Below are 273,948 nucleotides of genomic sequence, written 5' to 3'. Positions count from 1 at the left end.
AGCTACCTATTGAGTGCCTTTTATACAAACCATCTACTTTCTGTTGATAATTCTACATGCCTTTTTATCTTTAAAAATGATTTATTATCTCCTTAAAAATATATTTAACTGCAGTATTGTTATTATTTACCTTTCCTGTTTGTTCCATGAGATCCTTACCTTAATATTACCTTGTTGCCTTAATATTCTTCTTGTATGTGATACTGGTCAGGGGGGAAAAGATGGGTGTGGCTCTGAGCAGCATTCTTGGGGCCAAATAGATTCTCTGAAAACACCAAGGGTTTTACAAAGGTGATGGGTTGCTGCCTCAGAGTTTCAATCAGGGGGGCCAGAGCATCACCAATAAGTTCCCAAGGCTTGTCCCGACTCCCTCTTGATAAAAGGCACCTATTTCTTATGTGGTTTTTTAAATTTGGTTTTGTTTGCTTTGTAGTTATAGATGGACAGTTTATTTTTATTTGTTTATTTTTATGCGGTGTTAAGGATCAAACCCAGTGCCTCACACATGGTAGGCAAAGGCTCTGCCACTGAGCTACAGCCCCAGCCCTTATCATGCTTTTTGTTTGTTTATTGTTTATGGTGCTGAGAGATGAAACCTAGGGCCTCAGGCATGCTAGGCAAGTGCTCTACCACTGAGCACGTGCGCAAGTAGATAATATGCAAGATGTTGATAGAAAGAGGGTTTACCTTAAACATTCCTGAAATTTTACTCTGTTGAGCTGTACAAGAACAGTCTCATAACTCACTCCCACGGTATTTTCAAGTCAGTAAAGTCTCATAAAAATCCAGTCTGACTTTACCATATGCCCTGGTGACCTGTATCTCACTATTTCACTCCTATGAAGGGAGCTGGTTATATCAAAAATGAATGATTGCACATATAGAAAACACCAGAAAAAAATACACCAAAATGTTAAGTGAGCTTTACACTTTTTGAATTTTTTTTTTTTGTACCTGGGATTTAACCCAGGGGTGCTTAACCACTGAGCCACATCCCTAGCCCTTTCTTTTTAAAATATTTTATTTAGAGACAGGTTCGCACTAAGTTGCTTAGGGCCTCACTAAGTTGCTGAGGCTGGCTTTGAACTCACAATCCTCCTGCCTCAGCCTCCCACGCTACTAGGATTACAGGCATGCACCACCATGCCCAGCACACTTTTGAATTTTTTAACTTCCAGTGCATAGAACTAGATTAATTGTAATTCTTAGTTCACAAAATATTTTCATCATTTATTTATGTTTACTTAATTGTTTTGTTAAACACGTGACTGTTTCTAATAATGTAACAGGAACCCATGAAAGCACCACTCAAAATGAAAACTAGATCTTTCATAGAAACTTACAAAAACATATGGTTATCCATTGGGATATCTCCCTACCTCTTTCCATCCAAGGCATCCATCATCCTGAATTCCTTGTTTATCATTTTCTTGATTTTCTTTTCATATACTTTTTATTGACTTGATAAATTTTATTTATACATATATATCATAAAGTTAGTTTGGCTTAACTTTATAAAAAGATGTACTATATAAAAGCTATTGAAACTTGCTTTTTCAGTTGATATTATATTGGTAGGATTCATTGATTTGTTTGACTACTGTGTTATTATATCATAATTTGTTAATTCATGAGCATTGGAGTTGTTTCTTTTAGCTATTGTCAGTAGTTCTCTTATAAAGATCTTGAACATGTTTCCTGCTATATAAATGTATGTATGAATGTCTCTTACACTTTTGTACCTTGGGGTGACAGAAGAACAAACTATTCTTTTTTTTAATATTTATTTTTTAGCTTTAGGTGGACACAATATCTTTATTTTACATTTAGGTGGTGCTGAGGATCGAACCCAGTGCTTCGTGCAGGCTAGGTGAGCATTCTACCACTGAGCCACAACCCCAGCCCCAGAACAAACTATTCTTTTAAAGCGTTTGCTCCAAATTGCACTCCAATGGCAATGTATAAGAGGTCTGAAGAGCCTATAGCTTCTTTGACCCTTAGTAATCACTTTTCCTTTTGCCAACCCAATGCTTATAAAATGTTCTCTCCATTTCAAGAATAGCAATGATAAGCCAGGCGGGGTGACACTTGCCTGTAATCCCAATGGCTAGGGAGGCTGAGGATCATGAGTTCAGAGCCAGCCTCAGCAAAAGCGAGTTGCTAAGCAACTCAGTGAGACCTTGTCTCTAAATAAAATACAAAATAGGGCTGGGTGAAGGGAAATTGAGGAACGAGAAATGGGTAAGCAAGAAATGGAAGAGGAAGACCAGGCAGAGATAACACTGAGAGTTTGTCAGAGCTGACAAATAAAGGCCATCTCTTGGTAGGAGAGAGAGGCAAAACAGGCTTGAGTTCTGGGACTTTTATGGGCGAGGCTCAGGAATCAGAGCTGGGCAGGTCCTAATTCGGTGGTTGGGGTGGCGGGGCGTTAATGGTTGGGTTGGTATGAGGGAGTTGTGAGGACTAGCAATGATAGGACTAGCAATGTCTTCAAGTATTTGTGGGACATAGGTATTTCTATGATCAGACTGCTCGTGTATTTTATTTTATTGAATTGTTTATGCTTATCTTAATGATTTGAAATAGATCTTTTTAAATTTTTTTTAGTTGTAGATGGACATAATACCTTTATTTTATTTATTTCTATGTGGTGCTGAGGATCCAAGCTAGTGCTATGCAAGTGCTCTGCCACTGAGCTACAACCCCAGCCCAAGAAAGAGATCTTTATATACTTGAAATCATGCTTATCAGTTACATTTATGTTAACATCTTCTCCCAGCTAGTAACTAATGTCTTCACCTTCTTTAAAATATCTTTGATCAGCTCACCAAATCAGGCAAACACAAAAGACTATTGCAGTCCAAATTTACCACTTTTTTTTCTTCAGTAGTTGACACCTGGAATCTTTTTCAAAAAAAAAATCCTTTTTGTACATTATTTTGACTAAAGTCCATAATTTACACTAGGGTTCATTCTTGGTATTATATATTCTGTGGGTTTTAACAGATATATAGTGACATGTATCCACCATTACAGTATCACTCAGAATAGTCCAAGTGCCCCAGAAGTTGTCTATACTCTGCCCATTCACCTACCTCCCCAACTCCTGGAACAACTGAAATCTTTACCGTCTTCAGAGTTTTGCCATTTGCAGGGTATCAGGCAGCTGGAATCACAGAATGCAGTTGGATAGTAGTAGGAAAGACAAACTTATTAAACAACTGATTTCTCCTAACTCTATTCCCAACACTCAACACAGAACACTTTTCTGATCACATGTCAGAGGGGTTTAGCACACCAAGCAATTCTTCAGCTCTAGAATTCTGTTCAGTTTTTCTGCCTGAAGTTAGAGTCAAACTGTACTGGTTAAGGGTTTAGCTCCCCCAAGACTGTCCCCCACTTAGTTCTCTAATTGGAAGTGGTAGGTAATGTCACCTATACCTCCAACCTATCCCTTAGAAATCAGGATTCTCGGGCTGGGGATGTGGCTCAAGCGGTAGCACGCTCGCCTGGCATGCGTGCGGCCCAGGTTCGATCCTCAGCACCACATACAAACAAAGATGTTGTGTCCACTGAAAACTAAAAAAATAAAATAAATATTTTTAAAAAAAGAAATCAGTATTCTCAACACTGATTCCTTAGATTTGACAAATTCTCTGGGAGGCTCACCTAACTCAGGTAAATACATAGTTTATATATCAATAAAGGATATGATAAAGGATACAGATGAACAACCATATGATGAGGTACAAGGTCTGGAAGGGTCGCGAGCACAGAAGCTTCTGTTCTTTTGGAATTTGGGTACACCATACTCTTGACAAGTAGATGTATTCACCAAACTAGGGGCACTCTATTGTGGGTAATACTGGGTATTGAAATCAGGGATGCTTTACCACTGAGCTATATACCAAGCCTTTTTTATTTTTTTGTTTCAAGACAGGGTCTCGCTAAGTTACTGAGGCTGGCCTCAAACTTGCGATCCTCTTGCCTCAGCCTCCAGGTCACTGAAATAAGGCATGCACCACAGCAACCAGCTCCCAGGGACACTGAATTCCATAATTAAAGGATTTTTATGAGGATTTTATCACTTAGGAATGATTGATGATTAGGGCTGAAGCTATAATCATGGCTCTTCTAGGCTCTTCATTCATTTTCCTGCCCTTGACCTGACATCAGCCACTTTTCCAAGGATACTTGGATCCTTTTATTGGAGACTTAACCAAGAGCTAGGCATTACGTAGGTACATCTAAGCCTTCTCAGTAGATTGATCTAAGAATAGATACTTGCCCATTTACCATGGGCTTATGTACTGATAAATCCATTGTACATTGAAAACATTGTAAGTTGAAAGAGCCTTTAATACACTTAACCTACAGCACATCCTAGCGCAGTGCACAGAGTTCTGTATAGCATCAAGGGCTTTCCTTACAGATCATAGCATCACAAGATGGATTGGATTAACATAGTGCTGGTCCCAGAAACCTACAAGTCCAGAAGTCAAAATATGATTTCTACTGAATGTGCATTACTTTCATACCATAGTGAAGTCAAAAATGCTTAATTTAAGTACAACCATTGTAAGCCAGGAACCATTTTTACATGTTATGTACACTAATCCCTGGGTATACAATTTCTATTCCCATCTTTCTGTATATATGTACATGAGATGTACATATACATATATGTAAATATATAATATAAATATTTTAAAATTTATTTATAGATTATATATGTATATACATATATATGTTTTTTTTCCAGGGCTAGGGATCAAACCTAAGGCCTCATGCATACTAGGTAATGTCTCACTTAATGGCCCCACTGGCCTTGAACTTTCAATCCTCTGACTCAGCTACAGAATAGCTGGGATTGTAGGCATGCACCAACATGCTCAGCCAATTTTTAAAACATGATTTATACTGATGCCTCTTGCCCTAATCTGACATCATAGTATTCATTTTGGAATTCACCCTTAGTTTATTTATAATTTTTTTCTATGATAATAAGAAACCTGGCTTACATTCTGGCTAAAATTTTTATTCAGAATTTTTAATTTAAAATTTTGTTTTGAAAAATACAATGATTTTATACCCTGTATTTATTTCAAGGCTTATAAATTTTCAATTACTCTAAAGGTTAATGTAAAAGTTTCATATGTTTTTTAATCTTTGAGAGAAAGGGATATTTTAACTTAGTCTGTTATTCATGGATTACATTGTAAAAGTACTCTTGTAGCTCTCTGAGAGCTAATTTTTCTTGGCCAGGTTTTAGGGAAAGAGCAACTTAATCATCTGATTATACAGTTGGTACTAACATAAAAATAACTCAGGCCAACTTTTCTCAATTTACATTTTAAATAGGAACTAAGTAATCACCAAAATATAACTGGTATAGTGAACATGGGGAGTGAATATTTTTCAAAGGAGATATCTCATCCTTTCAGGCTTTCATAGATTGGAGTTCAAGGGAACCCCTAACTTGGCACTTTATTCCTGGAATGCATTTGGAATTAGTGTAAGAATTTAACAGAGAAATTCTTTTTTGTTTTAATTTTAAAAAATGACAGCGGAATGCATTACAATTCTTATTACACATATATACCACGATTTTTCATATCTCTGTTGTATATAAGGTATGTTGACACCTAATTTGTGTCTTCATACATGTACTTTGGATAATAATGTCTATCACATTCCACCATCCTTGCTAATCCCCTGCCCCTTCCCTTTCCCTCCTATCCCTCTGCCCCATCTAGAATCGATTATTTCTCTCATGTCCCCCTCCCTACCCCACTATGAGTCAGCCTCCTTATATCAAAGAAAACATTTAGGCATTTTTTTTTCTTGGGATTGGCTGACTTCACTTAGCATTATCTTCTCCAATGCCATCCATTTACCTGCAAATGCCATGATTTTATTCTCTTTTATTGCTGAGTAAAATTCCAATGTGTATATATGCCACATTTTTTTATCCATTCATCCACTGAAGGGCATCTAGGTTGGCTCTACAGTTTAGCTATTGTGAATTGTGCTACTATAAACATTGATGTGGCTGTGTCCCTGTAGGATGCTGTTTTTAAATCCTTGGGTATAGACCGAGGAGAGGGATAGCTGGGTCAAATGGTGGTTCCATTCCCAGATTTCCAAGGAATCTCCATACTGCTTTCCTTATTGGCTGCACCAATTTGCAGTCCCACCAACAATGTATGAGTGTACTTTTCCCCCACATCCTCACCAACACTTACTGTTGTTTGTCTTCATAATAGCTGCCATTCTGACTAGAGTGAGATGATATCTTAGAGTAGTTTTGATTTGCATTTCTCTAATTGCTAGAGATGATGAGCATTTTTTCATATATTTGTTAATTGATTGTATATCCTCTTCTGAGGAATGTCTGTTTAGGTCCTTGGCCCATTTGTTGATTGGGTTATTTGTTTTTTTTTTTTTTTTGGTGCTTAGCTTTTTGAGCTCTTTATATACCCTAGAGATTAGTGCTCTATCTGATGTGTGAGGTGTAAAAATTTGCTCCTAGGACGTAGGCTCTCTTAACAGGGAGATTCTTAAGAATAGCTGTGTGAGCAGGGCACAGTGTTCACACCTATAATCCCAGTGACTTGAGGCTGAGGCAGGAGGATCACTGAGTTCAAAGCCAGCCTCAGCAATTTAGCGAGGCCCTAAGCAACTTAGCAAGACTCTATCTCAAAATAAAAAATAAAAAGGGCTGGGATGCAGCTCAGTAGTAAAGGGGCCCTGGGTTCAATCCCTAATACAAACAAACAAACAAATAAATAACTGTTGGTAACAGAGATGTAATAGGAGTCCCAAATGTGATCACTGCAAGTCATTTTTAAATTTTCTAGTAGCCACGTTATAAAAAATAAACAGAAACAGGTGGAATTGGTTTAAACAATATATTTTATTTTTAAACTAATATGTTCTCAATGTTAAAAAGTCAACAAGTGCAGAGTGCAGTGTCACACGCCTGTAATCCCAGCAGCTTGAGAGGTTGAGACAGGAGGATTGCAAGTTCAGAGCCAGCCTCATCAACTTAGTGAGGCCCTAAGCAACTTACCAAGACACTGTCTCTAAATAAAATGTTTTTTAAAAGGGCTGGGGATGTGGCTCAATGGTTAAGTGCCCCTGGGTTCAATCCCACATACCAACAAACAAACAAACAACAACAATAACAAAAAAAAAAAAAAATTCAAGAAGTGATTACTACAGAAATTATTGAGACATTTTCTTCATACTTACGTGTGTTTTTTACATCTCGTTTTGGAATAGCCACATTTTTTATATATTTCTTTGATATTTATTTTTTACTTGTAGTTGGACACTATACTTTTATTTATTTATTTTTACGTGGTGCTGAGGATTGAACCAAGGCCCTTGCATGTGCTAGGTGAGCACTCTACTGCTGAGCCACAATCCCAGCCCTAGAATAACCACATTTTAATCGTTTAATAGTCACATGTGACAAGTTGTTCTATATTGTAGTAGTTCTCAAACAAAGGAGTTCCTCTAAAAGTATTTCAAAGTTGTATCTATAAGAGAATTTGACAGCTAATCTGAATGATTTCTCCTTTTCCCAGAAAGAATCAGAAACAAAATTAAATTAGCTGCATATTTTAAGAGTCCCAGGAGAAATAAACATGGTTCAAGAGAAAGATAAAAGTCAGAAACTCAGAATGAAACATATGAATCAAACACTGAACAATGTCCAGTGCTCAACTAAGTTTTAGTTTATAAGAAGATCACATTATACCACCAAATATAGAAATTTCCTAATTATGCTTAGTATAGTAGGTACATTGTTACATTATTCTATAGAATACTATAGTTCTACACTTTTTAAAAAACTATATTTCACTCTTCGGGAATTGTATTTATTGTAATCTTAAGTTATACTAAAATAACCAATATAAAATACCTGTGTGGGGCCGGGGTTGTGGATCAGTGGTAGAGTGTTTGCTAGCATGCATGAGACACTGAATTTGATCCCCAGCACCACATAAAAATAAACAAATAAAAGAAAGGTATTGGGGCTGGGGATGTGGCTCAAGCGGTAACGCGCTCGCCTGGCATGCGCGGGGCACTGGGTTTAATCCTCAGCACCACATAAAATAAAATAAAGATGTTGTGTCCACCGAAAACTGAAAAATAAATATTAAAAAAAAATAAAATAAAGGTATTGTGTTCATCTACAACTAAAATAAATAAAAAATAAATAAGCAAGCACCTGTGAAATTGCTCAGAGTAGGTCTGAATCCTACTTTAGTTATAAGAAAGGGAATAAAAATCATGCTTTTGTGTACTAGCTATACATCTAAAGCAATGAGACCATCTAAGCAAACAAGCATGCTCTTCCCAAAGAACAGCTCTTTCTAAGAACCTGGAAAACCATTTAATACAAGTATGTACCATTTAATATCAGTCAGTTCAAACACTATTTTCCAGGTTTATAAGCTTGTTTATTTTTGTTGTTGTTGTTGTTCTTTTTAGACATTTATGACAATAGAGTATATTTTGACATATTATACATACATGGAATATAACTTATTCTAATTAGGATCTCATTCTTGTGGTTGCATATGATGTTGAGTTTCATGGTGGTGTATTCATATATGGACATAGGAAAGTAAGTTTCTTTAGTTTTATAAGCAGTTTTTTTTTTAATATTTTTTTAGATGTTGATGGATCTTTTATTTTTATTCATTCTTATTATTTATATGTGGTGCTGAGAATCGAACCCAGGGCCTCACACATGCTAGGCAAGTGCTCTACCACTGAGCCACAACCCCAGCCCCTATAAGCAGTTTAAAAAAAAATCCCTTTGGGATGGGAATGTAGCTTAGTGATATGTAGAGTGCTTACCTCGTATAACGTGCAAAGTCCTGGATTCAAGCCCCCACACCCACCCTCCAAAAAAAGTTTCCTTTCATTGAAATACAAAGTTTGATTGGATTTCATTTAACAATTTATTCTGCTAGACTAACATTGCCATAGCTATTCAGTGAATAACATTTATATTATGATCCAACAAAGCAACCAGAAACATCATCACTGCATAATAAAGATATTCTGAAATCAGGAATACCGGGTTTCATAAAGTAAAGTTGATGAAACTAAGGACTTGGTGAAGTTGATGAAAGTAAGCACTAAATTTAAAACAAAATTGCTTCCTCAGGGAGTGTGACCTTCTGGTAATCCCTTGGATAAGAAAAAAAACAAACAAGAAGCAGCCAGTTCTCAAAACAGGCTTTATAAGGAAAAAATAACCTATAATGTGGGTTTTTAGTTCATCCCTTGGAAAAGAACTATAGCCACAATGATTTAACTCAATAACATTAGACTTAAGTCTCCTGGGTAGTGGTAGTGATAATGGTGTGTTGAAACTAGTCTATTACACTTCTGAAATGGAACACAAAAATATCTAAAAATTTATTTTTTGTGTCTTATGTACCAGGCACTATGCTGGGTCAACCTTTTACCTGTACTAATTAGTTAATTAAGGTTATGAGTTTATTAGTCTTACTTGAAAATTAGGAATGATTCAGTGGCATTCAGTAGGAACTATACAAGCAAGGAATTATTTTTCTCATATAACAAAAATTCTAAGATTGGTTGTGGAAAGTTCATTAATTAAAAACACAAGTTCCAGGCTGGGGATATAGCTCAGTTGGTAGAATGTTTGCCTTGCATGCACAAGACCCTGGATTCAATCCCCAGCACCACACACGCAAAAACAAAACAAAACAAAACAAAAAAACCCCCACAAATTTCATTTGTAAATCCACCATTCTTAGCACATTTGTTGACAGGGGACTTAACCACTGAGCCACATCTCTGACACTTTTTATTTTTTATTTAGAGATAGGGTCCCACAAAGTTACTTAGAGCTTCGCTAAATTGCTGAGGCTAGCTTTGAACTTGGCCATCCTCCTGCCTCAGCCTCCTGAACTGCAGGTATTACGGGTGTGTGCCACTGCACCCAGCTATCTTTGTTTTCTTAAAAAAATTTTAAGGCTTCCCAAGTGTTCCACAGCTGATTTCTTTCTTCTTCTTCTTCTTTTTAATTTTTTTTTAAATATATGTTTTTAGTTGTTGATGGACCTTTATTTTATTTAATGGTTTATATGTGGTGCTGAGAATCAAACCCAGTGCATCACACATGCTAAGCAAGCACTCTACCACTGAGCCACAACCCCAGCCCACTTATTTCCTTATTCTTTTTATTCATTAGACATCAATCACCTGGCCACTTCTAGCTGTAAGAGACATTAGTAAAGTATCTGACTTTCTAATATCTAGAGTGGGAGGACCAAGAGAGAAGGAAGTAGGAATAGCTGAGGGTTAGCCAGTTTACAGTATTCCTTCACCATTTAGTAGATTTGGAGACTGAGGCACAGCAAGATGAAGCTACTTACCCATATTCATACAGACAGCAAGTAGTCTACAAACTCTTTAAGCCTGGCAATATGACTTCAAACTCTAGCACTGCCTTCTAGACAGAGTGAAGGCAGTTGTAGAAATCAGGAGATTTTTGTTCATAATAATGTTTTGTTTATAAAATTCACTATCTTGGGTTAGTAGAATGTCATTTTCCAAAACAACCTGTGTATATCTTTTGGTCTCTATATATACATGTATGTATGTGTGTAGGTGTATATATATATATATATATATATATATATATATATATATATATAGAGAGAGAGAGAGAGAGAGAGAGAGAGAGAGAGAGAGAGAGAGAGAGATTTGGATGTGTGTGTGTTTGTAGTTCTAGAGATCAAACCCAGAGCTTCATCCATGCTAGGCAAGTACTCTACTAGTGTTATGGTCTGGATGTTTGGTGTCCCCCAAAAGCTCATGTGTGAGACAATGCAAGAAGGTTCAGAGGAGAAATGATTGGGTTGTGAGAGTTTTAACCTAATCAGTGAATTAATCCCTGAGAGGGATTAACTGAGTGGTAACTGAAGTGGTAGAGTGTGGCTGGAGGAGGTGGGAATTGGGAGCGTTGCTTTGAGATATATATTTGTATCTGGCAATGTGGAATTCCCTGTCTCTCTGCATCCCAATCATGATAAGAGCTGCTTCCCTCCACCACAATTTTCAACCAGGTTGTTCAGCCTCACCTCAAGCCCTGAAGGAGCCCCGGCCTTCTAGGGACTAAAACCTCTGAAATTGTGAGCCCTCAAATAAACTTTTCCTCCTTTACAATTGTTCTGTTCAGGTCCTTTAGTCACAGCAGTGAAAAAGCTGACTAAAACAACCAGTGAGTTACATCCCCAGCTCCCCAAAATATTTTTATTAATGTGATTATATCCAAAGGATATCAATGAAATTAAGTTTACAATTAGTCAGGAAAATGTAGATTAAATGAGGAATTTATGTTTTAGGGGCTGGGTTTGTTGCTCAGTGGTCGAGTTCTTGCCTACCATGTTTGAGGCACTGGGTTAGATTCTGAGCACCACATATAAATAAATAAAATAAAGATCCAGCAACAACTGAAAAAAAAAAGAAAATTTTTTTGGGGGTGGGGTACAAGGAATTGAACTCAGGGGCTCTCGACCACTGAGCCACATCCCCAGGCCTATTTTGTATTTTATTTAGAGACAGGGTCTCACTGAGTGGCTTCAGTGCCTCACTGTTGCTGAGGCTGGCTTTGAACTCACCATCTGTGGTGAGCCGCTTCTGCCGTTTCTGCAGATTATGGTCGCCATTACAAGATGACGCTGGCTCCGCTGTGGTCTGTGACAAACAACTCCTTATCTGGGAGAGTTGGCACATGATTTTTCACCACCCTGTGAGAAAGCTCCACGTGGCAGCTTCGCATTGGGGCTTGGGATGCTTTATTAAGGCTGGGAGGGGCATCCGGGAGAGAGAAGAAGAAATATCAAGGGCCTGAATAAACTGCTGAAAGAAGATTCCCGAGTTGCGTCTTCCTTGCGGGCAAGGGGTCGCGACAACCATCCTCCTGCCTCAGCCTCCCAAGCTACTAGGATTATAGGCATGTGCCACCTCGCCTGACTAAAGAATTTATTTTTAATGTGGGATGCTATAACATAAACCACATGTGATAAATTGTAAGGCATACTGGGAAAGAAAAATCAAGGAGAGTTGTTAAATTACTTTCCTAAAGGAAATATAGGATTTAAATTTTTTTTTCTTTTCTTTCTGTCTTTCTTTTTATACAACGCATGCTAGGCAAGTGCTCTACCACCAAGCTGCACCCCTAGCCCTTACGAGAATGTTTTTACATATAGTACCTGTGATTTCTAATCTTATGTGTCAGCTTGACTGGAACACAGGGCACCCAGATATTTAGGTAAACATTATTCTAGATGTGGCTGTGAAGGTGTTTCTGGATGAGATTAACATTTGAATTTGTGGACTAACTAAAGCAGATGGCCGTCCCCAAATGGGTGGGAGTTCATGAATCCCTTGAGTCTTGGATAGAATAAACTGGAGGGAAGGGAGAACTTGTTTTCTGCCTGGCTGCCTAAGGTGGGCCTCAGTCTCATGTATTTGGATTCTAACCTACACCAGAAGGTCTCCTGGTTACCAGGCTTCAGACTCCAACGAGAGCTATGCCAATAGCATTCCTGGGTCCAGTGTGTGGATGATAGATGGTGGGAGGTTTCAGCTTCCCTAGTCGTGTGAGCTCATTCCTTATAATAAATTTTCTTCTTATCTATCTCTCTATGTAGATATTCTATCTATGTCCATAGATTTGTCTTATATCACATTATATATCGTATCACACATTACATATGTAATACATATATCATCCTGTTGGTTTTATTTCCCTAGAGAATTCTGACTAATATAGCACTACATATTGAAACAAGATAAAATATGTTAATTAAGTCCTTTATAATGAGAAGTATTAAGAATCTTAATGATCCACTAAATATTAATGCTTTCTAGTGGTATTTGATATCAATTTTTTATCCAAGGTCAGTAGATTTAGTAAACACAACCCAAATATAGAGAATAGTTACAGATCCTAAAAGTGCAGCTTTCACACATGCACTATTTTTTAAAAACGTTTTAGATGGATACAATACCTTTATTTCTTTATTTTGTTTATTTAGGATTCTGTCTGTTTTTTATGCAGTGCTGGGGGATTGAATCCAGTGCCTTACGCGTGCTAGGCAAGTGCTCGATCGCTGAGCCACAATCCCAGCCCCTATGTACTATTAATTGGCTTTGGGTGCCATAACCAATTACTAGATGGTAGAAAACAGAAATTCATTTTTTCACATTTCCAGAGGCCAGAGGTTCAAGCTCAAGGGTCCCAACAAACTGGCTTCTGGTGAAGGCTCTCTTTCTGGCTTGCAAATGGCTGCCTTCTTACTATATTCTCCCAAGGGCTTTCCCTTTATACATGTGCAGGGGGCACAAGCTCTCGCCCCTCTTCCTCTTCTTATGAGGATAAATCCTCCTGAATTAGAGTCCTACTCTTAGAATCCCATTTAGTGTATGAGAACTGGCCCCAAGGTGCTTCGAGAGAGAGAGAGAGAGAGAGAGAGAGAACAATTTATTGGAAACCCACAGATCCCACAGATAGAAGCATGGTTCTTGGTGGCAGCAAGACCGAGTATATCCCTGCAATTTGGGTCAGAAGGAGGGGTTTCTATGTTGGTTAGGACAAAAATGACTTTATCCTAGCCAGAATGTATCTGGTTGGTGTGAAGCTAGAATTGTAGAGTCAGCCAGATTCCTGGCTCCAGGATCTGGTTGCAAAGCTCCACGTGCCTCTCTAATGTTTTTGCCTGCTTATAGTTTGCTGGGAAGCTATCTGTGGGAAACCACGAGGGTTATTCTGGGGCAATCATGGCAGTTACAACTCAAGATGGCTACAGGCGTGTCAAGCCGAATCCATACATTCCACCTCTGGTAACTGGATCTTTCAAGTCCATATACCTCCCTCTTGCATGATGTGCTCTGAGCCTGTGTGGGATTTCAGCATTGTGTAAGTGATATATTGCAAAGCCATTTGTCCAGCTTGTAAGCAGACTCCACAGCCACAGTGAAGGCACATGCAGAAAAGAGAATGAAAACAGTTAGGCAAATGATAACCACAAACAATTTTCTCCAACCAGGAGCCCCAGATGTGTGACATCAGGAATGTATACAACATTTTGTCTTGATAACATCACAGGTTCCATGAAAAATAACACAAAAAGTAGAAGACCACTGTGTGGGCTCTCTCTCACCCAGCGAGGAGGTCCACAGAACAGGGTAGAGGAGAGGGTGGCTGCAGAGTCACTAATCAAGACCTCTGGAGACCAAGCAGGAAGCAGGTCTGATTTTATAGTGCAGTTACCATGTATATATATTCAGGCAGTAGCTAGGCAGATTATAGGCAGCCACAAATGCAATTTCTGGCCAACTGTCCCTGCAGCGACCAATCGAGGAGTGGGCCATGGAGCAAGCACAGGGACTGAAACACGTGGCCTCACGCCCAGGGCTGTGCCTATGGGGTAAGCAGTTTGCTACTTACACACCTAGCACTGGGGAGTGGTTTGCCACTCAGACGCCCTTAATGTATGTCATATATGCTGTACTCTATGCACTTGTTCCCACAGACCACAGTTAAGGGCAGAAAAATAGATGTTTAATAGGGACTTGTAAAGGTCAATGTGCCCTATCCAGCAAGACAATGCTTGTAACATCATCTCTACTAGACAAAACATTGGCAGCAACTGGAGACTGATACCATGGAGCATACTACACATATTAGTTAACAAGATGGGGTCCATGAATGATTCCTAAAACAAATGGTGAAATAGCATGCCAGACCATGAGGCCAACCATAGCCCCCCAGAGCATAAGCCATGACCATAGGTCAAGTCTAACAGGAACAACTGGAACCAAGGTGAACCAAGGTAGGAGGATCAGAGACTCTTCCCACCATGGCAAGAAATAGTCGGCCCATCCAGCTGGAACAAACTGAATGATCCCCTTGAGCCCCAAGTGAATTGTCTGCTCTTCTGTATTTAATGCTTGCAGCATGGAAAACAGCAGAATTCTGTTCACATGTCAGTCCTGGCAGCAGTACAGCATCTGGATGCACAGCTTGGATGGGGATGGTCTTTGAGGCAGATGCTAGAGCTCCAGGGTACTCGTAAGGAGGATGCCTGCCAGCCATATGAGTATTTAAAATGTTAACATTTTCCCAAGGAGTCCATCAGGCTAAGTTGGGCTTGCCTAATAGGGCCCAGATCTGCTGCTTTAAGAAGTGATTCTTTCTTTCCATTAGCCCTGATGCCTGAGGATTAGTTACATAGCAGATGAAAGTGCCGTGGTACCTCATGTGCTTGTGTGAATCCTGGGCAGTAAGTCCTGTGAAATGGGTGCCCCAGTCACTGTCAATCAGGCACGAGTACCTATACATTACACTTAGCTTCTTAAGACCTTTGGTAGTGGCAGAGCGTTTTCACAGAAGCTGTGTCTACACAGGAAAAAGTACATTTATGTCCTTTGCTATTTGGTGAAGGGCCAATACACTCCATCTGTCAATATGGGTTGGATGCCTCAGTGTATCTATCCCCAAAGTTGGGTTAAACAATGAGGCTGGAGGCAGGAGCATACTTGATATTGGGTTGCAGCCATCACTAAGTCACTATATTTAAGGGGCAATTCTGTTGCCTTAGCTATGTTTCATCCCATATTACCGCTTTTAAAAGTACTTTCTATGTAAGCAAACCAGATCGTGCACAGGGCCAAATCTGCTGCCTTTGTCAGGGCCCATGCCTTAAAGCATCCACCTCCGTAAGTCTTAATGTGAGCAGGTACATGACATACGCTAATCATGTCCCTGGTTCATGTAGCCGTTTCCACAGTTGTTGCCACACTGTGGCTCCCCAGAGAGGCTATCCATGTATTGATCATTGTTCACTTGCCATTGCACTTTCCACAACGTAAGACCCTGTTCCACTGCCCAATTGTCAGTACAAACTATTGTAAGGGACCGGTGAAACGTCGGAGGAAGAGACCACCAAGAGACTGTCTCATGCAACAGCAAAAGGGTTTATTTGGGGACCAGCATGCTGGGGCTCAGAGCTCACTAGAGCAAAGAGAGATAGAGTCGTGGGAACAGCTTAAGCAGAGCTTATATACTTTTCTTGGAGAGGGCAGGAAGGGAAATTCATTGACAGGTCAGGGCGAGTGGGCGGTTTGCCTGCAACTGAGTGAGGGAGTGCATTCTGCAGTTTGGCAGTTGGGGACAGCACATTCTGGGAACAAGATTAGCAAACAGTTCTCAGGATTTCAACAGTGTTTTGTTAAGCATACAGAAAAACGGAGTGACAAGTACCTATTTTATTAACCTTTCACTATCACCAGTCATGTCCAAGAGTTGCTACCAGTCACACTGCCCATAACTTAGCTCACTGACTGCTGCCAGCGGCAGATTGTATTGCAGTCACAGTCCACTCCCTTGGGCTCCCCCTGCTGGTCCCTGTAGACTAAGCATTTTCAGGTACAGGCCCGCCCCCTCTTGTGTTAGTGAGATTGTAAGCACAGAGGCCACCTGTGGTGGTAAGGTGGTTTCATAGGTAATGGGGCTCAATACTGTCTGCAGCTCAGGAACAGAAGGGGGTCTGTGCTACAGAGGATTGAGGCTGAGGGAGCAGGCTATCCTGAGTAGGGAAGTTTGCACTGTGACTAGTAAAGTCTTGGTCAGTGGCTCCACCTGCAGTAGGGCATTGTATGTGCTAGAAACTGCCATTCCAAAAGGGGGAGTATTTAGGTCAGCTTCCACAACTGTGACACATACCTAGAGGTAACCTTTGTCTTGTTGTTCTTGTCAGAGAGCATAGCTCATGCTATGTGCTGTTCAGGTGACATTTAACTGTAATTAGCACTCCTGGCAAACAGGTGCCCAGAGCACCTTCGTTTCTCAAATGCTTCCTGTTGGGGAACACCCCTGTTCCATATGGTTTCCTTCTTCTTCTTCAATTTTTATCGAACCCAGTATCTTACACATGCTGGACCACCACTCTGCCACTTACAGCCCCAGCCCCTGGTTCCCTTCTTATTCAGCAGATACAGCAGGTTTAGGCTTTGAGGTAGAGGAGGAGAGGAGGACTGCTAGAGCCCAGGCGCCCCATGGAAGCCTGTACAGTCTGTATAGGAGATAGAGTGCTGTGGTTCTAATCAACTAGTTGCTCGGCTACCTTGTCACAGGGCGGGGGGTGGGGTGGGGGAGTCGAGAATCAACACACAGACTCTGGGAGCTGGTGAGAGAACTGGCTGGAGACCCACCTCAGGTTGTCACCCAGTAGCTCAGTTTATTTTTGGAATGCATACAACTGTTATAGGGTTCCAGTGGGGCGTGCCCGTCAATCATACATGAGCAAGACAATACCCAGAAGCCAATCATCTTCTGCCTAATGTAGCCACACTATGAGGATGTTCTAAATATTGCTATCATCAGGAAGGGTCTTTGTCCCTAGGGGAGGGGATTTCTAAGAAGTTTCCATTCCTGAAGCTCCTGGCTATCAGTTTTCTGGCCTGGCAGCTTGGCAACGCTAACCACAAGTGCTAAGGATGTGGTTTCACTAACGGCTCGCTAGAGCAGAGCATCCCTTCCTGTTCCTATCAGGAGCAGGCCTTCCTATCAGGCCTGAACACGTGTAGATTCTTCAAGCCCTCAGAGCTGCTCATAGCTGCTAGCTGTAAATTGAAAGTTATTCCGACAATGGAGGAGGTTTGCCTTTTATCTTTCACTGTACTGGGAACCAAGTGGATCTTACCCAGCCAGTACAACCCTGGGAACTTCACCAATGGATCTTGTTGGGGTTGACAGCACATCCCCTTGTGTGTGGATGAGAGTATAATTATTATACCAGGGAAATTAGCACCAACTATGTAATGGGCGACAATTTCCCAATTCCTAGATGCAACAATGCTTATTTTATTCTGATGGGTCTCAACTCCATATCCATCAATAACTCCCCAGGGCCCCAGAAAATGTGCTGGGTTGCTTTGGATCAGTATACTTCAGCACCTTCATCTACCAGAACGATGGTCTTCTCTTTGGTCTTGGAAAACAAGTAAAGAGTGAGCTCCATGTGAGGCCGCTGGTGGCCCGCATGGCCCTCAATCTAGGGTGGCCTTGGCACCACCCCTGCTCACCAGAGTGTAGGGAATCCTCCTCCATCTCGGGAATTCCTGACCTTTTTCCACAGGTGGGGCAGAGGGAGAGGCGGATCTATTGGACTTAAGTTCCTTCCATAGGGCAAATCAGATTGTACTACTTTTTTTTTTTAATCTTTTCTCTGTAGTGCTGACACAAAGCAAATCATGTTGTATCTGCTTTCTTATTATCTTAATTTGTCCCCTGTTTTCTTTCCCTCCTATTTTTATTTGTCCCATTTTCCTATCAGGCTTTGTGAAAAGGGGAATCAAATCCTGTTCCGGCCACCCTCAGTCTTTCCCACAGTAGCCTCAACCACCTCATAAACATGCTGCTTGGGACAACCCAGGTAAGGAGGAAGACAAAAGAGCCATACCATTTTGGAGGGGTGTTTTGCAATAATTTATTTTTCATTCTGACAATAAAAATGGCTTTATCAGGTCCTTTTTTATTTTATGATTTTTTAAAAAAATATTTTTTAGTTATAGTTGAACACAATACCTTTATTTAATTAATTTATTTATTTGTTTTTCTGTGGTATGAGGATCAAATGCACATGCTAGGGTGCTCTACCGCTGAGCCATAACCCCAGCCCCTTTATTTTATGATTTTAAAAATTTGCTTTAATTAGTTATGCATGATAGTACAATACACTATAATAATTGTACATAAATGAAGTATAATTTCTCATTCTTTTTGGGTTGTACATGATGGAGATTCCTACCAGTTGTGTAGTCATATATGTACATAGGGTGATAATGTCTGATTCATTCTACTGTCCTTCCTACATCTATACCCCATCCCCTCCATTCACCTCCCTCTACCTATTCCAAAGTAACTCTGTTCTTCCCTTGCTACCCCACCCTTATTGTAAGTTAGCATCCACATACGGGAGAAAACATTCGGACTTTGGTTTTTGGGGGATTGACTTATTTCACTTAGCATAATATTCTCCAGCTCAATCCAAATGCCATAATTTCATTCTTTATTTAAGGATGAGTAATATTCCATTGTGTATATATACCACATTTTCTTTATCCATTCATCTGTTGAAGGGCACCTAGGTTGGTTCTATAACTTATCTATTGTGAATTGAGCTGCTGTAAACATTGATGTCACTGTGTCACTGTAATATGCTGATTTTAAGTCCTTTGGGTTATAAACTAAGGAGTGGGATAGCTGAGTCAAATAGTGGTTCCAGTCCAGCTTTTCTGAGGAATCGTCATATTGCTTTCCATAATGGTTGCACCAATTTGCAGTCCCACCAGCAATGTATGAGTGCGCCTTTTCCCCCACATCCTTGCCAATATTTATTGTTGCTTGTATTCCTTTTTTTAAAAAATATGTTTTTAGTTGTCAATGTTTTTAGTTGTTTATGTTATTTATTGATATGTGGTGCTGAGAATTGAACCAAGTGCCTCAAACATGCTAGGCAAGTGCTCTGCCACTGAGCCACAACCCCATCCCTGTTGCTTGTATTTTTGATGACTATCATTCTGACTGTAGTGAGATGAAATCTTAGAGTAGTTTTGATTTGCATTTCTCTGATTGCTAGAGGTGTTGAACATTTTTTAATGTATTTGTTGATCAATTGTATTTCTTCTTCTGTGAAGTGTCTGTTCAGTTCCTTAGCCCACTTGTTGATTGGGTTATTTTTTTGGTGTTAAGCTTTTTGACTTCTTTATATATCCTAGAGATTAATGCTTTATCTGAGGGGTATGTGTTAAGATTTTCTCCAATTCTGTAGGTTCTCTCTTCACATTACTGATTATTTCCATTGCTGAGAAGCAGCTTTTTAGTTTGAATCCATCCCATTTATTGATTCTTGATTTTACTTCTTGTGCTTTAGGAGTCTTGTTAAGGAAGTCAGTTCCTAGGGACAACATGGTGAAGATTTAGGGCTACTTTTTCTTCTATTAGGCACAGAGTCTCTGTTCTAGTGCCTAAGTCTTTGATCCACTTTGAGTTGAATTTCATGCAGGGTGAGAGATAGAGGTTTAATTTCAGTCTGTTACATATGGATTTCCAGTTTTCCCAGCACCATTTGATGAATGGGCTATCTTTTCTTCAGTGAATGTTTTGGCACTTTTGCCTAGTGTGAGATAACTATATTTATGTGGGTTTGTCTCTGTATCTTCCATTCTGTACCATTGGTCTACATGTCTGTTTTGGTGCCAATACCATGCTGTTTTTATTACTATAGCTTTGTAGTATAGTTTAAGGTCTGGTATTGTGATGCCTCCTGTTTCACTCTTCTTTCTAATGATTGCTTTGGCTATTCTGGGTCTCTTATTTTTCCAAATGAATTTCATGATTGCTTTTTCTAGTTCTATGAAGAATGTCATTGGGATTTCAATATGGATTGCATTAAATCTGTGTAATGCTTTTGGTGTATGGCCATTTTGACTATATTAATTCTGCCTATCCAGGAGCATGGGAAGTCTTTCCATTTTCTAAGGTTTCTTTCAATTTCTTTCTTTAGTGTTCTGGTAGTTTTCATTGTAGAGGTCTTTCACCTCTTTGTTAGATTGATTCCCAAGTGTTTTTTTTTTTTTGTTTTTGTTTTTTTTTTTTTTAGGCTATTTTGAATGGGGTAGTTTTCCTAATTTCTCTTTTGGTGGATTCATCACTTATGTACAGAAATGCATTTGTCTTATGGGTGTCGATTTTATATTCTGCTACTTGGTTGAATTCATTTATTAGTTCTAGAAGTTTTCTGGTGGAATTTTGATCTTCTAAATATAGAATCATGTCATCAGCAGATAGTGATAGTTTGAGTTCTTCTTTTCCTGTTTATATCCTTTTAATTTCTTTCTTTTGTCTAATGGCTCTGGCTAGAGTTTCAAGGACTATGTTGAATACAAGTGGTAAAAGAGGACATTCTTGTCTTGTTCCAATTTTTAAATGGAATGCTTTCAATTTTTCTCCACTTAGAATTATGTTGGCCTTGTGTTTAACATATATAGCTTTGACAATGTTGAGGTATGTTCCTACCATCCTTTATTTTTCTAGTGTTTTGAACATGAATGGATGCTGTATTTTGTAAAATGCTTTTTCTGCATCTATTGAGATAATCATGTGATTCTTGTCTTTAAGTCTATTGATGTGATGAATAATGTTTATTGATTTCTGTATGTTAAACCAAACTTGCATTCCTGGGATGAACTTGATCATTGTGCACTATCTTTTAAATGTTTTTGTATGTGATTTGCTAGCATTTTATTAGGAATTTTTGCATCTATGTTCATGAGGAATATTGGTCTGAGGTTTTCTTTTTTTGAAGTGTCTTTGTCTGGTTTTGGTATCAGGGTGATACTAGCTTCATAGAATGAGTTTTGAAGTGTTCCCTCCTTTTTTACTTCATGGGTTAGTTTGAGGAGGATTGGTGATAGTTCTTTGAAGGTCTAGTAGAACTTGGTTGAGAATCCATCTGGTCCTGGGCTTTTCTTTGTTGGTAGGCTTTTGATGATGTCTTCAATATCATTGCTTGAAATTGATCTGTTTAAATTTTCTGTGTTCTCCTGATTCAATTTGGGTAGGTCATATGTCTCTAGAACTTTATCTATGTCTGATTTTCTATTTTGTTAGAGTATAAATATTCAAAATAGTTTCTGATTATCATCTGTATTTCAGTAGTGTCTATCATGATATTTCCTTTTTCATCACAAATTTTAGTAATTTGAGTTTTTTCTTTCTCTTTGTTAGCTTGGCTAAGGATTTATCAACTTTATTTTTTCAAAGAATCAACTTATTGTGTTTTTGAAAAATTTAATTTTAATTTCATTGATCTCATCTCTGATTTTAGTTATTTCCTGTCTTCTACTGCTTTTGTTGTTGCATTTGGTGTTCTTTTTCTAGGACTTTGATATGTAATGTCAGGTTATTTGGTGACTTTCTATTCTTTTAATGAATGAGCTCAATGCAATGAAGCTTAGGTATAAATTTAACAAATGAAATGCAAGATTTTAACACTGATAACTATAAAACATTGTCAAAGTAAAAACCTACATAAACAGACATTCTATGTCCATGGATTGGAAGATCAAGTATTGTTAAGATGGCAATATTATCCAAATAGATCTACGTATTCGACACAATCCCTACCATAATCCACCTTTCATTTTTATAGACCCTGACTTGCAGATCCTAAGATTCATATGGAAATGCAAAGGACTCTGAACAGTCAAAGCAAACTTGAAAAGGAAGAACCAAGTTAGAGAACTTGCATTCCCAATTTCAAATCTTACTGCACAGTGGCTGTAATCAAGATAGTGTTGTACTGGGATACAGACAGAGACATCAATGCAATAGAACTGGAGTCCAGTGCAAAATCTTACATTAGATGCTTTTCAACAAAAGTACCAAGACAATTCTGTAGGGAAAGAACAGTGTTCTCAATAAATGGTGCTGGGGGCTGGGGAATGTGGCTCAAGCTGTAATGTACTCACCTGGCATGTTCAGGGTACTGGGTTTGATCCTCAGCACCACATAAAAATAAAATAAAAGATATTGTGTCTACCAAAAACTGAAAAATAAATATTAAAAAATTAAAAAAAAATAAATGGTGCTGGGGCAAATGGATGTCAACATGCAAATAATGAAGTTGGACCCTCCTATACCATAGATCAGAGCTAGATAGAGACCTACATGTCAAGAGTGAAAACTAAAGTTATCAGAGGAGAACATATAAATATATCTTTGTGAACTTGGATTAGACAGTGATGCCTTGAATATGATACCAAGCGCATAGGAAGAAAAAAAGACAAAATGGATTTTGTTGAAGATAAAAATTTTTGTGTTGTAAATTATATCAAGAATCAAAAGAGCTGGGTGTGGTGGCACACACCTGTAATCCTGTGGCTTGGGAAACTGAGGCAGGAAGATTGAAAGTTCAAACCCAGCCTCAGCAGCTTTGTGAAGCCTTAAGCAATTTAGCAAGACAGTTTCTCAAAAATAATAAATAAAAAATGTTGGGATATGGCTCAGTGGTTAAGTGCCCTTGGGTTCAATCCCCAGTACAAAAAAAAAAAAAAATATGCTGAACATCTTACGTCATTACAGAAATGCAAATCAAATTCACAATGAACTTTACATCTTTTATATTCACTTTACATCTACTAAGGTGGCTACAGTAAAAGGGCATAATTTTTGGTGAGGATGTAGAGAAAATGAAGATGTAGAGAAAATGAAGCCTGGTACCTTATTGATCTGATTGCAAAGTGGAATAGTGAGTTTAGAAAAACCAGTTTGGCTTTTGCTCATATAGTTAAACATAGAGTTGCCAAAAGACCCAGAAATTCCACTGTAGGTTTTTACCCAAGAGAAGTAAAAACATAAAAACTTGTGTGCACATTTTTATAGCAGAAATTTTCATAATAGCCCAAAGTTTAAAACATCCAAATATTCATAAATTAATCAAGAGGTATGGTATGTCATGCAATGGATTTTTTTTTTTTAAAGAGAGAGAGAGAGAGAGAGAGAGAGAGAGAATTCGTAATATTTATTTTTTAGTTTTCGGTGGACACAACAACATCTTTGTTTGTATGTGGTGCTGAGGATCGAACCCGGGCCGCACGCATGCCAGGCGAGCGTACTACCGCTTGAGCTACATCCCCAGCCCCACGCAATGGAATTTTATCTAAAAAGGAAAGGACATGAAGTACTGATACATGCTCCACAGGGATGAACCTTGAAAACTTTATGCCAAGTGAGAGAAGTCAGTCAGAAAAGACCACATATTACATGATTCCATTTATATGGGAAGTCCAGAATTGATAAATCTATAGACAGAAATTAGATCAGTAGTTGCCAAGGGGTGGAGTGTGGTGATTGCCAATGGGTAGAGAGTTTCTTTGTGGGATAATGAAAATTTCTGAACTTAGTTTGTGCATTTCACAACTCTTGAATATACTGAAACCAAAGAATTCATATTTTAAACCAATGAATGTTATGGGATATAAATTATATCTCAGTAGGTTTGAAAACAAAATACACATACAACAAAGGAGGTATGATGGGCTGGGGTTGTGGCTCAGTGGTAGAGTGCTTGCCTAACATGAGTGAAGCCCTGGGTTCAATCCTGAGCACCTCATTAAAAAAAATAGATAAAATAAAGATATTGTGTCCATCTACACTAAAAAAAATTTAAAAATAAATAAAGAAATAAACAAAATAAAGACATTGTGTTCATCTACAACTACTACTACTACTACTACTACTAATAATAATAATAATAATAAATTTTTTAAAAGAGGCATGCTTAAGGTGGAGGTTGGAAAAGAACCCAGAAAATGAAAATGTTTGTGCCAGATTTAAAAAATCCAACTCACTGTCACCCTGATTTCATATAGTGTCCACTTTTGTCCTTTGCATAACTTGTAACATGTAATTTCAAATATAAATATTTCAGCATTTAAAAATTTTTTTTTTAGTTGTTACTTTATTGATTTATATGCTGTGCTTCCTACATGCTTGGCAAGCATTCTATCACTGATCCACAACCACAGCCCTCCGCACATTTTTAAAAAGTAAGAATTATTTTCAAACATAGACATGTTATTATTTTTATTTATTATTATTAATTGCAGGAAGCCACCTTTACCTCGGCTCTACTAGGAAGATCCCTGGTAGTAGCTCCGGAGATGGCTGTGACCCGTTGGGAACTGGACGGCCCACCTATAACATTTTTTGGTGAAGAACATTCTTTGGAAGGCCTTTGATGTTCCCTCATATAAATAAACCAAGCCCAGGGTCCATTTTGCTTTTTAGTGTAGAAGTTTGATCCGTCTGATTGGCTAGCCCGTCCTGCCAGGCTTTCTGAAAATATGTTCTGGGTCCTGCGGTTTTTTTATCATTCTATTTTTCTTAGCTTTTTTTTCTTTTTGCAGCCAGCCCATTCCACCGAGGAGAGCCCCATTTCCATTGCCTGCAAGGGCTGCGGCTGAGAATTGTTATTATTGCTACTGAGAATTGAACTCAAGAGTGTTCTACCACTGAACTATTCTCTGCCCCTTTTATTTTTAAATTTTGGGGCAGGGACTTGCTATTTGCTGTGGCTGGCCTCAAACTTACAATCCTCTGCCTTGACATTTGCTCATAAATCCCCACTGAGTTGCTGGGATTACACATGTGTGCCATTGAGCCTGGCTAAACATGAACACGATATTATTAAAACTGAAAATTTAAAAATGTCCTTAATATCAAATATTTAATCAATATTCATATTTTCAATTGCCCTTTTCCCGAGAAGAATTCCCTTTTGGTGTGTTACTCCTTCCTCTGTTTCCTGTGTTTGCTGCTCTCCAGACCTGCAGTCCAGCTCTTATTCTGATATTCTTCTTCCCCATTTCCATTCTTCTGGGTTGAATTTTTCTTTTTTTTGGTGTGTGTGTGGGTACTAGGGATTGAACTCAGGGGTACTTGACCACTGAGCCACATCCCCAGCCCTATTTTTTTGTATTTTATTTAGAGACAGGGTCTCACTGAGTTGCTTTGTGCCTTGCTTTTTGCAGAGGCTGGCTTTGAACTGGTGATCCTCCTGCCTCAGCCTCCCAAGTCGCTGGGATTATAGGCATGCGCCACTGTGTCCGGCTTTTTCTTTCCTTGTTTCTTTGTTTTTGAGCAAATTCTCTTTGATAGGTTCCAAGAAAGTGTTATGGTGAGTAATTTTTTTTTTTTAGTTCTTAAGGATCTGAAAATTCTTTTCCTCTCCCATTTAATTGGAAGTTTATTGTTTATAGGATTTAAGGTTGCAAATAACTTTCCCTCAGAATTTTGAGGAATTTCTCCACTATCTTTTTTAAATTTTTTTTTTATTTTTTAGCTTTAGATGGACACAATATCTTTTTTTTTATGTGATTCTGAGGATCAAACCCAGTGCCTCACGCATGCCAGGCGAGCGTGCTACCACTTGAGCCACATCCCCAGCCCCTCTCCACTATCTTTTGATGGACAGTGTTGCTGTCAGGAGCGGTGAATGAATTATAGTCCTTTAACTGTTCAGTGACAGAGGTGATGCCCTCCAGGGAACTTGCAGCACCAAGGTGTTGATTTGAGACTGCCCCGTTGCTGCGGTGACTCCCTGTTCAAAAGGTTCTGTGGGCTGGGGGTTGTGGCTCAGTGGTACAGCGCTTGCCTCGAATGCGTGAAGCACTGGGTTCAATTCTCAGCACTGCATATGAGTAAATAAAGGTCCATCAACAACTAAAAAGAAGTTAAAAAGAAAGGAGGTTTTGTGCCAGTCACGGAATTATCAGTTCATAACCTTGGGTTCAAACACCAGCTGCTGGAGGGTGTAGAGAATTATGGGTGCAAGCTCATAGTTCTAATTGGGCTGTTTATACCCTAACTTCAGTTCTGCTTCTTTATAATAGATATGTATTGGAAATGATGTTTCAGTTTTCTTATTTCTTTAGAAATTCCTTCTTGTTTACATTGATTTTCAGGGACTCCTATTAAATTCTGAGCTTCCTGGATTAGGATGTCTTTCTGTTTTAATAGTTTAATTTGTCTACCTTTTTCTCATCATGTGTTTTTGCTATTGCAATTTAGTTTTCAGTATTTCATTCTGTGTTTTGATTGCTCATATTCATTAACACATTGATCTTATTTCATGTATGAAACATTCTCTTAGCTCTCTAAGAATATAACCTTTTTATATTTTCTTTTGTATCTTGAGATCTTCTGTTTTTTGAAGGCTTGCCTCAAATATTTGATTAGCCGAACTTCCTACTTAAGAATCCTACTCAACCGTTCCCACCTCCGGAACCTCTCACACCCAGGCTCACACAAGGTTGGTGGCGCCCTGGTCGCACTGCACACCTGCCCACCTGAGAGCCGTTTTTGTGTTGAGTGGTCACTGTGCCAAGTTATCACCACTGGGGGGCGGGAGAGTTGGATAGCTGGTACCTGGCCAGATGGAGATCAGATCTGAGAGCTGCCCCAATCAATAAATGGGATGTAATCAAACTAAAAAGTTTCTTCTCAGCAAAAGAAACAATCTGTGAGGTGAACAGAGAGCCTACATCTTGGGAGCTAATTTTTACCCTGCACACATCAGATAGAGCACTAATCTCTAGGGTATATAAAGAACTCAAGAGCTCAAAAAGCTAAGTACCAAAAAAACAAATAACCCAATCAACAAATGGGCCAAGGATGTGAACAGACACTTCTCAGAAGAGGATATACAATTAATCAACAAATATATGAAAAAATATTCATCATCTCTAGCCATTAGAAAAATGCAAATCAAAGCTACTCTAAGATTTCATTTCACCCAGTCAGAATGGCAGCTATTATGAAGACAAACAACAGTAAGTGTTGGCGAGAATGTGGGGAAAAAGGTACACTCATACACTGCTGGTGGGACTGCAAATTGGTGTAGCCAATAAGAAAAGCAGTATGGAGATTCCTTGGAAATCTGGGAATGAACCACCATTTGACCCAGCTATCCCTCTCCTTGGACTATACCCAAAGGATTTAAAAACAGCAAACTACAGGGACACAGCCACATCAATTTTTATAGCAGCACAATTCACAATAGCTAAACTGTGGAAGCAACCTAGATGCCCTTCAGTGGATGAATGGATAAAAAAAATGTGGCATATATACACAATGGAATTTTACTCAGCAATAAAAGAGAATAAAATCATGGCATTTGCAGGTAAATGGATGGCGCTGGAGAAGATAATGCTAAGTGAAGTCAGCCAATCTCAAGAAAACAAATGCCAAATGTTTTCTCTGATATAAGGAGGCTGACTCATAGTGGGGTAGGGAGGGGGAGCATGGGAGGAATAGATGAACTCTAGACAGGGCAGAGGGGTGGGAGGAGAAGGGACAGGGCAGGGGATTAGCAAGGATGGTGGAATGTGATGGACATCATGATCCAAAGTACATGTGTGAAGACACCAAATAGTGTCAACATACTTTATATACAACCAGAGATCTGAAAAATTGTGCTGTATATGTGTAATGAGAATTGTAATGCATTCTGCTGTCATTTTTTTAAAAAAATCAATTAAAAAAAGACTCTTACTTAAGAGAGCTGTCAATTTTGGGTTGGAGGGAGGGTTTCTTGAAAAGCACTTTAACTATTGGATAATGGCAACAAACATCTCTTCACTAGGGAATTTCCAAATGTCAGTGTCTCTTGGTGTTTTCGTTTCTTTCTTTTTTGTACCAGGGATTGAACTCAGGGGCACTCGACCACTGAGCCACAACCCCAGTCCTATTTTGTATTTTATTTAAAGACAGGGTCTCACTGAGTTGCTTAGCACCTCACTTTTGCTGAGGCTGGCTTCGAACTTGCAGTCCTCCTGCCTCAGCCTCCCAAGCCGCTTGGGTTACAGGCATGCGTCATCATGCCTGGCTTTTTGGTGTTTTCTTTAGAAGTTTCTTTTTTTTTTTCTTATTTTTTAAAAATTAAAAAAAAATTAGTTGTAAATGGACACAATACCTTTATTTTGTTTATTTATTTTTTATGTGGTGCTCAGGATGGAACGCAATGCCTCACACATGTGAGGCAAGTGCTCTACCGCTGAGCCACAACCCCAGCCCCTAGAACTAAGTTTCTTAAGAAAACAATCCTGTGCTCAGAGTAATAGGGCCAGCTAAGAAGTTTCTGAGAAGAGCAGGAGTAAGGATGATGTAGGGTAAATGCAGCTTGGGATGAGTGAGAGAGGGAGACATTTAGGATGCAGTATTTCTCTTAGACCCCCCTTTTTTAACAAAAAATATTTTTAAGTTGTAGTTGTACACAATACCTTTGCTTTATTTATTTATTTTTATGTGATGCTGAGGATCAAACCCAAGGCCTCACACATCCTAGGCGAGTGCTCTACTGCGGAGCCACAACCCCAGCCCGCTTAGACCCCCTTTTTAAAATAGTTTTATGTTCCTTTCTGATTTATCTGATATTCTTAACACTGGAACTGAAATTATACTACAGAGCTATAGTATGGACGGGGGTTGTGCCTCAGTGGTAGAGCACTTGCCTCACACGTGTGAGACACTGGGTTTGATTCTCAGCACTGTGTATAAATAAATGAATAAAATAAAGGTCCATCAACAATTAAAAATTATTAAAACAAACAGCATGGCACTGGTACCAAAACTATCTGAGACTAACTGAAGTCACCAAGACTAACTGAATAAAAGATACAGACACGAATTCACAAAGATTGTCATCTGATCTTTGACAGAGGTGCCAAAAACATACATTAAAGAAAAGATAGCCTTTTAAACAAATGGTGCTGGGAAAACTGAAATTTAATCCCTACTTCTCATCTTGCACAAAACTCAACTCAAAGTGGATCAAAGACCTAAGAATTAGACTAAAAACTCTGTGACTTCTAGAAGAAAATGTAGGTTCACCACATCAACATATTGTACAGGCAATGATTTCCTTAAGACTCCTGAAGAGAAAGAAATAAAACCAAGAATCAATAAGTGCAAATAAATTAAAAAGCTTCTACACAGCAAAGGAACAAGAATATGAAGAGAGCCCACAGAATGGGAGATCTTTGCCACCTTCTTCTCAGACAGGGTACTAATATCCAGAATACATAAAGATCTAAAACAAAACAGAACAAAAAACAAACAAAAAAAAAATCCAATTAAAAAATAGAAGAAACATAAATGGCCAATATACATATGAAAAAATGTTCAACATCTCTAGCAATTGGGAGAACAAAACTCAAAACTATATTTGAGTCAGGCATGGTGGCATATGCCTGCAATCCCAGCGACTTGGGAGCCTAAGGCAGGAGAATTGCAGGCTGGAGACCAGCCTCAGCAAGTTAGCAAGGCCCTGAGCAACTTAGTGAGACCATGTCTCAAAATAAAAAGGGCTGAGGATGTAACTCAGTGGTTAAATGCCTCTGGGTTCAATCCTGGCACCCATCCCTGCAAAAGGACATTTGTTCATCAAAAAACTCAAAAAAGTGAAAAGATAGGTTAGAAATAGAAAAAAAAAATATTTGCAGTTCTCATGAACCAGGTTTAAAAGACAAACAACCAATATAGAAATAGTCCATGGAATACATGAAACTGAAATTTCTTGGAATAGGAAATAAAATGGTTAATAAGAAAAGGTGCTCATTAGGAATTAGAAGGATATAATTTAAAAGTATAAGAAAATTATAAATTAAAACCACAATAAGATTCCATCCAGCAGAATAGACTGGCAAGGATTAAAAATCTGAAATCAGTTGATGAGAATGTAGAGCAACTCTCAATCAAAAAACACATGGAAGGGCTGGGGTTGTGGCTCAGTGGCAGAGCGCTTGCCTAGCATGCACCAGGCACTGGGTTCGATCCTCAGCACCACATAAATGTAAAATAAAGATATTGTGCCCACCTTAAACTAAAAAATAAATATTAAAAAAAACCACATCAACTCATTTGGCATTAACTAGTGGAATTCAACACATGTATACCCTATCATAGAGCATTTCCATTGTCCATATATGCCAAACTCCTGTACCTAAGTTCTGTGAAAAATGCTGAATAAGGTTCATGGCAACATCATTTATAAAGAATACAAAAGTAGAAACAACTGAAATAGTTATTGATAGATGGAATAAATTGTGAAATATTAATAAAATGGAATACTAGATGGCCATGAAAACAAACAAGTATGGCTCTATGCATCAATATTAATTATCTTATGTAATGTTGAATTAGAAAGTAAGTCAGAAGAAAATGTGGAGAATAATTCAAATTTTATAAAGCTATAAAACAAGGAAACATAATTCATATAAAACATAGAAATGACTTGTATGAAGTTCAGGAAATTATTTACATATAGTAACCTTGAGGGGCTTTTGATCTTGGGAGGTGCACACAGGGAATTTTGAAGGGGTTGGTATTTTAATTTTTTTGGCACTGGGGATTTAACCCAGGGGCACTTTACCACTGAGCTACATTCTCAGCCCTTTTTATTTTTATTTATTTATTTACTTAAATTTTTTTTTTTTTTTAGGTGTTGATGGACCTTTATTTTATTCATTTATTTGTATGTGGTGCTGAGAACCGAACCCAGTGCCTCTCACATGCTAGGCAATTGCTCTACCACTGAGCCACATGACCAGCTTGAGATGGGGTCTTGCTAAATTGCATAAGGCCTAAGTTGTTGAGGCTAGCTTGGAACTTGCAGTCCTCCTGTTTCAATCTCCTGAGTTGCTGGGATAATAGGTGTGCACCACTGTGCCTGGCAGTATTTTATAACTTTTAAAGGTGAGTGGTGGATCTGAGCTCATTATGTATGCATGCTATATATTCACTCTTTGTATTTATGACTCCTCACAATGATCACCACAAGGTGATTTTGGTGACAATCTTATCTTTTGTACTAGAGAGTAACCTGTAGATTAATTCAATAGGTGCTCTAGCTTCATTTCTAGCAGGTGGTCCAGGTGGAGCATGTACAGGTGGGGGAGTTACATTCGAGCTGGTCTTATCACTTCCCATTCTACCATCTCTGCTTCCTATACTGCAGGGTGGCACTGACACTTCCCTTCCAGGCAGGGCCTCTTCTGAGAATGAGAGTTAGTGTTACTAATATTATATAAGAACAATTGGTGCAAAGCCACACTGTTCTAGGCAAAACAGGATGCCAACCATTTAAAAAGTTTCCTTTAATAAATGCATTTTGTTAGTATAAGCGTATTTTGGCTTAAAGTTTGGGAGCCTAAAAATGTTTACAAAGACATTTCGAAGAGAGCTGTAGACCAAGTCCAGCATTAGTCACAACACTGGACTTAGTCTGGAAATTTGGATTCCAGTCCCAGGTCTGGGCAGGTATAGTCTTGAAAAGTAAGTCGTCTAAGGGAATGATGTAAGCATTATATTAACTTACTGATTAACTCAATCCCTCACTCCTGAACTACGCGGCATTGATGCCATGTCTACTCCTTTCCAGGGCCACCTTTTCCCCTTTGTTGTGGCATCTCCTGCTTTTCTCTTTCACTTTGCTCTGTCCCTGCCCATTTCCCAGTTCAAATTCCCAAAGGGCCTGAACAAAGGCCTTCATTCAAGTCACTCCTTCAGCTGCAGACCAGATAGGCACCTGCCTCTGGTAGAATCAATGTCTATCTTATTCCAAGAAAGGCCAAGACCAACTGTTGCTTCCAAGGCCAAGTGTCAGATAGAGTGGGCATCATGGTCAACCTGGTGCATGCCAAAGTGTTGGTCTACATTCTTTGTCTTGGACTGGGTAGGGATAGGTGGTCTCAATAAGGCCATGCTGGAACTCCTGGGCTCAAGGGAGCCTCCCAAGCAGCTGGGACTACAGGTGTGCACCACTGCAGTGGCTTGGTCTATGTTCTCTTAAGCACCCAGTAGGTCCCAACTGTGTAAGACAGTCATGAAGGAGTTTGCATTTCAAACTCATAAGGCAATTTAAAACCTCAAAGAGTCAGTGTCTAACAGAAGAAGAGTAGGCATAAAAATATAATATAGTTAAATATTTAATAGATATTAAAATAATCATTACATTTCCTCATTGCTGAAGCCAAAGAATATGCCTTTTGTAATCAAAGTAATTTTTATCATGCAAAAAGATGTTTCTGTTATAATCATAAGCACAGACTATATTTCAAGACAAGTTTAGATAGATTTCAAAAGGCCTAGGCTCAAAGAGAAAGTGAAATTTATTTAAGTAATACAGTTTACATTGTATGCTGCTGGCATACTCATATTCACAGTTTTATAAAGTAAAAAAAACTAAACTTTTAAAGTCAACTCTTAAATAGATGAATTTTCTTTAATACATTCACTAGTTAGGTCTGTTCTTCTAAGATGGGAGAAAAGACAGAAATAAGAAATATTTTTTAAAGAACAAACTCAACATGTCAGCAGCAAATTTCAGTTAATCTAAGTTGGAAACCAATGTTCCCAGTAATTGAAGTACAAAGTCAGTTCTTTAGCTGAGCCTGAACATTAAGAATATAAATTGCAAGACTTAAGAACTTGAGAGAGCATACTGTGTAGTGATTTATTAACAAATAAATATTAAAAATAGAATTCTCAAATTTTGATTTAAGAACACAATTTTGATCTAGTCAATAAAATATATTCAGAGGCATCAAAGGTAAGTAACACCAACATCGAGGGTTATTCACCAGAACTGTGAAGACACAGCACTGATCTACAAGTCGTCTTTCTAAAATCCCATGGGATGGAATGCTGAGGGCACAACACTCAAACACTAGAAGCACCAGTTTCAGGTTTAGATTCGATTCTAAGTAATGCAGTTGTTATTCTGAGAAATTCTTATTTGGGGAGATGGACAGAATTCTCAAAACAGACTCATGACTTGCAAGTAGTGGTATCATAACAAGAACCTAGAGACATATCACCAAATCAACTTCTGTTAAAGTGGTGGTCCCATGTATTCATAGTCAGTGTTACATCAGCCAGTAAACCAGCACTTTCGACAACATAACAAGTGTTGAGATAATATACTTTGGAGAAAAAAAAAAAAAAAGAACAGTTAGTCTTTAAGCAAACAACTACATTGCAATTTAACTTAACCTCATAATTAACTGAAGAGTATTTACTTCACAATCCTTTAACAAACAAAAATCAACAATAAAGCATTTTCCTTCATATTCTAATCGCCAAATTTTCTCAGCAACTTATTAATAACAACTTATCTGCAAGTCTGATCTTGCAAAAAACAGTCTTGAAACATTATTTTAAGAGCTTATATTCCAGTTGGTATGGTACCAAAATTTAGTTTAACTTCAAAATTCACAGAGAGGGGAGTGACTTCATCCTTTGTTTTCATTCCGGTGTCATGCAAGGCAGATCACAGAAACTGCACTGTCTGTGGTGTTGAGCTACAAGGCTGTGGACTGGTGTCAATACTTCAAGTTCTACTTTTACTCCAAGCTGAGACTCTTTATATACATCTGTTATATTTATGTACAGATATAGGAGGATGCATACATATATATACATACTTTTTAACAGAAAAATAACAGTAATATAAATGACCATTTTTTTTTTCCCAAAATGGATTCTATTTGGTTAATAAAGAATTTTCTTTCCATCAACCTATCGAAGTCCAGACCAACTATGCAGATAGGATGCCCATCCAGAAGAACGGGAAGCACTTTCTTCCTCACCTGTGGAGGGTTAAAAAAAAAAAAGTATTAATTTTTTCTCAATATGAAATCTATATTCTAGAATCACTCTCTGATTATATGGCAACTAAAAGACACATTTGTTACTATTCTAATTTCTTAAGAATATGAAATTGGATTTCCTAGGTTGAATCAAGTTAATGCTACTTTTATGTTTTATATTTTAATTTTGAAACAGTGACATGTAATCTAGAATTTAACACCTCAAGTGCATTAATTTCTTAAAAATCTAGCTGTAAAAATTACACAAAAATGATTCTCTACAAATAAACAATATCACCAATACATAAGAAATGCAACCACTTATTCTGAAACAGCATCTCTGCACATGATACTTTGATGTTACGAATCAAAGTCTGTTCTTGGATATTCAGTATATGTCTTCTTCTATAAGACAACTTCATAATAAAGTTCCTAGCACAACTAAGTAATGTTGACAACAAGAGAAATTTCTTTATATTCTTTTAAACAGAAACCTTTACATAACTTAACTTGGAGTCTAAAACCAATAGAATTATGGTAAACCACAAAGCTAAACCCTAAACAACATTTTAACCATTTAAAAATCAGGTTTATTTACTTACAGTGAAATTCGCCCTTCTTGGTGCATCGCACTGAGTCATGATAAATGCAGATAGTTTCATACAGTCATGTACCACCACCCCAAGAGATGGCACATTCCCTCCTACTCAGAGTTCTCCCTGGATCTTCTTGGCAACATATGGTCTGTTTTTTTTTTTTTTTTTTTTAATACTGGGAATTGAACCAGGGAAGGTTTACCACTGAACTAAGTCCCCAGCCTTTTTTTTCCCCCCTCATTTTTGAGACAGGATCTTGCTAATTCCTTAGGGCCTCACTAAATTGCTGAGCCTGATCTAAAAACTGCAATCCTCCTGCCTCAGCCTCTGGAGTTGCTGGGATTACAGATGTATGCCACCATACCCTGCTATTTTCTGCATTTTTAAAAAGTTGTAGATGGATACAATACCTTTATTTATTTATTTTCATCTGGTGCTGAGGATTGAACCCAGTGCCTCTCTCATGCTAGGCAAGCACTCTACCACTGAGCCACAATCCCAGCCCCTCTGCATATTTTTAAATATACAGAGTACATGTTGGACTTTTATAAAAAGTATCAAACTTTTCCCAAAGTATTGTAACATTTTTTAAAAAAATATTTTTTAGTTGTCAATGGACCTTTATTTTATTTATTTATAAAATCTAGCTGTAAAAATTGAGGATCGAACCCAGTGTCTCACACATACTAGGCAAGTACTCTACCTCTGAGCCACAACCCCAGGCCTGGCTGCAACATTTTGTATTGCTGAGAGTTCCAGTTATTCTTTTTGCCTTTTTATGATTAACATGATGCTGGCTTAAAGTCCAGAAAAATTCTAGGCTTCCAAGAAAATTTCAGAGTCTCTCTTGCTTTTTTCTTTGTAACATAATTTGTACATTAACATGTCATACGATCTATATTTTCATAACCTTGGAAAAAAGTGAACACTCCTTTCCATCACATCCTTTCCCTTCTTCCTCCCATCCCTAGAGGTAATTGTTATTGCATTTAGTGTGTACCCTTTCCAATCACCTGTGTTTTCATACAGATATATACAATAGTTGGATCTCATGGAGAAAAGCATCATCAAAATTTTAAATGGAAGAACTCTTTCTGTGGTTGACAAGCCATTTCCTTTCCTTTTCTGCTATAGTCTGTTTTTACTCTAATAGTACTACCTATGAACTTCTGTGTAACAAATCACTACAAACTTGATGGTTTTAAACAATACACATTTGTTATCCTGCAGTTTCTGTGGGTCAGGAGATCAGGAATGGCTCTGTTTCAGGGTCTCTCAAGGGCTGCAGTTCAAGATGTTGGCCAGGCTGGGTTCTCACTGAAGGCTGAACTGGAGGATTTGCTTCCAAATTCATGTGACAGTTGGCCGAATTTGTTCCTTGAGGCTGGTGGACTGATGGACTCAGTTCCTTACCACATGGGCCTCTCCAATATGGCAGGTCGTTTTATTGAAATATACAAGTAGAGAGAGTCTTCTAGTAAGACAGAAGTCACATTTTCTTGTAACCCATCCATCTTGCTGTATTACTGCTTCAAAATAAACTCACTAGGTCAGCCTTCTGACCATCAAGACAGGATTACATAAAAGAGAAAATTTCTAGAAGAGGGAACAATGAAGGTAAGGACTTTCTAGAAGTCTGTTTTCTGCAATCAGCATGGAGAATAACTTAAAGCTGAAAGAGGGCCAGGGTTGTGGCTCAGGATAGAACACTTGCCTAGCATGTGTGAGGCACTGGGTTTGATTCCTGGCACCACATAAAAATAAAAACAAATAAAATATTGTGTCCATCTACAATTAAAAAGATATTAAAAAAAAGAAAGCTGGAAGAATAGATATTGTTAGGGGATGAACAACTGTGTACTAATTATATTTTCTGAGTGAGACCCACTTGCTCCCAAGAATAATGAGTCAGAAGATTGGAAACATTTCCCCAAACTGAAATGCAGACCGTTGGATGTTCATCTGGGCTGAATGGTATACTCGAAGTATAAGTCTTGTGACATAATAAATATTCAGCTGTGTGCTCACTTCTGGTAGGGCCTGCCCTGATTAGATAATATTCCTGGCAGCCATTTTTCTCCCTCAATAAAAAGAACTGGAGAAAAGCTGGTCAAAGATAGGATGCATTTGCTCTTGCTCTGAGCATCTGTTTTCTTCTGATAAGTTTTTCATTCTCTGCAAATCAAATCAGATGAGTATGCATGCTCTTCCTGCCAGTTTGCAGATAATTTGACAATCTTGGCCTGTTTTCCTGTTGTGTTGTTAGCCATTTCCCTCTTTATTTACTTTTAAATATTACTGGACCTTGGCGAATATACGGTGTACTAAGTAACAATATAGAGATCTGTAAATTGTAATCTAATTGAAGAGTAAAGAAAATGTAGAGAAACAACTTTTAGTTGTACTTTGAACAGCAAAACTGAGACTCTGATTCTGCACAGAGTAGTACTGTACCGCTAACTTATTTGGGGAGCAAAGCTGCTTATCATTAAGTTCTATCTCAAGTAGAAAAGAGAAAATTTCCAAACTGTGCTGAGCTCTAACAGAGAGGGGGTAGTGTGAGTTAATATTTGTGGTGTAAGCAGAAGAGCAGCCTATACTTCTTAGCAGTATCTATTTGACGCTACTTGTGTAGGGACTACTGCTATACTCTATGTTGATTTATCATACACAGAAATGTCACAGACTATCCTGAGCAGTTCATGATACCTGCTTGGGGTTTAAGTTGGATTTGTAATGAGTGTTTATCAAAAGGAGTTTGATGTTACTTTTTATTCTCTTCCTAAACTGATGTTTTGCAAATATTTTTGACCTTACCATACAGTGAGAAAAACTAAAATTTATAGCAGGAACTGATATAGGCAGAGAGACACCAAAACTCATGTACATACCTAGAATTTCAAGAAATAATGCTTATTTTTTTCCCTCTGGTACTGGGGATTGAACCCAGGGCCTCACAAATGCTAGGAAAGCAACGTACTAGCCCTTTATTTTGAGACGGGGCCTAAGTTGGCCTTGTATTTGCAATCCTTTTGCCTCAGCCTCCTGAGTAGCTGGGATTACAGGTGTACACTGCTGCTGTGCTTGGCTCAAGAAATCATTCTTACTTTTACTAGATTCAATGTATTCTTATGTTTGTCTTATTCTTTTTATTGTATTTGCTTTTTTATATGGTACTATGGATTGAACCCAGGGGAGCTTAACCACTGAGCCACATCCCCAGCCCTTTTTTTTTTTTTTTATTTTGAGATGGGGTTTTGCTAAATTGCTGAGGCTGTCCTTGAATGTGCAAGTTCTCTTGAACATGCAATCTCTTGCCTCAACCTACCCAAGCCACTAGAATTATAGGTGTGCATCACTGTACCCGTATGATTCTTTTTACTTTATTTTTATTTATTTATTTTGGGTACCAGGGATTGAACTCAGGGGCACCTGATCACTGAGCCACATCCCCAGCCCTGTTTTGTATTTTATTTAGAGACAGGGTCTCACTGAGTTGCTTAGTGACTCACTTTTGCTGAGGTTGGCTTTGAACTCTACTTCCTCCTGTCTCACACTCATGAATTGCTGAGATTACAAGTGTGTACCACCATACCAGGCTATTCTTTTTATTTAAAAAAATATATTTTGGGTGTTATTCACCAAATTAATTTCAGTATCCACTAATTGGTAACAACCTAAATGAAAATTTTGCTATCTACTTTATACAAAACCAGACATGATAAATATTGCTATGAAGATGATGAAGGAGGCAAGAGGTACCTGTGTTTTGCTCCAAAGGTCCAGTTCCTTCAGTTCAGGAAGAGTGGCTCTTAACACTCTTTCTGATATCCCACATGTGTTGATTATTATCTGTAGTTTAGGGCCTTGGCAATGATATGTTGGCCATCAGGCGGAAGGCCCCTATCTGTAGTACACTTATGAGTTTTCTCTGTGTCTTCCCTTCTTGAACTTCAGATCTACCTAGGGAGATTTCCTTTTGCCTAAAGAATATCCTAGAGAATTTCCAGTGAGGGGAATTTTTAAAAGTCAGTTTGGAAAAAAAGTCCATGAAACATGCTTTTACAAGGTGGGCAGTCATCCCTTTGACTGCATTATACCAATGCTGTTAAGGAGTCCGCGGTGAGGCTTAATTGTATTTTTTTTCAGTGCTTGGGATTGAATCCAGGGGCCTTCACCACTGAGCCACATCCCCAGACCTTTCTTAATTTTTTATTTTGAGACAGGGTCTTGCTAAGTTGAATAGAGCCTCTCTAAGTTGCTGAAGCTGAACTTGAACTTGCAATCCTCCTTCCTCAGCCTGCAGCTGCTGGGATTACAGGCATGTAGCACCATACTTGGCTATTTGTTACTCTTTTGTCTCGGGTACTGGGTATTGAATTTAGGGGCATTTAACCACTAAGTCACATCCCCAGCCATATTTTGTATTTTCTATAGAGACAGGATCTCATTGAATTGCTTAGTGCTTCACTGTTGCTGAGGCTAGCTTTGAACTTGTGATCTTCCTGCCTCCGCTTCCCAAGCTGATGTGCACCATCAGGCCCGACCCTATTTGTTACTCTTTTTTAGGTGAGGAAATGTGTCTTATTTCTCTGGCTGCGTTTGAGGTTTGTCTTTGTCTTAGTCTTATTTACATATTTTTTAGGGTTTCCTGTTTGAGATTTTACTGGAGTTTCTGAACCATGGCTGGATATCCTTCATCAGCCAAAAAAAAAATGTCAGCCATTCTTTTCACATATTATCTCTGCCCGATTCTTTCTGTCTTGTCCTTTGAGAACTTTTATTATTTTAAAACAATGATGTCATTTATTTAAACTGTTTATTCCAAGATACACACATATACAAACACAAATGCATATGTGCATTCACTTAAAATTATAGGACTAAATCAGCAACTTTGACCAAATCACAACTTCCTCTTCAATTCCCCTTCACCCTAAATTGCTTCTCTCAAATTCTCCTTCCTGTTCTGGAAGACTTATCAGAAGTCTGCAGGGTTAGTACAAAGCATATTCCCAGCCCAGATAACTCTGTACTTTTCTCTAGGAGTGTAGGACACCTTCCTTACCAACTTCTTTTTCTAAAGGATTTTCCCAATGAGGAACTTCATTTTATAATTCTAAGCCAAAAGCAGTGGGTGTGGGAGGGAACAGAACTTCAGTTATTAGATATATGGTCAATGTTTTCATTCTATCGTTTTTTACATTTTATTTTCTTGCTTCTTCATGGTAAATTCTGCAAAATTCCTTCTAACCTGTATTCTGGTTTATATATTCTCTCTTAAATCATATCTGCTATTAAACCATCAGTTTTTGATTTTTATAAGTCTGCACTTTATGTGTGAGGTCTTGAGGGATTGAATCCAAAAGCCTGAGCCACATTCCCAGTCTTTTTTATTTTGAGACAGGGTCTCACTACGTTGCTCAGGGCCTCGAAAGGTTGCTGAGGCTAGCTTTGAACTTGCAATCCTCTTGCCTCAGCATCTTAAATTGCTGGGATTGCAGGTGTATAACACTACACCTGGCTATAAGTCTTTTTTTAAACAAGTTATCTTTTATCCACACAGATAAGAAAAGTAAATGATATATAAAGATTTAATTTGTTTAATAAATTAGTGGAGTTTTCCTGTTCATTTACAGGATTTTCCAAAAGTAGGCAATAGAATTCTAAATTTCTACAGAACTCTTCTATTTATTTTACGAATAATTATTTAAAAAAACACTGTTATGGAAACTTTTAGGTTAGTTTCTTTTAGGTCTTTTAATCAACACATCTTAAACTTAATAGGAATCACTTGGGTTTTTATAGCATTTAAATTACATAAAACATACTAGGCTTTTAAAAGGGAACTGTTATTCATGCTAAGTATTTTGATAATATATCAGTGTTCTAATAAAAGCTATCTTTGAATTTAAGAATACATATGTCATTCTGAAAATAAGTTAGAAATAAGTTTTTAAATAAAGAATGGCATATAAGAGCAAATTTATGATTTAGGATAACTATCTTACTAAAAATATACATGATATATTCTTATTTTGGATATTGTGACAAAAATACTCTTGTGGCTATGGTAATATACTCAGTAGTTAGCAAAACAAAGTTTACCATCAGTATTCAGAATATTCCTGCATCACTAGGAAGATGTGTTGTAGGAAAACAGATTCAAAGAAACTATTAATACTAAATGTGAAGTATTCCTGCAAATAATTAGGTCTGAATCTTATCAGGCCTTTGGATCAGGGATTCTGAAAGTATGATCTCCAGAAAAGGATTATCAGCATCAACTTGCTAAAATGTAAAATGTTGGCTACAGGTGTAGTTAGGTGGTAAAGCACTTCATGTGTGAGGTCTTCAGTTAGATTCCTAGCACCAAAAATAAATAAATAAAAATACAATATCATAGGTGGGGTCCAGCCATCTTTTTTTTTTAAATACTAGAAACTGAACTCAGGGGTACTTAACCACTGACACACATCCCCAGCCCTTTTTATATTTTATCTTGAAACAGGGTCTTGCTAAGTTGCTGAGGCTGGCTTTGAACTTGTGATCTTACTGACTGAGCCTTTAAAGCCACTGGGATTACAGGTGTGTATCACCACATCCAGCTTCCATCTGAGTTTTAATAAATGCACCAGATGTTTCTGCTCACTCAATTTGAGGACCATTCTAAATTTACCAGTTAGGATTTACAGGGGACAGAGAAACATGTTAAAGAGCATGAATCAGATGAGAAAATCAGTTGAAAGTGGTACATTCTGGGTCACGTGATGTCTCAGAAACTACACAATGCTACCTCAAAGATATTTTTGCCCCTACCCAGTTGCATCTGGATCTAATCAGAGAGCTAACTTCCTACTTATGTACAATACTGGAACAAATATTGCTACCTTGGAAGTACCAAATTCAGAATACTGAACTACCATAGGACAAATGACTAATTTCTTCAATTAATAAATGGCATATTTAATATGGGAACATGGAATTATTGCATACTAAAACAACAACAAAAAATCTAAACATACAAAAAAACACAAGCTGCCTGGTGCGGAGGTACATGCCTATAATCTAATTTCAGGTACTTGGGATGCTGAGGTACGAGGATGGCAAGTTCTAGACCAGCCTCAGCAATGTAGTGAGACCCTGTTTCAAAAGACAAACAAACAAACAAACAAACAAACAAAAGAACTGGAGATGTAGCTTAATGGTAAAGTATTCCTAGGTTCAGCCCTCAGTACCAAACTAACAAAACAAACCCCCTTGAAAAACAAAATACATCCCTCCAATGAAAAATCAAAACACAACAAAACAAAGGAAACCAACCAAATGCAATGCATGAGCCCTATTTTTGATACTTAAAAAGACATTTGGGTTGGGCTGGGGTTCTGGTTCAGTGGTAGAGCACTCGCCTAGCATGTGTGAGGCCCTGGGTTCCATCCTCAGCACCACATAAAAATAAATAAAGCTATTTTGTTGATCTATAACTACAAAAAAAAAAAAAAAAAAAAGAAAGAAAAAGACATTTGTATCTTTTTATAGGAATCATGTATATGAAAATGAACTGAGTACAGATGATGGAGGAATTCAGGGAAATAAATCGAACTGTGCAATTTGCTTTAAAATCTCTAGTGCTTCCTATGTCTGCCAAAAGACTGACCACGAGTTGAAAATTATTAGGGATGGGTGACAGCTACAAAATACATTACTGTAATTTCTCTGCACACTTGAAAATGTCAAAAATAAAGATGTTTTAAAACTAAACCCAGGCTGGGGTAGTGGCTCAGTGGTAGCGCACTCGTCTGGCATGTATGAAGCATTGGGCTGGATCCTCAGCACCACATAAAAATAAATAAATAAATAAATAAAATAAAGGTATTGTGTCCATCTACAACTAAAAAAATACTAAAAACAAAAAAAACAAAAGACACTAACCCTAAGCGAGGCATGGTGGTGTGTGCAGATAGTCCCAGTTACTTGGGAGGCTGAGGCTAGAAAATTGTTTTAGCCCAGGAGTTTCAGACCAGCCTGGGCAACATGGTAAGACCTCCATGTCAAGAAAGAGAACAAAAACAAAAAATGAAACAAAAACAAAAAAACTAACCCGAAAATAAAATCATGATGCTTAAGATGTAGTATGAAATCAGGAACTGTAGCAGCTGTATGAGAAGCATTTCCAAGTGTTTATACAACACACCATCAAATTGACATGAAAATTTAAACTCCACAACAGGACAGCTTTACAGCTTCATTCACCTGGAAAGAGGACAGCAGGATATGGGCCATATAACTGCTGTTCCTAGACTGTCTGGAGGTGGGAAGAGGATGGGGGTGAAGTAGGACAGGAACAGCTCAATATTATGTTTTTTTTTTTTTTTTTTTTTTAAAAGTATGCCGGGCACAGTGGCACATGCCTATAATTCCGGCAGTTTGGGAGGCTGAGGCAGGAGGATTGTGAGTTCAAAGCCAGCCTCAGTGGTGAGGCTCTAAGCAACTCATTGAGACCCTGTCTCTAAATAAAATATATTAAAAAATGGCTGTGACTGGAGTTGTGGCTCAGCAGTAGAGTGCTTGCCTAGCACGTGCGAGGCCCTGGGTTTGATCCTTAGCACCATATAAAAATAAATAAATAAATAAAAATAAAGGTATTGTGTCCAACTACAACTGAAAAATAAATATTAAAAAAAAAAAATGGCTGTGGATGTGGCTTGGTGGTTAAGCACCTCTGGGATCAATCCCCAGTACAAAGAAAAAAAAAAAAAAGTGTGATCTAAAACAAAACCACATTCATATTCAACTCAATACTAGAATTCAACTCCAGAATACAAATCTAATCTCAAAGAGTGAGAAGATCAAAATAAACAATGTATTATATTTTCCTGAGTGTTAAAATTATATAAATGTACTATATGTTAAAATGTCAACTTTTCAAATCTAGTCACAGGCATATATGATGGAATTAATTTCAAGTGAACAAAATTTAATAGCTACAACTTTAAAAATTATAGTATCATGAAATATGTGTAGGCACATAAATTGTTAACTATAGGCCAATGGTTAGTGTAAGTTATAAACAGAAGTGGAAGCTCCTGTCACATACCTTGAGCAATTGTAGCAAGTTTTCCCTTTTCTTCTGGGCTGAGTTGCAACATTGTATCTATAACAGGAAGAAGCCTCTCTCTTTCACTACCTGGTTTCAGGAAAATGAACTGCAACAAGACATTCTTCAAGTACTCCAGGTTAGCAACAGACTTCTCTCTCTCTTGATTTCTTTCCAATCTTCTTATTTCACTTTTGAGGAGCTGTTAGAGAAATGAGTTAAAAATAGGTTTTACTGGTTTCTGGTCAAACACGGCAGACTAAACACATGCATTTTTCTTTTCCCTGAACATCTGTCTCCCCGTGACAATAAAGAAAGCACTAGGAGAGGAAAAAAGAATAAATGAGATTTATCAAAAAATTCCAAGAAGATGGGAAGCAGATAAAGGAGTGGAAGTGACTCAGTCCAGTGGCTTCCCAACTACCACTGACTAGAGGAGGGGATGCATCCTGTGTAAACACTGAGAAGTTCCTGCCTTGGAAGCACAGGCATCATGGAAATGGGGCTGAAAACTGGAGGACTAATGGGAAATCTATAAAATGAACAACTGCAGACATAAGTTAGTACTATGATGCTCTCACCATCGTCTACTCTCTGTAGAACATGAGCTGAGGAAGGTAAGCAAGTTTGAAAACAGGCACTGAAGTAAACATCCACAACTTCTACTAACCTTATGCCCTTGCCTTGCTCACAGAGCTCAGGCAGGTAAGATGTTCACAGTGAACAGCACTTGACCAAAACAAAAGTCAAATTCAGGATAATGTGAACATTCAGGAGCTTAAGACATCTTAACTACTACCAGAAAAATGAGGTAAAGAATGATACAAAAAAGGTAGTAGGAAATTAAAAATCTTTGAGGATGATTTCTAGGTTTAAACAAAGCTGTAGTTTTTGTTATACAGTATTTTATAATTTTAGGTTAGTCCAGGAAAGTCAGTTAACTCCGTACTAAAATCCAGGGCATTTAAAAAAGTGACCAGAGAGTGCAAGAAATCATGCAAGTGTAAATCTGTGGAAATACAACATTTAAATACGTCACTTAGGTTTATTGGGCTAGTCAATGATTTGTGAGATATAATGATGTTTTGATAGACGAAAAAATGTTTTATAGGTAAATATTGAGGTATTTAGTAACGGAATATCATATATATATGTAAAAGTAAATAATTCAACATTAAAAAAATAATAATCTGACAAGGATAGGTGGTGACCCTACACAGAGGCAGAGCAGATCTATCTGGAGCAACAACATGCAGAAGCAGAAGAATGTATTTCTCACGCAGCAGTTAGAATTTTGCCCCACCATTTACCAGCTTCATTTTTTCCCCCTCCTTTCCAGGGACTGTGAGGGTTAACTAAGACAATATACATGTACAGTTCAGGACCTGGGTTTTGAACACGGCTCAACAAGTACCATGAGTTTATTCTTGGAGGTGATTTATCAATGAGCCAGGGTGGAAATATATCATTTAAGCAATATTTAACTGCTCTGAAACGTTTCTGGATATTTCATGTTGACTTTAAAGAGAAAAAACTTCCTATGCCACTTTGCTATCTCTGCCTACTAACTGTGCTAAGTAAGTTCAGTGTCACAAACATCAGGTGAATAATTTGAGTTAGAAGTGCTTCATTGTTTAGAATTGAAGGACCCATGCTTATTAAGTTTTACTTAAGCATATGTGGAACTTATATCACTCCAATTTCTAAATCTATTATGATTTCTTAGAAAAAGTAGGAATTAAGAGTGTATATAGGGGCTGGGGTTGTGGCTCAGTGGTAGTGTGCTTGCCTAGTACATGTGAGGCACTGGGTTCGATTCTCAGCACCACATACAAATAAATAAAGGTCCATCAACAACTAAAAAATATATATAAAAAAAGTGTATATAGTAGACATAAAAACAATCAATATTTCTTCCCATCAGGAATCTAATATAGGGAATAATCAAGATGTTACAGATATGTCTGAAATATGAAGATTTAAACTTGGGTATGTGTAGAGGGTCAGACAATCAAATTGGTGCAGAGCATTCACATGGTGGTCAGATTTTTATTACCTCACCTTGATTTGCTCCATAAGAATGGCATTGGTTGCTTCTGTTTCCCGAAGCAGGCCATTTAAGTGACCTGCGCTTTTTGTGGTAGAGCTGAGCTTCTGAACCAATTCTTCTTTGGTAAATTCAGCATGCCATACAGGAGGTTCTGCAAGATGTTGTTCTAAGAATTAATTTTCACACCAGAGATTAAAGATAAAGATTCTAAATAAGAAAAACATTTAGGGGCTGGGGAGGTGGCTCAAGCGGTAACGCACTCGCCTGGCATGCGCGGGGCGCTGGGTTCGATCCTCAGCACCACATAAAATAAAGATGTTGTGTCCACCGAAAACTGAAAAATGAATATTAAAAAAATTCTCTCCTTTAAAAAAAAAAAAGAAAAACATTTATATATAAAGTATATAAATAAGTAAGAACTCTGCATTATTATGTAAGTTGGCTTTGTTTGCCATTCATTCAACATATCCCAATTCAAAGGTTACACGCTGAATAACACAAATAAGACAGAATCTGTGTTGTAATGCATATAGTTTAAAAAGGAATACAAGCCCTGAGAGCCTTAATTCTAAATTCTGTCAGAGCTTGTGTTTTCCGATTTTTTTTTTTTTTTTGTGGTGCTGGGGACGCAACCCAAGGCATTACACATGCTGGCAAGCACTCTATCACTAAGCTAAATCATTTTATCGGTTTCAGTATACACCTTCTTTCCATCTATTAATGTTCCATGAACTTACATTATTTCACTTATGAATGAGGAAAGCTGTAACATTTACAGTCCATTTATATCAGGAATCTCCATAAGAATCTTCTATGAGGTAGGAGAGGTACATTATGCAAATTTTTATAGATAAGGGATCTGGCTCAGGATTGACAAGTAATTTTGACAAAAATCACAAAGCCAAGTCTCATTCTGGAGTCTGCCACTACAACATCAGATCATTCCTTGGGAATTCCTAAGGGAACCATAACTTGCACTTTTCACCCATACGATCAATGACCATGGATACAAATGGCTCTTATTCTAGGTGGTTCCAAAACTTCAGAAAGATGATATATTCCCTCCTAAATTATGAATAGTAACATTCATTACAGATAAGAACAAAATATACCAAAACTACATTTACTAGAGCAAATTTAGCACTACTTCATCAAGAAGAAAAACTGAAATTGTCAGTGTCTTCAAAGGGTAAGAGACTAGTTTATTTACTTGCTAATACCACTAAAGGACTTTCAATCATGTATTTCTGGCTCAAGCGTAGGGTAGAACTAGCATTTTATTTTAAAAAGACATCTGTTTCACACTGCAGGAAAGTTTTCATTTGAATAAGTAGCAGAATATTGAAAGACATTTTATTGGAAAGTGGTTCAAAAGGCTGTAAAAATTAGAGTAATATTAATTCAAAAGATAGTACAATTGAATAAGAGAAATATTTAGACAGTGTAACATACCAAGTTTAGTTTCAGGAGAATTAAGAAGCTGCTCTAAAGATTGTGTGTATGTGCTGGCAGAAGATGCAGACTCGGTATCAGTTGTTTCCATTCCTTCTCCCTCTTCTCGGGTTACAGTGTGCATATCTAGAAGGGGTAAGTCTGTGTTTCTCCTTTCTCGAAGGTTCTTCAAAGGTTGGTGGGAAGAAGCTGGGCCTATTAAATATTTTTTTTAAAAGGTATGAGATTGTTCAAAACTGATGGATTCAGCTTTTAACAAAGATACTCTATTAAAATAAAATGATTCTGGGGATGGCAAAGGAACTTAGAGAACTAGAAGACAAATGGAATATGAAAAGAGAAGTGCTAAAACCAGTCTGAACAATAGTCACTAAATTTTTAAACATTTTAGGCTTTTTTTTTTTTTTTTTTGGTGGTGCTGCCGATTGAACCCAGGGCCTTTTACATGTAAGGCAAACACTCTACCAACTGAGCTATATCCCTAGCCTAAACATTTTAGTCATTTGAGCAGAGCTATTAATTGCTACCATCTAGCTATGATAAACTGTTGGATAAGACAAAGATCATAATGTTGTACTACTTATGTTCATTAATTTATGGCAGAGGGCTAAACGGTTACTAAATTTTGTTAAAAAGTCTACCTATTTTTGTGGGTTAGGTATTTCCCGTCACTGCATTCTTTCTAACACAAAACACTGCTGCAGTCTGCTGGGCAGCCGATCTTGATGATGCTGATAATGAACACTTGTACAGAACTGTCATGTTCATAATATAGTTTCAAAATACATTACTTTATTGAGTCTAAGAAATCTGAAGTACAGAGAACTTTAATGACTTCACCCAAGGTATCATGGTTGTTAGGGACCAAATTCTAATCCAAATTTTTTTTTTTTTTTGGTCCCATGAAGTTGCCTCTACTGTTCTTTCAACCCTAAGTTAGCTCTCTGCCCTTTCTGGAGCATTTTCCTGGGTTCTGATATTTCACCAACTGCTTATTTCCACTGTTCATTCCTAGAATACAACCTCTTGTGTGACTTATTTTTCCCTGGCTGATTACTTCCTATTTTGACTCTTAGTACATGTCAAAAGTCTCTGAAATTGTTTTCTGACATTGACAAGTGACCTGCAGCTGCCATGTTCCATTGACAACATCATCTGTGTGAAACAAACACAATAAAATTATGACTAAAGCATAGCATTAAGATGGTTGACAATTTCCCAATTCTTCCTGGGAGAATGCAAGATTAAGACTCCAATGGATTAAAAATTAGAAAGGGAAAGCACTGTACTGGCCAACAATTCTACGAGTCAGTGCTGCTTCGCTCCTTGCTCTATCTCTTAATGGTTTTAGGAAAATTTGATATATTTTGATGATCTACAATGGAGAACATAAAGTATCCAGTGGTGAATACTAGAATTAGAGTATTTCTCATTATAATGAGTATGTCTTCAATCAGAGAAAAAGAAATACTCATTTACATGGAAGATAATAAATTCATGAGAATCAGTATTTTAAGAGGTAACACAGGCTGCTCTAAGTATAATCCAGAAGGGTTCAAATGGTTAAAAAAGGTTCTTAGTAAGCAGAAATTCAAAATTTTAATCACAGAACTGATACTGGTTGCCATCTAGTAAATTCTGACTTTCTTGTGAATTTGTGAACAATGTGTGTATTCAAGTGACATCAATATGTGAAAAACATGAACAACTAGTACTTCCATGGGTACATACATACTTCTTGTGGTTGGTTCACTCTTGAGCTGGAAGAGTTGAGCTTCCACCTTAGAGAGCTGCTGCTGTAAAGTCTCCATTGTCTTTCTGTGCTCTTCTTGCAAATGTCGCACTTGATCTCTGAAGCTGTTGCGGAGGACCTCGTTCTGGGATGTTAGCTGACTTACTGTCTGAGCATGTTCAGACTTCAGCATCAGGTTCTCAGATTGTACTGAACATAACCTGAAGAATGAAAGGAACTTAATTCATATGTTGACTCAGCCTTTCTCAACTGGGTTCTGCAAAAGAATCCTGAGGACATCTAATAAATGTATGTATGAACCAACTTGTCGCCTATACATCTATAATGTACTGCTGTGTTAAAATCTAGATGACTAGCTGTCCTCTAGTTAGAAGTCTTTTTTTGTGTTCTACAGTTCAGATACAGAGCCTTGGTTCAGGGACTCTGTTGTGTGATTTAGGCAAGGAAATTTCTTAATGGTTCATCATAAATTAGGACTATATTTAGGGTATAACATATACTATCATAATTACCAAAATGCCTATCATCATCCTCAACATCTTCCTAGCTTATATAACATCTTTATTAAAATAATATTTTCTTTAAAGACATAATTTTTTTTAGTTGAATATGGGCACAATGCCTTTATTTTATTTATTTATGTGGTGCTGAGGATTGAACCCAGTGCCCCATGCATGCAAGACAAGCGCTCTACCACTGAGCCACAACCCCAGCCCTAAAATTATGCTTGTAATTAACCCATTTCTTCAGGTCATTTTATGTAGCAGCTTCCACAAATATAACATTATTCTTTTCTTTATTACCATGAAAACATGAAAAATAACACTTTCTACAAAGAGAGTCTTAAAGGAAAGTATCCATTTTTGAGTGAATTAATATAAAACTTAAATACAAAGACCTGGTTTACTGTAGCTGCTTCCAAATTTGAGTGTACATCAGAATTGTTGGAGTTCCTCTTAAGAATTCAGACATCTGGTTGTGGCTCAGCGGTAGAATACTCATGTACCACATGCAAGGTGCTGGGTTTGATTCTCAGCACCACATAAAAAAATAAATAAATAAAATAAAGGTATTGTGTTCAACTATAACTAAAAATAAATATTAAAAAAAAAAAGAATTCAGATGTCTAGTTTTCATGCTACAGTCATTGAATCAGAATCTCCAGCAATGGCTCTAGGAATTGCCAACTTTTAGCAGTTTTTTCATGTAATCAGCATGACACTAGTTAGTAGACCTTACACTTTGGGAATAACTACTTTTAATGATTTACTTGTAGTTTTAAAGTTTTATATGTTTGGTTTTGGTTAAAAAATTTTTTCCTTTTGAGTTTTTTGTTTCTTTGGTATTGGGATTGAAACCAGGGGCACAAGAAAGTCAAGGAAGAATTGTTAGGAAGTCACAACTTTCTAAGAGAATAAAGAAACACTTAAGAGCTAGGCAAGGCTTCTAGCTTTCAGGCAGTATCAACGACACTTCTGAATTTACCCATGTGAAAACTAGATGAGCAAACCCCTTTCATATGGAATTGGGATGAATATGCTAGTGAAAGTTCACTTTCCTATCCCATTTGTTACTGGGATGTTACATTACCTGGGCTCTCTGGATAATGTATGTAACAGGCTAGCATAATTAGCACATTCCTCTGGAGCTGTTTTTATAATTTCATATAGAAAAAGTATAAATATTCAAACATTTAAATAACAGAGACCATCAAAGAAAGTATTTTTGAAGGAGGAAGGCCAATTTTTAGTATTTAAAAGAATATATAGTAGCTACTCAAAATATTCAATGGATGATTAAATACTTTAGAAGCATCAATTATTAATTGTCCTTTGTGTTAGCAATACTGGAGACACACACACGTGTATTATATACATATATACATACACACTTATACACACACACACACACACTTTTTTTTTTTGTGGTGGTGGTATTAGGGATTCAGGGGATTGAATTTAGGGGTATTTTACCACTGAGCTATACCCCCATATATTTTTATTTGTTATTTTGAGACAGAGTTTCACTAAGTTACCAACTCTAGCCTCAAATTTGCAATCCTCCTGTATCAGCCTCTTGAGTCTCTAGAATTACAGGTATGTGCCACTGTACCTGGCTAGCAATGCTTTTGCAATAACTTTTCTATAGTAAAGAAAGAATGCTGAAAATTTCTGTTGTAAATATCAAGTAAATGTAATTATTTATAAGCTAATCTAATGGAAACCCTGCTGATAGTAGTTAAAATGTTGGTAGATCTTCCCTGAAACTTTTGTTTACGTGATTAACATATAAACTACATGTTAAAAAAAAAAAGTGTAAGCCAAGAAATCACTTCCTTTCCTTTTTCAGGTTAGCATAAGATTATGTATATACTATAAACACAATTTTGGCAGGTAAAGTACCCTAAAACCCTTCAGGAAAGACACTCAAAGAAGAATTCTTTCTCAGTGTCCTAAGATATAACAAGTATTACCACCAACTTCCTATTATAGGAGGTCAAAAGTTCTTCTTTGCAATAAACTATTTATTCTGCCTATATTCCTGAAGTCTAATAAAATATTGTAATGATTAACAAGATATGATAAGTTCAAAATAGAGTTGCAAAGGTGAGCTGCATTTTATTTTTTAGTTAGAAGCTGTTTAAATGTTTTCCTTTGGAAATGAAGAAAAATGCTTATAATTTGACACTTGGGGTGGAAAGTAGCATTTTCTTTCTTCTGAGGCATTAATTGTCTTTTGTGTTAACAGTATATATATATGTATATATATATATATATACATATATATATACACACACACACACACACACACATATATACATACACATGTATGCATATATATACATATTATAATTTTGATATAATCCATGCAATATTCTATATAATATATATAATCCTTCCTCTTTTTTTGGTGGTACTGGGAATTGAACCCAAGGGCACTTTACTACTGAGCTATGTCCCCAGACCTTTCTATTTTTTAAAAAAATTTTCAGACAGGGTTTTGGTGGTACCAACTATATACTAGTAACTCTTTTTAATAACACTAATATTCTAAAAATGACAAATACAAAAACAATCCAAAGAGGGAGGCTTTATGGTAAATGAAACAAAGTTATTAAGCTTTTAGAAATGTCTACTTATTTTTAAATCTGTACTTATTCCAGGGAGCAACTTATTAGTAGTTCTAACAAAGAAACACTGCTGACTGCTACAAATAGCATTAGCGCTACTAGCAATCTTACTTTTCTCGAAGTTCCGCCTCTTTGGATACTGTTTCCTGAAGCATCCTGTTGTGCCTCTCCAGAAGAGTATCATGCTCAGATTGCAACGTCTGAAGTTCAGCTACATTAATCTGTAAGTTACTTTGGCTTTCTTGTAATTTGATTTTCAGTTGATCAATTAACATTTCCATGTGTTCCCTAAAATAGAAATAAATAGTTATAAAACATGAAAGGAGTGAAACTCCCTTTTGTGGTTTCCAATATATTTTAATCATTTAATCTTTCCATGTCATACTCATTATTATGAATGATTCTAAAGCAAATATAATTATCGTAAGGATTCAAAGAATAGGATTAGATATAATAAAAGATGTTAGATTTTAAACCTCTGGTGCTATAAATTTACAAATAAGAAGTCTCTGAATTTTAAAAATTTATACAGTGGAATAGAACATTAAACATCATCAAAATAGCTTATTTATGTTATGAATTATGCCATTAGTTAAAAAATAACCTACATAGTTCTATATTAACCATTATGAGAACTATATTTAGACCAAGCTACAGTGAAAGACAAGACCCGAAGAAAAGCAGGTCTTTTTAGAGTTAGAATAAAATTTAGATGAAAACAAATATTTAAAATCCATAATTTTGACACCATCCACACAATATTCTATTCATTTCTTTTTTTTGAGAGAGAGAATTTTAATATATATATATATATATATATATTATATATATATTTTTTTTAGTTTTCGGCGGACACAACATCTTTGTTTGTATGTGGTGCTGAGGATCGAACCCGGGCCGCACGCATGCCAGGCGAGCATGCTACCGCTTGAGCCACATCCCCAGCCCCTCTATTCATTTCTTTAAAAAAGATTTCTTTTTTGTAGATGGACACAATACCTTTATTTTATTGATTTATTTTTATGTGGTGCTGAGGACTGAACCCAGTGCCTCATATGTGTAAGGCAAAGTGTTCTATTAGTGAGCTACAACCCCAGTCCTATTCATTTCATTTTTTAAAAAAATATTGACTGTATAAGAAAGTAGAAAAAATGTAAAACAATTATATTCAAATGGTTGGAACCCAATCTTCAGGCATGTTCAAAAATGGCTCTTGAAAATGGTGACACTTTTTCCTAAGGCATCAAAATTATACCTTGGAGAAAAGGCAGCCTTTTTTAACAAACGGTGCTCGGAAAACTATACAGCAATATGTAGAAACATGAAATTACACACCCACCCCCTCACCTTGCACAAAACTCAAATCAAAATGGATCAAAGACTTAGGAATTAGACCAGAAACTTTACAACTAGAAGAAAACATAGGGTCAATACTCCATCATATTAGTGCAGGCACCAACTTTGTTAATAAGACCTCCAAAGTGCAATAAATAATACAAAGTGGAATGCCATCAAACTAAAAAGTTTCTGCACAGCAAAGTAAATGAATTAAGAACACGAAGAAAGAACCTACAGAATGGAAGAAAATCTTTGCCAGCTACTCCTCCTACAGGAGATTAATATCTAGAATATACAAAGAACTCAAAAAACTTAACATAATAAAAACTCAAAACAAATAACTCAATCAATAAATAGACAAAAGAACTAAATAGAAATGTCCCAAAAGAAGAAACACAAATGGCTAACAAATATACGAAAAATATATGTTCTAACATCTCTAGCAATCAGGAAAATGCAAATCAAAACTACACTAAGATTTCATCTCCTTCTAGTCAGAATGGCAATGGTCAAGAATGTCAACAACACATGCTCGTGAAGTTGTGGGGAAAAAGAAACATTTGTACATTGTTGGTGGAATTGCAGACTAGTACAACCACTCTGGAAAATAGTATGGAGATTCCTCAGTAAACTAGGGATGGAACCACCATATATGACCCAGCTATCCCACTCTCTGGTATTTTCCCCAAAGCTCTTTAAATATAGCATATTGCAGAGATATATTCACCTCAATGTTTACAGCAGTACAATTCATATTAGCTAACTTATGGAATCAACCCAGATGCCTCTCAGTAGATGGGATTAAGAAATTATGGTTTATATACACAATGGAGTTTTACTGAGCCATAAAAAGAATGATATTAGGCATTTGCTGGTAAATGGATGGAAATGGAGAATATCATGTTAAGTGAAACAGGCCAAACTCAGAAACTCAAAGGTTGAATGTTTTGTCTCAGATGTGGAAGCTACAGTAAAATAAAAGAAATGAAGGGGGAAAGATAGGACTATATAAAGAACCAATCAAGAGCTAGGGATATAGCTTAGTTGGCAAGTTTCAATCCCCAGCACCAAAAAAAAAAAAAAAAAAAGAACCAATCAAGCCAGATGAGGTAGCGCACACCTGTAATCCCAGTGGCTCAGAGGGCTGAGGTTGAGGCAAGAGGATTGCAAGTTCAAAGCCAGCTTCAGCAAAAGTGAGGCACTAAGCAATTCAATGAGACCCTGTCTCTAAATAAAATACAAAACAGGGCTGGGGATGTGGCTCAGTGGTTGAGTGCTCCTGAATTCAATCCCTGGTACCTCCCCCAAAAAACTTAATCAAATATAAATTAATAGACTAGCAAAAGGAAGTCAAGTAGAGTAGAAGAAGGAGAATGAGAAAAGGGAGGGAGGATGAGAGGGAAAGGGGGAGGGAAAAGGAAGGGATCATGAACTCAAATCAATTTCTACTGCATGTATGAGTTTCTTGGAATGAACTGAACTACTACATTCAACCTCTATTAAGAGAAGATCAAATTTTAGTCAAAGTGATACCAAATGTTTGTTAGTAATTGTTAGGTTGGTTTGAGGTGGCTAAGGGAACAAAGGACCAGGTGACCAACACATGCAGGTGTCGACAGAACCACCTGTCAATCAGCCAGGTCTCCTGACCAATCCTGGATCTCTGCAAGCTCCCCCAACCAACCCAGTAGGACAAGGGACTCTAAAAACCTCCCTTTCCTGTCCCAAGCCCTTCCTTCCTGCCCTAAACCCAATAAAAATTTCAATCCGGCTGAGCCTGCGAGTCTTCTGGACCTGCTCTGTTGGATTGGAGGGTCTTGCCTGGGAACAAATATCAATAAAGCCTTGTTCAGCAGCCTTTTAATCTGCCTACTTTTGGTCACCGGTCCCTGACCTTACAGTAATAATATATATAAAATTCTATAGTTGAAAGAAATCAAAATACGATTTTCAACCTACTTGGTGAAGAACCTGTGTCTCATGTTTTTTTTTTTTTTTTAAAGACTTTACCTTTCTTGTTTAGCTCCTTCACTTTCAGCCTGAGACACAGATTTGTTTTTCTGTTGCTTTAAAACGTTGTGAACTCTGACTTTGTAGCTCTCAAATTCAGAAGTTACAGCAGCTTGTTCTGCCTATGATATTTAAAAGAAAACATTTTCTATTATAACATGATCCCATTTTCTTCCAGGTTAACAAACTAAGATGAAAATTTGTTTTTGAAAATGAATAGCTAAGATTCATTTTAGCCTCAATTAACTTCATAAAAAAGTACACTTCTGTTGGTCTTACACTTTTTTAAAGCCTTTCAAGGCAATAAGAGAACAAACAACCCAATCAACAAATGGGCCAAGGACCTGAACAGACACTTCACAGAGGAGGACATACAGTCAATCAACAAGTACATGAAAAAATGCTCAACATCTCTAGCTGTCAGAGAAATGCAAATCAAAACCACCCTAAGATACCATCTCACTCCAGTAAGATTGGCAGCCATTAGGAAGTCAAACAACAACAAGTGCTGGCGAGGATGTGGGGAAAAGGGTACACTTGTACATTGCTGGTGGGACTGCAGATTGGTGCAGCCAATTTGGAAAGCAGTATGGAGATTTCTTGGAAAGCTGGGAATGGAGCCACCATTTGACCCAGCTATTCCCCTTCTTGGTCTATTCCCTAAAGACCTAAAAAGAGCATGCTACAGGGACACTGCTACATCGATGTTCATAGCAGCACAGTTCACAATAGCAAGACTGTGGAACCAACCTAGATGCCCTTCAATAGACGAATGGATAAAAAAAATGTGGCATTTATACACAATGGAATATTACTCTGCATTAAAAAATGACAAAATCATAGAATTTACAGGGAAATGGATGGCATTAGAGCAGATTATGCTAAGTGAAGCTAGCCAATCCCTAAAAAACAAATGCCAAATGTCTTCTTTGATATAAGGAAAGTAACTAAGAACAGAGTAGGGACGAAGAACAGGAGAAGAAGATTAACATTTAACAGGGATGAGAGGTGGGAGGGAAAGGGAGAGAGAAGGTAAATTGCACGGTAATGGAAGGAGACCCTCAGGGTTATACAGTGGAGGGGGTAGAGAGAGAGGAGGGGAGGGGAGGGGAGAGGTGGGGAGGGGGGAGGGTGGATGATGGGAAAGGCAGCGGAGCACAACAGACACTAGTATGGCAATTTGTAAATCAATGGATGTGTAACTGATGTGAATCTGCAATCTGTGTATGGGGTGAAGGTGGGAGTTCATAACCCACTAGAATCAAAGTGTGGAATATGATATGTCAAGAAATTTGTAATGTTTTGAACAACCCACAATAAAGAAACCAAGAGATGAAAAAAAAAAAAAAAAAAGGATATAATTTTGTCTAACAAGAAATTCTTAGATTTACTGACTACCCATAAACTTTGCAATACACTATTTGCTTTTGTAATTTTATAAAGTTTTTTTTTACTTATAAGTTAAATTCTGCGTCATCCACTGAAGTGATTGGTAAACTTACACAACACTACTGCAAGATCATTTATATAAGAGCTGTACCTCTACAAAATTACTGTATCATTTCTAATTGTTTTGTATGTTGAAGACAAAAAGTTAGGTTCCTATGAACGAACACTCTATTAGAATGTCATTTTATAACTTGTAAATCCTCAGATTCATAATACTTTTAAAATAAAAAGGTTTACAAATAAGTGATTTTCTTTCATACATAAATTACACAACAAGATTTAAATGGAAACAATATGTGCTCATATTTTTCTTTTTAGCTTAGCAAAAATTGCTATTCAAATGATTCTTAAGGTGAGGATGCACTTTGGGGTAGAGTAGGCTGAGCCAAACCAAGAGCTCATTTAATTAAGTGCTCTTAACTGCAAACCAATGAAAAGGAGATCACAGCCCTGAGTAAACTGCTCACTAGCAGTTAATAAAATCCCCTTGGGAAGAGGCTTCTGTTATGAAGGATACACCTTTGCAGCACGGCTCTCTTCCTGAAGTGCAGCCACTCTCTGCTGGTATGCACTCATTGTGCGTTGGTGCTGCTCTGCAGAGGTCTTCAGGTGCTCGTGAAGTTTGTGTTTCTCAGATGTTACTTCAGCGAGTTGAATCTAAAAGGTAAAAGTTTTAAGCTTAGCTCTGGTAATTCATATCTTCACTGGTTAAAGATATTTTCCTTAAAACATGAACTTTGAGATAAGTATATATAAATGATAGAATTAAGTAGTGAAAAAATTTTAGGTATTATTTATTATTATTAAAAAAGTAAAGCAATATGAAAAGACCATTTATTATGCTAAGGTGATTTACTTTTTCTTAAACCAAAATTAATAAAGAAATCAATCCCCCAAATATCAGATTGCATATTTAACACTTCAAAACATTTTATCCACCCATACAGACAAATATATTTTAAACAAATATATAAAACTATTTCATGAATTGCTTTGTGTCAATGCAATATCATTCAGAGGATTCAGATGAGGTTTGAGGCTATATTTATTTTATTATGAACTATATTCTACATTTATTTTATTATGAACTATATTCTTCAAATGCATGAAAATAATCTGGCCTGAACTAAACGGTTTACCAGTTTTATACTACCTGATTTACCGCTTCTACTTCCTCAAAATGTTGAGAAATCCTTTTCAATATCCTTAGAAGGTAATTCCTTACAGGATAAATAAAATCCCTAGAAAATAACTCATTTCAATATGGAATTTTTTTTTTTTTTTTAAATCTTAAAAAGTACAAGGAACCTTACTTTATAGACTTCCACTTGCTGTTGACTGGCTTCCAGCTCACCCTTTAATGATGCTTGAAGTATTAAATGATCAGTTTCCTACAGAATGAGAATCTTGGTTAAATTAAAAAATGAAATTATTTATAAATAAACTATGAATACATATTAAAATGAAAAATGAATAAATTAACATACTGCCTGCTTTGAATCTGCTAGTTCCTTTTTTGTTTTCACAAGTAACTGCTTGATTTTGGTGTTTTTTTCTTCATACTGTTGCACTGAAGACTGTAGTGAAGCTAGCATGGGAAATAATTTCAGCAGAAAGAGATGAAACAGTTTTTAATGAGTGAATATAAATATGTCAATGATGAGTCTTTTCTTTGTATTAAGTTACCTTTGTATTAATTTGTTTGAGCTTTTTATTATGATATATTTCAAACATACTTGACAGTAGTAACTAAGGTACAGTAAACTCCAATGTACCATCATCCAACTGAACAATTACTAATACACCCAATCTTATCTCACCCAGACAAGGAGTCAGCAAAGTCACAGGCTATTTTTGTGAATATACTTCTATTAGAACAGCAAGGCTCATTCATTCAAAACAGTCTATGGCTGCATTTGTGCTAAAACAGTGACTTGAGTAATCACCACAGAGACTGTGCAGCCCATAAAGCCTAAAATATTTACTATCCGGCTCTTTATGGAAAAAGTCTGTCAACCCCTGACCTATACCTTACCTACTCTCTGAATCCCCTCTGGATTACTTTAAAGCAAATCTGTTCATCTGTAAATATTCAGTGTATATCTCTAAAATAAAGGTCTATATTTGCTCTATCTCTAAAAGATAAGAAATCTACTTTAAATAAGTACCTCAAAAGAGAGTCTGTATATTTACAATTCTATCATATTAGAGGCACATTCCTACTTGATCATCTGTTTTTCTTATAGTAACTCGACATTTTAAGAAAAAATTTAGCTGTAGATAGATACAATATCTTTTTTTTGTCTTTTATTTATTTATTTTTATGTGGTGCTGAGGATTGAACCCAGTGCTTCACACGTGCGAGGCAAGTGCTTTACCACTGAACCACAACCCCAGCCTGCAGATGTTTTTTGTGAGAGGGACTGTCAGTAAAAGAGAGCACACTAAGGAGCCAATCAAATCATAATAAAGAAGAAACTTTGCTGCTTACAGAGGCAAAGAAGGAGCAAATATCAAGTAGGAATAAGTGGATTAATTGTGTAGACCACAAGGAGCCTCTGCAATGAGCAGGACAAATCTGGCTGCAGTCTGTTATAAAATAAACCAAGACTATGTAACAGTGACTTTGTGGTCTCTGAAGCTTCAGAGATTTACAATTTGGTCGTTTACAGAAAAAGTGTGCTTAACTCCTGATCTAGACTACTTACATGGACACTATGTGGTTGGACTGTTGAAAAATCATATAAGCAATGATTAACTGTACAAACTTAAATTCACACACATATATTACATTACTTGGCAAACAGGAACAGGAGTGTCTTAACTATACTTTGGTAGTAAACCTAATTCAGTTATTTCCTGGCAAATATTTATCCAGTTCTGAAAAGTATTTTATAAAGTCCAAATTACATATGAAGTCTTACAAAGTGCTCTAGGGGTTATAATAAGCAAGACAGCACTATTTAAAAGTTAGAAAGAAAAACAAAAGGTTACATAGCTCCACGTCTAAAGTTTATATTCACTTTATGTGAAACTCTGAGGGAGATTTCACAGAACAGGAAGCATTTAGGATTAGAATCAGGATTTTAGTATTAAATGCTTCCTGTTCTAGGAGGATAGGCATGAAAGAAATGAGGAAAATGAGGTCATGAAAAGAAGAATCACAGTAGATGAAATACACACTTGTGGAAAACATCATGTCTCAAGAAAGCTTACAGCCTTCTTTACAAGCTGTGAGAATAATGAGAATTAAACTGAAAAGTTAGAATGGGACCACATGATGAAGGGGTTTGAAATTAAGATGAACCTACCTTAATTTATAAGGCAGAGTGAACAAACTACATTAAGTTTTTTTTTTTTTTAGTTGTAGATGATCACAATACCTTTGTTTTATTTATTTATGTGGTACTGAGGATTGAACTCAGTGCCCCACGCATGCGAAGCATGTGCTCTACAACTGAGCCACATCTCCAGCCCTTTTTGTTTTTTATTTTGAGACAGAGTCTCCCTAAGTTGCTGAAGTTGGACTTGAACTTCCTATTTCCCCGCCTCAGCCTCTCTGGTCCCTGGGATTACAGGTATGCAGCACTGCACCTGGCTGGAACACTATCTTAATGCTTCCTTTTCTGCTAAAAGTCCTTAGGCCAGCAATTCAAGGATTTCACTGACATGAGGTTGGTAACTTTTCCCAGATTCTCTTATCATCTAAATACTCCAACATAGCAGACTATCTTCCCCATCTTTGAAAGTGAACTGAATACTTCACCTAAGTATTCATATATTTCATAAACAGAATAAAAAATACATATAAAATCTGAAAGAATGTTGTTTTACACGATGTGGTACCAGGAAAAGCTGTTTCTTCATAAGCTTGCTTTATTATTGTGGGTACTATAAACCTTGTAACTGATGTTTCTGCCTTTCTTCTGGTTTCCAGGATGCTAAAAGTCAAATTTAAAGGAGACCTCTAGCAAAAGCACAGAAGATGTATACTTTGTTTTAATCTTTTATCTGACTCAACTGTTGAGATCTATTTCAATGTTTTCTTTCATGCTAATCCCTCATCACTTATATCTAAAATTTTATTGTATGGTAATATCTTTGTAGCCACCTTAAATTATTTTATGGAAATTCTGCTTCTTGCTCTGAGTAACTGTTAACAGTCTAGACTTCCCTTCCTGTCATAAACTAGGAAATGAAACAAAATACATAAAAAAAAACTTTTCTGACTTCAGACAATGAGCAGTGCAGGACTGTGATCCCTGAGAGAAGGTAAACAAACATGGTAAACCCTGTTACTTGTCTTAACTCTGCACAGAAGCAGTTTCTGGACTGGTGCAGGGATGTGAATCTGAAATAGAGCTGGTCATCTGAAATGCAAAGAACTGCTGTGGAAAGAACAATAAACGGAGAGTTGTAATCTGGACAACTCTGAGGGATATAAATCAGATGAATCTCTGCCAGCCAGAGTGAAGAGACTTTGCAGAAGAACTTTGATGAGCACCACCTTAGTGGTAGGTTGAACCAGACCTATAACCAGATCTACACTCATCCTAAAGGACATGAAAAATAATTCACAAAAATACAAAACTTAAATACGAATAACTTGAATGTTGAAGTTTACGTTTTTAAATGAACACAAAAATATCTAGCATTCAGCAATGAAAAAGTCACATCTAAATTTTTGTTTACAAAGAAGCAGAATAATGTTATTTACAGGAAGGAGGGAAGAAAAATGAATGAATTAATCAACAGAAATAAACAAGTGAAGTAAATACAGAAAGAGTGAAATTAGCAAAAAAGGGCATCAAAATAGTTATTAAATATGCTCAAGAATTTAAGGAAAACAAACATAGAGAAGAGAGAAATGGAAAATATATTTTAAAAAATGGAAATTGTAGAAATGAAATATGCAAAATCTAAAGTAGACATATTGCTGAATGGGATTAACAAATACCATAGATCAGAGAATTTGAAGACACAGTGATAGAAACTATCCAAAAAGAAGTTCAGAAAGTACAAAAATCAAACAAGCAATCAAGAAAACAAATAGAAGGAAAAAAAAAAAAAAAACGGAATAGAGTATCACTGACCTATGGAACTATATTAAGTGGTCTAAAATATCTAATTAGAGTCCTGGGGATGGGCTGGGGTAGTTTAGACAAAAAAAAAAAAAAAAAAAAAAGGAAATAATGGCCCAAATGTACCAAACTTGAAAAAAATTTATAAAAACCCTATACATCCTAGAAGCTGAATAAACACAAGCAGGATACAAAAAGGGGAAAAAATATACCATAGAATTCTATACCCAGCAAAAGCATCTTTTGGAAATGAAGGCAGAGTAAAGACTTTTTCTAACAAACCAAAGCTGAAAGAATTAATTGACAGTAGCTTATGGGCTGCAAGATATAAGAAGCTATTCAGCAAAAGGAAAGTCATACCTAATGGAATTTGAATATACACAAAGGAACAAAGAACACCAGAAATGGCAAATATGTGGCTAAATACTGAAAAAATTCCTAAATTTTAATTTTTTTAAAAAATAGGAGTTGGTAAGCTTCTCCTAAGAGGTTGAATAATAAATAATATAGTATTGTCAGCCATTAATCTCTGTTTCATCTGTGCTGTTGACACACAATAACAGTCAGACACTATAAAAAAATTAACATGGCTTGTTTCAATAAAATTTTATTTATAAAAACAGGAAGCTGTCCTGTAGGCCATAGTGTGCTGACTTCTGCTTTAAAAAATAACTATTGGGGCTGGAGATATGGCTCAAGCGGTACCGCAATCGCCTGGCATGCGTGCAACCTGGGTTCGATCCTCAGCACCACATACAAAGATGTTGTGTCTGCCGAAAACTAAATTAATAAATATTAAAATAATTCTCTCTCTCTAAAAAAAATAAATAAAATAAAATTAGAGTCAGTTGTCTTAAAAAAAAATAACTATTATAGGAGCTGGGATTGTGGCTCAGCCGTAGAGTGCTCACCTAGCACATGGGAGGCACTGGGTTCGATCTTCAATAAAGGTATTGTGTCCAACTACAACTTAAAAAAAAGAAAAGAAAAGAAAAGTTTGAGACTAGCCTCATTAACTAAGTGAGGTCCTGTCTCAAAAAAAATAGATAAATAAAATTTAAAGAAGAAGATAACTATTACTGGGTATGGTGGCATGTGCCTGTAATCCCTGCAGCTCAGGAGGCTAAGGCAGGAGAATTGTGGGTTCAAAGCCAGCATCAGCAACTTAGCAATACCCTAAGCAGCTCAGTGACACCGGGTCTCTAAATAAAATATTTTAAAAAGGGCCAGGGATGTGGCTCAGTGTTAAATGCCTCTGGGTTTAATCCTTGATACCAAAAACAAAAAACAAATAAATAAACCCAAAACAATTTTCAAACAAAAATGACAATTCTGAATTGAATTAAAAGATGAATATAACATATTCATTCATGAGATGCAACTAAAGAATGCCTAAAGGGAAAATCATAGTTTTCAATGCTAACAACAGAAAATATTTTATGGAATCAGGTGTGGACCAGTTATTTCTGAGACAAGAAGACTGCAAATTCGAGGCCAGCCTTGGCAACTTATTGAGACTCTGTCTCAAAACAAAAAATAAGAAGGGCTGGGGATAAAGCTCAGTGGTAGAGTGCCTATGGGGTTCAATACTCAGTTAACTCCCACATTAGAAAAAATTATGGATAAAATGGATAGAATTATATTAAAAAGAAATGCTTCACTGTAAAGGTTCTGTGTTTGGGACTGGGGTCTCTGATGAATTCATGGCTGTGGCATGCTTAGCTGTTAGGAAAGTTTCTGTGCAAAGGTATGGAATGCCTAGCTGCTATAGCAATGCCCTATATGAGAAGGCTCTGTGCTATAGCCTTATCAGCCTAGACCTTGATCTCAGGCACACAGCTCCTGGGAATAAACTCTCTTGTTACAAGACAACCATAATGTTTCACCAAGCTCTGCTGAGCCTGAACCTGTCCACATAACAGTAACTTTTAAACAATGGACTTTCTTGAGAGAGATACAAAGCTCCTAACATTGCACATTGCAACTATAGTACGTAATATGCTGCATAATGTTGCTAACTCTGTAATCAGCCTAATGACACAATGAACAATAATGTACTAATGATGCCAGTGACCTAATGTAACCTATTGATATAAATAAAGCTGGCAGCTTGGGCAAGAGGCCTTCATGTCATTTTGCTAACCTGCCATTCTGCCACTTTGCCTCTGCACCTTGCTTCAGTCTCCTTTTGTTTTCTTTGCATTTCATTACTATTTAAATTTTCCTAATCTGTTGACAATCAGCAAATCTTGGACAAAGATTACTTGTATCTTCATATTATTCACATAACAAAAACTTTAAGAATAAACACTAGCATGCACTGTCAAGACACACAGTCAAGCACCAGCATGGACTGTAAAAACCTTAATGGCAAATGGTTTTACATTCCTTCTGTTCCTAAACAATGGTTAGCACAATGTTAGACACACCCAGTAATGCCCCTTCCCCAAATCTGTTACAATGAAACAATTTTAACATAAAGTGAATTTCATTTTACTCACTCATTTCTTCTTGTAGGTTTTCTTGTTTCTGTTTTTGAATTTTTATTTCTTGCTCCAAATCCTCTATCTTGCTGTTTTTATTATTTAACTTTTGATTTAGTTCTTTCATCAAACGTTCATAATCGGCTATTTCCATATTCATCAATGTAGTTTGTTGGGCATCCTGCACATTTTATAAAAGATTCAGTTATGAATTTCATTTGTTAGATTGCTAACATGATGCCGTAGGAATTAACAGGTTGTTATGCTCTTCTACAATACAGAATAGTGTAAACAGTAATGAAGAAAATAGAAGTTGGATATTTAAGTTTCTAATTTCATAAAATCAAATATATATATTTTAACAGCTTAACTCAATTTTCTTAGCTATACTGTATTTCATTAAAAAAACTTTCATTAACCATAATTAGTAATTCAAGTCTTGTGGGGACTCTTATTTATGAAATATTACTATTTTTTTTTGGTACTGAGGATTGGACTCAGAGGTGCTTAACCATTGAGCCACATCCCCAGCCCCTTTTTAATATTTTATTTAGAGACAGGGTCTCATTGAGTTGCTAAGTGCCTTGCTAAGTTGCTGAGGCTGGCTTTGAACTCGTGATCCTCCTCCTGAATGCTGGGATTATGGCTACGCACCACTGCAGCCAGCTGAAATATTAATATTTTAAGTGGCTCTTATAGTACTTTTCTTTTGACTTTAACTAAATCTTCATAGATCACATAACAATCATGTATAGAAAATGATATATCAAATCAAACTCTGATTAATTCATAAGCCCAGATTCTTCTGAAAAGACAGAGAAATGAATTAAAATTCCAATTTATCGGGGCTGACAATTTATGAGGGTTATTTTAGTACCATACACAACATTTAAAAATATTCCTTTTTGATATGTACAGAGTAGCTTCATAATATGAACAATGACATCAGTTTTCTTTTCTTTTTAGCAACATTTAAATTTTTTTTTCATAATTGTTGATAGATCTTTATTTTATTTATTTATATGTGGTGCTGAGACTCGAACCCAGTGCCTCACACATGCCAGGCAAGTGCACTACCACTGAGCCACAGTCCCAGCCCATGAAATCAGTTTTCAGTCTTGGTGTTTTATTTTACCTTTTTAACCAGCTCTAGTTCTTGCATAGTTTTCTGAAGCTGTTTCTTTTCCTTTTGAAGTTGTACCTGAAGTTCTTCGAGTTCTTTTATAGTACTGGAATGTTCCTAAAATTAAAAATACCCCCCCCCACAATTCGATCAACATTAAAAAAACTATGTGTGTTAGGGGTTATAAAATAAATCTGATACACAAAGACTCAAAAAATTTGGTGACCTTTCAATATTTAAAGAATAAACATGCAAATATCACATCTTAGATTCTCAAAATTAGAGCTGGCATACATAAAGCAATTTAATTATTAAAGACTCAATTGAGTCGTTTCCTTAAATGATATTTTGGTAAAAATATCATTATATATACGTGAATCATCTCACAGGACTGTTTTTACCTTTATCTTCTGTTCCTTCTGAAGTTTTTCTGTTTCCAATTCTTTGTCCACCATTGCTTTGGCTTTTTGGACTTCTAAAATCTGTAATTCTAATAACTTGGCATTAGACTGTAGTGTTTCAATACGAGCCAGGAGATCTTCATTATCAGAATTTAGTTTTTCACACTGGAATGACAAATGATTCATTTTTGTAAACATGCAAAAAATATATTCAACAGAGGAAGAAAAGGTACATTAATAAGAATATTGGCATACTGTGAAAAATGAAAATTTCAAAATAAATCCCACAGGATGACAATGTTAAGTTTCAAAACCATCAGTGTTAATATTTATATGGCAAAATTTATAAAAGACCAGATGCATCTATAAAGTAAAAGATGAATATGAAAAACAACAGGAACAAAACAAATCCAGTGGGACTGAGATCAGAGCAATAAGTTACTGTTTTGTTAAATTAATCTCCTGATTCGGGGTGGGGGGAGAAATACTGTTCCTGATTGTATTTTAATTTTATTCAAAAAGTATTGGAGATTAAAATATATTAAAATTTTCATGTCTGAATTTACTCAATTTAAAATTACCTGAAAAGTTGAATTTCTTAATTGTTTAGTAAGATCTTCTACTTGATGTTCAAAATTACTAGCACGTTCTTTTTCCATATCCAACTGCTCTGATTGCTTATCATATTCTAATAAAAGATTCTTCAATAAAAGACAAAAATATTTAACTTTAGGTTATTATTATTCATTCAATAGGTCAGATTGTATAATCAATAAAGCCTGACGTAAAATGTATAAGTCCACTTGAGATGTTAAATATTTACATATAAAAATATGTCAATGAAAATGTAAATTTACATATAAAAATATGACAAGATTAATATTCTTAATATTTAAAGAGATCTTTAAAACCCCAAATTTAAAATTTATATATGAGCTTATTCATCTTTCATGAGCCAGTTACACTGGAGATATATATATATATATATATATATATATATATATATAATTTTTTTTGTGTGTGTGTGTGTGCTGGGGACTGAACCCAGGGCCTTGTGCATGCAAGGCAAGCACTCTACCAACTAAGCTATATCCCAGCCTGCTCCTTTATATTTTAAGAGACTTTATAATCTAATCTAATAATTTCCTTCAGAAGAAGACCAGGTATACTAATTTAATAAAGTTCAATTTACCAATCTACACAAGTTACTTAAATTGCTTTTAAATTTAAAAAGTCTTTTGTATTAGAAGTCAGTCAAAGGATCAAGTCTTTTATTCTAGATTAAAAAAAAATACTTTTCAAAAATCCTAATCCACCCAGAATTATTTTGGTGTGTGCAATAAAATAAAAAACTGATTAAATCCTCAATAGCTTTCTAATTCCTTCTTTTGGCACTGGGGATGAATCCATGGGTGTTCCACCACTGAGTCACATCCCTAGTTCTTCTTATTATTTTTAAAGAAAGAGAGAGAGAGAGAGAGAGAGAGAGAGAGAGAGAGAGAGAGAGAGAGAGAGAGAGAGAATTTTTTTAATATTTATTTTTTAGTTTTCGGCGTACACAACATCTTTGTTTTTATGTAGTGCTGAGGATCGAACCTGGGCCGCACACATGCCAGGCAAGCGCGCTACCGCTTGAGCCACATCCCCAGCCCCAGTTCTTATTATTTTTGAGACAGGGTCTTGCTAAGTTGCTGAACTTGGCCTGTAACTTGGGATCTTTCTGCCTCAGCCTCCGAAGTAACTGGGATCATAGGCTTGTGCCACTGTGCCTGGTTACCAATTCTTTCTTCAGTAATTTCTTTTTCTTTGTTATCAGAGACACAACCAGAGATGCTTAACCCGTGAGGCATATCCCCAGCCTTTTTTTTAGAGACAGGATCTCACTAAGTTGCTTCGGGTCCCAACTAAATCTTTGAACTTGTGATACTCCTGCCTCTGAAATCGCTGAGATTACAGGCTTGTGCTACCATGCCTCGCAGTGATTTCTATTTTTAAGTTTTCCTGAGATAGTATAGCTTAGTTGGTGAAAGAACAGGTCTGGAATAGTTGGTAATATCCCAGCTCTGCTATGTTTTGGGACCCTGAAGTCTCTAACTTTTAGTCTGTGACCTTGAATCTGTATGCCTCAGATTCCTGACCTATAAACTGGTGAAGCTAATAACATACTTCTTGTGGTTGTTTTGAGAATTAAGCATACTAAGACATTTAGAAGACAGCCTGGCATAAAAGTATGTGTTGTTGTTGTATAGAAGTCTCTGTCTCTTCTGTTAATCTCATTCTCACATTAGAATTCTACCATATTTCTATAGCTTAATAGGAAAAAAATTTAGTGTGTAGAGGTCACTTCCCTTTTACATTTTCAGAAGAATTAACTAATCTTGCTAGTTTATTTTCCATTTAAAATTTGGAATAACTGTTATGATCCCCCCTCCAAGCCCTCCTCCTTTTTTTTTAGAGAGAGAGAGAGAGAGAGAGAGAGAATTTCAATATTTATTTTTCAGTTTTCGGCGACACAACATCTTTGTTTGTATGTGGTGCTGAGGATCGAACCTGGGCCGCACACATGCCAGGGAAGCGCGCTACCACTTGAACCACATCCCCAGCCCCCCTAGAATTCTTAATAAAATTGTTTTTGAATTTATAAACAATTTGAGAACTAGTATTTCAATAATATTCAGTTACCCTACATAAATTTTGAAGTTTTCTTTATTAAGTGCCCAAATGCTTATTAAAGTTCTCAAAATTTTATCTTTTATCTACTAAGGGATTTTCTCTTTTTATCAAATCCTACTGATTACTGCTCATTCACTTCTTCCTATTTACCTTTGTTTTGCTACATAGTCTGTATCATGTCTTTTTTCTGTTTGCCCATTATTGCCACTGGAATTTAAGTCCTAAGAGGGCAGGAGTTCAGGATTATTTGGTTGGTGGTAGTCTGGCTGACCACCATCAGGTCCAGAGCTTAGAATTCAGTCTAGGCATGTAAATATTTACTGAACAAATAAATACATGAAGAAATGTAATGACTTTTATATTGTACTTGGTAACTTTGTTGGATTTTATTTTTTGATTTTTATAATAGTGCTTTATTTTATTAAAGTAGATAAGTATATTACTTCCAAATAACAATGCTTTTATTTCTTGTTACTATTTGTGTTAAGCTTCACATTCATTCAACTTGGTTAGAACAATATTACATAGTTACAATAACAGCAACCTTCTCTTACTGGTTTTTATTAAGAAATCCCCAAACAGAATTTTACTTTCAAAAACAATAAAGGTACTACGTAAAGGCTAGCCACACTACAATGTACAAAAAAAAAAAAAAAAAAAAAGCCAGGGAAAAAGGTTTACTAACAAGTACAAAAATACAAGACGATTATTTCATAGATAGGAACTTTACATTTCCAGTTCTTTCCTTCCTCCATCCCTCTCTCTCTTCCTTCTTCATTTTTGGTGATACTGGAGATTAAACCCAGGAACATTCTACAACTGAGCTTCATACCCAGGTCTTTTGATTTTTATTTTGAGACAGGGTCTTATTCACTTGCCAAGGCTGACCTCAAACTTGTGATGTTCTTGGGCCGGGGATATAGTTCAGTTGGTAGAGTGCCTGCCTTGCATGCACAAGGCCATGGGTTCAATCCCCAGCACCAAAAAACAAAACAAAACAAGACTTGTGATGCTCTATATGCGTGTGCCCCTGTACCTATCTTCCCAATTTTTTTTTTTACTAGTTATGAATATAACTTGTTATTAAAATAACTATTTTACCTTATAGCTTTCTGCTCCTTGAATGAGATCTCTCATGGAAGTAGACAACTGATCCTTTTCTGAACGAACAGATTCGAGTTCTTCCCTCAAAGTCTGGGTCTATTTTAAATATACAGTAAATTAAGAGTAAAAACTCTAGATTTTCCAAAACCTAAGATTCTTGAATCTTGTGTTTTTTTGAGTTGGCTTACCTCTTTTCTGCTGGAATCGAGTTCTTTCTTTGCTTTCACAGCAACTAATTTTATCTTACTTATTTTTTCCTCCTTCTCTTTGGATTCTTTTTCCAGATTTCCTAAAAACAGAAAATGAAAGGATTACATGTGAAGTACAAGGAAAAAACATCAAAATTATCTGATTTTGTTTTTTTTTGGTGTGTGTGGCTGGGCGGGTACTGGGGATTGAACTCAGGGGCACTCGACCACTGAGCCACATCCCCAGGCCTTTTTTTTTTTTTTTGTATTTTATTTAGAGACAGGGCCTCACTTTTGCTGAGGCTGACTTTGAACTCTTGATCCTCCTGCCTTAGCTCCAAGCCACTGGTAATATACTTGTTCATTTTAACCCTAGAAACTGATTTTTATTTTGGAACATAAAATCTTCAGTTTGAAGTTAAAGTAGCTAAACCATCAATGTTACCATTAAGTGAAGGCTTAATCATTCATTATCTAAGTAATTTTCAGTTCTTAAAACACTACACTTTTTAATAATCTTGGATTTGGAGAGGTTAAGACTCCTGTAGTGTTGGATTTTCAGGAAATGTAGGTATGCTAGGATTTTTGGTGTTGGTTTTAAATTGGGACCAAGTAGAAAAGGTATCAGATGCAGTAAGTTTCTATGTACAGACCTCATCTTGGTTGGTGGATCTAAATTTCACAGCTAAACATGTAATATATTAGACCTAACCAATTTTGATCTTTCTCCTTAAGCTCTTTACTTTTCCTATATGAACTCTGGGGTTCAGGACTATTTTTTTTTTTTTTAAATAGTTTTATTTAGTTGTTGACAGACCTTTAACTTATTTATTTATATGCGGTGCTGATAACCTAACCCAGTGCCACACAAATGCCAGTCAAGTGCACTACCGCTGAGCCCCAGCCCCAGCCTCAGCCTCTCAGGACTTTACTTTTTGAATATCTTTACTTATGATCTGAATTCCTGTCCTTACTTATTAATTAGTGTGTACCTGTGCCACACTGTGCAGCAAAGGCCAACTGCTCCACTTCTGCATTTCACTGCAATGCCATCTCACCTACTCTGGCATTAGAGCAGCAATTTTACCCTCTCCAGTGGATTTCCCCCCAACAGTTTATAAACATGCAACAAGAAAAATCTCAAGACATCAAGATCAGGAACAAACAGTGAGGTAGTTACAAAGGTCAGGGGAGAGACTGCAATTAGATGAAACATGCTATTTTTCCGATTTAAAAAAACAACTCATTGCCCCTCTTTTATAGAAACACTCTTCAAAGAATTGTCTATACATGCTCTCCAAATTCTCTTCCTCCATTTTTTTCTTGAATCCACTGCAATCAATCTTAGACACTAGCACATCCTGAAACTCCTCTACGTTGTTTAGTCTAATGGTTAGTTTTCAGTGCTCATTTTACTTGACCCATCAGCAGAACTTGCTACGGATAACATTGCCCCACTTTTTTCACTTGCACTTGTCTTAACTTGCAAGAAATTTTATGTTCCAGGTTTGTTTGTTTGCTTTTTTAAACTCACTGGCTGCTCCTTCTCAATTTCCTTTGTTTTCAGCATTTAAAAATATGAAACTATCTATCTCTGGTCCTCATCTTTTTTTCCATATTGCTGGGTGATTTGAACTCATGGCTTTTAATACCTACTATTTAATTACAAATTTTTATCTCCAGCCTAGTTCTTTCCCCTTAACTTCAGATTTACATAAGCATTCTGTAACTCCAGATTTACATAAGCATTCTATCTGACATTTTCACTTGAATTGGTATTTAAAGTTAGTCTAAAACTGAGCATCCCTCCATGCCCTGGTCACCCACAACAGAAAACTTAAGTTATTCTAAACTCTCTCAATTTCCCGGCTACCCCAATCTAATTGGTTATTAAATTAAGGAATCATAAGCATGTTATACAACACTTCTAAATCTTCAGTTTTAAATGGGAATAAAAGAGTTATTCCATGTAAACCATGTGGAATAAAAAGATTAGAATAAAGTCTCATTTCCTCTGCACATCACACTAGCATGTTCATGGTCAGGAACTTCCTGGTCTGATCCTTGACTCTGAAAATGTTAACATATGAACGCCTCATGTTCCTTCTTGCTGCAATCCCTTCCTTTCTTCTTGTGTCATATTTCCCTATCTTCAAGACCTAGTTGAAGGGCTGGGGTTGTGGCTCAGTGGCAGAGCACTTGCCTAGCATGTGTGAGGCATTGGGTTCAATTCTCAGCACCTCATATAAATAAAGAAAATAAAAGTCCATCAACAACTAAAAAAATTTTTTAAAAAAGACCTAGTTGAAAATGCTTTTCTGATATTTTTCTTAACTTACAACAGGCAACTTCTTATGCTATCAACATTTTATCTTTGTCTGAACCTCAAACTATGGTAATTAGAGCTTCCCTAGACAGTGAACTCTTTGAGAACATTGTCTATATGTTATTCACCTTTCTATTAACAATGTCTAGAGCAGGTGGACATTCAAATAATATCTGATCAATAAAAAATCCCCCAAATAATCATGTAACCATTTACAAATGGTGTCACATTAGTGTTTTGTTGGATTAAACAGAAAGTGACAATTGAAAGGAAAAGCAAACAGATAGCTGGGGGCAATGGAGGTTAAAGGCAAAGATAGCTACATTATGTTTTTAACAATGCATTAATTAGCTACTTTATTTCCTCATCTATTCTAACCAGAATTTGTCTAATGGTGACAACATAGAAAAGAATAGTTACCTATTTTTTCTTCCAGCTCTTTTACTGAAGAGAGTTGATCATTATTTATAGAAGATGATTTCTCTATGGAATTCTAGATTTTACACGGGAAAATAAAACAAAAAACAATAACAGAATTTATTTACTTTCCCATGATGAAAAAAAGCAAGTTGATTATCTGTGTTGACAAACCAGGTAACGCTAATGTTATGTATATGGCATTTACTTTGAGAACTAATAGTACTCAGAGATCAAATATATGTGTAATAAAGAAATGATCAAATGGTGATTATAGTTTATCATCTTTTACAACACAGTTTTAAAAGAAAACCTTAAAATTGTAGCCAAAGTGAAATAGTCAACTTTTTGCTCAATAGTGTTCTTTGAAAAAGATACTATGCATAAGAATGTAACTCAAATTTCTTCATGATCATAGTTTTGCTAGTGACTACACACTTTTGACCAAAATATTTTAAACCCCTAATCATTTAATCTTATATAAGTTCAAGGTTTTAAAATGATTACACCCCTCCAAAAAGATCAATGTAATAATAAACAGGATATATAACATCAACATATTTAAAGCATTTTTCAGAAATTTGCCACTTGAGCATTAATGCTAAAAAATTTACTTCTGACTTAAAAGTGGAAAAATTTTAATGTAAAATTTTCTAGAGTCTATGACCAGAACTAAGAATTTATTTGAATCAATAAAGTTCAAATAGTTAGTACCTTTAATAATGTCAACTCTGCTCTCACATCTTGCAATTCAGTTTCTTTTTGTTCTAGTAATGCCGTTAGGTTTTCATGTTCCCTTATACAAGATTTTTCATAATGGGTTTCATTTTTGCTATGTAATTTTTGAGATACTTCTTCAACCTGAATTAAAAGATTCTGATTTTCAAGTCTTGTTTTTTCATTAGCATTCTTCATTTCTAGAAGATCAAGTTGCAGTGCCTCTTTTTCTGACAAGATTTCTTCTAACTCTTTTCTTAAAAGAACTTTTTCTTGTTCATAGTCTCTTAGTAAAGACCTAAGTTCTTCACACTGAACAACATTCTCTTCTTGAAGGCACTTAATCTCTTTTTCTAACTCTAAAACCCTTTCATCACATTGAAAAATCAAGTTGTGTTTTTCTTCATTTATTTTTGTTAAGGATTCACCTATAGCTTGTAGGATATTCCCAACATCATCGTCTTCATTTTCTTCTAAAACCTTTGACCCTAATTGTTTCAGAAAACTATACAACTGGGTTTTGACAAATGACTTCTGGACTTGTTCATTTTCAAACAGTTTATTTAAATTTTCTCGCTCTACAACCATGACCTGAAGTTTCTTTTCTAATTCAGTAATATGTTCTTTTAAGATAAAATCTTCTTTTTGAGAATGAAGAGCTTCCAAATCCTTACTCAACTGGCTGTTTTCAGAGTTTAGTCTATTATTTTCCTCATGAAGAGCCTTTACTTCAGATGAAAACATTGCCCGGTCTTCAGAGAGGGTTTTCATTTGAACCATAAGTTTTTCTATTTTTTGGTCATTTTGATCCTTTTCTTTTAAAGTCTCATCTAGTCTTCCTGTTAACTCATTTACCCTTTGTTCTAGTTCACTGTTGTACTGGGCAGTTTGCTCAACTCTTTCCTTTAGTTCTATGGCTAAGCTCTCTTCTCTTTTACATTTTTTATGGAGACTATCTACTTCTTCATAGGATTTTTTAATTTTACTTATAAAATCATCTTTTTCCTCAGTAAGAGAACTTATCTTTGTTTCTAATTCTTGTAACATCGTATCTCTTTCACTGAGACTAACTAAGTACAATTCATTCTTTTCCTGAAGGCTTTTTATGGTATTTTCAAGTTCTGGTACTAATTCTTGTTGAGATAATAACTTTTCATTTTCTCCCTGGATTCGATTCACAGTTTCAAGAAGAGCATCTTTTTCATTAAATGCGGTTCTAAGCTTCTGCTGAAGTTCATGAACATCAGATGCTTGCTGTTGTTTCATTGACTCAAACTCTTTACTTATTTTCCCAGCAGACTCCCCCAGTTCTGTTTGTAAAATTTCCATAATCTCTCGCAAACTCTCATAATTTAAGATTGCTTCTTGCTTTTCTTGTTGTAGGTTTTCACACTGTTCCCTAAGACCCTGTATTTCAAACATTAATGCTAATTTTTCTTTTTCCGAACCTGACAAAAACGTCTCATTTAGTTCTAACATTTCTTTTTGATGTTGTTCCTTAAGACTGTGTACTTCTTTGTTATGTTGTTCTTTAGTAAAGCAAAACTGTTTATTTAAATCTTCTAGCTCATATTTTAATTTTTCTATCACACACCCCTGTTCTTCTTTAGCTAATAGTAGTTCATTAATTTTAAACTCTAAGTCTTCTCGTTCATGAAAAAACTCATCCCTTATATGTTGGGCATCCATTTCAAGTTTTAATTTAAGATTATTCATATAAGTTACCTCATCTTTTAAGATACTATGTTGAGATTCAAGTTCTTTTAAGGAATCTTCTAATTGTTTTACTTTTTCATTTACTACTTGTTCTACTAAAGCATCTTCTTGTAAAAGCATAGAACACATTTGATTGTCTTGGTTAACATTTAAGTTTTCCAATTCACATTTCTCTTGACTACTCTTCTCAGTTGCCTCCCATTGTTTTACTAAGTTTTCATTTAGCTTGTTTAACTTGTTTATTTCTGTTTCATGTTCTTTAGTTGATGTTTCAATTTGGCACATCAATTTCCTTACTTCTTCTTTGTGGGTAGCTTTCAAAAGCAAAAGTTCTTCTTGTAAACTATTAATATCTTTTTGGTAATGCTGAGAATTTTCCTCAATGACTTTTTGCAGATGAGTAATCTCTTGTTTTTTTTCATCAGTGGTAGCTTCTAACTGCTTTTGCAGATATGAAATTTGCTCCTCAAAGGCTGACCTAATTTTTGGAATTTCTTCTTGTAATTTTTTAACAGTATCTTCAGATTCACTGTGAAATTTGAGCTGTTCTGAGAGCTCTAATTGTTTATTCATTGCTTCTTCCAGTTTCTCTTGTAAGCCAGCTTTATCTTCACTGTGTTTGGAATGCACTACCATCAACTCATTTTTCAAATCTTCAATTTCTTTCACATAGTTTCCATGTGATTGTTCCACTTCCTTGTGCAAATCTTCCATCTTAGTTACAGAATTCTGTTATGAAAATAAAACAAATAAATCAAGTAAGACAAAAGAAACCCGTACCCTGAAGAAAGATATTGACACTGGCCAATAGAGCAAAGTAAATGAAGGGAAATATACTACAGAAATATGATACTGAGATTCCAACAGTTTTCCTTAGCCTCTATCTACTTTAAGTAGAACAACTAAGATCAGCAATATTAAAACTATTAAAGTAATACCTAACAACTAGTAAATCTCTGAATTTAATTTTCTTTTAAAAAAGTGACAAATCATATAAGTTATATAAGGCATAGAACTTCAACCTGAGTAGATTACCTAACAGGCAAGAAAGTAGAAATATGATACTGAATATCCTAGAACTGAATACATAACAGTATTTAGAGTTGTGTGAAAAAATGAACTTATTTTCATTTTTATTGACATTATAAGTATTAAAAGAAGATGTAACAAGTAAATGTTAGCTTTAGCTTTGTTTAACTGAATGACTGCATTTACTTTATTTTTTCTTTTTATTTTAATCTTTCTTGTTTCATAAGACTGGATTAGATTTTTTTTTTCCTTTTCTTTTTTTGTACCAGGGATTGAACCAGGTGCACTTAACTATTTAGCCACATCCCCAGCCCGTTTTTTATTTTGAGACAAAGTCTTGCTAAATTGCTTAGGGCCTCCCTAAATTTAAACTAGCTAGCTTTAAACTTGGTATCCTCCTGCCTCAGCCTCTTGAACGGCTGGGATCATAGACATATGCCACCAAAACTGGCAATTAGATGCTTTTAAAGGGTTTAGTTAGCTAAAAAATTCATGCCTACTCTATGTTAATAAAAAATAAAAGAACATTAAATATTGTCTTACCTCAACCTCTTGTTTCATTTTAGTATTTTCTTTCTTCAGAGAAAGACACTGTTGTTCAGTCTCTGCTTTATCCAGAAGAATAGCATCCAGACGTTCAGTCAATGCCTGTTTTGGAATAGAAGGATTTGTTTGCCTGGGGTTAAAAAAATGGTGGTCTGGGCTGTGGTTGTGCATCAGTGGTAGAGCACCTGCTTAGCATGTGTGAGAGAGGCACTGCGTTCAATCCTTAGTACTACATAAAAATTAAGTAAAATAAAGGTATTGTGTCCATCTACAACTAAAAATAAAAAAGTTATAAAAAATGGTAGACTGACCACAGGCATAGTTATCACATCTTTCCCAATCCATGTTAAAGGGAAAATAAAAGATTCAAAAAGGTATAAACATAAGAACAAAGAGAAAAGGAGAAAAGATATAGGAATATGAGAACTTCAACACATTTTTTGGAAAACTTAAAGTGTTCAGAAAGATATAAAAACTGAAAAATCAAGTCAGAAATTGGAAAAAGATATTCAAAACATGCATAATCAAGAATATCTCTATGTAAAATATATAAAAAATTCTATAAAAAAAGGCTCACTGGTCCATTAAAAAAAATGAATGTTGGATAAAAAATGAGTGATTCCTTTCAGGATCACCATGACCTTTCATTTTACACTTATTTAATTGGCAAAAATAAAATGTAAGACAAAACCTAGTGCTGAAGAGGATATGGATCTATCAGATCCTAGGTATGTTATTGGTAGAAGTGAAAGTTATTTCAAATACTTTATAAAACTGTTTGACATAATCTCCTACAGCTGAACATTCATGAAACTTTTTTTGGGGTGGGTACGGGGATTGAACTAAGGAGCACTCATCCACTGAGCCACATCCCCAGCCCTATTTTGTATTTTATTTAGAGACAGGGTCTTACTGAGTTGCTTAGGGCCTCGCTTTTGCTGAGGCTGGCTTTGAACTTGCTATATCCTCCTATCTCAGCCTCCTGAGCCACTGGGATTACAGGTGTGCACCAATGCGCCCAGCTAGGATAATGGCTACCTTGGGTATGAGAAACTGGAGGGGCAGCATAGGATAGTAGGGGACTACTTGGAAGATGTATGTTATTTTCAAGATACTAGATTTTCTTTTTGATTCACAAGTGATCAAAATATTTCAACCTGAAGGAAACAGAAAATGCAAAAGCAGAGGTAAACTTTAAGACAGCATGAATTTATTTCCTCAGAAAAACAGAACATGTTAAATTTTCAAATAAGATGTATAAATTTTCAGATATCAAGAATGAGCTCTTCAAAATTAAACATTCAAACCCCCAAATAAAAATTTCAATATAATTGTGGAAAATTAAAAGTCAATGACATTTCTCAGACAAAATGGAAAACTGGAATGAAAATATAATTCTAGATTAGCATTCCAAAAAGTTCTGTGGCATTTTCTGTAGACTGTCTCATTTAACCTCTATGATCAACTATTTTTTCCTTATCTGTCTTTTTTATAGATACTATAAAGGTTAAAACCTTAAACCTCAGGCCTCCCCAGTTGATAAGATAAAGATGCAGGAGCACAGAGATGAAGGAATTGGTTCTGATGACAACACCATTAGGAGACTGAACCAACTCTAGGACTGCCTCCCTTTGAACTCCTTATGTGAAAGAATATTAATTAAAGGCATTTTTAAATGCACCTCCAATGCACTCATTCTTAAGAAGCTATAGAAAGATGTGCTCTATCAAAATGAGATGGTTAACTGAGAAAGTGAATGATGAGAGACCCTAGCAAATGGGGGCCTGATGGAGGAAAGCAGTGTAGAAGTTCACAGGATCATCACCAAAGCCAGTTCCAGGAAAAATGTGTAGCAGACCTAGAAAACAAGCAGACCAAACAAGTATATGAAGACAGAAGGCAGGAGAGAGCCATGCAAATGGAGAGAAAGCTGAAGTAAAGCTGAAGTAACCACAAGTCTTTGTAACTGATACATGTAGAGGATAAAGGAAATCGCAAAGTTAAGGCATAAGTCAAAAAGCACAAAGCCCAGTGGTGCTGCTGACCCACCCAGAGGAGGAGATTTGGTCATGTTACACTTGAGAGGATGACAAGTGAAATGTGTGAGGGTTTTTTCCCTAGGCAGCTAGAAATATAACTTCAGATATGGGTCAGTAGGCACATCTAATGATGTAGATCTACCTACAGATTACACGTATCTTTAGAACAATGAAATTCTGAGCATGGCCAGGTTTTCTGAGAGGGGCAGGGAGGAACAGGGCAAAGACTGAGGTATTTAAGAAGTATGTGGGAAGAAAAGGGGAGAAAATATTCATTTCAGATAGAGATCTAGAGGTCATTAGCCCTATTTTTTTTTTTTTGTTAATCAGACTGGTAAAAACTTAACCAAGTCCAGAGAGGAAGTGGTAGACAGAATGCCAGATAGCCTCTAGCAAACTGACATCCCTCAAGGAAATTCTATTTATCATCTGACATTTCCTTTTGGTAAATAAAAATTGAAGCAATATTCACAATTGTTTCATTACCTTAATAATATCATCAGTTCCTCCATCAACAGGTTTTGATTTGAATTCTTCAACTTCTTTTTCCAATTCTAAATAATTTGAAAAAATTTTCCAGTTCAGAAAATAATCACTAAATTGATAAGTACATTCTTTAAAAAAAAAAAAAAACCCTCCATAACCTATAAATTTGAATATATTTAAGAAGCAGACACTTTGAGAAATATTGACTCACATAATAGCATCATCTTTTCTTTTCCTTTTAATATGGAAAACTTAAGATAAAAAAGTAGAGAAAATAGTATGATTAATCTGTATATACCCATCATCCTGCTTTAGTGATTATCACACTGACAATATTTCATGCTTAATAGCACTCACTTCCTCCTTCCCCCCTTACCTATTATAAAATTTGAGACAGGGTCTCACTATATCGCCCAAGCTAGTCTCAAACTCCTGGGCTCAAGCGATTCTCCCTTGTCAGCCTCCAAAGTAACTGGGACTATAGGCATGCACCACTGTACCTGGCCATCCTGATAATTTTGAAACAAATCCTACACATATTATTTCAGTTATAAATACTTCTTACTGTATAATTTTAAAGCAAGAACTCATATTAAACCTCATATTAAACAAAAAAACTTGGCTCTGGAGCCTAGAACATCATTTTCAAATAAATTACTCTCTTAATTATAAGCAGATTCAAATTCTAAAACATAATTTGACTTTCTGATAGAAAATAAGTCTTGGCTTTTTTCTTTTTAGATTGGGCAGTGAACATTTTTAAGTCATCTAAAATTCAAGACTTCAGCCACTTAAGCTATTAGCATTAATTTCCTTTTGAAATAAAAATTAAACAGAACAGAAAAATCAACCAATCCCAGCAAACGTATACATTTCAGATTTCCAGGAATTTATTACTTAAGGACATTGACTATGTCTCTGGGCTTACCACTTTGTATCTCTAACATTTTAACTGACTCTTCTAGAAAACACACTTAACTCAAAGGAATCTACAATCCACATGAAAGAAAAAAAAATGCTTAACTTTACAAAATTAAAAATAGTCCTCCCTAACTTTAACAATTCAAAGATAACTGTAATTTAGACATGCAAATATTAAAAAAAACACAATAACAAAACGAAACAAAACACAAAAAGAGGTAAGTGTTGTTAAGTAGTGAGATTCTACAAGTGACTAAGATGCATTTGGAATCATGAAAACTAAAAATGGGCCAATGTACTATTTAAACTACCATTTTGGGCTGGGATTGTGGCTTAGCAGTAGAGCGCTCGCCTAGCATGGGCGGACCTGGGTTCGATCCTCAGCACCACATAAAAATAAAGGCATTGTGTTGTGTCCATCTATACCTAAAAAATAAATATTAAAAAGTAAAAATAAAAAAAAAACTACCATTTTTAACCAAGATAAATATTTTCAACCTAATACCTGTACACCTTGACTTAGCTTTCTGTAACAGCATCATTTGCTTCTTGGCAAACTTGATGAGATCTTCCTTGGGCAATGTTTCCAGCTGAAAGGTGTAACAACTTGTTATCACATTTCCAGAATGTCACACAAAAAACCATAATGTCTGCTTAAAAATAAAAACATTCTACTGACTAAACCTTTAAGCCAATCAAACACCATATTTTATTCCACATTTTTTAAAGTAGCAAATGCACCTTCAACTCAAGAATCAGTTATTAGCAAAAAGAACACTTAACTTCTTACACAGATTATTGTGACAGAGGTTCTAGATTTTGATTTCTTAAACTGTACAATTAGGGATTGGAACTAATACTTCTTAAAATTCCTAAAGAGCTGTAAAATTCTATGCCAAGCTGAAAGAAGTCTCTGGTCATATGAAAATTCATAACTACAGCAACAAGATACATCAGGAAACTTTTCAGCTTTAACTAAAAAATTGGGCTTTCACAACTTTTGAAAATTACTTAACCTCTGTGGATTCTCATTTGTAAAATAAGAATAATAACAGTACTATCTCATGGTTATCATGAAGCTTAAATAAAGAAACCCAGTGCTTAGGCAAGGGCCTGAAACTTGGCATGCAAACAATAAATCTTGGCAATAAATCACTATCATCTGAAATCACTGAATGTTAAATACTGTAAGGGGCCATAAAAATGATCTAACTCAACTCTCTCTTTTCACAAACATAGGAACTAGAGCCCCTTGTTTCCTACCCTAACTCAATGGTCTTTTCCACTGCATCACTATAGAAATCTTTATAAATCAGACTGCTTCATTTAATGTTCGAAAAACTGCAGGATCTCGTAGCAGTGCAAACCAGGAGCAGGAAGTAAACAAGAACGGGTTTCTCCATCAGGAAATCGAGGTTGGGGGGAGTAGGGGAGAGAGGAGAGAGAAGCGGAAAATAGATGAGTAACTGTCAATTAAAATTGAAATGCCTTGAAGAGGTCCTTTCTTTTAAATAGGCCTCCCTCTCCCACATCAAAGTTCTTCTAATCCATCACCCTTCCACTCTGGAGCGAGCCTGCTGGTCAAACACTCTCTTCACCTTGGACTTCCCGGTCCCAGGGGTGGCTGCTGAGGCCACCCCATCTTGAACAGGATCCTACAAAATAAAATCAAACCCAGGTGTCAAAGGAACTCTTTGGCTGATCCCAGGCTTAGCGCGTGAACCCCGCCGGTCGGGAACCCCGCGCGGGGGACAGCCCTCAGGTGGGAACCCCAACAGCGGGGTGCTGGGGCGGGTCTCCGCTGGCGGGGATCGCACCAGCCGGGCTCCAAGGGACAGGTAGCCCAGGGCAGAGTAAGGGAAGGCGGCGGCGTAACCCTCCCGGGCTCCCACCCTCGTCCCAGTCGTGGCGCGGGAGGCTCGGCGGCGGGAAGCCGGACCCTGCCAGGCCGCCCGGCGAGGTTACCTCCATCGCCTCCGGACGGCACCACGGCCACCGCCGCCGGGCTTCCGACTGCGGCCGCCTCTGACGTAGCCTCGGCTGCGGGTCAAAGGTCGCGCTCTTCGGGGCGGCCCCGCCTCCAGCGTCTCCCAGGCGACACCTCCGCGGTGCTTCCGCTTCCGCCTCTCGGCTGCGGAGGCTGTTCCCTGGGCTCCGCAGCCGGGTCTGGGGCCAGCGTGGCCGACTGAACCGAGGTGCCGTCGGGTGTGCGCTTCACTCGGCTGGGTCCCGGGCCTGCGGGTCGCGAACTCGGTAGGTCTGAGTTCTGTGACTCCTTTCTGTTGGTGATGGGGTCCGTGCGAGGGGAGATTACCAGAAGAAAGCCTGGGACCCCACTTCACAGGCAGCCCGCTAAGATTTGCTTGTGGGATCACCCGAGCTCCTACTGTGCCCCCCACAAGCCTTCCTGCTTAACTACTGAAGAGTTTGCTGTCACCCTGACCTTCCATTAGCGCTTCCCATTACACTGCAATTAATAAGGTCACCTGGAACGACGACTCATTTCCCTGTGGTTTGAAATGGCCGAAAGAATGCCAAGAGGCGGCGCACAAATAAATGGTGGCTGAATCTATCAGCTAAAGGAAGTGCCAACTAGAAGAGAGAATGACCACTGGAGGCTTTAGGATGCTCTCTCTATCATCTGCTCTTCCTCTTCTAACAGTGTGTAGCAGCCCTAGTGTTTGGTTAGTTCAGGGATGACATACTACAGTGTATACAAGCAGTGAGGTTTGGGGCTTCTGTTTAATGTTTTGACTTAGTGATGATTTTTTTTTTTTTCACTTTGGATATAATTGAAGAAACATACATCTCTGATTCCTGCTGGCAGATTTGCCACCATAATAGAAAGTAGCCGGAGGACAAAATTGATAGGAGGAAAAAGACAGGGCCGAGACCATCACATTGAGTCAATAATTCCTTTTACTAAGTGAGACAGTGGGCTTCAGGGTTTGCTGTTACTTGTAACAGTGTACAAAATATTTGGGGAAGGATTTTTCCAAAGTGGGGAAAAAAAATCTCTCAATAATGAGATGGCTTGAGAAAATGACCATAAAGTTGGACTTTGTGCAGTGTGTAAGATGAGTAACTTCCTTATGAGACTAGAAAAATAATCTCAAAACCACAATTTGGAAAACTGACTCCTAAGAGTTGCAAAAATTTTTAATGTTTTCATGGTAGCAAAAGCTATTAAAGAAGAGTGAATAAATTGTTTGGCAGAAAGTATTCAATAGCCTTAGGGAAAAATTGGAATTTGTTCTCCCTTTATCTGCACAAGTATGTTGCCTTTTATGTAGTAGGCACTACCTGAATACTTAATTTAATCTATTAACTATTTGACATAGAAAAAAATCAGAAGAACAGAATTCTGACTCTTCCATTGACATGGGATAAAGAAGTACAAGTATATAACCTAGAGGTTCCTATATCCAGACACAGGAAAAACAACAAAACAGCAGTACCTAGAATCAACTGAAAGGGCCCTCCCACAAGGTCACTTACCTTCCCTCCTGCCTATGAATCCTTCCTGACCTCTTAGTTGAGTTTGAGTTTTCCATTCCCAAAAGAAACCAGGTAGGATGGTCACTTAGATGTCTTTCCAACGGAGTCATAAAAATTTGAGTCCCTTACTTGTCAAGTTCTCCTGCATATTGGTGCAAATGGGCTTATATTCCCTTTTCAGATAGACCTCTGCCCAAATCTAAATTACTTTTATTTATTTTTATGTAGTGCTGAGGATCGAACCCAGCACCTTGCATGTGCTAGGCAAGCACTCTACCACTGAGCCACAACCCCAGCTCCCTAAATCACTTTTTAAAGCAGAAGAACAGAGAGAATAGAGGAGGAAGGAGGAATCCATGGGGCAGAAAGAAAGAGTGGCTTCATATCAGTAAACAAGACATGTTACATTTTTTTTAGAGCTGAGTGGTGACTGTTTGGGGACCAACCAAATAAGCTTCTAATGTCCATGACCTGTTAAAATCTCTATTATCCTCATTTGTAATACCATATATTTTAGTTGTACAACATCCTGAATAGTTCACGTAAAAATCTGAAGGTTTCTCTGCTTGGAAAAATGTACAAAAATGTGAGAATTCCGGGCAGAATTGGTTTTAACAATGTGTATCCTGTGACCTTGCTAAACTCACTTATTAGTTGTAGGACATTTTTGTGGGAGATTTTTCTCTTGGATTTTCTTTTTTACCATCATACCTGGTTTCTTGTGGAGATCAAAAACTGATTCAACTGACAGAAAGGGTCAGAATGGAGGAAGGAAGCCAAAGTGATCTTGTGGGAGGGCCCTATCAGTTGACTCAGTGTCCTGTTGCTTTGTAGATTTTCCTGTATCTGAAGGTTATTATTGTTAATCATGTAATCTGTGAAGAGGGACAATTGTACTTATTCCTTTTCAATAGGGATGTCTTTTTTTATAGCATAGGCTTACACTTCCGGTACTGTGTTGAATGGGAGGGTAAGCATACATTCTTGCCTTGATCTAATCTCTGGAGAAAAGCAGTCTTTCACCGTTGATTATGTTAGTTGTAGGGTTTTTTTTTTTTGTGTGTGTGTGTGTGTGCCCTTTTATGAACCCCATGAATCTTCAATTTAAGCACCCTTATGTCTTTCATGAAAATTAAGTGCAGGAATGGTGAAAAATGTTTTGCTCAGTCTACACTCCTGAAAATGCTTCTATTTTTATCATACTCCCTTTGATGCACTATGTGACTTACTCCTACTTTTTTGTACTCTTAGGTGATGTTCTCATTATATATAAGTCTTTTTTTTTTTTTTTTTTGGTATCAGGGGTTAAACCCAAGGGTGTTCAACCACGGAACCATATCTCCAGCCCCCTCCTTTTAAATTTTGATACAGGGTCTTGTTAAGTTGCTTAGGGCCTCACTAAGTTATTGAGGCTGGCTTTGAACTTGCAGTTCTCTTGCCTCAGCCTCCTGAGCCATTGGGATTACAGAATGAGCCACCATGCCCATCTACACATGAGCCTTTGAAGTGTCACTCTAAAAGTTTTGGTCTTATATAGACCCCTTGCTCCACTGTGGTAACATGGCCAGGGAGATGGCCATATCCTTTCATTTATCTGTCTGTCTACCCATTCATCCAGCCATAGCTATCTATCTGGTTTGTGTTTTTATATTCATATACACATGCGAATAGTTCATAGGTAATGGAATTCCATTAAGAGATGTACAAAATCTGTCATCTTATGATGTTGGCAGTGATTGATGATCATTTCTTGGATCCATTAATTCATTAGGAGTTACAAACATGTACACCCATGTGTATTCATCATATAACTTCAATAATTGACAACATGTGACCATGCTTGTTTTGCTTCTATCCATATCTACTACTCCTCTAATTTTCCATATTATTTTGAAATAAGCCTAAGAAATTATTCACGTACACATAGAAAAGTAGAACAACAGCATTGTCACACAAATAATGGTAAGGTTATTTCGTTGTTGTTCTTCAGTACTGGAGATTGATTGAAGTCAGGGCTATGCCAGGTAGCATTTTATCCCTGAGCTACATCTGCAGCCCTTTTTAAAAATTTTGAGACATGACTTCAGTAAAATGCCATTTTTGCCTTGAGCTTGTAATCCTCATGCTTCAACCTCTGAGTAGCAAATAACAGTGAATTCTTAATATTACTACATACCAAATCAGTGTTTATATTTGCCAGATTTTCTTAACACATTTTTAGAGTTGATTATTATTATTATTATTATTATTATTATTATTATTATTTTGGATACTGGAGACTGAACTCAGGGGCATTTAACCACTGAGCCACATCCCCAGCCCTTTTTATATTTTATTTAGAGACAGGATCTTGCTAAGTTGCTGAGATTGGCTTTGAACTCACAATCCTTCTGCCTCAGCCTCTCGAGCCACTGGGATTACAGTTGTGTATCATGGGTGCCTGGCAGAGTTGGTTGTTTGATTCAGATTTTAAGAAGGCCTGTACATTGCAATTGAATTCACCTAAGTCTTCAATCAGAAGGTTCCCCCTCTGTCTACTTTTCCTTGCAGTTCTTAAAGCCATTGAGTCATTTTTCCTGAAGAGTTTCTTACAGTTGGGTTTTGCTGATTGAATCCCTGTGTTCTCATTTATCATTCTCTTTGTCTATGTTTTCTATAAATTACTAGTTAAATTTAAAGATTTGATCAAACTCTGGTTTGTATTTTTATATGCATACACACATGTGAATAGTTCATAGGTAATGTAATTCCATTAAGAGATGTACAAAATCTGTCCAATCTTGTGATGTTGGCAGTGATTGATGATCATTTCTTGGATCCATTAATACATTAGGAGTTAAAAAATGGTGATATTATGATTCTATTGTTGTTTATTAGCTGAGGTACTGTTTTGATTATTTATTTTTAATTTTTAACTAATTTTTAAAAAGTAAATGATGGCAGAATGCATTACAATTCTTATTACATATATACAGCACAATTTTTCATATCTCTGGTTGTATATAAAATATGTTGACAACAATTCGTGTCTTCATACTTGTACTTTGAATAATGATGTCCTTGCTAATCCCCTGCCCCCTCTCTTTCCCTCCCAGCCCTCTTCCCTATGTAGAATTCATCTATTCCTCCCATGCTCCCTCTCCCTACCGTACTATGAGTCATTCTCCTTATATCAGAGAAAACACTTGGCATTTGTGGGATTGGCTAACTTCACTTAGCATTATCTTCTCTAGTGCCATCCATTTACCTGCAAATGCCATGATTTTTTTAAAGAGAGAGAGAGAGAGAGAGAGAGAGAGAGAGAGTTTTTTAATATTTATTTTTTTTTTTAGTTTTCGGCAGACACAACATCTTTATTTGTATGTGGTGCTGAGGATCGAACCCAGGCCACATGCACGCCAGGAGAGCGCGCTACTGCTTGAGCCACATCCCTAGCCCAGTGCCATGATTTTATTCTCTTTATTGCTGAGTAATATTCCATTGTGTATATATGCTACATTTTTTTAATCCATTCATCTACTGAAGGGCATCTAGGTTGGTTCCACAGTTTAGCTATTGTGAATTGTGCTGCTGTAAACATTGATGTGGCTGTGTCCCTGTAGGATGCTGTTTTTAAATCCTTGGGTATAGTCCAAGGAGAGGGATAGCTGGGTCAAATGGTGGTTCCATTCCCAGATTTCCAAGGAATCTCCATCTGCTTTCCATATTGGCTGCACCAATTTGCAGTCACACCAGCAATGTATGAGTGCATCTTTTCCCCCACATTCTCGACAACACTTATTGTTGTTTGTGAGGTACTTTTTTTAAAAAATATTTTTTAGTTGTGGTTGGACACAATACCTTTTACTTATTTATTTATTTTTTTAAAGAGAGAGAGAGAGAGAGAATTTTTTAATATTTATTTTTTAGTTTTCGGTGGACACAACATCTTTATTTTATTTTTATGTGGTGTTGAGGATTGAACCCAGCGCCCCGCACTTGCTAGGTGAGTACTCTACTGCTGAGACACAACCCCAGCACAAGCAGAGGTACTCTTTTTAAATATATTTTTTTTTAGTTGTGGATAGACACAATATCTTTTTTTTTTTTTAATGTGGTGCTGAGGATTGAATCCAGTGCCTCACATGTTAGAGGCAAGAGCTGTATCACTGAGCAACTGCCTCAGCCCTGATATACTTCTTCAAGAAGAAATTTCCCTTCACTTAACATTTTTAGTCTCATAAGTTCAATGTTTGAGTCTCACTATACTTACTAGTTTTCAAAGCAGTGGATTTTAAAATAATCCTCCTAAAGTGACCAATTATTTTTTTCCTAGAATCAGCCATGGATCTAAAAATATTTGAAGAATTTCAGTCTATTGTAGCTCTTACCTTTCCCATTGTTCAGATTGTCCCATTCTTGGCTTTTGGGAAAGATCCTCTTTACTTTGGTTCCGGAGTTGACGGTGTTCTTTCACATAGACCTTTAACTCCCAAGATTAGATGGAACCTTAGACGTTGCTGCTTTAACCTCCATTCTTTTCTACTGAAGCTCATTTCTGCTCATCAAAGAGCCCTAATTATGTATTTACAACTAGCTTCCTTATTGTGCTAATTGAAATGATTCATCATGTTGTCCCAACATTAGCAATCATTCCTTGACTGGGTTTAGAATATTTTTAAGCATTGTTGCTTTAACCTGACAGGTTCAGATAAAGCAATTAAAGCACATATATACAGACTGGGCTGAATTGGAAATTTATTCAGCACTGATAAATTTATTTATCCCACTGTTTTCAACTTTAATTTCTCAGTCTCTTCCAATTTTATTCCTTATAATTGAGGGGAAGCAGCATCATCTGTAAGACTGAAGAAGAAAATCATTGTTGCTGCCCCCCAACTTAGCTCTTCTGTTCACTGCTTCTGAGGTGAGTGGTGATAGGAAAAATCAAAATGCTTTGATTTTTTGAAGTTTCTCTACAGTGGACCAAGGAACACAGTGAAGTTGGAGTAAACAGTGTGCACGAGTGTGTGTGTGTGTACACATATATGTAAAATCTATAATGTGTTTTAGCATGTATGTGTATAAAATATATTCATACACAAGATCTCTAAGAAATCCCAAGTATATGCTACTTTTTTATGGCCCAAATTATTTCACTCTACTGCCAAAGAAACTTAGGGTAGATTCCTATTTTGATGAGCAACTTGAAATCACTTGCAATAAAAGAGCCAGTTAAGTAGGTTTTGTGTTCATCCCAAACCTGTAAAAGTTTCTTAAACACAGTCAGAAACCGCTACATTCTAGGATTGCAGCTCCATGAATTACTCCAGAACTGATGTTCTCACAGAACTCTGTCTTTTTCACACTTGAAGCCTAAGAGAGCCTTTTTTTCTTTTGTCCTTCCTCCCCTCATCCACTCCTCCCTTGCATTGGCTTGAGTAAAGCTGTCCATGAGTTGCTATGGCAGGCAGAGCAGCACCTTCTGGGGGGTCCCTGGGAGATGAGGGTCCATGTACTCCTAACACCCCAGCTGCCTCACAACCACTCTGTTTCACCACAACTTCACCATCAAGTTGTTATTGTACAGGGATTTTTTTTCCTCTGAAATGGTGGAGGCAGGCATAATGTCCTTGACCATGGGATGGCCTCTTTGTTCTTTTTTTTTTATTTTTAAGAAAGTCTTTTAGTTGTAGATGGACACAATATATTTATTTATTTATTTATTTATTTTTTAATGTGGTGTTGAGGATCGAAGCCAATGCTTCACACATGCTAGGTGAGCGATCTACTACTGAGCCACAACTACAGCCCCCTGTTGTTGTTCTTAAGGAAAAAAAAAATCTTGGGACTAGGTTGTAGCTCAGTGGTAGAGTACTTGCCTAGCACATGTGAGGCACTGGGTTCAATCCGCAGCACCACATTAAAAAATAAATAAATAAATAAAACAAAGGTATTATGTCCCTCTACAACTAAAAAATATTTTAAAAATCTTGTATTTCTTACCTTACTAGTTTATGGTGAGTGCAGAAATCTCCTAAAAGTATTTATTATCTTTTGTACTTTAAAGAATATTTACAAATTGTGAGCATTCTGAGATGTCCCAATATTCTTAAACCAATTGCAAAGAGCTTATTTTGATTTTAGAAAAAAATCTTTATATTTCACATCCTGTGGACTGCAGATTAGTTCATGTTTTTAGAATGTATGGTAGCTTGATGAGTCAATTCATGACTTGTTCAATGAGTATGTTCTTTTCCAATTTTAAAAGTAACACAGGTTCATTGAAGAATATCAGGAAAATCTCAAAAAGAAAATAAAAATCACCTTGAATTTATTATAGAAGCAGAAAATAGGGACAATGAGTTTGTCAATATTATGTGCTGTGTTACTGCATACATTGTATACCAGATGGAGACTGCTTTATGTTAACTATCACTCACTCCTCCCATAATATAAATTGAGGATATTACAAGGCCCTGCCCATGTAAAACTATCTACCAGTTGGGCGTGGTGCCACCATTCCATTAAAATGCACCTATTGCTGGACACAGTGATACAACCTGTAATCCCAGCAACTTTGGAGGCAGAGGCAGAAGAATCACAATTTCAAAGCCAGCTTCAACAACTTAGTGAGGCCCTAAGCAGTTTAGTAAGACCATGTCTCAAAATGAAAAATAAAAAGGACTGGTGATGTGGCTCATTGGTTAAGAGCCCCTGGGTTCAATCTGTAGTACAAAAAAAAAAAAATCTGTTGCTTAGTGAGGGGCCAGCGAGACATCCAATCTTTTTTCTTTATTGTTAGTATAGTGGTAAACTTTATTTAGAAAATTCAATCCTTGGCTCTTTTCAATTTCAGTTATAACTCAACATTGGCCTGGAAGAAGTACATTATTAATGACCAGTGTGGCTAAAACCCACATCACATATTTCAGTTGATTTTTTTTTTTTTTTGGTAGGAGATTGAACCCAGAGGTGCTTTAATACTCACATCCCAGCCCTTTTTATTTTTATTTTGCCACCATGCCTAGCTCAATTTACTTTTAATATATATAATGCTTAGAATAGAAGTGGGTATAGTTATTCTGCTATAACCCTTTGCTCTTTATACCTCATAAGAAACTGAGGCCAGAATTTATGGTACTTGCTAAAGGTCCTAAAGTAGTCAGTAGCAGAGATAGTACCAGAACTAAGGATTTCTGACCCTCAGTACAATGCTATCTTTTTCATGACAAAAAAAAAAAAAATTAGCTATCAGGTATTATACTATAGAGTCACATGAACATGCTCCTGCCAACACACATTATGTTTTAATTTCTTAAGTAAAATAGTATAACAATTTTGAACACAAATGTCCATGATTCTTTTAAATTTTTTTTTAGTTGTACATGGATGCAATACTTTTATTTATTTATTTATTTTTATGTGATGCTAAAGATCAAACCCAGTGCCTCATGCATGCTAGGCAAGCACTCTACCACTGAGCTACTACCCCAGTCCAATGTCCATGATTCTTATATGTTCATAGTGGTAAATTCTGATTTCTACTTTAAGTCAGGATGGGCTTCTTTGTGTTCATTGTATCAGGTTAAAGGATTATTAGTTTTCTAAGGCTTCTATAAGAAATCACCATAGATTTAAATCACTAGTAGTTTAGATCACAGATATTATTGTTCTGGAGACCAAAAGCCCAAAGCACTTGGCAGACAGGGTTTGTTCAGAGACTCTGAGGGAAGGATCTGTCCTTGGCTTAGAAATGGGTATCTTCCCGTATGCCAAATTTATGTATTTCTGTAGCCAAATCTCTCCCCTTTTCTCCCAGTTATATTGGATCAGGGTCCATCTGTTGAACATATAATAACTTCCCTCTGTAAAGACTCCATTTCCAAATTAGGTCATGTTCAGCATATGCTGTGAGTTAGAGATTAAAATAATGTACCCCATAGAAATTTTATCCTAAAAAGGCATATAAAACCAATTCTAAGGCTAAGATTCAGAAAAATATGCCTCTAAGCAAACAGAGATGATGATGCCAAAGAGCAGCAGTGGTAATGCCTGAATGGTTTGGGGCAAAATAAGAAGCTGTCAGAGGCAGGACCAGGAGCAAACTGCTGGTTGTTGGCCCCAGTGGAAGGTCTTTCTTCCTACTCTATAATCCACTTAGTCCTCAGATTTAAGAGAAAAGTTGCAAAAACAATAAAGGACTGTACACCTTTTACCCAAATTAACAATATGCTTTATCATTCTTGCTCAGTGTCTGAATAACATACATTTTTTTTCTAAAATATGGAGAGCAAATTGTAGACATCATGTTCGTTTATCCCTAAATACTTCAGTACATTTCCTCAAAATAAGAAAATACTTTACATAATCATAATAATTAAAATCAGAAAATCAACATTGATACTATTAGTATTCAATCTACAGACTATTAAAATGCCACCCACTGTCCCACCAATGTGCTATATCATAATCCAAAGTCCTAGTGGTGGTTTACAAGGCCCTACATGGTCCACCTCCCAGTTACCTCTCCAGATTTAACTCTTATCTCTTCTCCTGCCCATCCTCCCTTGCTGCTCTTTCTGCTGGATGACTTTTCCTCAGGTGCTTTCCTTGCTCACCCCACACCTCCTTCAAGGCTTTCCTGAAATGTCATCTCCTCAAGGCTTTCCTTGAGCATCCTACTTAGTATTTCAATGCTACCTTACTCCTTGCATTCTCTATTTCACTGGTTTGTATATTTTTTAAAATATTTTTTAGACATTGATGGGCCCTTATTTTGTTCATTTATTTATATGTGGTGCTGAGAATCAAAATCAGTGCCTCACACATGCTAGGCAAGCACTCTACCACTGAGCCACAACCCCAGCTCCATGGTTTGTGTATTTTTAAGCCTTGGTCCACAATATTGAATACATTTATTTGACATCATTACTCAAGTATGCACACAAGTATACACACATATGTAAAAAACTGAAACAAAAAATTCCAAAACAAAGCTTACTATTGCCATGTGCAAGCACTTGATGTTTTCTTTTAAAAAAATTTATTTTGATTAGTTATACATGACAGTAGATGCATTGTGATACATTGTACACAAATGGAGCATAACTTCTCATTCCTCTGGCCCTACATGGTGCTGAGTCACACCAGTAGTGTAATCATACAAGTATATAGGATAATAATGTCTGTCATTCTACCGTCCTTCCCATCCCCACTCCCCTACCCCTCCTCTCACTCCCCTCTGCACAATCCAAAGTTCCTTCAATCTTCCCTACCCACCACCCTACTAGGGATCAGCATCTGCTTATCAGAGAAAACATTTGGCCTTTGGTTTTTTCGGATTGGCTTATTTCGCTTAGCATGATATTCCCTAGTTCAGCGCTTGATGTCTTCTATGGTGTAAAATAGATCAATAAGAGAAAGTATTCCTGTCATTTTTTTGTTCATGGTAACAACTCCAGGGCCTAGGACAATGCTTGGCATAAAATAGAATTTAGTAAATATTTGTTGACTGAACTAAATCAATAATAGGCTAGAATGGAAAGTAGTGGCATGAGGTGTAAGTAGGTTAGCAATACATTCATGGCTTTGAATGGAGGAAAGAAGCACCTCTTTTGATAGAAATGAGATTGCTCAGCTGGTGAATAGACAGGGAGCTGGGAGCTGAAGGAATCTGGGATTACAGTGTTGCTACTGGAGTAGGCTGGGACCCTCAAAATTAATACTGTAGGAACAAACATCTGTGTAGGCTGGCCTTTCTTTTCTGTTTTATGTGTTTTCCTTATTTATTAAAAAAATTTTGGGGGGGAGATTTTTCCTTAGCTGTAATTAGGAGACACAATGGACAAGTTTTGGTAACTGAGCCAGTTCTGAGAAGGGATGGAGCAAGTCCTTGGGAGCACTGTGGTTGTGGCAGTGAGAAGGAGAGTGAGGAATCCTTATAGGAAAAGGGGAACTTGGGTACAGGACTTTGGATCTCTTGGTCAATTTATTTTTTTATTTTTGGAGAGCCTTACTCTAGGGCTAAAACCTGGGGAGCTGTGTTATACCTTAACTATTTCTCAGATGACATATTTTCTTGGGCTTTCATATTCAGGCCCTTTGTAGTTTCACATATTGAAAATCTTTCTTTTATTTTTAAATTTTTATTCAACTCATAGCAGCCAGAAAACAGAGAGAGAGAGAGAGAGAGAGAGAGAGAGAGAGAGAGAGAGAGAGAGAGAACGAGTAAGCGAGAGCGTGCGCAATTGAGCGAGGAAGGGCAGGGAAGGGTCCAAAACAAGATATAGTCTCAAGGGCATGCCACCCCCCCCCCCAACATACTTCCTCCAATCATGCCCCACCTGCCTTCAGTTTCCACCACCACTTAGTAGTACATCCGCTATCAATGGATTAATCCACTGATGAAGTCAGACCCTTTACCGTCTAATCCCTTCTCCAAAGCCCCTCCTGTGAACACATGAGCCTTGGTGGGACACTACAGATCCATATCGTAGTAGTGTGCCCTTATCAGCTCCAGGCTGATCTGGGACATGCTCAAGTTTAAGACCTTTGTTAAAGAAGAGGTGTTAGGTGTGTCTAGGATCCCAGCACAGTCTGTCCTCAGGCAGGAGCCATTGAGAGTGGTCCCTGGTAGTACTGGAGCTGGATTGAAGGAATTTCAGGTCTGTTGCCCAGGCCTGTTCTGGGTAGTGGGGGTTGTCCTACTCAGTCCCCATAAATATCACTGACTATCCCTCTGTCTCTGTCCCACCAGAGCTTAAGATCCCTAAAGACACCAATATGTTCTATGCCATGAACTCTATCACCACCTATGATTTCATCTTGAAAAAGTAGACCTTCACTTAGTGGCTAAATGTCCAGCACAGAGCCAGCTTGAGGTAAAGGTGGCTCAAGATAGCCAAGGGCATCTTCTAAGAACATCTACTTGGGGTCTGCCTGGCTAATGGTCAAACACTTTCAGACTAGAGTAACCAAGTTAAGCACGCTTCTTTTGCCCACATGGCAGCCCAGAATATAGTTTGACCCATATATATCCTCCCCTGATGTGGTTTTAACTAACCCCTGCTATTCAGCAGGCTGAACTGGCCTCCCTGGACCACTCACTGCCTAGGTGCCTTTTGCCCTCTGGAACCAGAGGACTAGCTGCTTGTTGCTAAGAAGTGCTGCCAATGGGCATGACATCCTGCCTGCCTCAGGTACTGGCCTCCCTGCACATTTCTAATACCTCCCTATGTGATAGTCACTGCCTGGGATGACCTTTCCAGGTGTAGTTCACTGCCCTTGGGCAACCCAAAGTACCCCACCCAGCAGCTCTGACTCCTGCTGCAGTTCTCTCCTGGTGCCCTCAGACACTGGCCTGGGAACTTCCCTGGCTCTTCTCCCCTCCTCTTACTACTATGGACTGCTTTCTCCATCTCCACCAAAGATTCCCTCCTCATGAATGTCTCACCCATCTATGCCCAGACTTCCCCAGGAGCAAAGAGAGAATCCTTTTTAGGGACCATACTCCTTAACTGCCCTTGAGGACAGCACCAATGTTGAATCTCATGCCATAGAAAGTGCCATTCACCACTGCGTCCTAGGCTTTATGCAGATGGGCTTTACCCACAGGAGACTGAGGGTTTCAGAGGGAATGATGATTTAGAGAGCAACTAAATATTTGCATGAAAAGCAAAATAAATGTTTACTGATATGCATGGGGCAATATTTGTTGTAAATAGTAAATGTTAGACTTGATTATTATATTAAAATCCTGTTTCTACTACAGCATACTCATTGTGGGTTTTTTTCCCTTGTTTCAATTAGAGAACTCACAGGATTCTCAATTTATTTTGTACACTAGTGGAAAGGACCAGCCGCCCTTCTCAAGGTGAAGGACTGTGCATGTCCACCTCACATGAAGCAAGTGTTTATTTTAGTATGATTTAACTGACATGCTGAGATGCGCTGAGAACTCCTGGGATTAGAGTTTGGAGGGGCTTTCACAGAGCATGGAACAATCTCTGAGAGGCCTGAGAATCATTGGTGGCTTAAAGGCCACATGGTTGTCCCAGAAGTCATCATGGGGACATCCTTGATCTTGGCACTTTTGTCAAATACGAACTAATCATAGTCATATAAATTTATGTCTGGATGCAAGATTCCTCTCGATTAATCCTCATGTCAGTACCACACTGTCTTGACTACTGTAGCCTTGAAAAAGTAAGTTTGGAAATCAGGAAATAACTTTGAACTTCATTCTTTACAAAATTGTTTTAGCTATTATGTTTCCCTTGCATTCCCATATGAATTTTGGGAATGATTTTTCAATTTCTGCACAGAAAGAAAAAAAGATAGTTGGGATTTGTTACAGGGGTTGCATTGAATCTATAGGTTAATTTAGGAACCAGTGGCATCTTAACAAGTCTTTCAGTCATTATGTATGGAATGTTAGGTCTAGTTGGTTTACAAATTTGCTCAAATCAACAGTATCTTTGCTGATCTTGTATTCATTATTGAAAAGGGACTGAAGTCTCCAACTACTATAGTTCATTTCTCTTTGATTCTGTCAGGTTTTGCTCCATGTATGTTGGGGCTCTGTTTTTAGGTGTATTCATGTTATAAATTATTTTGTTCATCTTTTTTCATTGTATAGTGCCCTCCTTTGTCTTTTCATGAATAAATTTTGGCTTAAATTCTATTTTTCCTGTAGTTTCATTTATATGAAATACTTATAAGAGACCAATTCATAAAGCCAGAGTAGATTAGAGGTTACCAGGGACAGAGGGGAGAGGGAAATGGGGAATTATTTTTTAATCATTGCAGAATTTCTCTTTGGGGTGAAGAAAAGTTTTAGAAATACAGGAGGTAGTTGTACAATATTATGAATGTAATTAATGCTGCCTTACTGTACATTTAAAAAAGGGTTAAAACAGCAACTTTTGGCTAGACTTTGATATCAACATAGTCACTCTAGCTTTCCTTTGGCTATTTATTAGCATGGAGTAATTTTTTTTTGTTCAGTTTCTGTTACTGTCCTCTTTTGTGTTGTCAATATTTTCTAATGTATCATTTTCTTTCCCTTGTCATTTCTTTTACTACATATATAATAAAATGTACTATATAATACATAATGTGTATTGTTACATTATATACAGCAATATGTATCACTACTTATTATACTATATACATATTAACATTGTATTAAACTATCTTAAAGTTCACTGTTTCTTCCCCTTCTGCTTGCTCAAATCTACTTTTGAGCTCCTCTGGTGAATTTTTCATTTTAGTTACTATATGGTTCAACTTTCAGAATTTCTGCCTGATTCTTTTTTATACTTTGTTTTTACTAATGTCCTCCAAAATTGTCACCTTTATTCCTTTATGCATGCTTTATTTCAGATCTTTGAACATGTATAAAATCAATTATTTCACTGCTTTGTCTAGTAAGTCCAACATCTGGGTTTCCTCAAGGACAGTTTTTTTTTCCTTTTCTATTTTAGTTTTAAAAAATTTCAGTGCATTATCATTATACATAATAGTGGGATTTACTGTTATGCATGAACACAACATAATAAATAAATTAATAGATTTAATAAATTAATTTTATTGCTCCCTTTCAGTCCCCTCCTCCCTTCTTCTGGTCCCCTTCCTCTGCTAGTCTCGCTTCTGTTTTCAGAGGATCCTTCCTTGCAGTGTTTTTTCCTGTGTTCTCTAGCTTTCATATATGAGAGAAAACATACTCTCTTTGAATTTGTGAGTTTGGCTTCTTTTACTTAACATAATGCTCTTATGTTTTTTCAGGGCAGTTTCTATTGATTACTTTTAGCCATAGTTTCTCTGCATACTTGGCAATTTTTGTTGAAAATTGAACATTTTGTATGTTGTATGTTGATGTGTGCAAATCGGGCTCTCCCTTTCCCCAGGAGTTGTAGTTGACTCTGTAGTTGGTGTTTCTTTTTCTTTTCTTTTGGTGCTAGGAATTGAACCTAGGAAGGCTTAACCACTGAACCACATCTGCAGCCTTTTTTAAAATATGTATATAGTTTTTACTTGTTGATAGACCTTTATTTTACTTATTTATACGTGGTGCTGAGAATGGAACCCAGTGCCTCACCCATGCCAAGCAAGTGTGCCACCACTGAGTCTCAGCCTCAACCCTCATTCCCAGCCTTTTAATTATTATTATTATTATTTTTTTATATTGATGATAATGCTTTGGTAATACTGGTAAAAGAAACTATAGAGAGAAAAAGAAAAACTCCCCAAATAACCAGAAGTTGTTTTCACATAGAGGCTACCTGACTATCTTAAGCCTCTGCTCTGGATTCGTCCGTCATTCTGCAGCAGCCCTCATCCATCAGGTGTTAAGAACCAGAGATGGCAGAGGAAGGGAGGGGACCCTGTGTCTAGCCTAAGGAGGTGAGCTGCAGGACCAAAGACAGGGGTCCAGTGGCAGCAGTGTGCTGGCAACAGGGCGATGTCAGCAGGAATAGCCTAGAGTCACTGCTTCCCTGCAAGGACCTCCGTGCTCCCTGTGCCTTGTCACTCTCGAGTCCTCCAGTGACTCCAGGAGGCGTGGGAAAAGCACTCACGTTGCACTGACGGGGAGACTGAGGCCTTGAGAACATGCCCCCTCTGCTCAGCAGAGGGGGCAGAGCCAGGATTTGAACCTAAAGCCTGAGAGACCTGTTGGGGCCTCGTGGACAAGGAGGCTACACCCAGCTGCCAGGGGAGGGACTTCTGGGCTCTGTAGTTCCTACGAGAACTGTTGGACCTGTTGACAAGATAGAAGCCCCATTCTTTCTGCTTGGAGGCTGGTCCCAGAATTGGGAGAGTTGAGGGCATACACCCCTTCCCTATCCCACACCCAGCCCAGGTAGCAGGGTTGGCCCTGTCCCCCAAGTTCAGTGAGAGCTCCCAGCTAGGAGGTTTAGGCCTAAGGGCCAGCCAGAACCCTTGAGATCCAGAGAGACCTCAATGAAGAGAGGCATTTAAGAAGGCCCCTATCTCCAGAACGAGAGATGAGGGTCTTTGTCCTGCTCAGCCTTTTTAGCTGGGACCCCAGAATTGCTCTAGACCTTGGATTTCCGATCTGTTAAGTGAAACAAACAAACAAACAACCGGTTGGTCTGATGGGTTGTTGCGCAAATAACTAAGAAATAACTTGTGAGACACTTGCTCTATGTCAGGCCTCTGTATGGAGCCACCTGCCAGGTAGTCATAAGGGCCCAGGATCTTGAAGTCCCTCCATGGATAGCCCTTTCTACTGGGTGATCCCAGGACATTCAGAAGTATTTATGGAGGAGTGATGAAGACTCAGCATGACACCATGTCACAGGTGAAGGACTCGGAAGGGCAGGTGGACACGCTCTGTGCCTACTGTATGGGTCCTGTGCTTAGGAATTCTGCTCCTGGGCTCCAGACATCCAGTTATTCATCCATTCATCCACTCATTCATTTCCCAATGCAGCCAACACTCACTGGCCCCCAGCATGTGCCCAGCACTGTGGCTTCCTCAGTGAGCCTGACACCCCCAGGTCTTGGCCCTTGTGGAGCTCGCAACCACTGGGTGACCTGAAAGGGCATGGCTCTAGGGATGGGGGCTCCAGGATAATCAGCCACTTAATTAAAACTTGTCTGTATTTGAAAGAAATAAGGGAAAAAAAGACTTGCTTGGTACTTTATCATGCAAAATGAAATAAAGGCATGAAAAATTTCTTGGCTTGTGCAGGACTCTGTGCTTAGACTAAGGATGACTCCTGGATCATGGTGGGTTCTGTGTGGGTTGGGCTGTGGTCTGTGAACCCATGTGGCTTCCTGAATAACCAGGGCAAAAAGAAGCACAGGAAGGTACAGGATGCACAGAGGAGCTGGGCCGGCCTGGAGCCCTCCAAGTCCTGTCTTTCCCCCCCACATTATTTTATTGGTGAAGCCTGTCTTTTTAAAAGACCACTATGAGGGCTGGGGATGTGGCTCGCCTAGCATGCGTGAGGCACTGGGTTCGATTCTCAGCACCACATAAAAAGAATAAAATAAAGATACTGTGTCTACCTAAAACTAAACTAAAAAAAAAAAAAAAAAAAAAGACCACTCTGTAGGGAAGTTATTCAGTGTTCTGTTCTGACACATACCACATAACCCCAGTACATCAAACACAGGATATGTAGCTTAGGGGAAGCCAGGAGAGACCAAGAGTCCCCCACCAGGGATTCAGGAGCCACAGCTTGACTTGTACTTAAGGATCCCATCTCCTCTTTTCATAGTGTGGAAACTGGGGTTTTGTTCAAGGTCATCTAGCAAATCAGGGACAGAGCCCTGGGCAAATGGACAGAGACTTGGGGTCTATCTTTGCTACCTAAACTGAGGGTCTGTCACTGCCCATACTGATGTTCCAAAAATCAGTGTCTGGGTCTGAGTTGAGATTTGCACAGAGATCTGCATGTCACCCAGGAGGATGCTGGTTCTTTATCCAAATAGAAGTTTCTTCCCAGGACAAGGAAAGTGAGGCCCACACAGTGAGCTACAGAGCCTGCCTCCACCCTGCCCAGCCCCCTCTACCTCAGTTCCATGGCTGGGAAAGCTTCACATGCTCCCCTCCCCATGCAGATGAGAGGCCTGAGGAGTCCTGCCACCTTGATCACCCAAGGTGTCCAGACTTGCCTGACCATGGAGTCCCTTACTGTTGTGAAATGCTCAGGCATTCTCTGACATCCAGAGAAGGCCACAGTTGGGGACCAACTGTGGAGGGTATGTGCATGGTTTAGAAGCCCGAGCATTGGGCTTGAAATCAATGGCTCCCAGCCCAGCTCTGCCACTAAGCAGAAGGGGGACCTCAGGTAGTGCTCTGAAAGAACATCACCGTTGTTCCCTCCATTGACCCACACTTCAGCTCTCTGAGGCTGCTAGTGGGAAAGAACTCCTTTGTCCATCTTGTCTATCTTCACCATGGGAACTAGGGATGGATTTCCTCCCATGTCCGTTTTACAAATGAAAAAGCAGACAGAGGAACTAGACAAAGGAACCCACCACACAGGGACATAGGGTAGAATGCCTACTAATATCAAGTGTGAATCAGCCAGTGGCCCTGTTCCTTTTGGGGCTGTGGCAAGGCAGCACATCATGGTGGAGGAAGCCTTTTAGCCTCATGGTCAGTGTACAAGAGAGACACAGGGAGAGGAAGGGGCTGAGGTCCCACAGTCCCCTTTAAGGGCTTGTCCCAATGGTCAAAGACTTCCCACTAGGCCCCACCTCTTCATTTCTACCAGCTCCCGGTGGCATCATGTTGGGGGAGAGGACTTTAACAGATGGGTCTTTGGGGACACTTATCTAAAGCACAGCATCATGGATCGCACATCCCCTCAACCACAGACCTTACTCTGGTTTGCCCTGGATCACGGGACAAGAACTTGTGCATAACTGGCCCATCCAAGCAGCTGCTCTGAACTGAGCTCAGGCCACATGCCGGCGATCTGCACGTCCTCCCTCAATCCCCACAGGGCTGCTTTGCACTGAGTTTATATTTCTAGGCCTCCAGCAAAGAGCCCGGCACACTGAGGGCGCTTACCATTTACTGAGTAAATCAATGAAGGAATCCGCGACCCTAGGAAGTAAGTGGCCTTGTTTTGCAAATGAGAAGCCTGAGAAACAACCCCAAATCTTAGGTTTGCTCATTCCTGCATGCGTTCAGCACCTGTGTCTGCTCCCTGGTGGGTGCAGGCCCCTGGAATACAGTGATGAATCCCTGACACATCCCCTGTCTTCAGAGCTCACAGCCTGACAGGTGGAACACATCACACCCACAATCAGTAGTGGGGTCTTGGTCTGGGATCCAGCTCCAGTGACCTGCTGCCTCCTCAGAAGATACTTACGTAATATTAAGAGTTTTTACATAGGTTTGTGCATTTGCCGAGAGAGAGAGAGAGAGAGAGAGAGAGAGAGAGAGAGAGAGAGAGAGAAAGAGAACTGGCAAACTGGCACTGAGCTGTCCCCCTTTCCTCTCTAATTCCTGTGTTTAGGTTGCTTTTGTTTCCCTTGGCCTCTGGACCCCTTGAACATGTAAGATTTCTGCCTAAGTCCCTAGCTCAATTCAAGCACACCTCCTGTGTTTTCCCCATCTTTCCTTTTCCTTCCAAATTGTTGCTTGTTACACTTTCAAGGCATGGGGGTCTTTTTGTCTTCATCATTCGTCAGCCCCTTCCTGGCCAGTATAGTCATAAGGCTAAATTTGTCCTCCTCTACTTTAGGGGTAGGTGTAGGATACAGGCTGGGCCTGCAAAGGGCTGTGGTCAGTAGGCAGTGTCCTGGGCCTGTCTGCCAGAGCTACAGGGTTAGGTGTGCCTTATCTTGCACATCTTTATTACAGAACAGTTACTGGGGTGGTACCAGTGACCATAAGGAAGACCAGGAACTTTGCAAACATAAACTAAGTAAAGAAAATTAATGCGGTGTTTCCACAGGTCATAACGAGCTAGGGTTTCTGTAAGAAATGTAGGCACATATTTTTAATCAGCACTTACCAGCTTCTGAGCCTCGGCAGACCCCCTACCCCTTTAAAATATTTGTCAGGTAATCCTTAACCCATGTCATCTCTGAGCTCACATCTCTCATCTCATTTAGTTTGAGATATTCTGCAGTAACTTGAATGAAACTTCAATTTTGTGTCTAGGTCTGATTAAATCTTGTGTTTCAGCAGCCTCCTCTGACACAGCTCTAGAGTGGGGCCTCTTTATTGGCAAGTGTGAGTGGAAGTCTATGTACCAGGCCTCCACAGATAATATTAAGGTTGGGATGATGTGTTGTTAGTCAGCTTCCTGCTCCTGTGACAAAATACCTGAGATAAACAACTTAATTAGGGAAAAGGCTTAACAGGCTCATGGTTTGAGAGGTTTTAGTCAATAGCTGGTTGGTTCCATTACTTTTAGGCCTGTGGAAAAGCAGCACGTCATGGCAGGGAGCATATCGTGGAGCACAGCTGCTCATCTAAGGGAGGCTGGGAAGCAAAAAGAGAGGAAGAGAAGGGACCTGGAACCTAACAGTCGCTTTAAGGGTGCAACCTCAGTGCCCTTCCCCTAGGCTCCACCTACTAGGGGTTCTGCCACTTCCCAACAGTGCCATGGGCTGGAATCCGAGAGTTCGATACAGAGGCAGTGTTTGGGGAACACTGAAGATCCAGCGGGAGGGAAGGGTACCTTCCAGGTGGCTTGCATGGGCAGACACCCTTGTTAGCACTGCTGAGTACTGCAAGTGCTGATCATCAAAAGCAACGCTCCCTTAGGCCTGCTCTGAAACCACCCTAAAAGGGTGAAAGGGCACCCCAGTGCTGTTGACTGGCGGTAAAGTCCAGGCTCTCCAGGTAGGCAGCACAGGGAGTATCCAGCTCAGGTCTTCTAACCTCTGCTTCTGTTGGCCTTTCTGATACCACCATGGTGGGGCATGGGAGGGGCTGAGGCGTCTTATAACTGGGCAAGGGTCACCAGGCCCCACTTTGCTGGCAGTTTGGGGATAATAGCACTTAAGATTTTATACATGATGTTTGGTTGGAACGGAGTCATTATTGTTTAAGTGTTGCTTTTGGCTACAAAAAATAAGATTTTGTTAAATTTTGTTTTTTACTGTGTTCATTTACATCCTGGATCGCTGATTTTTCCATTTCCAAATTTAGTATGTAGGAAATAAAAAAGAAAACTCAGGGAACTTACCACTTATATTAGCACCCCTAGTTGCTATAACAAAATACCAGAAAACTAGGGAACAAGAGAAATTTATTTCCTCACATTCTGGAGTTTCGAAGTCTTAAGATCAAAATGTCAGCAGGGTGGGTTTCTCTTGAGGCCTCTGTCCAGCTTGAGATGTCCATTTCCTTGCTGTGTCCTCACATGGTTTTCATCTGTGTACGTCTCTGGTATCTAAATTTCCTCTTCTTAAAAGGACACGTCATATTGAATTTGTCCCATAAGTTCACCTTGAAGATTTCATTTTAGTTTAGTCACTTTTAAAGCCTTTTTCTCTGAATATGGTTGCATTCCAAAGTTGTGGGGATTAAGACTTAAACATAGAATTTTGGGGCAATGTGGGCTGCAGTTGTAACAAGCTCAGTAGCAGAGCGCTTGCCTCACATGTGTGAGGCACTGGGTTCGATCCTCAGCACCACATAAAAAAATAAGTAAATAAAATAAAGATATTGTGTCCATCTACAACTAAAAAGATATTAAAAAAAAAAAAGAAATTTGGGGCAACGTAATTCATCCCATAATACCACTATGTCTTTCCTCAGGTCCTGAAGTCCCTAGGCAGTCGACCATCTTCTATTCACCTTCAGAATCTTATGTTTATGTATAATGTCCAAAATTTTTATAGTACTTAATTGGAAGATTAGGAAAAGTATGTCCACCTCATTTTCTTGAAAATGAAAGTCTCTTTGCATTTTTTTTTCGATTTGTTTTCTTAAAAATTGACTGGTTAGTAAAACTCACTTACTAATCTCTGGCTAGGAAATGACAGAGCCAAATATTTTGACTCTTTCATCCTGGGTCTCTATATCAGTTCACATTAGTTTCACTTCAAATAAAATGTATATGAAATATAGAAACTCACAATTCAACAAGTACCAACATCTTGACTTTTAAAAATATTGAGTTTTTTAATTAGCCTGTTTTCTATTACTATAACAAAATAGCTGAGGCAAACTGACTATATAAGGAAAAGAGGTTCATTTAGTTCACTGTTTTGGAGACTAAAGCCTATGATTAGGCAGTCCCATAAGTTCAGCCTCTTGTGAGGGCCTAATGACATCATGGCATCACAATGACAGAATGCATGTAGAAGGAAGAAATCACATCTTCTTAATGTTTTTAATTTTATTTTTTTGTAGTTGTAGATGGACACAATACCTTTATTTTATTTATCTTTATGTGGGGCTGAAGATCGAGCCCAGGGCCTCACATGTGCTAGGCAAGTACTCTACCAATGAGCTATATAACCCCAGCCTCAAGAAATCACATCTTGAAACAGGTAATCAGAAACACAATTCTGGGGCCTCACAAGAACTACCTTAATTCTTTTTGAGGACAGCTTTCCAAATGACCTAAGCCTCTCCAACCAGGACCCACCTCATAAAGGTTCTACCATTTCCCAATACCACCACTCCAGTGACCAAGCCTCCAACACATGAACCCTTGAGGGACAAACCACATGCAAACCCTAGCATTCTGTCCCTGACTCACAAGGTTCATGGCATTGTCATGATGCAAAATGCCTTCATTCTGTTCTCAGTTGTCCTACCAAGTCTAAACTATTCCAGTACCACTCAAAAGCCTGAGTCTCTGGGCGCTGGTGGTGCATGCCTCTAATCCCAGTGGCTTGGGAGGCTGAGGCTGGAGGATTGCAAGTTCAAAGCCAGCCTAACTTAGCGAGGCTTAAGCAACTCAGCAAGACCCTGTCTCCAAATAAAAAAATAAAAGGGGCATGTGGCTCAGGGATCTAGTACCCCTGGGTTCAATGCACAATACCGCCCCCCCCCCAAAAAAAAAAAGGCTCAGGTCCAACTCTCAAGGAAATTTTTTTTTTTTTCCATCTATTGAACCTCTAAAAGTCAAAGCCAAGTTACCTATTCCAAGACCAAGTCAGGGACAGGACAAACACTGCTATTCCAAAAATAAGAAACAAGGAAGTAGAAAAGAGTAACTGAAACTCAGCAAGGCAGACATTAAATCCTAAACCTTCAACTCGGGCATCTTCTGCATTCTGTGGCAAAGGTGGGAGGTGCCCTCAAGGCCCCAGGCAGCCCCACACCTATAGCTTTACTGGTCACAGGCCACATGGTTTCTCTTTAGGGCTGCACATTCTTGGGGAGTTTCACGGGTGAGGGTGGCATATTGCTGATTGCTTTACATCTCTGGGGAGTCCACGAGGCATGCCCCACTTGATGCTCCCCTGTAAGGACTTCTGCCTGGCCTCCTAGGCCTTCCTTTGAAATCCCAGTGGAGCCTGCCATGGCCGCATGACTCTTGCATGCGGTGTGCTGGCAGAACCAGTAACACGTACAGGTCATGAAGGTCTGCTGCTGGCACAAGTGGTGCCTGGACCTGCTTGAGGCATGGCTGCAGCAGCCACAGTGACATTATGCCAGGTCAGAATCTAGGGATGGCCCTGCACAGCAAGCAGGTGCAGGGACCTCAGGGCTCCAGGAAACAATCTGCCCTTTCCAAACCTCTGGACTTGTGACGAGAAGGGCAGTTTTGCAGATTTCTGATTTGCCCTGGAGGATTTTTTCCAATTGTCCCAATGGAAGCAACTGGCTCATTTTTCTGCAGTTGATCTGTTTAGAAAGCAGGTGCTCAGCTACACCTTTTTGTTTGTTCCGTCCCTGATAAGGCAGTGAATTTTCTAAATCTTTCAGCTGTTTCCCTTTGCTCCAAATCAACTGAAAGCAGCCCAAAACACTTATGTAGCCCTTTCTATATTTGGTTTAGAAGTTTCTTCTACTAGATAAACCACTCCACCACTTTTAAGTTCATCCTCCTACAAATTTTCAGGGCATAAATAATCCAAATTCTTTGCAACAGTACAACAAAGATGGCCCTTCCCCAATTCCTAACAGCATCTCCATTTCCAAGACCACTTCCCGAGTCTCTTCACTGCCTGAGCCCTTTGTCAGAACTGCTGTAATGTTGCTAAGTCTTCTGGGTTTTTCCTGGTCTGCTCCTCCAAATTCTTCCAGCCTCTGCTTGGCACCCAATTCTAAAGCTGCTTTCATGTTTTCACGTTGTTATCGTAAGGCCCACTCCTTGGTACAATTTTTTTGCATGAGTCCATTTTATGTTGCAAATAACAATATCACAGGCTGGGTAAGTTTTAATGAAGAGTTATTTTGGCTCATAGTCGAGGTGCCATTTCTGGTTATAGCTTCTTGTGGGCAGAGTTGTCGTCCCAGATATCACATGTGCATCTTCTGATCTCTCTTATAAAACCACCAGCACTCGATCCTGGGAGTTCCACTTCAGGTCCGGATCTAACCCCAATCACCTTCTAGGAGCCACTCTAAACATCACAGTTGGATTAAGTTCTGACCCTCCCAATATCTCACAATGGGGATAACATTTCATCACATAAACATTTGGAAGACACGCTCAAACCACATCTGAACCGTAAGAAGTTTCTTTCTTTCTTTTTGGTACCAGAGATTGAACCCAGGGTGTGCTTACCCACTAAGCCACATTCCCAGACTTTTTTTTTTTTGGTGGTGCTGGGGATTGAACCCATGTGCATGCAAAGCAAGTACTCTACCAACTGAGCTACATCCTCAGCCCTCTCAGACTGTTTTTATTTTGAGACAGGGGCTTGCTAAATTGCTGAGGCTGGCTGGGAACTTGCAATCCTCCCGCCTCAGCTTCTACTTTTTTCCCTTCCCACAGACGTGGATAAAAATGTCCCTTGTTCCCCAAGGTGACTAAGCTACAAACAGGACATTATCAAGAGCCATGTGTGTCAACCGTGGTGGTCAGAGCAGCGAAGCCCACTGCTGTCTGTGAAGCACCGTGCATCACGCGGCATCCTGTGGTGACAGTTCTGAGGAGAACGCAGTCTCAGCTCCCTGTCTATCAAAGGCAACAATCGACCATGAGAGAGGACACACATACAGAAACATTAAAACTCACAATGATTCTGTCCTAGGAAATGAATGAGGGTTTCCACAATCCCGACAGTCTTATGAGGGCAAACTGACTGCTAGCAGTGATCGGAACACCATTTCACTCAACACAGCTGCTGGGTTCAGGGCGAAGTCAAGCTCCTTAACCAGCACGACGGTCCATCCATCCAGGGCTGTGAGGTTACAGCTGGAGCTGGTGGGCTGTGTTCACTATCCAGGAGGGAACACTTGAAATCCAGTATCTTCAGAGTGATTTGGACCTTGCTTGAGCTACCATGATTGCCTCTGAAGTGACAGATCAACCCATAACAGTCTCTCCTCCCTGCCAGCCATAAATGACGCCTTTAATCAGGATCCACTTTCCAAATGTGAGGGCAGCACTGTCTTGGTCTGGGATGCCGTAACAAAATATAATAGACTGGGTACTTTAGAAGCAGCAGGAATTTACTGCTCATAGTTCTGGGCTGAAAAGTTCAAGATAAGGGTAATGACAGACTTGGAGTCTGGTGAGGGTTCATTTCCTGGTTCACAGATGACACTTTCTCATTCTATCCCACTTGGCAGAGGGCGTAAACAAGCGCTGTTGGGCTTCTTTTACAACATCACTAATCCTGTTCATGAAAGCTCCACCCTCCTGACCTCACTGCCTCATCAACACCTCACCTCTTGGTACTATTGCACTGGGGATTAGGTTAACATGTGAATTTTAGGGAACAAATATTTGGACCACGGCAGCCGTCACCTGCCCACCTATTCATTCCTTTCCAGGCCTCCCAATTCCACTCTCCTCTCTTCCCTGTGTATGCACTGCTCAACTCAAAGCTCACATTATCTAAGTAAGCTCACACTACATGTTTCCTTAAGGTGAATTACAGAAAAATCCTCTTTCATTTCTTTTCCCCATCCTGAAAATATTTTATGAGAATTTTAGGGAAGAAAACCAAATAAATGAATCCCATGTCTTAGCAAGTAACAAGGTTAAGAGAATTCTGGACCCTGGGGCCTTTGGGTACTTCTGCCCAGCTTAACACCACAAAAATCTGAGCCAACCCTACATAAACTCTGGGTTCACCACTGGATGTTCCAGTAAGTTTCACAACTCTGTTCATCCTACCTCCATAAATGGTGTCTCACTTAAGTTTGGGTCAAAATAATGGGAATCAAAAATAAGAGACTGGGATGTAGCTCATCCTTAGCATCCACAAGACCTTGAGTTCCTTCCCCATCAACAACAACAACAAATGGCTGTGAGGGGCCTTGATTCCTCTTTCTCTCTCACACCTCATTCAATCTACACCAGTCTTAGTTCCAGAATCTTCTGGCAAATTTACCACGATAAAGAAAACCACAGCATCCTTGGCCACGTCCCAGAGACTCTGATAAGAAAAACACACTCAATTAAAAACAAATCATAAGATGATCTGAAGGACAGGTAAGTCTCTGAGGTATCACAGGCTGCCCATTTTTTAGATGCTTTTGATTTCTGTCCCGCCACCTGTTCAGGATTTTGTTGCTTTTTTTTTTTTTTTTTGGTACCAGGGATTGAACTCAGTGGCACTCAACCACTGAGCCACATCCCCAGCCCTATTTTGTATTTTTTTTTAGAGACAGGGTCTCACTGAGTTGCTAGTGCCTCGCTTTTGCTGAGGCTGGCTTTGAACTTGTGAGTTTCCTGTCTCAGTCTCCAGATCCACTAGGATTACAGGTATGCACCACTGTGCCTGGCAAACTTTGGAGAATTTGATTGCTTTTGGGGATTAAGAATGTAACAAATAAAGTCTATGTAAATATTCACAAATTCAAAAAACTCTGAAATTTGAATCACTTCTGGTCCCAAGATGAGGGACACACAATCTCTATTACACGCATAGATTCAGCCCAAACAGCACAGAAACGCTTTTAATATCTACAAATCAAATTATATATTATATAAACCTGAATGTTTTCAGAATCGTCTTCTAAGTCAAGTTCTCCAATATTTTTTTTAGCAATCCAATGTTTTATGCAAATCAGAAAGCAATCTTTAGAAACTGAAAGTTTATGACTGATGAATTTCAATATTTTATTAAAATAGCAATTTAACCACAATTACCAAGAATACCTTAATTTTGTCCCCCCACCCCCAAATATGCAGCACAACACAGTAGTGATTTCAAATATCCTTGATCATGATAACCAACAGAAAATATCTCAAAGTCAAGTTTGCAACTAAAAACTAGACTGTGGAAAAATTCTGTATTAAAAAAAAAACATAAAGCTCTGAAACAGAATTCTTTTATCTGTCCAAAAATAAATGCCAGTGCACCACCCACCTGACAATACTGCTAGGTTTTTGTTTTCTTTATGCATAGTATAACATCTCATTTTATTTACTTTATAAATAAAATTAGGATTTTTTCATCTTATTTAATGTTCCTTTTCAGCTTCACAAAGAAACCAGTAAATAAAACTGTCAACGACAGTCACAACATACGCTCTCACAGCAAGATAAAAAACTTGAAAATATGCAGAGATGCATCTAGGCTATTTTACAAAAAGACAGATTCAAAAAGTGCAAGCAAAGTCTGCAGGTTTTGAGGGGAGCTTTAGGCACATCCATGTCTTTAAAGCAAGCTTCAGAATGAAATTCCAGTTTGTTCTTCATGACACCTGTTTAAGTCTTTTTTTTTAAAAAAACCAAAAAATACATCTCATCAAGTGTAAAACAGGGAGTCTTGTGTCCTAAGAGCGAGGGCTCAGTGGTGGCGCGTCCGGCCCTTTTTTATTCTGGCAGGCTTTGGTTTGGGGATGTACTGATTATTTGCCTGGTACTCCAGTTCTTTACGGAAGTAGTGAATTGCTTTATTTAAACCTTCTTCCAATGGGACCTGTTGACAGAGAAAGTGAGAGAGAGAAGGTCACATTCACAGAAGGACTTGGTTGAAAATAACAGCAGCAGACTGTCTCAGAAATGCTGATGTGTGGTTAGCTGGCTTCTTTCTGAGGACACTCACAAAACCATTCACTGGTCATGAAAGCAATCAGACCCGCCCTAGAAAAGCAAAGGTCCCTCCAAAGCCAGAGTGCACTGTGTAACTGAACACGTGACACTCTGCTGATGCACAGTAAGATCCAACCCCCATAAGACCCAGAACCACCTCTTACTGGCATGATCTCTCTTCCAGTATGAATCAGTCACATCAACTGTTTTAAAAATAATGTACACAGTCCATTTGTTCAGAAGAAATCTACAATGGAGTGGAGGGAGAATGCTTTGAGAAGACCATCTGCATTGACCCACAGACTGACCCGCATCCTCCCATGTGACGTTAACCCTTTGCACTTTCTGGCAGATGGTCCACTTGTACCCACTCTGACTTGGCAATCTGAGAGGAACCACAACACCACACCCCCATGTAAAGCAACCTTAATTTGTAATGATGGTTTCACAAGTGGCTAAATATATCAAAACTTATCAAATTGTACATTTTAAATATGAGCCATTTGCTGGGTGCCCATTATACCACAGGCCTGGCTGAGATTCTAAAAGCACAGGAAACAAAAGCACAAAATAGACAAATAGGATTTCACCAGACAGCAAAGGAAACAATCAAAAGAGTGAAGATAATAATGCAGAATGAGGGACTACACTGGCAAACTATAACCTCTGACAAGGAGTTAATACAAGAATACACAAGGAACTCAAAAAAATTAAAAAAAAAAAGGAAAAATCTAAAAGATGGGTCATAGATCTAAACAGACATTTTCAAAACAAAATATAGAAATGGAGAACAGGTACACAAAAAAAATGTTCATCACTAATCATTAGGGAAATGCAAATCAAAACCATAAGGAGATACCACCTCACCCTAGAATGGCTACTATACCTCTACAAGTTGCCCCCCACCCCACGAGGACAATTAAGTTGGAGATGTCTAATGTCTAAATTAAGTTGGAGATGTTCCCTTAGATCAGACTCACTCAAAATTTCTTCTGAAATAAAACTACTACAAAGAACAGAAGCTAATGATAAACTCATATTTGAAGAGTCAGAATATTGTACATCTCAACTACAGATAAGTAAAAATACTGACTGTACACACCTCACACAATGCGACATTTTCAAATGTAGTGAACGTGGTTGTAACTTAAAATAATTTTTTTCCTTAAAATATAGGTTCTACTAGACTAATGGCAAATTCCTCAAAAACAAAGACCCGGCATGCTTGATGTGACTTGTTATGCCCAGCTGGGATTATCAGGTTTTGTTAAGTCAATTTTTATTTAGTTGCAAGTTTTTATTTCATTCGTCAAGTTTCTATGGCCTTCAACAGACAACTCAGATGTAGACCTCACAGGATAAGGGTCACACTGAACTCTCACGTCCCTTCAGGGCTTAACATTCTAGGATTCTATTTACTCAGCTCACTAGGACATACATTTTTAAAAGGTGAAATGAGGTCTGAGCTGCATCTGTCTCTGACTTTGCCCGATAGTGAGGCAGCCTCACCTGCTGGGCCACACCTAGGATGGCCCTACCTTTACCCAGCACAGAATGTGTGTCTGGCTGTGACAGCTGCTGGGACTGCTCCTGTGCTCCTGTGTCCTGCCCCTGCCCCACTGGCACATGTGCAGTAAGCAAAAGGTGAATGGTCAGACACAGCAGAGTGTGTGTGGCCAGTCCTCTAGAAAGGTGTTCTCTGAAGGATAGAGACTTACAAGACAAGAATGAGTAGCTGCGCCAGCTCTGGGGGAGGGCATTCATTGGCAAACGAGGAACACCCAATCATCTGCAGCGGGAAGGAGCAGGAGGCAGCCGGGACCATGCATCATTACTTTTTAAAAATATTTTTTTAGTTGTCAATGGCCTTTATTTATTTGTATGGGGTGCTGAGAATCAAACTCAGTGCCCCATATATGCTAGTTAAGCACTCCACCACTGAGCTACATCCCAGCCCTGCATCATTATTTTTTAAACTCCTAAAATCATTCCAATGTGCAGGTGAGGGAGGGGGCCAGCCCCACTTGACAGCATCTTACAGGCCAAAGAAGGCTGTGACTCAGTCTGAGAGCACTATGATGGCATGGAGGCCCACCTTCCTCAGCACCCTTCAGTCTCACATGCTTTCAAACTGGGGATCCCCTTGCATGGGGCTGACATAGACCTGCTCGCTCCTCTTCACACTATAACCCTGCCCAATGCTGCATGGGACAACCAGGGATCTTTAAGAGGCTGACCACACTGCCACTGTGCTCTCGAACATGGTCTTCATGATTGAGCCAACTTGAGACTTTATGAGAACAAGGCCCACCAGGCCCAAGCCATTTCCCCAGCTACAAAGGAGACACATAACACCATTTAATAGCCTGGAGAAAACCCTCCCTCTGCATGGATGTAGAGCCTACCTCACTCCACTGGGGGCCACCCATCCTATGAGGACACAGGACCCCAGAAGAGAGAAACCCTCTGGAGCCAGTGTTTCTCCCCCACACTCACCACAGGCTCCCACCCCAGCATCAGCTTTGCTTTTTTGATGTCTGGTTTTCTTTTCTGTGGGTCATCTTGGGCTTCAGAGAGAAACTGAATTTCACTTCCACTACCTGAGTTAAAAAAAAAAAAGATAAGGTAAGAGAGAATCCTAAACCACTAAGATGTTCTTATATTATCCACCTCTGAGTAAAATCCTAACTGTAGAGTAAACAGGGGTGCAGGCCATGTGAAAACAGCTCCTACAAGTCACCCAGCTGCACAGGGGACTGTCCTTGGGAATCTAGGGCATAGGTGTGGCTGAGCTGACCCGCAAAGGCTTCCTTCTGGATCCGTAAGAGCTTGGTAAGGAAGGGGAAGGTTATCCTCCTCTCCAGGCCCAAGTTCCCTCCCAGGACAGTGAGGGCCTGGTTCAAGGAAGACCACCCACACAGGTCACAAATGCAGACACATTCCCTGGGAATGACCCCCCATGTACATGAAAACCACAACTGTGGGATGGGGCCAACTCTCAGGTGGACACTCCCAGTGGGCCACACTGGGGTGTCTACACCCTCCCCTGGAATTAGGTGGCTTTCACCTTAACCAGCAGAATGATGGGGGAATTTCCATGGCCAGTTCCAGGTCTATGGCTCACCAAGACCTGGTCACTGATGCTCTGGCCACAGCACGTCCCAAGCTGACACATAAGATGTCCAGCTACCTTGCTGGAGGGATGACATGGAGGACAGAAATGCCTTGGTCCAGCATCTGAGGTGGCCTAGACCCCAGGGACCAGAAGAGTAAAACCACAATAGTGACCATCAGCCAGACCTTCAGAAGTAATCCCTAGTGGAGGCTGGCCCCAGTGTAGAATCTAGAGCAAATGAAATGGTGGTTGACTTAAGCCACTGTGGGTGATGTGGTGTGATGCACGGCCACACGGAGCAACAATGGGGAGATCCTGTGGCTCCTCAGGCTGTAGATCTGAGTCTCTCAAACTATCATCCATGTAGGACAACCTAACACAATCACATGTAGAACACTGAAAACAAATCTCTTGCTCCTAACTCCATGCAGATCTCCAATTAAAACCGAATAAAACCAACCCCACCTCCTTTCTCTATTACTTCGAGAATTAGAAAACAACTAGGTGCTCTTGATAAAAAGTTCTGCTTTGATCCAATTCAATTGGCTTATATTAATTATCCATTTTTCTAGTCAAGGTGTTATTAATGGATAGGGTAAGCACAGAAAACGTCACTTAAGAAGTGGTTTATTCTACTTACCAACAAGGTTTTTAATTAACTGAGCAAATTCTAGGATTGTGTGTTCTTCTGGGTTCCCCTAAGGAAGAAATGGTTTCTGGTTATGAGCGTAATGAAGCAGTAACCTCCACTCCAACTCTTCCAAGTCACCCATATTTTCAGAAATGTCTGGTGGCCCACCACATCCCACAAGGTGCCAGCCTCGCTTGCCACCCTGAATGACTTCAACTTGCTAAGACAACAATTGCTCAACCTTGCCAAGTACTAACTGCACCCACCTTTACTGGCATCCTCCAGAATGTCCACACACAAGAACAGTCAAGGGTATCCACTGGTTGACTTTCTGGGGCAGACACTTTTTTACCTAACATTCCTAAATGTTTGGTGCCACTTATTATGAAGGTTTGGATTATAAAATCGGCTTTCTGAAGCCAATATATTTATTCCCCCTGGGTGTAACTATGTTAAACAACTGTGATGATAAAGGACTTGCAAACCTGTGGGGAAAACAGTAACAGAAATGGATGCACTCACAGACAAGTGTTCTGGACAAGCCGGAAAAGCAGTCTGCTAGTTTTGTAAAGGGAATTTATTTTGGGGGGCTTCCAGGAAAACCATTTTCCCCCTTTCTTCTTTGCATCACACATTTTAATAGGTAATCCCACTTCCCTCCCCAGTCCTGTAACTCTTATTCTATCCCCAACACCCCCAATTATAGGACACCACAGTAAAAGTTGGTAACTATATAACCCCAATACTCCTCATTTCCCATTTCTTAGGCTGGTCTGAAACCAGATGGTAAAAGGGGCAGGAAGGGACTTGGGCCTACTTATAAGGATAAAGAACGGCTGAACTAGAAAATAGAGCAATGGGAATTTTGGAGAAAGTGGCTCTGTGTTTCTTGGGCTTTCTGGTAGACATGTGATTCAGATTTTTGAAAGACAGGTTTCTAAAATGAGGTGGGCATTCCTAAACGACCCTCCAAAAAACAACAACAACAACAACAACAACAACAACAACAAAAAACAGGAAAGAAGGAACATGGTACCTGGGTGTTTTTAAGTAGCGTGTAATAAAAATGAAGGGGTATGGGTGACCCAGTTCTTTGCACAAGAATGTGAAGAGTACCCATCTCGTTTTGGAAACCTGCCTTCCTAAAATCTGAATCACGTCTGTCTCCAGCATAGCACTAGCACAGCAGTACTTACCAGGTTGACAGGGCTGCTGACGTTGCTGTTCATGAGAGCCACCAGGCCATTCACCAGGTCACTGGAAAAGAAGGGGAGCTGGGTCAGGTGCTGCCTGCCAAGGTGCACCAACGCTAAGTATCACGTACGAGCCCTCCCAGAAGAAAATTTACACCTCTCAGAAAACAAAAACCCAAATGGAAAACAATGTTAAAAGGAAATCCTGCAAATTAAGATGGTGCTCACAACATTAGCACATTCATGAATGGAATGACATCTATGGCATCTGGGATTTGCTCTCAGGGGGCAGATAGCGGTGGTTAAAACGTGATGGTAGCTGGGTGGTGGGGCCGAGTTTGCCACATTTGTGTATTTCTGAAACCCTCTTAACAATTTAAAACCAAAAACACGTTAAAATATGCACCCCTCCAAAAAAATGGAATCTGCAGTTTTCAATGGAAGCCTATGTTTAATGTGAACTCACATTTGTTAACCTATATGAAAGCATATGATTATTTTATAAGAGAAGATACACCAAAATGAATGAACTCCAGTATGTCTCCCCATACTGGCAAATCACAGATAAAGCCAAACAATGCTGAGAGTTGGAATCAACTGGAACATTGTTCTCTACCCGCCCCCCCACAACTTTCAACCTGCCCCCTCCCAAAACATCTCATATGAAACTGTCAGGGATATCTGGATGTTTTAAATGAATTGTGATTGGGCCATGAAGGTGAAGATAAGTAAGCAAATTTTCGCTTACCAAGGTTTGGTTCTTATTTTCAGAAGCTTTAAAGTGTGGCTCTGTTAAAAAAAAGTTACTTCGTAAAAATGACACCTCACTGCTAAACACAAGCATTTTCTCTAATGCCATTAATTAGCTCTGTTTCTAAGAAGACTTTTAAAGTTCCATCCTGGTGGTTAAAACCTGTCCCTCCGCTTCCTCCATTATTACCAGCAAGAAGCAGGTCACTATGGGTCATGATCAACTCCCAAAAGAAAACCCCAGATCTTTTTTTTCTTTCCTTTTGTTTGGGGGATTTTTTTTTTTTTTTTTTTTTTTTTGTGAGATATTTAGTAAACAAGTTATTTCTGTTTTTTTTTTTTTTCATTTTCAACAAATGGGTATTTTATATGAACATGCTTAACATTCTATTCTCACAGATCGAGTGCAAATGCAAATCACTGTTGACCTTGGATGATTTTTCTTTTTGAAGAAACTGGCAAAAAGTCACTTCATCACTATGGCAGTGATCATTACATGGCAATTCATTCTCTTATGGCTTCCATCTGTGCATATTTGTAAAGAGACATTAAAAGCTGCCATACAATAGCATCCACAATAGGTTTTAATATTGAAACTGGGGTTGGGGAATCATATTAAGTTCCTCATTGGGAGAAGGGGGAGGGAGGGCCATGCACCTTTTATATAACAAGCTGGCAACTTTTAAGGTCAAAATCACATAGATCACACTCATTTAACCTGAAGCTCTTTAAAAGTGTCATTTTGACAAAGTGACTTTTTAAAAAATATAGCATGCCTTTGTTATGTGAATGAGGATATAAGTTGATCATGAAACTATCAGACATAGTCATGCCAAATGTCAATGCAGATGACCACCTAGACTGAATTCCTGTGATATTGTTGCACCAACTGTAGATTTGGGAACAGTTAAATTTAGTACAGCTAACTATGGATTCAGATGTACAGTTTTTACCATGAAGTAAAATATCTGACTTTTAAAAAAGTAACTTGTTAAAAATAGCAAAACTTTGGTAAGTTAATGATCTCAGATGGCACTTGAATAACTACACTGTGTATGCTGGAAATTCTGTCCCCAAGTGTGGCAAAGTTCCTGAAACCTTGTCATCTGGGACAACACTGACCCGAGATGACACTGCAGTATTATGGAGAGGGTTTTCTAAGATGCTTTGCACCCACATTTCTAGGAAAACCAACCCTCTAAGTTGGCAGGGAGATCACCATGTGTGTGACAGCAGAGTGTCAGAGCAGAGTGGGAGAGTATTCAGTACAAGCACTGATTATTACAATATTTGAATCACTATCCCCTCTTCAAAAAAAGAGAACAACTGAAGCTACTTAAATGAATGTTGATGTAATATCTTTGAAGTCACGTGACCAGTAAGAAGCAAGAGTTCTAACTGGTTTCCTTTTTATTACACTCCATCTGGTATGGGTGGGCACTGGGGAAGTTTGGGGCCACTAATTAGGTAGTCCAAGATAAGTTTCTATAACTAAAAACATTAAGACCTCCCCAGGAGAGTGCATGTCTGGGGGTGGGCAAAGGAGGATGGGATGAAGATGTGTTACTGTGAAAAGATGATACTCAATACACAGGAGTCTGACTGATATGGTCACGCTACAGAAATGTACCCAAATAATTTCCTCCTGAGTTAAGTGCTTTGAAATGGAAACAGTCCTGAAGGAGGGGCAGCTGCCATTTCCCATTAAACTGCACATGGACTGATGTGCTTGTGCTGGCTGAGATGGGGCTGCCCAGACCTGTACCCCACAGCTACCACCTTTCTACTCTAGTGCCCCATGGCACCAGGAACAGTATTTTTGGATTGACAGGCATTCTGGGGTATTTGCATTAAACAGCAAAAATACACGGTGTCCAAATATAGAACAGGGTTTTACAATGATTCAGGATACCAGAAACTTTTACAAAAATGATAATAGCTATACAATGGTGAATGATTCTTTGGACTATTAATGGCTTAACACAGTAACTCAGAATCCACACCACTTTCCACAGTCAGTCACCAACTGAACTGACCAACAAAAACCTAGATTATAAGGACTGCCAAAAAAAAAAAAAAAGCTATCATGTGAAGCTATTAAAAAATTACTTCTATCTGCGTTTAGTTTCACCATAAAATTTGAAGTTAGGACACTATTTACCACATATCTTTAATGGAGACTCTCACCTCCACCCTAGAAAGGCATGTTTAAAATGAGCCAGATTTTGGAATCTGCAGGTTGAGTGAATAAGGTCCCCTCTCTTTTTTTTTTTGGTACCAGGTATAGAACCCAGGGAGGGTTAATCACTGAGCTACATTCCCAGCTCTTTCTATTTTTTATTTTGAGACAGGGTCTTGCTATGTTGCTTAGAGCCCTGATAAGTTGTGGAGCCTAGCTGTGAACTTGTGATCCTCCTGCCTCAGCCTCTCAAGTTGCTGGGATTACAGACCTGTGCCACCATGCCCAGTAACGCCCTCTCTTAATTAAGCCTGCAGTGAAGTCATGTAAGCCACACCCAGCACTGGGCAACTTCACCTACACAACACTAGGTGGCAGTAAAAGATCAGCTAAGCAGCTATAGACATGAAGCGGTAAGTCAATCTTCAACAGAGAATGGCAAAAGTTTTCCCATCATGATATTAAAATTAATCAATATATACAGGGTCATTGAAGTACTTAGCACATAGAATAGATACAGAATTGTCCACTCTGCATTCCCCCTCTTTCAAATCAGTGCTAAGAGCCATACCTGACATACTGGAATGCCCTTGTTTGAGATCCAGATCCATACACCTAGAAGGAAAGCAACAGTTAAGACTCCTGAGAAAAACCGCAGTGGCACCTGAAAATGGGGCTCCTTGGAATTCTGGGAACAACCTTAAAAGTGATCCCCAAAGGTGGACAGTGACACTGTTCAAAGAGTCTTAAGACACATCTCACATTTTGTACTTCAATTATGCCCAATGATGAGAAGGCAGCAGAAATAATTAATGCATGCATGTATATGTGTATAAAGTTTTTCCTCAAATTATGGTATCTGAAGGAATCTACTATTCCCAGGGTCTCACGAGTTTCTGGGGACTGTGATCCCAGAGTCCACCTGAATAACAGACCCAAACCCAAAGAATAAAGCGGGTTCAACTGGGGTTCTTCCCTCTGGTTGTCTATCAGAACAGCTGGTACTCCTCTGCTGCCCAGGTCCACAGACTCTGAGGTGAGGCAGGCATCTTTCAGTATTTCTATACCTAGCTCCCCAGGTGATTCCAAAGTCAAGAGAGCCACCCAGGGGAATGGACGCGAGACCAAAGTGCCATCTTATTAATCCGCCTCTTTTCTCCTGAACTTAGAATCAATTAATAAGTTCAGGAGGTTCCTGTAGAAACCAAGCATGGTGGAATGTGGTTAGAAGGTTGCCCATAAGGCCATGGGCTCCTCCTATCTCACTTATCATCTCCATATCAACGGTTCTCAGTCTTGGCTGCACAGTAGTGTCCCCTGGTAGCCTTCTGCAATTACCAAAGCTTAAGCACCACTGGCAGACAGATTTAACTGATCTGGGCGGGACCGTGCATCATTACTTTTTAAGGTCCTAAAATGATTCCAATGTGCAGCCAAAGCTTAAAACCACTTAGTATGCACCAACCCGTGCCAGGAGAGATTATTAAAACATGGGTTTCTGGACTATATCCCTGAGTTTTTGACCCAGAAGATCTGGAGTAGAGCCAGATTAGAAATTCACATTCTAATAATTCTGCAAGTGATGGTGACACTACTGGGCCTTGGACCATGCTTGGAGAACCACTGCTGTAACTGAGCAGAGGACTATGATGACCATAAAAATTCAATTATACACTTTGCCCTGCTGCCTTTCATGTACAAGAAAGCAGTGAGGCAGAAGGAGTGGGATATTTCAACTGAGCAAGTTTTCATTGTTTTATGTTTTGAATACTCTAAGTACCATAGTAGCAAAGTCCCTGTCAATGAAATGTAAACTCTGAGCAGATCTATGGAAACCTACTTGTCAAGGAGGGGATATAGGAACTGAATGGGAGTTTGGACTAGGCATCGAGTAACAATCCCTTTTGCTTAAGCCTATAATCCTTGCCCCCTTTCTTGGAAGAGTTGCAACCATTCCTCTTTTGGAGATGTGAAATTGAGGTTCAGCGTGTTGCAGTGCCTCAGGCTGCCTCATTGTGATGTTAGTGGTGGGCTGGTAGTGAAATGTGTGTCTTATACTCAGTCACTGCACCCTATATGATGGATTTCACAGTTTCTACTCCGGGAATGTCTTTTGCAGAGATTTCCAAAGTCTGACTAAAATTTTGTACTCCTAAACATGCTGGAACTGTTATGAAAAGGAAATTTTAAGAAACACTAGACAGTTTTACTTTGTGCATGTGCTTTAATTTAACATTAATGATGGCTAAGGAAGTAGCAACAGGACATGAATCTTTGTAAATTGATGTATCTAAACTATGGGTTTACTCACAAGATTCCCAGTCTCACAAACAAACAAACAAACAAACAAAAATTCAATTATAATGGAAATGTGTCTAGATTGTTACAGAGATAATTTTTGTGTTTCTACTTACTGAACAAGGAACACCAAAAAAAGAAAAATGCAAACAGCAAATACATAATCCCATGGCCTTTACACATATGCCACTGTATTGCACAAAAACACAACAATAGCAGTGGCTAACATACTGTACACTTACTATATGTCCGGCACCAGCTAAGACTATAGGGTCATTCTTTCCTTTCATCCTCATGCCAACCCTATGAGGTAATTACTTTATTATTCCATTTTACAAGTGGGGAAATCTGCAACACAAACACACAGTACACAGGTTCTCTTTCCACGATGCATTTCTACACCACTATGCCATGTCTCACGTTCTTTGCCCTGCTAGCTATGAGTTGTCTTGTCTGCTTCCCACCTGGCAGAGGGGCAAGGATTATAGGCTTAAGCAATAATCTTTTAGGGACCAGCTCTGATGCCACTCTTGGCAAGATTCATCTAAGCTCATTCCCCAGGAATGTCTACTCCACATGCCAGTTTCCCCCAACTGTGGGCTCACAATGCTTGGCATAGTGGAAGTGCAGGATGAATACTTGCTAAACAATAACCTGTGAATTCTGTAGTTTACAAAGGTTGAGTTTTCTTTATTTGAAATGCATGGGAACACACTGTTTCAGGTTTCAATTTTTTCAGATTTTAGAACATCTGCATATACATCATAAGACATCTTAGGGATAGGACCCAAGTCTAAACACAAAATTCATTGACTTTTCATATACATCTTAGACACAGAGCCTAAAGGTAATTTTATGTGACACTTTTAGTGTGTCTGTCTTTTGATGGTGACCTAGTAAACAAGATCAGATGTTGATCTTTCCATCTGCAGTGCCGTGCTGGCACTCAAAAAGTTCTGGATTTTCAGATTGAGGATACTCAACCTGTACCATTACTGAGAATGAAGAGACTAAAACAGAAGGCTCTTTGAGAGATTTCCTAATCTTATAGTCACAGAGAACAACAAGTCACCAGAGTTTCTATCTGCTTGCAAGCTTGTGGTGGCAATAAGGTGGCTACGAGAGCAACGGTTTTGGAGTAAGCCTGACTATAATACCCCATTACCCCTCCCTATCAATTTGGCCTGACCTCCCATCATATGGTCTGATCTCAAAGAGGAGAAAGTCAGCAGCTCTGCAGACAGCACCAACCCCAGCAACCTCCCCCAGTACTGCGTTCAGGAGCTCATCCCATCAGATTTGAGCAGGGGGGAAAAGGGCGAGGAACAGGTAGGGAAGAAAAGAAGGCCTCAGTGTTCCTGAATGTCATGTTTTTAAAGCAGGTTTAAAGGTTGTTCTCCTTATCTTAATACACATTTACACTTGCTGATCCCATCAGTTTTAGCTCTGTTTAGGTTCTGTTCTAGGGTAGATGGCTCCCCAGTAAGAAAAGGCTGACAAGACATAGAAACAGCAGCAGCAAACCTCAGTAAAGGGACAGTGAGGAAAAATGAGTGGGACTCTTAGAAGCAGATCCCAACTCCTGACTAACACACCCAGCTCTCTGGCCTCACCGACACTTCTGATATATTTGTCTGCAAAGGCAGAGGCCATATCTTTTTTACTGATCTGGCACAAAGTGGGTGCAGAGCAAAGGCCAGCATATGAGTAACACAGGGGTCTGGTGCCATTGGGAGCATCTGCACAAGCCAAGGCCTCTGTGCTGTTCTCCTAACAGAAGACAGTGAGTGGGCGACTTAGTCTTCTGACTTGGTTTCATGGAACTGGGACATAAGGAAAGAGTCAATGCCACTCCTGGTACCTGAGGGACTATGGGCTGTGTGTAGCTCAAAGGAGCATGGTGTCTTAGGAGTCCCCAAGAAGGGAGAGAGAGAACTGTCCGCTGACCACATGCCACTGTTCTCTACCGCTGTGCCTTACAAGCTCAAGATACCAAAAGATTCTCTGCTAAACCAAAACTTCTCCTAGGTTTACCTGTTCACTTTTTCTAAGATCTAGTTTTAGCAAGAACCCAGCTAAGTCAGTTTAGCTAGAAACTCCACCTCCATATCTAATTGCCTTCCATATTTGATCAGGTTCCTCATCCTCCATTTTCCCTCAGGAAATGTTTGCTCACTCTGGCCTGTCTTCAGCAAGAATCGTATTAGATTGGTTTAGCCAGAATTCCCCTGACCCCCAGTGCTTCCTCTTATTAATTTTCCACCTACCAATCCCCAAACTGCTCCCTGGCTACAAATTCCCACTTGCCCATGGTGTACTTGGAGCTGAGCTCAACCTCTCTCCATTGATACAAAATCCCATTGCCATGTTCCCCTATCTACCATCACAGTTCTGAATAAACTCTTCTTTTCCATGCTTTTAACAACCTGCACCGAAGAAATGTTTCTTTAATAGATCCTATGGCTGTGCTTCATGAATGAAGGTCCCATGTCAGGAGCCCTCAAAACACTACAGCATCAGTGAGGGGAATTACCACACCAACTCTGAATTGGGTCTTAGAAATATAGTTGTCTAAAATTGCCCTCTGGAAAAACATTAAGCCTTTTAAATTGAAATAGAACTCGATTCAGACCCCAATTCTGCCACATCCTGGGTAAATTCATTTTAATGAAGCTGTTTTCTTATCTGTAAACTGAAATAAATCAATGGAAAAACAGAAATCCAACTGTGAGTGTATATGCTTTAATTGAATTGTGAGCCAAAGCCTCTTCAAAAATAAACTTAAACCTGAACCATACTCATTTATTTTCTTTTTTTCTTTCTTTTTTTAATATTTATTTTTTAGTTTTAGATGGACACAATATCTTTATTTTATGTTTACATGGTGCTGAGGATCGAACCCAGTGCCTCACGCATGCTAGGTGAGTGAGCTACCACTTGAGCCACATCCCGAGCCCCTTATTTATTTTCTATACCTAGACTGGACAACGTATCTTCTGAACTTCTATGTGATTTAAAATGCAGCTTTAATGTTCAATGTACTAGTCTGTGCCCTCACTTCATTCTCAGGGCAGACATCTGATATGACTGCCAGTAAGACCCTCGGGCGCGCCCCAAGGCAAAGAGGGCTACTTGGGGGTACCTGGAAGATAAGTGCTTGCATTAAGCCAGCTCAGCAAGGGGTAGGGAAAGGACTGAGCTGGTGCCACCAACCTGAGGATGTCTTTTGTCTTAGAAAGACTTGTTGGAATCATGGCAACAAGGGGAGACAGATTATCTCCTTATTTCCCCTCCTTAGTGAAGCCTTCAAGAGCAGCCTAGGGCATGTGTGAGGCACTGGATTCAATCCTTAGCACCACATAAAAATAAATAAATAGGGGCTGGGGTTGTAGCTCAGTGGTAGAGTGCTCGCCTCGCATGTGGAGAGTGCTGGGTTTGATCCTCAGCACCACATAAAAATAAAATAAAGGTATTGTGTCATCTACAACTGAAAAAAATATTCAAAAAAAAAGAAGAGCCTAAGTTGAAAAAGTTGAGTGTGTCCTCAGACAACTTCCACAGAGTCCTCTACAAGAGCCATAAATGACATCTCAATTGTACAGAGAAGACAAATTCTTCATGAGAAACAGAATTCTGTGTGACAAAAGAACATAAGATCCCTTCTGAAAGGCCTCCCCCAGGACTCCTGCCTCTGCACCCAGAAGGCGTCTAGAAGAGACAAGAGCCTGGGGTATTTTGGATTAATGGCCCTCACAAGGGCACCAGCAATCTGTCCCTTCCTGCCTCTGGCCCAGAAGCTTGCAGGACCTGAAGACAACACATGAATTATTACTCTCTGCCAACAATGTGTGCACTTGTGGGGCCAGCCAGGGGCCGGCTCCCCTACCTAACACTGGGGCCCAGGTTGCTGCCAAGGAGGCCATAAATCAGGAAGTTGTTCCTAGGAAGACTGTTAATAGTTTACCATGCCAAAAAGGTGGCTCTGATCTGGTATGAGGAAGAGCTACTGAGCACAGTGGCTAAAAAGGCTCCAGGGCTGTCCCTAAGAGGTGGAATTCTTAACAGAGCAGAAGGGTGGAGGGGATCCCGTGGCACAGTCATCCCTTGGATCTGTGGGGACCAGTCCCAGGACACTTCACAGATAGCAAAATGCATGGATGCTCAAGTCCCTTATATAAAATAGTGTGGTACCTACACACAACCTCCCATGTCCTTTAAATCACCCCTAGATTAACTCTAGAACCTAAGACAATGTTAAAGCCTTATAAATTGTTATACTATACTGTTTAGGAAACATTGTCTGCACATGTTTGACACAGACACAATTTTTTCCCAATATTTTCCATCCAAAGTTGGCTAAATCTGCTAACATAGAGACTGTAGCAGCAGGAAAGGAACATGGAGTGACACAATAAGTTTGGCCCACTAGTAACAATTACAATGGCTGGCTTCCAAAAAAGGTCACTGAACCACTTTCACTCATAACAGAAAGCAGTCACTATAAAACCAAGTATTAATTTGACCAATATTGATCTCATGCTGGCCTAAGTGCCAGGCCAGGGAAATAGCTGTGAATTAAACAGAATTACTGGTTTCAAAAGATTAACACTGTACTGACAGGGATGAGGGGCTGGAAAATGTATACTGCAGTTGGAGACAAGTGCAATGAAACAATAGTTACTAGAAACCAAAATGGTGTCATTATGTAGAAAAAGCAGTCCAGAAGGCTTCCCTAAAGCGACAGCAAATAGGTGGAACAGGCAGAAGAAATACACGCCTAGGATGGGCAAGACTGAAGGAGCTGTGGACTCAACCTGGAGTGCAGAGCAAGGCGCTTTGAGGAAAGAGGACTGTGGACTACACTTGCTGTGAGATGGAAGTCACTTGAGTTTCTGACATCTCTTTAAAAGGTTTGCTCTGGGAATGGGGGTATAGTTCAGTGTCAGAGCACTTGCCTAGCATGCACAAGGTCCTGGGCTCCATCCAAGGCACCCCCCCAAAATCCCCCCCCATCCCCCCCAGCTTGCTGCTGAGCCAATATCACGCTGAACATGGAGAACTAGGACAGTTGGGAGGTGATACATCAGGATGGAGTGTTGGCTGTACATGAGGGCTGACCTCTGGGGCTACCCAGGGCCAGACCACAGGATAGGCTAGTGGGTCCCATGTGTGGTGTGGGAAGAAGAGACATGTGTGAACATGGCACCTTTATCTTGGGGCACTGAGATACCACTTACAAGAGGAAGAGGAGAAGAGAGTTGGCTCAGACCACTGGAACCTAGAGCTGAAGTTTGGACTCACCTCTGCCTTGAAATGTTTTCAGCAAAAGTCACCTACATGATGCACCTGCCTGTGGGAGGCCATTCTACTTTGTAACAGGCTAAGCCTTTTGTTCTACATTGTTCTTGGAGTAGTTAACACATACAATGGAGGCAAAACATGAAGAGGGATTCAGAAGGGTCACTGGGTTCGAAAACAGGGAGTAACCATTTGGCCAAGGAAGCCTGGGCACTTTAACCTCTGTGCTTCAGTCTCTTTACCTGGAAAATAGGTGTAATAAAGGGTACTAAGGTCACGTGGAGCTCAGAGATCTATTGTGAACATGAAATGAGTTAACAGGTATAAAGATCACAAAAAAATAAGCTAGTTTTATTGATGGATTGACCGAGAATGGGTAGATACATAAGTACATACAAACAGTCCCTGACTAGTGATGGTGTTACTTTATAACGGACTCACCTGTACACACTCCATCTTAAGTTGAGGAGCATCTGGACCTGTGGTGGTCACATATAATTTCCAACTTATAATGGGTTTATCAGGACATAGTGCCATTGTAAATTGAGGAGTGTATACATAGTTATAATTTTTTCCCCTGGAATATAATTAATAAGGAACCCATCCTTCAGAATTTTCTGAGGAATAGGATACGTATCTCCTTTGGGTTCCCAAACTTCAAGCTGAAAAGGACTCTAGAAGACTATAGATGTGAAGAGGAAAGATATCAAGAGAGACAACCAAAAAAAGGATGGGAAAGGCCAGAAGAGAGAGGAGGAGAGCCAAGGGGTATCAGCAAAACCAAAGAAACCCAACCAAACTTAAGAGAAAGCCAAGTGACCCTCCCTAGGTAGGTGAAGGGGGTGGAGATGGATGAGGAATGAGCAAGCCCTCCAACACCCACAGATGACACCCAGGGGCAACAAGGGCCAGCATTCTCATCCTCAAAGCTCACTGGAACCACTGACCCTAGTCCATTGGGCTCCACTGAGCTCCAGGAGCCTGCAGGGAGGAGGAAGCTGGGCACTTGTCAGCCTTTCAAGGTAAGTTCCCAGACTGACCGAGACACGGCTCACTTTCTTCCTACCCTGACCTGTGGATGCTTCCTGGCCTCCTGAGGGTCACTGAGTTCAGGTACAACTCTCGTAATAGCCCTAGGTAAAAAAATGACAGAGATAAACAGGCCTGTTGGCATAGGAAGGTGAAACCAAAGATGTAGGCAGTGTGCAAAGACTGACATGGAAGGGCCTCATACTGTGTGGTCATCCCTCATCTAGGTTCTGCCTATATACCTTCCTTTCCCTTCACTAAGCACAGCAGAGATATAAATGAATCCTAAATGGCAATGCTGGAAATGCTAGTCCCTGAGTCAAGACCCATTTGTCCTCATCACTTTAGGCTGATTCCTGATTTGGGTTGCAAGTGCCCCTGGGCCTATCGAGGCCAGCACCTACCGTGAGTGGTTCCCCTTGGAGTGCCTGCAGGATGAAGTTGCTGACCACCCGTCCATCATTCATGTGCATGCGTGGCCCAAAGGTGTTGAAGATTCTTGCTACTCGCACTTCCACGCCTTCCTGGAACAAAGAGAAGAGGAAGTGAGGTGTTCTTCCCTTCCTAGTTTATATGTACATTTCCAGTGACCTACAGAGGTTCACCTATGACAAGGGTACTAGGTCTCTCCAACAAAAGGCGACGAGCACCAACATTCTGGTAGAGAATCTATGAGACAGCACAAGGGGAATGTGTTCAGATAAATTTTTCTCCGGTAAACATCTATTTTCCAAATGGGATCATATAATATATTGTGCAAGTTTATCATACATTAGAGATATAAAAGTCAATGAATATTTGACAGCTGGTAAGAAAAAAACAACAACCAGAAAGTACTTTATCTTGGAGAAAGTAGGAAATAAAAATTTTTAAAGAGTTGCCTTGCAACTCAATCTCTGTTCTAGAAAAAACTTAAAATACAACTTGGTGCTCCCTAAAGGCTCAACTGATGGCCTGGAAAGACACCTCCTAACATTGTTTAACATGCTTGTCTCTACTATTCATTTTCATCCCTGTTCATTTTCTTCTACACATTTTATAAAAAATTTTACCATTACACAAAACATGAATGACTTATACAATCCAGAAAAGCTTATTTTCAAATATGTCATCAGGAAAGTGTTATTTTTTCAACTACCAAAGCCTTTCCCAAATGAACCTGTTTAATTATAAAATTCTGCAGAGTGCTTTGCCATGGATGAAAAGGTTAAATGTCCTTATAATTGTCTCAAGCTCTTCCAGCCTCACTGCTTCTTGCCAGGCCTTCCACTCACCTTTTCCCATTCACAGTAAAACGGGGAAAGAAACAGTACTTACTTCCCAGGGGTACTATAAGACTGGAATAAGTCCCTGAACACCCTTAGCACAGGGCCAGAAGTAACGACGGTATATTTTAGTTGCTACTGCTGACACTACCAGTTGATCAAATCTTTTCATTTCTAATTCTACCACCTCAGATCTGACATGGGCTGGGAATCTAACAGACTCTTAGTTAATGGGGCTTATTTAACACAAAATGTATCCACATGCATAGCAGGTTAAACAGGATGAACTGCAGAGTCTCCAGGGCCCACATGAGATATCCAGTCACTGCCTCTGCCCACAGAAACTTCATGTATCTTCCCAGCATACTGGACAAACACAGGAGCTTTCCACATGTGCTTTGATATGAAGAGGGTTGGGATACACAGATTTATCACAAAGCTAACTTCCAGAAATCACTATAGTGCTAATTCTGCTCAGCAATCTATAATGCTTTTAGATGAAATACTCAGATTCTTAAGACCAAGATGTAAATTCTCATTCTTCGGAATAAATCAACATTTTTCTCTAGTGAACTAACTAGAGTATACAGTCACCCGCCTTATCCATTGTTTCACATTCTGTGGTTTCAGTTGCCTAAGTCCAGAAAAATAAAATTGAAAATTCCAGAAATAAACAATTCATGTTTTAAATTGTATGTTATTCTGAGTATCATGCTGAAATTTCTCATGATCTCACTATGTCCTGTCCAGAATGTGAATCATCTCCTTGTGCAGAGAGTATCCATGTTGTATATTCTATTTCCTCATTAGTCACTTAGCTGTCCCTGTCATCAAATCAACTGTTGAGATATCACATGCTAGGGTTCAAGTAACCTTTATTTTACTTTAATAATATTCTTGAGGGGCTGGGGTTGTGGCTCAGTGGTAGAGTGCTCACCTAGTGTGTGTGAAGCACTGGTTTGATCCTCAGCACCACATAAAAATAAAATAAAGGTATTGCGTTCACCTACAACTAAAATTATAAACACACACACACTCTCTCTCAAAGCCTGAGAGTAGTATGCTGGCAACTGCAATAAGCAAAAGAAGAGTTGTAAAGTGTGTCCTTTAAATAAAAAAATGAAAGTTCTACACCTGAAGAAAAAAAAAATCACATGCTGAGGCTGCTAACATTTATAGTAAGAACGAATCTTAGCTACCTGTGAAATTGTGAAGAAAGAAAAGAGAAATTTATGTTAGCTTTGCTGTTGGACCTCAAACTGCAAAAGTCATAGCCACAGTGCATGGTAAGTCCTTAGTTAAGATGGTAAGACATTAAATTATAGGGTGCAGCATAATTCATGATTTCAGGTATCTAATGGGGGTCTTGGAACGTTTCCCCCATGGATAATGGGTGTAATATATGCAAGGAGTACAAAAAGTAGAGCCAGAGATACTGTTTTCAAAAGAAAAGAACTAAAACTTGCATTTAACTGTTAAGATGAGGAAAGAAGAGGGGGAAAAAAACATAAGTGGGTGAACATGGCTTTATTCTAGGAAAAAGACTGGAAAAACCTAAGTAAATTTATAACACTTAAACCAGTGTGCCTGTCCAAAGAACGCTTAATGTGCTCTGCCAAGTTTGTAGCAAATCAAATGCTTTTATCCTCTTGCTGTTCCCTTCCCTCAGGAACAACGTTCCAGAACATGGCCTCATTAAGAGCTGAGTTTGTAGACATTGCTTGGTCACATAAACAAGCTTGCTGTTCTCATTTCTCCATTTGGAATTGTAGATGTGAGGCAACACATGACAGCAAGTTAAATGGGTGAGCTGTAGATTTCCCAAGGGCCCCTGTGGGCCCTTGTAGTTGCTGGAGTCCCCTGGCTACAACCTCTGCCTGCAGCAGCCTCATCTATTTCCCAAGTTTTAGGAGTGAACATAGCAATTTCCATGAACTTGGGCTCTCAGGCATATTTACACCTTATCTTATTAGATTAGCTATATTTAAGTCTAAGCTCCTTAAGTAAAATAAAGATAAACCCAAGGCTGGCTCCAGTTAAGACTTGTTCTCTTTTTGGATATTGGTGTCTTCTAGATTGTGTGTACTGATCTGTCTCTTTCCAGACAGCATCAGCAAACCTTTGCCTTGACACAGAGGAAACCCCTGTTCAACATGCACAGTCCCCTTGACACCATCCCCCATCCTCACGATGGGATTTCATAAAACTGCCAATTTGTTCTTAGTCACAGCTGTGTGTCACTTTGTGCTCTGTGGTTCTACCCCTGTGGTGAACTGTGAATCATTTACATCTGACTCCAAGCATCAAGAAGATAAGAGCAACTCCTGTGAGTTTGAGTTAGGTCAATATAAAATGAACAGAAACTTAAAAGAAGGTGATGTATAGAAATCCACATGGGGAGAGTGTATCTGAATGCACGTGGCACATGTGAGCACATGGGGGTGTGACAGCAATACTGCATTCTCATCCTGGCACTCACTAGCTGTACATTTCTGGGGAAGTCATTTCATTTTCTAAGGCTGAAGAGCCTAATCTTTGAAATATATCCACTCTGCCCATGTCACAGGGATTAAAAGAAAAGGCAAGACTGCTTTGAAAACATGTCCTTGCTATTATCTATCTCTCCACCATGGTTTAAAACCCAGTACTAATGTGTCTTGGTATCTGCAGAGGATTGGTTCCAGGATCCCTTAGACACCAAAATCTGAGGATGCAGATGGTGCAGTATGAGCTAACAACCTAGGCACAGTCTCTTATATAATTTAACGCATCTCTAGATTACTAACAATAACTAGTACAATGTAAATGCAATATTAGTATCCCTTACCCTGTACTGTGTAGGGAATAATGACAAGAAAAGTCTGTACAGATACAATTTTTCCCCCCAAATATTTTCAATTCGTGATTAGTTGAATCTCTGGAGAATGAACCCACAGACGAGGAGGGATGACCATTTGCCCTTGAGCCCCAAGGATAAGGGGTACTACATTAATAACCAGGTCAAACTTCTAACATCCACTATGCAGTAGGCAATCATTGCAAGGGCAGGCAAGAGCAAATTTCACCTGCCAATGTCTAGACAGGACAGCAGAATATGGGGGGCAGGCACCTAGTGGCAAGTTGCAGGGCCAGAAAACAAGGGTGATTTTGGGCAGGGAAGCCTAGAGTGTGAGGCTTACTGTGGGACACTGGACTTGATTTGGTTGATTTTTTTTTTCCCAATAAGCATAACGTACATACCAACTTTTTGATTTTTTTTTTTTTTTTTAAATAAAGTATCCGAGGTAAAAAAATAAAACAAAACACCCTGAAGGCCACTGAACTAGGTGATTTCTTTTTGCTGTGCTGGTCTATGATTTCATGAATGGTGGCCTGTTTTGCAGACCCAGTGCAGCTGGTGGGTACACAATGATCTCCAAGGCAGACTCACAAGGGGCAATGAGCTCAAATGTACACTAAACCCTGACCACAGCCTACAGGGTAAGGCCCCATATTTGTAAACCACTGGGATGTCAAGCATGCAGAAGGGGCAATTTAATTCCTGACAAGTTTGAATTATTCATGAAGGATGCTATGCCCTTTCACCCCAACTTCCACTTCATTCCATTCCAAAAGAAACTCAAAGAGACCTCTCTTTCTGTAAGGGATGTACAAAAGGTTTTCCTGGGAAATCAAACTTTATTTTGAATACATTAAAGGATATTTCATTCATTGAAAGAAACTCAGATGTGAATACTCTAGAAATGGGGAAAGTTTTTATAAAGAGATCATCCATACCTCTATTCACTTGTTTATATTTTCAGTCTTCATGTATTAGGTTTAGTTAGAGTAAGACACAGCTACATACCATAAAGCATCTTGAAAAAAATGACAATTTACACCAAAGAGGGGATATGTACTTATATATAAAAAATTTAAGTTATTTAAATAATGAAATAAAAATGTGTGAAGGGTACACCATTCCACCTGGCTCTTCATTTCCGATCTTTTTTATCATTTCTGATCTTTTTATCGCCACTTGTCTGTAGAGAGCATAAGTCCTCACAACTAAAATATTAAAAGTCTTTCCTAAATCTTTTTATCTCAAAAGGCTGCACATTTAGAACGATGAACTGCCAACTGTGGCTTCCTCTACCTGCAGAGGAAGGAGAGGCGATTCCAAAGCAATGCCACATGGGCTGCTTGCTCTGGGCCCTGGTGCCCTTGAACCAGGAGTTGACTTCTTGCTCAGCAATTGCTTTCTGATATGCAGCAACCTGACGGGACAGCCAGACAGGGGAAGGGGCACCCCCTGCAGGGCTTCTGCCAAGGACTTGAGTCCTACTTAGGGTCCAGAGAGCTGGAGACAAGTCTTGGGACCCCCTCCCATCTGTAAAATGGATTAACCACCCACCTCAAAAAAGGCTGTGGGAAATGAAGGAAGATGAAATAGACTCAGCACTAATAGAGGCCAAGTGCATGGCTGGTACTCTAGCCCTGGTTCCCTGATCCTTAGCCCCACCCATTGCAGGTATGAAGGGCATCACTGAATAATGTCACTTCCAGAAAGTGGCACATTCAGATGGATACAATATCATGACACCTTGTAGAGCAGTGGGCTCAGTATGTAGGACCCACAGGAGTACATATGCTGAAATGAAGAAAATAAGAAGCAGCAGTCATAGCCCCAGAAAATATGTCACTTTGGAGTCAGGGCTTGAAGATGGGCAGTAACTTGCCCCAGACCAGGCCACACCCAGTGGACCAACCCAGTAGGGGCAGGTGCTCCCACCCACCTTAGCTGGATGCTAACATGACATCCCAAGCTAAAGATGGGTCTTTGTGCCTTGAATGTTTTACAGTCTTTTCACTGTTTACATGATAGTTTTTGGTTCATTTATTTTCCCTTTTTAAATTTGTTTCTAGATGGGATTATGAGTACTATTATGGTATTATGAGGAAGAAAACTTCCTTCTGGTTTATCCTTGATTTCTTATGTTTCTACACCTTGCAAAGCATCCTGCCATAGCAGGAACAGAATTGTGTCTCACTGTTCTTCCTACTTGGCACTGATTCACAAAGAGAGAGCAAAACATTCGTAACACAAAAAATGAGGACAGGAGATGACAGTATAGGCCAATAATCCCAATTACTCAGGAGGCTGAGGCAGGAGAATCTCAAATGCAAGGCTGGCCTCAGTAAGTCAGTGAAACCCTGTTTCAAAATATAAAACCAGGGCTGGAGATGTAGCTCAGCAATAGAGCATTCCTGGGTTCAATCCTCAGTACCAGCTCCTCTAACCGGAAAAAAAAAAAAAAATAATAATGGGGGCAGGGGACTGGAGTTTACCACAGGCCCTTTTCACAGGCTTGTCAGAATTCAGGTGACATCACAGTGACTTCTACTCTTGGCCATGTTGTCCCTTCTCAAAGCTACAACCTCTACCTTTCTGCTTTGCAGCTACCACAACTGGTCAGGATTTTGGCATACCCAGGGCAAGGCACATGGTCATTCTGTGGCTTAATGGTCCCCCAGGGAACAGGTGAGGAGTTCTAGGGACAGGCAGCTACATTTCACCTGCTCACAAGAAACTGTCACGAGGGGCAGGCTTTCCTCAGTATTATCTCTAGAATGACACAGACTGCAGCACTCCCCTGGGCAGATGTGCACCTTGGCCAGATATGCTAAGCACAGTGAGAAGCACTGACAAACTACAGGCTGCTTGTCAGCCAAGAGGACAACTTCCACCGTCTCCTTCTCAGAAGGTGCCAGGAAGTGACTGAGGCTTTGTTCCCTGGTAAGAATTGTACTGGGAGGCTGGCTGGGGGAATGACTCTTGCATACATACCACGATTGTCTGTGGCGCCTCCTGTGGGTGAGGTATGTGCCTGGTAAATGCACAGAGGAGGCACTGTGCCAAACGAGCAATAGAGGTTCTTTACAAGGACATCCCTGGCCATGTGGGGACACCTGACAGAGTTCTGGGCGGGATGCTCAGCCACAGAGGTGAGGGCCAGCTATCCACATGGGGAGTTTTAGCAGGTACGTCCCTCTACAGTTTTCAGGGCAATGCCACTCGTGCCACTAACTGGGACAGTGCAAGCATAGACTGAAATGCTAACAGTTCAGATCTATCTAGAGGCCACCTTCCTGCATACATGACATACATGGATCCATGGTTCAGTGGTGTGCAACATGCAGAAGCAGCTAGCGTCCAGGTGCCAAGAACAGGGCCTCAGCATATAGACCATGCTCAACAAATGCTGGCTCCATTGTTATTAAATTGGGAGGCTGAGGCAGGAGAATCACAAATGAGAGGCCAACCTGGGCAACTTTGAGAGATTTTGTTTCAAAACAATAAATAAAAAGGCCTAGGGATATAGCCAGTGGTAGAGAAGAGTACCCTAGGTTCAATTCCTCCACCACAGCTGTAAGGCTGAAAGCAAAAGGAAAAAAGCCGAGAACATGTTATTCCTGAAATGTATTACTAGATTAAATGCATTTATGTGCCTTCATACCCTAGCCAGTTTTTATAGGGACACAGGTTGTTCTACATATTTAAAACACCTTAAATTTTGGGGTCTAGATGTTCTGGGCTCAGAAATGACAAAGGCACATTCTTTTAAAACTGGTAACATTTCTTAGAATAAATGGATAATACAAGGAAGGCAATGGCCCAAAGTGGGCTAGAAAGCATTATGTCTACTGCTGGCAGAGAAATAAAGCAGACAGGTCTAAACACTGATACTAGCACAGGTTCTCTTTAATGGTATTTTATTAAAGTATGAGGAGCAAGAGAGACCCTGACAAGCCCTTTCTGCCCCAAAAAGAGGCAGCATGTTTCTGCTTGGCTTCAGCTACGCCATCTGTGCAACACCATGTAATGAAAGGCCATGACAGTCCCCATGTGGCATATGTCCACACTGCCCAGCCCCCTAGGGCCTCAGATAGGCAATAAGGAAGATTCCCTGAACACTGAGCACCCATATGCCACTCTCCTCTCTCTCAATGCCCGGAGCTTGCCCGGAGGCTGGACCCTGGGCCTGAGAATACTGTTCCCACTGACACTGCATCTTTTAACAACCTGTCCTGGAACAACATTCCATGCCTGCAGGTATTTCCCTGCATGTTCCACTTAATAAAGGACATTATGCCAAGGATCTGAGAGAGCTGACCCAAGAATATGGTCATACTCCCTTTGAAAATGCATGGAAGAGCCTGGGCTGTCACCTGAGCCTGTGGGGACCCCTTTGCACAGCTCACCGGCAGGCACAGCAGGTACAATGAACCCCAAGTCAGAGGTTAAGAACTGAGTAAACAATGGGTCATGTCTCCAAGTTACACAGCAGCAGAGCCTGTGTGGGAACCTCAGCCTCTCAGTCTGTGGGCAACTTCTGCTACATCATGTGGACAATCTGAGATACCCATGGCAGAGGCACTGAGAGCAACAATAAACAACGAGAACGCAGGAAATGATAGCAAATATGAAGAACAATTCTTAGAGAAGTACAGGTTAAAGCAATAGTGAATCAATTTTTTTACTATTAAGAAAACCAAAAGAAAAATTAAAAAATTTAAAAAAAAAAAAGAAAAAAAAGAAAGGTAACCCATCTATTTGGAGGCTTCAGGAAAAAAGAGGCACTCATGAGCTACTGGTAGGCAACTGGCAATAGAGAAGCATACTGTTCCATGATATTCCAAAACCTAAGAATTCATCTCTGGGAAATTATTTTTAAAATAAGGAAACATGAAAAAGGCTGTGCACAACACTGCTCATTAGTAATAATGGGCAACCGGACTTCCCTACACTTGCCCCCAGGCATATTTAATGGCAGCATTTAATTCTTTTATGACACTTTACCTCTGATACGCTGATGCTCTGTGTGCCTAGAACGTAAGCCCTGGAACCTGGTTAAGTACCTGCTTCATGTAGGCGTAGCACATGGTCTCTGCGACACGTTTGCCTTCGTCGTAGCAGGCCCGGGGTCCTATCGGATTCACGTGGCCCCAGTAATCCTCACTTTGAGGGTGGACTTCAGGATCTATGGGTCAGGGAAAAATGAGACTGTTTTCATCTTTCCTTTTTAACCAGTTCATCTGCACTAGGAATAGAGCATCTTTGAGGTACAAACATCTTCAAATGGAGAGAAACATCAAAGAGGGAAGGAAACAGTGTTCTATATACCATTCTCCTACATTGGAACTGGCATTCTTACTACTGATTAAGTAATGATAGCACTTAATTTTTTTTTTTGATATGAGGAATTTAACCCAGGGGTGATTAACTACTGAGCTACATCCCCTACTCCCTTCTTTTTTGAGATGGGATCTCACTAAGTTGCTCAGGGCCTTGCTAAGTTGCTGAGGCTGGCTTAGAACTTGTGATCCTCCTGCCCCAGAATCTCACGACACTGGAATTATAGGCGTGTACCACTGTGCCTGGCTAATGATAGCATTTTATTTATTTATTTATTCTAAAAAATATTTTATTTTTTAGTTGTAGCTGGAGACAATACCTTTATTTTATTTATTTATTTTTATGTGGTGCTGAGGACTGAACCCAAGGCCTCACACATGCTAGGCGAGCGCTCTAACCACTGAGCCATAACCCCAGCCCTAATGAAGCATTTTAGAGGAAAAAAATAAAATATCAAAGTCTCTCAAATCTCCCTTCTCTTCCATAAATTGTCCTTAACTTTTAGATTGTTACACAAGCTATCATGTGTATGTGTGTTAATGACAATATACTAATATATAATAGAAAGGAAATCAGTAGACTGGAGTATCAGGAAGGGTGGGAAAGGAAGGAGGGGAAGGAAAGGAAAGGTACCGGGGAAGGAGATTGATCAAATTATGTGCATGTATAAATATGGCATAACGAATCCCACTATCATGCATAATTATAATGTACCAATAAAGAGCAAACAAACAGCATCTCTGGAACATACAACTTTCACATTTGCTGTCACCAGAACAAATCTAAGACCCGTGATGAGACAAGCTGGATGCCCTCTGTGGGGTAAACACAGGGATACAGTGTCTACAAGCAAATGGAATTCCCAATTCCTGTTTCTCTAGTGTATAAATCAATCACACCTTAAGATCCACCAGAGAAATAGACAAAGAAACCAAGTAACAAATTCCTTTTTAAGTACAAGTATATTTCTGGGACGTGAATTACGACCTGGTTTATCCAGTACATCAAGAACTTTATACTCTGAGTACAATCAGGGTAGAAAACCTATAAATCTTTGTTAAGAAATCTAGACAAAAAGATACGGGGACTCTGTGTTACTCATTTACATCTTGTTAATCCTGCCCCTGCAGTTTGACTTCAGGCTCTTCAGGATGAGGGCCTTGAGTGAGTGCTGGGAGGGGTCCATGCACACATCTGGCAAAAACCTCTGATTCCTTACCACCCCTGCAGCCCCCACGCAGCCGCTGTGCAGCACAGAGTAAGGTCTCTCTGTCTGGGGCTGTGGCTTACTGTTCCCTTAAGAAAAGGTGAGGCTTTCACTGTCCATTGGTAGAAAAGATTGATGCAAAGACTCCCAGAGAGGAAAACCAAAGACTTACATTCACAGACGACTGATACTAGAAACTTTTCCATGGATTTTTGACAAGGGCTGGGCAAGCCAGACAACAAATTAAATGGTCATAAATTTCTGACAAAGGAGAAGAAAGAGAGGGCTGGGCATACCCATTCAACCATGCACTGGCACGGTCTGGGCTGAAATGCCCAAGGCACCAAGATTCTGAAAAAGTCCCTTCACAACTTCACTTTGGAGAAAAACTGGGACAAACCACTTTGTTATTAGAAAAGTAAAGGCCTAGTCAGAAATGATTTCTAATTGCTTCCCACTTTATTGATATTTTGCAAGGTTAATGGACTAAGCAAATGCTCCACAAAACTTAAGTGGTTCATTTATCAAATGTCAGAGTAGAGCAACTGGCAAACTAATTGCAAGGATTACGCCCTAAAGTTAATTTAGGAACTAAAGGACACCAGCTCTTATCAAAAATGCAGATAATAAATGGGGCGGGTGAGGATAAAGGAAAAACACGTCACTCCACTTTTTGGACAGAAACATTGATGAGGCAGGACTTCAAAGATGATGATGTGCTACATTTTCATGGGGTTACAAAGATTATAACTGCATTAATTAGAATTTCTGTGCATTTTTTTTCCATTTGCTTCCCTTACATTAAAAAAATTGTCCTCCAATTTACCCTTTGGCTTCCTCATTTCTCTCATCCAGAACAATAATACAAAATGAGGGGGGGAGCCAGGGTCTGGCTCCCACTGCATTGACTAAACAGTTCTCCCAAACCTTGCACCTAGGTAGTTTGGGGCTGAACAGAAGCCAAGGTGGATTGAAAACAAAATCCTCCTCCTACCACCAACATGAATTCCCAGGCATAGGTGGGCCTGGGAGGGATGATGAAGGCTATAGCTGTTAAATCAGGCTCTGGAGCTTTCTGGCACTATCCACTTATGGTTCTTCCAGAGACTGTTCTATAACAGGTAAGGTAGGCCAACCTGTGGGCTGCTGGTGGATCAGATATGAAGCACACATCGCTCACAGTGAAGAACAACATGTGCCAGCTGAACAGGCCAAACAATCCCCACGGAATGCAATTTTGTTATACTTTAAGAGCAGAATGGAAAAAAAAAAAACAACAACACTGGTGTGCAATCAAAAACAGTGGACTCTTACTGGCCAGGAGACACTATCCAGTCCTCCAAGAATACACAATAAGAGAGTTAATCTCACTCAGAGGACAAGCCTGGGGACTCCAGAGGCTGGGATGGAAAGCCTCGGGGCCATCACACACAGGAAGAGCTTGAGCAGGAAGGCCTTCTCAGAACGACATCCTGGGCTTGATTCCTTCTTCACCCAGGACAGGAGGCAAACAGCACAAAGGTTTAGAGGAAGCAACTGTGGCGAGGGCTCCACCCACTCACCTCCATACACCTCCGAGGTCGAGGCCAGGAGCAGACGGGCGCCCACGCGTTTTGCCAATCCTGCAAAAAGCAGAGTCATGATCAGAGAAACTATCTACTTTCATGGATAGGCACACTTTATGTGGCTGATTTAAGCATACTGTAATATAAAAGCTATCTGAAGATCCAACAAATTATCCACTCTGATGGCATATGCCTTGGACCAAACAAAAGCAGTAAGAAAAATCACAGATAGATTCTTAGAAAAACAGTATTAGTTGGATTCTTAGAGTTGTAAGGAAGACCAGATGCAGACTCTGTTGGTTTGCTAAGGTGTGATTTCAAGAATTATTTTGCTTAAAATATTGCCCCATATTTTCTGACCTCACCCTGGTAGGCAAAAGGCAAGGCTCTTTTCACATTAGTCTCCAAAATGGCCTCTGTTGCCCAGGAAGCACTGCCAGGAGGGAGCCACGAGGCAAGGTGTGCAGGCAGGACCCAGGGGCAGTGTGGGGAGGCAGAAGGCTAAAGTGAGAGGGAGCCAGGGGTCTGAGTATCTGAGGATCTAGAGGAAAGCAGAGAGCCATGAATATATAAGAATGAGAGCATATAGTTGCTAAAAAGGCGAGAATTTGGAGATGGATTCTGCCAACTCCACAATGTGCAGGAGGAAGGAAAAATGTTAAAAGGGAGGTTTGCATCAGATTGTATCCATAGGCTAACAACTCCATGGGCCCACGGAACCTGTAAGGTGGATCACCACAGAGTATTATGGTAGAGACAGAAGTAGTAGCTTCAATAAGGATCCTGAAGTCTTTCTATTTTTAAAGTTAACTTTTTGAGATATTTGTACATTCAAATTCAGCTGTATGAAATAACACAGAAAGATCCCACATACTTCTTCACAGTTTTCTTTAATGTAAAAACTTGCAACACTGAAGTATCAGATTTCACAATGTCATAGTGACATTGATGCAATGACCATCCCCACTGCTAGAGTCCTCCACTGATGTAAGTGACTCAGAACATTCCATCTCTACATTACCGTACTTCCTCTCTCCTTCCCACGCCTGTAACCCAAAAATTCATTCTCTATTCCTGTAACTTTGTCATGTCAAATACGACACATAAATGGAATCATACAGTATTACCTTTTAGAACTAAATTTCTTCACTGATCACATTTCCCTGGAAGTCTACCAAGTTACTGTATGTGTCAACAGTTCCTACCTATTTTGTCCTGAGGACTCTGCTAGAAAAATGGGTATATAATCTAATCATTTATCCATTACTGAACATTTTAGTTGTATTCAGTTTTTCACCACATGACTAAAGCTGCTATGAACATTTATTACAGGTTTTTCATGTGGCATAAGTTTTTATTTCTCAGAGATAAATGCTCAAGATGACAATCACTGGGTATTATGGTAGCTACATACTAACTTACTTATCATATTTATTAATTTTTTTAAACCAGGGGTGCTCTACCACTGAGCTACAGGGTCTCATAATAAAAAATGGAGTGATTCTCTTGCCTTTGCTTCCAGAGTAGCTGACTTACACATGTGTGCCACTATGCCTTCCTGCTCTATTCAGTTTATATATATAATTTGTCAACGGACCTTTATTTTATTTATTGATACTGAGACTCAAACCCTGTGCCTCACACATTCTAGGCAAGTGCTCTGCCACTGAGCCACAATCTCAGCCCATCTATTCATTTTTAAAAAAAAAAAACCCATCAAACTGTTCTCTAGAGTAACTGTACCATTTCATATTTCCACCATGGGGGAATAAACTAGCTTTTAGTTTTCTCTAAACTTTGGTAAAATATATACATCACATATGCAATGTGTTGATGTAAGAGAAACTGAGCTTAAAGATTCTGAAACAGAGGCAACCGTCCAGGGTAAAGTCAGAGGAGCTAACCCAGCTGCAGCAGAGCTAAGGTGTTTGTGCTGAGACTGGACAAAGAACAAAGAGGTTCCATCAGATGAAGTCAACACAGGACCTAAGAGGTGGTGAAGCAGTGGAGGGAAGGGCCCTCCCCTGAAGTGTAGGCAAAGTGCAGTGCATCTTGTCTCAAGTGCAAAATGCTTAATAACAGCTCCTCTCGGTTCAGACTGCAAAGTTCCATGTGGAGTTCTCCCCATTCTAGTGATGGTCTCCTTTGACTTTTGTCCCCATGTCATTCCTGGAAGATCCCCCATCCTTCCTGCAAGACTTCCACATCCACTCTTACTCCTGACTCAAGCCCTAGCTCAGGAGTCCTTTTGCCTTGAACTCTAACAGCATCTTGTTGGGGCCTTTCTCCTGGAACATTCCCCTTCCTCATCTGTATCACCAATGCCTGTGCCTGCAGAGCACCCTCTCATGGGATGCCAAGGTCCTTGGCAGAAGAGCCTGGGTAAATGTATCCAAATCCCCTCACAGTGCAAGGTACAGTGCCCTAGGTATAATAGCTGAATTCCCTAAATAGAAGATCAGATATCATATGCACAGTGGGTTTTTCCTCCATGGGTGTCTGGTTATGGTATGATGGAGGGGGATGGGGGGGCCAAAAGAGTGACTGGGAGATTGTGGTGGCAAGACCTGGGTGCAGCACACCATGTTTCTAAGTAGGAAGATAGACACCCTTTCCTGCCTGGTGATCAGGGCAGGGGACAATAACAGAGGGCAAATGTTCTTTCTAGGTTAGAAGAATAGATCATCTTACTTCACTCAGAACTTGACCCCTATGAAGGTTAATTTCATGTATCAACTAGATAGGTTAAAGAATATACCCCAACAAATATCTAGTTGAACATTTTTGGGGGGGGGGTGTGTCTGTGAAGGTATTTCTGGAAGAAATTAGCATTTAACCTATAGATTAAGTAAAGGAGATGGGCATCATCTAATCCCTTTAGGGTCTAATAGAATAAAAAAGTAGAACACTGATCTGTCCTGAGCTCTCCAGTTCTCAGGCCTCTGAACTACACTATTCACTTCCCTGGGTCTCCGGCTTGCAGAGGGAAGGTGGGAATTCTCAGCTTCTATAATCACAGGAGCCAATCCATCATAAGTCCTGTTCTTCCTTTTTTATTTTATTTTTTTAAATTGCTGTGCTAGGGATTGAACCCAGGGCTCTGTGCATGTTGGGCAAGTGCTTATCACTGAGCTGTGTCCTCAGACCCGAATAACCCCCTTTCTACATATCTAATTATATTCCTACTCTGTTCCTCTTGAGTACCCTAACTAACACAATCCTCCAAAATGTTCAGCCTTAGAGACTTAAAATCCAGTCTCTGGCTGCCCTTTTAGACCCTTGTTTCCATGCTCCACTCAAATTAATATTTAGGACTGTCTTTCCTAAATCTATTTTTAGAACCTGCTTTAAATGTTCTTATAATTAAATCCGTTTTTCACTTGACATTTTAAAAAGTGGTTCCTTTCTTCCACTTTGCAAATAATCAAAACACCTACTTAAAAAAAAGTACCAAACTTAAGTATGCCTCTAATTTTAAATGTTAACAAGTACATATTACCCACAGCCACAATCTAAGGCACGCTGTTTGTGAATACACGTGACCATTTTTAATGTCACCAACCCTTTCATCTTCCACTTCCAATGTGAACCCTCAGGTCAGCCTAGAGCAGGAGTTCAGTTTCCACAACACCCACATAGGGCAGCCTCTTGGCCCTAATCTACCAGAGGTGTTGCTGAACCACCTCTTTGGGCAAGGCCACTCCACACAATCTTGGGACCAGAGCCTTCCAGGACAGGATGTGCCATTAATCCTAGGCACTGGCCAAATGAAAGAGGAACGCTGGTCACCTGTGGTCACTCCCAGGGCATTTAGCCTGAGGCATCGAATACCAGTGATTACAGCACAAAAAAGTTATGCTGAAATTTGTCCCCCATGACAAATTCTGATGACATACATGCTACATACTGTGAAACTGTCAAGTAACAGGGGCAAGGTGATGAAGAAGGTATATAAATACCAAGGTCAAACTAATTAACTTCCAATGATGAGGATCCCCATAGCCTGCTTTGTTTTTCATGGTTTTAGCTACCTGTGGTCAACCTCAATCTGAAAATATTAAATAGGAAATTTCAGAAATAAGCAATTCATTAGTTTTCAACTATGCACTGCTCTAAATAGAGAACGAACTCTTGTGCTGTGCCACTCTATTCTGCTCAGTATGTGAAACATCTTATTTTCTGGTGTATCCACACTGTATTTGCCACCCACCTGCCAGCCATTCGGTGGCCATCTCAATGACCAACTGTTCTGATAAGGCAGTGTTTATGTTTAAGAAACTCTTACCTTATTTAATAATGGTCCCAGGGCCTAAGAGTAGAGATGAATGAAATTTAGATATGCCAAAGAGAAGCAATAAAGCATTTCCTTTAAGAGAAAGGTGATAGTCCTTGAATGAGAAAAAACTAATCATAAGCTAAAATTGCAAAAAAGGAAAAAAAAAATCTTTGAGCTATCTTTGTAGTTGCATCTCTAACTGCAAAATTATAGCCATAAGTGTTCTGTTAAGAGAAAAGGTGTTTCAGGAATCCTCTGGTGGTCTTGGAATGTACCCACTGCAGACAAGGAAGGACAACTTTATCTATGCTTGTAATTGCCCAAAATATTCCCAGCAAAGGCAGCAAAATGAGAAAATGACCACTTACCCAACATGTTCAATGTCCCAATTGTATTGGTCTTCAGTGTCTTGATAGGGTTATACATATAATTTGGAGGGGAGGCTGGGGACGCCAGATGGTATATTTGGTCAACTGAAGGAGAAAAAGGGAAGCATGTTATTTCCAAGTAAAACACTTTAGAAAGTTTCAAACTTCTATTGATTACACTGTGAAATAAAGGTGTTAGTGTATCTTTCACTGAAATTCTAGTTGTTAGCACATTATTCTTTGTAGAAACTAATTTACATTTGTAATTAGAAGAACTTTGAACAAAAATAGAAAGTCTAGTTATCTGGAAAAAACCTCTGTGCAAGGCCAGTAAGTGGAGTCTGTTCTCTGACTGAAGTCTGATGACGGAGTTGAAAATTTTCTGAGATTTGTGATCCAGATATAGCAATCATATCAGAAGGAAGACTGATTTTTAGACACAGAATTAAGCATGTATATCTAAAATGAATGTTTTTAGCTTGTGGAGCAAATTTAATACAAAACTAGGGAAGAAAATTGCATCCTATACATGTAAAACTAGACCCTGAGATGACAGGTGAAGAGGCGGTTCTTAAGTCTGTAAGGAAACACCCATCGCTCACAGCGAAGTTGAGAATGGCATCAGAAAGCCAACTGCAGCAACCAATCATTCTTTGCACATGGGTTCATCCTGGAGAAGAGGCTTGTAGGGAATACCTCTACCTTGACACACCAGCTCCTCTCCATGGTTTCCGGCCCACCTCCTGACCAGGGGACCACTGTTCACTCCCATACCTGACCCTGGCTGAGTGCTATGGTTTGATGGTGTGCTGGAGGCTTGGTTCCCAGTACGGCAGTGTCGAGAAGGGGTGGATCCCTTAAGAGGTGGGGCCTCATAGGGGGTTCCACAGATTGTTCACAGAAGAGATTAACGTGAACTAATGCTCTCTCTCGAGTTCCAGCTCTTGTGGGCTATATTAATACTCAAGAGAGAGAACTGTTATAGAAGAGTGGGCCTGGCCACTCCCTACTCTCTTGCTTCCTGTCTGGCGTGTGATTTCTTCTTCCTCTTCTCTCTCTCATCCTTGTATGTGCTACTGTTAATGCCATACTTTTGGACCTTCAGAACTGTTAGCTAAATAAACCTCTTTTTATTATGCATTATCCTGCCTAAGGTATTGTTACAGTAACACAAAACACACTCACAGAGCTACCAATGGGGCCATGCTTTGATAACACTCTGATATAGGAATTGCAAGTGGGTAGACTCTGGAACTTTTTGTGTGTTTGTATTTGTGTGTGTGTGTGTGTGTATTCACACACATGTATTTAAAGCAAAGTTCAAAAAATATCAACCTAATTTAAAAACAGAACTAACGCTTGATAAAACAATAATCTTTTTTTCAAGAGAACTAAGAAAACACAAAACCTTTAAAAAATGGTTGAGCGTCGGCCAATATGCAAATTCTTGAAAGGATGTGTCCAAATGACAGGAAATCTTATCATTCTCACTCCCACAAATCATTCTAACCTGATGAATTGCTAAAAATAAAAAGCAAGCCAAAAAAAAAAAAAAAAAGATCTATTACATGAACTGGAAATAAACAAGTATTTTAGAATCGAGTCTCATAAAATTCCTTAATCCTGGGGCTCTCGTCTTTTCCAGCTTACAGAAAGGACCAGCATGTCCTGTGTGGTGCAGTTTGGATCTGGAATGTCCCCCAAAGGTCCTGTGGCAAAGGCTTGATCCTCGGCTTAGCATTAGTGGAAGGAAATGCAACCGTAAGAGGTGGGAACTTGTGGGAGGTTTTAAGGTCACTGGAGGTGTGCCCTTGAAGGGGATAATGGGACTCTAGTCCCTCCCCTCCCGCCTTTCGCCTTCCCTGTATGGGGTGAGAAGTTCTGTTCCACCAGGCACACTTACCATGTGCTGCCTCACCACAAACCCCAAAGCCATAAGGCAAATTGAATATGGACAGAAACCTTTAAAATTATAAACCACAATAATCTTTCTTCTTTATAAGTTGATTATCTCAGGTATTTGTCACAGTAACAGGAAGGTGACTAACATACTGCATAGTTCCTGTGTATGTGCTTAAAGATTCTGGGGCTCTAGGTGTAAGTGGCAGGTGCTTAACCCCAGATCTGGGCACTGAGGCTTTCCCTAAAACATGTCCTCAATACTCACTGTCACTCTAGGGCAGGACCAGGTCATCAAAAACTGAATGTGTCAAACAGATGTTCAGAGCCAGAGCTGAGAGTGACCCCAGAGCACGTGGAGGTGGGCCAAGAACTGGATCTTGCTACCCACCTCACAAGCCACTGGCATTTCTGCTCTCACACAGGGGCCACCCCATGTTCCTCAAAGATAGTGTAAGCCAGTGTGCATGGGTTGTGATCTTACAGAGCAAGTTGTTCAGCACCATCTTTACTCCTGTGGAGACAACATCTGTAGGGAAAGACAGAAAACTGCACTAAAAATGGAAGAGGGGAAAGAAAGCCTTGATAGGGCTGGGGATATGATAGTTCATCAGCAAAGCACTTGACCACCACGTGCAAGGCTCTGGGTTTGATCCCAACACCACCACACAACACACACTCACAAAATTAAAAAAATACATTTCATCTTAAAAAACAAAATGCCTTAAGAGCCCAGGATACTTCCTTGACATCAAACAGAAACCATCAACCTGTACTTTCTCTCTCCCTCATGGCTCCAGGCCAGGCTTTCTTCTTCAAGGCTAACTCAGACATCAGTTTCTGGGAAGTCTCCATCAGTTTCTGGGAAGCCTCCCGCAGCCCCATTAGAAAGCACCCTCTTGCTGCTGGGGGCGGGGTGGGGGGGAGCTATAAGGCTGGCTCACAACGGCTGCAGGCTACTTCAAGTGACTACACTTGTCTTCAGCAGTCTCAGTGAGCACCAAAATGCCTTTTTCCCCTTCCTATCTCCACCCGCCTTTGGTCTCAGGGAAGGCAGGCCTCCTTGGTGGCCTACTGGTATGTGCAGACACAGAGTTCTGAGCCCACAGCAGGGCTTAAGAACATAAACTGTATGTAGATGGACCTGGAAACCTTCAGTGGAAGACAAATAGCCCTTTGGGCCCAGGTGCCATGGGAACAGTGCTCTGAGTTAGCTGAGTGAAGCCATAATTTGGAATTTTTTCATTCAAAAAGGGTATTCCATCCGTTCTCCCCCCACCCCATCATTTGACAGTTTTGCCAATCTACTATTCCTGAAAAGTTAAGGATGCCCCATAAAACTGTGTCATGATCTTAGTTAAGTAGAACACTAGTGCAGCATCCCACTTAGAAAACTAAGGGCCCTGTGAAAAGCAAAGTCCTCTACAGCTCCTCTCCCCCGTGAGGAAGTATTTGGCCTGAAACACTGATGACAGTAACTCCAGTTCCTGTCCTAAAAAGGACACTGCACCAGTCTGTTGATTTAATTAATCTGGTAAGGAATCATGACGGGGAGAGAAGAGGGAAACTTCAGAGCAGAGATAAACACACAGGGATGAGAAGCCACATAAATACTAAGGATATTAATAACAACCAGCTCTGGAATGTAAAGGGAAAGAGTCCCCCAAACATGTGAACCGTGTAGCTCAAAGCATATAAAAACATGAGTGTGGCATTCAAAAGCCCCTTCTGGGGGCTGGGGGCGTGCGCCTGTAATTTCAATAGCTCGGGAGGTGGAGGCATGAGGATCTCGAGTTCAAAGCCAGCTTCAGCAATTTAGCAGGGCGCTAAGCAACTCAGTGAGACCCTGTGTCTAATAAAATAGTGCCAGGGATGTGGCTCAGTGGTGGAGCGCCCCTGAGTTCAATCCCCAGTACCACAAAACAAAAACAAAACCAAAAACAAAAAACACCCCTGCTGGGAGTCGAAAGGCACTAAAGTGGGGAAAGAAAGGGATGTCCACCTATTTGTTGGACATGTGGTGACTGCCATGTGACCCTGCCATGACCCTTCTCATTACCAGGTCACACGTGCCATGATTTCAGCTAGGAAAAAAGGTCCTCAAGAAATAAATAGCTCTAATTAATTATCAATAGCAGTCCTGCCAGAAGGGAAGAGGCAGGTGAGAGGAAAGCCACAGCTGGCTCGGCCCTCCCATGAATCTTGATGATGGCAAAACCCTGTCTTTTGCCACAAATGAACTTTCTATATTCTTCAAATGGACTTTTCTAATGGTCATACCGGGAAAGAAAAGAACACAGTAGAACAGAACAACTCTTGGGAGAACCCAAAACCACTTTTCAGAGAAATCAAGCATTAACTTCTACCAAAGAGGAAATCCACATAAAAACAGACTGCATGTATACACGCCTCTGTTGATCACTTCTGCAGAACTTCCATGGTACCTGGTGTCAACTTCTCCCACCATGCTCAACAGCACTGTGGAGTGCCAGTAAGGAATTTGTACCTCGAAACTGAAGACTATGGACAACGAAACAGCTAAAAAGGGTCAGCTCTTTCTGTGAATGCCTGTGATTATTCAGCATATAATGAAATCCCATCACAAAAATACACTTGCTACAGGATTTTCTTTCTACACTTCAAGTCAGAGGCCTGGCAGAAATACAGTCAGGTCTCCATATCCACGGCACTACACCCACAGATTCCATCAATCATGGGTCAAAAATATCCCCAAAAGTCTGTGTCTGCACTGAACATGTGTGGACTTTTTGTCTCATCACTGTTCACTAAGCAACACAGTATTAATAAGTGTTTACATAACATTTACTTTCTATTAGGTATTCCAGGTCATTTAGAAAGAAATTTAAGCACATAGAAGGATATGCGTATATTCTGTGCAAAACCCACACCACTGTATATAAAAGACCTGAGCATCTGTGGATTTTGGTATCCTCAGGGGTCCTGGAACCAGTCCCCATTGGGTATGGAGGGATGACTGTACTGCTCAAGGAGAGGTCATTCTGCAACATGGAGTCCCACAGCATGGCCCTAACCCTTGTCCCCAGCATTTATAAGGGAAAAAAGGATTTCAGAGGATGCAGAACTTCTAAAATTTCTTTCAGCATAAAGAAGAGTGGGATTTTGCCTTGATTCTTGTCAAACAGTATTTACATAGTGAAAAGGCTGCACATGCTAGACATCTGGCTCAGCCCCAGTCCTGGGGTTGCCCATCAGTGCTACTGGCAAGATATGGAGGGTTCGCTTGCCTCAAGAAGCCACCACAGTAAGGGAGACTTCCAGTATCCTGAGCTGCTCTGGAGGAAGCCCCAGTGTTCCAGCACATAACTATGGACTCAATCCCCTTGGCAAACCCTATTTCCCTCCACATACCTTTCCTCAGTGGACACCGGGGTTGATAGCCCAATTTCTGCTATTTTCCCTCTGATTATACCTCTCCTTATGGCCTTTCACAGGATTTCAGTATCTGGGTAAAAGATGGGTAACAGAACTCTGCGCCTTGCTTTCCTCACCAGCACAGTGAGTACAACTACTGCCTACTTCATGTAGTACTGAGGGCACTGAATCTACTAAGTGGACTATGATCAGAACGCTGCTTCAAATACAGGATGTGTGCAGTGAGTGTTACCTGAGGTCAGATTCTTTTATTTTCCTGAACTTTCTTACTGCAATTTCCAGGTATCAGTCTCCCCAGGACATGATGGGCATTATTGCTTTTTCAGTTCTCTACAGGAATGCTGGTCAAGATTCCTATTCATGCAGTTAGTTGAAAAGCAAATCAGAACAGCTTTTCAGGAAAACACAGGCTCCATGTATCTAGTGGAAGCCTGAACAAGGCTCCGACTAGGTATATTTAGATAATGATGAAAGGGACATACAAGTGTATACTGGTGGCTCTCTGAAGGATGGTTTATGATGGCCCCAAGTTGCAAAGAACCTAAAGACTCAATAACAAGAAATAATAAAATTGTTGTATATTTACACAATGGAGGCTTTTCAATAAATAACATTGAGGGGAAAAAAAATGTATCTTTGTAAAGAGATCCGGAATAGCCACACAACAGAATGCTAAGCAGCTGACTATGAAAAGATCACCAGGATACAGTATGAGAAGAAAACAAGGTGCACGGCAATATGTAACAGGCTGCTGTTTCTTTAAGGGAGGTTATGAATACCTATTTATATTAGCTAGGTCACACATACACACTTAAGATTCTTTCCCATCTCAATCTTTATCAAATGCTAAATGAAAAACCTAATTCTCTTATTTAGGTCAAAGTACTTTTTAATCTCTATTGAGACTTCTCCTTTGACCCAAGTGTCACATACAAGTAAGTCGTTCAAGTATTTTGTGGTTTTCCAGCTGTCTTTCTGCTATTGATTTCTAGTTTTATTTTACTGTTGCTTGACAGTATACTCTACCTGGCTTCTATTCTTTCAGGTTTGTTGAGGTGTGTTTTGTGACCCAGAAAGTGGTCAGTTTTGTAGAGTGTTCCTTGTGAGCTTGAGAAGCTGTGCTCAGCTGCTGCTGAATGAAGCAGGCATTGTGGGGAGAGAAGAAGCGATGGCGTGGGGGCTACTGCAGGACAGGGAGGGAATCATCAAGCATGTGGAAGAACCCTGTGCCAAGGCTGGGAACCTTGGAAGGAGGGTGAAAAACAGGCTTTAACTATGAGGGGGAAATGTCTTGTGCCTCAAGATACATGTCAACTGACGGATTTAATATTCTGAGCACAAGACAAAACATTCATCATTCATCATGATTCCACCAGTGCAGGAGCATGCATGTGGGTACGATGTGTTCTATGCTCAATTTATGGGCAGCAGTGGTGGAAATGGCCTAGAGTGGCTTTGGGGTCAAATCTTACAGTTAAAGCCCATACTTACTAACAAAATTTTTACCATTTCTCAGTAGTACTAAAATTATGTAATCCACTGCTTCATGCTATTATAGATGTTATTGCCAAGTGACGAACATAAAGAGTAACAATAAGAAAAATAGTCATCCTTTGGGGAGCAGTAGCCGGGGGCCAGGCACAGTGCTGAGACCCTGGGGCTGTGTTTCACTACCCGGCTACGAGGTCAGAGGTCAGCACAGTGTGCCTCAGTCAGTTCCCAGCTCTGCTCTCCTGGGGCTGTCTTCTTTTCTTCAGAGGGTGATTCAGGATACGCCTCGAGGCTGTGGATGGAGGTCCCTCCTGCCGGCCAAGAGTTGCTCTCAGTGCTGTGCCTCTCCCACACAAATCTCATGGTTTCCTTTCTGCTGGGACTCCCCAGGGCCTCTCTTCCACAGAATATATCTGCCTCTTCTCCTTCTTCTCATGCTTTTTAAGTGTTTATACTGATTATAAGGGGCTCTCCCAGATAATCCAACATAGTCTCCAGTTTATAACAAATGGTTCTTAAATGTGAGTCAGAGTCACTTCACAGCAGTCTCTAGCTGCATCTCTGAGTGATTCCTGGAAGAAGACACCTTTAGAACTGTGCCTGGCAGAGCCCTGTCACATGTAACACCCAGCTGACCCTTAGCACTTCACGAGTTATCCCAAATCTGGTTCACTCTACAAAAACCAAAGCCCAGTCCAAAAGTCAGACCAAAGCAGATTCAATAATTAAATGTCTAAAACAAGGTAAAAACCAATCAACCAAAAAACCCCACCAAGGCTATTTTTAAAAGATTAAACGTTCATCTAATCTTGAAGTGGTTACAACATAAAATAAACAGAAAAGATAACAAAGGGGAAATGAACAGATGAGAGTATATTAAAATTACAAAGTTTTGATGAAACAAAAAGGCCAAAAAGCCAGACTGGGGGAAGATGATAAATACAGCCGAATGCTTAACATATAATACTTAGTGCTACTAATGTCAAAGTAAGATGGACACCCCCTCAAAATGAAGACATGGAAATATTTGGTACAACTTTTTTTTTTTTTTTTGTAGTTGTAGATGGACAACATGGCTTTATTTTATTTTTATGTGGTGTTGAGGATTGAACCCAATGCCTCACATGTGCAAGGCAAGCGCTCTGCCACTGAGCTACAACCCCAGTCCAACAACTCGCTTTTTGATATTTACTGAGGAGAAACAAATGTATTTAAAACAAAACCCTGCAGAATGTTAAATAAGATTAAATAAACTTTGGGGCAGTACTCCTCAGTGATTACACTGGCTGCTCCAGACAGTTTGCTGGACATGGGAAACCTCACAGCGTGGCAACACTGGGGAAGGCAGAGCTGCACCCTACACGCAGTGGGGGTGAGGTGTGGGTAACTGTAGAAGCCCTGGAGTCACAGAACCAGGATGAATTTTGGGTCTGCCACTAATAACCCCATGGCTTTGGGCAGGTTCCAGTCCAATTCCAATGTTATACCATTCAGTTCACAGGGTTGCCATCAGATGCAAACGAGAATACCTTAAGTCTGTGAGCTCAGAGGCTCCTACCAGCAAGACCTCGTGATGGCTCACCTCAGCATACCTTAGAGAATTTTAGAGGAAGGAGACCTTTCAAAGTGCACCTAAGGCCCCTGAATTAGCTTCTTAAGAGTGCTTTAACTAAAGAACCACAAAAATTAAAAGCTATTTTTTGAATAGCTCTAGACATTGGAAGTCTGGCAACACAGCAGTGGTCAGGCCATACTTCCTCCAAAGGCTCGAGGTAAAGCCTTCCCTGCCTCTTCCATGTACTTTTTGGCCTGGGGCTGCATAACTATACTCTCTCATTCTTCACACCACCTTCTCCTTTTCTCCCTGTGTGTCTGAGTTTTCTCCAATTCTTTTATAAGGTCACTTGCCATTTGAAGTATGGTCTATTCAGGTAATCTACATTAGACTCATAGGAAATCCTTAATATATCAGTTTTCCATAGAGGGTATATTCACAGGTTCTGGAGGTTAATATGTGGATGAATCATTTTGAAGTCACTATATTACCTATTATTGGCCCAAACCATAATCCCTTTAAAATGGCAAAGTTACTAAAGGGCTCTAAACACTAATAACTGAGATTTTATTATTAATTCAATATTTATATTAGTCAGCTCTCTGTTATTATAATGAAATGCCTGAGGCAATTAACTTATAAAGAGGAAAGGTTTATTTTGGCTCATAGTTCTGGAGGTTTCAGCTCAAAATCAAGTGACCCCATGATTTTGGGCCTCTGATAAGGGAATGCATCATGGCAGGAATTTGTGGTGAAGCAGAATCAATTATACCACAAGCCAGGAAGGAAAGGAAAAGAGAAAAGTTGGGGTCCCACAACACCCTTAAAAGGCATGTCCCCCAATACCCTAAGGATCCCCATAAGGCCCTAACAACTCCCAATAACACAACCCCAGTGACCAAGCTTTCAATACACAGACTCTTGGGGGACATTTAAGATTCAAACTTAAAGCAGTATTCTATATCACCAACTTTCTACAGGAAGCTAGAAGTAATTAGATGCAAGTAGCTCAGGAATTTGACTTGTTAGGCAATAGGGACGCTATCTTAGTTTACTCAGTCAGCTATAATGAAGTATCATAAACTGGTGGCTTATACACAGCAGAAATTTCTCTCTCACCGTCCAAGATCAAGGTGCTGGCAAATTATCTGGTGAACACTCACTTCCTATTTCACAGATGGCAGCTTCTCACTGTGTCCACCCTTGGTACAAGGGGTTAGGGAGCTCTCTGGGCTTTTTCTACAAGGACACTAATCCCAGTCACACGGGGCTCCATGCTCATGACCTGATCATCTCCCAAAGATGCTCATGACCTGATCACCTCCCAAAGATGCCAACTCCTAATGCCATCACCTGGGGGTTAAGATTTCAACATATGAACCTGGGATATATGCACTCAGACCATAACAGATGTACATTACACAGACATTACTCACCAAATCCAAGAAGTTCACAACCAGAGGAGGCCATGTGATAGAGGAGACAGACATTCACACTGTGAAAACCATTCTTTACCACAGGAACAAGGATGGTGCCTTGTGCACATTGAGACCATTTCAAAAACAAAACCAACACCACATTCAATGTGGCCAAATCAGGCAAACCCATGGGGATCTGGCTGCTCTGGGGAGAATGGCTGTCAGACTTTCAATGATGCTGATGTGTAGTTTTCTCTCACCTTCTATGTAGAGGGGCTCCACCACATCATGGTTAATCAGCTCGAAGTTCTCATGGCCAATCCAGTGTTCCACATTTCTCTTTCTGCCTGTGAAGAAGTTGTCCACCACGGTCACCTCATGGCCATCCATCATGAGTTTGTCAGTTAGATGGGAGCCCACGAACCCTGCACCTCCGGTAATCTGTATTGGGACACAGTGTGTGAAATACCCCCAGAGAAAGGCACATAAGAACACTGTGATGACTGACATCACGGAGGCACATCTTTGGTGCAGCCCCAACTTAAAATTTTTTAAGATGAGGGAAGAGGGGCCGGGGTTGTGGCTCAGTGGTAGAGCGCTTGCCTCGCACATATGAGGCACTAGGTTCGATCCTCAGCACCACATAAAAAATGAACAAAATAAAGTTATTGTGTTCAACTACAACTTAAAAAAGCAAAAAAAAAAAAAAAAAAAAAAAAAATGAGGGAAGAGGAGGAAAAAGTTTTTAAGGCAGGATCTCTACACTGACTCCAAAACAAAGAAGTAACACTATCTGTGAATTGCCAAGAAGCATAAAATGTTGAATTACCACTCAGTGAATGATACAGAAAAATCACAGTTACATGTTTCAAAATTTCTTCATGGGAATCTTTTTACATTAAATGTTTCTTATTTTACAACAGATGAGATGACTAACATCCCTTACAGTTGGCCCTCCATATCTGGGGTGCCACATCCACCAATCTAACTGACCATGGATTGAAAATCTAGGTAGGCCTGTGATGGTTATGTCCATACTAGACATTTACAGACTTTTTGTTGTTGTCATTAATTCCTAAACAATACAGTACAACTATTTAATAGCACTTACAGTGGGCTTGGATAAGTAATGTAGAGTTGAGTTAAAGTATACAGAAGGACGTAAATAGGTTCTATTGAAATACTAAGCTGTTTATATAAGTGACTTGAGTACTCTCAAGATTCCTTTATCCTCAGGGAGTCTAGAACCAATACCCCAGGGATAATAGGGACAAGTACATTTGGTTTCAATACTACAAATGAAAAGAGTAATCAGCAAAATGTAAAAAAAAAAAAAAAAAAAAAAAAATTATATTTAAATTGGACTAAGCATGTCAAGAAAAATGTTATCTTTCAGACTGTTTGTGAGAACAGGTAATTGATACCATTTGAGAACCAAAGATAAAAGTGAAGTTTCCCTGTTGGGTTAATGTCTGAGGGAGAACATGATCACTGCACAGTGTCAACTAACAGCCCAAAGCAAAATGGCAGCCATGAGGAATCAGGACAGGAGCTAAGCAACAATGTGTCCTAAACCTGAAACCATCACAAATGTCAATTTTGTTGGAAAAAAGTTCTTAAAAATGAATACGAAGATTTTATTCAAACTGAACTGTGTAACTGGAGGTGACCAGAGAGAAGGGCTTCCTTTCCCAGGGGTATAGGAGAAGTACGAGTGCAAAGCACCATCTGGGGAAATAGATTTGCAATTGAGCCACGTTCCTGTCATGTTCTGTCTAGATGCCATTTCATCATGATTCTAGTTCCCTTCACCTGCCTGCTTCAAGCTGCAAGAAACATGTCTCCTTACTTCAAGTTCAACTTACAAACGTAAGTTCCTAGGTCTATAGTGTAAAACTTCTATTTTCCAAGAATCACCTGTTCAACTGAAATCTCACAATGTGATATTAGCCACAGGCGAGAGAAGGTAAAGCCAAGCAAAGAAAGAACATGGGTAGGAAGGGAGAATATTATTATGGTCTATATCTGGAAGGTCCCCCTGCATGATCCCCATGCAGCATGGTTAAGAAGTGGGGCTTTCAGGCAATGATTGGATCATGATAGCTCTGACCTTGCTAGTAGATTAATCCATTAGCCGGTTTACTCCACTGATTGAGGAATGGTAGGTAAGACCTAGTTAAAGAAGTAAGTCATGGTGTGTGTGCCCCAGAAGGGTTTTATCTTCATTCCAGCTCCTTTCTCTCTCTGCTTCCTGGTTTCATGAGCTGAGCAACTTTCTTCTACCATGACCTTCTGTCACAATGCTTGGTCTCACCTCAGGCCCAGAGAAATGGAGTTGACCAATCATGTACTGAGAGCTCTGAAACTGTGAGCCAAAATAAGCTTTTCCTCTTGAAGTTGTTCCTGTCAGGTGTTTTGGTCACAGTGATATAAAACTGACTAACACAAGGAGGCAGTACTGGGCAGATTCCAAGGAGAACCAATTCCTAACCACTAACTAGATATTTCCATATGTTCTGATGAAAATACTGACAAAATGGTTTAAGACAGAATGGTTGATAAAGAAGCTCTGATTTTCAATAGTTTTCAACTAGCTTGAGAGCATCATTTTCGGAACCCCCTTTGCTTTAGAGATAAGAAACCGATGATGCAGAAGTTTAATTTTTTTATTAAGATCCTCAGATGATCAAGTCATGGCAACATAGATCTATACTCTTCCTGATTACATGCTTTCTACACTACCTGTCAATTTGTCTAGTTTGTGCTTTTTTTTTTTTTTTTTAAACCTATAGCACCCCTGCTGCTATAGCTTGGATATGTTATGTCCCCCAAGGGTCCATGTGGTAGAAACCTGGTCCCCAGTGTGGTGCTGCTGGGAAGTGATGGGACTTTCAGAGATAAAGTTTAGGCCACTAGGGATGCCCTTGGAATATACTAATATAGTTCTCATGGGATTCCAGTTAGCCCTCACAAGAGGGTTATCATAAAAGATCAAACCTGGCCTCTGCCTACTCTCTGGCTTCCTACCTGGTCTTAAAATATCTTCTTCCTCACAGACAGCTGCCATGATACCCTCTACCAGGAGGTCCTCACCAGGGGCCAAGAAATGGGGCAGTCCCATCTTGGATCTTCAGTATACAAGACTGAAAGTGAAGTAAGCCTTTTTTCTTTATGAAGCACTGATCTTCAGATACGTTACAGAAACACACTTGCATTTTACTTATGTACCTGCATAATGATTATGAGAAAGAATTTTCTTGGAAAATGTCTTATATTCAAATGTGATATACCATTACTGTTTAACTCATGGGATGAGATTTCATTTCATTTTAACTTTATTCTGTATCTCTTTACAATATCCCTCTAGTTTTTAAATCAGAAAAAAATAAAAAAAAATTTAACAAAAAACTTAACCCTTTTAAAAAAATTATACAATTACACACACACACACACACACACATATATTTATATATTTAGTTGTTGATGAATCTTTGTTTTATTCACTTATTCATATGCAGTGCTGAGAATCAAACCCAGTGCCTCACACATGCTGGGCAAGTGCTCTACCAGTGAGCCACAACCCCAGCCCCTTAACCCCTTTTAATGCAACTCTGTATAGTCATATGCAAGTGTTTCTGAAAGGAAGATATTCTGTGGCACCCCAACATTATCTCTGCATCCAAAATACCTGGCTGAAAGCCTGAGCTTGCAAAAACACAAATATAGTATATTACATTACAGGATTCCTCTAACATTTCATAAGTAATATACAAAATCCTTGGAAGCACCTTAGTCTTGATTAAAATGCACTAGAATTCTGTATTGTTTTAAAGTAACTTCTAACATAAATACTTAAGAATTTATGTAACAGAAGAATAGTTATAGTTATAATTTTTAATCCCTTAGGGAAGTGTTTCAAATGAAAGCAAAATGCAAGACTTCTTACATGGAAATAGATTAGAACTTCAACAGCTTTGCATGACTCTGAATATATGAGCTCATCTTAATGTGCTTATATTTTTTTGTCCTTGTGAGTGCTAATAATTAAAATTGTCCAGTTCAAGGTCAGCATTCTATCTCAGGCTGCTCAGCAAATTAGCAAAGAAAATTATATTTCCAAATAAAGCTCTTCTTTGTTATAAGGCTTAAACAATTATTGAAAAGGTATATAAGTTTTTAATAACCATGCCAGACCTGGGCACCAATCAAAAGAGATGATATCTCATTAACAGGGAAGATCACTGGCACTTTCCAAACATAAAAGGCCAAGAATAATGGATTCTGGTCACCTTTGGTAATTTCATGGTGAGAGAGGCAGGAAAGATCAAAGTCTATTGCTCCTACCCAGAACCCTGATTATAGAGTAGAGGTGTTATTTTATTCCCAGTTCTGGCTCAGGGATTGCTCCCTGAGGACAAAGTTAGTCAATAAAAATAGAGTATGCCAAAGTTCTCCCCAGAGGAATTGACTTTATTTGAAAGAGAAAATGGTGAAGTTTAAGCATAAGGGTGTTTAAAAAAACCCAAACAAACAATGGAGAAACAGGTAGTAGGATGAAGGTAGAAGTGGTTGCTCTGAGAATAAAAAGTCAAAGTCTTGGACAACTAGTTTAACATAGAGAACCAGAAAAAGAAATACTTAAGAACCCTCTGTAATCAGAACAAACCCCAAAGACTGGTCTAAAAATCTACCACTTTAAAGGGGTCAGAATCTCATTAAATCAAATAGTAGCATAATTTATAAAAGAGCACTTTTTTTTTGTTTTATTTATTTATTTATTTATTTTATTTGTTGTTCAAAACATTACATAGCTCTTGACATATCATATTTCATACATTTGATTCAAGTGGGTTATGAACTCCCATTTTGTGTTTGTTTGTTTGTTTATTTATTTATTTATTTTTATGCGGTGCTGAGGATTAAGCCCATGCTTCACACATGCGAGGCAGGTGTTCTACCACTGAGCTATAGCCCCAGCCCTGTATTGATGTTTAACAAGAAGACTATTAGCCAAGGAAGCCATCACCGTATTTACCAAAGTGGTCTTTGAACCAGAAAAAATTGAAAACGTCTGGAAGTTTCATACTTCCTCAAAAAGCTAAACATAGGATTATGTGATTCAGTAATTCTACTCTTAAGTATACCCTAAAACTGAAAACCTACACACACACACACACACACACACAGATGTTTTGTTGTAGCATTGTTTATAGCACCCTCCAAGCAGAAACAACTCCCAATGTCCAACAATTGAGAAATGGATAAACAAATGAGGTCCATCCACAAAATGGAATATTCTTCAGCCATAAAAAGGAACGAAGTACTGCTTCATAAAACAGTATGGATGAGCCTGAGAATCATTATTATCAGTGAAAGAAACTAGTCACAATAGACCACATATGTTATCACTTCATTTGTATGAAATGTTTCTAAAAGGAAAATCCACAGAGACTAAGTCGTTTTAGTCGCCAGGAGCTGGGGGAGAGGTGAGAAAAAGTAAGTGCTCGCGGGTACAGGGTTTCTTTTTGGAGTGATGAACATACTGTGGAATTTTATGTGGTGCTGTTGCAGCTATACAATCTACAAACCACTGAACTGGTACTTGAGAAGGTTGGATTTGGTGGCATATGAATTATCTCTCCATTAAAAAAAAGCGTCTTAATATTACAAATATTAATCAGATGTGCAAACTTACCAAAATTCTTTTTCGATCCTTTTCTGATAAGAACTTTACTGGTGGGTATTTCTGGGTAAAGCTGTATAATATGAAGAGATTAAAAAAGAAAAGTCAAATATCTCCTGCATTTTCTCCATTGACAACAGAACAAACACCAGATTCTCAAGTTCTTGCAATTTGCTCCTACTCTCTTCACCACCATTAGGAGAGCCCGAGGCCCTAGCTAGCTTCAGTGTAAGAAATATGTCACCTAATCCTGTTTAGAGTCGAGCTAAAGACACAACACAAGTTTCTATCCCTGGGAGGTGAAAACTTAGAAGCTGCAAGCAGCCATGAAAGAGGAGGCAGCCCTGCCTCTACCAGACCTATAAAAACACAAAATGTGGGAGCAAGAGGCATTGGGGGAAGTCCGCTGGAGTCTAGATGGAGGGTGGCTGCTGCATGAGGTCAGGCCCCAGGCAGGAGATTGCCACACAAGCTGAAAACAGGAGATATTAACGAAACTGGCTCCCTATACAGGCAGTCTTAACTTCTCGCAGCCCCTTTCTGTCATCAACACTTCGGGAGGACAGGGTCCTTCTGCCTTAGGTCTGGGACCACACTGCAGGACCTGAAGGAGCTATTTGGTCAAATAAAACTTTGAGTCATTCCATCTCCTTCCTCTGTTTCTCATGTGGGGCTAGCAACGTAGAGCTCTGGTGGTCCAGGGCACCCCTCATACCAGCTGCACTCTCCCTCATCTCCACCAAGCAACAGCACCCTGGCATCCCACACTTAGCGGCATGGCATCAGGGAAGAGCACTCTTTTCCGCAGCAGCATTGTGCCTGGCCGTAGCTCTCGGACTGCTGGAATCCATAATGTGCTCCGCCCCAGGCCTGGGTATTGACCTGCTGTGACAGTTTACCTCCCCCACCACCTGGTGATGGGGACAGAACCTGGGCCAGAACCTGCTAGGCAAGAAATCCACCAGGAGCTATCCTCCAGCTCAGAGGTTCATTCTCAGCCATCCCCATGACTTTAGAGTAAGAGCCTGAGGAGAATGAGATGGAGCTGCGCCCTGGCAAATGAAGCAGAATAACAGAGAAGTCCACTCAGTGAGAGCCAGTGGCAGAAGACTGCAGAGAGAACCACTCCTTGGGACTGAGGGTATTCAAGCCTCTAAAATAAAGTGGTAAAATCTTTGCATTTTACTTGTGCACATCCTCCCATATTCTTAATTCGTCTCTAGGTTACTTGCAATGCCCCTTATACAATGTGAATGCTATGCAAACAGTCATTACATTTCATGGTTTAGGAAATAACAAAAAGAAGAGTCCGTTCAGGTACACAGTATGGGCACATTTCTTTCTCTCTCTCTCCACCCCCCACCCCCCCACTCACATACCCATCCACCCCCCACACCCATATATATTGGTTTCTTTTTTTTTGGTCCTGGAGATTGAACCCAAGGGTGTTTTTTTTTTAACCATTGCGCACATCTCCAGCCCTTCTTTATTTTTTATTTTAAGTTTCTAGGGCCTCTCTAAGTTGCTGATGTTGGCTTTGAACTTGTAATCCTCCTGCCTCAGGATCCCAAGTTGCTGTGATTATAGGCGTGTGCCACCACACCCGGTTCCCTTGAAATATTTTTGATTCATGGATGGTTGGTTGAATCTGATGCAGAACCTGAGGAATGGAAGGACAACTACAGTCTCTATTTGAAAGCTTAAAATGAAACAGTATGATACTTATACCAGGAAGAAAATGTGTTTTCTTATAGGAAATGTACTTAAATAAAAGTGAAGCAGATACGAACACTGCACAATACATACATGTACCATTACATAGTACCCCATAAATATATACAACTTTTACGTTCATTTTTCAAAAATCTGAGGGAGAAGCACAGTTACCCACCATGTAGTTAGTGTATGTAGGATGGACTAAAATATATTTCCAACACTGTGTGCTGAAACCTGTAATTTAATAAACAAAAAATAGTTTGGGTCTCCTGCTTTGGTTTTCTTTAGTATGCAGCAACTGTGTTCCAGAGCTTGTACACATACCAAGTCATTCAACTTTTAAAAATCATTTTATACCCTCGTTTCTTCCTTGGAGAAATCACACACAAGAAGCAGTGACAGGATGGGAGAGCCATCAGGGTCCTCCCCTGTATGTTTTTTTTTTTTTTTTTTTTTTTTTTTTTAAATATTTATTTATTTTTCGGTGGACACAACATCTTTGTTTGTATGTGGTGCTGAGGATCGAACCCGGGGCCGCACGCATGCCAGGCAAGCGCGCTACCACTTGAGCCACATCCCCAGCCCCATCTCCCCTGTATGTTTGCCTTCTTATAGGCAAGATGATCTGGGTACAGCTACTGGGTGCCCATGGCTGGACCACATTCTCAGCCAGTAGCTCAGCACTCCCCAGCATCTGCTGCACTCAGTGCTGGACAGTGGGCAGCAGAGGGGCACAGAGCCTGAATCGGGGCAGCGGGGTAGAATCTCACCCAGTGTATTGGCTCATCTTTTAATTTAGAACCTTAGTGGAACACTGGTTCCATGCTAGGCATGGGGATACGGCAGTAAATACGGGAACCGGTCGGTCCCTAAGCATACAAAGTCTGCATCCTTGAGTGTGGGAGACCAGCCGGCAAGCAGAGGCAGAGGAAGTATGAATTAAATGATGGGTCTTTTCTTATACCTGCCCAAATTAATCCTTTCATAATTGTTTTAGGTCATTTCAGATCATAAGTGCTTTATGTTATTTTCAGATCTCACTGCTTAGTAGGACAGCCTGCAAGAAGTACTCCTGCTTGGAATTTCAGTTAACATCACTAGCTACCTATTCAAAGAACATTTAAAGAGACAGAGATGAAATTAAACAAACAGCATTGTAGCAGGCATATCTGCAGGTTTAGCATTCATGAATTCAATTATGGATCAAAAAATATTTTACAAGTGTATCTACTGAACATGTATAGGCTTATTTTTTTTTTTTTGTCATTAGTCCCTAAACAATACAGTATAACAACTATTTACATGCCACTGACACTAAATAGGCATTATAAGTCATCTAGAGAGGATTCAAAGTATAAACGAGGGCATTTTGTAAGTTCTATGCAAATACTGCACCATTTTATATAAGGCATCTGTGGATTTTTAATATCCACTGGGAGGCCCTGGAACTAATCCCCTATGGACGCCAAGGGACAAATGTATAATCAAAGCATTAAGCGGGAATATGATAAGGAACAGAAAAGGAACATATATAATCCACTTACTCAGGCTTCTGCAATGGCACTGTCCTCCTATCTCTCTCTATAAATATAACCTTCAACCTTGAAAAATATCCTCACTTCTTAGAGGCCACTCTGCTCAAAGTGACAAGCGTTTCAAGAAAACATTTCTAGATATATTCTTTTTCTTTTCTTTTTTTTAAATGTAGTCCCTATTCTTTTTTTTTCTCATTTTTTTTATTAGCTGCACATGACAATACAATAATCTTGACATATCATACATCTGAATCAAATGGGTATAATTTCTCATTTTTCTGAGTGTACATATTCTTTTTGGTACTAGGGATTGAACCCAGGAGTGCTCTTACCATATCACAGCTCTTTTTAATTTTTATTTTGAGATAGGGCCTTGCTAAGTTACTGAGGGTAATGTCAAATTGTGATCCTCCTGCCTCAGCCTCCTAAGTCGCTGGGACTACAGGAGTGCACCACAGTGCCTGGCTCCAGAAACATTCATGTATTGCCAGTATCGAGGTGGCTGTTTGATTCTTATTGCAGTCAGGAAAAATAAAACCAGACAGAAATCCATTAATAAGCACAAACCTTTTCAATTACATCTGCACTTGGCTTTTCAACTGAAACAAAACCCAGACTTTTTCTTTTTTATCATTTGACTTGCTCACGAACTTGAAAGACAAAATCGTTTTAGATGAGAAACCAAAAAGCAGATCCAAGAGGCAAATGTTTACTCTCCATCTCTAATTAGAGACAGTTCTACCAGTGTGACAAGAATATGTTACTGGCAAATCCTTAAGATTGAGTTTGGACTTATACTTCTTTTTCTGGTTCAAAAGCACAAAAAGCATCACAAAAGTATCAAAAGAAATCATGGATTCTCAGATTTTAAGAGATCTTATCTGTAAGCTATCAATAGCTTATTTTCCTCAAAAATAAATGAATATTTTTGTCTCAAGAAAAAGACCAGTAGACAGACTTTTTCTTGAACCAAAAAAAAATTTAGTGCAATATTTCTTACATTTTATTAAAAAAAAAAAAAAATCTTCAATTAAAATCTCTCAAAGTAGCCAGGCATGGTGGTGTGTACCTGTAATCCCAGCAGCTTAGAAGGATGAGGAAGGAGGATCAAAAGTTTGAGGCCAGCCTCAGCAACTTAGTGAGGCCCTAAACAACTTAATGCGAATTTGTCTCAAAATTAAAAATAAATAAATAAAAAGGGCTGGGGATGTAGCTCAGTGGTTCAGCATGCCTGGATTCAATCCCCAGGACTGAAAAAAAAAAAAAAAAAAAAAAAAAAAACTTTCAAATTATGCAGACTTATTGAGGGCAGAATTTCTGGCTCCCATCCAATGAAATTGATACATGCAATAGAATTTCAGCACAAAATTTTGGAAAGGAAAATTTAAAGCCCAAATAATAAATAATTAATTGGGGACTAAGAAAAGATGAATTATTTGTTTCATACTTCATTCTGCTTCTGATTCATTCATTCTGCTTTACATTCCTAAGGGAATTTGTTAAAAAACACCTCTACCTCAGTAAGAGTTGAAAATAGTTTGCCTGACTGCTCAGGATAAGAGGATAAGAAGAAAACGAATTAACACATTTGATGAAAATTCTTGATCCCTACTTCTCTTTGTTCACTTAATGGAAACCAAAGAAAAACTTCTCTTCACTTCTTCCTTTTTGTTTGGAGCTTGGTATAGGATGCTGACATGAATCACCAACTCATCCCAAGGAAAGAAAAAAATTACACAACTTTAATTAATTTTTCATTTTCTTTTTAAAATTTCTCAACTACCACATAACGCCTTCACATATGTACACCCAAGGAAAGAGCGCCAGTGCTTAAGACTTCATCAATTGGAAATGCAAGTGATGGAGAGAGGACACAGGCACGACATTCAAGAGGGAAAGCCTGAAGATTAAGGGATGAGAAGGATATTTTGCCAAAATCTAATTCAAATGAAATCTTTGCCATACTATTCAAGCTTTCTCTCCCGGCCACTTCACCTGGACTAAATTCTGCAAATCTCCTGATGTACTCTGGTGGCAAAAGCAGATACATGACTAAACCTGACAAATAACTGACTCCGCGTCCAGTTTCTTAAGTGTGATCACCCGGTGCTTTGATTTACACTCTCCAGGTAGCTCTCTTGGGTTGGAACTGTTGGACTAATGAACACATGCCAGAAGCCATCTGACCACTTTGCAGAAATGAAAAGGAGGTTAAAGCTTATTTGGCTTCAACTTGTCATAAATCTACAGAATCCAGGAATTCACAGGGTTAGAGCAAGGACTTCAGCACACCCAGATCCTTTCTTCTTCTCATGTGCTGACTGCTGGAATATCACACTCAAATGGAAGCAAAACCAAAAAAGCTTTATGTTGTAATTTAGTTAAGTTGCTGAAGTTTATGCAAAGCAAAGTGATTTTAGGATTTTTAGTTTAGCATTTGTGGATGCGCTTCAGCAAGACCTCTGGAAAAATAAATGTAAAATGAATTAAATAGATATAAATCTTTCTTAATGGAGAGTATCTAGTGCTTTCATTAGAAAAGGTCCTTAAAGACAAAAGGTGGAAAAAATAGTTTAAAAACTGCATTTTTTTTTTTTTTTTTTTTTTGTGGTGCTGGGGATCAAACCCAGGGCATTGTAATGCAAGGCAAGCACTCCACCAAATGAGCTGTATACCTAGGCCTGCATTTAGATTTTAAAGTTCTTATGGAAACGGTTTTCTCTTGAGGATGCCTTATTATAAAAGTTTCATATATAAGTTCAACTGAGAAAAACCTGTATTTGATATTGACCTTTCCTGTATGTAACTAAGATATAAGCATTTTCCTCAAGTCAAAACAAAAAGTGCTCTTACCTTTTCTCCAAATCTCTGATTTTCTCTCTGAGTGGTTCAACAATCTAGAAAAATCAACCAAAATCAGGTTTAAAACAAAAGCAGTCTTCCACTATTCTCACTCCATTCTGATGTTTCATACAAACATGAAATAATGCAAAATAGATTTTAATTCCATCTACAAATTCACTTCCAGTCTGAAATTAAAATAAACCACTTGAGTCACAATGCTAGAATCAAACAGATAAACTCCATGTTGGCACTAACTTCATAGGTCTACATCTGAGCAAATCGACCTCTTTACTCACTCACCTTACTAGGAAGAATGTGAAAGGTGTTTCAGGTTCATAAAAACGAGCAGATCAACACTTTCCATCTTTTCAGGAACCAAAGAATCCCCCAAGTGTGGCCCCCACAATCCTAACATTTTGTTTTTGTGATTATATTTGTGTTATCAGCTCTTGCAAATAATCGCAGACTGTGAGTCAAACCACATTCGTGCGTGTCATCATCCACCAGGAGCTCAGGCAAAAAGAAAGCATTCCAAGGGCTTCCCTGGGACGTTGGCATTTGGCTTCAAATCCAAAGTGGATAACTCTTTAGCCCCTTCCACAGCCCATGCTGTAATAGTCTAGCTGTATCTCTATTTACTTATCTGTTATAGGCAATTGTCTTAAACTAGAAAGTATATGATCAAGTAGAGGTGCTTGCCTTCAGCTAGGTGGGTGTGTGATCACCAATCTGTGCATATGGATGCTGTTTTTATTTCTCCAGTCCTTGCATTTGGTTTGGGGTAGCTTTCCTCTGAGCATCTGCTCAGGGACTGGGTGTTGGCATTTGCCTCCACCTCTCACAGGTTATCACTTCCCTTCCTCTAAGAAAGGATCATCTGAAGCCACGTAAAAGTCTTAAATGTATTTTTCCTTCAGGGCAAAATTTGTTTTAATATGCCAGACCTTTATAAAAATGGGCAAATGGTGACAGAGACATTGTATCTTAAAGAAGTGAATGATTATTTGAGAGATAATTTCAAAATCCCTGAATGACATAAAGCTGCCAAAATAAAGAGCTCAGAATAAGCAAAGGAAGTGAAACTGACAAATATATAATTAAGACAAAAGAAAATATGGAAAAGAAACCAACCTCTTCAATCTTGCTTTCAATTTTTAATTCGCCATTTTCCTGGATAGACCTGTTGAGCAGAAAGTTACAACACAGAAATCAGTTGAAAGAACTTGTGACTTCAAGATTTGTTTCTGCACAAATTGCCACAACAAACCCAAGGCTGCAGCTGTATCCCTCCCTGACACAGTGATCTGTGCCGACTCCCTCCAACAGGGGGCGTGAAGGGGAAAGTAGGACACCAGGAGGAGGAAATCTTAAGTACATATATGCAAACATTCTCAGTTTTAACCAACTGGTTGTATCAAACCAAACTAATTTCATCTCTGCATTACAACATGGGATTTTAAATTAGAAGCAGGAAGCCATGTCTATAGGAGTATATGCTTCTCTGCAGGGCTTTCCCAGGGATTTAACACAAAATGGAGTTTCTCCAAGTAAAAACAAAGCTCCTTTAAATGGGATCTGAGCACCCCACCTAGCCACACACAGCAGCCTTTGTCAGGAAACACACAACCCAGTGGTAGGAATCAGACCAACATGGCCCCACCCACCTTGCAAAACCAACTCCACATGAAAAGCCTGCTGGGGGCCCAGTAACCTTCTACCCTTGTATCCTTGTGCAGCAGGACTGAACTTCTTGTGCCAGCTTCACCAACACAAACATGTCATTCTTACATTTCTTAACACCATGGAATAACAAAGTGAAGCAATTTTTCTTTAAATGGAAATTTGTACTAATGGTGCCAAATTTGCTTCACAGTGAATACTCATTACTTTTTTGCTGACTTTTTAAAAAGGGCTATTTTTTAATTTTGTAGAGATAATTAACATAAGGATTTTGCAAGTGTCCCTCCTGCCCTGTTAACTGGCACAAATAATGCATACTCAAGTCAGAGGGTTCCTCAAGCCTAACCCTGGGATTGACAGGTGGTCTCAGCATCCACATCTAGTGTGAGCTAAGCATCCCTAATCTGAAGATTTAAAAGCATAAAATCCAAAATACTCCAAAATCTAAAATTATTTGAGAGCTGACAAGATAACATAACACAAGTGGGAAATTCTACACCTAACTTCATGTGATAGGTCACACACACGGAAAAAGAAGGGGTAGTGAAGAGGTGAAGAGAGGAGCTGACCATTGTTCACATCTGGAATTTCCCTGGGTAACATTCAAATCAGCTGAGTTCCTTGAAAATATCCACAGCAGAAAAGAAACAGCCCAAATGTGTAATTAGCAAAATACTCAGTTTCACTAAAATTATTTGACTAACCCATGAAAACAATAGGATGTAAGTAACTACTAAAATGTGTCTATAAAACCCAACCACAATACCCAAGTAATTAAAAACAATTACCTCATATTAACAAAGTTGCCCCAAACAGCTGTGAGAGAGAGAGAGAGAGAAAAAAAAGTCAATATTTAAGTTTTCAGCATTCTGGTATTCCAACTAACAAAATTTTAATTTTTTTTTTCTCACATGTGCTAGGCAAGCACTCTACCACTGAGCCACAACCCCAGCCACAAAATTTTAATTTTTAACCACTGAGAATCTGGACTATAGCTCATGCAGACAATAAATGTACACTTTGTTTTCAGAAAAATTAAGTCCTGCAAAATAGAAAAAAATGATCCTATTTATCCCTGCTCCCAGGTTCACAGTTTTGGTATTTAAAGTTCAAGGGTGCATCTGTTTTGAATGACAGTATGTCCTCAACATAGCATTTCTGGAAGAGTCAGTCACAAAAATTAAAGAACTGTATGCCTCAACGAGAACCCAGTGTTCAATCCAAACTCTCCCTTTAAACATTAAGGAAAACTAACCACAGAAGCTAAATAATGGCCTGCAGTTGAGGCTGACCACCACTAGGTGGCCAACATTTCTCAGCACTTAATCCACCTCAGTCTCTGCCATTGGTTACAGACACCCCATGTCTTCAGACCCAACAGTGAAACCGGACCTTGGATGATAACTATGTAATGTTTTGAACAGCCAACAATAAAAAATTAAAAAAAAAAAAAAAAAAAAAAAAAAAAAAAAAAATTAAAAAAAAAAAAAAACCACAATAGGGGGGTTGGGGCTGTAGCTCAGAGGTAGAGTGCCTGCTTCGCCCGCCTGCCCCACATGTGAGAGGCCCTGGGTTTGATCCTCAGCACCACATACAAAAATAAGTGAAATAAAGGTGTTGTGTCCAACTACAACTTAAAAAAAAAAAAAAAAAGATATTGTGTCCATCTACAACTAAATAAATAAATAAAATTTAAAAAATAAATAAAATACGAATGAGCATTCTGAATCTGAAAATACAAAACCTGAAATGTGCCCAAATTATAACTTTTTGAGCCCTGAATGACACAAGTGGGAAATTCCACTACCATGAAATATTGTTTTATCCACAAAATCATTAGAGACTACATAAAATTACCTTCAGGTTACATGTCTAGGGAACCATGAATTTCATGTTTGGAGTTGGGTCCCATTCCATTATGTATATGCAAATATTCCAAAATAACATCCCTCAAAATCCCAAATATGAAACAGTGCTGGTCCTAATTATTTGAAATAAGGGATACTGAACCATACTAGATCATAAGAAATCACCTTAAATTAGTGAGCAGAACATTATTTCATAGACACTTTTTGCCATGAATACATACATGGTCTGTCTTAATACTTTTTTTAAAAAAATATTTATTTTTTAGGTGTAGATGGACACAACACAATGCCTTTATTTTTTGTGGTGCTGAGGATCGAACCCGGGTCCCGCCCATGCAAGGCGAGCACTCTACCGCTGAGCCACAATCCCAGCCCTGTCTTAATACTTTACATGCATTCCAATTTGGTCTCTGACCAGATACTGCATGCCTACAATGTACCTGGTACTCTTAGATGATTCCAGGTGCAGGAGCTGAATAGAGAGCAAATACAAATGCCATAGGGATGGGAAGTTTTTGCATTTGGGAAGGCCTTGAGGCTAGTATCTAATAACCCTAGGCACTGTCACATTACCATCTCTGGCACTTAGTATGGGTTAATAAATGTTTACTGAATAGAATTCAGTGTCCAAAATCATCCCCAATAAGAAATTCCCATTGTCAAGAGGGGAATGTAACTGATTCCATAAAAGCACATCTTTCTTCAGAGGAGGAACTATTAATAGAAAAGATAGCAATAAATAACTAAACAAGTGGTAAAGAAGCAAGAAATGGGAGAAAATTAAAAAGCTATACTAGATTTATTATTCATTAAAAAAAGTATTTTTTGGATGATGTACTATTCTCAGGAAATAAGTATAGAAGCAGGAAAGTCATCTTCACAAAAATATAAACTTACCCACACAAAAAAAGGAATAAATCCCAAAGCCCCACAACTGGAACCTCCTATACAAATCACAGTAGAGTCATTCAAGGCAACCTGAAAGGGTAAGCATATGCGACGATATGGTAACCTGTGTAGGGGAAGGGGCTGATCCCTTTCCTCCCCATCACAAGGGTCTCAGTCAACACTCTTGTAACAGGTTCACAGAGAAAAGCAAAACATGCATATTTAACCACAGTTTTATGAGACTTGAAAGCCTTCAAAATAGAGACCCAAAGACATAAAGGAAAATGTCTATTTTATGCTTCAGTTGGAGAAGCAGAAACAACTCTGTAAAGATGTGACTGGACAAAGGGTGTGGCTAACAGTGATGATGCCAGGGAGTCCAGCAAGTCCTGTCTGGCCAGATTCTTCCTGGCCCCTCTGTGCGGTATTCCTTCTTCCTGGGAATGCAGCAGGACCCCTTCTGAAATGGAGGTCTGATGACCTACTATTAGACAAGGTAGATCAGAGAATCTCTTAATAGCCAGCTCTGAGACAGAAAAGTCTGGGAAGGTAAGAGGACTATTTTTAGACTCTATGGCTGACTTTGGGGAAAAAGGACTTTAGTTTCTAGGGCTTGTCCTGGAGAAGAGGAATTCTGGTTTCTTTGACTTGGTTCTGTGGAAGCAAGAGATAGGAGGGCAGAGAGATCTTGGTTTTAAGTCTGCTTCTAAGGCCTTCCAATGTCCAGTATTCAAAATACTTAGCATACCAAAGCACTATACTTTGGGGTGTCATTTTCTGAGCCTCTACACATATTAATGCTCTTATGACAGGAAGAATATATATGATGAAAATATATGTATACAGTATGTTAGTAAGTTTCCCATTATTCTAATAAAATGCCTGAGATAAACAACTTAAGAGGAGAAAAGGTTTATTTTGGTTCATAGTTTCAGTCCGTGGTCGCTTGACTCTGCTTCTTTGGGCCTGTGGTAAGGAAGAACACCGTGGCAGGAAGCACTTGGCAAAGCTGCTCACCTCATGGCCAACAGGAAGCAAAGGAGAGGAAAGGGGTGGGGTCCTAATATTCCCCAATGACCCAACATCCCTTCCCCCAGGAATGAGGATTCACCTCCCAACAACATCACTGGCTGGTGACCAACCCTTTAACACAGCCTAACTTGCACTATTAAAATACCCTGAAAAAAACAGAAATTCTCAAAAACCTGAGTTTAAATGCTGACATGAGAAATTATTTGTTTCTTCTTAGATTTAGGAATTTGCCTTGCTTTTAAAAAAGGAGGGGAGAGATTTTTTGCTAACCTCCATGCACCTGTTACCCTGTTCTGTCTCCTCCTAGACCCCTGTGAACACCTGGGTCAGTCCCCACCTCAGGCACAAGGCACTGTCACCACCTGACAGAGCCCACAGAGATCACAGGGGAGGCACCTGTTGTCGACTCATAGGAACTTTTTGTTAAATAAATGGGTACATTTCAAATAAATGGACTCATTCTGGCTTTAGGATTAAGCTCCTTATCCAAACAGACTAGGAGAGGCCTTCTCTGGCTATGCTATGGCACTGTGTATACAAGGAAAAATCATTCTTTAATGTGCTTTCTGGGTGGGTAGCACCTTTTGATGACTTTTCAAATCATTCTATGGCTCCTGGTTTATTTAGCTTTTTTTTCTTTCACCCTTTGCTCAAATCAGTTTAAAATGTAGGTTTCTGAGACATCCTCAGTCCTATCACCACTTAGTCCCATTCAGAGAATCAAAAGTTGCCTTCCCCTCGCAGACACCTATTCCCTGAGCCCTCTTTCCTTTCCCACTGGTCCTCCTTAGCCCCAACTCTCCAGGAAGCAACTGAGGCCCCAGCTTTACCAACATTTATAAATGGTAAATGAATAAGGCCTAGATCTGTTTCTGCAGCTCTTAGACTGCAGCTCCCATCTGGAGGTACTCCCTCCTTCCTGGTTGTTCTTCCGCTCCTCCCCAATCAGACCTCACAGCAGCCCACTCTCTGCCCTCCCTAAGCCACTCACCACTCTCAACCCTCTTGGCTCTTCTGCAGATGATGTCTGGGCCAGAAGCGGCCACCACCAAGCACTGCCAAGCTAATCGGAGCACTCCATCCTCAGGAAAGCATCCTTACTCTCATCTCCTGCGTAGTGACACTGGTGGCCCCCTGTCACCACCACACTGCCCACTTTCCATTTGCTCTAACTGGTGGTTTGCAGGAGGTTCCTCTTCAAGATGAGGTATTTTCTTACTCACATTTGCAACACCAGGCACATGACATTCAAGCACTAAAATTAGTTGTGTATGTCACGGAATTTTGTTCCTTTTCTTACAAATATTTATCTTCTGCTTATTACTGTGTATTTTCAAGAGTGTTATAACCAATTTGTTTTTACAATATTTTCATGTCAAGGGTTTTGGACCTCTTTTTAAATGATCAAAAGCTGTGCCTGCTTCTCATTGGAGAGCAGAAAGAAGCTCAGCACCCAGCACAGACAAAAGAAGAGAGGCACACACAGGCAGGACAAAGCCTCCTGACACAGTGCACTTGGTCTGAGGGGAGACACAGCAGTTTCCTGTAGTTCCAGAGCCTGGCTCTGGTGGTTTTAAGAAGCTCATCACAGACTTTAAAAGTTAAACATGGTAAAAAATTAATCTTGCTTGTAGAACTTTGCAATCTGTTTGAGTTATTTTGACCCACCTTATAGTGTCTCAGAGGGACAGCTGAGAATTGCTAAGAGATATACTCTATAAATATAAATATCTGAACTAAGCTGAAATGAACTGAATCCATTACACATAATACCAGGAGTCAACATCATGAAAAGTAAGTACAGTCAAGGGTTGCACTGCAACACCGTGGTCAACGGCAGATGGCACATACCAATGGTGGTCCTGTAAAATTATAATGGAGCTGAAAGGTTCTATCGCCCAGTGACATCAAGGCCATTTAAATGTTGTACTCTAGGCATTCCTGACCTTTTTTTGGTAATGCTGGTGTTAACACACCTACTGCACTGACAGACATATCTAAGTACAACACATACAATTATGTACAGAACATAATAGTTCACAGTGACAACAAACAACTAAGTTTCTGGTTTATTTATTACTATGGTATGTTTCTTAAAATGGCAACAGCCTCATCCATCTCATGTTTACCAAGTCTCTTGACTGCTTCAAAAGGTCACATGGAGTGACTGACTAATCCCATCCAGATTTCTATAAGTACATGCTATGATGGTCAAACAAAGACAAAAACCATCTAATGATACACTTCTCAGAACATGTCCCCATCATTAAGCAACATGTGGCTTTAAAAAAAGAGAGATAATTACTGACTGTTATTGATAAAGGGCTTAAATCCAAATTTCCTTGCATAGATTTCCAGATATAATTGATTTTAATTTTTAATATAAATTTAAAAAATACTACACATGCAAATAAGGCACATCAATTTTCACAATTCTTGACACCAGGGCTGAAGGTTGGTGGTAAGGCTCTTGCCACAAAAATACAAATAAAGAAACTGGTTTTCACAGGTCTTATTATGTTTGTATATAAACTTTGTGGTGTCCAGGAAAATTTGTTTCAAGAAAATCTTATCACATACACATTTCATTGGGGCAAACACCTGAGTTATCTTTACATGTATAATTAGAAACGAGCAACCTTTTCCAACACAGGACAAAATTAAAATGCTAACATAACACCTTTGTGGTCTCTCTTAGTCTAACTTGGGTTTCTTAAATATTAATCAGCTATTGTGAGATAAATCCCTTTAGAACATGATTTCTCAATTTGAAGTCTGTGGTCTACATGGGTTCCTGAAAAATTTTCAGGAATTTTGAGGAAGAGGAGAAAAACTTTTGAAAAAAGTTGCAAAATCATGCATTCACAGCTTTCAAAAGTCCTCTGATGAGTTCAAGACTCAAAACAAATTATAAACCACCAAATCAAAGTCACAAAAGCTTCAAATTTTAAGAGGTACATTTGTTTTAGAATGGAGATGAATCAGAGTTCTGGAATAAGGCCACTGAAGGCTCAGACTCCTCTCTGGGAATCCAGGTCTGGGGTAAGCCATTTCCCTTGCCCTGTTGAAGAACCTTCACAAGGCTGGATTGGACACAATGACCGTTTCCATTTAACACCTGTCCATTTTAAAAGGCTGCAAGATGGGGGCTGGAGTTGTAGCTCAGTGGTAGAGCACTTGCCTGGCATATATGAGGCACTGGTTCCATTCTTACCACCACATATAAGTAAATAAATAAAATAAAGGTCCATCAACAACTTAAAAATAAAATATATCTATTAAAAAAAAATGCTGCAAGATGTTTCAGTATGTTTTTGTTAGGCATTCTGGTCATTTTTTAAGCCAGAAAGTGTTATGTACTTTTACACTAAGTGTGGCTTAAGGAAACAGTGCTCTGGCTGAGGCATGTTCTCACACAACAACCCATCCCATAAACCAGCATGCTGGGCGCTCAAGTCAACTGACTAATTTTTAGACCACAGAGGGACTCTGTGAAGGTTTTGCCTTCTTTTCATGATCTTTCCTAACTTCCTAGCTCATCCTGACAGGGGACAGACAGATGCAAATGGTGGAGCTTAAGAGAATAATTCTATAAAATGGGTGTGCAATGCTCACCCTCCCACATGCTTTCTTTTCCAAGGAGCAATTACTGTAGCCTTGTCTGGCATAAGTGGTCATGTCACATTCCTCAGCAAGCTACCTGTTATCTGCAGGAGAAATGCAAGCCCAAAATAATGTTGGTAAGGGGAACCCAAGTTACCCTGAAGGGGGAAACTTTTGTCTCCCTTTTCATACAACAAATTCTAAAACTCAGGGAGATAAGGACAATTCCTCCTAACTATAAAAATCTGTGAGAATTTATGGTTTAGAATCCAATGAGAACCAGTTGGCATGGACAAAGTGACCAAAGTTGCTATGACAGTCTGATGTCATCCTCCTCAGTCAAAAGTCAAGAGGTTGACTTGGGCAGGACTCTCTGGAAACCTCTCTGGGATACCCAATAAAACCGGAGTACAGGACAGGCACACTGTCCCTTTTCTCTCTGAGGACCCACTCTCTCCCTGGAGAGTGTCCCCTTTCTCTTTTTCTATCCCTTCAATAAACTCATGCTTCTTACTCTGAGTGACATGAATGAAATCTTTCTGAACTGATCATAAGAATCAGGGTTCGAAGGGAAAGGGAGGTCTTTGCCCTGGGTTTCCCAGAATGCTCCAGCCCTGTAACAACCCACCAGCCACTGATTCAACAAATTCAGTGCCTGAAACTCCAGGAGGAAAACCCTGCCTCCTTCGCATTTGGAAGGGGTGTGGAGGTGTGATGCTGTGAATGTCCTTCAGTGAAAGGGTGAGCAACCACCACCAGCAGGAAACAGGGGAACTTGCCAGGTTACTGGATGGACAGAGAGAGATGGCATTCCCCTCAAATAGAAAGTAACAGAGAGGGCAGTCAAGAGGCATAAATGCAGGTGTCCTTAAAAATTCAGACATTTATTTAATGAGCCCCTGCTAGGAGCCAAGATATGTGTGAAGTGGGACAGCCAAGGTTCCTAATCCAGGCTGCCCCTCAGCATTTAAAGGCTCTCCAGACTGATGCTGGCTCAGAATGGGACTGGAATGGAATAATGAGGATCTGATTCTCCAACTCAAAAAAACCAAAGCTTCGCATGGTCTACCAGGCCCTACCCAGTGTGTAGTACTTACTTAGACCTACTGAATCAATCTCTGCAGAGGGCTCTGGCAGATACAGTTTTTAAGTGTCCTAGGTGACACTCATCCCTAGCAATCTGGGAACCAGCCACTCTAACACCTCACTTACTGCCCACTTCCAGGCTCAAGCTACTCAGCCCTTGTAATTACTCCCACTTTTTGAGCCTGCTCCCCTCACCCTGGCCTCAGGGAATTTGTACTTCTCTCAACTGCCTCCTCTGCCTGTCTCTCGGTTCATCCAGGTCTCAACTCAGAAGTTATCTAGTCAAAAAAGGTCTTCTGGAGTTCTATCAGTGAGAACACCCCCACTGCCACCCCACTTCACACCCCATACCCATTAAGCCTGCTCTTTCTCTATACATCTGTACAGGCTGCATAAATGTTTGAGACTGGAAATGTACAGATTTTGGAATATGTGCAAATACTTAGAGAATGTGCAAATAATTAGAAATCTTGGGGATGGGACTCAAATCTACACATGAAATTCATTTATGTTTCAGATCTACCTTATAAACACAACCTGAAGGTAATTTCACACAACATTTTAATAAGTTTGTGCATGAAACAAAATTTCTGCATGCTGAATCCTTAGGAAGCTAAGGTGCCACTATTTCAGTCACCCACAGAGGGAGGACAGGGTTGTGTGGCACCTCCATCATTTCTAAGTCTAAATATACAGGCTGCTGATGAGCAATCGTTTTCTTACACTTATAGACTTGACAGTAAAAACACGACACAGCATTCATACAGTGAAAAATAGCGGGTTCAGCATAACCAAGTGTCGTGTTGGTACCAAAAAAGTTCAAGATTTTGGCCCATTTCAGATTTCTCATTTTCAGAATGGATGCTCAATCTGAATATCTATTTATCTGTGATCTCAAGTTATTGCCAATTCCCTTCCCCCAATAAAATATTAAGCTCCAAAGTAGCAAAGATCTTCTAATTTTCATATAGCACTATTTTCTAGAACACCAAGACAGATGAACATAATACAAACTCATTAAACATTTGCTGAAAGAATAAATGAATGAATGAGTGAATAAACAGCTCCCTCAAATGATTAAGAATAGCTGCACCAACGCAAGAGTCCAAAACCCTTTTTTAAAATAAAGGGCTGGATAATAATATTTAAGGCTTTAAAAGCACACATGATCCCTATCTCAACTGTTTAACTCTGCCTCTGTAGGGTGACCACAGACACTGATAATTTTGGAAAATCATGGCAGTGTTTGTTCCCAGACCACATCAAGGACACAGAAATTTCAATTTCATGTAATTTCCAAGAGCCATGAGATATTATTCTTTTTAACATTTTTTCAACCACTTAAAAATTATTAAAACTTTCTCAGTTCCTAGGTCCCACAAAAAACTAGCAGTGGTTGGACCTGGCCTGTGGTCCATAGGACTTTGTGTTCTTGAGGAGAAAATAGCTATCAGCCACCTACATAAAATATCGAGAAGTAATGGCTGCAGTCAGCAGACTCCTAGGAGCAGGGAGGAGGCAGGTCACTGAATTGTGAAGACCATGGGGGTTGGTGGTGGGGAGCATACACACAGGTGGGTGGGAGGACTTCTAGGCTCAGGACCTGCTCCTGCAGAAAGAGGGTACAAGGGGCAATGGTAGGAGAAGCTTCAACGTCAAGATGAGCCAGAATGTTCTCATGCGGCTTCCCTGGAGACTCTGCTAATGAACCAAATATGGGCACCACCATGTTTTATTTTATTCCAAGAAAGCCGGGCTCCAGTTAGGAGGAGCAGGCACAAATGTTCAGAGTGCGATGAAGGCCAGTAAGATGCTCCAGCCTGGATCTCAGCATAGCTGGGAGCAGCAGAAGCCAGGGAAAAGGTGGACTGAGGGGACAGAGGCTCAGGGGCGAGGACTCTGAGGTCAGGAGATGGAACAGGAGGGCAGAGCTGGAAAGGGAAGGGATCATGGTCTGGAATAAGACAAGCTCAGCTGGAGGCACCCTACAGTGATCCACAAAGTGTCAACAGGCAGAGAGAAACTGAGGCCTGGAACCCAGAAGGCCAGCGTCAGCCAGTGTTGTGGGCTGGGGTCCTCTGTGTGCTGAATGCGGTGAAGGGAATGTGACAGTGACTGCTACCTGCCTCCTGGTGGTGGCCACAGCTCTGGGGGATCTGGTGACAACACCAAGGCGAGCATCTACAGTGCCAGCATCGCTGAGGCTCACCACACACCTGCTCCACACAGGGCTGTCATGCTCGATGTCTAATTACAAGGTCATGTCACAGCTTTGTGCCATTTCACAGCCAGTGACAGACAGATGTCCTGTGACTTGCTCAAGGTATGAGAGCCAATGACCCCCCCACCCTGATGCCATCCTTCCATGAGTGAGGCCTCATCCCTAGTCCTGTGTGATCTGTTGAGGGCTCCAGAGCTGCCCCCACCTACATGGAAGAAAAGTACCTTGTTCATTTCCAAACTTGTCCTCTAAGCTAATCCCCCACCTCTGATGCCACATGGCATGTGCTCAAACTAAAACGGAGTGATATTAACCTTCTTGAAATCCTTAGGTGGGCAACAAAGCTATTCCAGATGGTAGACACTCCCATTTCAGGAGAACGAATACTGACTCTAACCTTCCACTGCTCAGGGCAAGAACACTTTAATTTAGAGAAATAGAAACCCTGTACAAACAGATGGTACCTTGAGCACATTTAAAGTGAGTAAGATCAGTAGACAAAGTTCCAGAACAATGCTGCTGTGCATTGTGCTGCTGGACTATTTACTGTTCCCCTTGAGCTCTTCAGAGGATGTTTAACAGCACCACAGTGCCTCACCTACCTGTAACTTGGTCTATCTGCAAGTGTTCCTACAAAGCTCTGCAGTGTCATCTTGTTTTTTACACAGAGGAGCCTCAAACATGGTGCTTTGAAAAATTAGCTGACACACTTTCCACGGGATGAGGTCTCTGTGTTGTCCCTTGGAATCCAGTGGGCTTGTGCTGCTTGGACCACAGGGAAGATCAGAGATGACGCTGTGACTCTCAAAGCTGTCATAGACAGCCAGGAGCTGTGGTTGCTGCCTCATTCGCTGGGACACTCTATCTTAGTGCCCTTGGTCAACATGGAAAAAGTCTGACCACACCAAATGTGGACAGGTGCCAGATGGACATTCTAACAGCCAGTACTTAGCAAGTCTGTTCTTGGGGCAGTGAAGAAATCATGTACAGGTGAATCCTCCATCCTGGCTGGTTGATTCATCCCAATGGAGGATCTAGACATCAGGAAACACAAAGAGCCACCCCACCTTCAAGCTTCTGACCCAATGAGCATAATACAACAGAGCAGATTTTAAACACGGAATTTAGAAGTGGTTGGTTCAGCAGTGAAACATAACCAGAACTGGGACAACAGAGCTGGGTCTTTAGTCCTCTTTACAGGATGCTCAGATCCATCCTAAATCAAGTCGCCCAAAGCATTTCCTACCAAGTGCACTGGCACCCCTCAAGACAGAGGCTTAGCTTCGCATGGAGAGAGTCAAATCTGTAGTGCTGGGGAAATCCTGACATGCCCCACCCCTGGCATGGCTGCTGCCCCATCGAACCAAAAAAGACCTTATACCTAGGAAAGATGCACCCTTACTCACCTCCAGAGAACCTCAACGATGTGGGTACTCTGGGAAAAGAACATATTTGACTCACCCTGGATAAACTTTGAGGGGACACAATCGAAATGTTTTCTTGAAGCACATAAAAACAAGTATTATTCTTATAATAAGAACTGAAATTCTAGTTTAACTGACAAGAAGGTTTAAATGAGAAGATATGATTCTGCCTCTAATTCTTCAAACACAAAAAAGGTGATGGGCAGAAGTGAGGGAGCTTTCCAGTCTCCAGTTCTAAGAATGAAGGACTAGGGCTGGATTGTGGCTCAGTGGTAGAGCACTTGCCTAGCATGTTCAAGGTCCTAGGGTCAATCCCTAGCATGGGAGGAAAAAGACTAAAAGAATGAGGAACTAAAAGAAACCACCCAAATGAAGCCTGCCTAGTCCTGACCTATTCCTGAGCCAGGCCTGAGCACAGCTAAGTAGTTGTACAGGGTGAAAACTGTCCCAGATTAAAAGGCAACTGTGAGCAGGCTCTAGAAATTGGCACACTTTGTAAGTTCAAGCACACGGTACTGACCGAAGACCCCTTGTGGCCTCAGCTCTGCTTTTTGGTCACCCCAGGGTCCAGACCTCCAGGGAAGAATCCAGAAGGTGAGAGAGCAGTCCTTTCCAAAACTCACTGATCAGCAGTCCCCAGAGTCTCAGCTGGTGGGTCCTAAATTCCAGCTACTAAACCCTCATCAGTTGACTCACACCTTCCCATAGACTTTCCTAATAAAACCCTACTGTAATGGCTGGAATGTTCCCTCCTAAACTCATGTTGAAATTGAATTGTCATTGTAACAGTATTAAGGAGTGAAACCTTGCCAGGTGTAGTGGTGTATTCCTGTAATCCAAGGAACTCAGGAGGCTAAAATAGGAGGACCGTAAGTTCCAGGCCACCCTCAGCAACTTAGTAAGACCCTGTCTCAAAATTAAAAGTAAAAAGGGTTGGGAATGAAGCTCAGTGGTAGATCATGCCTGGGTTCAATTCCCAGCACCAGGGCTGGGAGGAGGTAACTTTAAGAAGTGATAGGTCACAAGGGCGGAGCCTTCATGAATGGATTAAAGTTTATCATAACAGTGGGTTAGTCATCACCAGAACAGATTCGTTATAAAAGTGGGTCCAGTGCAAGTCCCTTTGTCTTATACATGCTTCTTCACCAGGGGACACCTTGTACCATGTTATGACACATTAAGGCCTTCATCACATGTGGCTCCATGACCTTGAAGTTCCCAGCCTCCAGAACTGTGAGTCAAAAAAAAAAATCTTCTTTTGGGATGCAGTTGTGGTTCAGCGGTAGAGCGCTTGCCTAGCATGTGAGTTTGATCCTCAGCACCACATATAAATAAAGTAAAGGTTATTGTGTCTATCTACAACTAAAAAAACAAATATTAAAAAAACTTTTTTAATTTACTTGGTGTTTGAAATATCAAATATAAAAATACCAAAATTGTCAGAGGGAGAAGTTTTACTCCAAGATTTACTTGCTTTTTAAAGGTGATTAAAAGTGCAAGAGACTGGGGTTTGTAGATGACATCCAGACCTTGAAAAGTCTTTATAGGTAAAAATGTCACTGCTAAGTGAAAAGGAAAACTTAGAGAATAACATGTAAAGTCAATGCTTTGCTTTTTAAAACTACATATGATTTTAAAGCTAGATGTATGTGTATTTCTTTATACTAGAAGAAAGTCTGGCAGAGATGATGTAAGATCTTCCTAAACATTGGCAATGCATTAATTTAATTTCTACAACTCACAGAAGAAAGATTTGAATACACTTGTAAGTCTGTAGAGGATGAATTGGTCTGTCTAGTCAAGGTGGGGCAATGTCACAGCTTTCAAAGTATCAGGTTACATTCTTCAAATTGGCCAGAAATTCAAAACCAGTTACTTTACTATCTCAAGAAAATCCATTACTCTGTCTTAAGGCCTGGATAAGGGGAATTCCCTTCCACAAGGATCCCTGTGGGTGGACAGAACAAATGGTACAGCCAGAGCTGCTCAAGCTGTGTCTCCAGATGGTGATAGCCATCTCCTGAAAACCTGTGGCAAAAGCAGATTCTCAGGTCCACCCATGGCTCCCATCATGGTCTGAATGAGTGTCCCTGCCGAACATCATATGCTGGAATTCCATCCCCCAGTGTGAAGACATGGGGGTAGGGAGGAGATGAGGTCATGAGGGTAGGGCCCCCAGGACGGATTAGAACACTTAAAAGAATAGGAAGAAACACTAGAATATCCTTTGCCTGCTACTCGAGGACACAGCAACAAGATGGTCATATGCAAGCCAGGAAGACAGCACTCATAAGGAAATGAATCAGCAGCCACCTTTATCCTGGAAATAAATTCCAGCTAGTTTATGATACTTTCTTACAGCAGCCTGAATGGATTATGACAGCTTCACAATCAGAAGCCTGGGTTCTGGAGAGTGCTCCAGGTGCCATTAAAACCTGAGAAACTCTGCTGCAGGTGGCTCATCTCTGTCCTCCTTACTTGCTCACATCCTCTTAAAACAGTCCAAAGAACACATGAAGCCAATGTTCAGTAAACCTCCCTGCCAACACCCCTCTGCTGCTGACACCACTACAATTCTGTATGTCCCTCTTCCTCTTCTCTGCCCTTCTTCCCTAGAGGACTGACTCATCTTTCCATATGCCCTCCCCACATCACGGCCTAGTCACTACATCACCAGGTGACCTTCTTCAAGGTTCTGTCCCTGCCATCTCTGTGGCACATCTCCCTACCAGCTGCTTTGTCCTGCTCTAGATTTCAAACTCAAGAGTTTGTCTTACTAAAGATTTTGATAATTCTCCCAACAATTTTGATTGCTTACTTCCAATTTCAAAACATTTGGGGACATGCACTTCATAGACATGCATATGTGCCACTGTATTCTGTGCATTATCCCAATAAAAATGGAAAAATATAAAGAGATAAGGTAAAAAATGTGATGTATATTGTCCCATCTTCTCTTTTCACAACACTCCATGTGGGGTGTTCCAGGGTTCCCCTCCCCACCCTAATATGTGCAGTCTTCCCAACCCACAGAGTGCCTTCTGACTTCTTCTATCACATTTGCATTTCCCAGCCACGAAGTAATCGGTGTTTGATCACAAACAGCTCTCTCCATAGTAGCTAGCAGGGTGGCACTGATGGAGTTCTCAGGATTGGTATGTGTGCTGGACTAAGCACAACTCAGGAGCAGGGCCTCCTTTGATGTGACCCCACTCGGCATGACAAAGCGCTGCATGAGCACTGGGATCTGGCTCCCTCCTCCCTGAGGGTGCCCTGTGCTCCCTTGATTCCACATACACTGGACACAGGTGGAACATCCTCTCCAAGTGCATTCCAGCCCCAAGGCTCCCTTGCCTATACTCCTGGGCATGAGGCCCTGCTCACCACCCCTCCAGCCTCATCTCCCATTCATCACCCTGTTGATCTCCTCCCTGCAACACTGACCCCTCTCTTTTCCCCCTCTCCTGATCTGTCTCTGTCATCTTTCCAAATCTTGTGTGGGCCCTCACATGCCCTCTTGGACCCTTCATTTGTACCAGTGTGGAGGCTCTGCCTTCATAAAGAGGCCATGGTACCTGTCCTAACCTTCTGTTACTCTGCACATTAAACATTAGAGAGTGGAAACTGCAATAAGGAAGCAACTTTAACACAACTGACCTTACAACCTCAAGACAGGCTGGCTTTAAGGTAAAACTTGAAAGCTCTAAATACTGAGTTCTGTCCTCTCTGAGGAAAACTGTAAGAATAAATTTGAAGGAAGAAAACTCTCTCAACTGAAAGCCTTATCTGTGTGGAGACCTCTTTCCATCTACAGGAGGACACCATATAACCTAAACCTACCTAAGCTCGGTGCAACCATTCAGATGAATGAGGTAACTCTCTCACTGAAAGACTTCCTTCAAGCCTGGGGTTGTAGTTCTGTGGTAGAGCACTTGCCTAGCACGTAGGAGGCTTGGGTTCCAATGCCCAGCATGAGCGAGCGCGTGCACACACATACACACACACATCAATAACTCTTGCACCTCGCTGTCCAAACAAACTGTAAATGACTTAACCACTAAGTGTTCTGGTTCCCAGGTCACTCAACTCAACTTAGTACTTGGCAGCAACAACCCATAGAAAGCAAGCTTCCTGTGTAACATGCATTAATAACAATTACATGACTAATTCTTGGAGCTGGAATGATTCATTCTGTCCATAGATCTTTACCTGAGAAAAATCATGTTTTTTTTCTGCCATGGCACAGGACAACAATAAGTCTGTAAACAAGTTTCATTCATACACACCACTCAAGGTTCTAGCTTATGGTATCACTATAGAAAAATATAAACAAATTTTTTTTTAAATCTCCATCTGAATACCACAGGACAGCATCAAATCTGGGGAGGAAAAAAGAGTTAAAAAAAAAAATCCCCAAACAAACAAACAAACAAAAACCCAGCCAGTTCCACTTCTCAACTCAGAAAAGCTAAGATGTACTCTAATTCTGCAAAGAGCTACAGATTAAACAACTAAGAAATCTCCTTTCTACCCTCCCCTAGACTTCTCAAATTACCAATGGGTGCCTGATGTGGTACGAGACATGTTGCCACATTGTTTCTTTTGCTTTTTTTTTTTTCCTACTTAAATACAGATGTGAGGTCAACGCAATATTTTCTGTAAACAATAGAAAATGAAGCAGACCTCCCTGAAGCTACCAAATGAATATATCTTCAGATTTTTGATGGAAATAGAATCATTAAAGAAAAAGCGAAGAAGGGAGAAGCTTCCCGCCCCCCCCCCCCCAGCATCAGACAAGAAGGGCTGCAAGAAGATTAATGACAGTTAAGTAGAGCTTCGCCTTTCCCAGCAAAGCTCCAATGGCATCAGAAACCTCATTTTTGACAGGTACATACCGAAATGCACCCTGTTCTTGTACCCCTGACCATTCACTTCCCAATGAGAGGGCAGCATGTGGGTGCATGCCAAGCCTTTGTGCAGAGGGACCCATTCAAGCACCAGCTGCCAAGTCAGTGACAGCCCTGCAGAAAACTGCTGCCCACGCAGGTCCTACTGCAAATGCTGCCTCCTCCTCCTCCACTGGCTTCTCATGAATACAACTGCCAAGTCTAAGAATAACCATTGATGAATCTATTCTGAGGGGGCACAGGGCGGTGCCAGTCAGGAGGAAAAAGTCAAGTCAGATCTCACATCACAACTTTGTATCACTAAGAGAGGAATGGGTTACCATCTACCCTGGAACCACAGCCAGAATGCTCCCATATGACCTGACATGTAAGGTTGTATTAATTTCATTTAGAAATAACACTATATTTATGAATAAGATGGGGAAAATGTAGATACATTAAAGATGAGAATAAAAGGTGAAGGAGAAATTTGCTTTAAAAAACAGATTATGGCTTGGGACCTAATTTTGTTGCTTACTATTGAAGTTTTCTTAGTAACTGATACTGAATCTTTAAGTAGAACACTCATGCAAAAGGTTGATGGAAATAAACATCACACAAAAAGGTACAAACCTACATGAAAGAAATTACAAAACCTTCCTGAGTATCAAAGAGAAAGATCTGCCTAAATAAAGAAATGCACTATTTTGGAGTTGAAAGACATTTTAATATACACAGATTATGACTACTGTGATTTTAAAAATCTTCTTTGCACTTCAATCTAGTCTTTCCACACTGAGTAAGCACCTTACTTTCCTATTTGCACGTTATTTTGTAATTTTTTAAAATGGAGCTTTAAAATGTTTAATGATGATTGAGGTCAGCCTTTTCATTTTGTATTCAAAAATGTCAGAGAGGGAAAGAAAAAGGGGAGGGATCTAGGAGGTCTACTTTCTATCCACAGTGCTCAGGCGCATGACCTGGGTATATAGTCATGACCTGGGACCATAGGCGTGACTGTTGGCAGGCATTCTGCATTCCAACTGAGATGGTGCTCTAGGCTTATTCTCCATGGTGGTGTGGTCATCCACATGGTTAGACCTTGTGACATGCTGTTCCTGGAGGTCAGCCTAATGTGCCCTGCCTGCCTATCGCCAGGTTCTCAGAGGACGAAGGGAGAGTCTACAAAAGAGTTAGAAAAAAGGGATAGAGTGAGACTAAGAGTGAGGGGATAAGTGGAGAAGAGAAGACGGTGTGAGTGGGGAGTGAGGAGACTGAAGAGGTGGGTGGATTACAGGTGGAAGAGAGAATGGAGGGCACATAAGGGTGGAGAGATACAAAGGAGGTGGGAGGGAGGTGGGCAGGTGCCTTGGGAGGGCTCTGGGGAAGTCAGTGACAGTGGGGCAGGGCAGGGCAGTGCCAGGCATAAGCACATGGGATAGGTGCATGAAACTCTTGCAGACATAGCACACTGCAGCCTAAAAGACCAGTAGGGCTCAGTCAGAGGAATGTTCCAATCACCTAAACTGGGGAAACTGAGGTTTTGGGGCTTTCAATCCAGACAAAATGGCAGACCTGTGACCACTACACCGTGCCACCATTAGCCACCTTAGTGCTATAGGGAAGGAGGCAGAAGGGAACAAGAGGCTACTGGACCACTCACCAGGAAAAGGACAAGGCAGGAAACATCTCCAATCTTGATCCACCAAAACACAGTTTCCCCTTGGTATCTGTGGGGGATTAGTTCCCAACTGACACTTCTCCTCCATAGCAAAATCTACAAGTGCTCAAGTCCCTTTTGTAAAATGGCACAGTATTTGCATAGAACCTATTCACATTCTGCCGTTTACTTGAACTTATCACACCTAGTACAATGTAAATGCTAGGTAAACAGCATTTATTTATTCTTGTTTAGAAACTAATGACAAGAAAAAAGCCTGTGCATTTTCAGAACAGATATAATTATTTTAACATCTTCAATCCATGCCTGGTTGAACCCAAGGATACAGATGTCTATATTTCTTCCACCCCCCCACCATCTTGTAAGCACCCCACTGAGGACTGCCTCAAAGTAACATTTCTTTCAGACATGTCTCATGAAAAGTTTATATGCCCACCTCATACCCATTAGGATAGCTACTATAATAAAATAATAAAATAAAGATAACACATGTTGGCAAGGATTTGGACTGCTGGTGAAGGTAAAAGAGTGCAGGGAGGGAGAAGGCGGGGTCTACAAGTATGAATGCAAATCAGAGAGAAAAAAGGGACAGAGTGAGACTAAGAGTGAGGGGGTAAGTGGAGAAGAGAAGAGGTTGTGAGTGGGGAGTGAGGAGATTGAAGAGGTGGGTGGGTTACAGGTGAGAGAGAGAATGGAGGACACATAAGGGTGGAGAGATACAAAGGAGGTGGGAGGGAGGTGGGCAGGTGCTGTATAAATCAGTATGACAGTTAATTCAGAAAATTAAACACAGAATTACCATGTGCTCCAGTAATTCCACTTCTGGGTTTGTACCCAACAGAACTGAAAGCAGGGTCTTGAAGAGGTATTTGTGCACCCATGCAGCATTATTCTCAATAGCCGAAAGGTGGAAGTAACTCAAATATCCATGGTCAGATGAATGAGTAGAAATGTGGTATGTACATACAATGGAACATTAGTTAGACTTAAGAAGAAAATTCTGATACATACCACAACATGGAGGAACTCTGAAGACATTATGCTAAGTGAAATAAGCCAGCCACAAAAGGAACAAATATGCATAATTCCACTAATATTAATATGAGGTCCCTACAGTGGTGAATTCATAGAAAGTAAAATGATTGCCTGGGCTAGGGGAGAGAAGTACCAGCAGCCCACCAGCTGGGGAAGGTAAAATAGTTCTGGAGATTGGTTGTAAAACAGTGTGAATGTACTTAGCACTACGGAAACATACATTTAAAAAGTGGTTAAAATAAAGGCTGGGGTATAGGTTAGTAATAAAGTACGTGCTTAGCATAAGCAAGGCCCTGGGTTCGATTCCCAGTTTTTAAAAAAAAAAAAAGTTATTAATGGTAAATTTTATATTATGTGCATTTTGCCACAATTAAGAGAAAAAGCCTAATCCATGCAACAAATGGGATAGGAACAGCCTTGGGGTTCCTTCAGGTCCCTCTATGCCATCACAAAATCACTGCAGTCAGACTGAGACCTGGGGCAGGGATCTAAATGTGCTGTGCCTCAGTCTTCCCATCTAAAAAATGCAGAAGGCACCTCCCTGCAACTCCTCACTGCAGGATATCAGGGTGACTGCAGCAGGTCATTCCTTCTACCCAAGGACAGAGCAGCATTCATCATCTACAAGGGTAGCGGGGGTTGGGGTCAGGGACACAGGCAAGGGGAAGTCAATCTAAGGAGGACAGAAAAGGCCTGTAGGGGGTGGGGGAGTATCACTGCACTTATGAGAATTGCTGAGTCCCACCATGAGGATCCTTTATCCACACCCCACAACATTTCCACAAGAACTACCACTGGCTCCCTGGATGAGAATCAGATTATCCAGATTCTTTTATTTATTACAACTCTGCTGTCCGACACCTCTAATCTCCTGCTGCTGATATAACCCAGCTGCCTGTAGATACCTTTAAACAAATAAATGAAAGCCAGGTGCTACGTACTGTAGTATGTACGTCAACTTAGAACCAGCATGCTTTGTTTTTAATTTCTGTAACTGCTATAAAAACATTTAAAGACACCACGGATAACACTCTAAGATTTCACCACCCTGAAAATGATTTTCATTTTTTTTAGCACATTTAGACTCCCTCTGAAAAAGACTACTTTGAAGTAGTTCAAATGTTTTCTTTTGTTGCTTTACTTCAGTTATTTATCTTGGTTAGAACAACTCTAAAAAGCTTAGTCCGGAAGTCAAAAGAAACTGACAGATTAATTTCAAATTCACTCCTCACCCTTTTAAAGCAAAGGGCCAAATCAAAACCTCTCCCATTCAGTGGCTGTCAGCGTGCTTCCTGCTTGGGAGTCCCTTCCTCTCACAGGTTACTTTATAAGACCCATGTGGCAATCAGTTAGAGCTATCATGTCTTTACATAAATTCTTTCAGTTCTGCACAGTATTTTTTAAAAGTTATTCTTGCTTGCAAGGCCTAAGAAAACCTAGAAGCCCCAGCAAGGCAGACGGCTCATCCTAAGTTACTGGGCAGCTCAATCAGGACAAGTGAAAACACCCTTTCCAAAAAAGAGCTAAACCTGAGCATTTTTTCCCTCAGGTGGTACCTACAAATCATCACATCTGTAGTATATAAAGCAAGAAAAGACACTTGAAGGAGGCATGCAATGTGGGTTCAATATGCAGGGAGAACTGGGGAACTGGCTTCACCTATGAATGAATACCTCTTCATGAAAGTCCTGCATCTTCACAACAGACATGCTCTTGACCTCTTGGTTTATGCCACTTTAACAAAATATTATAGACTGTGTGGCTTATACACAACAGAAATTTATTTCTCCTAGCTCTGGAGGCTGGGAAATCCAAAAACAAGGCAGAAGCAGATTAGGTGTCCTATGAGGGCCTGCATACTGGTTCATGGATGACGTCTTCTTGCTTGGTCCTCACATGATAGAAAGAGCAAGGAGCTCTTTGGGTATGTCCCATTCCTAAGGGCTCCACACTTTGACCTGATCACCTCTCAATGCCCCATCTTCCTAATCCATCACCTTGAGGATGAGGATTTGAACATATAAATTTCGATGGGAACAAAAACATTCAGACCACAGCACTGACCTATACAGCAGCGTCATATGCCAGAGCTAAAAGTCACCAGCATATCTCAAACAGATAAATGTACAGAGGAAAGCATAATATTCAAGTTAAATGGGACACCCCCCAAATGCACAATTCATTATATTTTGTCCTGCCCTAATTCTTAGGGTATGTATGTTCATCAAACTTTCCTTTCTCACACATAAATTCTCACTGAATATTTATTCACCTCACTCAATCAAGTATTGAGTCAGACTTCACATTGTACTTCATAGGCCCCAAGGATTCCTGTTCTTTGCATCTTGCCGCCTGCCCTTGACTCCCCTTCACTGTCAACTCCACCGTCCAATCCCTATTGAGCCACAAAATGCCCACTCAATGCCAGCTGCCTCAAGAGTATCCCCTTCCTTCAAAGTTCAGGATCTCCTTTCTATCACAGTATCTGGCAATTTACTTTGACCAGTTCTTAAGAACTACATGGGGAAATAGGAAAATTGTTGAAAATGAAGATTCCCAGGTCCTAAATCCTGCTTCTACCCCAGAACACTCTGGGCTTCTCCCACACCCGCGATCTTATTCAGTTCTGATACCAACCATATGGAGTGCAGGCTGAAGCTCAGGGCTTCATCCTATAGGACAGCCCCACTACGGCCGACTACTAGTCCCAGGCTTCATGCACTTCTGACCAAGCAGATACAAATCAGGAATTCTCATCATGCTTGGGTTCAAAAATTTGCTAGAATAGTTCACAGGATTTAAGAAAATACTTTCTTTATAATTATCAGGTTTTTAAAGTAAAGACTACGACCCTGGAGAAAACTCCGTGGATGCCATGCCTAGGATGAGGTCAGAGGAAGGGTGGAGAGCTCTCAGGCCCTCTCTGGGCACGACATCTTCCAGCAGGTTCACCAACAACCTGGAAGTTCCTCAAAACTTACTGTTCAGGTTTTTAAGAGCTCAGTCTTCAGCACTACAGACGCTTTCCTGGAGTTTGGTATTGAAGCTGATGTTCCAACCTTCTGATCATGCAATCACTGTAGTGACCAACCCCATCCTGGGGCTGTCTAGAGCCTCAGGCTAAGGAACCTCATTTGCTTTAACTCAGGTGTGATCAAAATGGGCACCTTTCATGAATACAGAAGACGACAAGACCAAACTTTTTTTTTTTTTTTTTTGTAATATTTGACCACACCAGGCTTAAGAAAATCATTGCAATTGACATCACAATGGACACTTCACATCCCCAGTGTAAAGAGTTCTTAAAAATTAAGACCAAAGACTCAAAAGAAAAATGGACAAAAATATGAGCAGTTCAGAAAAAAAGACCTACTAATAACCCTTAAGTATTTAAAAAGATGATTAAGTTCATTCCCAGTAAGAAAAACACAAATCAAAACACAAGGGATACTATTCTTCACACAGGTGAAAACGTAAAATTTGTCGCTGTATTTTGTTGGGGAGGGAGGCAAAAAAGAGGATCCTAAACATGGTTGATGGGAGCCTGAGCAGAAGTCTCTTTACTGTAACAGTATTTATCATAGCAAAACGTTTGGAAATACCTGAATGCCCTTTCTTAGAAGGCTTGTCCAGTGAAATTCAGTCCACACTCACAGGATTTTGATCCAGGTGAGAAAAGAAGGAAGGCGATGTCTACAACTTCATACTCAGTTCTTTCCAGGACATAATGAGCAGGAAAAAAAAAGAGATGCAAAATTGTCTATACAGCACGCTATTTTCTTCTGGATAAAAGGTGCACAGATACAGACTCATGCCTATATTTGTAAAGTAAAATATGGGTTGTTTAAAAGAAAGAAAGAAAAAGAGCAGGGAGGCAAGAGACTGCAGTGAAAGACATCTGAGTATTAACTTTTGAACCCACGGTTTACATATTTTAAACAATGAGAAACAACAAAGCAAACCCTAAAACTGAACGCAAACAAAAAACTAAAATGAACCTAACTTGTATCAGGCATAGAAAGAACATTTCAGTTAACTTTTGGACACAATATCTAACTGCATATCCTTAAAGCAATGTAGCCTAAGGACAAAAAGAATGACAAAGAAATCCTGAATTTTCTTAAGTTTGTTATTGACAGTGGTATTGATGTAGTGATTCTGAAACTACAAGTGCTCCTCAACTTCTAGTGGTGTTACATCATGACAGATGATCATAAACTGAAAATGCATTTAATCCAACTTATTTCTGGCACATGCTAGCCAGTCACACTGCATGCTGCAGGAGTCTATGGGGCTGGCTGGGAGCCGAGCTCTCTGCCACTGCCCAACCTCACAAAAAAGGATGGAACTGTATATCATTAGCCTAGGAGAGATCCAAATTCAAAATTCCAAGCCTGGTTTCTACTGGAATTTGTAAAGATCTCACAGAGGGAGGATGAGGAGGCCATGTGAACAACACAGGGACAGAGACCGAAGTGATGTAGGCACAACGGAAGGATCACCTGGAGCCATAAAGAGCCTTACAGGGAGTACATGCAGTCCTGCCAGCTTTGACTGGACTCTGACCTCTAGAACTGTGAGAACAAATTTCTCTTGTTCTAAAGCCCCCAGGTTTGGGATAAACCATTGCAGCCACAAGAAACTAATATAGAAAGTGAGAGAAAAGGAAGGGAAAGAAAGTTCTTTTCAGAAGAATGACAGTAAACGTCAAAGGATTTGAAAATCACCAGTTGCAATATCCAATATAAAAAGTGGTCCAGGCAAGGACTGTCAATGGATGTAGAAGGCACTAACTGGAGAAGATACACACATAGTCTGAAGAATCACCATGCAGACTAGGTAATGGGAAAATGTACCTTTAAAATGAAGCAATGTAGCTGGGCATGGTGGTGCACCATGTAATCCCTGCTATTAGGGACAATGAAGCAGAAGGACTTAAGTTCGAGGCCAGCCAGGGCTACCTAGCAAGAGTCTGTCTCAAACTAAAAGAAGGCTAGGCTGGGGATATAGCTCAGTAGTAGTGAGCCCCAGCTTCAATTCCCAGTAAAACACACACACACACACACACACACACACACACGGAAGCAACTTGAAGGCCACCCGTTCCAGGGCCTCAAATTAAGCACTGTGAACAGTAGTTTTGTAAAACAAAACACCACAACATTGCACATTCCACGATACAATGTTCATTATTATTAAAAATATTTAGCCAAATTTAATCACAAGGAAACAATCAGATAAATATAGAATGCAGGATATTTTTAGGACAACTGAACTGGGTTTTTTTTTTTTTTTTTAAGTAAATGTTCTGGAGGGGAGGAAAAAAAACAATATTATAGCTGAAGAAACGTAAGAAACATAGCAACCAAATGAAATGCAACATGTGTAAATCTTGACTGGACACTAGATTTGAAATGATAAAAATGAAACAAAAAACACAGAAAGGCTACAAAAGATTTTTATGCTATAAATGGAGGAAATATGGACTATATCTTAGATGATATTATTTATGTTGATTTTTAGGGTGCTATAATGGTAATGAAGAATGCCTTTATTCTTCAGGTTCATATGTTAAAATCTTTAAAGTGTTATGACTCTAACTTTCAATCATTTCAACCAAAAAAGTACACATGAAATACATATATAAAAAGAGTGAGAGAAAAAGCAAATGTAGCAAATGTAAACAACTGGTGAATCTAGGTGGAGGGTGTCTGGGTGTTCACTAAATTCTTTTTCAAAAGAAAGGGCAGAAGGCTGGGGTTGTGACTCAGTTGTTCGGCACTTGCCTACCAAGTATGAGGCACTGGATTCGATCCTTAGCACCACAGAAAAATAAATAAATAAAATAAACGTACGTGTACATCTACAACTAAAAAAATAAAAATAAAAAAAAAAATAAAGAAAGGGCAGAAAATAGGTATAAAATTTTCCAAACTCAAATGTTGAAGGATCAAAACATTTCCAAGTTTCACATGCAACCACCAGGCTGCTATGGAAGAGGTGTGAGGAGGGTTCCAGGAACCTGCATCCAACAAACCCAGGCTGATTCTCACACTCAGGTGAGACTGGACACATCACTGATGTAGTTTGTTTTTAGCTATTTTCTCCCTAGAGTCTGCCGCCATCATGACAATGTCTCACTCACTGCTTATCTTCCACGGCAACCAGCCAGGAAATGTTTCTTGAGTGAATTTGTGAGGGTGGCCTCTAGTCACGTGGGTGAGGGATATATATAAAGGACAAAATCATGTAGTAACAAACATCCCAACCACAAAAAAAGTCTGCAATCTGTGTTCATAAGCACAAAGTTAATGCGTTAGACACTCTTTTATATGATTTGGGGTTTTATGTCTTTTCTTTTCAGCAGAATAACAGTAATAGGAAAGAAAGATACCCAACTAAGATGTCATTACAATAAAAACCCCATGATACACCAAAAAGTTCAAGAATTTTACTGGATGTCACAAGTCCAGCTTTCGAGAGCTGAAGGTGAAAAGATAATGGCTTCTTAACTCTACAGAATGTCAGAACTTTCTTTTTCCTTTTATTTTTTTGTTATTGTTTAAGAAATAAATCTGTGAACAGGAAGAAGGAAAGCTAGCCCCCAAATGTTGCTGGAGGGTGGAAAGAACATGGATAAGGGCAAGGGAGAAGACAGGACCCAAGTGAGCAATGGCAACAGCTAATTCACACCCACAAAGGGGCAAGAACTGGTGTAGCCTGGCACATCCGCATGAGATGAGAAGGCAGCTAAGACAAGGAGTATGACTTTCAAATAAATCTAAGAAGTAGGACAAACTTCCAGGTCTAGGTCCTGCCCTGACAGAAGACCAACACTTTCCTCTCTGGATCCAGGAGCGCCAGTCCAATTGGGATAAGGAGGGTGCTGCACAGGCCTGCAGTCCTCTCCCCGCTGAGCTTCAGGAGGTGGACAGCCAGGCCGCCCCATCCAGCAGAGGATGGGGAGAGTCTGGTCATGACACCCCAGGAGGAACTACAGCACTGAGATCGGGAGGCTTCAACAAGAAATGGCGAAGCTCACAGTCATCGGGTGTTCTTCATCATCTTTAGGGGCCTCCCGCTATTAAAACATGAAAGACAATCTGAGGATACTCAGTAAGGGAGAAAGCAACCTGAAGGAGAGAAACTATTCAGAAAAAAGTCAGCAAACAAAACTATCATTAGGAGAATACAACCATGAAGCAAGGACCACATTTTTTTTTTTTTTTAAATTCAGAGAACAGAAGAGAATGATTCTAAGTGATAAACAATAGCAAAAACAACAACAACAACAACAACAACAAAAAAAAAACCCTGGAAGAATACAGATAAATACAAAGATGAGGATGATTTAAGAAAGTAGAGCTACACTTTAAGATAATAAAACTTAGAAATAAAAAACTGGTCTAAGCAATTCTATATCAGAATATGGTAGTGCTGTAGTTTGTAGATCTGGAGAGTCCCCCAAAAGCCCTTGTACTAAAGGTGTGGTCACTAGCCTATGGCACTACTGGAGTGGTAGAACTCTTAGGAGGTAGAATCTAGTGGAAGTAAGTAAGTTTACTGGGACATGCCCTTGCAGCAGATATGGGGACCTCAGTCCCTTCCTGTCTCTTTGCTTTCTGGTCACAATGAGGTGAGCCTTTCCCATCATGCACATGATACACTATACCACTACAGGTCCAAAGCAACAGGGATAAGCAAACCACAGAATGAAGCCAGTGAAACCATGAATCAAAACAAGCTTTTCCTCCTTGAAAGTTTATTTTCTCAGGTATTTTGTCACAGCAACAGAAAGCCAATCCATATAAGTAGTTCCAAAGAAGAAATAGGGGCAGGGAAGAAAATAACCAAATACTTTAAGAATAGTCTCAGTACTGAATATGTGTTTCTCAATTGCAAGGGCTCAAAAATGTCTAGTGTGCTAGATAAGACATACCCAGGCCTACCTTCACATTTCTCAACATTAGGAATATATCAGTCAGTGCAGGCTTTGTTATGCTGCAGCAATCAGCTGCCAGGGAACCCTCAGAGGCTGAAAACAAGATTTATTCTTCTTTCTTTATTTTTTTTAGTTGTAGGTGGACACAATATTTTTATTTATTTAGTTTTTTATATGGTGCTGAGGATCAAACCCAGTGCTTCACTTGTGCTAGGCAAGCACTCTACTCCTGAGCCACAACCCTAGCCCACAAGATTTATTCTTTAGGTTATTTCAGTGGACTGAAGCAAAGGAGAGGCTGTTCTCTTAACTGAGTACCATCACCTGAATGCTGTTATTTACCAGACCAGAGGGGAAGAAAACCAAAGCAGCTACCTGCATCTATAGCACCACGAAGGGACAAGAGGAGAGGTGAGGCAGGTGTGCTCAGCTTCTGGGCATAGCGACTACACGAGGCCCTGGAACACGAAGGGTGAGGAAGGCAGTGCTATCAAAAGCAGGGGCCGTAGGCTGGAAATGGGTAGTGAGTCCTGATTACCTGGGGCACACAGAGCCCACAATCTCCAAATAGAAGGACTGACTCAAAAATCCTCAATAGTATTAAAAGCCAGAAAGTAATGCAACAATACCTTAAAATCCTGAAGGGACTTTTTTCTGGAATTCTACATTATCAATCCATCAAGTATGATGGCAGAAAAGACACTTATGGATAAAGCTTCAAAACTTACCTCCTTGGCTGGGGTTATGGCTCAGTGGTAGAGCGCTTGCCTAGTATGTGTGAGGCACTGGGTTTGATCTCAGCACCACATAAAAATAAATAAATAAAATAAAGGTATTTTACAACTAAACATCTACAACTAAAAAAAAAAAAAAAAAAAGAAGAAAAAAATGCCAAAATTTACCTCCTGATGCCAGTGATCAGCTCCTTCTAAAAGGTGTGCCAATGAAGGGATATTCTGATGCTTAAAAATTATAAACCTCCTGGGCAAAGGCATGGACAACTGGCAAAATATGTGGAGTCGGATCAGTTATAGTATGCAGAAAGCGAAGCATATTGAAAACAAAGCCAAAACAGCCAATTAGCTCTAGAGAGAGTAAAAAGAAATATACACCATGACTCACTGTGAATAGCATTTCACTGTGAATAGTCATACATAAAAACTAAAGTTTGATCTCAATCATCTCCCAAACAACAAAGTCACAGGTATGTTTTATCTATGACTGAAAAATCAGAAAGACTGATTCAGCAAAACAATGATAAATATGAAAATAATCAAATAATGAGCTAGGTAGATTCGAAGGGCTTATTTCTGGGTATGCGGAAACAGGAGCATGGAGGTTGTTAAACCTAACAAAGCCTGCCAAGGATATGTGACTGCAAACCTTGCTCGAGATTCATCTGACTTTTTAAACTACATATATGTTTAAAATAAACAAACAAAAATCCCTAAAGATAACTTAAGCTGGATCTACACCTAGCAACTTACTAGTAGGTTGGCATAAATTTTGATTCAATCCATTCTGTAGTTACTGAACTCTTCTGATGCATTAACGGCACTGCCTTAAACACTATACAGGCTGAAATGAAGATGACTCAATCTCTGCCCTCAAGGATTAGGGATTTCATTGAGAAAAGAACATGTGCATGGAAAAGAATTCAAGTGAAATGTAAGTCCGGCCTATGGTCTCTCTCTCTCACACACTCACCCACTAGTTGGTGCAGAAGTTATACGACAGCAAGAAGGGAGACTCTAGGTAACAGTGAGCAACAAAGACTGGGAGAGAATTAAAAGTAGAAAGATTCACAGAACTTGAGCTTGAGGAACAGAAAGGAAGTTTCTAAAAGGCAGACTTGCAGGGAAGGTATATATAATTAGGAGAATGTACACGCTTTTCTTGTTTTTTAAACAGAGTTGAGATTTTATTCATAATAGGACAGCAAGATTATTAACAAGGAGAAACACAGAAATCACAGGAGTCATTGCGACCAGTCTACATCTTTAGAATCCTCAAACACTATCAAGCAGAGAAGCCCTGTAACATTTTTTCTTGGCAAAGCTGCTCTCATTTACCATCATCATTCATTATTAACATTGCCTCCATCCCAGTCTTAAAATCCTGGCTAAAATGACCACCCAATTCATGAGCTGGACTGAGGCCTCCAGGTCTGTCTACTCTGACCCTGATCTGCCTCAAAAACTTCATCACTGGGCTATAATTCCACACTCCAATGACACTACTCTTCTTTGCATTAGTACAATATTCCCTGCTCTTGGCTGCCACAGGACTCTGCACATAACTGTTTCTTCTGGAACATATACTTTCTATACGAACACCTACAGATTGGTCATTGTCTGCTCACACCTCAATTCCCCAGGGAACCTTAAACTTCACATAGGAGGCAGCAATCTGTGTTTAAAAAACAAAACAAGAAAAACCAAACTCTAGGTGATTCTGATGCATAGTCAAAAACCCCTAATGCTATCACTCAGGAGTCCCTTCACAAGCTCTCATGCATTCCTTTCCTTTATTCACATCAGTTTGCAATTTTCCTTCATATAACTTTCCTTTCGATGATTGTCCGATTCATGCCCATTTCTTTCTTGGCAAATGGGGGTTCCCTATTCCATAGCAAGAGAATCACAAAGAAACTATTAAAAATGCAAAATTTTCAGGACACATCCTAGGCCTACTAAATCTGAATCTTTAGATATGAGACAGCAATCTGTGTTTTTAAAAAAAAAACAAAACCCAAAACAAGGGCTGGGTTTGTAGTTCAGTGGAAGAGTGCTTTCCTAACACATGTGAGGCATTGGGTTCAATTCTCAGCACCATATATAAATAAAATAAAGGTTCATTGACAACTAAACTAAAAAATATTTATTAAAAAAAAAAAGAAGCAACACCTTCTAGATGATTCTTCTGTATACTCAGAAAGTATGAGACCATTGCTGTTAAGCTACTGGGTCTAGATTCAGTGTTATCTTGGCAAAAACTAGATGTTTTTGCACTCCCTAGTGTACCCTGGTACCAAGTTCAGCAAGAGACAAGAGTAAAGACTAGGTAAGATTTGCTGAACAAGTGAATGGTGAAAAATTTTTCTATGGCTCCATAAATTCCCTGACTTATTAATTCTAAACCCCTGGGTCTAACTTTAAAAGTGAAGCACCAAACATTCCCCTCCAACCCCCAAATCAACACTGAAATCTGCAGTCCAATGGCCCCAGTGTCATTTGAGGGCTCAAACCTTTGCTCTCCATAGTCTGCATTTGTGTGATCATGTATTTCCTAATCTCTCTTGAACTTAATTTTCTCACCCCTAAAATGGGAACAATCATAGTACTTACTTCCTTGGGTTGTTAAGATAATTGAGACAATGGTCCTAAGAATCATACCTGTGCATATACAGTTAAGCACTAAACAAACTTAGGTATTATTATTGTCATGTTATTATTATTATAATAATAATTCAATCATAAGTGGTCTCTTTCTCTTGGGTCTCAGATTTCTTTCTCAATACTGACTTCACACTTCAGGCTAGTTTTTACTTCCTTGCAAAACTACTCACATCTAATACCCATCCCTGAAACTTCTCCTAGCAACCAGGAGCCCTGCTTGAGTTTCCGGACTCCACCTCCTGGAGGAGATGGGCTGTAGCAGACAGGATGGGTCTCACACTTGCCTTCCTATCAGCTGAAGCCATTTTCCGGAGTACCCAGTCACTTGGGAATCAGATCTAAGTAACTCAACCAGTTCATTTATGTATCTATCTGGATGCTACGATTCAAACGGACCTCACGTTGGGAGCTATTTTTAGTCAAATTTTGGTACTTGGTAAAGTATTAATAGCAGCAAATATTTTCCCACCAAATAGACCTTTAAATAAATAAATAAATAAATAAATAAATAACAGCTTATGCCTCTCTTAAGAGAAGCAGAGGACCCACCACCTGTCTGCAAATTGGTCCTCCTGTCCTCTCTCCAGGCAGCAGAATGCGAGTGGAGGCAGAAAGCAGAACCTCACAAGCCAAAGCTGTGGGACCGCCCCGCCAGGTCTCCTGTGTGGGGCTCCCTGCTGGGCCAGGCTGAAGTCGCGCGGAGCCCCGGGGGGACACCTGGCAACCCGGTGCCTCTGCGCTTGGACACCTGGGCGCGGTCGCAGGGGCTGGCAACACTTGGCTCCCCCAGAGTTAAATGCTGAGTAATTTTCCTGTGGAGCAAACAGTCGGAGCGGGGACTCTGCCAAGGGCAACAGTATTTTTATCCTACTTCAACCAACACCGCAGCGCGGCCGCGGGCGTCCTGAAGGGTGTCCCCGCGCGGCACTCTCTGGAATCGCCGGCCGGGACCCTCAAAGGCTCCCAGGGCGACGTGGACAGCAGTGCCGCCACCGAGTCCCGTGCTACCCAGTGCGGGGCCGCGGGGTGGGCGGAGGACGGTGGCATCTCTGCCGCGCGGAGCCCGTGGTCACCGAGACCGGGGCAAAGGCCCTTCCACTCGGCCTCCGGGTCTCCTCGCCTGGGCCTAAGCGTCCCAGGGTCTGCGCCCAAGTTGGCCGGCTGCTCTGCTGCTAAAGTGCAAAAGGGTAGAACCAGTAGCTCCCGGGGAAGGGAGGGACACTGGATGCAGAGCCACCCTGGGGCCCCACACCGCCCGCTGCCGGGCCCGCAGCGCCCTAGTCCCCGCCGCGGAGCCGGGGAATGAATGGGGTTCTCAGGGCCACCGCGCCGTGTACTCACAGGCGACGTAGGCGAGCAAGGCGATGCCCAGCAGCAGCTTCATCGTCCTGCGGTTGACGGCAGACACGAGGCGCACTAGCGCCTTGCTCACCATCCCCAGGAGCCGCGCGGGTCCTGGACGCTGCCGCGCGGGGTCCCGCCTGCTACACAATGCGCGGCGGCGGCCGCCCGGGAAGAACCCGCCCCCTTCGCCCGCGCGGCCCCGCCCCCACACTCCGGTTTCCTGTCCGCAGGACCCTTGCGCACGCGTAACTCCGCCCCCTCCTCCGGCTCCACCCCCGCTGCCCCGCCCCTACTGCTCTTCTTCCCGCAGGCGCAGTGGCCGAGGCTCGCGCCTGGGTTTTCGAAGAACGTGTCTGAGGGAGGGCGCGGCGCATGCGCATCTTGGCGTGTTTTCCGCCAGCTCTGGGGATCGCTGGAGCCGAGGTGTGGAAGGCTCGCCGTCAGAAAGGGTGTGTCTCCCTGACCGAAGGCTAGACCGCGGGCTCCGAGTTTCCGAGCCCAGCCCAGCGGGTGGCACGCGGTGGGCACTGTAGGGTTGACATGGAAGGAAGCACATATTTATGCCAAATTTGGCGTGTCTTTGAAGTTCTTTGAATGCTTCTCGCAGAAAGTTGACTGAACGGTTGGTTCTCCGGGCTGTTCTGAAAGCTTCTTGATTTGTGATAAGGGCAGCGGAAATGATGAATTCCCTAAACGCTGCCAGCGTCAAAAACCACCGCACGTTTTCTGTTATGAGCAACTGGGATGCCGTTCTTTTAAAAACAAATTATTATTAAAAAGTAATGCTAATCACATAAATTTAGGATAAATCAGGAAAAGGGGAAAATAAAAGATTCCATCGTGTGAGTTTCATCCCAATCTTTTTGTTGAGTTTATCTGTTCCATGTAGTTATGGGGTGAATAGCTGTGCCGTACTGATTTCATGAGGACCTGAAGTTATGTGTTTGATAAGCATTTATTGTGATGGGGACCATAAACATGGAGAGTCAAAGGGTCTACTGTAATCAGAAGTTCATGGTCAGATTCACAGAGAGCTGGGTTGTAGAGAAGAAAAGACAGTTGCACAGGCCTGTGTGACACCAAGGTCCCAAGGTAATTGGGAGCTGCTAATCTTTGACCACAGGGAGAAGTTTCTGCCAGAAGACTGCTACAGCTCTGACCTCCTGCAACCTCCGGACCAATTTTGCTATACTCAGTCATTGAATAACCTCCTTTGACTTTATTAGAAAACTCCAACAAAAATAAATACCCCAACTAGCAATAAATCAAAGCAGCAATGTGGCCCATCATTCAAACTACAGAGCACAAATCCTGTCCTTCTGGGATTCTGATGCAACATTCCCCCCATTGGATCCCTCCCCATGAACATTGAGAATCATTGGATTGAGGAAAGAAGCTGAGCAAATTCCCATAAGGGCAGAACCACCCTGCTATTATCCATGCTGCCTCCCTGCAAGAAGCCCAGTTCCCTGTGTCTGAGGTGTCCAAAGAGGCTGCCAGGTGAAAAAACACTTGACATGGGAGCCAGAGGCCTGGGTCCCAGAGTGATCAGGTCCCAGAGCAGACCTTTTTGGAACAAATTAGTTTTTGTCTGTGAATCTTCCTTTCCTCATCACTGGACATTTGGGGTTTGTTAAATCTATGATTTTTGAAAAGAGAAGTATCTAGAATAGGTCGTGGTCCTGATCACCTCCCATTCTCTGATCTGGTGGTTTTTATATTAAAACTAAGGAACAGAGATGGGAGAAAAGACTTTGCTGACACCTGTGCTGCCAGAAAAATTAGACTGAAGATTCTAGCAAATTTTAAGCATATAGTTTGTAAGTGGGGTTTAATTTATAGGTATGTATTAGTTCAGGTAGACCAGAAACTGGGATACATTTTATTTCTGCACAAAACTCTTTAAATCCAACCTTCCTAGTTGAGTGTTTTTCATGCTGTCAGACACTATTACCAACTTCTGCCTCCTTGGATGAATCCTGTGGAAATCCCATTACTACTAAAGTAGCTGCTGTTGTCATTGCCATCTGAAAGACTGTTGGTATCCCAAAGAACTCAGCCAGAGTTCAGGCATAAGCAACAGTAAGTGTGGCCCCGGTAAGATCAGAAGGCCTGAGGAAAGAGCTGCCAAAGAGACCCTCCAAGCTCTCCTTGGCCTTAGACAGCACCCCATCAATACCCCTGAGCTTCCCTGTCTCATCCTAGCCCTCCACATTCTGGAACAGATTCTGGGTTCACATCCCTACCCCCACGTTGCCCTTGCTGTCAACCCCCTCCATTCTTCCCATGGATCTGTTAACAACAATATTTTAAAGCAATTACTAGTTAAAAGGCAGTGCTCTTCACACTCACGCTAATTAAAAAATGAATCATAATATGGCTCTTCTTCTGAAGTGTTAAAAATCAAAGGAAAAGAGAAAAACTAACATTTATTAAACTTCAACAATGTTCCAGGGACTATTACACCAGGAACTTTTACAATTTATCACATTTAATTCGTGTAACTCTCTGTGGGATAGAGTTTCTATGTTGCCACTATCCTTTTTTTAGATAGTAGCTGTTAAACCTGCAAAGAAAAGACCACCAACTCCAATTTTAAATCAAATTAAAGCAAGCCTATATTGTGTACACAAGAGAGCTGGCCAGTGACTGTCTCACCCGAAGCCTATCTAGAGAACAGGGACAGCTCACTGGGAAAAAAGTTTTTGTAGCACAAAAAGGGTACTTGTGTTGCTTCTATCTTTTGACTACTGTAAATAATACTGCCAAGAGTATGGGTCTTGAAGAGATATTGTACAAATATCTCTTTAGACCCTGCTTTTAATCCTTTGGGGCATATACCAAAATTGGAATTGCTGGATCATGTGACAGTTCTGCTTAATTTTTTGAGGAATCTCCATACTATTTTTCTTTTCTTTCTTTTCTTTTTTTTTTTTTTTGAGAGAGAGTGTTTTAATATTTTTTTTAAAGAGAGAGAGAGAGAGAGAGAGAGAGAGAGAGAGAATTTTAATATTTATTTTTTAGTTTTCGGAGGACACAACATCTTTGTTTGTATGTGGTGCTGAGGATTGAACCCGGGCCGCACGCATGCCAGGCGAGCGCGCTACCTCTTGAGCCACATCCCCAGCCCCCATACTATTTTTCTTAATGGCTGTTTTAATTTACTTTGCTGCTGCCTTTATTAGATGGAGAAACTGAGCCTCTAAGCAACTGGTAAATGTATAGTTTGTTACCATTCACATAGCTGGGATTTCAGGGCTGGGGTTCTAAGCCACAGCTTTCCCTATGTGAGGACCCTTTCTATGAGAGAGGCATATTGCCAAAGTGACAGTAACAGACTTCTTTAAAGAGAAGGGGCCTTTTTCTGGTCGCTGGAATTTCCTTCTTTCCTTATCTCCTCCCCTGATCTACCCTCTCCTGATTATTGTTCAATGGTGCTCCTGTTCCTGTCCACGTATCTATTTTAGTTTTTCTGTTGGATCCCCTGCTTAGGAATACAGTATGGAAGTATATGTCTGATTGGGTCTCCTGCTTGTATACACAAACACTTTCATCACCCAAGAAGTTGACCTCATTGAAAGACTCTCTCCATGCTCCTTTGGTTTGGCCCTGCCCACCCCCACTCTTCCTTACTGGCCATCTTGCCCTGGCTGCCTACCTCTCCCTCAATGGTGGGATGTGTTGAGTGCTCACTCTGGGATAGAGCTGAATAAATGGCTAAGGAACTTTGCAAGAAGGAAACATGCTTCCAGGCTGTAGAATGTCACTTGTCATGCAGAGACAGGCTCACAAGCACTTGCTACTAGCAACATTCTTGTGAAAGTATTTATACTGTGAAAATGGGCAGTGTTTACTTTTAAAAAAAATATATCACATGTTTGCTTCCAGGTGAGAACAGTGAGTGAGGGAAAGCTTTGCAGAGCAGGAGCTATTTGAGCTGAATTTGAAAGGATGTGTAGGATTCGGATGTATCATATTTGGGCATAGACACCCTCAGGAAATAGCCTGGGAAGGAAAGGCTCCATAAGGAATGATGGGCACCTTTGGGTAGAGGAACAGAGAACAAGAAGCAAAGGTATTTAAAAAAAAAAAAGTTAAAAAGGTAAGATCCTGAAAGACCTTGTGTGTTAATTACCAACTAGGAATCATTCATGCCCTGTCAAGGGTTACTTTGTTTGCTAACTATTCACCAGTATCTCTTGGCGTCCACCTGCTCTTCTGTACCATGTTCTGAGCTCTGCTGGGGCTAAGGAGGTACACAGTGTATCTTCTGGCTTCCTGTTAGGTTCTGCCAAGAGGATGCTTTGGTGGAATATCAGTGGGTAGAAGAGAGATTCTTCTGCCTGATGCTAGTGGCTGCAGGCCTTTGCTGGCCTTTGCTGGCATTTGCAGAAAGGGTGGGGTGATTCTGGCCCCATGGGGGGCAGCTTCCTCTCAGAGGTCCACTCCCCATAATCAAGGCCTCTCTTCTGGGTTGATTAGAGCTGCCAGCTCACAAACCTTTGCAGCTTTAGGTTTCTGGAGATTGCTTCTTTCTGTTTTGCTCCCCCTAATACCTCCTCTTTCTGTTTTGCTCCCCCTAATACCTCCTCTTTCTTTTGGTTTTGTTGACCCTGTGAACATCTTTGGAACCAAATCCTTATATTAATTTTTCTATGTGAAGTACTTAGAATAATTTTCCTGACTAGACCTAATATATCTTCCTCTAGGAAATTTGATAAAGAAGACTGGGGCCAGGGCTTCTCCCGAGTTGCTGTCATTAAAATGGATTTTTAAGAACAATTTTATATTTACATAAAAATTGAGAAGATGGTACAGATTGTTGCCATATACCCTGCTCTCTCTTTCCTCTATTATCAACATCTTGCATTTATGGGATTTTCATCACTTCCTATCCAGGGTTCACATTATCAATATGATCTGTGATTTTGATGTTGCCCTTGAAATGACCTTGACCCAATTTAGGTTTCTCCACTGCAAAGTCACTCTCCCTTCTTCCATGCTGTACTCTTTGGAAGGACACTCACTCTACAGCCCACATGTCTGTAGGGTAGGGAGGGATGCTCTCCTCTTGGGTGAGAAATGTACATAAATTACTTGGAATTCTACCGCCCAGGGGTTTAGTTCTTCTCTCCCTTTATTAATTAGTCATTTGTGTCAATATGAACTCATGAATATTTATTTTATACTTTCAAGTTAAAATATAGTAATATATTTATTATTCCGTTCAGATTGTTTCAGCTTTTCTTATTGGGAGCTTTTTTCAGTTGGCTCCTTTTCCCTTTGAAAAACTGCTAATCATTGTGGGATTCTTTTTCTTTTTCTTTGTTTTTAGGTATTCTTTTATTTTTTTAGTACTATAAAATACTCCAAGCTTATCTTATATATTTTCTGCCCCAGTCCTAGAACCAGCCATTTCTCTAAGAATCCCTGGTTCCATTTTTCTGGAAAGTGCTATTAGCAACCATGATCTGAAGTGAGGTGTGCTGGCACTACGGGGTGTCATTGCTTCTCGGCCTTGTTGGCCAATAGAGCAGAGTACTATCTATGTGTGTACAAACATACATTGATACACATCTCAATAGGTATTTCTATAGGTGACCATCTGTATCTATACACAGGAATTCTTGCTGTTGTTTCTAATACAATTCTATTGCCACAGGCATCATTCTGGCCTTCTCCTTGCATATCCACAACTTCTCATTTCAGTGGTGAGAAACCTGGCTCCTACCATCTGCCATCCATTTACCAAATTGTCCAGTTCTAGTGCACACGCATAGCAGTGTCACCTGAGTGTTTGGCTACATCACCACTTGGAATGGCATCTGTTCAGGTTTCCACCCCTCTTCCTACACACACACACACAGACCTTTCCTCTCTGCTCCTCCCCTGACCTCGCATCCCATCCCAATCCTGGAATTTCCGTTTATTTCTGTGGGTCAGTTTGTCTCTCCTTGTTTAGTCCATCCCCAATTAACTTATTGTTCTCACCTAACTTGCGAACTAAAGCATCTTTCTAAGCATATCTAGCTTCCTCCCTAAAAAGTCCTTGCTTGTCAACCTTAAAATAAGGTCATAAGATTTATCAGGACAAGAGTCTGGTCTTCTAAGATAGTGGGGTATGACTATCAATCACAGGTCCCCAACTCCCACCGTGCAGGCAAGTTGTTGGACAGGGCAAGGCAGGATAGGACAGGAACCTGGCATAGTAGGCTGGCACAACAGGGCAGGTGGACAGGAGCAGGAATAAACTCCTAGCCATGGTGGAAAGGGCATGGAAATAAATTGGAGAGTTATTTCAAAAGGAGAACACTAGAAGTTCTGGTTGATTGTAGAGATCAAAAGGGGCAAAGATTAATCAAATAGGATTCTCATATTTCATGCTGGGGTGACAGTTGGAGGTATTATTCAATGAACAATAAAGGTACTTTTCCTTTCTAGTGTTTGCATTTTAATGAGACTCCTGGACTAGAATCCAAAGTAGGCAAATAAATTTCAAATGCTGCCATTTTCTTTAGAAACATAGAGGCTACCTGAAGCTCAGAGGTAGGAAAATGTCCATCATATAGATGATGGGAAAGTGTTGTGATGTTGGTACTGCCTGCGTGGTTGAGGCAAGGGGGGTCAGGACTGGAGGACTATGCCTGTTTTTGGTATTTCTGATTTCATCTAAAAGTCTGTCTAATTCAGAAATTTTCTGATGAATGTTTTAGTAAGCTTTTGCTTCACTGTGACAAAAATACACAACAAGAACAACTTAGATGAGGAAAATTTATTGGGGGCTCATGATTTTAGAGTCTCAGGCCATAGATGGCCAACTCCATTGCTCTAGTCCCAAGATGAGGCAGCACATCATGGAAAAAGGACCCAGGAGAGGAAAGGTACTCAACTCACGGTGGGGTCAGAAAGCAAAGAGCAAGAAGTGGGGGGCATGGGTCCACAGGAAGAACAACCTCTCCAGGTTATGTCCCCAGTGACACACCTCCTCCATCGATGCCTTACCTGTCTACAGTTACCAGTCAGTCCATTCAAAAACTAGGATGGACTGATTAGGTGACAGCTCTCACAATCCAATCCCTCTACCTTTGAGCATTCCTGTAGAGCTTAGGGGACACCTCATATCCAAACCATAACATTGAATTTGAAGTACTAACAACTACCAATGGAAGAAATAATTTTGATCAAAAGTCTTCACATCGAACTTTGAAGGCAAATTTTGGCCAAAGCTAATCTAAGGCCAGTCTTGTATTATGGACTAAAATAGTCAAAGGAGGGTTAGAACCCATTAACATGAGTCCCCAAAACCAACTTGGGATGGTCATGGTGGCACATTCCTATAATGTTAATGACTCAGGAGGCAGAGGCAGGAAGATCACAAGCTCAAGGCTAGACTTAGCAATTTAGTGAGCCTCTCAGCAGCTTAGCAAGAACCTGACTCAAAGTTAAAAAGAGTTGGGAGGTAGCTTATTGATAAAGCACCCCTGGGCTTAACCCCAGTACAACACACACATAATAACAACAAAAAGCAAAAGCAAAACAAAACAACAACAATAACAAAACCCATCTGAGCTTTGCTCAGAGCACTGTGTGATAGATAGTAGTGTATTAATTAATTAATTGTGGATTAGGTATCAGCTACTACCAAGTCATACTTCTCAGATCTTATGACATCTTAAGGTATGGGAGCAAGTGCATAAAGATCCTTCTTTAGAAGCAGGGTTTTTGAAAGGCTTTATATGACATTTTGATAGGAAAGAAAAAATGGCTCTTCTATTCAATACACTCTACTTCCATCTGCAGGAAATTGTCATAGTAAATATCTATGTATGTTTCTATGATATTGTGCCTTTGGTCAATGCACAACCTGTACCACTATATGTATATACAGCCAGAAGTGGGAATGGTGTGGAGAAGGTAAAAGAGAATATAGAAAGAAAATGACTTCTCTGTATTCATTGGGAACTATGAAACTATAACAGTTAGACTTATTCTGATTGGGATTTCCCTACACAATCCTGACGGACTTAGGCACTTTCTCGCAGGCAATGATGCATACAAAAACCTACATGAAGTAGAGTCCTTTCTCTTGTCCTCTACTTCCACTTCACTGTCAAAAAAAAAAAAAAAAAAACAAAAAACAGTCAAGGACAGTCAGCAGAAGGTGGGATGTGACTGAATTGAGTCAAAAAGGGAAAGAGGTAATAATCACCACAAAACTACCAAAACACATAAAATACCTGGAAAGACAAATCCACAGGCATTTTGAGAAGGTGATAATTTTAAAGGACAACGTTCATTTGGACATATGTGCAGAAGTCAGTTCCTTGATTGGCATACTTCATATGCAACGTGACCATTAGTTTTAAATTAAAAATAAAATCCAAAGCCAGGATTCCATGATGGTTGGGAATCTCCATCATAAATGGGGGATGGGACAAAGCAATATACGGACATAAAACAGAGTAGGGAAGGAGACAGGGCAGAACATTCACTGAAAATGGTTATCATTTGGTTCATCATAAACACCCATGAGCTTAGTTTAATACACAGCTTTAAGGGGAAGCAAGATGCATCAATGAGATAGCAGCTCAAGAAAATTCAGGGCCTTCTTCCTTCCCATGTGAAAAGCAGATATTCCTGAATGCTGAGTTTGCTTGGAGGGAAATGTACAATGGAAAAGAAGAACTTCAGAAGAGCTATTCCTAAGTGAATTTATAAACATAAATAAAGTGATATTACCCAAGTGTCCACCAACTGTTGAATGGGTAAAGAAAATGTGGTATAAACATACAATTAACCAGCTTAAAAATTTTGGCCCATGCTACAACATGGATACCTTAAAAACATTATATAGAAGTGAAATAAAGCCTGTTACCAAAGGACAAATACTGTATGATTCTACATGTATGAGCAATAAGGAGACATCAAGTTCATAGCAACAGAAAGTAGAATGGTGGTTGTAGGGAGCTGGGGAAAGGTGCATAGAGAATTAGTGTTTCATGAATACATAATTTCAATTTGGAATGATGAAAAAATTCTGATGGTAATGTGCACAACAATGTGAATGCATCTAATGCCACAGCTGAGAAACCTAACTGCACTGTGGATAGCCTGTCACAATCAAGTATTTTTTAAATCACCATATTTTGTGTCTTCTGTTGCCATGAAAAAAGGATGTTTATAGTCACTTTGGCATGAGAAAACATTTTAGACTTCTTTACTAATTCAGACTAATGTTCATGTAACAAAGACCTATGCATTCCTCTACCAAGGATGGCTAGCAGCCACACTGCAAGACAAGGAGAAAATGGAACAATGTTTAATACTTGAGGTCAGATGACTGCAGATTCCATCTCTGAGCTTGCAACTGATATGGCTCTGGACAAGTTACTTAGCCTCCCAGAGCCTACATCTATCTGCAAGATATGTTGAATAACACATGACTTTCAGAGAGCTAGGGATATTTTATGTAAAGTGGTGCAGGCCCTGTCGCCTAATGGACACTCAATAAACATTAATCATTATTACAGTCATTTGTGTTGGCTTTATTGGGGTTTTAATTCAGAATAACCTACTCTTAATAAATATATAGTGGCAAAGTGTGTCTTTTCAAACCTGTGAGATTAATGTTGGATTGAGAGCAATGACAACTCTAACAATTAGTGGGATTGGTTGATTTCAGTAACCTCCTTCACAGGTAGTTCAGTTAACTCTGAACTTTCCTAAAAATTTTCTCCTTGTTTTTTTTTTTTTTTTTCTGTTTTCAGAAACAAAAACATCATACAGTAAATGCAATGTTAAGGCATGCTGACAACTGCCATGGCTGGTGAAGAAGGAAATACCTGTTTTGAAATGTGTCACATCACTTGACAAGGACTGTCACAAACAGCAGATACTGCAAAAATACCGGTTGTGATTTAGTAGTAGGTGCAAGAAGGATGTCATCACTAAGAGAAATGTCACAGACTCTCCTCAGCCTTTAATCAGTTTTTCATCAGATTCTATAATGGAACCCTCGGGTGTGATGCTGCTAAGTGCCTCTTAGCATATGAGAAGCAGAGTCTCAGGAAACTGGCAGTTGATAAATTCAGTTGTTTTTTTTAGGAAATTTACAGTTGCAAATGACAAAACCACTTGATTTGCCACTGAGAAAGAAGGGTGCGGGGATAATTAATAAAATCAAGGAAGAACAATAGAAACTGGGTAGTCAGGACTCAGACCTAGACTGGGAGCACAATAACTCTCCCCACCTCCAACTCCCTCCCTCTTCTGCTCCCCATCCCTGCTCCCTCTCTCAGATACACATCTCTGCTTCTCTTTGGGCATTGGCATAATTCCCTCTAATGCTAGATAGAGAGGTATTTATCCCTTAAAGGAGGGAAACATGTCTCAGGGAGTCCCATGACTACCATTCAGGAATCAACAAGCTAGTTTGTGGGACTCCTATTCTTGTATGTCCTACAATCCAAGAATAGTTTTGCATTTTTAAGTGATTAAAAAATCATAAGGAAAATAATATTTTTGACATGAAAATTATATATAGAGAGATTTCACACTTCCGTGCCCATCTGTCCTATGAGAACACAGCCACATTTGTGTATTTGGTTGCTTTCGTACTACAAAGGTAGAGATGAGTAATTGTGACAGACTATATGTAACACTCTGGTCATTTTGCCTTGTTGCCATACACACTCAAATACCAGTGACACCATTGTAACTCAATAGTATTTCAGTTGCCACAGAGATCACAATGCCATGACATTTTACTTTCTATTACCAGTGCATATTCTTTATATCACAGTAAAAAGATCAGTGGACTTTGGATGTCACACTTTTGAGAAATAGAAGAAATTTGTATTATTTTATTGAATTAGAGAGCAAACCATTATTGTTCATTATTCAATGACACTGTAGCTGTGCTAAATGAATACGACATAGGTTGACATTATTAGATTAAGCAATCATAGCAATATTCTCGGTTCACCAGGAAGGTGAAAAAAAAATAGAAAAATCATTTAAAACAAGATGTCAAGCAGAAGTTCTTCACAAAAATGAAAATGAGACAGCAAAGTAAGTTTCCAAATGGCTTATCTTTAAGTTATTTATCCACAGTAATTAATAAAATCATATCTTATTACAATATCCAAAGACATGTCCAGAGATGATAAACTTACTGAAAACTTTTAGTCTTTTGGTGAGAATTGGCTTCCCTACAGAGGTGGGATGTTTGGAACAACAGCAAGTCACTTAAAAACAAGGCAAATATGGTTTTCTTCAAGAGCCCATCCTTGAAGAATCATCAAAAGATACTGATACTGCTTAGCTGTTGTAGTTTACGCAGAACATTAGTAGTGTTATTCAGTTTTTTGTCACTGTGACAAAATGCCTGAGAAAAACAGAGGAGGAAAGATTTATGTTTGGTCCATAGATCCTGAGATTTCAGTCCATGGTTGGCTGGCTCCGGACTATGGGATGGGTAAAGCAGTGTGTTATGTCTGAAGGGTGTGGCAGAGCAAAGCTGCTCACCTCACGGAAGCAGGGAAGCAGAGAGAGAGAGGATGGAGCCAGGGAAAATATATATTTCCCAAGGACACATCCCCAAGGATCCACTCTCTTCAGCTAGGGCCCTCCTCCTAAAGTTTCTACCCACCCTCCCACCATAATGCCACCAAATTATGAATGTATTTATCCATTAATCAGCTCAGCCCCCTCCTGATCCAATCACCTTCTAAAAACCCCACTTCTGAACATTGCTACCTTGGGGACCAACCCTTCAACACACAAATCTTTGGGAGATATTCCAGATCCAAACTGTAACAGTGGTGAAGTGGAAGTAATTGAAGAATTAACCCCTTTAAATAATCTGTGTGGAAGAACGATGAGAATGTTGTCAGAGAGGTTGGAAAAAAACACTCTTGATACACCCTGAAGCGGAATCTGCTAAGACAGTCTGATGGTGGTAAAAAAATATCTGTGGAGTAGGAAAACAACTTGGTTTAAACAAATTTACAAAGCTTGTGAACGTACAAGGTGTTTAAAGCCTATGGTTACTCGTTATATTATTTCTCAGCGGTTACATGTGGAAAATAGTAGATTATGTGTCATGAACTACTCTTATAAGAAGTGGACCTGATCTACCCTGTTGGGCTAACCACAGCCAGTTCCAAGAGTTTTGTCAGAAAAAGCTGAGTTCCATTGGAACCCAGGAAACCATGCCTCAAAGACTGGCACTGTGACATGTTGAGAGGCCTGAGAACCTGCCTCAGAACCAAGGGTCCTCTGACTTTGTTTCTCCCCTTCCAGCCAGGGAGAGGTTTTCAGCAAAGTGTCCATATCTGTCTAGAGTCTGAATCTTCCAGGGAAGAGACGATTCTCTCTTGTCCTTTTGCTGAGCTTTCAGTAACTGAACTTATACCATAGGAGGAAAAATTGAAGTCTGTTGGCACAGATGGGCAGACTTTTGTCACATACCATCGTCCTTTATTTCAGTTCCATAGAGAATTATTTACAAACCATAGTGTGTTCTGTTAACCAAAAAGACTTTGCCCCAGGCCATTGAATTTCTCTAAGAATCACTTACTCTTTACCTAACATATCTCACTCTCCTCCTCCTTTATAAAAATGGGGTATTTAAGCTTCTGAGTCATATTGAGCTGTGAACAATCCCACTCCTTTGGCTTTTCCTTTCTCCATGCTAAAAGTTTATATGTCTTTTCTCCTATTTAATCTATCTTTGGCATTTTATCCCAGCAAGCATTCAGAAAGCAGAGTGGAAATTTCCCTTCACCCCTACAATATACCTGCTTGCCCGACCATACATCAGTTTGAAGTGGCACCCCCTTTCTCCACAGGAAAGTCTTAATTGGGCTTCTCCAGAAATCTTCGCCACGGCTGATTTTAGGACTGTCAGCAAAAGAGTCTCTGCAAAAGAATTCAATGTAGATAAACTTCCTATGTTCGTGTTGCCCTGTTTTACTTGGCCACTGGCCAAGAAGATACCAGCACTCCGGGTGCTGGACACCCCCTTACTAGTTTTCACAAACATATCCAGTATAGTAATTTTTAGAAATATGCAAACAAGGCCTCTAGCGTTGAGCTGGGCTTCACAGAGATGTCTACATTTTTAAGATAAGTTACAAATGGGCTCCATGGTAACAGCTGGCAGGGGAAGGAAATAATGGGAGAAGAAGCTCTCCCCTTCTCAGGTGTTGTCCTTGAAGGGTTAACTTGCCCAAAACAGTGAAAGAAAAAGCTGCTTTTATGTGAACTTCTGCAGACTGTGAACTTCTGAGCCCCTCCCCTTACATGCTGGGTATAAAACTCTGAAACTCCCTGAACTCGGGGTTCAGGGGATTGATTGATTACAGCAAAAGCTGTGCCCTCTGAACCTGGCTGCAGCCAAATAAAACTGTTTCCTGCTGTCTTCGGTGCCTTGCCTCGTTTGTCACTACAACAAGTTCAGTGGATTACCAATGGGAACATTTGATTGCAATTTTTGGAGTTCAGGACTGACATGAAATTACTGAACAAAAAGAACTTCACTTAAACCCATTAACAAGCATTGAATAGCTTTGGAAATTAGCTTCTGCCACAGACTTGATAATGTTTCCTAATGAACTCTTCCCCAAATTGTAAGGTTAAAACAAAACATTCACAGAAAACTTAAGCTGTGGTAAAATCATTCAATAACAACTAATCCTTCACATGCATTTCACACTGTCATACCTAAAGTGAGAAAAGATATATTTGTTTCCCCCACAAATTTGAAGCAGATATATTCTTTGAATTCAAGGTGCAGTTCTAACAGAGTTTATCAGAATTCAATACAAGTGAAAAAGAAATTTCCATATTTCAAAATATTTTTTACTGTGTGGTTGAGGAGTTTCCACCTAACCTTCAGTTGGAAATGATTACTCTGTAATGTAATGTTGTACTAAACAGCACATTTCAATAGAAGAAGTCAATGGTATTCTACAAATGCCTCCTAAGCAATGAATATTCTCAGAAAATTCATACGCTCATAAGATTTATATCAATATTTTGCTGTATCTGTCTGTGTGAAAAAACTTAGTTCCATCAGAACTCAGAAAACAATGCCTCAAAGACTGGCATTGTGACATGTTGAGAGGCCTTAGAACCTGCCTCAGAACCAAGGTTCTCTGACTTTATTTTCATTTCCAGTGACAAAATACATAACATCTCATTACAAATCAGCATTAATAGATGAACATTTGCAATTGATGTTGGTCATTTGATTACAAAATAAGCAAAATCCTCCCCCCAATTCTATTGGTCTCATTAACAAACCTGTACTACAAAAAAGTATTCATCTTTTATGTTTTGATCTTTCAATAAAAATGTGTAGAAATATGTTTTCTCTCTTCAAGGTACCTTTATCATATTCTCAATTATGCCCCTTGGCCAGCAAAATCTATGCATTTTTCTTATCTGATTCTTTAAAGAAAAAGTTTGCCAGCCGTTTCCCAAGAAGAAAGAGAACTTTAACTACTAATTCTACTTAGAAAAATGAAGAATTAACCAAGTGAAGAACTGATCCTATTCATAAACCAATTACTGTGACGAATAGGATTAGGAACCATGATTGGATTGGCCTGGGCTACGCGCAATTCCTGCAGCCCAGGGATGTGATGCTGAGGTTGAACAGACCCCATCAATGAATGAAATTTTTTCATTTCACTCATTTGGGAGAAGTTCTTGCAAAGAATTAGGGGAAATTATTGCTGGGAACATTTTATTAGCTTAATAATGATGGAAAGTCAGATGAGAACTTTGTTATACATGTTGTCAATGTCATGATAGCCTCCTTCCTGACATAGATGTTTTGGGGAAAAATATGTATACACATGCACACACACACGTAATTCTAATTAAAAATAATATTAGATTTTGAGTTGAGAGCATGTAATTCTAATTAAAAATAATATTAGATTTTGAGTTGAGAGCTATAGCTGAGATTATAAAAAGTGTCACAAATGTATGTCAAATATGAAATGGAAGGTAAAACACATGAAATAAAGAATGAGAAGACCCAACATATGACTGAACGCATTTCAGAAAGGGAGAATGAAGAGAAATGGATCAAAAGCAACGTCTGAAGAAACCACATCCTGTAATTTTGGGGGGATGGAAACAAATCATGAGTCTCCTATGTAAACAATAACAAGAATTTAAGGCCATACCGAGGTACTCCTGTCATAGAAAGGGCGGAAAGAAGGTTTGGCCATTATTTCCATTCTGACAGACTTGTTTTCCAAAACAAGACTCCCAACATACTACTCTCGTTCTTAAAAACTTTAGGGGATTTATTGATATTTATTTATTGCTTGTTACATAAACATTTGACTTTATCAGGGTCCAAATAACCCAGTAACTCAAAACGTTTAAAATCCAGAGAATACCAAGCACTATTATACAGTGAATTTGTTATGCTGGTGAGTGCTTGATAAGAGCAGAAAGTCACTACTGTTCCTTGTGTGGAGAAACAAAAAGAGGAGCCAGTGCTAACCACAGCACAGGGCTGGCGTCACAGGTAGATACTGGAGGCACCATGCTCCTGCCTACTGGGAGCTGGAGATGTGGTAGAGGTGGCTACAGGTGGCGAGAGGATTGTAGACACACCTGGTGTCTCTTTCTTATTGATTTGGGTCTCACACCTTGGCCCCCTCCCATGGACAAACCCCTTTGTAGGCCAGCAGGATCTAGAGTTGGAAATGCAGACAGCTGCAGAGGGCTTCAGTGTGCCACTGAACAGAAGAGGGGGGTGATGGGATGTGGATCTAAAGCAAAGAGGCCAAGTGTGAAACATCTGGGCACTTTATCTGCCTTTCCTCTGACTACTTCTCTCATTAACCTAACACTAATCAAACAGAACCAATATTCTTAAGAGTCCCTCTCAGAAAGGACTTCCTTGATTCTCTGAGTTTAATTCTCTGTTCTTTTCTTTCCCCTTCGAAATCCCTCATTATCTACCATGTCTAGCTCAAATGCCACTTCTTCCATGAAAGTGTTCCTGACCCCCTTGGCTAAAAGTCATGCCTTTCTGCTTTGAATTCTCTCAGTGTTTTATTTCTAGCTCTTCCAGTTGCGTACACAGAGAAGCTTGATTGTCATTATTACATCCATATGTTATCTCTCCTAGTAGACAGTATTGGTGTGCAGGATGCCATCTTCCTTTTTTTCTGATTTCTCATGCTGCCTTGATCATCGTAGGTATTCAGTGAAAAATTTTTTGGGTGGTAAATAGTGCAAGTAAGAAACAGTCCTTGGTCCAATGGTACAAAATAGAAAACACAGAGACAAACCCACATAAATACAGTTATCTCATACTAGACAAAGGCACCAAAAACACACATTGGAGAAAAGATAGTCTCTTCAAAAAATGCTTTTCCCCCAAAATGCTGGGAAAACTGGAAATCCATATGCAGCAAAATGAAACTAAACCCCTATCTCTCACCATGCACAAAACTCAATTCAAAGTGGATCAAGGACCTAGGAATTAGACCAGAGACCCTGTGCCTAATAGAGGAAAAAGTAGGCCCAAATCTTCATCATGTTGGATTAGGCCCCCATTTCCTTAACAAGACTCCTAAAGTGCAAGAAATAAAATCAAGAATCAATAAATGGGATGGATTCAAACTAAAAAGCTTCTTCTGAGCAAATGAAACAATCAATGAGGTGAAGAGAGAGCCCACATTTTGGGAGCAAATTTTTGCCACATGCACATCTGAAAGAGGACTCATTTCCAGGATATATAAAGAACTCAAAAAACTTAACACCAAAAAAACCCAAACGACCCAATCAATAAATGGGCTAGGGAGCTGAACAGACACTTCTCAGAAGAAGAAATACAATCGATCAACAAATATATGAAAAAATGCTCAACATCTCTAGTAATTAGAGAAATGCAAACCAAAACTACTCTAAGATTTCATTTTACTCCAATCAGAAGGTCAATTGTCAAGAATACAAGCAACAATAAGTGTTGGCCAGGATGTGGGGGAAAAGGCACACTAATATATTGCTGGTGGGACTGCAAATTGGTGCAACCAATCTGGAAAGCAGTAGGAGATTCCTTAGAAAACTCTTAATGGAACCACCATTTGACCCAGCTATCCCACTCCTTATTCTATACCCTAAAGACTTAAAAACAGCACACTATAGTAGTGCAGCCATTTCAATGTTTACAGCAGCACAATTCACAATTGCTAAACTGTGAAGCAACATAGATGTCCTTCAATAGATGAATGGATAAAGAAACTGTGGTGTATATACACAATGGAATATTACTCAGCATTAAAAGCATTTGCAGGGAACATCATGCTAAGTGAAATAAGCCAATGTCAAACAAAACAAAACAAAACAAAACAGGGGCTAAATGTTTTCTCTGATAAGTGGATGCTAATCCATATGGAGGGGCATGGGATAAGTGGAGGAACTTTGGATGGGATAAAGGGGAGTGGAGGAGGGGGCAAAGAGGCAGGAAAGATGATGGAATGAGAACCTCATTATTCTAGGTATATGTATGATTGCACAAATGGTGTGACTCTACTTCATGCACAACCAGAGAAGTGAAAAATTTGGCTCCATTTGTGTACAATGAATCAAAGAGCTTTCTACTGTCATGTATAACTGATTAGAACTAATAAATAAACGAACAGAAAGAAACAGTTATTGGTATGGTTAAAATGACTCCACAAGTCAAAAGAGCCAATTTGTGTTATAGAGAAAACTTAACCATGGAGACCCCCTGGTTATTTCATGAGAGAGGCTGTGACCTATTTTGTTCCTATAGCCAATGGCTCCAGCTCCCTGGGATTACCTCCTGGTGTCTCTTCCATTCGGACGGTTACCCTATTCCTTGATCTGGCCTTTTCCATTTGCTTCAGTTAAAGGAACTGATGATGGTGTTGTTGATAATGATGATGGTGATCATGGCTTATAAAGATTTTATTTAGAATTATTTATTGTAGATGCTCAATTTTAGAGCTATGCTGTGTTCTACATATGACTTTATTTAATCCTTCCTTCAATTATGCCAGAATAATGAACATATCCAAGTTTTGCAGATAAGCAGGGTGAGGTGAGTTCTTTCACTTTTGTGAAAGTCAGGCAGCTGATAAAAAGCAATGCTACAATCCAGCACATCCAATTTCAAAGCCATTGCTCTCAACCTCTTCCAAATACCATGACTGGGTTCTAAAGCCAGAGATTTAGGACAAATTTTATATTGGCAGAATAACTTAAATCCCTCAAATTGTCCATTAAGGGGAACTTACTTGATTTGGGTGTGCAACCTGCTGAGTAACTCCTTTGTGCATTAAGTTGAGAATTATCATTCTAGCGGGAGGATTTTCAGATTGGCAGCCAATCAAAAATCCCATGGGGCAGGCATTAAAAAATAAAACAACAGTAACAAAAAAACTACACTCTAGAGATCTGATTGAGTTGGTCTTGGTTAGAGCCCAGAGATCACTTGATGATTATAATGTGCAATCAGGGCTAAGAACCATTGAAATTTTAGACATTATTAGAAAAAAACAAATGTATCTTCTCACGAGTTGTCTAGCCTTTATGAATAAGAAATATGAAGTCTGATGTCTATTTGGCTTCAGATCAGAACAAATTATCTAGTTCCTCAGCTTCCTCTATCTGAACCATAGTTTATGGATTAAATGAGTTAATACATGTAAAATACTTAGAAAAGTTCTGGGTCCATTATAAATGCTCAATAATATTAGATATTATGCTAGTTCTTTGAACCAAAAATAGCTCTTAAGTGCCTATCAATCACTAGGATTTATTCTATTAAGTTATAAAATTTAACTTCTATAATGTAGTTTGATTGCTATTGCAATGATTAAACAAGATACTATGCCATATTTCCCCTAATTGAAGGGAAGTGATTTTCTTCCCTGAAGTGTACTTTTTAAAAAGAGCCACCTTATGATTAAGTCATTACAAAATTCATACTGTGGAATGTTATCATAATTACATTATTTTGAACAACAATTTAATCTGAAAGAACCTTAAGAAAGTCAGCTTTGGGTGCTTATAGAGGTTACCTAAGAAGTCACTCATTAAAAAAAAAAAAGAAAGGCGGAGAGACATTTGGCAAAGGTTTAATAATTAATATGACATTGTGTCCTCAAGTTGTAACTATTGAAAACCATTTTACAGGAACTTTTAAAAGATCAATTTAGAAAGGAGTAATTATTCAAATTATGAAGATCATATGTAAGATGAATGAAAAACTCAACATCCCAGTTAATTATGAGAATGAATACTTTTGATTTGGCCTCATCTTTCCATTGGAAGTATAATATAGTAATTCAAAATTAGCTATAATCTCACATTAGTACAGAATTGAAAATGATGTGCTCTAGAAAAATGTGTTAGAGGCTCATATTTGGGTCGAGGAATAATAAAGATACTTATGTCAAATGTTCACATGAAGAGTTAATATAAAACTAAGGAAACAAAAGAATGTAAAAATTAAGATTTTTACATATATTGGTGCATATGTTTTAGAAGTCATATTGTAGCTAAATCAATAAATTGAATATTAGAAGTGGACATTTGATCAAATCTATATTTACATCCCTGAGAGTTTCTGTACCCAAACTGTCTACAAAACAAACAAAAGATTCCAAATATCTTAGAATATTTTCTGTTGCTATAACAAAATACCTTAGACTGGCTGATTTCTAAACAAAAGAGGTTTATTTGTCTTATGGTTCTAGACACTAGGAAGTCCAAGAGCATGGCACAAGCATCTTGTGAGGGCCTTCTTGCTGCATCATAACATGGCAGAGGGCAGTACATGGTGAAATAGCAGAAATGCTAGTACAGGTGTTTTTCTCCTTATAAAATCACTAATACCATAATTTCAGCCCCATCCTCATGACCTTGTCTCATACTGATTATCTCCCCAAGTCCACACTTCCAAATGCCATTAAAATACGAATTTGGGGATAAGTCTCCAACATGTGAATTTGGAGGGACACATTCCAACCATAGCACTGAGCAGATATTGAAAGCACCGAGCTTAAGGATCTGATTCCTAGCAGGTGGCAATAAATGTTTTTTGCTTTGAGAAGAAATCTTGATTCATCAGACCACATATACCCTGGCCTTTGAAAAGAGAGAATTGGACACTTGCTTCCTGCCTGTGGCTGCCCTTTGAGCAGTATTCTCATACCTGGGAGTAATAGTTAGTTATTGCTCATAGAAGCAGAGGGAGATGATCAGGTTTATAAAATAAACATATAAGTTAGATGTCTGTGTGACCTAACTCTACCATATGGCACCCCTGCAGATGTCTGCAGGAAGAATTGGAGGAAAAAACAGAAAGCAGAGAGGCCTGTCTTGGATCTAAGATCAGGGACTGAAATGGGAGGAGGATTGGGGATCACTAATTGTCTCTCTGTGCTCCTTCCTGTCTGACCACACATGAACCAGACTGATGGGTTATGCATCTTCCTCTGGCATCTTCTCATTGTGGCCTTGACAGCTGGTATGGGGATGAATTAACAACCAGCATATGGTCGACCTTTGGTATCCTTGGGGAATGAGTTCCAGGACCTCTGAGGTTACCAAATTCAAGGACATTCCTTATAAAAACTAGTGTAGGCTGGGCACAGTTGTGCATACCTGTAATCCCTGTGACTCAAGAGATGAGGGCAGGAAGATTGTAAATTTGAGTAAGTTTCAGGCCAATTCAGCAACTTAGCGAGATTCTGTCTCAAAAAAAAAAAAAAAAAAAGAGCTGGGGATGTAGTTCAGTGGTAATGTGTCCCTAGATTTCAATTCCCAGTTAAAAAAACAAAAGGTATAGTATTTTCCTAGAATCTACATCCTCCCATATACAGTATCCGTATATAGTAAATGAATAGTAAATGAATTCTAGATTACTTACAATATCTAATATAATGTAAATATATGCAAATAGCTGCTATACTCTAGGAAATTGTGACAAAATATTTTCTGTATACGTTCAGTACCAATAAAATTTTTCCCCTGAATATCTTTTACCTGTGGTTTGTTGAATCCATGGATGCAGAGCCTGGGGATACAGACCACTATATTATCTTTGGAAAATTGTTGAAGAGGTGACTGTGTTGAGGAGTATATTCAGGGGTGCAACCCCTGACCTCTCCTCCCCACTATTGCTCATGAATCCATTGTTGTGGGGAGGTGGGGCTGGGGATGGGCGTTGATGGTGAAAGCAATCTGTTTCCCTCAAGACAGTGGAGAGAGAGCAAATGACCAGAGGACTGCCTGGAGCCCAGAGCCTGTGGTGGAGCCGAGACCCACATAAGCCAGACAAGAACTCCAGGGGGTGGTTTCTATCACAGGAATAATGGAGATGCTGGTGACGGAGCCTGTGATCCTGAGCCAGAGAAGGCCAGTTCCGTGAATGACACTAGGTGGTATGAGAGAGCGTTCTGGGGTCCTGCCTCCATTTCCGGGTAGTATTTGATTTCATGGATAAGCCAAAGGGACTGGAAGGGGCGGACTCAGGGATCTTGAAAGTGACTGCAGAGGTCACAGAGCAGCGTTTCTAATCGATACCTCCCCAGCCCAGCTCGCTGGGCTTCACTATAGCATCAGAACAGAGGGTTTCACTGGCAAAAGATTAAAACCAAGTTTAGAAGGAGATCACTGTGGCGTGACTTGTAATTTTTGAAGTGTTAAATTTTGAGCTTCTTCAGAACTGCAAGAGGAACATACAAAGAAAGACCTGTGTGCTGAGTGACTATTTGTTAGTGAAGAGCACAAACAAATAGAAATGTCCTGCGGTTTTTCCTTAAAGTGTTCTTTTGTGTCATGGGAAGCATGAGCTATGATTTGTCTATCTAACAGGTAACAGTGCCTCCCCAGTAAAGTGAGATTTCTGATGAGTGGGTAATAAATTCTGTTTTTTAATGCACACCCCAATTATAGTGGCGGCTGCTCAATAAATACTTATTGACCAGCTGACTCCAGGGAAGTGCATTATACAGGCAAATCACTATTTCAATTTGTTATTTTTGTGAAGTTTGCATTAGCCATTAAAGACCCTGATTTCTCTGGGGTGTGTTGAGTAATTAACTTCCCATCAGTGAAGAAAAAAGCAGCCGTCAGATGTGCAACAGCACCGTGCACAGTCTGCCTCTGAAGATCATTATTATCACCAAGTTGAGAGGCAGACTCCTTTTCTTTTAAATAGTCACCTTGATCTACTATAAATCTGCTCATTATTAGAAGTCCAATTAATTTTTAAGCACTCTAATTACATGGCTACATAGTGACACCAGACAATTTTAAGAGTGAATACTCAAAAGACTTGCAAAAAAAGTATTAATGGCATATCTTTGGTACTCTCCTCTTCCTTTCCTGGGAAGGGAGGTGAAACCTATTTGAGATAGAAAGAAGGCTTTGTAGCCGTTTGGAAAAGATGGCTCATTAGCTAGGCGCTTTAATTAGTACCTAAATTGCAAATCAGTATTATATATTTCCCTTCACGTGGGAGGACAGCCTTGTAAAATGTGCTTGGTCAAGCAGGTTTGCATAATATCCTGCTCCCCTCTCTCCTTCAGCCAAGGTACCAATTACATTCAGAATGGGCTACTGAAAATGTGCTCAGAATGTTGGCTCACCTAGAAATAATTTTGTTTTTGAAATTAAAAAGCTCTGAAAGCTCTATTTCAAAAAAGAAAAGCTGTTGGAAAATTTACTGTGCACAGTGCAAAACTTTCCTCAGGATTAATTAGCCAGACTTTGGTTTTCTTTAGTGACTGTCTCATCATTTTAAATCAGTATGTGGCACTTTGATGGGCAGCCAGAAATCACACAGAGACTGCATCTGCACTGTCTGTCAGCTGTGTCACACATCACCTGGATTCATGTGTCACAGACACAGCGGGTGATCCTGGAGGGGGAAAAACCCTTCTCTTTGGGAATGTCTCAGCTTATTGAGCAGGCTCAACTGGAAAAAGCACAAAATCTTGGCTAGAAGAAATTGATTCAGTGGGACCCAGGCATATGAGAACTGGAGGCAGGTCATCCTGAGCCATCCTGAGGAAGCGATTAATCTGGAAGGATCAAATCTAAAAGGCTTTCCTTGAGAGGTGAGTTTTGAATTTAAAAAATTGTAGGGCACCATCTGGCTGAAAGAATAAGGGGAAGAAGGTGCTTTAATTTTCCTAGGATTCCTATAAGATAACAACAACAGCAGCTCTGCATTCTAAAGGGCAAGGACAAAAGCAAATAATTCCAGACATTTTAATCAAAAACTGTTTACTCAAAAAACACTTCTAGTCTGGAAGTCACCAGGGAAGTCCCTGAATACCCTGGAGGAATTCACTTGGCCTCCGTCTGTTTTCCCCTATATGGCCACCAACAATCCTGAGTGTGTCTTGTGGCTCTGGATGATACTATGTCCCTATTCATTTGTATTTTGAGGCTCAGAGGGGTGCTTTGACCCTAGATTTAATGTAAATGTCTTCTATGAGATTTTTGTTTTGATATTTAATAGCTACGTTTTTATGTGAATGCTATGGTTTGGATGTTTGTCTCCAATAAAATGCACAACGAAGGTTGTCCCCAAAGCAGAAGTGTTGGGAGGTGGGTCTTAGTGGGGAGTGTTGGGTTCATTTCTGAAGATTTACTTAGAGTTAACCAAATAACCAACCAACCAACCAATCAACCAAACTATCTACCTATCCATAAAGAGTGAAAAAAAAATACAGGATTATTTTTAATTAAGTTTATGTGCTACATTGTGTCTTATTCTATGAGTCCAAGGGATCCGGAATAAAATATTCACAAAGAAGAGTGTAGGTCTATCTCTAATGAAGACATAGCCATGTTCTTCTCTGTAAACTGTAACCCTCTTAAGAAATTAAGATGAAACATATATTTCAACTTAATCCATTTTTGTATAAGGAATTTTATCAGACTAACTCTTCCAAATAAATAATAAATCTATCAGGATGTTTAGAGAGGAGTATTGAGGTATGTGATTTTGAATTAAAAAAAAAAAAAAAAAATATATATATATATATATATATATATATTATATTATATTCCAGTTGTCATAAGATAATTTAGCCAGTTAAAAATATAGTTACATCTTGGTTCAGTTCCGTAGATATTGATCAGACTCTTATTACTTACTAAGATTTTTCTAAAGTCCAGCACTTTCATTAGTGAACTCTGTGTGTGTGTGTGTGTGTGTGTGTGTATGGGGGGTATACTGAGGATTGAACCCAGCGGCACTTTACCACTAAGCTACATATCCAATCCTTTTTAAATTTTATTTTGAGAAAGTTTCTTTCTAAGTTGCCCAGGATGGCCTCAAACTTGTGATCCTCCTGTCTTAGTCTCCTGAGTTGCTGGGATTATAGGCATGTGCCACCACACCTAGCTTGTCTTCCCATGCTTTAACAATGAATCAGAATTCAGTGTTAAAAGCTCTTATGAAAGTTTCTGTTTCTTCCACTTTGTGTCTGGTTCCTGCAGCAGACACAACCACATTATGTCTTGATGGAATATCAGCATCTCCCACATACTCACATAAACACCACAGGCTCTAAGGTATGTGGGCATTGTTGTGAAAAAATTCCACCAATAAGCACATAAACTTCTAGTTAGATGTGTAGACAACCCTGTCTTAAGCATACTTCATGAGAGCATAGAAACTGCAGAAATGCTTTTCTGGTGGTCTAAGGACCACATTCATAAACCAAACCGGTAAGAAGTTAACAAACACTTCAATTTTACCTAATGCTGTGAACATTTCTTGAAACCAAAGATATAGTTCTAAGTATGAGATGATACAATGAGTTTAGTATTCCTAACAGTAGTTGAAATTTGGGCTAATCTTATCTTCCTCTTGCATAGAAAAATCACAAAGGCAATTTCAGTCTGAGGTGAGGGTTAGGTCTGAGGCAAGAGGGTTACCGTTTACAGAGAAGAACATGGCTATGTCTTCCTTAGAGGTAGACCTGCACTCTTCTTTGTGAATATTTTATTCCGAATCCCTTGGACTCACAGAATAAGACACAATATAGCAATTCTGTGATCCATTCTAGTTTCTAAGTATTTTTATTTGTTTATTGTATCTTTACAACCTTTGTGATTGCTCTTATGCTGGCCTTATTGATTGAACTGTGACAGTCTATGTAACAAAACCTCAAATTATCTCTGTGTTAGTTTTCATTGCTGTAACCAAAACATGAGAATAACTTAGAGGAGGGAAAGTTTATTTTGGTTCATGGTTTCAGAGGTGAAGTCTGTGTTAGATCAACTCCACAGCTCTGGGCTCAGGTAAGGCAGTACATCATGGTGGAAGGCAGCTCAGGACATGAGGGCAGGGAGCAAAGAGAGCTCCCCTCACCAGGGACCAAAGATAAACACCAAATCACAACTCTAGTGACCTGCTTCCTCTAACTACACCCTACCTGCCTACAGTTACTAGTTAATCCATTTAAGTCCACTGATTAGGTTATAACACAATCATTTCACCTCTGAACATTCTTTCATTGTATCATGAATGAGCTTTTGAGAAGCACCACGTATCCAAACCACAGCATCCCTTAAACCTTGAGCAGTTTCTAAGAGAAGACTCTCCCATTGATATGTGTGTACACGATTCTTAGTTCCGTAACTTTAGTTCTTTCCATTCCTGAGCACCCCTAAGTGGTATATTGTGCCCCTAAGAGGCATATGTCTATGAAGGCACCCAGCACCCCATACATGGTGTACAGCATGTGCTTAGGATGAGGATAAGCCACAGGAGGACTTTGCTCCACATCCTGACTCAGTTCTGGAGAAGCAAATCATACCAGGTGAGACCCTGAAACCCTCAGATTACCTCGTTCAGTGCCTGGCATCCGGCAAATACACAAGAAATCACTGCTAAAAGGACACAGCTGGGTAGCCAGCTGTCCAGTGTAAAATGACCATCTCAGTGCTTCCAGTTTGGGTGGGCAAATCACCCTGGCTTGTTCTCTGTGAGCCACTGCACATCCATTATCGTCACATTTGTCAAGGTCTCTCTGTGCCCCAGGTATACAGCAGCCATTTCTCCCATGTATAAGGCATTTTCAAAGTATTTTCGTGGGTTGTGTTGAGGGCCAAATGGTATTTCCCCCAAATTCATATATTGAAGCTGTAATCTCCAATCCCTCAGAAAGTAACTATATTAGGAGATAGGTCCTATAAAGAGATAATTAAATTAAAATTAGTCCATTATGGGCAGGAATTGATTCCATCAGACTGATGTCTTTTTTTAATAAACGGGGAATTTAGACACACAAGGAGATATTCGCTCATGCAGAGAAAAGACAGTGCCAGCACATTGTAGCATAAAGATGGCCTTCTGCATGCGGACAGGCCACGGGAGAAACCAAACCTACTGATACGTTGACCTTGGACTTCCAGCCTCCAGAACTGTGAGAAAATAAATGTCATATTTAAGCAAACCAGTATGTGGTACTTTGTTACGGCAGACCCAGAAAATTAATATAGATATTCTTGTATTTAATCCTTACAACAATCCTATGAGGCAAGTATTGTGATCCCAGATGTACGAATAGAGAAACTGAAATACAGAGAGGTTATGTGATCAGTTTAAGATCATATAGTTAATCAGAGCTTGGACCCTTTTGCTCCAAATCCTCTGCATCTGAGCTCCCCCTATCCCCCCATGAATTTATCTTCTCATGGGGAAGGCCCAGGCCCATTGATAGAAGAAGAATGCACCCAAGTCTTATTTTTTTAAAAATAAACATTCTTTATTTTTTTGGTTTTAGGTGGACATAACATCTTATTTGTATGTGGTGCTGAGCATTGAACCCAGTGCCTCGCGCATGCCAGGTGAACGCACTACTGCTTGAGCCATATCCCCAGCCCCCCAAGTCTTATTTGATTGCAAACAGCCCTGGATCTATTATAAAGCAACACCATCACACCATCACTATAGCATGACTCTAATAGAGCTCTGATTTTTACTGCTATTTTCTTTGCTTTGAAAATCTAATGGTATTTTAAGTTTTTAATTACCAGGGAGTTGATCAATGTTCAGTTCCTTAGAATACTACCAGAAATACGCCAAATGGAACCCCAAGCCTCAAATCACTGGAGACCCCCCTGCTTTCACTTTGAATGTTACTGAACTCTTTAATAGACTCATTGATTTTAAAGCTAGAAACTTCAAGCTTTTCTGGACAAATAGGAAACTAAGGCTTAGAGAAATTGAATGCATTTGTCAGAATATAGTTCTAAGATCCACAGGGTGCAGAGTCTCAGCTCATAGACAATTAGTGGTAGGAAGTTTGGGGTGAAGTCGGGATGGCCAGGGCAGGCACACTGACAGCCATAAGAAGTGACAGAATGACAGCCAGGGAGGGAGGAACTGAGCTGACTACCATCCCACCATTAGCCATGCCTCACATTTGAGGCTGTTTTATGCAGGGACAAGCCCCACAATCCCTAGTCATTCCCAAGATATTCCTGTGCTCACAGCTCCATTAAATAATTAATGTTTGTGATGACCTTGGGCCATCAAGAGAAGTTAAATTATACTCTATTTCCTCTGATTTCTAATGCAGGGACTTACATAATACATTTTATTAGCATTTACTGAGTGCTGTGTGCCAGGGTCTGTGCTACGTGCTTTACAGGGATTATCTCATTTTAGAAATATTTCCGTGAAAAATGGCTTTAACTAAAAATATTTTGGTACTTAAGTTGCAATTGGCTAAAAAATTCACTTATATGGAAAAACACATTCACTAAGGACTTTCTGACTAAATGATGACTTCTATGTTCTCTTTGTCCTCTCCATTTGTGTATGTGTATGAATATATAAACATAGAAAGTCTTACACATATATGTTCAAGATAGATATGTTAAATGTATATGTGTGTATTATAAACTTTAGTCACCCTTATTCATGGAGAATACATTCTAAGACCCCCCAGGGGATGCCTAAAATTACATAGAGTCCTAAACCCTTATATATAATGTGTTTTTTCTTATACGTGCATACTGCTGATAAAGTTCAGTATATATATATATATATATATATATATATATATATATATATATATATATATATATTAGGCAGAGATTAATAACAATGAGTAATAAAATACAACAATATGCTGTCATAAAAGTTATATGAGGGTAGTCTCCCTCAAAATATCTCATTGTCCTATACTTAGCCTTCCTCTTCTTGTAATGATGGGAGATGATTCAATGCCTACATGGTGAGATGAAGTGAGATGACAGGCATTGTGACACAGCATTAGGTTGCTATATAAGGATTATTTGAATACAAGCACTGCAGTACAGTAACAGCTGATCTGATAAACAAGATGGTTACTAAGCAACCAACAGGTTGGTAGTGTATACACCATGTAAACGCTGGATAAAGAGATGGTTCACATGCTGGGTCAGATCAAGAGATGTGGCTCAAGATTTCATCTGAAGGTAGTTCTGCTTTTGCGTTAGACTCCATGAAACTTCTTATTCCACATTCTCTTGAGTCTTGCGGTTGATCTATGTCTCGTATATTGTTTAAAGGGTACTGGAGCCCCGTCTTCTTGGGATGGCCTGCCTTAGCCCCTAGTTTCTCCTTCCTTGATCTCCTGCAGCTCTGACTTCCTGTCTGGTTGTTTTAGTTCCATCATGTTTGATCTGGCTTTGCTACTCATCTTTTCATGTGTATGGAGATAGCCACTGACATCAAAGCCTGTGTCCTTCTTTGAACAACTGGTACTTAGTGCTCCTGTGATGCTTGCTGCTACTGAGGAGGATTACTTTTGTCACCATCTATCATTCATCCATTCATCCTCTGAGAGCTTTGGTTTTCTCATCTTCACAACAGAGATTATACCATGTGCCTCATGGGGATTGTTGTGCGCATGAACATGAGTAACGTGTGGAAATAGATCTTTAACCTCAGCATTGCTATATAAGTGTTAGTTATTTAAATGCATTTTGAATAAACTCATTGTAGTAAGATGTGGTATGCACACAGCTTGTCAGGAACATACCTGTTGTGGACAATTATGGGGCAATCTGCCTAACCTGGGCCTTGAGCAGGGCCCACCTGTTGCCACTGGATTTGCAGGATTAGCACTCGAGTCAGCGCTTTTAGGGTGTACTTACTTGATCTTCTGACACAAACTGGGCTATCCAGATTTTTCTCTCTTAAATTTGTGACTGCACTACAGAAATACTAGGTTTTTCTCTACTGTAGAATAAATGTTTATGTCCCCCGAAATACATATGGTGAAACCTAATCCCATTTGTGATGTTATTAGATGAGGCCTTTGGAGATTATTAAGTCATGAGCATGAACCCTCATGAATATGATTCTCTTCTTATAAAAGAGATCCCAGAGGATTCCTTCCCTGTTCCTTCTACCATAGGGACCTAGCAAGAAGATGACAACTATGAATCAGGAAATGGCCACCTATGGACCTCAGAAGATATCTAATCTGCTGGCACCTTGATCAGGAACTTTCAGGCTCTAAAACTATGAGAAATAAATTTATGGGTTTTTTTGAGGGCGAAGGGGAGGGTACCCAGAATTGAACCCAGGTTGCTTGACCACTGAGCAACATCCCCAGCCCTTTTTCTTTTTTTTTTTTTTTTTATATTTTATTAAAGACAGGGTCTAACGAAGTTGCTTAGGGCCTTGATAATTTGTTGAGGCTGGCTTTGAACTCACAATCCTCCTTCATTAACCTCCAGAGCCACCGGGTTTGCAGGTGTGCACCACCGTGCCTGGCTGGTTTTTTGTTTTTGTTTTTCTGAGACACTCTGTATGTAATATTCTATTATAGCAGTCATTCTCTTAAATATTCTCCATTAGGTACTCAAAGTGGAAATAAATGTGATCTCTGAGCCATCTTTGGGAGATTCAGTACCAAAATAGGGATGGCAGTTTTAAGAGGGTAAGAATGCAGTGGACTTGGATGAGTAGCCAGGATTGACCTACAAGCCCCGTAGAGATGGAGGTAACTCCTCAACCCTGTTTCTGTTCCTGGCTCCAATCCTTCTGGAGGCCCAGGTGTTCATCCTGCTACCAGATTCCAGCAGATGTTTTTCTTCTGTTACCAATCTCTTGCCACAGTTACATATTTTTTAAACCAAAAGAGCATCCAGGAAGTCATAATGTTCGGTTCATCTATCCTCTCTCTATTTTCTAATCAAGTCAGATATTCTGAACTTGAACAACAAATTTTAGAACAGTAGCTTGAGACTATTTTAGGAGGAGACAAATGTCTTTTTTTTACAAAGGCACCTAAAGGGATAAAAGGACTGTCACACTATGTGTTCCGCAGTATTTCTTTCCTGAGTCTGAAGTGTCAAGGGAGTGTATTCCGCTTTTCAAAACATACTTGGGCATTTTATAAGCACTAGTCATTAGTGCTTATAAAACACAGCAATGCAAGCCCGTTCCAAGAAATGGGTGGGAACCGGGACAAGTCACACTCGTTTTTTCCACCTCTAAATCTAAAATCTGCTTTTAGTTTTCACGTTTCTTGACCTTTCTGTAACTCTTGACACTATTGTTTGCGTTCATTCTTTCATTCATGAGGACTACACTCATTTGGAAGGACAAATAGTCTTTTTTTTTTTTTAATAAATATTGATGGCTTTTCCTTTGCTGAACCCTTAAAAGTAGGTTTTCTTCAGCATTACTTTCTTCTCCCTGTCCAGTCCTACCTGAATCTCTCTTAGGAGAGGGGAACCAATTATGGTGCTTTCAGGCTTAAGATTTTTTAAGAGACCCACTGTGGCCTACCAAGAGAATTCCAAACTGTTTCCTGTGGAAATCAAGGCCCTTCCAGCCTTTTGGAATGAGGCTTTTGTCTCTTCCATCCACACTTCCTGCTCTGCACACCCAATGCCTATCCTGCCGGCTGCGGCACCCCAAACTCTCACTTGTCCTCTCTTCTCCTCCTGGTTGGTGTCCTCCTTCTCCTGGATCACTGGAACACTCTGGAATCTTGCCCATCCTCTGCGGTGAACTTCCGTGTCTTCTCTCTGGCTTTCGCAGTACAGTGCCCACACTACTGCTGTGGCACTTACTTCTGTCTCACCTGAGAGCTCCTCTGCCACCCCCTTTCCGCTTTCAGTTGTTGGTTCTTACTTGGGGAGGGCAGCTCCTCCTGCTTCTGCTCTTCTCTCACCTCGTGCTCCATAAGCCATAGGTGTTCAATACGTAAGTGCTGAATTGGGGAGCTGTCCAGTGTGGTGATAAGAGAATGGAGCCCCGAAATCAGACTGCGGAGGTTTGGAAACCAGGGGCTGTGGCTTATGGTTGGAGTATGATCCCCACATGTTCATGTGCTGGAAACTTGGTCCCCAGGGTGGCCATGTGACAGATAATGGAACCTTTTAGAGGTGGGGCCTAGTGGAAGGTGGCTAGGGCACTGGAGGAATATCTTTGGAAGGGATTAGTGTAGTTTTCAAGGAACCCCATGCAGTTCTTGCAAGACGGGGTCGTTTTAAAGTGAGGCCAGGCCCTACATTTGGTTCCTTATGCACTTGACCATTTTCCTTTCTGCTTCTAAACCAGGTTGTGATGTAGCCATGGTGACCTTAACCAGAGGCTGAACAGATGGGACACCTGATGTTGGGTTTTTGGCCTGCCAAATTGTGAGTTAAATAAGCCTGTTTACTTTTTAAAGTACCCATCCTCAAGTATTTTGTCATGACAATAACAACAACAAAAAAGAACTAAGATACCAGCTTAATATGTAGCCAGTGTGTAATTTTAAGGTTATACAACTATGAGATGATAATAATAATAGTACTAATATTCTAGGTTGTTGTGAGGATTCAATGAGATAATAGAAGGTGTAAGTATACAGTCTAGCACATAAACAAAGATCCATGTTAGTTCTTATTATCAATTAACCTAAATGCTTAGGGTATCATTGCAGAGGGTTCACTGTCAAACTAAGTCCCAAAGTACTTGACCCAGGGGAGTTTGAATAGAAGGAAGGTTTTATTCCTGTTACCTTGTAAGAGAGTTTGGGTGCTTACAGATTGATTTCAGCAGACATATGCATGGTTTTATTTTTTCAGTCTTTTTTGATATTAGAAAAAGCTAATTCTTTGAGTCAGAACCCATCTACTGTCACAGAGGTTCTGAAACAGGAATGCACATTGTATCCCCTGGAGGGCTTGTTAAAGCACAGATGGCTGTCCCACCCCCTAGAGTGTCTCATCTGTAGCCCTTGAGAATCTGCATCTCTAACAGGTTTCCTGGTGTCTCTGAGAACCGCTGTATGTTTCCCAGCTCTAGGGCTCCATCTGTGGTCTTTTGGGGTTGAGCGCCCTGGAAAAACACGTTTCAAAATTTCAATGAGAGGAAAGATCAGCTGAAAATAATGCTCTTTGATCTCCAGATGACTGAAGGATCGGGTTAATAATTTGTAGGTTATTAACTTGTAAGTCTCTAAATATCTTTAAATTATTCAAGTTGACTTCTCAGGTAGAGATACCTTAGTGTCACATTAGACAGATGCTGCCTTGGGACTTCTCAGGTTACTGCCTCTCATGTTGCTCTTCCTGGCTGGGCCAGCAGAACCAAGGGGGCGTCCTCTTGGCATAGGTGTTGGCACCCCTAGGGAGCATGGCTCTGGCTTGGTTACCACTGTCAGCTCCTCCACCAGGAGTAACTATCTCTTTTGTCAGGGGTAGAGGCACATTGGGAACAGAGAGGAAACGAGCCAGGAGAGAACAGAGCTACATTCCTGCAGTCTATAAGGAACCTGCTCTCTTGTTATTTCCAGTATATATATATATATGTGTGTGTGTGTGTGTGTATTGGGGGCTGAGAGCAGGCATTAGCTTATTTAATCATCGTAACAACCCTCTGCAAGAGCATTTGCTGTTAACTTCATTGTATAGATCAGGAAACGGGAGCCTGTTGAAAATGTTCAATCCCCAAGATTGTGCAGTTGCCAAGTGTCAAAGGTGAGTCACCAGCCTTGAACTGGATCTCCAAATAATGGGTGATGATGCTTGAGAAGTAATAGTCTTGTCTTATCGCTGTCAAAGCTCTATATCAGACAGCTTGTGGTTTCACTGATTTATTCATGCATTTATTAAGCACCTACTATATGCAAATTATCACGGACAGCATTATGGCCAAAAGGTTTTACCTTAAGACATCTTTTTAGTGTTTTTCTTTAATGAAAAACATTCTCACACATTAGCTAGTAAACTAGCCTATTAGTGTGAAAGCACAGAAACAAGGGGAAAATTCAGTACTTTCCCAGTAAAATATGTTCAACTTTTCAAACAGTAGTATCCTTTTCAGTCTGATAATAGTCAGAGCCCAGACACCTTATTGCAGCATAAACGTGTGCACTGTGATGATGCAGTTTCTTACAGACCTAGTTGATTCTCCTCTAATACCTCCTTCTGAACCTAATTTTATCACTAGCTTTCATTTGATTTCATTGAGGATTCAAGTCAGGAGCATCATAACAGAATGGAAGTATTGGCTAGCACCCTTATTTCATAAAGGAAGAGATATTGGAATATGGAAGCGAAGGGCTGGAATAATGGCTGATCCTGGGTTTAATGCAGCACAATACCCCCTCCACAGGACATTTCATTACAAAGGTCACCTGGGGCCATAATTAAGGAATTGTGTTAAAAGCAGCTGTTATCAGGTAAGATGGTTTCAGATGCAAGTAATCACAAAATCAGTGACTTAAAGCAAGGAACACTGAGTGTCAAAATCCCTGGAAGTCCAGAGAAAGGGTGGAGCATAGCAGTGAGTCCCTGATGCTATTAGGTACCAGGCGTCGATGTCCTTTCTCTGTGCTCTGCTGAGACTGACCTCTGTCCTAGGGTTGCTTTCCAGCATGGCTTCAAGATGACAGCAGCTGGAAACAGGCGGCATCATATGCAGATATGACAAGGTCTGGCTGGGATGAGGGGTACCCTTTTTATGAACTTGAATGAGGAAACTCTTCCAGGAGTCTCCCTAGCCACTTCCCCTCCAGGTTATTTGGTCACCCCTAAACCAATACCTGATATAGGTTTCCCAGCTTTGGCTTGGGTAAACATCATTTAATGAGTGTCCGAGCAAACCTGGGGTTTTGCTACAAAGAAAGGGAGAAGTGGGCTGGGGTTGTAGCTCAGTGGTAGAGTGCTCACCTAGCAACTGTGGGGTACCGGGTTCTATCCTTAGCACCATATAAAAGTAAATAAATGAAATAAAGGTATTGTGTCTGTCTACAACTAACATATATATGAAGAAAGGGTAAACTGGCCATTGTAGGCAATAAATGCATTCACATCACGGTCATGAAATTTAGGTTGCCCAAAGAGGTATGTTGCAAAATGACATATATGGTAAATGATCCTGAAGGTAAGCCTCTGGTGCATTTCTTACTTTGAATAAAAATGGTGAAGTATTCTGCCTTCCCTTGCTTCATAAATCACTATGATAGGCATTTACATTGCCATTTACAATGCCAGCAGTCTTTCAGTGATTCATTTGAATAGATGCCACCAACTTGCTGGAATACATTTCTGTTCTAACGAAACAAAAATTTTAAAAGGCGTTAATTAACAGGAACAGTGGCCATGATTTCAGTAATTGTGTTAGAAGCATTTTCCCCCAGGTGGGCTTTCAACATGGGAGATTGTATGAACTCTGGATAAGATGACTTAGTAGAAGTACAATGTTCCCTCCCTCTACCATGTCAATATCTATATGGTAAAAATGCACAGGTCCAATCCCAGATTGCTTGTGGTCAGGTTGGCACTCTCACTCTCACACTCTCTGTATTTGGGGACACTTTCCCCACGTAGGTGAGAATTAGTCAAAGAGAAAAACTTACGAGATGTGGAAGGTAAAGCATACCAGAGGCTATCGCTTTGGGGAAGTCGTTGGGGTCAGAGGAGGCAGGTGAAGATTTTTCTACATGGATGCAGCAGTTTGTAGCTGTTCTGGGAACTGCCACCATTGTGGATGTGGTGGAACTCCAGCACCCACTGCTGTTGACTTCTTTGACATTTGGCATTTGGCTCTTCTGGCATCCACTCCCCCAACTCTTAGAAAAATCACGAAGCTCCTGATTTTGTTTTAAATGCTTTAGACCCTGAATGCATAGGGTGGCTACTATTCTCCTCATTGAACCTGGGTAAGTCAGATCCTTTTGCTTCTATACCCAAACACACTTCACACGCACGCACACACTTGGGTTCTGTTAACTTCCTTCCTCAGAGTTAACCACTATTAGCAGCCCGATGGGTATTATTTCATTTACAAACACACAAATGTCTCACTTATAAAATATTAAAGAAATCAGGTGTGATCCTACTTCGTGTACAACCAGAGAAGTGAAAAATTGTGCTCCATTTGTGTACAATGAATCAGAGAGCATTCTGCTGTCATGTATAACTGATTAGAGCAAATTAGAAATATTTTTTCTCTAAAAAAAGAAATCATATGAATTAGATCATTCAGTGTGTATCTTGGGTATACTTTCATGATTATAGGTATTGCCTTTGCTATTTTTAGCTTCCCATAGTATTCTGTTATGTGGCTGTAATATAATCTGTTGCCACATTGAAAAGCATGAGGTCTGTCTCTGTATTTTGAGTGTGAGAAACATGCTCACCTGTTCACACCCAAAGAATGGACTAAGAGACACTAGGTGCAGCAAAAGTGAGACTTTTTACTGATGGTCTTGCCAGATCAGGTATCTGGGTGAGCAGGCACACCCAGAGTGGTTACAATCAGCATTTTATTCCTATGCAAGGTCCCTCCCCGGTTCCTCATTGGCTGAGTACTATGGGGTGTATAGTGTTCCTGAATGTCACCTAGGTTTCAGAGTCTCTTGGGTTATTTAAAGAAGTGTACCTTTAGTTGTTCTTTTTTTCTCTTGTGGTGGGAAAGCCTTCTTGGGGTGAAGGCATCAGGCTGACTCCTTCCCTTTCATGTCCTGTTTATCAAGGGCTTGTGCATTTTTACACTCTGGTGTTAACTGCTTGTAACTTTCCACTGTGCTGACCTCTCTAGCTGCTTTTCTTATATCCCAAGTAAGTTTACATTTAAGACTAAATATTGTATTTTGAAAATGTATCACTGGAATTTCTTTTTTCTTTTTATTTATATATGACAGCGCAATGTATCACAATTCTTATTACACATATAGAGCACAATTTTTCATATCTCCGGTTGTATATAATATCACTGGGATTTCTATTTGTCACACTCAGTGAACATCTTTGTGAGGTTATCTCTGTATTGTGTTTGTGGCAAATGTTTCATAGGATACACCCTGAAGTTGTATGCATGCTTAATATTTTGATACATATTGCAGACTACCTTCCAGAGGCTATGGCAATTTTTATCTCATCGCCATCAGATCATGATGACTAATTCCCCATCGGTTGTGTAAGAAGTCAAGAAAGGGATCATTTTATTGCTTCTTATGACTCTTACACTTTTCTAGTTTGTATTTTTTGTCACTTTTTCCCCTACAACTTTCAGAACACATGTGAAATCTAAGAGTCAAGGATATTTTGACCAAAAAAGTTCCTGAGGAGTAAATTGAGAATGAAAATCAGGTCTTGCATTTCCAGTCTTGAGTACTCACATTTATCCTTTTAATTCAGCATTTGTAACTCTCTGCCCGAAATTCTTTCAAGAAGGAATATATAAATAATTATTAGGGGCTTATATTAGGTTGAGCGACATAAAATTAGTTTTTGAGAATTAAAGATGGCCCAATATGTACAATTTTATATGGTTCATCCTAAGGTCAAAGTACAGGGAACACATCAATTTAACAAACATTTGTTGATGGAACTACTATGTATCCATTATGCACAAGGAACTATGTTGGATTCAAAGATAATATTGAGGATGACATAAAGATAATATTACACTTAAGGATTTCACAACAATGAGTGAGTGATTCCTTGGGTCTCTGTGGTTTGAGATTTGAGTTCTTCCTTTTTTTTTTCCCCACAGAATCACAACACTTTGAGGCAGACATTCAATCTGTCACTTCTTTGGTGTTATATAGTAAGATGCTTTACACAGAGTAAGTCACAAACATAACTTTTATAAAAGCCCTTTTCCAGCTTATGTTCTGGTAGAAGACAGATAATAGAAAAGTATATATCTCTCCTTGTTAGGAAGAGCTTCCACTACTCCATGGGTGCTGGAAGTAGACAACAGGCTTTTTGAGTTAGATCAAGGCAGTTCATCATTCATAGCCCAGCTCACAGCAGGAACATAAACATAGTTTACTAATTCTCCTTCCTGCAAGCCCTATGGGGTGATGTCATGGGTATAGAAGGATGATACACATGCAGAGGGTCACACCTTGGAGAGTGAGGATCAAACCACTTAGTCCCCCTCCTGTGAGGGAGTGGCAGTGACAGAATAGTCATATTGTGACTATTCCACTACTTCCACTACTCCATAGGTGCTGACATAGTCATGTTGTGACTGTTAGTCATGCTTAGACTTGATCTGCTTAGATGAGCACCTTTCACAAAATTATCATCAGATTCAACACAACCAAAGAAATAATCAGAGGACTTGAAGATAAATAGAAACTGCATAGATTGGAGTGCAAGAGGAAAATAGAGTAAAAGAACAGGACAGAGAATCTAAGAGCTGTGGGACAATATCAGGTCTCATGTGTATTTATTGGAATCCCAGGAGGAGAAATGGAAGAAAGGGGCAAAGAAATATTTAAAAAAGCAATTACAGAGATTTTTCAAAATTAATGATTGATAAAGAATCACGTTGTCAAAAACTGAGAACACTAAGCAAGATAAATAGAACAGAAAACTAAATCAAACAGGAATCCAACCAACCAAAACAACAATAAAACCAGCAATTAATCCATAAAAAAACTATATATCTAGGTTCATCATATTTAAATTTCTGACAAGACAAGGAAAAGGTTCTGAAGAGAAGCAGAGAAAAAAAGACATGTTAACATTGCAAACTGATGTCAGAATTATAGTAAACTTCTTGTTAGACATTATGGGAGCCAGAAGACATATTAACATGCTTAAAGAAAAAACAACCAAGTATCAACCCAGATTAGTGCATAAAAAGAAAATATCTTTTGAAATCAAGGAGAATGAAGACTATCAGGCAAAAACGGAGAACACATTGTCAGCAGATTTACACTATAAGAATATTAAAGCAAGAAGAAATGGGATACCAAAGAAACTTGGATCCATACAATAAGATAAAGGATACAGGAAATGGAATAAATAAAGGTAAAATATTTTTCCTCACTTCTACTTTCTCTAAAAGAAAATCAGCTGTGTAGAGTAAATACAGAAGCAAAATCTAAGACAACAATAGCACAAAAGAGTTGGGAAGTATTGGGTTAAGGTCTTCACATTACATGCAAAGACATGGAATATTATTGAGGGTAGACTCATTAATTAAAGATGTAGATTATAGGCTCTAGGGCAATCACTAATATTTAAAAAAATAGTTATGCTTTTCCATCTTGGCTACTAACCTGCTCTCCAGACCAAGGAAGACTTGAAACCTTTGGGGCCACATGAACCTGAGCTGCATGGACAAGCTCCATAATCACTGGGAGACCAGGGTAGAGCTGGAGCATCACCACAGGATCGACTTCAGCAAATATCACCCAGTTCCTTTGGGAAAGTTGGTATAAGGCCTTACCACTTCAAGAGGAGCCAGAGCCTCTGCCCTACAGTAGCCTTTGATAAATTGTGGGCTTTGGTCAGGGAGCAGACCTTAGTAAATACTGCCAAAAGCGAGACTGGGAGCTGCTTGTATCATTGATGGAGTGCAATCAGACTACTAGAAAGTCCTGGGGAGAGGAAAACTCCCCAAATAGACTCATCATGAAGGTCCGATTCTTCAGCGCAGGAGCTGAAGGAAGATTAAGGTGTATGTTGTGGGCCTGTATCTTGGCGATGTGAAGCCACATGTAGGAAGGCTCATTAAATGCTAACAAATGATTTTCAAAGAAAAATAAAACAGGTATGAATAATAAGTCAATAGTAACAGTAAATGAGTAATAAGATGCTCAATTTGCAACCAGAAACAACAAATTTTAATCCAAGCATATCAATACTCACAATAAATGTGAATGCTTTAAACATATCAATTAAAAGGCAGTGAGTATCAAGTTGATTGGAAAATCAAGTCTCACGTTTTATACTGCTTACAAGAAATTCACTCAAATATAAAGGCCAGTGGGGTTAAAAATAAAAGGTTGAAAATATGCAGGATGTAAATGATCAATAGAATGGTGGGGCAACTATACTAATATCAGACAAAATAGACTTTGGAATTTCTCAAGAATACGTGGTAATACTAAGGCATATATAAACAATAGAGCTACAAAATACATGAAACAAAAACTGGTAGAACTGAAAGGAAAACAGGCAAATCCATAACATGAAGAGGGATGTCAAGACTCCTTTCTCAATAACAGAGAGAACAAGTAGGCAGAAAGTGGGTAGGGATAATGATGACCTAAACCACACTCAACTAACTTGACCTGGTTGTCTTTTCTAGAGCATTCAATCAATGGCAAAGAAATTAAAGTAGTCAAATGGCTTGTGACAAAGATAAAAAGGGCAATTCTAAGGAGAAATCATATTGGAACAATTGGATAACCATATGCAAAAATGAAACCGTTGGTTTATCTTTCTATCCTTTCAACAATGCCACAGTGTCCTGATTACTTAAGCTTTGGAGTAAATCTTGAAATCATGTGAGTCCTCTGAATTTCTTTTTTGTTCCACAAAATTGTTTTGGCTATCTTGATTCCTTTGCTTTTCTTTGTAAATTTTAGAATCCTCTTATCAGTATCTATAAAATAGCCTTCTGGGAGACTGATTGGGTTGGTGTGGAACCTGTAAACCAATTTAGGAAGAAGTGACTTTTTAATAAGATGGAATCTTAAAGTGGTTGATAGTGCTATTCAGATTTTCTCTATCTTTACTGCTTTTTGTTTTTCTATTTGTGTCATTTACTCTAACTGATGTCTTAATCCCATTTAAGAGAGCTTCATCACCATAACCAAAGGCTGTGGCACTACTTCCTAGTACCATTAGTGTGGGAATTAAAATTTCAGCATGTGAATTCTAAGGGGGACACAAACATTCAGACCACAGTAATTATTTTGGGCAAATTACAAGAACTCTGATACAGTACACTTTAATTCCTCATCTTTAATGTTTCTGTGCTCATATACAAATATTATGATTTTACTAATTCAGTGTTTTCCATTTGGCTTTACACATACATCTCTTAAGGTGATTAATCACAAAAAAACTAATATGGAATCTTCCAATCTGTGAACAATATATCTCTTTTGGAAAGTACTAATAGCCTCTGTAGTGTCTGTTACGTAAAAGGCAGATGAGGGTTATAGCCCTCTCCTTTTTAACCTCACTACCCTGTTTATGCTATTATGCCAGCAAGTCTCAGAAAAAAAGTGATCAAAGATTATTTTGTAGGCTTAAAAACATACTAATCTGGTCTTCAAGTCTATCCTGGTAGTTTGAGATTTTTAACTCATTGAACATTGCAACCTTCTCTCTTGGTTTAAGATGAAGATAACTGAAAGGTTGTGGTAATTTAGGGTTATCTGCTAACCAACCATCCCTCTAAGTATGTGTCTGATTATAGAACAGATCCACATACTCTGTCTCCCAATACATGATTTTTAGATTTGCAGAATTCTAAAGTTGAGTTGTGGCATCTCTGTGAGAATGCTTCTCACTGAGAACATACCACCTGCAAGGTGGTCCTGGGGTCTAGTTTCTGTTCCTAAAGTCCATCGATATTTGTCATGAGACCACACCTTTCTCTTGCTGCTTATAGTCAGTGACTGAGGGCTGTGGGGATACTAAAGCAGATCTCATCCTGAAAGGCACCGGGCTCCTTTGTTGGCTGACTTTAGCTCAAGGACTTCTCCCAAAATTTCTGCCAGCTTCCGTGCAGCGGTATAGGGTGCTTCTGCCTAATCCTTCTTCCTTTTCTCCTTTAGGTGAGCTCAGACCTGTGTGAACAGATTGCACTTGGTTTAATGGCTTTCCAACTTCTTCCCCATTTCTTTTTTGTACAGGCACTTTCATGAAATTCTGCTCATTTAATCCCATCCTGACACCTGCTTTTCAGAATTTCCTAACTTATGCATTGCTACAGACAGAATTATTTTGGAATAGAGTGGTCCTGACATTGTGATGATTTCAAATGGGCACATGGGAAAGATTTGTATAAAGGGCTTTCTTTAGGGACCATGTTTTAAATTATAACCTTATTTAGTAAAACAGTCAATGAGGTTTTCCATGTGAACTGAACGTGACGTTTCCTTATCTTGAATGTCAAATTCAGGTCTTACCTCCATGGAATTAGGCAGCTAGCACAGGGCCTGAGGGATGTTCTGAAGCCTGGATATATAAAATGAGGAGTGGAAAATCCATTCAGAAAGGGAAGAAATGGTTCAAAATTGATTGGTTGTGGATCCTGCAGGGTTGGCCTGTAATTCCCAGTAACTTGTGAGGAAAGTTTGTTTTTTGCAGGGTTATGTTTGATCTACTGTGCATAATTGTATATTCTTATTAATGGAACACCAAACTATTTGTACCAGCAGGGTCCTTGCCAGGTGACTTTTCATAGAAAAGTTGTTGTCTTTGTTGTTTTTGCTATAAATGATAGGACTGTCTGCACAGACCTAACACAGTTTGTTGGTGCTGAACTTTTTCCATAGCTGAAAAGAAGAAGGAAATGATTAAAAAAAAAGAAGAAGAAGAAGAAGAAGAGGAGGAGGAGGAGGGCGGATCCAAGATGGTGGAATCGAGGAGGTACTCTTTCTGGCTGCTCTGTGGCATGAAACCAAGAAAGCAGTCAGGCAGCAGCTTCTCCACAAGGTCTCACCTAGACGGAATACAACATCTCAGTGTGTGAGAAGACCCCTGTGCAGTAGGTTTTCGCAGAGACCACCAGCGCTACGACCACCCATGCAGAAACCAGAGCCTCTGAGTTCCAGTAAGACTCCAGACTCCAGACCCAAAGCCCGCAGTTCTAGTGCACACGTGGCTCTCCAGTATCGGAGCAGAATCACCTAATCAGCACCTCTGCAGAACTCCAGACTGCGCTCCACTCCCATGCAGATCACTCGCCTGCTATATAGCCACATCCCAGCTCCCCCCACCTCACCAGACACCCCAGCCCTGGAAGCAGACCGGTTCCATCTGGGAAAACCTTTCCCACCATTTTTTTGGTGGCTATCAGCACGGATCTCTGTCTGAACAGGTACCTGGTTTCCAACTTCCCCTCCTCCCCCCCTCCCCAGCTGCAAAAACCAGGCACAGTGACTACCCAACACAAAAACAGCTCTCGGTTGAACAGGAGCCGCATTGGGACCAGGGTACCACCAACCTGGTGCGAGCCTGAGGGCAAGAGGTCTTGAAGTTGAGACGTGATAAGCAAGAGAGGGGAGGTGTCTAAAGCCTGGAGCAAAACAGAGAGACCAGGATGGGGTAGCTCCAGGCTGGAGAGGGAGACAGTGGGCGGGGCTCAAGTCTTCTCACCCTGGTTACCTACACCACCCTGAGGGCAGAGACTCAAGCTTAAAATAGGTGACTCCAACTACTGGAAGAGAAGAGAAGCAGGAAGGAAACATAATTCTAAAAGTCTTTTTCTTCTTCTTCTTCTTTCTCCTCTACCCTTCTATCCTCTGGCCCTCACAACCCCGACATATATAAAACCAAGAACTTTGCATGAAATAGAACTTCGAGAACTGAGTCACCTGAGTAACATAATATAGAGGAACTGCATAAGCCACCCCCTTTTATCCATTTTCTTCTCTCTTTTTTCTATTTCTTTCTCTCTCTTTTTTCTTCTTCTCTTTCTTCTTTCACCCTCCAAATTTTACTCTTTTTACATCCTGTAATTTTCTAATTACATGTGTGTGTTTGTTTTTGTGTACTCTACTGTCCTCCCACATACATGTCTACCCTAAATTACTTCCTGTGTATTCCCCTGCTACTAACCCTCCTCATTAGAGTTCTCCTTCAAATTTCCTGAGTTATATTAACCACATACCCTCACATCTTTCTCCTTTAGCATATCGTCCTATTCCCGAACCCCAGTTCACTGTCTGCTGCCAGAAACTGTAAACCTTTTATGAAATTACTGATTATATTTTAAATAATAATTGAATCCAACATTTCTGGACATTGAGACTAAACTATAAATGTCTTAATAACAATAATTTGTTCATAGGTGAGGTATTGTTGATATTGGGATCTGTTAACATTGTGATTCCCCACAAAGGAGAGACCTTGGAACCATACAAGAGCACTACAAATCTATAAGATAAAAACAATAACACACCAGTTCCACAGAGCTGGAAAGAAACGCGAGCAACGTGAAAAGACAAGGGAAGGAAGTGCCACAAACAACTCAAGACAACACATCATTAGAAGAATTGACAGCTACAGCAGAAAAATTACAGAGAAAGGTTTCAGGATATATGTGATTCAAATGTTCTATGATCTCAAAGAAGACATAAGAGAACAAATATCGGCAGTGAAAGATCAAAAAGATTGTGCACCATGATCAAGTGGGATTCATCCTAGGGATGCAAGGTTGGTTCAACATACGGAAATCAATAAATGTAATTCATCACATCAATAGACTCAAATATAAGAATCATATGATCATCTCAATAGATGCAGAAAAAGCATTTGACAAAATACAGCACCCCTTCATGTTCAAAACACTAGAAGAACTAGGGATAACAAGAACGTATCTCAACATTATAAAAGCTATCTATGCTAAGCCCCAGGCCAACATTATTGTAAATGGCCAATATTGAAGGCATTCCCTCTAAAAACTGGAACAAGACAGGGAAGCCCTCTTTCACCACTTCTGTTCAACATAGTTCTTGAAACACTGGCCAGAGCAATTAGATGAAAGAAATCAAAGGGATATATATGGGAAAAGAAGAACTTTAATTAGCACTATTTGCTGAAAATATGATTCTATATCCAGAAGACCCAAAAAACTCTACCAGAAAACTTCTAGAACTAGTAAATGAATTCAGCAAAGTAACAGGATATAAAATAAACACCCATAAATTAAAGGCATTTCTGTATATCAGTGACAAATCCTCTGAGAAGGAAATGAGGAAAACTACCCCATTCACAATATCCTCAATAACAAAAAAATAAGATACTTGGGAATCAACTTAACGAAAGATGTGAAAGATCTATACAATGAAAACTACAGAACCCTAAAGAGAGAAATCAAAGAAGACCTTAGAAGATGGAAAGATCTAGGTTGCTCTGGGATAGGCAGAATAAATATTATCAAAATGACCATACTACCACAAGCGCTATACAGACTTAATGCAATTCTAATCAAAATCCCAATGGCATCCCTCATAGAAATAGAAAAAGCAATCATAAAATTCATCTGGAAAAATAAGAGACCCAGAATAGCTAAATCAATCCTTAGCAGGAAGAGTGAAGCAGGTGGTATCCTATACCAAACCTTAAACTATACTATAGAGCAATAGTAACAGTATGGTATTGGCACCAAAACAGGCTGATAGATCAGTGGTACAGACTAGAGGACACAGAGACAAACCCACAATATGACAATTATCTTATATTAGACAGTGGTGCCAAAAACATGCACTGGAGAAAAACTTCAACAAATGGTGCTGGGAAAACTGGAAATCCATATGCAACAAAATTAAATTAAAACCTTATCTCTCACCATGCACAAAGCTTAACTCAAAATGGATCAAGGACCTAGGAATTAAACTAGAGATTCTCCATCTAATAGAAGAAAAAGTAGGCCCTAATCTTCATCATGTGGGATTAGGCCCCAACTTCCTTAGTAAGACTCCTATAGCACAAGAATTAAAACCAAGAATCAATAAATGGGATGGTTTCAAACTAAAAAGTTTCTTCTCAGCAAAAGAAACAATCTGTGAAGTGAATAGGGAGCCTACATCCTGGGAGCAAATCTTTACCCCTCACACATCAGATAGAGCACAAATCTCTAGGGTATATAAAGAACTCAAAAAGCTGAACACTGAAAAAAACAAATAACCCAATCAACAAATGGGCCAAGGACCTGAACAGACACTTCTCAGAAGAGGACATACAATCAATCAACAATATATGAAAAAATGTTCATCATCTCTAGCAATTAGAGAAATGAAAATCAAAACTCCTCTAAGATATCATCTCACTCCAGTCAGAATGGCAGCCATTATGAAGATAAACAACAATAAGTGTTGTCGAGGATGTGGGGAAAAAGGAACACTCATACATTGCTGGTGGGACTGAAAATTGGTGCAGCCAATATGGAAAGCAGTATGGAGAGTCCTTGGAAATCTGGGAATGGAACCACCATCTGACCCAGCTATTCCCCCTCTCCTTGGACTATACCCAAAGGACTTAAAAACAGCATACTACAGGGACACAGCCACATCAATGTTTACTAGCAGCACAATTCACAATAGCTAAACTGTGGAGCCAACTTAGATGTCCCTCAGTGGATGAATGGATTAAAAAATGTGGCATTTATACACAATGGAATTTTACTCAGCATTAAAAAAGAACAAAATCATGGCATTTGCAGGTAAATGGATGGTGTTGGAGAAGATAATGCTAAGTGAAGTCAGCCAATCCCAAAAACACAAATGTGGAATGTTTTCTCTGATATAAGGAGTTTAACTCATAGTGGGGTAGGGAGGGAGAGCATGGGAGGATTAGATGAATTCTAGATAGGGCAGAGGGGTGGGAGGGAAAGGAATGGGCAGAGGATTAGCAAGGATGGTGGAATGTGATGGACATCATTATACAAAGTACATGTATGAAGACTTGAATTGGGTGTCAACATACTTTATATACAGAGATATGAAAAATTGTGGTATATATGTGTAATAAGCATTGTAATACAAAAGCAAAAAAAGTACATATATAAAGGCATGAATTAGCATGAACATACTTTATGAAAAATTGTGCTCTATATGTGTAATAAGAATTGTAATACATTCCAGTGCTGTCGTGTATTTAAAAAAAATGAAATCAATAAAAGTTAAAAAAATAAAAAGAAGAGGAAATGACAAAAAATGAATGCTTATAGCAGTTGAATTAATGATACTGGCACTGCTTGCTAACCGAATAAATCAAATCACTTGAAAAGAGCTCTTAATGATGGATGGATTGTTTTTAAAAATAACTTCCAACAATCAAAAACATTAACATGCATGGAGTTTACTTTTTAGCTGGAAGCCTATAATTTAGTCATCAACAGGTAATTGTTAGTAGTGGTGACATGATTATAATGTGTGTTAATTTGTTTGGTTAATCACTAAGCCATCCTGTAATCTACATGCATTTTTAAGGGCAAAACAATTCATCTTAAAATTGATCACTAGTATAACATTCCATTGAATTCTTAATGACACATATAATTAGGCAAGGGATAACATTCTTAATCCCTAAAGCCTTAAGTAGTGAAAGAAGAGTTTTGGCTTGGAAGGCCTTCTTTAGTTTCCCCTGGAAAAAGGCATTCAAGTAAGGTACCCTGCTTTTGAATGGGTATGCAGTTTCTGCTATTGGATGCATGAGTGTTTGATGTGTGTGTTTTGGGGGGACCTCTTGATTTTTTTGTATTCTGGTTCATTCCACATGTAACAATGGTATTCTTGGAAATATTTAACAATAGCCAATTTTAGGAAGATATTTAGATTTAAAAACCCTTCAGAGTGAAAGCTGTAGGACAGTGGTTCTCAACTAGGGACAGCTTTGCTCCCCAGGGGACATTTGGCAATGTCTAGAACTATTTTTGATCACCATGACTCAGGAGTGGATGCTGCTGGTGTCCAGTGGGTGGACACCAGGAATGCTGCTCCGTGCTCTATAATGCACAAGACAAAGAATGAGCTGGTCCAACATGTCAATAATGCTGCCACTAAGAAATTCCGAAAGTGGCTGCGGGCTCTGTGCTGTTCTTGATGACTGCAATGACTTCTTGGACAAACTCTGACACAGAAACCAGAGCATAAATGTGCAGCCACTATTATGTGGAACTGTCCATTCCATGGGCCTCTCTGGTTCTTCAAGGCAGACTATACTCAAAGATCAGTAATGCAGTTTCAGTAAAACTCAATTGTTAGGGCTGCCCGTGCCCCTTTTAACTTGTTCTAAAAGATCAAAATGTGTACATATTGATGTATTTGTGGTGTGTGTGTGTGTGTGTGTGTGTGTGTGTCTTACTAAAGCCAAGAGGAAGTGCTTCCTTTGGGATTTCCAGAAAATTTCCTTCCCTCCTTTAAAAAAGGAAATTCTCATCAAGTTTCAATGTTTGTCATTGTCCATTATATACAGATACACAAAAAGAAAGCAGGCTGAATGTTGGTAAAATTGTTTCCAAATGGAGAAATGCTTAACCACACTGGGCTTCCCAAGGAAGTAATACTTACATGTGTTTCCGGGAAGTGAACAAAGTGAAGGCATGTAAAAATGGTGCACTGTGTAATGAACTGCAGTTTCTAATTGGCTAAGCCTCTTTTTATTTAGGAGGAAGATGTGAAGAAGGCCCCTGTCATGCCCAAGATGAAGCCAATCTTGAGTTAAGCAAGGAGAGAGGTGACTAGATGTTTCCATTCACTGTGAATTGCCTCAATTGCCTTAATCCCCTCTGGTGCCTTCTAAACGCCCCATCAGAGAGATGGCAATCAACAAGAAAACATTCCAAGGCACTCTGGGCTCATTGGAGGAAGGGTTTGGAGAAGGAAGCTGTATCATTATCCACATTCGACTTAATGTACTCATAAAACAGGAACACGCTAAACAGAGTGCTGTGTGATGACTTCATCTTTTCCCAAGCTGATAGCGATTAGTAGCTAATATAGCTCCTTATGGAGGGCTTGTCACATAGCTCATGTTACCAGCCTGACGGCTTTGTCTGGGTCCTTCTTTTTAAACCTTGAAGAGAAAAGACAAGCAGATGCATTTTTAAAAATTTTTTCAACAAGTCCTCAATGAAAGCAAGTTTTCAATACGACATATTTCATCTGATTTTTAAGATTTGTCTCATTAGTAATATCAACACAGATGTCATCGACATGTCAAGATAAGAGCACAAAAACAGATATAAACTTGGAATAGAATCTGCCACTGAGGGCTGGGGAGGTGGCTCAAGCGGTAGCGCGTTCACCTGGCATGCGTGGGGCGCTGGGTTCGATCCTCAGCACCACATACAAAGATAAAGATGTTGTGTCCACTGGGAACCAAAAAATAAATATTGAAAAATTCTCTCTCTCTCTCTCTCTCTAGGGAAAAAAAAAAAGAATTTTCCACTGAAATTGTTCAACATTTCATATTAGTTAGCTCTTAACATGTGAGTTATTATTTTTTAAATACCTTCTTATATATGAAAGTGATCAAAACAGATTTTTAGGTTGAAACACAGATTAAATCCAACAAAGATTCCCAAAGATGGGGAAAGTACATATTGATAAGAGATAAGACAAAATAAATAAAAATTTCCATAGGAGATTTTTATAACTGGTGATGTATGTGTAAGAATATAGTCATTGCATTGCTGGGATTCTCTTTTGAATAAAAAGAAACTGCACAGATCATGTCCAAAGACTATGGGGACTTTGGTAACAAAAATAATGACAGTAGCAAAGTTAAAACCTATGGTCTCTAGCAGGTGGGTATTGTACCTAGAACCTAGCAGGTGAAGGAGGACAAAGCAAGTGATGTTCTGCCATGGTCTGTGTTGGGGGTCAGGGTCATAGAAGTGGTTTGGTGAAGGCATTTAAGGGCCCAGGGCCAAGAACAAAGTCAGAGGAGAGCACTGCCTTCTTCAGGAAACATGTTATTCATCTCATGGTTTACAGAATTGACATGGGAAACTTTGTCAGTGCACCCTGATGATTGTGATCCTAGCCAAGATCAGGGTGAAATTTCCTTTGGGACTTAGATTAGATATTGAAGATATATATATATATATATATAAAATCATTTGATATAATTCTTCCCCCCCACTTTTTTTTTCTATCTAGGAACTACATGTCAGGTCTCTGGCCTTCTGTCACTGAATTAAACATTTTTTAATTTACACATATAGAAAATGAATCCAAATTTTACTCAACAGTGAGCTGGAGGGTCAAAGCACAGGCTTCCAGTGCAGGAAGGTCTTCTTGTGGATTTTGAATTTGCCATTCGATAGTTGTATGTCCTTAAGCAAATTAACTAACATTCCCAAGTTTTACTAGCTTTCTCAATTTCTTTATAATATCATTGTCAGGATTAGTACCTATGGTTTTTGATATGATTAACAGGGAACCTGGAATATGTAAGGGTTTAGAAAGTTAGAAGATGTTAGCTGTTATTAATTTTAACATACTGATCATCTATCAGCTTGACAGTATTAAACACCTTTTAAAATATCTAAACCCACCCAGGACTCCAAGAATGACTTAGCACCGGGAAAAGAATTTAGGAAGTATGAGTCACAGAAACTTTTTTTTTCTTTCTTTTTGGTGTTAGGGATGAAACATATAAGGATAGGCTTTATGTGTGCTAGGCAAGTGCTCTGCTGCTGAGCTACATCCCCAACCCACAGAATGTTTTTAAGAAAGTTCACCACCATGCTCACAGGCACTTCAGTGTTTGCTGAATTGAATCCACATGCTAATTTAGACTAGGTAGCCAAGGGAACACTAGGGTTTTAAACAAACACAGTTAGCATTATAAACGCCATTAATGTTGCAGATCAAAACCACCAGACTCTCAAATTCATTTTATGTGCAAAAGGAAGACTCAAGAGCACAGGCCTAATTCTCCCTAAAGCACTTGGTATTTATGATCTCACTTCCTGTCAGGATGTTTAGTTGAATCAGACATCACCATCAGACCTTACAGAGGCAGGAACTGTCAAAGGAACATTACGGTACACCTTCTAGGATGCAGAGTGGGGTAGGGGTAAGAGCAGTCCCTATGGGTAAGTACTTCCTAGTCATTAATAATTTAGGCAGATAAAGAGCTTTGTTACTACCAGAAAGTGTCTCATACCATCGGACTGTTTTTCTACCCAGGAGAATTGATATTAAATCATCTCCCTAGGCTTTTCCTTAATTTACAACCTGGAACTATATAGCTATTACTTCCATGTGGTCAATCCTATAAGTCTCTAAGGTTCAATAAAGATGGCACTTAGCCTAGAAAAGTTCTCTTGATTTCCGCTACATCTGAATCTTGAAGAGCAATTTTAAAACAATTCCCAGCATCCACTCAAACTGAATGCAGCAGAGAACAGAAAACAGACTTTCTAGAGCTTGAGAGAGAGATCAAAGAGAAATTGCTTCCCTGTAGTAGAAGCAAATGGAAGTTCAGGACTGAACCAATCTGAATTAAGAATAAAAATGATGGAAATAAGTAGTTTAGATACACGAACAATAGAAAGGAAGGTAGGAAAACAGCATAAGAAAGGATGGATTAGAAGGCTGGTCTAGGAGAAAATATAATTCAGTAACCCAAGGCGGGTTATCCAAACATGCTTTAAGTTATTGAAGAATCTAATAATAAATTCAATGAAATAAGAAATAAAAAATGAGGGCTGGGGATGTGGTTCAAGCAGTAGCACGCTCGCCTGGCATGCCTGCAGCCCGGGTTCCATCCTCAGCACCACATACAAACAAAGATGTTGTGTCCGCCGAAAACTGAAAAATAAATATTAAAATTCTCTCTCTCTCTCTCTCTCTCTCTCTCTCCTCTCTCTCTCTCATCTCTCTTTAAAAAAGATTAAAAAAGAAATAAAATGAAATCTAACCAGAGAATAAGAAAGGAGAATAACTGCAGAGCCAAGAAAGCCAGGATAACATCATTATAAATATAAATAAGTTGAAATTATTAGAAAACTCAAAGTAATTAGTGAAAACATTACAGTGGTAGAAGACAAACTAAGATGAGGATGAGAGAGAAAGAGAGAGAGAAAAAAACTTACCAGGGCTTTATAAGGGAAAGTTTCTCTGAAATAATAAAAAAGATTCTGCAGTTAAAGAAATATACATTATATGCCATGAAAAAATTAATGCAGAGCCATGAATATAAAGGTATACTTATTTAACTTCTAGTATGAAGAAAGATTATTTCAGGCACCTAAGAAGAAAAATCAAGGCCCTTCAAGAGCAAAGAAATCCCAAGAGAGTCTCAGATGTAAACAGAGACAACGTAACCAAAAGACAATGTAGGTTATAAATTGTAACCTAAAACTATAACCTTGTAACCAAGAGACTGAGTCTTGGTAGATCACATCTGTAGGGCTTCAGCCAATCACAAGCTGCCAACAGATTAGGCCATGCCCATATTAGGCAAATGTCAACAGCAGCCAATCAGTTTGCTTCTTTTCTCTGGCTATAAATATGTCCTGCACCTATGGTGTGATGAGGGTATTCTGAACTGTCTTTGGTCTGTGGTTCTTAATCCTAGAACATATATTTTCTTTATTTCTATTTTTTGGCTTTAAATTTTGACATTATATTTCTCGCTTACTGCGTGTCTACCATGGGTTGGCAAAGAGGCTTTGTTCATCATTTTCACTCAGGGTCTTAGGCAAACAGAAGCAACATCTCAACATGCTTCTATATTTATAGGATGGGCAAAAGGTAGATCAGGAAAACCGTATTCTGGTTCATTGAAGCAGAACATTTTTCTTGCTCAAGTAAAGGTCATTAAATTTAACTGATCTTACTTTTACTTTTAGGAAAATATAGGAATTGAGAAAAATCAAACTAAACCAAAACAATTACACAGAGACCCCATGGTGGGATGACTATTCCCTGATGTTTGATTCTTTACCCTGTTCATTTGTCTGTAGTTTTCAGAAACCTCTGAGAGTTGCTTTATGTCTTACATGCAAGTTTTGTGGTTGTCATCATTATAATCAGTAAAGCATAATTCCTCCACTTTTACCAGAACCAGAACCTCCTCTGTACACATACCTTTAAATATTGGGGTCAAACAGGAAACATTTCTGTTCTTAAAAATACCATATATATTATTAGTGTCCTAAAATGATGTAATGTTTGCATGTTGCAGATCTATCTTGGTTTAATCAATTTCCTGATATTTAGATGCCTTAAATTTTCATTAGTATGAATAATGCTTAATAATGCTTCTGTAAACATCTGTTAGTATGTCTAATTTCTTTCTTTCTTTTTTATAGTATCTCAATTTATTTACTTAACTTTTTAAATTTGTTCTTTTTAGTTATACATGACAGTAGACTGTGTTTTGACATATTACACATACATGAGAGTATTACTTCCCATTCTTGTGGTTTTACATGATATGGAGTCACACTGCTCATGTATTCATATATGAACATAGGAAAGTAATATCTCATTCATTCTATTGTCTTTCTTATTCCCAACCCCCCCACACACCCCTTCACTGTCTAATTTATTTCTGAAGCCAGCACAATTACATGGTAGGAATAGATATAAGGCCCAGAGTGACCTATTACTTTGGATTAAGTCTTTACAAAACCCCACGGAATATTTATTTTTGTTCCCTGTTTACAGACAAGGCAGGTCTAAAGAGGAACAGTCTTTTCCCCCAAGTTAACAGTGAGGATGTGATGGAGCTGAGATTTCAAGCTGGAGGTGCTTGGTCAAATGAATGAGTGAAGTTGGATGTAGACGACTTTGAAGCAGAGACATTTGGGTTTCATTTATATTTGTGATGCTTACTGTATTAAGCAGCATTTTTAATAGACACAGAACTAAGAGGATCTCTATCTCATTCTCATTCTCTCATCTAACTACCTGCCCACCTACCTACCTATTTATCATCTATCAAGAGATTTGAAGGAATTGGCTCATGCAATTGCGGGGAATAGCAATATAAAGCAGGCCAGTGCCTTGAAATTCAGGTAAGAGTTAATCTTGTGGTCTGGAGTCTAAATCCACAAGGCAGGCCAACAGGCTGGGAACTCAGGTCAGGTTATAAATACCATTCCCAGCAAAGTCTAGACTAGTGCTTGACCAACAACAGGTCACTGTAGCCTAGCCAAGTTGAAACATTGACCATCACACTGATTGCATGACTCTGGGAGTCATCAGTTCAGCCTTTGTGTCTCAGAATCCCCATCTCTAAAATGAGAAATGACGTTCCATTAGATTGAAGGAATATTTATATTAAATCCTGTTTGGTACAGAATGAATGCTCATGCAACATAATTCCCATCTCAGAACAAGTTTTTAAAAAAGCAAACAACCCTTAATCATAATAATCTCTAATGTTGTTGATTGAGAGGAAGCAGCTAGCACTGTTTGGTGCTCAAGTATTTAAGCATTCTCTAGCTAAGATGTGTATTCATGAGTGAGCATAATTTTATATTTTTATTTTTTGTATCTTCAAAGAAGTAGGTTTGCACTATATTTTTTTAACCAGGGATTGAATTCAGGGGTGCTTAACAATTGAGCTGTATTCCCAACCCTTTGTATTTTGAGACAGGGTCTCACAAAATTGTTTGGGGCCTCATTAAGTTGCTGAGACTGGCTTTGAACTCTTGATCCTCCTGCCTCAGCCTCCAGAGACACTAGGATTATAGGCATGTGCCTCTGTACCTGGCTGCACTAATTTTGATATAAAAATTCTATCTTGTTTTTCTATATGTTCACCAGTTTTTTAAAAAATTGTTATTTCAAAATAATTTCCTATTCATAGAAGAGCCACAAATATAATATAGAGAGAAATGAGAAGGTTAACATTTCATCACATTTGCCTTATGATTCTTTCTTCATGTATAAATAATAACATTTATTTTTTTCTTTTCATTTTGAGAGTGGATGACACACACAAGGCCCTGTGTTATTTTTTACTTCAGTGTATATTTCCTAGTAAAGATATTCTCTTTCATTACTATCAAGGGAAAAGAGATATCTCTGGAGAAGGGTTTGAGGAGTTCCCAGGGAGGAGGAGAAACTCAAGACCAGTGGCGTCTGGGCATACATGATGAAAAAGAATTTCAGCACACTGCAGACAAAGGCATAGACAGAGATTTATTTAGGAAGCAGATCCACATTCAGGGGAGAATGAGGCCTATTGAGAGTGAGAAGCCACCTTGGGTTAGGGGTCCAATATTTATAGAGGGGCAGTTGTTAGGGGGTCAGACTGGAGGTGGAGCCAGGGTGGAGCTGCTCAGTTGTCCTGTTTTCCCTGCAACTGTGTGGTTCCTTCATTTAACAAGCAGGGCAGGGGGTGGGGTGGCAAGGGCATGTCACTCAAGAGTCAAAATTGTTCCTAAGTGCTTGATGCACCTCAGTGGTTCACAGACGACTCCTTTGAGACTCAGCATGTCTCCCTCTCTCTGTCTTTATCCTGAATCCCCAGATTTTACTACAGAACTGTGATATGAGCCCTCATCTTAAAGAGGAGGAAAACAAGGTATACAAGTTTGCCTTTCCTAGAATCTGCCACCCCTCTAAGGAGGGCAGAAACTTGCTCCCCTTTTTCCCAAATGTACACAAAATAGAGATGTATGAGGGTTCCCCCTACCCATGTGCACTTCACCATATTCCATAATTCTCAACATATGCCAAGCTTATCTCTATTCTCCCTTTCTCCTTCTCCATGCTGGACTATTTTCATGCAAATTCCATGTATCTTATCAGTTCATGCACAAACACTTCAGAATGTCCAACAGGAGGATTCATTAAAATGACACACAAAAAAACCTGTAATCCCTAATGCTATGATCATGCCTAAAAACAATTCCTCTCTGCTGTCTAAAGCCCAAATTTCCCCCAGTTTTCTCACAAATGTCATTTAGACTTCTTGAATCAAGATCCAAGGAAAGGGCTGGGGATATGGCTCAAGCGGTAGCGCGCTCACCTGGCATGCGTGCAGCCCGGGTTCGATCCTCAGCACCACATACAAAGATGTTGTGTCCGCCGAAAACTAAAAAATAAATATTAAAATTCTCAAAAAAAAAAAAAAAAAGATCCAAGGAAAATCCACACTCTACATTTGGTTAATAATATTCCTTCTTATTTCTTCCTTGTCTTTTGTTGTTGTTGAAGAAATTGTTGAACTGTCTCATAGACACAACTGGACAATGGTAGATGAACAGTGGGCTTTATGACTTTAAACAAATAAGGAAAACTATGGTAAGGGGAAGATTACAAGATTAAGCTATTTGTTGTTCCCATTCTAATCCTGCATATGTGCCCTACAGAAATGTTCACATATATCCAAGAGTATTTATTTCAACATTGTTTAAAATTGTCTAAAATGTGGAAACAACCTAATGTCTCAGTGGAAGAAGAGGTAATAAACTGTGGTATGATCATATAATGTAACATTGCAATTCAGTGAAGATAATGAACTCGAGCTAGATATATAAAATATAAATACATTTCTATTATATGTTGAATTAAAAAGAGAACTTTGCAAAGGAATACTATAAATTGTATATTGATACGTAGAAATGCACTTGGGGGTAAAGACAAGCAATGATTGATAGCAATTTCCAAACCCTGGCACTGGGACCCTGGAGGAGGGACTGAGTGGGGGAGGAACACATTTGGGTAGAAGCAGAATGAGGAAATTCTACTGTATCTGAATTGTTTTGTACATCTAGTAGGATTGAAATATTTAGGAGTATCAAAGAATGCTATGTCATAGAGTCAAACTTGATCTCCAATGATTAAAGTCTACCTCATTATTTGTTACTAAAACACATAGCAGCTCAACTGCACGTAGAACCTCCCACCCTTAGCTATTTTCTTGCCTCCTTCCTACTGTTCTGATTTCTTTCACAACCTTTCATCCTTCCCTATAGCTCATGATGCATCTGAAAAATTATATGCATTGTCTACTATCTATGCACCTCTCAGCTCATCCATCTTCCTGTCTCTTTAGCTAATCTATTTATCCATTTCTCACTCTGTCATCTATCCACCCAATAATCTATCACCTCCCTGTGTCTGTATAATGAGAAACACTGAATTTTTCTGCAAACTGGAGGTTTGAATTCAACCCCTCTTTCTGTTAGAACTACTTCTAAAATGCTTTCCTGGGAAAAGCTCTCCCAAAAAGGAGAGGAGGGGGAAGCATAATTCCCTGGGGACTTTCAGAGAGCATCAGCTCTGGTCACTTGTAGTGCCTCAGATCTGCTTGGCCTTTGAGATCTGTTCCAAGCAGGAGAGGCTGCCAGAGGTCGGCGAGTGATCCCTTTTCTGTTGCTGAAGGTGAGTCACCGACTGCCTTCGCCTGTGCTGGCCTGTGCTGCTATTTGTTGCTGATTGGTGTTTCCTCAAAGAGCTTCATGGAGGTGTTTCCCTTCCAGGCTTCAGTCCACCTTCCGCCCTCTGACTGTGAGCAGCTCTTTCTTTCTCTTGCATCTCTCACCTTATGTTCAGAGTGAGATAGAAGACAGATATAGGGGAAATTGGAGAAAAATTAATACTATACAATGTGCAGCACTCCTCCCCCCATTTCCCAGCTACATGTTTTCATCTCGCTGTTTGTTTATTTATGTATTTATGTATGTACCAGGGATTGAACCCAGGGCGCTTAACCACTGAGCCACATCCCCAGTCCTTTTCACATTTTATTTTGAGATGAGGTCTTGCTAAGTTGCTTAGGGCCTCGCTAAGTTGCTGAGGCTGGCTTTGAACTTGCAATAGTCCTGCCTCAGCCTCCCAAATCACTGGGATTACAGGTGTGTGCCACTGCGCCCAGCTTAATCTTGCTCTCTCTTTAAGGCTTATTAAAGGCAATTATCTAGGGGGAGTGAATTGACACTCCTATTTTAAAGAGTGAACAAAATGTTTAATTTAAAAAAAATTTAGTTGTAGATGGACACAATATATTTATTTATTTATGCGTGGTGCTGAGGATTGAATTCAGTGCCTCATGCATGGGAGGCAAGTACTCTACCGCTGAGCTATAACCCCAGCCCCCAAATGTTTAATTTTTCCCTGTATTCAAATAAACAACATGAGCAGGGTAATTTGGTGACTTGGCTGCTTAGATAGAATATTTGCACAGGCTGCATATATCTGGGGCACAAGATCTGGAGATTAAATATGCAGGTTAGGATATACTGCTGCCAGACCCAAAACAAGAAATGTCAAATAGTGACCTTTATTTCAGAAACTTTACAAAAAATTTTGCCTAGAGCAGACTAATAAATATGCTAGCAATCTTTATTGAGATGTAATACATACTGGAGAGGAAAGGATCTGGGACCTGAGGTTCCCCAGGGCCACATACCATGTCTCACTCTCTACTGCCAACAGACCCTCCACCTCCTTAAGCAGTGTTCACCGAGTGCCAGGGATCAACAGCAAGAAACACTGGTAGAGCTCTAGGGTAGAGGAAACTCATAGCATTTACCAGGATAGCAGCCTCTTTCTTGTCTTCAGCTAGCCAGGGAAGGGGGTCTAAGCTTTGTGTCTTTCTTCAAGTCAAGACAACATTTGTTCAATTAATATTGATTAGGGCTGGGGATGTATCTCAGTAGTAGAGAGCTTGCTAGCATATGTAAGGCCCTGCACTCTATCTCGTGCAGTGCAAAAATAAAGAAGGAGAAGGAGACGCAGAAGGAGAAAAGTAGTATCTATCTATCTCTAAATAATATAGATTAAGGATCAGAGCTACCGTTTTCAGTATCTACATCTTGATACTATGTCACAAAACCACAATAATTATAACAGGTCAGACTGGCAAAAACAATAGATACATTACTGGAATAGTACAGAAAATCTTGAAGTAGCCACAAATACTAAGGAAATTTAATATATGATAGTTTCAGAGCAGCAGTAGAGGACTTTGTTTGTTTAATAAATAGTTGAGACAAATGAAAATAATATATAACTCTTTTGACAACCCATTCCAAATGACTTAGAACTTTAAATGTAAAAAAGTGACTGTCAGTACAGGAGAACACTTTTAAAAATAAGAATATGAAGAGAACATTAAGAGGTGGAAGCTCCTTATGAAACCAAGACATCATAAAAAGTAAATGTTAAAAATGTGATTACATTAAAGCATTTCTATATTATAGAAAGAAATGCAAAAAAAAAAATAAAAGATTTTTACAAGTCAGAGAAAGAAATGCTTATAATTGAGTATTATGCGTGGAATATGGAACTGAATGATCTGGAACTGGTTTCAGTCCTGATTCTATGGAATACAGGTGTTGTGATTTAGATATGAGGAGTTCCCCAAAAGCTCAAGTGTGAGACAATGCAAGAAGGTTTAGAGGCGAGATGATTGAGTTGTGACAGCCTTTACCTAATCAATGTATTAATCTACTTGAATGGGTTAGCTGGGTGGTGGCTGTAGGCAGGTAGGGTGTGCCTGGAGGAGGCAGGTCATTGAGGGTATGCTTTTGGGGTATATATTTTGTCCTTGGTGAGCAGAGCTCTGTCTGCTTCCTGGTGGCCACGTCCTGAGTTGCTTTCTTCTACCTGCCCTTCCGCCATGATGCTCTACCCCATCACAGGCACAGACAATGGAGTTGGCCATTTGAGGACTGAGACTTCTGTGGTCCCCCAAAGAAACTTTTCCTCCTCTAAAATTGTTCTTGTCAGGTCTTTTGGTCCCAGCAGTGAAAAAGCTAAATAAAACAATAAGCCGCTATAATCAAGTTTGTACTTCCTTTGAGTTATTGGTACCAGTTATTGACAATACCTTTCTATTGGACTGTAGGTTTGAGGACAGACTTGATTTAGTCCCTATATGTTTTTCAACTTGTACCTCTAATGTCCTCCAGAGACTGTTTTCTGAATAGCATGTAGTACCAGATTTAATGGACTTACATCGCTCTCTTTCTGTCTTCTCACTTACTGTCTCAAGTCTCTCAACTTGGGTGTTATTCTTTCTTCTAAGTTCAACTCAAAATTCACTGTTTGTGAGGTATCCCTGGACCATTTCACTTTAAATGCATGAGTACAAATTTCTATCAACTCTCAACCTCAAGCCTGCATTTCTCTGATAATTCACACCCACACATTCTCCTTCCTCAGACTTGTGTTTTTCAGCCAATAATCTCATCTGTCTCATCACAGAGAAAACAGAAACAAGGAGAGGCAGCTTGTTCTTTCCGTCTCAAGTCTGCTAAAATCCCTGCATCTGGATGAACGCTGCCAGTAGACACCTGTCTCTGGTGTAATGGTAATGACCCCCTTCCTCTCATGGAAAATGCCATTTAAGTTTCTGCTAATTTATCATCCAAATAGTCAAATGTACTGTAATAACTTATAGTGAAGACAAACAAACAAACAAACAAACAACAACAACAAACAAACAAAGTGAAAGCAAAACTCTCTGGAGTCACAACCCCCTTAAACTCTGGTCCCATTTCTCTGCTTACGTGCCTCACCCCACTGCCCAGGTCCAGATTCATATACAGATAGTCCCTAAGTTTATTTATGGTCTTTCAACTTTATCATGGGAAAATGGTACATATTTAATAGAAACCAAACTACATTTGAGTTTAGATCTTTGCCTCCACTAGCAATCTGCAATCCTCTCTGCAATGCTGGGCAGCGGTGAGGTGGGTACAGTGCCTTTTCTACTTACAATGTTTGCAACTTGCATTTTTTAAATCATATTTTTTAGTTGCCAATGGACCTTTATTTTATTCATTGATACGTGGTGCTGAGCATCGAACATAGTGCCTCCACACCTGCTAGGCAAGCGCTCTGCCACTGAGCCACGATCCCAGCCCTGCAACTTGCATTCTTTTTTAAAGCATCTGTATTTAGTTCTCCACAGCTCCAGTATGTTATAAACAGCATCAGTTAGATTATGTGATGACATCATTCACACCTGCAAGCTTCATGGTATATCCAGAGTTAAATAAACTCTTGCCCTCCCACTCTCTGCTCTAGCCACACAAGGTTTTTTTTTTTTTTTTGTAATTTCTCCAACAAACCAGACTTTATCAGGTCTCAAGATATCTACACTTTCTTCACAGGTATTCACTCCCTCACTTTATTAGCTTATTATCTCCTGCGTTACCTGCTTAAGGAGCTTACTAGCTACCCATACTGAAATTCCACGTCCCTCCACCCCTTTGAAGACAGTTCTTTCCTCTCATCCTTGTTTTCTCTGCTGCATCTACACCTGTTATTATATGATACACCTATGTGCTGCCACAGAAAGTACATTTGGTAAGTCAAGGATCTTATCTTGTCATCTCTGAATCCTTGCACCCAGAACAGAGTCTGGTGCTTAGCAGATCCTCGGGATATTTGTGAAGTGAATGTGTAAAGGTTTCAGACATGAGTGATCTCTCCTTTCCCTAGAGAGCTGCTGCATTTTTAAAATATACATGCATTGAATTATTTTCTACACTTTTATCTCTATTTAATTCTGCCCACTCAAAGATAGCACAAGACAGGGACTAATCTCTTCATGCTCTTCCCTGGAACAATGTACTGTAATAGGAAGCATTAAACGTGGATATATTTATGTGGTTGTGATTTAAGCTTTCCTTCTGATGTAAGTATTTTTAAAGGCAGTTTTATTCAATAGAAGCCAAGTTTAGATCTAAAGGAACACAAATCTAGCCCTGATTGATAAATAGAATATTATTCTTGTGACATCCACTGTGTGAGAGGGCTCTCCCAAGAGATGAAGTGAACTCCAGTATGCTGGGCTCCGGCTCCCTTCTGGTCATGATGGGTTAGTCATTCTTAAAAAGGGTATGTGAACCCCTTTCAATAGGTCTAGGAAATGAAAAGCATCTTCACAATAATTCTAAGCAATTATTTACCTTTTTGCAAAAACAATGATGGGTGTTTTAGTCTGTTTTCTGTTGCTATAAAGAAATGCCTAAGATGGGATAATTTATAAGAAGAAAAGTTTCATTTTAGTTCATGGTTCTGGAAGTCCAAGAGCATGGTGCCAGCTTCTGGTGAGGACTACCTGCTGCTCCAGCCATGGTGGAAAAGACAGAAGTGCAAACAGGTGTTTGCAGAAGAGGTCACATTCTAAGAGAAAAAGAGAAAGTTGAGGAAACCCAACTTGCTTTACATTGTGGCAATGAACTGACTCTTAAGGGAGCTACATTAAACCCTTAGTGAGGGTGGAACCCCCACGGCCCAATACTTCTTAAAGATCCCACCACTCTTCCACATCCTTACATTGGAGACTAAGCCCCAACGTAAGTTTTGGTGGAAACTTTTTGGTGGGAACTTTGGTGGGAATAGTTGTAGGTAAAACTGCTGATGCCTTAGGACTTGTTAGCGTATTGGCACTCTACTGCGCTGGAAGTCATTGGGAAGAGCCTTTGCATGATTGACTTACAAGCTGATTTTCTTCATAGGACATCATTTTTCCTTGAAAGAACTGACAAACTATGGTTATTCAAAATAGAGTATCAGAAAGACATTTTCTCAAAAATAAAGTTAGGCCTGTCATTTCAAGAAAAACAAGTGGCAGTATTTGCTGCCAATAATAATATCCAAAGTCTTCAGTGAAAATTGGAAGCTTGGAAAACTTGAAGAGCTCTCCAGTACTTACACAGTTTTCTGATGAGATCAGTGGTGATATTAGCGAATGGGATTTTTTTTTATATTGTAAAATGAAATGAATCAACGTTTTGAATATCTGCATAACTCAGTGAACCAACATTTTCCAAATGACCAATGCCTGATGCTACAAAATCATTCATGGGTGAAAGATGTGTTCAAAATACATGATAGTACATAGATTTCAATGTCATAGAATACAAAAAGTCCATTGATATAGGTTCAGATTCCTCACTGCAATGCACATTTGAAAAATTACTTGCTGAGTTTTGGTGTACTATCAGAGACTACCCACAATCCTTTCCTAGGGCATCAAGTGATCCTGCATTTTCTAACAACATACTTTGTCATCCTGCATTGAATTCATCAATACCAATCAAGTAATATATTGCAACAGATTGACTGCAGCAGCAGATATGACAGCTTGGCCATTAAAGAGATTTACAACATATAAAACAATGTTACTCTTCTCACTACCTTTTTAAATTTAAAAAATGTAGTTATGTTCATAAAATTTGTACCATTTATATTAACATGTGATGGGCTTATTATTTTTAAAATTGATAATACCTGCTTTAAAGATATCTCAGTTTTGATTTCCCAGTATGGTAAGATTTTGAAAGAGATATTCCACATAAAATCTCTTTGGAGGCCTCCACGTTTTTTTCTGGAGCAGGGAGTACTGGGGATTGAACTCAGGAGCACTCGACCACCAAGCCACATCCCCAGCCATCTTTTGTATTTTTTATTTAAAGGCAGGGTCTCACTGAGTTGCTTAGTGCCTCACTTTTGTTGAGGCTGGCTTTGAATTCATGATCCTCCTGCCTCAGCCTCCCAAGTCTGGTATTGCAGGCATGTGCCACTATTCCCAGCTGGAGACCTCAATAATTTTAAGAGTGGAAAGGGTTTCTGAGATGAAGACATTTGAGAACTGCTGTCGTGGATGCAGTGATGGTGGGAACAGGAAGTGTCTGTGTCCCCTTTCTTGGGGCGGGGTGGTGATTTCGAGGAGACATGCTAATTCAGTGACAGTCATTATGGACAGGAACAAATTTACCTTGGAGAGTTGTACGTGTTTTAATTGGCCCAAGAAAGTCTTGAAGTTCTGAGTGGAAATGGGCTTGAGAGCGCTCCTTTTCTCTCACGTGCTGTCAGTCACCAACACAATTCAAATGCGCCTTCGCGAGTTTCTCTCTGGAGAACTGAGAGAAGGTTCCACCTCGTTTCCCATGTGCTTCTCTTCTGCCTCCCCTGATTATTAAATGCCCTTGCAGTTTTGTGCTTCACAGACAATATATCTCACTCAAAGTCTCTCTTTGCTGTGGTTGAAGTGTCCCCCGCCCCTCCACCCCCAAAGCTCACATCATGGAACTTAGACTCCTCTCTGCAGAGTGTTGGGAGATAGAGCTTAGTGAGAGGCATGTGGGTCCTGGGTGTGAAGTCTTTATGAAGGAACTAATCTCTTTCTTGAAGGAATAGCTATTATGAGAGTTTGGTTCCCCACCCCCCCTTTTTTTTTCTCTTTTGTACATACACATACACTTCCCCTTTCACTTTCTGCCATGAATTGAAACACCAAGAGGACTTTACCAGAAGTTCAGCAAATGCTGGCTCCATGCTCTTGAACTTCCTAGTCTCTAGAGCCATAAGCTACATAATTCTCTAGTCTTTAAAAAAAAAAATATATATATATATATATAGTTGTTGATAAACCTTCATTTCTATTCATTATTTATATGTGGTGCTGAGAATCAAACCCAGTGCCTCACATATGCTAGGCAAATGCTCTAGCATTGAGCCACAAACCCAGTCCACCTCTATTCTTCATAAATTACATGGTCTCTGGTAATTTGTTATAGCAACAGAGAACAGTCTAAGACACACTTGTTGGATGATTGTGGGGTTTTCTAGTGCCCTTTTGTTTTCTCTCCCCCTTTGAATGTCAGCTTCTGCCTGATAGACACCAAGCCTGCTGGACCAGATCCAGGCATAGTCACTCTCAGCATCCATTCTGGCCCTCAGTGGACCATCAGGGTGTGTCTGTTGAATAAATAAATAAATAAAGATACGTAATGCCACTTATGAAGATGAAAATTCTCAGTGGGTTACTCAACTCCTTCTGTTTTTGCTGTTTCCTTCCTCTTGGGGCCAGCTGCTTTGGGCATTTTAGTATTCCACCAGCCAAGAAACAGCTGAGAATTGATGATCAAGCCCTGGTCTTGGAGTTAGAAGACTGGGCGTCTGCTCCAGGATCTGCCTGTGACCAGCTGCGTGCTTTCAGGACCACGAGAGCTTCCCCTTTCCACTATGTACAGACAATTAGATGAACAAATATTCTTTGGATATAGAACAGTCAGACAGACAAATATTTTGTCCTCTTGTTTATCTGAAATGCTAAGGCACAAGAGTTATGCATTTGCCCTGGTAAGGGCTTTTATTTCCAAGTTGAGTCAGGATGAATCTAAAACACCATTCACTGTGGCCTGTATTCTCTAAGCAATAAATTATATTTGTTAAGAAGCAAAGCATGATACATAGCGGGACAGAGAAACTCTTATAATACATCTAAGCTTGACTTCAACCAACAAGATTTATATATTCATTCCACAAATTTTCATTTGTCCATGTGCCAGGATTGGTGTGGGGTCTGCAGTGATCATGGGATGTCAGACTACACAGTTCTTTGCCTTTTCTGGGGGTCCAGTTTCTTTGTTTTTAAAGTGATTAAGTTAGGAAATATGTTCTTTAAGATCTTTTCAAGCTTGAATTATCTGTAATTTTAATTAGCTAAACAAATAGCTCCTTGCTTCTCCTTTATGTATCTATTAAAATTTTAGGTAATTGAATTTAAAGATTCTTTGAGATTTAATCAGATTCAAGCCCTGCAAAACTTTACACTTCCTCCAAAGATTAATAATGAGATACTTCACGGATAAAGGGGAGAAGAGCAAACACCTCGGGAAATTTGAACATCTACGTCTATGCATGATTCTTTCTCTTAGAATTAAGTCTCCTCTGAATAGGACACATCAAATCCTCTCTGCTAATCTCAGTAACTCACATGTATTTTAACATATGGCTTCATTGGAGGTACTGATTAATTTTTCATGCCTGAGTCCCTCCACGCAAAGACATGACTGCTAAAAGTTATTAATGCCATAAATTCAATTATTTTTTTTTACAAGGTACTGCTGTTCTGTGAGCAACCGTGATGCTGTGGACTGGGCTGCTCATTATTTCTGATGGAGAAGCAAGGAAAGTTATCTGTGTTCTTTAGGGTTCTTCTCTCCCCTTTCCTCTTCGATGCTCTACCCTTATAGGAACAAGTTCTGCCCTTCTTAGCATAGTGATAAAATCCAAGGTCAACTCTTTTTGAAATAGTGTATGGATTCAGGAAGTAGCATAAGACAGCAAAGGGCTTCTGATTTGATACGTCCCAAGAAAGAATTCAGTTTCAAAAGATAGGCTCGGCACCATCTTTAAAAGAAAAAGAAGTGTTTTATCCAAGGAAAGTTGTTTCCCAGGGATCAACTCAAGTCTGTTAGCTTTCAAGGTCTCAGGAGGGAAGAGAACACCATAGACCTGAAATGATGCATCACTCAGTGCTTTGAAAGAAAGAGACAGACCCAGAGGCCAACAGATGTCAAGGGAAATTTTCTCGGCTTTGAAAGAGGAAAATGTTTTCTGAACTAAAGTGTGATACTCTTGAGGCCCCAGTTTCCTCACTTCAATGCCAACATTTTTTTCCCCTGTGTTCACTGTCTTTCCTAACTCTCAATTTTAGATTTCTAGTGAAGGATATGGACAGTCTCTTATCTGTCTTTGTGTTCCTTCTTCATAGTACAGCCTGCAGTACTGAGAAAGCTCAAAAAACACTTTGAATGAATGGCTGGCTCTGACTTCTAATATGGTGGCCCTTGTCATGCCTAAAAGAAATGCTGGTCTTTTTAAGAGTGGGATTTAGACATATTTCTACTCCTCCTGGTAATTTTCAGGCATGAACGAAAGAGCAAAAGCTACACATCACTGAACTATGAGAGAAAAATTGAGCTGGCTTGAAAATCGAGTCCTCAAGCTCTGGAGCTTCCTGATAATAGAGAAACTGTCTTTTATGGAAATATTTCCCCATTAGTCAAAGTTTTATTAATGACCTATGATCGTGTGTCCCTCCCTCCCCTGGAGGTTCCGGGGATATACAACTGAGTTAAGGCATGGTCCTTTTCCCACAAAGTGTGGATGATAAGCTAGGGTTGCATGATTTAAAATAAAGGAAGAAAGGAAGGAAGAAATGAATGAATGAATTCCCAACGAGATTTGTATTTTAGATAAACTAAGAATATGTTTTTATTATCTTTATAGTACAGATGTTCCCCAATTTGTAATTATTTGATGGCCTTATGATGGTGTGAAATTAATACATATTCAAAAGAAAACCATACTTTGAATTTTGATCTTTTCTTGAGTTGATCATTTGCTGTACAATACGTTCTTAAAATTCTGGGCAGTGACAAAGAGCCCCAGTTCCCACTGAGAGATTGATGACCCTGTCACTGTAGCATCCCCATCCAGCAATTTGTTTTAGTTCAATACTTCACACATCCCTCAGGTCCAGTGAGCTTTCGGCTTGTACCTGCTCTGTTTTTTTAGTACAGCGCAGTACTAATGAATTGCATGACATATACAACACTTTAATTACAAAATGGGTTTGTTAGATGATTTTGCCCAACTGTAGACTAATGTAAATGTTCTGAACATGTTTATTTTATTTTTAAAGTCATTCTTTATTGAGGTATACATACACTAAAATTTACCCATTTAAAATAATTTTTTTTTTAGTTGTAGATAGACACATTGCCTTTATTTTATTTATTCTTATGAGGTGCTGAGGATGGAACCCAGTGCCTCATACATGCTAGGCAAGTGCTCTATCACTAAGCCACAATCACAACCCCTAAAATTTACCCATTTTAAGTACATGGTTCAATGAGTTTTGACAAAGTTGTAGCATTGTGTACAAGATGATACTTAGTTTATCTGTAATTCAGATTTAACTGGGAATCCTGTTTATATATTTCCACCACCCATAAAAGTTCACCATGTGTATTTACAGTTAATCCTTTCTCTGCATCCCAGATTTTGACAACCACTGATATGTTTACTTATCGTTATAGTTTTGGGTTTTAGGAAAACATACAGTAGGTAGACTATTATGACTGCTTTTTATTGGTATATTTCATTTATGTATAATAGTGAGATTTGTTGTTTCATATTTTCACATGCATACAATAAATATAATTTGGTCGATTTAATTCCCCAGTACCTACGTTTTCCCTCTTCTCCTCCCTCCCTCCCTTGGTCCCCTTTGTGTATTTTACTCATCTCCCTTGTATTTTGATAAGATCTCCCTCACTCCACTTTCCCCCCATTTTTCTCTCTAGCTTCCACATATGAGAGAAAAACATATGACCCTTCATTTTCTAAATATGGCTTATTTTTCTTAACATAATGCTCTCAAGCTCCATGCATTTTCCTGCAAATGACACAATTTTGTTCTCTATGGCTGCATAAAACCCATTGTGTAAATATACCACGGTTTCACAATTTCCATCCATCCATTGATGGACACCGAGGCTGATTCCATAATTTGTTCTGAGCACATTTTGGTAGGTTAGATGAAGCTATAGTGTGCTGTAGTTTGGATGCATTCAGTGTATTTCTGACTTAAAGTATTTTTAACTCAATCACGGGTTTATCAGGATATAATTCCATCATAAATCAAGGAACATCTGTTTAAATATATCCTGTGCAATATATGTGGCATACTTGTAATTAAAAATAATTATTCTTAGTTTATCTGTAATTCAAATTTAACTAGAAATTTTGTATTTTATTACTGTTCTATAGTGGAACCCACCATACTGGTTCTGTGCACAGAATGTTCTCTAAATTCAAGGGAGAGAGAAGTTCACTCTGCTGAATGAGCCAGGGAAATTTTCTCAGTGACATTCAAATAGTATGTATTAACTCATTTCTCTTATAATAGCTGCCACTATTTTTCCATTCCTCAGATAGGGATACTGAGGGTTGGAGGTTAAGTGACCTTTCCAAGGATACTTAACTAGTAAATGGCTGTGCTGGAATCTGAACTCAAGCCGTCCAAGCTCTGAGCCCATACTTAATCTCTGTGATATACTCACATCGATGCTCAATTGCAATAATCTACTTATGTGAGCTGCTGTTCTAAGCATTTTCACGTCTCTTAGTTTGAGGCTTTTATAGAAGAACTGAGGAATTCAATAAAGAGCCTGAGCTTGGCTCCAAGCCATGAGATTTGTGTCTTCATTCGACACATAGTTATTGAGCACTGTGCTTCATAACAATGTTATGAAATTTGGTATGATTTTTTCCTTGGTATAAATTGCGACACAAAGGTTACAAAAAATTACTTTAATAAAAAATCTTTCATCTGAGCCAGACCTGGATCTCCTAGAACAGGGTCCCAAGCCCATGATAGAATCCAGTTCTGCATGGTGAGTGCTTATTTTGCATTTAATAAAGTAAGGGTGAATGAAAGTAAATTCAGAGTATGACATGAAGATATTATTCATGTCGACTGTTAGAATTGCCATTTTTTAGGACTTTAAAAATAAAAATGACTTTCCTTTGGGAGAAAGTGTGTGTGGTGTAGGGACCTTAAACTTGAGTGGTCATCAGAACCCTCTAGGTGCCTTCTTAAAACATTGGCTGGGTGGCCCCAATGCCTGAGTTTCTGTGCAGGAGGTCTGAGGTGGCCTTGAGAACTTGAATTTGTAACCAGTTCCCAGCTGAGGCAGATACTACAGCTCCAAGGACCAAATGTGGAGGATGACAGGTGTGGTGAAGTGGAGCAATGGCATCAGAAAGCCCGAGTCTGAGTACAGCAGCTAGTGTGTGAACTTGGTCAACCTACAGAGCTGGAGAGAGTCTATTTCTTCATCTATAAAATTGGATTTTTAGAGCTCTTCTGAGGATTTAATGGCATAAAGTAAAAATATTTATTTTTCTTAGCTTTTCCCTGTGGAGATAATCCAGTTGTCCTATTGCAGATGCACACAGATGGGGGAATGCCTGTCTGGGGTTTCATAGTAACAAGGTGATAGAGAATTATGGCATTAAATGGAGTCCTAGGCATTGATTTCAGGTTTTGGCCCAAAGAGCCAGAACATGTGTTCTGCCCCCTTCACTTATTTTAGGACTTCCCGAGCGCCTCGCATAGGTATTTCTGCAGTGAATGGAAACCGGTCCTCCATCAGCGCACACTCGTGGTCAAGTATTATGGTGTTTGGAGAAAGAATTCTACAATTCTTTGAAGACTAGAATCAAAAAGACAGGGCTTTTGAGTAAAATTTCATTCCTTCTTCTTAAAGGAAGAAGTTTTCTTCATTCCTGCTCTACAAATGTAGAGCCCAGATTCTTCATTTTTCAAATGAGAAGGTAGACCAATGATGCTATTGTTCATGTTTTTGATTGTTTCCTTTGCTGTGAAGAAGGTTTTTAGTTTGATACCATCCCATTTATTGATTCTTGCTTGTATTTCTTGAACTTTAGGAGTCTTGCTGAGGAATTCAGTTCATAAGTCAACATGATGGAGATTTGGGGCCTACTTTTTTTTCCAGTAGGTGCAGAGTCTCTGTAATTTGAGTTTTCCTCCTTCTTTGTTAGCTTGGCTAAGGGTTTATCAATTTTATTGATATTTTTCAAAGAACCAACTTTTTGTTTTGTTGAGTTTTGGGATTTTTTCTTTTGTTTCAATATCATTGATTTCAGCTCTGATTTAAATTATTTCCTGTCTTCTGCTTTTGGTGTTGATTTATTTTTCTTTTTCTAGGGCTTTGAGATGTAATGTTAGGTTACTTATTTGTTGATTTTATATTCTTTTAATGAATGAACTCAATGCAATGAACTGTTGTAGCACTGTCTTCATAGTGTCCCCAAGCTTTTGATATGTTGTATTGCTATTCTCATTTACCTTTAAGTATTTTTTTATTTCATCCCTGAGTTCTTCTGCTATCTATTCATCATTCAATAGCATATTATTTAGTCTCCAGGTATTAGAGTAGCCTCTATTTTTATTTATCATTAATTTCTAATTTCATTCCATTATGATCTGATAGGATGCAAGGTATTATCTCTATTTTTTTTTTTTTTTTGTATTTTCTAAGGATTGCTTTGTGGCCTAAGATGTGGTCTGTTTTAAAGAAGGATCCATGTGCTTCTGAGAAGAAAGTGTATTCAGTCATTGATGGATGAAATAGTCTATACATGTCTGTTAAGTCTAAAATATTAATTGTGTTTTTTAGCTCTATAGCTTCTTTATTTAGTTTTTGTCTGGAGGAGCTATCCAGTGGTGAGAGAGCTGTGTTAAAGTCACCCAATATTATTGTGTTGTGTTCTTGAAATTGAGAAGCATTCATTTGATGTACATAGATGCTTCATTGTTTGGGACATAAATATTTATGATCGTTATGTCTTGTTGATGTATAATTCCCTTAAGCAGTATGAAATGTCCTTCTTTGTCTCTTCTGATTAATTTAGGCTTGAAGTCCACTTTTTCTGATATGAGAAAAGAAACCCCTGCTTGTTTACGAGATTCATGTGAATGATATGTTTTTTCCCATCCTTTTACCTTCAGTCTGTGGATGTCTTTGCCTATGAGATCAGTCTCTTGGAGATAGCATATTATTAGGTCTTTTTAAAAAATCTAATCTGGCAATCTATGTCTTTTGATTGATGAATTTAGGTCATTTACATTCAATGTTATTATTGAGATATGATTTTTATTCCCTGTCATTTTGATTTATTTCTGGTTTTTAATATGAATTAGTTTCTCCATCGATTCACTCTTCTTTTAGTGTGCTTCTGCCCTTTGCTGGTTTTCACTTTTATTTTTCATTTCTTCATGAAATACCTTATTGAGTATGTTTTGTAAGTACAGGCTTTCTACTTATGAATTTTTTTAACTTTTGCTTATCAAGAAAGGTTTTTATTTCATCATCAGTTCTGAAGCTTAATTTTGCTGGATATAGATTCTTGGCTTGCATCCATTTTCTTTCAGAGCTTGATATCTTATTCTAAGACCTCATGGCTTTGAGGATCTGGGCAGAGAGATCAGCTGAGATCTGTATTCATTTCCCTAAAAATGTTACCTGTTGTTTTTTTCTAACAGCCTTTAAAATTCTATCCTTATTCTGTATGTTAGATATTTTCATAATAATATGCCTTGGTATGGGTCTATTGTAATTTTGAATATTTGGGGTCCTGTAAGCCTCCTGTATTTGATTTTCCATTTCATTCTTTTTAAAAATTCTTTTAAAAAATTTGTTTTTTAGTTGTAATGGACACGATATCTTTATTTTATTTATTTATTTTTATGAGGTGCTGAGGATCAAACCCAGTGCCTCATGCATGCAAGGTAAGCACTCTACCACTGAGCTACAACCCCAGCCTATTTCTTTCTTTAGGTCAGGAAAATTTTCTGATATTATTTCATTGAAAAGATTGTGCATTTCTTTAATTTGTATGTCCAAGACTTCATCTATCCCAATAAATCTTAAATTTGGTCTTTTCCGGTTATCTCTTATTTCTTGGAAGCTCTGTTCAAGGTCTCTTCACATCTTTTCTCCACAGTCAATTTTGTTTTCAGTATTATATATTTTGTCTTCATTGCCTGAAACTGTCTTCCAAGTGATCTAGTCTGTTGGTGATGGTTTCAGTTGCATTTTTAATTTGTTTTATTGATTCTTTTATTTTGAGGATTTCTGCTTGTTTTTTTTTTCAGAATCTCTCTTTGTTGAAGTGATTTTTCACTTCCTGTATTTTCTTTCTGATTTTATTCCTTATGCCATTCTTTAACGTGTATCTCTTTTACAACATCATAAAGTTGAAAAATTGTAAGTTGTAAAGTTGAAAAATTGTAAACCAAAGTAGGAGATAAGCTGGTTCTCTTGTTACTTATTAGTGCAAGATCAACAGTTTCTGGGAAATAGATCTGAGTATGTATAACTTTAATTCTCATCTTAATACCTATTCTAAACAATAAAAATACCACTTATTAGTAAAATATGTTTGTCAAGGAATGGAGACTACTCATTGCTCTCTAGCATGATAGGTAGTGATGGCTGAACTGTTAAATGGGATAGCAAGTCCATCGAAGCACTCTACTCATTATTTACTTCAATGGACCTACTTTTATTTCTCATAATGTGCTCTGGAACAGTTGGAACACAAGTCAAAAGGTATCTAAAAATACTCATGTGAAAAATGAATCATACACCAGCTGGTTGCTATGTTTTTGTTGACAGGAACCTGATGACACAGATCGCAGCTCTATTTTCTAAATAATGATGTGCTTTTTTTTTTTCAGTATAATGTTACCAGATAGCAACTTTAAAGTATGAACCTTTGATTATTTTTAGTAGTATTATAGGTTTACCTCTACCCATTTGTCCTATCCTTTCTTGTCTGAAAGAGGATGGCCAAAATCTTAAATTTATGGCACAGGTCCTTGTGTTACACACTGATTCTATGGCCTAAACCAGCAATCATATGTTGCCAAACAAAACCTTTCTTTCCTCTGAGCTAACAGGCTCAGCTCATGGAAAACCAAATGCTTTCCCATCACTAGCAAGAATTGAAATGTTAAAGATCAATTGTTTATGATGGATGATGTGAAGATCAATTTCAAATTGTTTAAACTGTTGTTAAGGAACAGATACCTTAAGTCAAGGCATAGGAGCCTGAATAGCTTTGGGAGCACTTCATGTTTTCTTAACAGAATGAAGGGGAGTCAATAAGCTTATTTATACTCTGGTGAATGAAACACTCTAATCTTCAAGTGGCATCCCCCCAACACTGGTTTAAAGGGAGACAAATCATGCTATATGTGGTTTTCCTTTAACTACTATAAACAAGGTAATGATCAGCAGTGGTTCCAAATGTATATTAAATATAAAAATTCTTAATGATTTTTAAATTTTAAGACTTTCTGAATTATGTAGATAAGTGTTTAATAAAAGACAAGTAGTCTTGGGCTGGGTTGTGGCTCAGTGGTAGAGCGCTAGCCTGGCATGTGCGAGGCCCTGGGCTCGATCCTCAGCACCACATATAAATAAAGGTATTGTGTGCAACTACAACTAAAAAATAAATAAATATTTAAAAAAGAGAAGGAGTCTTGAGAACTGTGCTGATACAGTAGCCAATTGTCACATGGAAGTGACTACTGAGCATTTGTCATGTGTCTGGTCTGCATTGAGATGGTTTCTACCTATAAAATGCACAATGGGTTTAAATTGGATGAATAAAAATAATTTAAAGCATCTCAAGTACTTATTCTTATTATGAATAAAATGCTGAAGCTATATTTGACACACATTATATACAAAATATTAAAATTAATATGACCTTTTTCTTTTTAGTTTTTAAATTGGCTACTAGAAATTTTTTTTTTTTTTTTTTTTGGCCAGTGCTGTGGACTGAACCCAGGGCTTCATGCATGATAACCACCCACTCTATTACTGAGCTGTACTCAGCAAATATAACTTAGCTTATGTTATAAAATCAGCCCTCCACATTGTGGATTACACCAACTATGAATAGAAAATATTCAGAAATAAAGTTGCATGTGTACTGAACATGTTCAACTAATTTTCTTGTTATTATTCCCTAAACAATGCAGCATAATACAATTTGCAGAGCTCTTACATTGGATTAAGTATTATAAGTACTCTAGAGATGATTTAAAGCACATAGGAGGATGTGAATTAGGTTATGTGCAAATTCTACATCATTTTGTGCAAGGTACTTGAGCATCCATAGATTTTGATATCCTTGGGGAGTGGGGTCCTGAACTAATTCCCTGTGGATACTGAGGCACAAATGTATTTCTATATACAGTGCTGCTTTAGAGACTTAAAAATTAGAGAACATTTCAGAATGTAAAATTAAATCTCTCGGGCTGGGGTTGTGGCTCAGTGGTAGAGCGCTTGCCTAAGCAAGTGTGAGACACTGGGTTCAATTCTCAGCACCACATGTAAATAAATAAAATAAAGGTACATTGACAACTAAAAATATTTTTTTAAAAATTAAATCTCTCTGTTTTTATTTAAAAATAAAATACTACTAAGCAGAATCTTCTCTCATGCAGAAAGAATGCAGTCTGGCTGACACCTTGACTGAGACCCACCTTGACTACTGACATCCAGAAATATCAGATAATACGTTTGTACTGTTCTAAGCCACAAGTTTTGTAAAATTTTGTGATAGCAGCCATAGGAAACTAAGATAAACAGAGAAGGGCACCGAGACTCTGCAAAGTTAAGAAACTTGACCAAATTTCAAGTGCGCAAGGAGTGTCCTTGAGGTTCACACTTAGAGCTCCTAATTCCAAGTGTAGAAATATGGACCCCATGGGAAGGAGTGACAGAGAGCATGCTGAGGGACCTCAGTAAGCTAAGATCACAGTTATCCCCCTTGCTGCACAGCTCCCTGAGAGTGAAAGCAACCAATTATCAGATCAGTAATAAGCTTTTGATGTTTAAGACTATACCTCCATTGAAAGTGTTTTACTATTATTATTGTTATGATTGTTGTTGTTGTTGTTATTATTATTATTATTATTTTGGTACTGGGGATTGAACCAAGGGGCACATAACCACTAACCCATATACTCAGACCTTTTTTAAAAATTTGTTATCATGAGACAGGGTCTCGTTGAGTAGCTTAGGGCCTCTCTAAGTTGATAGGGCTGGCTTTGGACTTAGGATCTTCCTGCCTCAGCATTCTGATGAAAGTGCTTTTGTAATAAGAGGCTTAGGAA

The 273,948-nt window shown here is 39.5% G+C and overlaps 2 protein-coding genes and 1 long non-coding RNA gene across 11 annotated transcripts; 1 reads left to right on the top strand and 2 right to left on the bottom strand.

Moving 5' to 3' along the window:
- Window positions 1-32,595: 32,595 nt before the first annotated feature.
- Window positions 32,596-82,466, bottom strand: Gcc2 (GRIP and coiled-coil domain containing 2). Of its 5 annotated transcripts, none has more exons than XM_046420242.2 (23): window positions 82,366-82,466; window positions 81,999-82,055; window positions 80,906-80,990; window positions 79,480-79,547; window positions 76,952-77,056; window positions 73,661-76,108; window positions 72,950-73,022; window positions 70,204-70,304; window positions 70,013-70,111; window positions 66,820-66,939; window positions 66,239-66,403; window positions 65,850-65,954; window positions 64,733-64,895; window positions 58,638-58,738; window positions 58,464-58,541; window positions 57,670-57,807; window positions 55,702-55,823; window positions 52,465-52,641; window positions 49,206-49,423; window positions 47,471-47,665; window positions 46,030-46,169; window positions 43,969-44,170; window positions 32,596-34,275 (listed from the first exon to the last, which is right to left on the bottom strand). In XM_046420242.2, exons 1-23 carry the CDS (start codon window positions 82,369-82,371, stop codon window positions 34,205-34,207), a joined length of 5,037 nt encoding a protein of 1,678 aa, XP_046276198.1. In that variant the 5' UTR covers window positions 82,372-82,466; the 3' UTR covers window positions 32,596-34,204. The 5 variants fall into 5 exon arrangements, 4 of the variants coding, with proteins under 4 accessions (XP_046276198.1, XP_046276200.1, XP_058434268.1 ...); XM_046420244.2 differs by lacking the exon at window positions 82,366-82,466 and adding an exon at window positions 80,712-80,826 and having other exon boundaries at window positions 81,955-82,032; XM_058578285.1 differs by lacking the exon at window positions 82,366-82,466 and adding an exon at window positions 80,712-80,826 and having other exon boundaries at window positions 81,999-82,019.
- A 62-nt stretch (window positions 82,467-82,528) lies between these two features.
- On the top strand, window positions 82,529-96,562 carry LOC124076367 (uncharacterized). Its single transcript, XR_009226492.1, has 2 exons — window positions 82,529-95,078; window positions 95,689-96,562. It is a non-coding gene; the product is annotated as an uncharacterized LOC124076367 (long non-coding RNA).
- A 12,987-nt stretch (window positions 96,563-109,549) lies between these two features.
- Window positions 109,550-199,649, bottom strand: Uxs1 (UDP-glucuronate decarboxylase 1). Of its 5 annotated transcripts, XM_046420251.2 has the most exons (16): window positions 199,483-199,616; window positions 169,843-169,923; window positions 167,866-167,893; window positions 166,529-166,577; window positions 165,407-165,450; window positions 159,315-159,375; window positions 153,880-154,060; window positions 143,843-143,947; window positions 139,196-139,255; window positions 136,150-136,271; window positions 127,390-127,509; window positions 118,932-118,975; window positions 115,435-115,495; window positions 114,248-114,305; window positions 112,989-113,092; window positions 109,550-110,379 (listed from the first exon to the last, which is right to left on the bottom strand). In XM_046420251.2, exons 3-16 carry the CDS (start codon window positions 167,868-167,870, stop codon window positions 110,248-110,250), a joined length of 1,146 nt encoding a protein of 381 aa, XP_046276207.1. In that variant the 5' UTR covers window positions 167,871-167,893; window positions 169,843-169,923; window positions 199,483-199,616; the 3' UTR covers window positions 109,550-110,247. The 5 variants fall into 5 exon arrangements, with proteins under 5 accessions (XP_046276207.1, XP_046276206.1, XP_058434269.1 ...); XM_046420250.1 differs by lacking the exon at window positions 169,843-169,923 and having other exon boundaries at window positions 199,483-199,649; XM_058578286.1 differs by lacking the exons at window positions 169,843-169,923; window positions 199,483-199,616 and adding an exon at window positions 184,095-184,253.
- Window positions 199,650-273,948: the final 74,299 nt, after the last annotated feature.

The sequence above is a fragment of the Marmota monax genome, unplaced genomic scaffold (genome assembly GCF_021218885.2).
Source record: "Marmota monax isolate L192 unplaced genomic scaffold, Marmota_monax_Labrador192_F-V1.1 WCK01_AAM20220418_F8-fsc00204, whole genome shotgun sequence".
NCBI lineage: Eukaryota > Metazoa > Chordata > Mammalia > Rodentia > Sciuridae > Marmota > Marmota monax.
The sequence above is the reverse complement of the archived record's forward strand: the minus strand, read 5'-3'. Positions and strand labels throughout refer to the sequence as shown.

Bases quoted from the DNA above. Each gene is read 5' to 3' on its own strand.
- Uxs1 (XM_046420250.1), bottom strand. From the start codon at position 199,576: ATGGTGAGCAAGGCGCTAGTGCGCCTCGTGTCTGCCGTCAACCGCAGG. The intron at 139,256-143,842 runs GTAAGTGGTCAT...TGCTTTTTGCAG, and splicing joins TGGGACATTGAACATGTTGG to GATTGGCAAAACGCGTGGGC. The intron at 110,380-112,988 runs GTGAGTGTGGGG...CTCTGTCAACAG, and splicing joins TGCTGGGGTGGGAGCCTGTG to GTCCCATTGGAAGAAGGTTT.
- Gcc2 (XM_046420242.2), bottom strand. The intron at 73,023-73,660 runs GTACTAACTATT...TGTAAAATCTAG, and splicing joins CAGAGTTGACATTATTAAAG to AATTCCATAGAGAAATCATC. The intron at 44,171-46,029 runs GTGAGGTAATAA...TTTCTCTAACAG, and splicing joins TTCTTATGGAGCAAATCAAG to CTCCTCAAAAGTGAAATAAG.